The following is a 288,358-nucleotide window of genomic DNA, read 5'->3' on the forward strand; positions in this document are numbered from 1 at the left end:
TCTCTGGAATATTTGTGACAAGTGTTTAATAGAAATAAATATTTATTTTTGAAAATTTTATTCCTCTTTTGCGAACGTACTGTCAAGATGTTTAATAGATGTTTAATAATTGCATAATAATATACAGTTAGATTTTTATATGATGCAACTTGCGATTCAATTCTTCAAACTTCAATATTTTGCGAATAAAAAAGTCTCCATAACGATGCGCTACCTTCGTATCAGCGATGTGAATCATGTCATGATCGATGTAGAAATCCAACTGAAAGAAAAAGAAACGATTTTCGTGAATATCTTAACAATGTAATTGATAAACTAAGTATTAAAGCTCGATTGAGATAAATCAATATAATCAAATAATGTCTATTCAAGCCAACAGGATGACAATGTGAAGATTGGTTTATTTAAATTAACATAATTATAATCGCAGACGTTTCAATTCTATTTCAGATCCTTATCAATGCTTGCATGTAAAATGTTAACAGAATTCAGTCATCTAAGAATAGTGATGTAACAGTAATGTCATCCTACTTCTTGAGTATACTATACAATAAATTTATCGAATCGTGAATATTTTAATATGCATCTATTTTTATCATTTCAATAATCAACTTAAATGGTAATAATGGAGAATAAATTAAATGTAAGTTAACTGTGTTTTGATCTGTGGTAAGCAAAAATCAAATTTTTTCAAAATATAACTTATTATATATTTTATTTATAAGGAAAATGAGTCATTGAAAAAAACAAAATGTATGAGAACACTAGATATTTAGATAAGTTTTATAAATTATATTTTTGAAATACAAGTAAAATGAAAATACAAATAAAATAATTACCTCAGAACCGGATTGGAATTTTCCGTCTAATCCTGATGTGCCTTTTGTCCAAACAATATTTTTCATCTTGTGCTTGAAGCATAATAAATGAATTGTTAATGCATTGACTTCCTTGTCGAGATCCCATCCCTCAATATCGGATCTAGTATTATTTCCCATAAATGTGGCCAATTTACTTAGCGGCAATGTCGTATAGAGTTTCAAATACGAACGAATAGTCGGCAACATTTTTTGTTGGATCACTTCATCCATGAATACTTGGGTTTGATGTTTGATGGCTTCACGAACATAGTCTTCATTAGGATTATCTGGATTCGGTGGTGTAAGGGATAGAAATTTGGGACATGCAAACACAAAACAATTTTCAAATTCAGTAAGATCGCCATACTGCATCTTGTACATTTTTTCGTGGTAATTCTTATCCCGCAGAGCCTGCTGCAGGCCCTCATCTATACATTGTGGATGTAGAACCAGACATATGGCGAGCAGATGATACATTTGTTCGGTCTGCTTGTTGATCTGATCGTTCTGGTAGCTACGGGTGGCAAATAATTGCTTTGTACGTTGAATGTACAACAGAATACCAGAGAACGTTCTGATTGCATCTGCGTAACGGCGCATCATCATGTATGCAAAACCCACATAATATGCTGTCGAAATTTGACAACCAGGTACATGGGAATACGCACTTTTCTTGTAGAGCTCTACATTTTCCAAGACCTTGATGGCCTGATAATAATCACCTAATAGAGAATGCAGTCTCAGAAGACCGACGAGCGAGAAGTAGCCAAGCATCTTATACAAGGAATGCCTGCCAAAGGCACCAGCTACAGAATCTGGATCACCACCACTCGCATATACTTCCAACTGACTCTTTATCTTTGACTTGTCAACCAGATAATGCAAGACATTTAATACACACAGAACATCCCAGATTTTATTATGCGCATTTAGATTCTCGATCTCATCTGGTGTCTTATTGGACAGATTGGCACGATACTGAGCAAAAGACTGAAACTGGTAGACGAATTCATCAATAAGTTCCCACAGCCATTGATCGGGTAATTCCAGTTGTACTGGAGTGTCAGGATGCAGAATATAATTGAAAAGATCACAGTAATTGTAAAAGGAGTTAAGACGCTGCTCCAGTGTAGGACCCTGCATACGCGCATATATGTGACGATAATAAAGCTCCTTGTAGAGAGTAAGAAATACTGCATCATTGTCAACAATGTGGGCAATCGTCGAGGCGTCTGGCCATGGTGACTTATCAAATAGCTGTTCCGAGATCTTAGGGAACGAGTTCTCGTACAAGTTCTGGATCTCAAAGATCATGCCCTCGTTGATACAATTGCGCAGGAATACCAAGAAATTGCGCACCACTTCGGGCACTTGCCGGTAGCTTGGTCGATCATACTGATCGTGCACGTCTGGCGGCCCGTAGTCGTCGTAGGCGTCATACTGAAGAGAAACGTGTGTACATTAAATTAGATTAAACACGAATAAAAGCTAGAATTGAGAATACTCTGAGATTTTGACGTTGTGAAATGAAAAATAAGCAAATGTGGATGCGTACCTCGTTATAATCGTCATACATTTTTACTAGAAATAAACGTAACGAAGGAGAGAAACGTAACTTCTCCTCGACAAGTATGGGACGGCCACGAGCTAGCTATGTAGTTCACGATTATTCGGGCAGAGGGCTAGCTTTTGTCATATTGCGTTCCAAAACTTATCAAAAAATTTAATAGTTTATTTCTGGCGTTTTCGACCGAGATACATCCGATGCTGAGTTCTGATTAAAATCATTTATTCTTTATCCCTAATTGCTTATTCCTTCTATTGTGCGTAATGCCTCGCTGGTGAAATTTTTTCTCAAAATTTTTATACAAATTGGAATATTTCAGAAATACTCAAAAATATTCGGAAAGTTTATATCTTCTCTTAGAATTTTCCATATAAATAAATTCTGAAATACTTCGAAATTTCTCATCCCATAATTTTTAAAAAATATTTTCAAATTTTTTAGATTTTACAACATTTCATCAGAAATTGTACTTACAAAAAATCTTGGAAATCTTACGATATTTCATAATTAACATATATGAAAAATTTTTTGAGAAAAGATGTAGATTTTTTGAGAAATGTTCCAATTTATAAAAAAATGTTAGAAAGTTATAAAATTTATAGAAATTCTGAAAAATTATATGAAAAATTCTGAAAAAAATTTTCATCAAGGTTAAGAGATAAAGTTTTTAATATTACTTCTGATCATGATATACATATTACTTATATAGAATTAATTAATGATTACATCTACTTAAGATTTCAAAAGTGAAAGTTTGAATATGTATATGTTTTTAATGGCTGCTTTCAGCGAACTCAACAGTTGAGTAAGCGCTCGCTGCTATTGATGTATTCTTCCAGATCTAAAATACTGATTGAATAATCTAAAAGAATACACCAATAACAGCAAGCGCTCACTCAACTGTTGAGTCTGTTGAACGCAGCCAACATTAAAGCGGTTTGATAATGAAAATAAAATTTGTGACAAAATAATTGTGTTCGATTTTTTAATCGTAAGAAACATAAAAGATTAATTATAAACATTATAAAAAATATATATGTCATTAATCAAGAAAAATATAAAATATTTATTCAACATAAATTTTTAAGATATATTACACAACATTTATATATTATAAATTGTCACATCTATTATATAACAAGAAAAATACTGATAATTCAATCACATAAAATGAGCATCAATAATAACATAGAATAACTTTAAACAAATAAAATAAAAATAAAAAACACTGCAAACAATCAAGAATTGAGATCATTTGTCATTTTAAATTTAACATACATAAAAATGTGATATTACAAAATAACTATAATACCTACGAAATGATAGTTTTGTTTTAATCTCAAAAATAACTTTATCTTCAATCAGTATTTTTGTGCACAATTTTTCTGTTTGAATTTATCAGCCAATATTCCTGTTCCCATAGTCTTACTTCCAAAAGTTGATGATATGTTCTTATTTATTTTTTCTGTAGCACTCAGAGTTATCGATAATTATTTTACGTGGATTGATACAAATCGAGATTAATTTGTCCCTAACATAATAACAAGTGCTTAAAGGGAGATATTTCAAAGCAGTATGAAAATAAGACACTAAACTGTCAGAGACTTGAGAGTAATAATTTGAACTTGGCTTTTCGTATAATTTTTTTCTATCCTTTCAAGAATATCAAACACTTCTTAACTCTTATTTAAGCTCTAATATCTGAAATAGCTACAAAGGCAAATAAAGAGAATAGTGTAAACATCAAGTCGTAATTATTTTGCCATTTCAGATAACAATCTTCATATTTGATGAAATTCTTCAATATGAAAACAATTACATATCCACATTCTATAAAATATTTGTTGTACAATCTCTGACAAAGGCTCGCAATTATTTGATTTAGGGAAATCGCAATGAGTTTCTTCTTTTTCATTTAATTTAGTTAGAAGTACATTCAAAGAGGAGTCCTTCCTTGAGGAATGAAGATTCCTTGTTTCTCATTTCACGTTTCATAAACTTTCCTTGACCAAATAAGAAACCTTATTAATTTCCTTTTCTCAAGGGAAGTTATGAGTTTCCTTGAGGAGGAGGTGCAATTTTCATAACCAAGCAAACCTCCAAATTTATTTTGTCACATCAATCTTTTTACTTTTGATAGCTTTTAATTTAGATCTGTCGCATCGATAATTATTTTCGATAGCTTTTTTTTCATAAATAAACTGTGCCAAAAACATTCTCTTTCGTGTAATAAGCATCATGAATTCGACTGGAAGCTCTGATGCATATTAAAGCCATTGTACAATGATTTAATTTTAGTATAAAAATAAAATGCAAATATCTCGAATTATGAAATACATATTTTACTTAATAGCAATAAAATGTATTGAGTATTTCACGATTTAATCGATTTTTATGTTTATTTAAACATATATTTACGTTATTTTGTGTATGTACGGCGGTTTTAATGTGCGTACTTAGGGTGAAATCACACGGTGCGGAAAACGACTGCGGAATTGAGAATGTGTCATAGAAGCAACCAATCAGCGTTCTTCTGATGAATGGAAATGAACCTAAAAAATAAGAAGTATACGTTAGAGAAAAATATTTATCCCACCAACTATCATTAACGTAACATCAATATGTTAGAATTTTTCACGCAACTACGTAATCATTACATACACTCGCATTATATTGAATTTAATATATTGAATGAGAAATTATAGATAATATTGATGTTATTTTTGTTGGTGTTTACAGGAGTTTATAAAACACTTATATGCACACTTCGATACTGGCTTCACACAGTACAGCTGATTTTGAAGATTTTCAATTAGAAATTCCGACAGCATCAATCCATTTTTGTCTCAAGTTTGGATCTTGAGTAAAGTTTATGCAGCCATATCCTTCTTTATTAGAGTTGGTGCATCTGGGAGCACTGCACCTGACAGGTGCCTGACAGTGCCTGTTTTGTAATGTACAATCCTATCAAAAATGTAAAAATTTATAGTTTTATTCCATGTATATACATATAGTAAAAGAAGATATATATACTTCCAAGATTAATAATATGTATCGCTTACAAAAACCAATTGAGAAAGAAATTACAGCACAAGGTGACAGGCATACTGCTTTTGCGATCATCTACCCACTAGAGAGTCTCACAGGGAGAGAGTGGCAAATTGCATCATGTGACTCGATCTCCTCTGATTGGACCTGGTATCAAGCTCCGTAAAGCCATGGTGGTGGTATGCCGTTTAGGTTAGTAATTGCAAAAGTAGTTCGCTATTGTCACCTTGTGCTACAATTTCCTTCTCAATTGATAAGGTCTTTGTAAGTGACATATTAATAATTTTGGATGTATCTTCTTCTATTGTACATATATACATAAAGTAAAACTATGAATTTTTACATTTCAGATATCAGGATTTGTGCATATCACAAAATGCCTGCCGGATGCAGTGCTCCTAAATGCACGAACTCTAATAAAGACGGATATTGTTGCACAACATTTGCCCAAGATCCAAACTTGAGACAAAAATGGATTGATGCTGCCGGAATTCCTGACTGGAAACCTTCAAAATCAGCTTTATTGTGTGAGGTTGGTATCAAAGCATACAAATATATTTATAATGTATAACTCCCGTAAAAAGTAACAAAAATAACATCAATGTTATAATTTCTCACTCTCAATATCAATATACTAAATTAAATATAATACGAGTATGTAATGATTACGTAGTTACGTGAAAAATTCCAACATATTGATGTTATGTTAATGATAGTTAGTGGGACAGATATTTTTTTCTTTAACGTATACCTCTTATTTTTTAGGTTCATTTCCATTCATCAGAATTATTCCGCGTTGGTAGCAAAAAACTTATAAGGAAAGGTGCCATACCAAGTTTGTTTTGTAAATGTCAACAACCTATGAAAAAGAAAACTTTTGCAGAAATTCAATCAAAACAGCGATGTAATGAATCAATTGAATTTCTTCCTCATAAAAAGGCAAAATTAAGAAGTGATCATTCATATACTGCTACAGAAAATTCTGAGAAGCAAGAAAACAAAAGCTGCAAAAGAGAGCAGTATTCAAATGAATTACAAGAACATAATTATTGTTTACTTTCCAAAAAAAGAAAATCTATTACGTTTGGGTCACGTAAGAAGTATGTCCATACTGCACATTGTGTTGTAATGAAAAAACCCATTGATATAAATACATTGGACACATTCTCTGAAGACGAAAATTACAGATCAAATTCTAATCTAGACATACATATATCATCAGAATGTACTGCAAACCAAACATTGTCTACGGAGAATTTACTTAGTCCAGAAGAATATGAAATTACTGCAAACCAAATATTGTCTACAGAGAATTTATCTAGTCCAGAAGAATATGAAATACTAAAAGAAAAATTAAAAATGGCTGAAAAAGAAAGAGATATTCTAAAAAATAAAGTTAATGACTTAGAAAAAAATATAGAGGAAAATACTGAAATAATCAATACAATTCTTAATAAAGATCAACAAAGAGCAATTGTATATGGTACTACAAAAGGTTCCAAGTGGTCAGATGAAACAATCGAAAAAGGATTGAACTTGCATTTTGCATGTGGATCGCATGGTTATAATCAGATAATTAAACTTGTTGCTCCATTTCCTTCATTGAGAACTCTAAGAAATAAGATACAGCACATTAAACATACACACAGAGAACAAAAAGTATTCGTACAAGAAAATTTTTTATGAAAAGTCTTATTTGTAGAAAATAAGCATTAATTAACAATTTTATATAATGAATACATTCTATTCTAACATAAATCGAGCTTTGCATGTATTTTTTATTTTAGAAGCTAAATTTCTCTATTATATGAATACTTTTTAATCATCCAAACAATACAATTTTTAATTTTCGCTTATTTTTTAGATGATATTTTCTATAATTAATACACATCTTTTTATATATAATTTTAAGGAACATACAATCTATTTTATTCTTTATGAATAAATTGTTAATTATCCAGCACATGATCGTCGAATTGACGTTAAATTAATGCTGAAATTGTTGTATCGATATTCATTCGACATCAATTTGATGATTTATTTCTTACTGGATAATGTTTGAGTATCTACCATTTCGGAAAGAACTGATAAAAACGTTCGATATTGTGTATAAATTTTTATTGCCAAATCGGTTCAACGTGATGTGAGTTTAGCGGTAATCAACAATGTGTTATAATCTCCAATCAATCATATTTAATTATTGAAACAATTAAAATAAATAAAAAGACTAAGGGCTACTAAAACTAAGAGCTACGAGCCTAAAATAATCATCATAAATTAACAAATGTGTATTAAATAGTTAAAAAATAAAATAAAACATATCATGAATTTAAAAACATGAAATTTAATTTGATCGTCAGCAAGTAAACAACACAAACGTTTCGATCCCTGTTGGATTATTTTCATTGTGACGCAAAAATAACAATGGAAATGTTACATAGATAAAGTATATAAAAATTAATTAAAAATTCGCTCTCGGACGCAGTATCAGTTATAAATCTCGCTCCAAAATAAATTGAAAATTACAACAGTTGTAATTGACAACAATGTATTCCTCTGGATTGTGTATGTAGAATAAGGACGAACATGTTTCTGTTAGCAAATACAAAATGTAATAATAAATTACGACAGGAATAAAAATAAAAATAATAAGAAAAGTACAAATCGAGTCACAAATAATAAAAAGAAAGGTACAAAACAAGTCGCAAGTAATAAAATTAAAATTAAAAGAAAGAGGCAAAAATTATTTTTGATATTATAAGACATGTACATAAAAGTTATTAATGTCGATAGAGAAAGTGTAAAGTGCCGTCATTCATTATATATATAAAATTAAGTTTAATATTTTAGATAAGTTAAGAATAAGTTAAGAAAACAGTTAAGTTAAGAATAAATATCTTATTATGTCAAAATGATGTTATCGATTAGACAATGCGATGAGAATTGAAAATGATCATCTCTTTAGAAAGCTAAGAGACAAAGTAAAGTACACATATAAAGACAGGAAGGTTGAAATGGTAAACTAAAAAGGAAGGGGAACATAAAAAGAAGAAAATAAAGTAGAGGGAAGAGAAAGTGCGGAGAGAAGAAATGGATAGGAAAAGAAGGAGAAAGAGATTGAATGATGCAGTTAAGAAGGAAAAAGAGATTGAATGCTCTGTGAGTAGGTTTCAGGTAAAGATTCAGTATCATTTTGTCTATTAAGACCCTGTTTCTGTCTTTCAATATGAATCATATGAATCATCACAGACACCAATTTCTTATTATAAGAAGATTCACACTCTAAAATTTTCACATCCATTTAAAATTATGATCAAAATTAATTCGATGATCAGTTATGACAGTAGGAGAAATTCTTCCTAATGTCAGAGATATGTTCGTGTAATCTCGTACTCAATTTTCTTTTTGTCTGACCAACATAACTCGCCTCACAATTATCACAGGAGATATTATAAACAACATTCTGATTGGATAGGAAATCAAGCTTATCTTTTCCTCTTTTTATAAAACTTTTTAATGTATTGGGAATAGAAAAGGCTAATTTACAATGAAATATATTAGAGATAGGAAGGAAACTTTCAGAAATAGATTTAACATAAGGAATCGTAAAATATTTGTCTTTCTCACGTGAATTATATGTAATATATTTATTATGTATAGGAAACTTTAATCTACGTTCAATTGTAGAGAAAATAAAGGGAAGAGAATAACAGTTATTTAAAGAAGTATGAATAGCATCTATCAAATTTTTTTGTTGGAACCGTGGGTGTGATAATAGAATAATTTTGTTAATGAAACTGATGATGGTATCTTTTTTATGGCAAAGAGGATGATTTGAGTAGAAATTGAGGAACCTTTCGGAAAACATCTTTTTATGATAAATGTCAAATATAATTCTCTGATTATCTATAACCAACATTGTATCAAGAAAATCTTAATCTGCCATTTGTACCAATCTCCAAAGTAAACTGCAATCTCTTTATATAAAGAGTTAAAAATATTTAAAGTGTCATTGATAGTATCAGATGGAAGCGCGAGAAGAACATCGTCTACATATCTGAAATAAAACAAAGGTTGTACTGACAATTTTTTAAGTGCTATTTCTTCTAAATCTTGCATTACAATGTCGGCGATTATTGGAGATAACGATGAACCCATCGGAGTGCCGAATACCTGTTTGTAAATTCTATTATTAAAGGCAAAAAAGGTTGAATCTAAAATAAATCTAACAGCAATAATAAACGAAACAATTATTGTTATTAATTATTATTATTATATTATTAGTAAATAAAGGATTCTGATTAGTTGATTTCTTTATGCCTTATGTTTTATGCATAAATATATATTTTATGCGTTATGCATAAAAAAATGTACCAATCGAAATTCTCCGTTTTCTTCCTTTCCAAGAAATAAAGAACTCTGATTGGTTCAATTTTTTATGCCTCTGACACATCAGCGCGATGTTCGTTGCGCGCGACACGCGATATCCAATGAGTGTACAGCTTTACCGATATTCTCATTCTAAAGGTATACTGTCATTGGATATCGAGTGTCGCGCGCAATTAACATCGCGCTGGTGTGTCATTATGCGTTATGCAAGAGTCTGTACTCTCCGTTTAAGAATAAATAATGCAGCATGTGCATCATGCGTGAAACGGAACGCAGTCTAGGTTAATTGGAGTTGGTGAAACCGACCCTATTGTGCCCAGGGCCTTAAACTTTAAGGTTTAAACACAATAGGCACAGGCAACAGGGAATAACGACCCATCTAATCAGAGCTCTGGAATATAATATCAAACTTACACATCACAGTTCTGATTGGACGATTTGTTATTCTCTGTTGCCTGTGCCTATTGTGTTTAAGCCTCATGTGATTGGCGCTGTTGTCACTGTCAATTTAATTGTCACCAGTTGTCACTGAAAATTTTTATCGCCGCACGAGCTAGTGGGAGTTATTTGTTGATTCCTCATCAATAAATGTAATAAATACTGTCGTGAACGAATTTTAACATCGCGATGGGAATATTAGAAAAGATCTCAGAAATTGAGAAGGAGATTGCTCGCACGCAAAAGAACAAAGGTAAGTATTAGGCCGACGTTGTCACGTTGCTTCCCTTAACCTACCTTTTTCGATTTGTTTCTCAATATTATCGCGACTGTGACATGTAACTTAAGTGAAAAGATAGGAAGAGATAAGAGATTCAAATGACATGAAATTGAATTGTAGCTACCGAGTACCATCTGGGCTTACTTAAAGCAAAACTCGCCAAATATAGATCCCAGCTTTTAGAACCGGCGAAAAAATCTGAAAAGGGCGAAGGTTTCGATGTGCTGAAATCGGGCGACGCCAGAGTTGCGTTAATTGGTTTCCCGTCAGTTGGCAAATCAACTCTCCTCAGTACTTTGACTGCCACTCAATCAGAAGCTGCATCTTATGAATTTACTACCCTGACATGTATCCCTGGTGTTATAGAATACAAAGGTGCCAATATACAATTGCTAGATTTACCCGGTATAATTGAAGGTGCGGCACAGGTAAATTATACAGATTATCATAATTATCTTTCACAAAATCATTGCTTACACATTACTATGTCAAATAATCTTTTTGAATTGTATTTTTGAATAGGGAAAGGGACGAGGGAGGCAAGTTATATCTGTAGCTAGAACGGCGGATTTGGTACTTATGATGTTGGATGCAACCAAGCAAGACGTTCAACGGCAGTTGTTAGAAAAAGAATTGGAATCAGTTGGGATAAGACTCAATAAGAAAAAGCCGAATATATATTTTAAAGTAAAGAAAGGTGGTGGGTTAGCCTTTAACTCAACGTGTCCTTTGACAAAAGTAGATGAAAAATTAGTTCAAATGATTCTACATGAATATAAAATCTTTAATGCCGAGGTGCTATTTCGTGAGGACTATAGTGCAGATGAATTGATTGATGTTATCAATGCGAATCGAGTATACTTGCCATGCCTTTATGTATATAATAAGATAGATCAAATATCCATAGAAGAAGTCGATCGAATCGCTAGGCAACCTAATAGTGTCGTAGTTAGGTAAGATTTAAAACATTAAAAAGTATTTTACTTTTTTTACACTTTGTATTTTTTTAGTATCTTTTACTATTTATAATTTTTTTTTCAGTTGTAATATGAAGTTGAATCTAGATTTTCTGCTGGAAATACTATGGGAATACTTATCTTTGATAAGGGTATACACAAAAAAACCTGGACAACCGCCCGATTTTGATGATGGTTTAATATTAAGGAAAGGAGTAACAGTAGAGCATGTGTGTCATGCAATTCATCGTACTCTTGCCCAACAATTTAAATATGCCCTTGTGTGGGTAAGTTACTAATTATCTATAATTATGTATATATATATATATATATATATATATATATATATATTATGTGTGTACATTAATATATTATGTTTTGATATAATTAACAATGTAATTAAGAACATAATATAGAGATTTCTAAATACGCACGCGCGCGCGCGCGCGCGTGTGTGTGTGTGTGTGTGTGTGTGCGCGCGCGTAATTTATATATTGGGTCATTTAAAAAGTATCCGCGGTTTTTTCATTCAAAAATTGAACAAAAAACCGCGGATACTTTTTAAATGACCTAATATATATATATATATATATATATATATATAAATTATGTATTTTATTTTTTAGGGTACAAGTACGAAATATTCACCTCAACGAGTAGGACTACAACATGTGATGCATGATGAGGATGTTGTACAAATAATGAAAAAATAAATTTCGATAAAATTTTTAAAGTCGTAAGAAAATGTGAATAGCAATATAGGCCTTACTTAGCCTTTCATGTACAACAAAAGTGCGAGCAAACTACACTGCACTAATAAACCGTGAATAAAATTTGACGGTTTTAGGATGAATGTATTTGAATTACCTATTTTAAGAAGCTTGTGTGGTTTGCAGATCTTGTTCCAATAAAATTTGTAAGAACAAATGTAATTCATGTTAATTATCTAAGTACAAGGGAAATATATGGATTTATTATTTATTATACAGGCATAATTCTTAATTAGCGTATATAACCAGGCTGGATATGGAAATTCGATTTTTCTAAATGAAGAATTCGGACAGCAATTCGAGTATCTGTTTGCAATCCTTGCGCGCGAATCAATGAATAATGAATGGCGTTCCTGCGGCACGACAACAGTGCGAGGAATGCGTGTGTGAATCGTACCGTCACTTCGTTCTTTATTTTATCTTTTCTTTCTCTTTCTCTCTCTCTGTTCTCACACTCTCTCACTTGTCTCACTTCCCCGTTCTCCGCCCTCTCTTTGCGGGCGTGCGTATACGAAAATGCGTTTGCCACTCGCGCGAGACACACATCCTGATTACTAATTCACGTAGCCGCGGACTACTTCTCTGCCTCGTTGTGACACCAAATCCCATATTCCAGCCAGAATGGAGAGTCGACAAGTCTGAGAGCTCGATGATCCACGCGAACGAGCAATTTGCACCGGACGTCGTTGCTCACGTGCCCACTACTATCTGGGAAATATCTTGGTGGCGGATTTCGTGCTGATTGATGATTCAGATATGCTTTCACCTCAGCAAAAATTTACTAATATGTAGAAGAATTTTATCTCTATACATTTGATATATGTACAATAAAAAAGAATCAGACTTCTTTTAATAGGTTTTTTTTTTAATTTTAAATGATTGTCGATATATATTTTGATATTAATTCAGATCAGAGCATCTTTTTTTCTTCTGATATCAGTTCACAATAATAGAAGTCTTTCATTGAATGAGTTTTCAATTTGATTTTTATTATTAAAATTGTACTCGAAGATAAATACTTTCAAATATCAATAAATATCTGGCTTTGGATTTACTTTAAATTTTAACTGTTAGTGAGATATTTATATGATAAACAAATAGAGAATTCAAAGGACGAATAAGTCAATGTATAAATTATTTTTTTTTTAATAATGAGTTTAATTACTTATTATGACTACATAATTATACAAAAATTGAAAATTTGTTGTATATATTTTCTTACGAATGAATATTTAATGAGAACGCATTACATTACATGTTTCAGCTGCAGAGTTGAGCTTTTTTCAAGTATACAAAAGTTATATAAAACGTACGAAATTACCTACTGCGTTTTTGTACAATTATGTGGTCGTAATTAATTATATTCGTAAGTAATTATATTCGTTATTAAAAAAAAAAGCTTTTATACATTGAATTTCATTTGCCCTTTGAATTCCCTATTCGTTTATTATTACATGATACTGAGAGTCCTGTACTTTTATTGAGATATTTAAATAAATATAACAATTTACTCAAAAAAAGGTAGCTAATCTTAATCAATATTGATGAGTTCAATAAATGCAAACATTTTTTTCAATTATGCTATAAAAAATTATTTACATATTTTTTATAATTGTTTAAATATTTTTTATGACTTACATAATTTTAGATATAAATTACGATAATCATTCTTTGGATTTTGACTTACCAAATGAAAAAATTTATTTAATTACGTTAACTTAAAGCAAAGATATATTAATTTAAAGTTTATATCATATAAATGTCATTTAAGAAAATTTCGGAATACCGATTAAGGATTAATAAATGTACATAAAAATGTATTATAATATTGTGCGATACATGCAATCGTTTTTTGAGATTGCTTAAATGTTAGAAGTACTTTAAAAATGTATGAAAAGAACAATTACAGTGTCATAGTTACATAATGATCTTGAAATTAATCTTATTGCAGCTAATCGATGTCATTCGATGTGCGATGCTATCACAATTAACTTGATTGTGAGTTTATCGGACATCATTATTGTTCGTCTTATAGATCGATCTATGTTGTTCGAGTGTAATTGCGCTCTATTATTGTCTGACTTTTATAAATTCTCATCACTTATCGTGATGACACTAGAAGAGACAATAGTTCGGTATTAACAAAGATTATCAAATGAAGAATCAAATAAAGGAAAATAGATAGAAAATATTTTTCTGTATATCCTAATAAAATCTTTTTCTATAAATGTCCAGCATTGAAAGTTATCGAAATATTTCCAATCCGCAGATGAAATATAATATGATAAACACTCCAAGAAAACCATCTGTATTAGATCTACAAAGAGCATCGGGAGTAATCTCGACTGTCTCGAGGCGTGAAATCGTCCAGCGTTCCACAAACGGGTATGTGTCGAATAAAAATCCAGCGTCGTCGCTTCGGGCATTAGACAGAGCGGATGCTGATGGTGTATGATCGATCCATCAGTAGCTACTACTATGCCATCCACAGGAAGAAGTTGCTCGGTATTTACAGTTAGACGATCGACCGGTCCGATGACGATCGAGCGCGTTGCTTTCGCTCCTCGTTCTCGAAGCGAACGTTTCATTTCTGTAATTCTTGTTTTAGTCCTTAATGTTAGTCAGGATCAAAGTTTTTTTTTTATAATATGGTTGAATATGTTGATTATCGTCCGATTAACAAAAAGCACATCGTGGAAATCGATCGAGCACTATTTCTGTACTTAAAATTTAAATTTACACGCTGGATTTGTAAAAAATATTTATAAAAATATGAGAATTTTTTACAGCAAGTATAATACAATAAAAGATACAGATAAGACATTTTACGAGATATAAGCAGACATGATCCTGATAGTTATAAATGTTTATGGTTTAGTAATCTCATTTTTTCAAGAGATTTAGAGATTTTAGATCACTTTCTAAAATTTATATAGATCATGGAATTATATAGATCATGAATATTAAATATATGCAGATTAAAACTTTAGCAGCAAATGAAATCTTCTCAAAGAAGAGAAGAGTTTACGAGTCTACTCTCGCTCTCTGTTCTATATCGTTGAATGGATTTATTAGTTTATGTGAAGTCTATCTTATTAATTGCAAAATGTCATTTATACATATAAAATATCAAAGTTATATACAAATTATGGGATATAGAAAATACAGGTAACTAATCGAGACAAGTAATTATAAATCTGGATAAAACAGAAAAAAATATTATTATAATCATATAATTAATATTTTTTATAAATATTATTTCTTGAAAAATATAAATTTTAATATTTTTAACAAACGTTCTTTAAGTTAATTGTCCATCTTATTTTCGTGACTAGTCACCACTCGACTTGTATTTCTAGATTGTCAACTTGACATTGAACACTTATTCAAATCATCATAAGAAAGTTCTTTTCAATGGATATGACACACAAAATTGTTCAATTAATCAGTGTAATCATTTTATATTTGCGATCATTCGCATTAAACAACGCCAATCATCCATATGCGAAGCAACTGCTGCTAATTAGCCGCTTCAAGATCGAACGAAACATCTAGTGTCGGTTTGAGTAATGTATTATTTATCATGAAAGTAGCACATCGAATAAGCAGCATCATCAAATGAAGTATTAAAACATTTTGCCAGAAGAAACGAGAGTGACAATGATCTTTTAATGCGAGCTTGATTTATCTCAGATCTGTTTTAAGATAGAGCATTTAATACTCTTTCTCTCAATATGTTCTCATGCAATTATAGTTATCGCAGACTTTTACTTCAAATAATGCCTACTCACATAATCTTAAAAATCAGAAAGTTTATATATATATATATATATAATATATATATATATGTATATATATATATATATATATATATATATGTATATATATATATATATATATAAAACAATTATAACAATTATATATATATATATATATATAATTTTAATAAATTAAAAAATTCTTAAAAATTCTAAAAGTTTTGAAACATTAAAATATTAACTTTTTTAAGACTTAAGAGTATCTTTTTTTTATTGCTAAGTTAACGTAGCTGCACTAAAAATAAAGTTTAACTTATGATGAGAGAAATAATAATTATATAAAAAAATAGGATAGAATCAGATATATATGTATATATTAATGGATATTATGGAAAGTAGGAGTTAGTGAGAAACACATATGCTAATAATAAAAGAAAATGTACATAAGAGCTGCCTATGTATTTCTCTTCTCTCTGTCTTTGTCTCTCTCTCGCTCTCTTTCTCTGTCTTTTTTTTGTCAGTAGATACCCATACAGCACCGATTATTGTGGAATATTTTCAGAAATGTTTTAATTTTTTACATCTCATATAACATTTCTGAAAGGATTCTACAATATGAAATGTTTTAACAGAAATGTTTGTAAAATCAATCATACGCAATAAATTAAAAAACATATTTAAACAGAATAATAAAGCATCATGATGTTAAAATGGCTTCAAAATGTTTACTAAAAGTTATTTTTTTATCAATCATGATTCAGTTTATGTCATTTTGATATTGTGATTTGTTCTACTTTAATTGCGAAAAACTTTTGTATATGAATAATAATATTGTGTGGAAACTGCAGCTGTGTGATTTTTTTAATAATGATTACGTATATGTGTTTTATAAATATAATGTGATTAATTAATCAAAATAGTTGGCACAATCATTTTTGAGAAATATTTTAAATTTATTTCAATAAATTCTGTAAATAGATTTCAAAACTCTTAATAAATTTTAAATACTTCAGAAATGATATTTAAATATAGGTATGTTTAATTGATACTTAAACAATATTTAAATCAAATATATGTATATTTAAATATCATTTTTAGTACTAAAAATAGCTGATACCTTTTTGGTAATATTTCAAAAAGATTACAGATTTTTTTCTGTAATATTTCTTCAACAAGGTTTCATGTATGTGCAAGAATCGCGGACATTTTGCTATTCCAGAGTTGTCTCAAAAATATTGCAGACATATTTCGCAATTTTTATGAAATGTTTTACATTTCAGTTGAAATATTTTTGAGATGTATCTGAAAACTTTCGGAGCTATCGGGTGAATGACAATACTATAAGATTTATAATGATTTTAGTGTAAAATATTTATGTGTATAATTTGCTCAGGCATATCTCAGAAAGGGAGAAAACGCTCGATCGGGCCACGTGGAAAACAGAAGGTAGGTAGGTAGGTAGGTAGGTAGGTGCGAATGAAACGCAAGGAAGAACACGACAACGACGAGAAGGAGGACGACGAAGGAGTATGTAAGAGGTGGAGGTATGGATCGGTATAAAAGGATCGCATCGCGACCGCCTCGTCTGTTTTAACACTCTCACCGGACCGCTCGGTGGATCGATCGGTGGAAGAACCGGGACGTATACGCGTGTCATCGTCGATCGTCAATCGTCTACCTCGAAGAAGACGTGGAAAAGGAAGAGTAGAGAAAAAGAGAGAGGAAGAAAGACAGAGAGGTGAGTTCTCAAGGGATACTGGATACAGTAAAGTGGAGAACAAAGTGCTTACCACCCTTCAGAAGTCATCGAACTGAATTGGAATGGAGAACGATTTCCGGTAACTGGAACCTTCGAACGACCTTGACCGACTCCGCGTTGGTGCCCCATCCTCTTCCTCGTTCTCCCGCCGCTCGATCGAGTTAATCGAAGGCAACATTTCCCTGAGGGCTAAGTGATACTGTGTGCGTCGCTAATACAGTGAGCTAGCCGGTATTCTTCGTGTGACGTATTCGCGTCCGAAGGACTCGTGTGAACTTGGTTCTTGGTTCCTCATCCGGTTGAGTCTCTTCTGATTCCAATTTGTCGCAGAGTTACTTCCGGGTACCGACGCAGTTGCTATCGACTCGCGAAGTCTGTATGAAGCTAATGTAAGATCTTTTTACCTTTTTTAATGAAAGGTAACACAAAATTATTTGATTACTCTTTTTAAAACTGAAGATATAACGAAAAAGTTATTTATATATTACTTTCAATTAAAGAATTAGTAGAAAAAAAGTTTTTTTAATTTTTAGTAGAAATTAAAAGTGTATTTATGATCATTCTTCTTATTAATCTTTTATTTATTTACTTCCTATTAATTTATTATTGATAGTTTGTTAAAAAGGGGAAAAATTTACTTAATTTCCAGTTTAATTATCCTTTTGTGTAACAGCTTTTAAAAATTCTCTTCACATATATTTTTATTGACATCAATGTCTCACAATTTTTGCAAAAAAGATCATTCAAAAATCGCGATAAGATGAATCTTTTATGTTAGTATTTCGTAAAGAATTGATTTCTGCATTGTTCGTAACTTTGTATTCTTTGTCGACGCGCATCATAATATTCTTCACTTACGTTTATCTTATTTCAATCTCTCCCTTCTTCCAATTCTTCTTTCCATATTCAATCGTGAAATGATTGTAAAAAGATACACGAAGATGTCATCAACCACTGTTGTTATTCTATCCGTAATATTATTCTCTTACAATCAAGACATCCGGTGTATTGTAATGCAGCTCGTAAATCTCGTCTCGCGATGTTTCGCGTGCTCGTGCTCCGAAAGTTGAAAACATACGCATAGGAATGTTATGAGATACTGGCTGTGTTCCATAAAGAGGCATAATGTATTATCCTTGTTTGACATAGGATAAAACAACAAGGATAAAATGACACATCATGTGCATCATGCGCTTTATGAAACGCAGTCACTATGGGAACTGTCTATTCCGCGATCGGCAACCCATGCGATTGATCGCCGGTCTGGGCACGGAAAGTATTTCTTCTACTGATAGAAAAAGACACGATTCCTTACGGTTAACTTGTATATAGCTCGGGTTACCGTATCCCGCACTGATCGTGCCTAGAATAACGTTCTAACGAGTCGCACGTGTCGTCCATAACGGGTAACACGAGCGAATTATCATCGCCGACGTCCTCCTGTCAATTTCTCGGTTACTTTGAGTAACGTCTAGGATATCCCAGATCGGGTCGCACTTTTTGTATTTTTTTAATAATACAGACAAAAGGATTATTACAAGAAAAAGAGAAAATAGGATCTAATCAATTCTATCTAGTAGTATTGTCGTTTCTAAAAACAGTTATTTAAGAGCTGGATAGAAGTGATTTTTGTGTAAATAAAAATGTAAAAATGAAAATATCTAATTTTTAAATTTTATTTGCGCAAAAATCCATCGTGCAATTCTTATTTTGCGTTATTTGTTATTTTCGATTCTAAAATGTTGAAAAAGATGATCATACTTAAGTGGAGCTCGAGTGACAATAGTCACATGTACAAGTAACGTATCCATGATGGCTCGGAATGATGCCGAAACGTTTGTTACTTGATTAAATAATAATTAATTATTAATAATTAATTATTAATATGAATAAATAATAATTTTGTCGCGCTCCAATTACCGCGCTTGACTCTCATTGCCAGTGTACTTCTCCTTATTTATTTTTCATATTTATAAATAACATCTGTTCGCTAAAAATGATAAGTAATTCTATTTCCTTCGTCTACTTCCTTTTGCAGAGCCATGAGACTAGCAGCAGTCCTGACGTTGCTGTGCTGTCTGGCGATAGGAGCACTCGCCTCGCCGGTGCCTAAGATTGCTGACAACAAGGTGTTGTCAACGCAGAATGTCGTTGCGACCGGCAGGCAAGCGCCTGCGGCGCCAGCCGCCACCGATGATGATGATGACGACGACGACGACGATGACGACGACGTCGATATAGATATCACCGATGATGATGATGATGATGACGATGATGACGACGACGATGACGACGACGACGATGACGATGATGACGGTGATTATTTGGAGCGTTTCATTGAAGACATACTTGGAGGTAAGGAATCACGACTGCATTGTTCTTCAATATTAGCCGCAATATTTTTCTAATTGAATAATCTTAACAAAAGTAAAAAATGCATTTGAAAAGAGTGTAAATTTATGGCTTAAATAATTGAAGATAAAGAAATACGAAGTAAAGTAAATTCAAAATGGTAAGTTGAAGATTCGCAAATATAGATATTCTTAATTTGGCAGTACTTCTTATTTAATTAATATGTTCATTAACAAGCCTACCGTTAGATAAACTTGATATTCAAATAGCAATTTAGTTAAATAGATTATTAGCTCTTACATACATAAAAAAATGGAATATAACGGATAGGAAGATAACGGAAAATAACAAAAATTTGATACTAAATAAGTATTTAGTATCACATTATTTGATAAAATTTTCCTAAATATATAGTCACCTAGCGACACTTTTTTTTTCGCAATACAACTCACCAAGTGATTGGTTCTTATTCATAGATCAACAAATAAGAACCAACCGCTTGATGAGGCTGCATTCCGAAACCTATTTAAAAAAAATGTTGCAACCTTTTAGGTGACTATACAATTATCTAGTTGTCAATAATGTATTTATAAACAGTTTGATTTCTCCTGTATTGAACAATAAATCACATCTAAACTGTAATAACTTGCTTTCTGAGAGCTGAACAATGAATCGATTCTTTCTTTTCTTCGAATCTCAGACAATAGAAAATATTGCAAACTGACACAAACCGTTATGTAAACGCGAAGCTTCGTATTGCCTGAGAATCTCTCTTTCTCGCTCACATATGCTCGCGCATAGTAACGGTACAGGGTACTTTGACTCGTCCAAATTAACATAAATCGACAGCGATCTCGGTTCTGAAAAAAATTTCTACGCGCTACTTCTTCGCATTGACCTGAATACCAAAAGATAATCTGAGTTCTCTCGATTCCCCGGCTGTCTCTTATGCAGAGTGCGTTAAAATCATGAATGCGTGAACTTATAAGAGATAATAAAATTAATTGTTACCCGTGTACTTTGTAGTATAATTTTGCAATGTTTTAATGAAGTTGTACTCGTTTTTTCTCAGCACTTATTGCATTTTTTATTAACTCGGGAAAATTCTTCTCGATAGAGAATATTATTCTCGCTCGATCTATTAATATCATTGTTAATAAAAAAAAAATATATTTTCATCTATAATGTATCTCTGTCAACTTGCAGGAGAGGAAGATGATGATGATGACGAGGACGAAGCTTCACCGGCACCTGTTCCTTCCGCCGTAACACCTCCACCTACCCCCGTCAATTCGCCACAGGTGCCGCTTGCCGTGGCGGCTGATTTGAATCAGGCCAGCGAGGAAGCTGCGGAGGATGTCGCGTCAAGTGAAACGGCCGAGGATGATGCCGGCAGCTACGAGGATGAGGCGGGTGACGCTGCCGAGAGCCAGGCTGCATCCAACATTCACGAGACGACGTTCGAAGGTGCCGAGTCTGTCTCGAATCCGGTAGTCCAGGCCGTTCCCAGCGTTGTAGCGGCTGCTCCGACTAGCGAGGACGATGATGATGACGATGATGACGACGACGATGTAGATCTAGATATTACGGACGATGATGATGACGACGACGACGATGACGATGATGATGATGATGACGACGATGATGACGACGACGATGTGGATGATATCACCGACATCGCTGACGCTAGGCATGCACGTGAGTTCAAGGGCAAGAAGGCCAAGAAACATAACGTCAAGCACCCTCGCAAGTCGGGCAAATCGATCGTACGATCGATCTCTTCCTCTTCTTCACCTTCTTCTTCTTCTTCTTCTTCTTCTTCTTCTTCTTCTTCTTCTTCTTCCATCTCCGCATTGAAGAGCTTTTAGACCGAGTTACTATGAAAATCGGGTGATAAGTGCAACGTGGATCCTTTGACCTCACGCGTTGTCTTTGCCGCCGAGTCATTTGACTTTTGGCACGAAAATTTCTTAGAAGTTTCATAAAAGTTGTTGTACATCGTATCATGTTGACTGTCTGTCAACTGATCGATTCCATCGAGCGTTTTCATGTCAGTCTTACGAGATCGATTATTAGGATGACGCCCGATCGCGAAGCTCGCTCGTGGAATTTATTTTATTCATTTCATTTCGTTTGCATATCTCCTTCAAAAGCGTGTTTTATATCTCTTTTAAACGTAACGATCGCGCCTTTGTGAGATTTTTCAGAACAAAATTGTGAATGAAACGAAGCTCTACAAAAGTGAAAGAAAGTACTATATGTACTGATCGATCTTGTTTCTCTTTTGATGTTGTTTTTTAAAATTAAAAACATATTTTGTTATCTTTTTATATCTTGCACATAGCAATGAGTAATATAAATATTAATTTTAATATTTATTGTAAATTGATATTATTTTTAATTTTTCAAGTTGATTTAAATTAAACATTGTGAAAAAATTATTATTTATGTGTTTAGAAATTTAATAAATTTCTAGTATCGAGATTATTTTATTAGTAAATAAATCTACAATATTTATTTATATAATTTATGTGTATATCATTTTTCTTCAATTTTTTAAATTTATATAATTTAATTTATACAATTCCTTTTTTTAACGTAAATATTCACAACATTTTTTAATTTGTGATAAAAAAAGAAAGAAGAACGAAAAGAAATTTTTTACATTATATATTACACGTGACAGTTTCTCGATCAGATTGAGAAATTTTTTTCTCAATAATTTAATGAATGATAGAAAGTTCGCGCTAACAAATTTCGCGCGAGCAAAAATTTTCAGTTTTGTACACTAAACAATTGTTTCAAGCGTTAGTTATTTATTATATTTATTAACGGGAATATCTCTATTTAAAGTTTTATCGCACGTCGCATCGCATCATATAGACTGACACGTCTGGGCTCTTTATAGTCCTTTGGTTTCTCTCTGATCTTTTAAACATTTTTTAAAATATTTTATCTAAGATATGTGCTAATTTTTTAGGCGTTCAAATTTTTTCAGAAATTTTTTAGACTGCGTCTTTTAGTACCTTTCAGTATCTTCTAAATCCTCGTGTTGCATGGAGTAGCATTAAAATCCTTTGGTTTGGTGACCTCATGTCACGTGTTTCCTTCCTTTTTCCAACATTCATGATCCATCTTGCTATCAGAATGAGATAAAAAATGTGATAAATGTGATAAAAAAGAAAGAGAGAACACTAGAAAGGAAGAGAACGGATGGGGAATGCGCGTGCATGAGAGAGAAAGATAGAAAGAGAGATCTAGAAATATCATATAGTCTCGTTTATAAGATCAAGAGACATCGAAATCGTCCAATTAAGAAAAAAAAACAGAACGAGAAATTGATCTCGTCCTGTCTCTGCTCTGTCGAATTAGCAATAAGATGTTTAATCTGGCAGGTGAGTCAAACCTATCATCAATGTCCTTTAGTGTAAATATGTGTAATTTTAAAATTGTTTTATATTATATAAATTTATATTTTATATTGCATTTCTATTAAGTGATAGTTGCCTATCACTTGCCAGATTAAGCACAGTCAATGACGATGTCAATTGCTCCGCGCGAATCGAGAGATATGTTGTTTGTTTACGATGTTTCTCTACTCTAGACCAAGACTTGTACAGAGACATTGTCCGTTCTGGATTACAAAATACAAATAATTTATTATTTTTACAAAGCTATGTGTACCGTTTATTTATTTTATTCACCATTGTCCAGTTGCATCGAATTAGTCGTTTGTGTCCAGATACACTCGCGATTCGCGTGATCCAGGAGGATGAATTCTCTCTGTTTTCCTTCCTTTGGCAAATTTCAAATCGCGAAATCTCTTTCGCTCAAAGCTGAAGATTAGGATAATTTCGATTCAGATCAACTTTCGATACCACAAACGCAGGGAAAATCGAATGACCGTCGCAGATGAACGTAGAGTTGAACTTTCGCGTATCGAAATTTATATTTTCTCGATGAAATTATTATCGATCTCGATCCCCGGCTGAGAAAAGGGCGTGTTCTCCGTCTTCTTGTGACGTGACGTGAAATAACCCGTCTGGTTATTTAAATTCATTCGATAGATAGCGGCACATTTCTCTTTTTCTGATATCTTGTATCGATTCGACCTCACTCGCTTTTTTTTCTTGTCACTCGTTTCTCGACCATTATATAGCTGCTCATACCTACTGTCGCTTCAGCTGTATTTTCTGCCAGTAGAGATAATTGCGTGTTTGGTGGACGGTTTTGGACGATCGACTGCAACAACGTGTACCTGGACAGTAGCACGACATTCTTCCATTCGTCCTCCATGTTCCTTAATATACGTTCCTTCTGTACCTTTATACCCCCAAGTAGATAGTAAAATTAGTAGTTAGTAGTTGGTAACTAACTAGTAGTTGATAAAAAAAGTAGCTGATAACCAAACGAAAAGATTTGATCCAACGGCACACTCTGCAAATGTCTTTTTTTTTATTATAGCGCTTTTCTTTTTGTCATTCGCAGATCTCTTCCTAGATTCTATCTTAAATAGATTGCTTTTGTGATTTCCTTATATACATATATAGTTTGCTTTTGTGATTTGTCCTATGTATATTGACTATATCTTTAGTAGTTCTACTTTAATTTTTCTATCTTTCACTAGTTCTTATTACATAGACGATACTGTGCGCTTACAATTTAAACATTTCTGGACATTTGTATTGTATCATCAATCGCAAATATCATTTTGGTATGTATTTAGTCTTCGATTAACTTCGGGTAAGACTAAAGAGGAAGGAACAAAACTGTTCGACTTGATGCTTATCAAACAAATCGCCGCCATCAGTTTATGAACGGAGATTCTTAATTAACCGTCGCGCGCCACATCCAATTAACTTTCTACATGAGTGCTGGGTTAAATCCAACAAAGGTGTGACCGCATTGAAATTTTTTCCCGGCTTTCACCGGGAGTAGCCGGTCGAAAAAGAAACGAGGTCACCGACCCGGAGAACGCGTAAGCGATGTATCGGAAGAGCCTCCGACTGCGACCCTGACCCATAGTCGAAGTTACGAAGACGATGTCCTTCGGTATCTGTCACGTGACATATATATGCCTACATCGTGATTTAATATATGATCGCTCTTAATCTTTTTCCGTGTGCTTTTATACATGCATACGTGGGCATGCATACGACTGACCTGTTTCGTTCCTCAAAGGTGAGATGATTGAAGACAATAATCTGTTTATGTCTTACACTAAATTAATGATGTCGACTCCTTTTCTGGAATATTTGCAATGGATGAAATATTACATTGTCGCTTGAATAATTGTTGTAAATATGTAAGGTAAAATATGCTCTTGATATGAGAGTTGATATCTTTTGTTTTGAACAATTACTGCAGCAAACTATTATTGCTTCAATATTTAAATTAGTTACTTGAAAAAATATTAATAGTATGCATAAAAAGAAATATGAAAAGAATCGGAAAAGGTCTAGATAAAGAATAAAGAATTAGATAAAAAATAAAGATCAAAATCATAATCATGATTCATGTAAGAAATACCATTTACTTTTATCTTTTAATAAATATAACAAAATGATGAATATGTTGAGTAATCACATTTTTGAAGATGTAATATTTCGTGTGTTCTCGTATTTAATTAAAGAGTTTATTATCTAAAGAGAGTAAATTTAAATAAAAATCATCATTGTGTCTCATATAATATATTATTTGGTTCTGCTAAATTTTTTATTAATATTTTAATAAGCATTTAGTCTATAAAGATCAAATTTGAATCACGTGTGTATGTCAAACGTTTTATGGTATCGAGTTATTTTTGTTTTGAAACCATAAAATGCGTCTTGAAGAAAATTTATTTGGGTCAGTCGCGTTGTAAAGGATTCCTCTACAGTACACCAAATAAGATTCTCGAGAATACAGAGGAGGTATTATCACGTATGTACATATTATTGAGAGGCTCCGATCGAGCTTCGACCAAGACCTCGGCATTCAATGCCTCCGTCTGTGCCAGAAGTAGACGGCCTTGATAATATTGCCCGTGGCATGAGATTTTCATCGCGGCGTGGCACGGCATCGTGACGTCCGAAAGAAAGTCGTGCTTACGTGCTGCAGGAGGTGCAACGACCGGGGGAGAGTTTTTAGGTAGGCAGCAGTTGGATGGACCTGCGCGGCTAGATAGGTCTGTAGGTGAGTTATGTAGCGAAAAAGGAGGTCATGGCCTAGATCGGGGACCAGTTTGGCCGCGCCGAAGGATTCCGATATACCGTTAACATTGTCGTCGCTTTAAATAAGTAGGCTCCTCCTCGATCAGCAAACGCCGACTTCCTTCCAAGGTAACCAGCGGGGAGAGGAATGCGTTTCCCTTCATTAAAACCCAGAGACGGTACGCCGAGCTCCGGAAGGCAACGTCGGGCACGGTCTCACCCTGGTCGATGACCCGGACGAGACGAAATGACCTCACGAAAAGTGGTCTCAAGGACGCAATCGGGGCGCATTCCTAAAGCCACTCTTTCTTCCTTTCTGTTTACCTCGAATCGGACATTTTTATAGAATCCTTCGATCTCCGGATTCATAACGAGCGATTTTGATGAGGATTCGTTATTTGTAAACTGATGGCTTTTGAAGAAGAGTAGAGATTATCAAGTCATAATGCTTAGACTGGTAGCGGTGATGGTGTAGCACAAAATTTTTTTAATTATACAATTAATGATCGTAATACATTCACATACAACAGCAGCATCTGTTACAATATGTATATAAAATTTGTACTGATCCATAATCAGTCATTTGATCATAGCCACCGATTAGTCAAAAACTTGTAAGATAGTTAATTATAAATAGTTAATTATTTTAAATAAAAAAAATAATACATACTTCATGTGTGGTAAAGTGTCGCAATTTCATGAATAATTTCAGAATACAAATATCTGTTCTAATGTTAAAGATAGCATTTCCATACGAACTTTCGCAAAGAATATCCGGAAAAGTATAGAAAAGTATAGAAATTGACTGATACAATTTCTATTAACGGTCTAGGTGCCATGGACTCCGATTCGAGTGGTCACGTGCCAGCGATTTATGTAGCAAAATATAATCGGTTCGTCGACAATATTCTCGGCAAGATCAACAATATTCTGCGGACCAATTATGAACCGGTGACTGTGAAATTAACGAATTCAAATTCAAGCTCCAAGAAGAACAAAAACAAGACTAAGAAGAAAGGCACTAAAAATGGTACCAAGAAGAGCGCCTCAAGGCCGATCGACACGTCCGCTGTCACTGAAAAGAGTGACAATGAAAATAATATCGAGGTATGATTCTAAGCATTCTTTTGTGTGTGTGTGTGTGTGTGTGTGTGTGTGTGTGTGTGTGTATGTGTGATTCAAATAATTTATGTTATTGCAAAATATCAAATTTATAATATTGAATTTAATGATAATATCGAGACATTAATAGTTTACTAAAAATGAAAAACTTCACCAACTAAATTTTTAAGGAATCTAATTAAATAACAAAACTTTATTTAGAGACTTAAAAGAATAAAATAACTGATAGAATTTTGAAATCTTATTAAAAATAAAAATTAAGTTTAAAGAAAAATCATGTCTTCATCTGTAAAATATTTGTCTATAAATTCGGGAATTCTATGCATCTTAATATGTTAGTACATTAGAAAGAAAGTCACGCAGTATATATGTATTATTTATATTTCCAGAAAGTCACGCAGACCATTGAATCTGTACCACAAACAAACGAAACGGAAAAAGAACCGATTTCATTGGAATCTCGTGCAGAAATGAGAGCTAATAATAGACGTATGACGAATAAGAACAATAAGAACTTTAACAAAAATCGCAAACGAACGAAAAATAAGACGAAAAATCAAAGCAGCAATAAGAATAAGGTAATTAAAAATCTGGATTTGAATCTAAATAGATTTAAGAATGACACAATTGTTCGATATAAACAAAAATGAGTATACAATGAGTTTTTCCTTGTGATTTTTAGACCAAGTCTAAGAGCAGACCAAAAGCGAGAGCCACTCTGTATGGATTGGCCTCCTTGCAGAGGACGGGCGACGTATCGGTGAACATGATGAGTGATCACACGACAATTAAGACTAAGTTCAGCCTGGGACCGCTGGTGCTGAAGGTCGAGAAAGAGTTTGGCAGGGCCGCGAAAAAGGAGCTGAGGAGTGCGACCGCTACTACAGCCGAGATGTCTGGCAAGCTGAGCCTCCGTGTGTTGCACGGCGGTGCGGCGACGTTGCATTCTATTCGAGTTTTGCAACCTAAACAGGTACGTCGACAGAGGGGAAAAACAGTTATAGCAACGCGTGAATATCACGGAACTGGAACGTCAAGTCAATGAGTAAATGATTTTGTGTCATATGTTCGATCATATCGGCTAAATTCCTTAAAAACTTCTTTCTTGATTTCTCTTGATTTTATTGATTGTTTTTATTAATACATAATTGATGTTTTAAGTTACAATTAAATATTAAATTATTCATGCAAATTTAAGAAGTTTTTAGAATATATTAAAAATCTAAAAATATAGAAACCTCTCTCTCTCTCTCTCTCTCTCTCTCTCTCTCTCTCTCTCTCTTTGGTTTATATTAGAATGTATTTATAATAATTGTATAAATACTTTTTGCCCTCACTGTATTTCGCATAGCAGATAAATATCTTTTAAAGAGAGAAATTCAATTTTCCTAAATTATATTGTATTTATTAATTTAATGTATATTACGATTGTTACAATTCGACATGAAATTCTATCTCAGATTTGAAACGAAGATTGACATAACAAGTTGACGAAACAGTTATAGAACAGCAATAAGTAACGACTACTCCATTTGCTTAAAGCTTACTTTGTATTCATGTTCGTGTTCAATAAACCGAATATTTATTTCTTCCTTTTTTTTTTTAAATCAGGTTCGAGTGGAAAGCCAAGACGATCATGACCGAACGCGGGAGTTTGTGTGGAAGAGATCGTCGCATATCGCGCATTTGGTGTCGCAGAAACTTTCCTCGGCCACCAGGTCAATGCTTCGACCGCCGCCTGTTTCACCTGCAGCTTAAACTACATACAACTCCTGCCGCTCTTTGGTCCGACTCAAACCACCAGTAACCACTAATGAGAATCGATCCACGAGGGATCTTCATTGAAGATCGAATGAAATGTGATGCGTGTCGTCTTTTATGGAGTATACGTCTGTCGAGTCGCGAAAGCTGCGCGATATGATTTCGACAGATTTCTTAATCATATTAATAAATCATTTTTTTTACATACTTGCGAGGGAAAGTAACGTTGAAAACGCATGCATGGTGTCCCACTTGCACTACGTTACTTTTTTTGACAGATCACTCAGTCAATTTGGAATTAATTTTTTTCTCAAGAGAAATATCAAGGCATCAATAATTTCTCAAGTAACAATTAAGAATAAGAAGCTTCTGACAAACTGTAAAAAAACATGAAAATTATATTCGATTAATGTATTTTAATTGATTCTACGTGTTTTTTTACGTGTTAAAGATAAAAAAATTACAATTAACGATATTTCTCTCGAATATTTTCGCTAAGGAAAAATCGATTCCAAAAGGACTCAGAAATGATTAATGCGATAGAAGAGGATATCCTATATTATACAGATTTCACGTTGCACGAATTTTGGCCGTACTTTATTTATTATTTATTTATTTATTTATTTGTCATATAGTTTGTAATTTATCTTCAGAAAGTCTGATATATTTATGTATTTTAGGAATGCGGTTAAATATCGAAACACAAGCATAGATGCAAGTTATTATATGAGATAGGACGTTCTGTTTAGATAAATGTAAACAGAAATTTATTGCCAGAATATTAGAATACAGAGAATGTATATTATACACTAAAAGTATGTTTACTTTATGTGTTAATTCTTATTCCTTGATTTTTAAGTTCCCTACTACTTTGCAAGTAAAAAAAGATTTCGTAATTTCGTTTGCATAATTGCATTTACATTAATTTTAAATTAATATATATATATTAATATTAATGTGTATCGTTACATTACTGATTTGATATATTAATACATCAATAATGCTTAATTTAAAGTTATTTAATTTTTATTGTAACTTTTAATATTATTTATTAATATCAATATATATTAATATTAATATAGATTATGTGGAACATTTTAAACGTGCATTTAAAAATACAAAGATACTCAATTAATTTGTAATTATATACATACACACACACACATACATAAAATAAGAAATACTTTGTAGTATACGTGCGTTTCAGATAAGATATTTGTATACAAATAAATAAAGTCAAATAATCTTTAAATTAAGCGCGTTTATCGACACATATTAATATGTGTCAACACATATTAAATTAGCAATGTAAAGATATACATTACATCGCGATGGAAGATTTCTCAACTTTCATTATAAGGGAAATTTCACCACGTCAGTCCTCGTTGTAATGAGGTTGCACTGTTATCATTATATGCAAATATTGCAATACGAAAAACGCATTTATTATTTTTGTTGACATTGCGATGATATTATTTTCATTGCATTCATGACTTTGTTTAAATGTTAAAAATAGACTTATTTTTTACTTTACTCAAGGTCTCTAATTCTTTTTTAATAATATACGCGACTCTACTTATAATAGTAGAAAAAATTTCTTTCGTATCAATAAAATTCAAGTTAAGTTAGTGTAGCTGCGTCATCGCTGCCAGAAATAAATAGATTTACATACAAATGTTTTTCTCAGAATATATTACGGCGATACATTCTGTAGATACGATTCGCGGCCTCGGCTGGTTGTAATTTATCTAAGTTTCGCTATATGGATCTATTATAGTCTTGTTTAGTATTGTTACATAATTAATTTTGTCACCGAGAATTTATATTTCCGTCAATTGTATTCTTCAAATGTAATAACGAAAAATTATACCGTGCGGTAATATCAACGGTATGAAACGCGCTTTAAACGACACTCTCGAGTAAATACCACATTGAGAATTAATTGCGTACAAGAATACCTTCGGGCAGTACAGTAACATTCTTTATCTTTTTTTTTCTTTTACATAATTTACAAAAAAAAAATTTTTTTTTACTTAAGAAGTAAATAAAAATAAACTTAAATTTGTGTTATTTTGATTCGTTAAAAATATTGGATCTTGTTCGTATTGATATTATATATGTATCTTGCTTTTTCGTACGAACATTTATTGCTCTGCGATAATCATTAACAGTCCTTAAACACAATTTATTGACACAATATAAAAAAATAGTAGTGATCCCCCTCATTGTATACATATATTCCTAACGTTCAACTATAATCACTATCCAGATAATATTTTACCAGTATTTTGTTGAAAATTTGTTTAAAAATGTTGCAAGCAATTTGCTAATAAGATGAGTCCTCATTTAATGCAATATTGCAAGCAAAGAAACACACAAAATGTAGTAGAGTAACTTTACAGTAACTTTGCGGCAACAATTGTGTGTTTGATTATGGCAATATTCTGCAAAATTGAAGCAATTTTGCTTATCATCAAAAATTTGACAAAATTATGGCAACATGCAAGTCGAATTTTATTTGGCAAATGTTTTTGTCATCCCAGCAAACGAGAATGGATTAAAATGGATTGAAATTTTTTTCTATCCGAATGCGTATTTTATAAATAACGAATACTTTTTTTGGATTCAATTGGATTCAATTAGATTCAATTGGATGCAATTGGATTGAAAAACTGCATTTCCTATTTTGAATTAAACAGTATTCACAATGCACAGAAAAAGCCAATATTATTTTTAGATATTATTTCTGAAAATCTGAATCCATTTTAATTCATTTCAATCCATTCTTGTTTGCTGGGATTATTATGGCAACATTACGATAACAAGTATCAGCAAATAAATTACTTTGCTTTACTTTTGCACGAAATTTGTTATCTGAGTAGCTAATAAATTGCTACTAGAAAATGTGTGCATGACGTATAAATACATATGCAAGTATTCGCAATGTGTTCCCAAACGAGAATGGATTGAAATGGATTCAAATTTTCAGAAATATTGATTCACGAATGTTAAAATGAATGCTTTTCAATCCTGAATGCATTTTTATTCATTTATAGGAATTGCATGGAGCATATCTCTATGCTTTTCGATCTAAAAATAATATTAGCTTTTTCTGTGCACAACACACACATTGTGAATACTGTTCAATTCAAAATTTTGAATAGGAAATGCAGTTTTTCAATTCAATTGCATCTAACTGAATCTAATTGAATTCAATTGAATCCAATTAAATCGGACAGAAAAAAATTTCAATCCATTCTCGTTTGCTGGATTGAACTCGAATCCTTGGGATCGCTAAATATAAAATTGTAAGCTCAATTAAATTGCTACGTGGATCATTTCTGCGGAGAAAAACAAACGAAAATAAAGACCCGCCACAGAGAGAGGATCAAGTGGCACCCTCTTTCATTCGAATTAGGCATTCTGTCGGAGAACGCGCACTTTGCGCAAGCGCGATGGATCCGGCACTGACAGACTGACACGTGCGAATGTTGATGTTGCTTTCGTTTACTTTGTGTCGGTGAAAAGCAAACAGTCGTGGCCGCGACTTGGACGCGGTTGTTCCCAGATGTAGAGGGATTATCGCGCGGCTCGTCCCCCGCATCGCGTCTCGCTCGATCTCTTTCCCCGGTCCATCCCTACCACTTTTGTTGCCTCTGGTCACCGCCGCTGTTGCAATGCCGTACAACGTACAACCGCTGTGATCGAGGTCTGTAAAGTCCAAAGAGCCGCGGCGTAGAACAGAACGAGACGGCATTCCTGCACGATCCGTCTGCGGAAATTAAAATATCGCGGCGATCGAAAAAAAAAAAAAAAAAAAATTGTGCACGATCATACCCGCACGTACGTGCGATTCCGCGTACACATTCCCGCTGCCGCGTGCGCGCCCACGCGCTTCGATGCTCCTGTTGCTGTCGCATTGTAATCCCGAAATAGGATCAAGGATAACGACGTCATAAATTTTTTCGCGTCTACGTGCTACGAGAGTCGAGAAACCGGTCAGTTGCACATTCAAGTAAGTTCTCTCGGTAGACTATCATATTCACTTAATTATGTAAATATTATGTAAAAAATTGCAAGCATTGTGTATATATATATATATATATATATATATGTATATATATATGTATATATATATATATATAATTTAATAGATAATGCAGAATGAGAGGTAATTAAAGAGATAATTCAATTTCGATAAGATACAAATATCTTATCGAGGATGCAATTTCTTTTTCAGATACATTTTCGAAAAAATACACTTTAACTTTTCGCTTCTTGCAAAATGGTTTCGTTAGTGGCAAGCGTCAGAGCTACGAGCTCTCTTTATCATTTCTGCGCTTGTACCGCAAGGACATTGACTACGAGCGCGATGCCAAGTCCTAAGGACGAGGCGAAAGAAGTGATCGTCAGTTACTTGGATGGCAAAGACAATGGTATTGCTGTATTAGGATTAAACAGGCCTGCCGCTCGTAACTCTTTCGGAAAGACCTTGATTTCTCAGTTGAACGAAGCGCTGACCTCTATTAGGCAAAACAACAAGTTGAGAGTGCTGATAGTACGCAGCCTGGTCCCAAAAGTATTTTGCGCTGGGGCAGACTTGCGAGAGAGATTTAAAATGGACAATTCTGAGGTTCTGCGATTCGTGTCCTCGCTGAGAGAGCTTATGACCGACGTGGAGACCCTGCCAACACCGGTGATATCGGCCATCGACGGTACAGCATTGGGCGGAGGATTGGAGCTCGCGTTAGCCAGCGATATCAGGGTAGCTTCTTCCGAAGCGAAGATGGGCCTCGTCGAAACTAAATTAGCCATAATCCCTGGCGCCGGTGGAACGCAGAGACTTCCGAGGATAATCGGAGTAGCCAAGGCTAAAGAATTGATCTACACCGCACGGATTCTGGATGGTGAACAGGCGCTGCAAATCGGTCTCGTGAACGAAGTAGTTTCACAAAACAAGATCGGCGATGCAGCTTACCAAATGGCTCTTTCAATCGCGAGAGAAATTTTACCCAACGGCCCCATTGGTGTTAGGTAAGTCGTTTGATATTAATAAATTGTTGATAATTATTCAATATAATATTAGAAAAAAAGTCTCTCTACAAGTTGATAAAAGACTTTTTTAGCAACCCATATATTCTATTTTTTTTAAATTGACAATTACGCTTGATAGAGCAACATTTCAGCTTTAACAATCTGTATTTTTAATTGCGATACAATGATTTTTTACGTATAATTTTTAAGTTACGAGCAATAAAATCAGAATGTTTCTTTTTATTTAATTTGTAACTCGGGAACAAAAAATCGTAGGAACATTTTAACCATTCGAAAGTAACGATTTTACGCTTTAAAATCCTTTTTTTAAATTTTGATCATTTTTAATGAAAATATATATTGATGGGGAAAGATCTTTTTATCACACAACTTGTAAAAAGATTTTTTTTTCTAATCCAATATAAATTATAAAAAGAAATAAGGAGAACAAATAAAGTAAAATAAAAATACAAAATGAAAATATTAATTACATAAAAAAGGAACAATAGAATAAAATAAAGAAAAAATAATATAATTAGAAAAAGAATAGTTTTTTTTATAATATGCCAACCTGTAAATTATTATTATGATTTATAAGGAACAGGTATTTAAAGTTGCTTACTCAGAACCGTTGATACGATCACTCACGTATTATATAATACACATCACACCATATACGTTTATCTTCTTGTGCTTATCGAGCGCGAAGTATACGTATTTGTTTGAAGCTTGTATTCTATTTATAATTTCGATATTTACTGATATTTATTTATAAGAATTTTCAATCTTATGCTATATATATCATTTAGATTGGCGAAAGTAGCGATATCTAAAGGTATGGAGGTCTCTCAGGAAGACGGTATGGAGATCGAGGAACAATGCTATAGCAAGATTGTGAATACGAAGGATAGAATCGAAGGACTCGCCGCTTTCGCGGCGAAGCGCGTTCCTATCTACCAAGGAGCGTAAAAATTCGCGCCATAACAAGCACTTAATTCATAAATGGAGAACATTTTGTATGCGTTTTATATCGCAAACTACGTATTAACTCTGCTAAGTGATACGCACATGTATGTATATACATATATTAATTTTAATATATATATATATATATATATTCTTATTTTATAGAAATGCATTTACGCGCATTGTAAAACGGAAGTTACCTACAATGGTAAGAAATTAATACCAAAAGATTATGCAAATTGCAACAACAGCTGTTGCAGCATTAACCTTACTCGTTTGCATATGCTAATAAAATGCTTTTATACTTTGTTAGCAGCGGAAAAAAAACATTCTACGTCATACTGTTGTCTTCCAATGAATATCGTAACATTTTTTTCTTATTAATGTTATTACCGTTTAATTTATATGTTTAATGTACATATGGATGTGTAGATGTAATCGTGCGCGGTCGTGTACATGTATGCACAAGCTAATGAGAGTAGAATTGTTTCAAATAAAAAATAAACTATATCCATGTCAATAACGGTTTTATTTAACATTTACGACTTGTGTGTATATCAAGGTAGTAAAACTAGAAAAGAGCATATGTACAAATATATTTTTAAGTGTGCATGAAAACAGTTGTGCTTAGAATTAGTGCTGAAAAATTTTCCTTTGGAAACTACAGAGTTACAAATACTGCACTTCCACTGTTAGGAATGTAACAATGGATAAAAAATGAAAAATAAAAAATGGAACGAAACCAATCTATTGTACAATAACATATATATATATATACTAATTAAAAATATAAATTTATCAATTTAGAAAAATACTATTATTAGGCCTTATTATACACATTGCAATGGAACATTGAGTTGCTCTTTCTCCCTGTTCTCTTTTATAAGAGTCATAAGGACATTCAATTGGTTCATGGTGTCCTTGGGACAAGTGACGCGGTGTCCTATTGTCAGATCGCTCCCGTAAATCTCATAATCGTTACCACCTTCGGCTGTTTTGTCACCAAAAAAGTGTATTTCATCATATCCTTGAATATGACGCAAACAATACGTTTTATCGCAACCGATAGGATAAACATCAAAAGAGATTTGTCCCCCTTGGAAAAAATATAAACAAATTTGCTTGCTATATATTTACAATAATACGTTATTTTTGACATTAATTTATATGATATGGTAGAAATATACAAAATATTTCTAGTAATAAAATATAAACAATTAATATTTTAAAATAATGTAATAAAATTTATTATATTAATTTATTATATTAAAATTTTATATACTATGTAATCGATTTAATTAATTGTTATAAATAGAATTATTTCCATGTCACTTACCGATACTATAAGTTAGACCCAAATCGGGAAACTCCTTTTTCAGGACTTGTATAAATTTTTCTCGAATATGATGTTCATTGTCATATTCATAAAATTGTTCGCGTTCTTTCTTACTGCAATTTCGTCCTACTGGCGAAATGTTCAACATGCCTGTACGGAATTCGATAAATGTTCCACGCTTAAATGGCAGCTTTAGCTCGGATATATATCGCAAGGTGAAATTTATAAAATCCTGCAGAGAATCCTCCCCAAGTATATCTTGAATCATCTAAAATTTGATGTATGTTAAAAGAGAAGGTACATAATCTGTTGTTACCTTTTAATATTGTTTTATTACTTACTTGTGAAGGCAAAGCTTTGCCATTCTTGAAAGCGATAAGGCCATTTTCCGCAAAAACATACTTATACTTTTCAAAGAGATTTCCACTACCTAGCTGTTTTTGAATCTTGTTTAAATCAGAACCTCCGATTACTGCAATGTCAAACTCTTTCTTTACAGTTTCTAGGAGAAACTTTTCAAAGCTAGAACTTATTGGCTATAGAAAATAAAAATAAATATTTTTAATCAATAGGTAGATAAAGACACAGGATAAACATAATAGCACAGTAATATCTAAGAAGAAATTTAATATCAAAAGTAGGCTTTTTAGGTAGGTAAAATATATTACCTGCTGTGGTTCAGTGAGTGTACCATCCACGTCAAACAAACAAATAATTTTTTTCGACATGATGTAAAATCCTTATCTCTTTTAAGCACCCGTTTAAGTTTTCTGAAACACATTTTTTTTCATATACAGAGAATATTCATAATTAATATATATATAAATTGATTAAAATAAATAAACACATTTCACATAAAATAAGACGAACACGAGGATGCTTTAATTATTATGTTTTTAATCATTTAAATTTAATAATTATAGATTAATTTTTTTTTATTACAAATCTGTTTCGAGATGAAGATTATCGAAGACAAAGATATTTTAAATCACGTGCCGAATTAAAAAGTCAGATTAACAATTGTTTCATTTTTTCCACTTTACTTAGAAAATATAATTCGGAGTAATAAATTATATAAATCATTTTCAACCATAATTCATTCGATCTCAATTATATACATTTGTATTGTAACGAAGAACGTACTCACAGTAATTCAATTAATTAAATTTAAAGGATATGAAAAAAATTTGGAAGAAAAAATAGCGTAAAATCTATCCCAACGATGGAAACGCAATGACACTTTGTCCATGTAAATAGAATTGTTTTGGAAAGCGACTCGGAGTTTCCCGAGAAAACGCTGAAAATTTTGACGTATGTGATGCGATCAGCATGTTGCTCGATGACAAGAAGTTATGTTCGAAACAAAAATGCAACAAAATATAATATTAAAAAAATATATAAAATGAGGCATATGTGTGTGTGTATATACGTGGCCGGTCTGACGTGTCGGTATCGTCAGCACAGTGTTGCCAGATGTTGGAAAGTGTGTTTACCAATCAAATGGTAAAAAATGTACTAGATTCGGAGCGAATCTTTTTAAACGCGCGTCCCTTCAATTCGCATAACTTTGCACCCTCTGCTTTGTGTCGATGATATATTTGAAATGGAACGATGTACATTATATACATATATGTCATATATACATACACAATGGTATACAATGCGGAACATGTGCCGCCCGGCAAGACACGACGTGATAGATAAATCGACTTCTTATCATATACTGCTTATCGCGAAATAGAAAATTTTTGATCGCTCGTATTGGCAGTACTTGCATGTCCGTCACGTGTTCACGGGTGCATGCATCACGCACACACACACCACATACCACACACACGCATGCGTACTGTTCACCCAAAAGTGTATTCATACACGATGTTGTGGAACTGCTGTTTGAATAAGTTATGTTTTTTGGGTATTATCTTATCGCGATTACTTAACATAAATGGAAAAACTGATATAGCTAAAACTACTAACGTACTTCTGTTACTGGGTAATTTACATAAAGTACCTTTTTAATGCATGCTTCGTAAATGTAATCCGCGAATTTTACATTTACGATTTTTATCAAATAATTGATGAAATAAATTAATCGTAATACAATTTATATAAATTCAAATATCTTTTTTAAAAATATAAAAATTTTAAATACTAAAATATATATTTTTAATATTTAAAATTGTATATTTTTAAATATAAGAGATGATATATATATATATTAGGTGTTGGAATTAATTCGTAGCGTTTTTTAATGAAAGAATGTTATTTATTTCACATGAGCATTAAAAAATACATTAATGAAAGTACTTCCCATCACTTAAAACGCTACGAATTAATTCCAACACCTAATATATATATATATATATATATATAATGAACAAAATCAAAATATATAGACTCCTTTGGTTAGAAAAAATTAGGTATATATAATTTTATTATAGGTATTTATAATTTTGCGGTTAAATTCATTTAAAATCTATAATCTAGAATTCTTATTATGTAAAATAGTAGTTTATTTATTAATCTACAGCTGATGATGCTGGGTTTCAAATGCGATCATACCTGAATAAAATATGTCAGACTCCTAATTTGGATAAATTAGCAAAGGAAAGTCTACTATTCAATAATGCATATACATCAGTCAGTAGCTGTTCACCAAGGTATTATTGTTATATTCAAATTGGATTTAATTAATAAAGATATAAATCTTGAATTATGTATTTGTAGCCGCTCCGCAATATTAACTGGATTACCAAGTCACCAAAATGGAATGTATGGTCTTCATCATGGGATTCATCATTTTAATTCTTTTGATAATGTTCAAAGTTTGCCAAAAATATTGAAGAGAAACAATATACGGACAGGTAATGATTATTGGATTTATAATATCATATTATAAATTATGTTGTCATAATTTGAATATTTTCTTTGTGCAGGAATTATTGGCAAGAAACATGTAGGCCCGAATAATGTTTATCCATTTGATTTTGCGCATACAGAAGAAAATAATTCTATTCTTCAAGTAGGCCGCAATATTACTTATATAAAATTATTAGTCCGCGAATTTCTCTCACAAAATAAAACACAGTAAGTAATATTCTATATATCGTGCTTGTACATAATTTTATAAAGTAATATATTGATTTTTCGTATATTATGTGTAATAAAATTCATGCTAAATTATTTTGTACATTTAAAAAAATAATATTACTATTAAATTTTTATCATATTTATTATTCTGCACTTTCTTAGTTATTTAAACTTTCTTGGTTACTTTCTTAGTTATTTTATAAAAAATTTTGCAGACCCTTCTTTCTATATGTTGCCTTTCATGATCCACATCGCTGTGGGCACACTCATCCAGAGTATGGCAATTTTTGTGAAAAATTTGGTAATGGTGACGTTGGAATGGGTACAATTCCCGATTGGAATCCAATATATTATCAATGGGAGCAAGTTAAAGTGCCCTACTATGTTCAGAATACCGAAGCTGCTCGGAGAGATATTGCTGCTCAATATACAACTATATCTCGTTTAGATAAAGGTCTTTTTAGTTACTTGCGAAATGCTCAAATATATATTATAAGATTTCTAATATATTACAAGACAAGATGTTTTATTTTTATATATTTTATATATTATATAAAAGCAGTATTTAAAAGGAATAATTTTTTTAGGCGTTGGCCTTGTTCTTGAAGAATTGGAAAATGCAGGATTCAAAGACAACACATTGGTAATTTATACATCCGATAATGGCATACCTTTCCCGAATGGTCGTACAAATCTGTACGATCCAGGTTTGTATATTTAATTACATTTAAGGTATTGAAAAAACGAAAACTAGCAGACAGTTAGTATTTTAAAAAACACAATTAAATATTTCAAAAAAAAATTAAAGGTATGGCTGAACCCATGATGATGTCATCACCAATCCATGGCCATAGGAAAAACAGCGTTACTTACAGTATGACATCTTTACTAGATATAGTACCGACAATTTTAGATTGGTTCAATGTAACTTACTTGGATGAAGATTCCAATGAAGTATCTTTTCTGCAACTTACTGGAAAATCACTTTTGCCATTACTTCTCGAAGGTACATATAATATGTATGTTTATTATATGCAATACATATGCTGTCTTCTGTTAGAGAGATCACACTGTGAAATAATTGATATTTCATTTATAGAACCTGTAGAAAATAATACGGCAGTCTTTGCTAGCCAAACACATCATGAAGTTACCATGTATTATCCTATGCGTGCAATTAGAACTAAACGTCACAAACTTATACATAATATCAATTATAGAATGCCATTTCCTATTGATCAGGACTTTTATGTATCTCCGACGTTCCAAGTAATCTGAAAAAAAAAAAAAAAAATCAAAAGATGTTATCTTTTTTTAACTAAAATGAAATTGTTTTAGAACAAATTATTAATATTCATAAGTAATTTATTATTGTATTATAAAATGCAGGACATTCTAAATAAAACAAGGAATCATCAGTCTCTACCATGGTACAAAACATTAAAGAAATATTATCAGAGACCAGAGTGGGAATTATACGATTTAAAATATGATCCAGAAGAATTAAATAATATAGCTTCAAAAACATCTGCAAAGGTACTATATATATATATTTATATATTAAGTACATTTTTTAACTAAATATAATAAATACATTTCAATGTTTTATGTATATTCTGAATTTCAGGATATATTTGTTGAACTTCAAAAACGATTGTTCAATTGGTTAGAGACAACAAAGGATCCATGGTTGTGTGCACCAGATGGTGTTCTAGAGAATATTGGACAAAATAGTAATTCTCAATGTATGCCACTGAATAATTTAAACGATTGAAGCTTCCTGATATTTTCCTGATATTCATTGATAATCATTATATATATTATATACACATACAGCGTTTTCTTTTTTATAATTTTATATTCTAATATGCATTTTTGTAGTAATAAGTATTGAATATAAGTTATAATAGAGAATTTTTAACATTTATTATATCTGATGAATAGTAAGAATAAGTATTGTAATTTAATACTCAGTATAATATATATAAATAACAATGTGCAATACTCATTTATAAAGTATGAGAAAGAGAAAAATAAAACTTTAATGATACAATGTAAAACCAGGGGTTTTTACAATTCAATTATAATTTACCAACCTTCTGCATTTAGAAATTCCAATTCTTAAAGTGTTTAAGATGGTAAAGTTGCTCTTGACGTTGAGATATTCTTTGGTTCTCTTTCGCGATACTTGATAAGCATTTCATTTAGTTGATGAACGTAAGCCGATGATTTATTGATGGATTTTATTACTGTTCTCAGTTCTGTCGCTATTTCGTTCATCTAAAAATGTATAATTAAAATGTCTTATTTTCAAATTACAGAATAAATAAAAACATTAACTACGCATTGATTGTTAATATTTATATAAATACAAGGAAATCTCACATATTGTTTATAGTTCAGATATCTATTATATTTTTGATTGTTATTATAAATTTGTTTGATTTGAATCATAAATAAAAGACACAAAGCAAGGCCACCCAACACGACGAGGGAATTCGAATTCTGGAGTCCACGTAAAACGAGCATCACACTTGTTGAGGTTAGAAAATGAATCAATAACATACAAACAATCGTTATATAATATTAAATTAAGTATAAGACATTAATCGTTCAGGCAAAGCGTTTTCTTATAAAGTGACAACGTATCAATTATTCCGATTACTCGTATTTTTACGTTCATTTTCACAAGCAATGCCGAGTGGATCCATGACAATGCAAAACATATAATTACAGATTATTTCAACTCGTGATCACTCGTGATTTGACAGAGTAACCTCAAGTGAAAATTTTTCTTTTTTTCTTATTGTAATAAAAAAGATTTTATCTTTTTTGAAGAAAAACTGGTATTTAATAATAAATCAATTAAAAAGTCAATAATTGTATACTTAAAATTTATATTGCTTTTATTATTATATTACATATTTTAAATGTATAATTATAGGACAGAAAATACACACAGATATATTTTTCTAAAATTATATATTCTTTTTTAACACTTTGCCATATCATTTATATTTGGTTAACATGTAAATTTTCGCATATTATTACTTTATTTACAGGCGAGTTTTATTTACCTGATTTTGAAACAAATTTTATTTAAACAATTGAGACATTAAAGAAACAACATATACATTATGTAAAGTCATCAAAAATAATTAAATAATGAAACAAATAAAATATATCTATACTAAACTTATTAAATTCAATACCAAAATCAACTTGATAGTCAAAGTGATAGTTAAACTATAACTGACATTAGGCTTATTCATAAAGTTATGAATAATGCTGATATAAAAATTAATAACAGGAAAAGAAGCCTATGCTTAACTAATATCTATACATTTTTTTTTAATATCAGCAATATAAAACATTGAGAGAATTATATAATATTCTTATTCTAGCAAAAATCAAATAATCATTTAAAACTTTTAGTACACAAGTGATCCAACTATAATATAAGCATTCACAATTTTTTTTTATATGTTTTAACAATCGGTGAATATTTAATCGGTATCCTCATATTCTTCAGTTCCTTCAGTTCTTTGCGACGCAGTTTGGATTGAAGACTCTTAATTCGATATCGTAATTCTTTTTCTTTTTCAGTTGCTCTTGATGATGTTTGCGTACTTACGCTCTGATAATATGTAAAAAATACACAAATAAATAGATATCAAATGTAAAAAATTTCTTTTAGAATGAAAATTTACAAACCTGAGTTCGAGGAGTGACCTGTATTGCTTTGTCTGTTTCATTTAATACTGACGACACAAGAAATGTCTCTTGCATTTTCGAATAAGAATGATCATGAAAATTATTGTTATTTATACTTTCCAACACAACATTTTGATATTTTGGATATAATTTTTCCACTTCTTCAACTATTTCTTTCTATAAAGTAACAAAAAACTTACATATTTGCATGTACTTGTCAAATAAAAAAGTTAAATTATTTTAAATTACTTACAAATTTGGCTATATCCTCCGGAAATATACTAGGAACTGCATTCTTTTTTAAGAATCGTCTACCAGAAAAACATTCGTACTGTGATTCGTCAAAATGAACGCTGCATATTTGAGAATATTTTGAAATATTACTACTTATTGGCACAATTTCCAACCACTCCTTTAACAAATCCTTATTTTTCAACGGGAAACTAAAAAAATATAAGAAACAAAATTAAAAGTTACGTTTGAAAATTAAATTTGAGGTTATATAAGTTTATATACAATGATAATCTACCTAAAAAATGATACATCAACATCTGGTCGCCACGATGCGCTACATCCTTTAACACAACAATTTTTCACCATTTTTTATTGTTAAACACAGACTGAAAATAGAGAAAACAACGCGTTCACTGAGCGATTTGTGTGGCGTGGTGTGGCTTAGTATCCATTCATCGAAACTTTCCTAACGATCTCTGTTTATTTGTAATAAGATATGATAAAATGACGAAATTTATAATACGGATAATCGTCGGGAAATATTCGTTAGAGTATATACATTCATATTTTTATATAGACAATCTCGTTCTCGTGAGAAATTTGCGCGTAATTATTAATCTATTTACAAGTTATTAATTATTTTAATGAAATAATTCAATAGAGATCCAAATAGCAAAACGTGTCTCAGCAAAATTGCACAAATTTGTGCAATTGTGATTGCTAATTGCTTATGATGCTGGAAATTTGCTAATAGATTTGTCTTCAATTTCGAATATACTCAGTGAAAATATATAAGATGAAACATTACAACATAATGGCGGTAGCAGTACTGGAAATAGCCAATCAAATATATCCGATATGCACTTTCCTACTGCGCATCCACGGGAGTACTTATATATTTCCACCATGAATATATCAACAGTATAGCAAATAGCAAAGGCAGCAACATGCAGATAATCAGGGTGCTTTCAGTGGACTCAGTTGAGTGAGCGTTCACTGTTATTGGTGTTCTTTTAGCCCATCCAATCAGAATTTTAGATTTAGAAGAATACATCAATAGCAGCGAACGCTCATTCAACTGTTGAGTCCGCTGAAGGCGCCCAATATGTTTTGCGTTGTCGGCAATATGACAGCATTGTGTGATGTCGCATTTATCATAGCAATATAATAACAATAGTATAAATTTTAATGATGAACTTTGAATTACTGGCAAGTTGCTAGTAGTCGTAAAGTTGTCATATATGAATGCATAATAGTTTCCAACAAATAAGGATTCAATTGTTACAATTCTGATAGCAACATATACTTAGCAAGCAACATGTTAGCAGCAAGACACATTGCTATCTGGAGGTGTTTTCTTAGGGAGGAAAAGAAACAGGAAATTAAGTTAACACAAAATGATTAGATATATCAATAATAATATTATGTAATTCTCTCGACTTTTTAAACAAGTTAATAAAATGATGAATGTGTATAGAGAATATTAACAAAGATATTAATTTCAAAGTCAATTTGTACATAATATGCAATAACACAAGTTTACAACGTTTCAACACTGTTCATAATTCAAGAATTAAAATTTTTCTTTACATAGATGTTTAAACAATATCAAATATATATATAATTATTTGTATACATTAAATCAATATTATTTATAAATTATAGAATAATGTAAGTGGACGGTCCTAGATAACAAAAGATACTATGTTTTACATTATTATAAAATGTCTTAAGTCTAATTAGCATCAGTTATTGGCTTAATTGATGGAACGGTACTGTTTGCAGAAGAAATGTAATTTCTTATTTTCTCTCTTTCTGCTTTTTTTATCTATTAGCAGATGTAAGGAGGACTTGTTTCAAAAAATATGTCCTTGTATGCTTGTTCGTCAGCCTAAAGTTAATCTACATATACAATATACATTCTTATAATTATTTTGCTTATTATTCTATTGTTTTAAGTACAATTTTATAATGTATGAGCCTATATGTATATATATATGTACATGTGTACATACATATATACATATATATAATTATGTATAATAAAACTATTTCTTTTTTGTAATATTATTGAAAAAATTAATGTACACCTCCACAATCAAATAATAAAGTAAAAACAAATAATGCAAGAAAATAATACTCTCTTAGAAATACAATTTTTCGCTTTTGTATGTACATTTATAAGCGCACTGATATATGCAGATGATATTTTGATTATAAATTATGAGATTATATGCAAATAATGTACATTTAAGTTTTTATAGAATACTATCTGTGTACAAAATCACCTTCTACATATATACATTAATTTTTTATTCATATTCTATCTTATCGTAAAAATTATTATTTTTAAATATCGATCTTCAAATGAACTCTCTCTTATCATTGATCCAAATAACTTTTTTCACTATATAAAAACTCCAAATTGTTTACTGAGAAAATATTTAATAGAGCATATAATTTATCTTTGATTTTATCTTATACATGTTACAGATATTTATAATATATATTTAACAAATTTATCTCAATAAAACTTTTGAAAAACTTAACGGTTGTTAAATAAAGTTACTCATATATCAATCGTCAGATTTGTTTGTACACAACACATAATACAATGATAAATTACCCTTGTTTCTTCAGTCCTTACAGAAATATATTACAAATGTTTGCAAATTTTATATGCACTTAAACTTTTCTCCCGAAATAACATGATGAGACCAATCTTTAATCTTAAAGTATTATCTCCGTTACTAACGGAACTTTTTCCATTTCTTTTTCGTTTTTATCGATAAGATTATTTCTGATTGCGTTTACAGAAAATTTAGATTATTATTTTAAGAATAATTTTGTCAAATTGTTAAGTGTAATTTACAAATTATACGTCCACGTTCCTTTTGCCGATTGAATATAACGAAGTGGTGTAACTGTATTCCTAACATCAGGACTTTTTGATCTTCTGACACAATCTTGGCTTAAAACTCTACATCCCTGACTCAAAATGACATTGTTATAACTACCACGAGGAATACTGTCACTGCTCGCTACGCGTCTTACATCATTATTTTTTCTCTCATAGTAATTTCTTGATGGCGAATTGTCCAATACGGAATTTTGTATTTTACACATGGATTGATTATTTCCGAGTAATCTTGGACTTGGATCAATCGATACTGTTTTCAGGCTGTGTGTTGAGCAAACTTTTTCGGCACATTCATTTCGTCGAATTTGACATTTATCATTATTTTCTTCGAGTAATTGATGATCAAATATATGGTGTTCGTCATCATTGTAATTCCCATCTTTATCGGCATATTGGCTCAAAGTGATTGTGGAATCAAGTGAATCCGAAAATTCTGGGCTGGGAACAGAAGACATGCTGCCGATATGAGAGAAAGCGACCGTCCCCTGTGGATTTTGGGGACGGTGTCAGAAACATCATTCTTCTAGTTCATCCATTCGATTTCTAACAGCCATTTCTACCACTTCCAGACTTGGATAATCCAATTCTTTAACCAAGCATAATACAGCAGACAATATATTTGAATTCTGAAAAGGAAAACGCACATTATAGGAAATGCTTTAAATTTTATCATGTATACTTTAAAACAATGCCATAAACATACTCTTGTTACTGGCCGCCTGTGATAATGAAATTGATTCCTGCATTTGTCTTTTTCAGAATGTCTTATCCAACCCGGCATTTGATTTGCGTCTTCCTGTAAATAATATTAAAACATATTAATTTGAATAAAAACTTTTTATATACAGCATTCTGTATTATAATAATGTCTGGTCAACTAATCTTATGGATTGCATAAAGTTTAATATGAGATGAAAATAATACACTTATATATATATTAGGTGTTGGAATTAATTCGTAGCGTTTTTTAATGAAAGAATGTTATTTATTTCACATGAGCATTAAAAAATACATTAATGAAAGTACTTCCCATCACTTGTAAAACGCTACGAATTAATTCCAACACCTAATATATTTATCTAACCTTTTCATTATGATGAGCCACTACCATTCTTCTTGTTTGAGGTGTCGAAGGAGGTTGTGGCAAATCTTCATATTCTAATCTTGATCTTTCATCATAATTATAGTTATTTCTGTCATTACGTTTATCATCTGCAAATTCATTGACAGCATATTGCGTACGTTGTGGTGTTGATGTATACATACGCTGAGATACTTCATTTCCGCTATATTCAGAATATGCTCGCCTTTCGTCATAATCTCCATTATGTCGCTGTACTATTGGACGTTCATCGTAATCCTAAAACATTGTTTTTTATAAAATAATTGCTAACAATGTACACTATGTAAATTATATTTAAAAGGAAAAAAGTTTTACATTTTAATTGTAAAATTTCTATCTTATATTATTACAATAAGACATTAATAAATAAAAAACGAATATCTTCTATTTATCTTAAATATATATAATGAATATATGTATAGCATAATCAGATATTAGATTATTTAACATTTTAGTTTAAATTTTTATATATTTACGAGGTTTTCATGTTTGTTCTGTTTAATAGAATTATTTATATATTTTATCATAAAACAAATTATTATTCTATAAATTACAAACTCTGTCTTGTAATTTCCAATCTATCGATCCTTTTCAATATAATCAGAAGAGATATATAAGTCTTATATATAGATTTTAATAAATTAGTATTAAATCTTATTCATTTATAATTTTATTTTGAGCAATATGAAAAAAAATGTTAGAAAATATGTTAGATTAAGCAATTGTTAAAGCAATTAAGAAAAAAAAGGAAAATTATATATCATTAAACATCTCCTAAGCTGAGTCATACAAAGTGACATGTAGCTAATAATGATTGCTTGTCTAATAATGATTGCTAACAAACGTTAATATGATAGTATTGCTGATATATTATGAAACATATTTGTTTATATTATGGATAATATAAATGAAATTGCAAATGTGCTTAAAAATGAGCTGTACTTAAATGTACCTTGGATTTTTCAAGAGTGTTAGTGGTCACAGTCTCACTGTTGCTTCGTGACTCTGCACACAAAGTGTCATCTTTGCTCTGACTCTTTGATTGTCCATTTTGTAGCTGTTAGTATAACCAAGCGACTTTAAGTTATAATTATGCTTGCAATCTAATTCTTTTAATTTAATTGGTTAATATGTTCAATAATAACATAAAAATAATGAATTAATCACATATTTTTATTCTAATATAAAAATATTGCGTTTAAGATATAACATATTAAAATAACTGTTCAGCATAGTTTAATAGGTATTAATAGTTATTTGCGTTCAGAAATAATTATTAAACAGTTTTACTCCTATTTTATGATATGCATGACTGACCTCATATGCATATTGATTATTTTGTGAGTAATGATGTGACGATGACGCATTATAATTTGCGTTTCTTCTATCAGGATCATATTCTTCATGCGTATGTTGCGTTTCATCAAAGCTTCTCTAAAAAATAATTTTACATGTATACATACATATATATATATATATATATATATATATATATATACATATATATATATGTATATATATATATATATATGTATATGTCTCTATTCTTTAATAATCTTGTGAGTTACCAAATAATTTTAGTGATTGGTAAGAAAATCGATTAAAGAATACATTAATTTGTTATTACCTGATCACTAGAAGAACTGTACCTCCTAGATCGTCCCAATTCATTTTCTTCAATGTATTCAATTGTAATATCCTAATTTAGTTATAAATGTTATTTTTAGCATTTCAATGATTGTTAAAAACGCACTTAAAATACATGTAAAATACAATTTTTTAAATTAATACATCTATCAATATTCGTATAAGTATATGAATTTTAGTAACAATTAAATGTGAAGCTATTAATCTTAATACATAAAGCGTAAAGTATAAAAAATTACTATTGATTGCTATTAATGAACTAATATGATTAATTGCATATAAGAAATATTTTAGTATTCCATCAGTTTATTATTATTATGACTATATTATTTTTGTTATATTCTTTGAAATATTTTTACCTCTGGGCTTACTACATCTGATTGTGGAGAAGCATCTATTTCAAGAGGATGTGTTAAAGGTCGACCTATTGTCATTGCAGTTTGTACTTCTTCGGGTGATACTATTTTATCATCTAACTTTTCAAGATTTGGCAAAGCTCGAAGTACAGAAAATCGATATCTATTAAAATAGGATTATAATGATGCATCATAAAGTTCTTATAGTTTCTAATTTTAAGAGTATTTGTTATTAAATATTTACCCTTCCCTTTCTGCACATGGATTTTCACCGAGCCACAAATTTCGTAAATTAGGTAATCCTTGAAGATAGCAAATTTCATTTAAATCTTTGATATTATTTCGTCTTATAAATAAATCTTGAAGTTTGTGGCAGTATTGAAAATCAGCAAGTGTATTAATGTTATTTATGCTAAAAATACATATAAATGTAATTATTATTTTTTTATTTCAGATAGAGAAAGAAAGAGAAGAAAATTTATCCTTTAAATTAAACAGTTTCAAATTAATATATTCTATTTTAAATAACAAAAAAGTAAAGTTATTAATATTTAATAGCAATTCGCATGTAATAGTTTGTACAAAACAGTTTTGTTAACTCATTTTTATTTCATACATATATACATAATATAAAATGAATTAATATGAATCATATACATATAAATATAAATCAAATTTAATTAATATAAAAGAAATCTACGTTATAGTATTTATTTTTATTTTTGTTAATATTATATAAGAAAAAATTGTTAATGATTTTTAGTGATTTTAAAATAAAAATTACATGCTTTATTATAATTATAATCGTTCATTATAATTGTTCCAAATGTATAAGTAAAACAGACTTTTTATAAAATCAATTAAAAATTGTAACACTACGATTACTGAAATAGAAAATTGCATAGGAACACACATATATTTCTTTTCATACATATTTAATATATATTTTTTTAAGTTATTTTCTAAAAGGAAGAAAATTGTACATTTTTATCTCTTCCTTATTTCCTAAAAGAGCTCAAGTATCTCTTTATATTATAAGTTAATATATCAAAAAATAAAAAAATAAAGGAACTTTATTTTTTATTATCTTTTTTTATTATTTTTGATTAACTTTATTATCTTTTTTTGAAATAAATTTCAGATATTCTAGATATTGATCTTCATATTTGCTCATTTTTCAATATTTATCTCACACGAATCACAATGAATTCAAAGCATGTGTGGGTAGAACAACTTTTAAAGTTGTGGGTTGTGACCATGAGTTTAACATAATTATATCCAAAGTAGGAATACATTGCAGCCTCTATGTTTTTGTAAGATGAAAAATATCTTAGATCATGATCATCAATAGAATGAGTTTACGTTTCTGCGTAATAAACTGTTTATTACTAAGCATTTTAACATATGATAATTTTTCGGTTTTTTATTACACACAATTTCATGTTTCAGATTTTCATTTACTAATATATATAAATTGTTAAATGATTCTTACATATATTTTAATATCTTTAGAAAGTTTTGGAAGGTTGCGTATTTAGAAAAAGAAAAGAATAGAGTTCATTAATTAATCAGGTGCTCCTAGTATTTTAAAGAAAAGAATGTGTAGAATACAAATAACTCAATCATGTGCGTTAAAGGATAATCTGCTTTATAACGTCATTTTAAATTGCATATTATATTATTATGAATGAAATATAAATTACAATATTTTTTTATTTTAATAATCATTTAACTATTTTATCAAATTTCAACTTACCTTAATGATAATACTTCCACGTTCTTCATTTTTCTTAAAATACTGACATCTGTTAATTCTGTTCCCCTGTGTAAAAAATATATTGATTTAATTCAGTATAAAGGAAAAAATATTGTTATAATTTACTTTTTACAGAGTCATTCCAAAATAAATGACCAAACTTTACAAGAGCATTTATAATTCAATGTTCATTTCCTGAATTATAAATGCTTTTTGTTGCAACAATGTTTATAAATTGAATCAAAGCAATGCTACAGAAACAAAATAAGAAATATATACATTAATTTTTTTAATAAGTCACATTTATTCAATAAGTTAATTATTTAAAACCTTAAACAACATTTTACTGGCATGTTTTGTTTATAAAAATATTCCTAAAGCATTTATAAAAACATTCCTAAAATTTATCTATGTATCGTCATATTATTATGTATGTATGCATTTGAATATAAACAAGTACTAGACAGTAGGTAGAATTCGTCAGGTATATTTCCACGTATTCTTTCACATGCCAGAGTCTCGCAAATAGCAGTTAGTTACGCTTGGGTGATCATAATTCTCTTTTTTCCCATGGTATTGTAGAAAAATTTGATAACCTTGTCGCACGGTTTTTGTTCGTACGTGGCCAAATCAAAGCATGTTTAATTGCTTCGAAACAACCGAGTCGCCGTAATTAATTCATATGACATAAACGGTGCCGTTAATGAGATCTGTCGTTGATATGAATATACTCACCAGCAATTGAGTTTCTTTACAGCAGAAAAGTCAGACACTCGTGTGCGAGCCACGACCATCTCTTCGGTCAACTTCACCATTATGTCATTCGCGTATGGACGTTATTATACAACAAAAAATTGATGTGCGGTCATCCGAGAAGAAATTCGATGCAATTAATTCACGATAGAAATCGTGTACGAGATCACGGTAAATTTTTCGAGCAAAACGCACCCTAACCGATCGCCATGATGCCTTACTGTCGACTAGTCTGCCACTCAGCTGCTGCTGAGTCGCGAAGTAGGCTGCAAATGCTTTCACTGATCGCTCACTTCTCACCGCACTCTAGTTCATGCGCACCTTAGCAGCTTTACGAGTACGGTCGGTTGCGTTAAATGATGTCAGGCTCATTCATACTTGATGATCATATCTGTACATTTTTACGATACTTGCGCCTTTTCGTTAAGTAAATTATCGATTAACTCAATTAATTCTTTAATCAATGTTTATGAATTATTAATTTAATTTAGACACGATGTGCATCGCCCATGCGAATACGTCGATATTGATGCAATTTAACACGTAATATACTATATGTATATATATATATATATATATATATATATATATGTTTGCGACGTACTGCGCATTCATTATTTTCTTCAATAATATTAGATATATAAAAAATATATATTGATTCCGCGGGATTCCATATAGAAGTATCAAATATTAAAATATTTGATTGATAGTAAGAACGTGTTATGTACATATATAGACTAAATATGAGAAAAAGAATGTACATATACGTGTAGTATATAAATTTTAAATATTTGTTTAATAATACTAACGTAACTTAACATTTACTTATGGTAAATAAATACATATTTATTAAATAAAAAAAATGATAGTTAAATAATTTTTTATCGTACCATAAATAAATAATATATTCATGTTTACTAAATATTCAGCTACTATTCAAACAAATATTCATTAAAATTTAATATTTTTTTTTTCATCAATCGGTATAGAATTATCAGTCGTATTTTTTTGAAGTCGTAAAATTTCTGGAATATGATACTTTTTATTGATATAATTCTTATTAATATAATTAAAATAAGACTCCTCAAATATTTAAAAAATTAAAGAATCAATAATATACGTAGAGAAGTATTTTATTATTATTTTCTTGGCAATCGACATGTCAACTACTCTCAAGAAATGAGATGTCATTTATTTAACTATGTTGTTTATATTTCTTAATAATTTAATGAGAAATGTTTCAGATTATGAATATTCCTTATTAGTTCATTACATTTTTGCTATTTACATTGATTGTAAGATGTGAGTGTATAAGTTTGTTGTAATCTGCCTATCTTGTGGAGTTTTCTTATTTTATCTAATCATTTAATCACGATGGAATAAATAGGAATCTTTGCAGTGAGGCAGATGGTTGGCATTAGGATTGCACGGCTTATGTTAACATAAACGTAATAATTTATTTAATTCGTTGAGAATGACTTGAAGTCGAAACGCGTACGAAGATATAGTTATATTAATATATATATTGAACTTTTATTATTACATTATTATTATACTTGCTCACTAATTATATATCGCGTTGATTCCTACTTCTCTTACACATATATTGGTTCTTTAATTTGAAAATTATATTAATAAGAATTATATCAATAAAAATTATGTTCTAGAAATTTTATCTTATTCATATAAATTATATTGTAGAAATTTTATTTATATCATAAATATTTATCATAATACCAATGTAGACAGTTTTACATCATTTAACGCATAAAAAATTATATCTCTTTCTTCTTCCACAGTCAACAACTTTTTTTAAAAAAGTATATATATTCTTTATTTATAATTTAGATATGATAGATAATCCGTAATAAATAAGTGTATGTATCTCTCGATTATTATTTTTCGTCTCTCGTCTCTTAACGTTGATTTAAATGCGGCGCGCATGAGCAGTACAGTTTGTGACGTCTTCATCCGACAGTGATGCCAACCCAAATGGAAGGGATGCGTACACAGGCAGAAACCAAATGTTTGTGCTCCGACTGCTTCGAGACACATCTCGAGACCGGTCATGTTGGCAGGCGATTTGTTTCCGACTTTCTCGCGCCTTTTTACTGTCAGAAGTGAATCATCAGTGCACATAAGTATTATTGAGTATTATTGTCGAAATAACTGAATCATATGATTCTTGGACAGCAACGGATTACCGATCTTGGAACGGCAAAGCGGCAAGCAAGTCAAGCAAGTGCCGCAGTGGCTGGTGCTGGTAAGCGGAAATAAGTTTAAATTTCGATACTACAGATATGCGAAACTGATCCTTACTGACTCATTAACGACAATTTCAGACGAAAGCGAAGTGTCGTGGTATCTCTGTTCGGATCTGAGACAAAGACAAGAATTGTCGTAACAATTACCTAGACTTAAATTGTGACGTAAGTAACGGACAAGCTTTCACGTACGACGTACAACTTATTACCGTGTCTCCAAGAGACGGCAATAGATCGTACATCATACGCCTTGTGCATTTCTTACGTCTACAATTTAAATCTCTAAGTAAGTGTTACGACAATTCTTGTGCTGCAGATTCTTCCTATCAAAAGTTCGAATTGCCAGTACAAACAAACATCAGGAGCGTCGATTATTCCACGTAAGTGTCACGTATTATTTCGTAGTAATCATAGCGTCATGGCGATACGTCATTACGGAGCGGCGGTAAATATATCGGTAAGAAACGTAATCGCGGCGATGCAAGTTGCAATAAGTTTAGATTTCGACGTTGTAGATATTCGAAAATGCTTATTCCAACACGATCCGCATATGTGCAGTTCGTAAATGATGTAATTGTAGTAGTTTTAATTTGTCACGATGGATGTGCAAAAATGATTCTTTTAAATTCATTTGAATGTGACGCATATGTGCGGAACAACTATTTCACGCTGAATTTTTCGTAAATCCGATTGATGATCTTTGATCTCGCGTCTTTTTATCGTCGAGAGTGAATCGATGATGTATACAGACGAGAGTATAAAAGTGGAGCGCCGAATTGTCGATAGCGTACAAAAGTCTCGTCGATCGTGATAATGGACGTGTCGGTGTCGATATCGAACGAAAATCATAACCTTAGATGACATAAAATAATCTCAGTAAGTTTAAATTTCGATGCAGAGATAACGGCAAGAGATGGTGATAGATTAGAAACGTCATGTCCTCAGATAGCACAGAGTTCAAAAAGAATTCAGTGATATGTCATCAATATTCTGAAAAGAATTCTTGTTGCATCTAAAAATGAGTTTAGAATTGAGGATATTGAACTCAGAACAATAAGTCATTATGATATCAAAATGATGTCAAAATGATTCCAAAATAATCATTAAAAGTCATTTTCGATTCATTTTGATGTCATTTTGACATTATCGAGACTTGTTTCTGCTTGGGAATTCTTTTAAACTCTCTGTGCTATCTAAAGACATGATGTTTTTTTGTTGAAAATATGTATTATTTGATCGTAGCATCAATGATAGATTGACAATTTGAAGCTTTTACGATATTAAATTGCGTCACTAATAGAAAATTTGTATTGTAATACTTCGTTAAATATAATATATATTGATATTAAACACAATCAGGAAAAAGTGATTTTTATAATAGAAATAATTTAACATTAACATCGAAAAGGAATAATAATTACATTTGAAAATAATCGCTGCTGCAAAACATTACTGCTAATTATTATCATATATTATATTTCGATTAATGTATTCAATTTATTCATATAATCAATGTTAAAATTATACTGTTTAAATAAGAACTACAATTGCACATAGTTTATATTTGAAACACTGACGATGGCATTAATACAGCAAATGTGCACTAAGTTCCATCACTAAGTAAACTCCATGCAACAGTATCGTAGTAATATTAACACAGCAGATTAATTATGTGGGAGTTAAAATATTGATTTACAAATATTGATTTTTTTACAAACATTATTTACATTCTCGCGATTAAAAAATTGTAAAATTGCTATATTTAATGTTGTGATCGCAATATCTACGAAATTATGTGATTTAATTGAAATATGTAGTATTTATGTACATAATTGATAATATTTATACAATATTAATAATATTTATGCACGTATATGTATGACACTGAAAAAAATTTGCTATATATCTTAATAAATAAGTAAGAATATTCAAGTCTATAACGGTCGAAGCTAGATCTTTAGTGCTTAAATAATTTAATGTGAATTATAGGTAGAGCGAACTAAACTGAATCGAAAAGTTCTCTATCATTTTGCAATTTTTGCAATAGTTAACAAGATATTAAATATTGCCGAAAATTGGTTATTTTCAATAATTTTTTACTCAAATACTATCAACTTTACAGAAAAACTGTAAGAGATAAAAATTATTATTTTCTTCTCATAAATTCTAAGAATTTTTTCAGAATTTTTTATCAACTTTTTAGTACTATATTTTTTTATTTTTACAAATATGAAAAAATACGGTATTAAAAAATTTTGAAAAAATTCTAAAAAAATTCTTAGAATTTTACGAAAAGAAAATAAATAATTTTTATCTCTTACAGTTTTTCTGTAAAATTGATAGTATTTGAGTAAAAAATTATTGAAGACCAATTTTCGACAATTTTTAGTAATTAATATCTTGTTAATTATTGTTACTTATAAATTACAAAATGGTACTTTTCAACTTAATTTAATTCGCTCTATCTGCCCATGAAATATTTGGCGATATTTTGGGACACCCTATATGTACATGCAATATATATATTATATTTGTAGCTATTCAAATTACTGGAATAATATCACAAATTAAATTGACAAACAAATTTTTAATAATTTTGATGTTTAATCTGGTATCATATTAGAAGAATGTTAATGTGCTGAAAAACTCTTTAAATAAGTTTATTGCGAAAATTTACCCTCGGCCGGGACTTGGAACCCGGATCTTTTGTATTCCATACGAGCATCCTTTAGCCATTAGGTCGGAATCAGACTATACATTGAAGATTGAGATTAAAGATTAAAGATTGAAATTTCAATGAGAACAAAGAAATTTTGGTTTCTTTTGTTCTGATTGGTCAAACTTCAATCTTTCAATCTTCAATGTATAGTCTGATTCCGTCCATTAGCTTATAAATGATCAAATTTTTATCAAACATATGAAAGTTGATTCAACTTATTCTTCGAAGTTGATTCAACTTATAAGTCAAAATTCAAAAGAATTCCCGTTTGAAGGAAATGTGACTTGGTTATATTACTTAATTTCAACCTCCAGGGGATATGATTTAGTTGGTCAGAATTACTTAATTTTGCCATATACAAGTCCTTTGTGTTTGACTTGACTATTAAGGGAATATTTAAGGCGCGAAATAAACCTCATGTCATGCTAGAAGTTACTACAAAGTTGAGATTACTAAATGACTTATAAGGAAAATTATCCAAGATTAGCTCGAAATGCTCAGCAAAATTGCCCTGAAAGTTAATTATTGGTTTTGAAGCTTATTGAAAGTCGCCATTTGTAGTTATTGTGTCAAATTCTGTTTGCTGTGCAAATTTTATAAGATTTTCATCACATTAGAGCTATTTTTTGCCCGATATTGATCGAAGAGTGAGAAATCGCTTGGTCAAGCAGGACGTGTTTTTCTCTCTGTGCTGGGTGTTGTCATTTCTAAAATTTTTAAAAGTGTGATTGACTTTGACTGTGCATTGTAAACTGAGCCAAGTTTATTCCGTGACGGAGACCAGAGATGTTGACACAAGCAATATTTACATTCACGGTGTCACAGGCATTTCGATATGTATCGATTCAGCGATCTCTTCTTCTTCGCGTGAGAATGGCTCCGACTTTAACACAGAGTCGATACGGCCAGAATCGAAAATGCCGCTTATGTGGTGAATAACAAAAAACAATATGAAGAATACGAAAGTCTAAAAGAGTAATATAAATTCAATTGAGCGTTTGAAGTCGGTCGCACTTTCTAAAAATGATGACGCAATAACACATCCGATCACGTCGGTAGACGAGCATCAATTGATCCAGTGATCTCGACTAAGTCAATTTAACTTATAAAGGGAAATTGGACTTGTTAGTCAGATGCTTTATTAATCGATATGGGATGCTTTCCAGCAATGACACAGTTAGACACAGAGAATTGTTTCATCCTTGTTTAAGCAAACAACAAGGATGTAATGATTCACTGTGTTACACTGTGTTTGACTGTGTCCTTGCTAGAAAGCACCCAAGATGTCCTCAAAGTCAACGATTTGGAAATAATGCCTTGATTAATGAAATTTGCTCTCAAAGTTAGGCATTTGGCTTTCACAATAAGGAAATTCGACCTACAAGTCGAAATTTAGACGAAAACGTTAAGTCAGCCATCATTACGAGAACTATTCTGTCCGCCATAATATATTAAAACGCTTTCCAAAATTATGCATTATAAAATAAATTATACTGTATCTCTCGGAATGATTACAAATTGAAAAAAAAAAATATTTCACGCTACTTTTAATAGACGCAAGATAAAAATATTTTTATTGTACTAAGTGTAAAATATATTATTGTTAACTAATTAATAATTAATTAATAATTGTTTAAATTATTTATTTTCGAAGACACGTTGGTTTTAGTGAAGTAAAATACAAATCTGTACAGAAAATTTTCTTTCGCACTTATATTTTTCATCATATCATTATATCACGCGATATTCAATTTTAAAACTGACGTGAAGATGGAACTCTGTTAATATTTTATTTCGAACTTCTATGACTTAGAGCCTTATCAAGCATGTTATGTAGCATGATTATCCGTTTAGGTAGAATTAATATGAAAATGTGCAGCACTAGCAAAAGAAGAGAGGGCACATGTTAGTCAGAATTAGGTCAAAATTACCAAGATATTATTGATATTCGACATTCTGTTAGGTTTATTTGATCAAATCCGACTATGACTTACAGGGCGCGAAGTGTCTTCCATTTCCTCACACCTAATTTTGATCGTAAAATTACTTTACTTCAACTTTATTCCTCACTTACCTTTTATCGATTTACGTCGATTTGACATAAATTAGGCTTGGTCAAACAGATTTTATAACTTATTAGAAAGTCGAATAGACGTAATTTCGTCCTATTTTTGCTGCTTGGGAAGAGATCCGGATTCAAGTCCCGGCCGAGGTAATACTTTTCGCAATAAATTTATTTAAAGTTTTAATTTCAACACATTAACATTCTTCTAATATGATACCGGATTGAACATCCAATCGCTGTGTCGTATGTGTGAACATTTAATTTCAATTTAACTCTGACAAAACACTTTATATATATATTTCTATATTAAAATGAGGTAGAATTAAAATAATTTACACTTATTTTTTTGTAACAACATTTTGCCATTTGATCATTACAAAATAATTTTGAAAAATACAATTTTTTATTAAAAAGTACGTACTTTCTAATTTTTATTTCTATTACTTTTCTATTATGTTTTGTTAGTTTAATAGAGACAATTTATATTGTGATATGTACTAATTTACCCCACATCTCGAGGCAAGGGACATAACTACAATGCAGCATGTCCGTATTTCATTTATTGCAAAGAAATTATATAGTGTATAGCACTATTACTGGTATGAAAATGTAGACAAAGGGTCTTTCTATCATATTGACATATTTTAATCATAATGATTAATTTAAAATTAAGTTAAAAAAATCTAATGCCGAAATTGTAAAAACTGTGTCCATGAGATCCGGTCTCTCCTAATATATGTAGCGATTAGCAATAATTCTGATCTTTTTTTATTAGCCATAATTATCGTTTGTAATCAGATTTTTATGAATTTACTTGTAACAATATAAAAATTTGTTTTGTTTCAGAAAAATAAACGCGAGTAAACAAATGTCGGGAGTGCTGAATTAACATTGGAACATTTATTTAAAAAATTCTAAGTAATTCTTCGCGATAGATTCACGATGTTGCAAAGAAGATACTGTAGACGTGCTTTCCATCTTTATAAGTGTGAAAAATTGGATTGAATCGAAACGGGAACGAAGGATAAGATTTTCAACTTTAGTGGAACATGCAATACGTGGAACGGAAATACGTGGGATTGGCATCTCGGTGAGTCCATTAAGCATTCAATAGTATTTAATTTTTCGGGTACAATAGTTTATTTTCATTGTCATCTTCATCTCCAATACATACAATACTCGATATATAATGATTCAATAATGTCATTAAATACGAAGTACGAAATCTATCTAAACGCTAATTTCTCTAGATCGGTACTTTGTCTCGTCTCTTTCATACAAATCAAAAAGAAAAACGCTCGATAATTAATTATTGACAATTATTAATATATAGATAGGTAAGCGTCTTGTCTTTCAATTTATCATAACTGTAAAGCGTCGGAACCTACCTTTGCGAGATAAATTAGATATTAATATATATATTTTCATAAAAATTTTACCCTTGCTACGCATCCGCTTACGTGCATGCGTATCTCGGCTAAAGTCCTTTTTATGAAAGTTCGTAAAAACATCAAGCGTCGATGGGAAGACCATGTTTCTTACGAAAGCTTAACACATTTGATACGTTCGCGGACAATATGATTTTGCTCTAAATACTGAATTAGAATCGTCGATTTTTAAATTAATCTAAAAGAAACAAATTTTACATCAATACAAAAATAGTTCAATAAATTGAAACATATTATTGATCAATAATTAACATCTGTGAATAAGTAAATGTTTGAATAAATTAATAATATTGTTAATATGTTACTATTGATTAATTTTTCTCTGTTGATAATCTAAACAAAACTGTTTTCCAGTTTTTAATAATAAGATACGATTCTGATTTTTTTAGCGATTGACATCATTTTGTCCGCGAATGTATTAACTAGCAACGACTGTGCAAAGTAATATTACATTTTATTAATGAAGCTCTATGTGATATAACGAACATTGTGCGACTTGGCCATTTGGCACGACGGTTGTACGATGAACATAAAGAAACTTAAGACGAGTCAATTGCAAATATGTTTTTTTTTCACATTTCGTTCAATGCTTGTAACATTCGTATGTTAAGTATGTGCTTGTACATGCATACATGTATGTATGATAAGAATCGGAAGTTGAGATTGTAATTTCGAAATGATATTCAGACGCGACGATATCGGAGGGGCAAGGTACACATGAATTAGAGCTGGGACGTGACTTGGGTGTGAACAATATTCGATACTCGATAGACATCAGATGTAAATATGTATCATGATGTAAATATGTATCGATTGTATCTCGAGTAATTTATTTTGAATAGGCAATGAATAGATAATAGTTCCTCATAGTGCGCGATACAACTTTTTTTTTGATAATAATGCGCAAGAAAAATTTATGTTAGAACAAAATATATTGTATTTTTTAATAATGATAATAGTGCATAATAAATCGCAAATTTACCGGGTACTTTTTCTCATTTTTGCAATAAAATAAAATAGCTCTCGGATGATTCAATGGTAGAATAACGATATAGATATGTTAATTTAATAGTTAATGGCGTAAAGTCAAAATAGATTCAACTAATAGAGAGCAGATTAATTTTATATCCGAATGCAAACAGGTTTTGTGTAAAATCATCTAACATCTAAGATTATAATTAACATGTGAGCAATAGAGTTTGAAATTAATGGATTATATTGTATTTCTAAATGTCAAACGGTCGTAAACTTTTTTTTATTGCAAATTTAGCTCTGTATAATCTTCTACCATGCTACGATAATTCCTCTCTTTATTTCTGCTGTAAATCTCCCGATATAATTCGTTTCGACTATTGAATTAATTTTCCCAGCTCTAGCATAGATACTCTACTCTCACGCAAAATATACGACACGTTATTACGCATGCGGGCACCGTCTTGTAAACGTCTAATAAAACTCGATAAGTTTTAGTATATTGATGGTACGTATATTTTATTAATCGTCGATTGAAATTACGAATTCACTTCAATAGTATCAGTCGAGGTGATCTAGGCGTTCATCTATCCACCCCTTAATCTTGATTAGCTCTTCTTGTCTCGCGAGACTCAACTCGTGTGACATAGACTAGGACACTTTGTTAAATATGTATAAGTTTATATCAAGAGATCTTTTTTGTTGTTCATCGAAAAATCATCTAAACGTAAGTTTCTCGAAATGGAAGATTCACTCTTGCGTACGACGGTAGGAACGACAACGAGACGCTTTATTTCGAAAGAGAACTAGATCGAAGAATTTTAAATTTTTAAAATTTTAAATTTTTTTATCCAAATACGCATAAAGCTTGCAACGGGCGCTATGAGAAAAATCCGTTTTTTGTTGATCATGCTTGCTAATTTTGTCGAGTAGATATCTTTAATACTGTTTTGTTTATATTTAATTTAATATTATGTGCTAAATTTGTTATATTTAAATAATTTCTATAGTGTTCCATGTTTTAATATATAATTTTATTTTAATATATGATACAGCAATTTCAAAAAACATTAAAAGATTGTGTTGAAGATTCATTTGGATTCATGTATGTAAAAAATTAATATTTAATTTACGTTACATGCAAACATTTATTATGCATGCGGTTAGCATACATTTTTAAGTTAAACAATTTCAAGTTGTTTTTTTTTATCAAAGAATTAAGATATTTATCAAATAAACGATTTATTATGCGTTTATCGTGTCGTTATCGTTATCAGCCGTCGCAATTGCGCTACCATATATTGTACGATACGTGTATTGTTTCCATATGTTTAAATTACGAAATAGACATTGAATAGGAAAGAACATTTGGCGAAATGTTTGAAAAAGTCGAAGAGATTACAGTTTTGTATTAGCTGTACTCTATAGGGAAAGATCGATAACGATTTTACGTTTAGATCGCGTTAAATTGACCATCTAGTGGATAATAACGATTAATTATCACGAATATCGAGAGTGTGATGGGTTTTTCTATGAAATATTTGAATTGTATTCGGATACATAAATTTAATTACGATGCATAGGTTTGCGATCAATTAATCGTGTATGTAGCCACGATAGTAAAATAGAAACTTGAATCCCTTATTCTTTGACAATAATTTGCACTGGCCTTGCACTTTATGTTATACTTCTCTGTTAAGGGTAGACGTTAAATGTCCATAAAATTTTATTTCACACTTTTTATAGTATACTTAACTTTTTTTATGGTAAATAATTGCGAATATGATGTGTCTGGCATTCTTAGGAAAATATTAAATTACTATAAGCTCATGTTCATATATATTTTTCATTTAATGAGGTCACCGATTTGCTATTGAGATGCAGCACGTCGGTAAAAGAGAGAGAAGGCAATCGCACAAAAAGTGACCCATAGATATAAAGTATACAAAAATTATATTGATTATGTACGATCTGTGCAATTTACTTCTAATTGGTATTCACACTTTGATATTCTTAGTATTAGAATGGATTGTGAAAACGTAATTTAAATGTTTAATTGAAATGATTGTTATCATGTCCTGTTATCGATGATAATGATAATCAATACAAGTGATGCGATTGCAATAAAAGGACCGACGTGCAAGTAATTAGTTGAAATTATTGTCATTGATGTTGTTTAACTTATTATTAATGATTAATAATGCCAGGAGTGAATTTTTGAAGTTACATTTAAGTACGAAGCACAAGTACGAAGTTCGCAAGTATTTTAATCCACTAGATTGTATAAAATGGAAAAGTCACCGTTGTAAATTGTTTTCAAACGATTACTCTGCACTTACGCTTTCCCTATTTAAATACGTTTTGCAAGATTGCATATATATTACGAGTTTTATTTTTTATGTTTTACGTAATATACGTTTATATACGTGTGTAAACTAAAATGTTTTGCTGACGAACGAATTACAAGTTTACTTCCGTAACATGGTAATATTCGATCACACAGGCACGAAATAGTCCAACTAATAACAGTCGTTACTATCAATATGTATATGTGTGTATCATTACGATTTGCACTATAACTTATTAATTATCATTATAATTTTTATCAATTATTATTATTATTATTACTCTTATTATTATTATTTTGTAGTTATTAGTATTATTACATTATTATATTTCTGGTGTCGAGAATATCTCATCATTTGCATAAAGAACCACAAGCCGAACGTCATATGGATATCTTCTGTGTGTAGTTGTGTAAAAAAATTAAATTATCTTTTCTTTGGATACAATAAGCACAACCGACAGCAACAAATAGACAATTTTTTTTTAAAGATGATATTAATCATTTGGAACAACCAATATACGATACCACATATCACCTTCATTACATGTTTAAATAAATGCTTTCGATCGAAATTATGTTGAAAAAGAAATATTTTTCCTGCTGTTAGATTTTTTTCATCATATCTAGGTGTTCGTTATAGAGGCTATTCCAGAACTATTGCACTGTTTTCTTAAATGACGTAATCTTTGATAATTTAAAGTTACTCCTTTTTCAAGGATTTTAGAAGTTACTTTTTTCGCAACTCGTCTTAAGTCTCAGAAAAACTTCTATTAAGAAAAAATTGACTCCAAATTGATCACAGCTAAAATAAAAGGCGATAGTTTTGGGATATCCTTATGTTATATCTAGGAGCGCACGTGAGACGAGTATGCGCGTACATATGCTATGAACAATCTTTTATCGTGAAAAAATCTAAAGCACCTAATTTCGAAAATTGAGGTAGAATCATAGAGGAAAATGGATTTGATGGACTATGTATGGTAGATAATCTGAGACATTGATAATGATAAATTTTACAAGGATCACTCTTAGTAAGAATTATTAGCAATGTGCCGAATTATCTACATAAACCAATCAGGCCCACTCTCCGCTATATTGGATTAGGGACAACATACACACATAGATTATTAAGAACTCTTTAACACCGCGATTTCCAACATGCTCACGCAAAAGTAATCGGACTTGACACTGTGGGGAGTTCAGCACCTATTATATGAGATCTTAATTGATCGTAATGGATCTCGATCTAACTCTAAGCGTTTCTTTTCGCGTTTAAGTTGACTATTGACGTAATTAATAACAGTACTTCGCGAGTGAACGTTATTAACTTTTTAAGCAAAGATTAGTAATCTCTCTGCAGTAAATTCGATCGAATTATATTGTACGCGACGAAAGAAACAGCAGAAAATGACAAAAAATGAAGTATGAAGAAATATAATAGTGAATTATCGTTCGTGAATGTGTTTGTATGATGCGAATGTACTAAAGCTATTTTCATCTTTACTCGTTTCTCTCTTTTCTTTCTTTTTTCTCTCTCTCGTGCACATACTCATGAGAAAGTATTATCATTGTATATTATTGCATAGGAATTGTTCATAAGTACATATATTTAACAATATATTTCGCGAGCTTCTCTTTCTTCCGTATAGATAAAAAAACGCAATCAACTAGCGCGACGACCATCTATTCCGCGTATATATGTGTGAATCGGGCAATAAAAATAATAGAAACTCAACATTTACGATCGAACTCGCCCCCGTTTCCCCATAGAAAATATTTGTGCCGTTTTATACAAAAAAATTTGAACTTACCATTTTTATGAACGTACTCTAAATAGTCTAAATAGAGCGATAACGTATGATACAGAGTCTGTACAAAGTGCTGCGTAAATATATCTATGTATACTTATATGAATATGTCCGCAATTGCAATGCGTATGTTAAAATTTCCACGTCAAATTACAGTTTACGATGTTTCGATTCGCAAACTCGTATTCCTCGATAATTGCGATAAATAGCGACAATAGCTAATATTTCTACTCTAGGAACTCATGAGAATATCTCGATCAATCCATATGAGGTATCAATCTATCTATCCTTTCAAGATCGCTTCAAACAAACTTCGCTTAGCGTTAAAATGCGAAGATAGATCGGTCTATCAATGATTTATCGCATTTGACAAATCGGAATCCGTGGAAAGTTAAAATAGGAAAGAGAAATAACAAATGGGCGTTTTAACGTTAAATTGGAACGAGTAATCGTCATGGATATACATTCTCGTGTTGTGAAAAGATTATTTTTTGTGCAAACTCTGTATAATACATACACGCAGAACAGTGTATTCTTTCGTGCATTTATTCGTAGGTACATACATGAAATGCACGAATGGTCAACGCATTTTGTTTGCGTACGCATAACGTTGTATATACAGACGTCGCGATTGCCACGATTGTTAAAGTGGCTGTAACATTAATAATACTAGATTATCATTAAATTATTATCGCTTATTCACTTTTATCTTGCTACAATGATCATCAGTTCTCTCGCGATCTCGATGTACGACCGGATTCGTCGAACCTTCTCCTTTTTTTTTTTTTTTTTTTTTTTTTGAAAGGAAAAGGTAACAACAATAACATATTCCGATGTTATCATTGTTATCGTCACGATATATGTTCTGTCGTGCCTGTAGAAGATTATAAGAATCGGCCGATATATAATTCCCTGTGCCTCTCGTGAATCTTGCCGCACATCGAGGAGAAATCGTGAAACCTCTACATAGCATCTATTTGTGGTGAAACCATGTTCAATCGCGGCGATTTCGCATGCTGGAGCAAACCTCCGGCGTCTCTGCAGGAGATTCGCTTCCGCCATTTACATATTTGCGAGCATTCGCGCATACGAAGGGAACTCGACGACTGCAATCGCCGGATTGCAGTTCACTAATGCGAATTCTACTCGGGCGAATTCTCTATCACGTATTGCTAGAAATTTGTTTCGAACATGCTGAAATTTTTGGGTATCCCGCGAATGTAGAATAATTTCGAGCTCTTCGTGAACGCGTGCTACCATCGTGGTGCGCTTGAGAATCTATCTTCACTTTTTACCCCACGCTTGTATTTACAATTCAATTGATTCGATACATAGATAAATAGATTCGATAGATCGCATTCGATACATTGATAAAACAAATGGTTCGAGTTGTTTCTTTGAAGGGTTTACAACGGTCTCAAAAGCGATTCTACGTAATTATCGCTCTTTTTCATTTTTCTTTGTGGCATCGAGAAGGAACTTTGATGTTTTTTTTTTTTTTTTTCGATGAATGTCCCGGAAGTATCCGATTTGAGAACAATCGTAAAACTCAACTTTGGTCTCTTTCTCACGAGAACTTTAATATATTCATGTGATTACAAATATCGTCAAATCGGACAAGTCAATTCGTTTTGTACAAGTGATGAAAATTAAGCTGACTTGCAGCTTGCGATCTCGAGTGGTGACAGAATGTACGTCTTTGCCACAAAGTACGTCCCTGACCGCCCTGCTGCCGCCCCCAGGTCACCCTCGATAGACCTCCTGCCCCACGAGTGTCTTTTTTTCTACGAAGACTCGATTAACTGCATTATTTTTCGTAAATATCGCAGTTGCGTGAAAAAACGATACGTTTTTTAAAAAGATTTTTAATTGCAAGGTCAGTGCTTAAATACTGTAGTATCTTTAGATACGTGGATATGCTACGAGGAATTTGAAGAATGGCGGATAAAATTGTTAGCGAGTGTAAGAAAAGAGAGTATACTCACTCTTATGTGAGCAGACTCGTATAAAGACTTTAGAGACCGCCACTGTTCAAATTTCTCTAATTAGCCAGTGAATTGAGTGCAACGCGAGAGAAAGGAAAGTCGTTCGTTGACGTGTGTGGTTTTTCATATGCTGCTTAGTTTTCGTCGATTTGCTTTTGAATGGAGAGAGAAAGAGAGAGAGAGAGATATACAGAGAGAGCTTTTAAGCTTCTCGCGGATACAGTACGCCTTGACGATCACGCGCTAAAGTCATGCAGATGTATGTATATGCGCGAGCTATTTTCTTGCAAGTATAATACGAGACTCCTCTCTGCATAATCTGTTTACCGAAGTTGGCGTAACACTTCGGGAGCTGAGGTTGAACCCCGGCAAAGTTTCGACAAAGTTTTCACACCTAAAAGGCACTGCGATCGACATTTGTTAATTATTGTCGTTGCACCAACTTCTCGATATGGAAGAATGATTTGTTTGTGCGCAGTCGTATGTTCAGCGGAAAAGTTTCGCCGCGAGGATAATGAAAATGAGATCCAAAGTATTTGCAAGATATGTTCTTCCTTGTACGCCGAAAGTATTGAGCGACTTTAGCTTAGCGTCGTAACAAAACGTACTGCGTGTTAAATGAATTCACTTAGAGTTCACTTTCGTATAATCGTAATCATTGGAAGCGTATAATTTTGTAATTTATTAAACCGACGTACGTTACGGAATGCTCTTAAACACGGCGTGCAAAATGTAACAGCAGGCAAGTGATGCTGTTATTAACGTAGTAGCAGCAGTGAAATGTAACGCCGCAATATTTAGCGTAACCTCATTCTTAGAAATTTTATTGCTGAAAACGTGAAAACGTGAAAATAATTTAATTACACTAATTGTAAGATGTAAAAATGAATTTCATTGTTCGCGAGCAGCTTTTGCTATTCGATATTTTTAGTAGCGACCGGTGTTGCCAACGATCAAAGCGTGGATCACGTAATCGAATCAAAGAGCAATCTCGTAAACTACATAGATAGCGCACATTTTATCCGTCACTTTCACACTCAACTCCACGTGGTACCAACTCGTTGGTTCGATTTTTCGCTTTCCCACGCCTCGATCGCCACGCGTGGCACGGCGGAACTCGACCGTGTAAATAAGTGTGCTCCCAAACTCATTTGCTTGGAGTAAAAATCAGACGTACATCTGAGACCTGCTCACTAACAAGCAGAAGCGTGTAAATCTGTTTCTCATTATTACAAGTTAAAGTATACAACTAAACGATCTGGCGAAACGTACACGTCGACCAAGTATATCTTCGTTACACTTTAAACGATTGTCCAAGCACATCGAACCGTCGCAACATTTCAAGTACATGTACCCTTTTCATATCATAAATCGTTGATTAATACTGAGACTAACTGCTTATACTCTCCGGTCGAAATGCGAGAGTATCACCGCGGACTGGATCAATCCTAACGTTTCAACCAGGATTCTTTCACACAATCAACACTTTCGCGATCGTTCTCATTTTACGTCGCGAAGGCGTTAAATTGAATCCGTTCTCCTGCTTTCAAATACCAAAAATCATCAGGGCGTCCAGGAGGAACGCTTTCCTCACGCACAGGTTCCGAATATCGTTACTACGCGCAATACGTCGCCTCCGCGAAAACGGCGACGAACGTATCCCGGCCAGGCGAGGCACCTCCGAATACTGTATCCCGCACGGTCGTCGCGGTACTTGCCGACAGTTGTTCTTGACGACAATTCCGCGACATCCGGTCGACGTGTACGTCGCTTTGATGGTCGGTGGGGCAGGCGAGGTTCTCCCTAGAAAAGCAGAAAGGAAACCCGGGTGCGGCGAGCGTCCCCCTTGGCCCGTCGGGCCATCCCAAACTGTCAGACGGACGGGTCGCTGCCGGGGGCGGAGCCCGTCTTGCTGCCGTCGACGCCAACTCCGCCACCGTCGCCGTCAGCTCCCCCGCCCTCTCCGCCCCTGTACGGCGAGCCGCCGGCCCCGCGCGCCGACAGACCTCGGAAATCCAGGTTGTACTGAAAAGACGAGTACGAGGACGAAAGAGATTATTACGTGAGGTACATTAGGTACGTAATAAGATAAAGCGAGCCTCTCCAGGCTCCTTTTGCGGGCATTGTCATTTTGCGGGCAAAACGAAAGCTCGCCGAATATCTTACGAAAATCTGGCATGAGGTATGAATTCATTCATACGATTTTTCATATGATTTTTCTTCCACGAGCTTTCGCGAGATTGAAGGATAATATTATTATTTTAAAGTTTTAGCATTTGAAAGTTATTAGAGATATATATATATATGTCGAGAAGATGTCACGTGCTGTGTGACATTGTTTACGCTCTTGCCGTCATACTTGGCGAGTCTGTGATCTAGTGTATTTATTTAAGAAGGATCATATACTCCGACAAAGATAGAACCAATTAATTTTAGTCCAATGTAACATTTTATGTAATATTATTTTATTGCGTCAAACATCTTTAATTTACGTACAATAAGTTTTCTATAAAGATATGATTTCGTTTGTCAGAGTATTTGAGATTATTGGAGGAAGAAATATTAGATTTTAATTTTTCATTACGAGATACATGGTGTAGCCATTCCTGTAAAAGTAGCTGAAAATGGATTAATTCAAATAAATAATTATTGTTACATAGTCGGTGGATGGATCTGTCATGGATCGCGCTGAATATTGTTAAATCGAAGCGAAATCGATGCATTACGCGCGAGTTATATAAAAAGAAAGAAAAGAAGCTGCAAATTAAGTTGACGATCAGCTATGATAAAGTTTACGCAGAGAGACTGATAAGCCGCGAAGTCAGGAGCTAAATGAATTCGTCGTAATATCGTAAACATTTTTCAATCAAGTTCAAAGTTGAATAATTATAGAGCTACGTAATCGTGAAAAATGACCTTTCGTTTTTTGTGCATTCTGAAATTCATCGAAAAAAAAAAAAAAAGTAATTCCGTTTTATCGATGGAAATCTGTTATTGAAATTACGACGTTGGATCCTAGCATGATTGAAATCAGGTAAATCAGATAATACGAAATAAAACAAAGAAGCTGAAATGAAAACCAAGGTCGAACCTGTACGAAGAACGTGTAGTGTTCTCGACGTGTTCGTGCGTGCGCGTGAAACGACAGTGTCACGTGCCACGTGCTACGGCACGACGTATTACACAAGGCTGCTATTATCTCGGTAGCGTTGCGTGTCTTAAGTGCTGCAGTTGTGCATGGTGCAGCTGCAGCTGGAGGAGCTGCAGATTCTGTAGGCAGTAGGGTGGCTGCTGCGTTCCGGGCGTCGTATACGGTAAGACGGACGAATGCACGAAGGAGCCAGAGTTCCGGGACAGCCCGACATTGGGATGTCCCGGGCTGTAATTGAAGGGGAGTAGGGATAGGCTCAGGCTAGGGGGTGGTTTTAGGATATTGTGAAATTGCGCGGACGTGAGTGGATGGGGTTGCACGTAAGGGCTCGTGGAGGGTAACAATTGCGGGCTAATCGGATACAAACAATCCTCTTCGGCCTGGCCGGGCACCGTCGTCGGGCTGAGCTCCATGTATTGCGGCATGATGAGATTGTGCTGGGTATTGAATAGAATGGAAGGAGATAGACGTACACTCGATTTCTTTTTCACCTGAACGCGTGTCTCTGTGGCTCTTCGATTCTCTGGTATCTGTGCGAATACTTGAAACGATCTCACAATATGAAAACGCCAGATTATTTGTAACATTAATTTAATGGTTAAAGTAACGATCGATATTTTATGCCGATAGCAATTAATATTTCGATACAACAAATATTCACACAGATCAATACATTCTGAAGAGAATTTCACAATCTCTTAATTCATGTGTTTATAAATAATTTTCAATGTCATTTTTCATAATTCCAGTTCTATATTATTGTTTTATATAAAAGGCTAAAGTTACCTGTAAAATATAAAATTTGCTGAAGTTTTAATGTCAGCAAGAAACATGGGTAAGATATTATGAATAAAATATACTTTCTTCTTTTTCTCTTATATCGTATACAGACTCCAATACAGGTAACCTCAGTCATAAAATTAATTCGAGCGAAAACATGTCTTCGGTCATTCAAAAAGTAGATAGATTGGGTATATGAAGTATATTCTTAAGGCTCACCTTTGTGGCGCAGACGAAACACGTTGTGACCACCTTCGAGATCACATTCATGAGATTTTTCGTTTCTTGTATGACATTGTCGACTTTTGTAAAAGTGGCGGCTTTGCCGACGGTAGGATTCTTCACGGTGAATTGCAGTTGTTGAACGTAAGTTGGTACTCTATCCAAATTTTCCAAGAGATCTTTCTTGTGTGGTCCACCTGGTACCTGCACCCATGTAACATCGTATACAAACTTATGTTTTCGTTCGTATCGCAAAATAAACTTGTTCATATTTAATTTTCAACGATCCAATAATAGATAAAAGTATTTAATATATAGCATTTAATTATTGATAAAAATAATTTGGTAAAAAAAATAAAATATATATATATATATATATATGTGTATATATATATATATCAAAATAAAATTATTTCGAATTAAAATTTTATAGTATTTATTTTCAATATGTTATATGTCTCTAAGAATTTTATTTTATTTTTTAATAATAATTTTCATATTATATATATATAAGACATTTAAATACATATAAGTTTAAACAAATAATTTACAGCATATGCTATTATATTTTCTCTCTGGATTCACGTGATCATAAAATAAATGTAAATATAGATAATATATAGTATAGATTAACAATCGTTGAAAATTTTTGAACGTATTTATCTTGCGATATTACTTCTGTATATATATTTAGCATTTCTTAAAGATTCTGTAAAGCAAGATGCTTGATTCTATTGTTGTGATAGTTTATTAAATGACTAATAATAAATACTTTGTAATACGTATCGTAGATACTTAGAAGTTTACATCTAAGAAGTTAACAGAAAGATCGTCTATCTGTCCTAGGAAAACACAATGCAAAACTTTCAACGGCACGTAAAAGATTTCTTGATACAGATATTAACTGTGTGAAGTGGCAGTGAAATAGTACAGACCTTATTATTTTGCAAGCTTACTTCATAAATTTTATTTTTTCGAGACAATATTAATTATCAAATGTTAATGAATTAGTTACCAAAGAATTAATGATCAAATGTTTTCGAGAAAAAACAGAAAAATTTTTCAGATTTTAACTTTTTTAAAGATTTAATATCTGAAATATTTAATTATGTAGATATTTATTGATGAATATTGTTTGATACTCGGTTTGATAAAACATACGATGAAGGAAGCTAGCAAAAATTGTGAGACATAATACTCATGCCCCAGATAGTGGAAGGAGAGGGACCACAATGCACATAGACGTCGTCCATAGACGGAAGCATTCCCGTAGCATCTAAAACACACCTTACTAATCGTACAAAAAAAGTTGTAAATGTATGTACATAAAATAGATTTACTAACAAAATCATAAACGTTCATTATGACAATTTAAATGACATGATATACGCGAAAATTGCTCCAACAATTCGAATCTTATTTAAATCGTACACTGACAATTATAATACAAATAAAAAATTTAGAGTTTGAATTTTGGAATGTAAATTATACTTATAAGTACTTGAGTCTCATATGAGTATAATGAATCATCACGTCAGTTTTTTTGCGATGACTTGAAAAATAGTTCTTTCTTCAATTCTAACATCTTTATATCTCCAACATCTTTATATTTGCTTATATTTTATATAAAACAATTTTCTATGCTATTCGTAATGATCAATAAGAAAATCTACGTGCGTGATGTTGCATAACAATACAAACATAGTATATACAAATGTAATGACAACACCCAACAATAGTAGAACATTGACGCTGCAGAGAAAGTAAACGCCATATATACATATAAATATATATATATATATATTAGGTGTTGGAATTAATTCGTAGCGTTTTTTAATGAAAGAATGTTATTTATTTCACATGAGCATTAAAAAATACATTAATGAAAGTACTTCCCATCACTTGTAAAACGCTACGAATTAATTCCAACACCTAATATATATATATATATATATATATATGGCAACGAGAATGATTTGTTAGGGCGAAAATGATATCTATTAGTTCAAAAGGGTCTAAAGTAAAGAGAGAAAAAGTTACCTGGATGGAGGCATTCAAGAGCGAGGGTATAAAAAGGATTGTATATAATACAGAATATATTACAAGGTTAGCGTCTTGTTGTTTCTCTTAAGAAGAGTATAAAGAGAGACCAAAGTGGTTTCAGGTGACTATATATTCGGCCTAGCTAGGAGGGGTTCGAAAGAGGGTAGCAAACGTGTTAATTCGAACATGTCTAATGCTAATAACGCATGTCGAAGCTACTTCTGGTCTGGAAGCTACATTTATAGTAGCATAAAGTAAAATAATAACAAGGTAGTAAGCTAGCGCTTTCAATTAATATTTTCTATTTTTACACTTATTAAAAGTTAAATTATTTATTCTAATTTTTTAATTTTTATCATCTATCTACTGAAAAAAATTACGAAATATTATTGATTTCTTTTTTAAGCAATCGTCTCTTGAAACAATCAGAAATTAAGCTTTGTAATAAAATTCAACTGAAATCAAGTATACAGGGTGAGTAAAAAGTCTCTGACCGATGAAATATCTCGAAAATTAAGCATTTTCGAAAGAAATGTTTCGAAAGAAACAAAAGTTGTAGGGTTTTAAATGATTCACTGATCTAATCAGCCTGACCTTGAGTGGCGTCGCCAAGGTCAGGTCAAAGTTACATCGATTTTTTTTAATGGCACATCCTATTTTTGATTCCAGAATCGAATAGCTGATGTTAAGAACTTTTCAAAACACTACAAGGTCAGATTGATTAGGTTAGTGGATAGATCATTTAAAATCCTACAACTTTTGTAGGAAACATTTCTTTCGGAAATGCTTAGTTTTGAGATATTTCACTGGTCCGGGACTTTTTGCATATCCTATATTTTAATATATCAACAAATATCTACTTAGAAGGTATTATGATATGAAAGATATGCGAATATTTCTACATTTCTACATATGATGAAATTTCTCTTATTGAACGTTAAAGTAGCAATAATTATTGTTAGCATCTACCATTAAATATTTATAAAAATATTAGCATGAATTACGATATAAGTATTTTCGATGCAGACTTGATGCAGCTTCGACGTTGCGACTTACGAAGAAACGAAAACTCAATAGCGAATGTATAAGTGAAAAGATTTCCAATATAGCGAGGATCAAGAAACGCGGAATCAAGTCCAATATAGAGTCCGTATAATAAACAATGGTAAAAGAATGATTATAGAAGTAAGGATGATATATAGATATATCAACATCAGTCCAATTAAAAAAACGTGTGTCATCTCTCTTTCGATCTACATCGGCGTATTAGCCGGCCGCTACGTACCTGGTAACTGAATTGTCTCACAACCTTGTACAATCTGTTTGCCTCTTCGGCGAAATACTCAGCTTGGGTGAATAGGTCCTGGGTGGTCTTCAGGGCGCCTTCGCCTCGCGTGAATTGGTACATCGAGAATGCCATCGACGACATATTCTTCGCTCGTTTTACGATGTCGTTGTTCTCTTCTAGAGCGCTTCCGCTCTCCTGCCACTTTTCCGTCTCGGCATCCATCTCCGAGGTTATCAATTTCATCTCGAGTCCTGCCTTAGCGATCTTTGCCTGCTCCTCGCTGTCCAACCGTACTGGTTTTAACGGTTTGCTCGTCGTACCATGTTTCTAAAATAAAGCGTATATCATTTATTTATTTCATTATATCTAATGAGAAACAAATCAAGTAGAGAATTTTTCTTGATTTTTTAAAAAATTTATACGTATGATATAGAATGTATCGAGAGATCGATTTATTGAGATGATTATGCGTACCCCTGGCCGCGGTAAAGACATGTAAACCTGCTTCTCTGGCCGGTTTTGACTGAGTTCCAAAACATCTTTCGCTACTGTCGTCACATCAGTCATGAGCCACTGCCACATGTCAGCAAATACTGTGAAATATTACAAAAACGTTAAATGATTAGCAATCATTATTGCAAATTTAGTGGGTTATTAAAGCGTTTATATGACTTACCTTCGAGATTTTCCTTGGCTATTTTACTGGTGGGATGCCTGGCTAACGTATGCGCGGCCGTTACGACTTGAGGACCATATATTCTTAAGTTGATCTCCGTGAACTTGGCCGACACTTGCAACGATTCCGAAAGCGCAACGTGTCTTAGAAGTTTGCATACCTAGAAGGAAGAATAATATGTAGTAATTCCAACTATTCCAAGAAGAATAAAAACTTTTATTTGAAGACTATATATTGATAAAGAAATAACCGTGTATTCCAATTTTTATGTGCATTATATTGGTAAATCACTTCAAAATCACAGAGATTTATCGTTAACGTCAGATATGAATAATGAACTATGTGGTCTAAATTCACTTAAAGTTAGACGTGAAAATAAATTCAATTAAGTGCTGCAACTGATTGCAATCTAGAAATGATGAATGTAATCATTGCATACTATATTTAATAAATCAATATGTCTAGAGCCAACTCAATGCAAAATTAAGGCATGCGCATTTTTGCTGTGAGAGATGTAAGTCGATTTCGTAATTCGATAATATTCTTCGAAAAGAACTCTGATTATTCGTGGACTTTGAACTTAGAATGCACGTGCACGCGAACGCGGATACGCGGTGCGTGGGCCACGTCTGGGAGCTTACTTCGAGAATGTGTTCGATATACTCGTGGAACCTGTCGCTGCTCTCTTGTAGACGGTCGATGTCATTGGCCAACGCGAGATTTCTGATCGTTGACACGAGTTCCTGACCGGCTTTTGTCACTTGGCCAAGATCGCCGGCCTGTTCCATCGTCGTCGCGCTGAGTTGCTGGCGAAGGTCTCTAGTCGCCCGTAACACACCCATCACCGCTTGTTCCATTTCCGAGCTGGGTGAACCCCCGCCGCCCTCGTAATTCTGATGGAACACGATATTCATCATTTCATACTTTATCATGTTTGATTTATTGGGAAATATTTTTTATTATCGGATTATATTATTCGAAACATATTTGGTCATTTTTCATCAGATAGAATTTATTGCAAGCTAATTTGTTTTTAGTAAGCTAGTTTTAATATTATCGTTATAGCGCACCAACAACCGCGTAGGCTCTTAATTAGATTTTTTTATCCCTTTTAGATGATTTAAATATTATGTTATTATTTTCACTTTACAAGTCTTATCACAATCAATAGTACTAAGATTTTTCGCGCATTCTTACACGATATTATTAAGTATTATTAAATATTATTAAATATTTAGTCGCGCTTGTAAGATAGAGTAAACTTTATTGACTCACCATACTATTGCCGATCCGTAAGAGTGTATTGAGCTCGAGTTTCGCGCGATCACAAAGCAGAAGAATATTTTCTCTGTGCTCGTGACTCGTATAAGCGCTGTCGGTGAAGTCTTGTGTCCTCTCGACCACTGTTTCAAGCGCTGATGTAAGTGTTTCGCGACAACCCGGTCCTAGCAGGGTCATCCTCGTTGTTTCGACGAGCCTTTCGAAGTGTTTCAAAGCTGAGCAAACGGTACTGCTATCCCAGTCTTCCTGCTGCGGACTCTGCAAGCAATGGCAGTTGTTGAAGAAATATTTTTCTTAAAAAAATGTAGCAGATACCTTTCTCTAAACATCTTAATTATTTAAATATTTTAAAATAATTACATATATAACGAGTCTAGATTCTTTCGTACACTCATATTTTATAATGTTGGAAAACACTTATACTCCGACGAATATTAGACACGACACAAATAATATTAAATCTTTTAGAGATGTCACGTTTGGGAGCGCCATCCCACTTGGCCAGGTTGTCTACAATCACTTCAAAATCGATTATGTCGCATGGAAAGTGGATAGTACTTGAGTGTAAAATGTAAGGATATATTTTTGTACGGGTAAAGGCTGTTCAGCGTGACCCAATGGTATCTCTCGCGTTGTTTCTTCAAAGACTCGAGAGATTTTCGGAAGTGTCGGTAATACGTGAAATATTTCCCCTCATTTATTTCATGCTGAAAGAAATCTGGTACGGAATGAAAGCATCGCGCGTCGAAGTACCGATATATAAATGCTGGTATACAATTTGGCATGATGCAAATAACCATTCATATTCTTTATAATGATCGTGTTATTTATGATGCAACAATTTTTTTCCTGCAATGAAAACTTTTCATCATTGCTTTTTGGATAACCGTTGAATAGACTTTTTATGCAACCACAAAATTTTGCCAGCAATGCCACAATTTAATTTCTTATATCCAATTTTTAATAGATGTTTAATTTTAACATAAAATTTGCATGAGATGATTTATGATTTACACACTCTATGTACGAGTATGTAATAACTTCGGCATTAAATAATCCATTTTAATTCCATGAGTGGAATTTTTTTATCGCATATTTTGCTTCCAATTTCTCGTTATATAGGTTTTTTCCACTAGTTTTGCACTATTAATTTTTTTCATTATATATATAAATGCAAATAATAAATATATTAAAATGTATTTAATACGGAAGATTACTTAAAAATATTTAAATAATCCTCCATATTAACAATATATAAATTATTAGCGATCACGAATTTATTAAAGCCGAAATAATCATGAGTAATCGATTGTGTGGATGGTATGCAATCGTAATCCATTGATATTTGTAGGACATATTCCATTGATTCTCCTATATACCATCTTCAACCACGGCTTATCGATTTCACCAGGTCATACGTGCTGTTATATTTATGGGTTTCTCGAGTACTAAGATTATTTCGATATCTCGTTTACAACTTCTGTTACGGCAATGGATCGCGGCTCAAGGTCATTTAAATTGCATATTAGGATTTGTAAATCACAATTTGGCGGGCAAAGGCTCTTTGGAACGTTTCCAAGACTTTCGGAAACATTTTATCATGTATTGCTCTTTTAATCCTTACAATATGGATATGTATTCTCGCTGTAGCATAATAATGAGAGGCGCATGCTTATTTGACAACTGCGATTATTATAATGTTTCTTGACAAGCTTTAACGCGAAAATATTTGTATCGATAATTATTTTCTCATTATTCAAACAACATGTATGTTTAAAAGACGTCATGAAGATCTCTTTTGGAATATATGTATAATACATGTCAAAGATATTTAAAAGATATCATAAGGACATCTTGTAGACATTGCATGTTGTCTGGGTATTTTTATATTAACTTTTAAATAGTTCGCTATTTTGTTCCGCAGATTAATAGCTCGTGAATAGATAAATATTGAAAAAACTATTATTGTATAATTTCACAATTTGATTATTCTTTTAGCTTTATTAAATTAATTTTAACGATGTTGAGTGGTAAATGTTTTCATCATTTATGAACGTTTATAAAGTATTCTTGAAATAGACAGCTTACCTGTGAATTCGAGTAGGATTGAGATTCGCTACAGTCTAATACTCCGTCCTTGACAACGTAATGTATCAGATCCATCGCTCTTCTCATTTGGCAAAAAACGGTGTCTCTGTTCTCCTTAGCGGATGGACACTCGGGGTGCCTTAGACATGTCTTGCTGGACGTGAGTAGCATCATGGTGCTTCTCTCTAATACTTGTCGGGCCGCTGCCATTTGCGCGCGTCGCCTCTCGTCTTTGAGATCATTCTGAAAATAAAGTGTAAAAAGTTTAATTGAGTCACGGTAATACTAATGAAAATTAATATAAAATTCATGAATGAAATATTGATTTGCAAGAAATAAATCTCACCTGACGATCACCCGTTAAATGTGCCAACTCGACCATCTCTCCTCCAAATTGGCTAAACGCCTTGACGAATTCTGTGAAATTCGAGACACTTTCGAGACGCCCGAGACTGCGGGCGACCTTATCCTTGGCATGAAGCAATTGATTGACCACGACGATGTCTGCCAGGAGGAGGACTTTTGTCACTGAGCCTAGGAGACATCTGGCAGCTCTTACGACGGAACCTCGGTCAGCCAAGCTGTCTTCCAAGGCACATTCGCATAATTTCTCGATTGCTGAGCCTAAATGTAACATAATCGGATTGTATTGTCTAATTTTATAACGTATGCATATCTGTAGAAGTTAAAATATGTGTAAAGTAATAGTTCTTTCTACTTATTCCACTGTAAGATTTAATTCTTGAAAGAGAGATCGATCGAATTTTGAGCGAGTGTGACGGACAAGGAATACTAATGAATTAAACATCTCGCCTTTTTATCGTGTGTCACCGTAAAATCGGAGTAATCTGATTTAATTATGACCGAGCTCCTTGACTTAAGTACGACGGCTACGAGTAATTGGATGCTCTCGAACGATCATAATTAATTATACTTCGCACATTCGCTATCTTATCTAAATTAAAAAATGTCAATACTTAATTAAGCTTATCGTTAAGAAATTATAGTAAAATTTAAGCAAATAGCAGCATTGTGTATTTACATTTCTAAACGTATTGAAATGGAAACGTTAACTAATTCTTATTCCCTTTTATTTGAAATTTATTAACTATGATTTTAAAGCCAATATTTTTTTAAACAAGTCTATAATATCCAACATTAGAGAGTCATATAATAGAATGAAATTAATAAGAGTAATTAACATTAATTGGTATATACAATTTATTGATAGTGATGACAAAAAATTGTTCTTAGCTCTTCCTAGCAATATAATATTGACAGAAATCAGCACAAAAATCTACATTAAAGAGCTTTTTGTAAGTTGCATTTGTGCATAACGTTTTCTAATAATATCGTTATCGATTGGAAACTCTTCGAGTATGAGACATGAGAGGTGTTCTGTATTATTAAATAATTATTTTCGGAATTAGAAAGCCGTAATTAACGCGAAACACAATATTGCCGCTGGCTATTATCATCTATTATCATTAATTGTTCATCGCCATTAGGAACTCACGATGTCCTAAAGGAAAACTATTACAGGGAGAATCGATGAGAGAACAATTGATTATAATCAGTTCTATTTGTTCCTTTATATTGAATAATTATGAGAAAACGCCTAATTGTGGGCGTTTAATGGAATAAATTTATGTATGTCTACAAATCCTCTTTAACAATGTTCTATTGTGTCGCATATCTATGTAAATAAATTTTATTCATTAATTTACTCTTCTGAATAGTTTCTTCATCAACTCAATATTTATAAGCTATTTTCTATAGGCCACTGCGCATTACTTTTATTCAGTAGAACTTGTTCATCGTTTTACTTGATGGATACTTTTCTCATTAGAGAATTTTCTCTAATGAGAAAAGCACTGTTTCATTCTTCTTCGTTTCAACAGTGTGTTGCAAACTTCAAAATTAATTATTGTATATACTATATGTATATATATATATATAATTTATAAATATTTGCTGTATAAGCTATCACGAGACATTGCTAAAGAATATGTAAGACATCCGTAATTGAATACTTAACGCAACGATTAAAGATATGGCAATATTCTTTTTTTGTGTTACCGCGCCCAGTATTCTCTTAAAGGGCAAATCGCTTATATCCTTTTATCGAACTGATTAGTAAAGTGATGCCAGCATTGTAAGATTAGTCGGTTCGATATGGAATCCTTATAGCGTTTTATATAGACTAACTGTTACGTAAGAGAACTTGACCTAATTTAAAAATCGAAGTGCACTGATTTCATATCATTTCGTATATACATATTTAGTTATTATTCCGATAATCGAGGATCGGTTTTTTTCATGTTTTATTAGAATAATTATGAGCCATAAGCTTTGTAAAGTCTATATTTATTTTATAAATTTTATTGTCTATATTTCACAAATCACGAAAGAAACATATCAATGAATAAGAACTATTTCTTTTTTTTTGAATCTAGCATTTTATTTACGTAATTAACGCTGCTAATATTTACTACGTAATTAACGCTGGATGCAATATATAAACAAACTATTTTATTAATAAAAGTGTCTGCCTAATTTCGGTCTTTACGGTGAGAGTTTTTGAGCGTAAGGAAGCAAATAGAGCACATCTCATGTACCTCATATCTCGATATTGATGGACGCATCGGATGGATTGCAATTGGAGAGATTGCTCGGATGTGACGCGTACAGCATGTTCTAGGAGTGTGCTTTTCGTGATTCACAGGACAAAAATACATCGAGCTGATAAGCACATCAAACTTGAGATTGACATTTACGTTTTTATTTCTTGTTCAGCGGAAAGTACTGTTTTTTTTTTGTTCCACGTTATTATTAATTGAACCATTTTATATACAAGATTAATTTATCACGTAGATGTGAGGAAATCAAATCATTGTTATGAAATATGATTTGTGAATTTTGAACAAACTGAAGTTTTCCAAGATGCGTATCAATCGCTTAATTGCTATCCTTGTAACTTTCTGCTGGCACGCGATAATATTGAAAGAACAATTATACGCGTTGCTTTAACTCGCGTGATTAGGAAAACTGTAGTCATAAACGAATAATTTACATTGATGATAGAGCGTTATCAATGCTATGATTTATTCTTGGATTTGACTGGATATCCATGTCGATTGGTATTTCTTCTTAGCATAGCAATCTTGCAGTAATTAACCAAGTAAAATACAAATTTAAAGAAAATAAATGATTTTTATCTGTTCACAAACGGGCTTTCTCTCACGAAGTAGTGAAAAAGTTTTTATATTGACATAATTGATATTATTACTTTAAATTTTAAATATTATTTATTTGGAATGTTTTTTGGTAAAAAATTTCTGGAAGGGAGGAAAAGGATGAAGGATAGGAACATAATAGCCAGGTACAGATGTGGGAATGAAACAAGAGGGGATCAGTATTGGAGAGAGGAAGAGGATAGGAGGTGCAGAATATGCCAGGTTATAGAGGAGAGTACGTGTCATGTGTTAACGGAGTGTGAACAGACAAAGAATGGAATGCAGATGGGAAAATTTTTAGGAGAAGAGGGCAAAGGACTGGAAATAATGAAGATGATAGAAAAGGTGAGAAAAGAAGTAGAAAAGAGGGAAATAGCAAAGACGAAAGAGGACTTTAACTAGACGGACAGGATGTATAGTACTATATAAATCCTAAGCGATGTATTTTATGAGGATGGACGTAAGATACCAAGGATACAAATAGCCACGTTTGGATATTGTTGTTCATTTAGATGTATATATAAGTTATATGTAAGTTCGGATATTGTTGCCAATTCAGATATATATAAGTTGGACTTTGTTGTTAATGTTAATTTTATTTGAGTTAATATACTGAGTGACTTTGCTGACTTTGCTGACGTCTTAATAGAATAAGATAATATAGGAAGAGTAATACAGGAAGTAAAATTGGAAGTGTAATCAATGTTATTATGTTAAAATGTGTGCTAAAATGTGCGTTAAAATACATAACAAGATATATTTATTGTAAAGAAATTATGTAGACCGGAAATCATTAGGCAAGGATTAATAAATACAATACAATATTTTTTGGTAAAATTGCATATTTTCAAAATATGTCAACAATATTTGTCTATTAAGATTAAAATGAATTATCGTGTATAATGTGGATTTGTAATTGTGCAAGCGACATGAATGGTTGCGTTTATCAGAGGATACCATTAAACTGTGGGAGTAAATAGCTCGGAACGGCGTTTTATGATAACCATGATAACGTGAGCGATCAATGACGATGAATGTGACTAATGAATCACTAACTTTACTCGTTAGCGAAACATTTATCCGCGCTTATATCAGTCTGCGTTAAATTGTTCCAATATTTATATTATGCTTCTTCGTTAATAGTGTTTCACTCTACAGATCTTAGATATACAATGCGACTTTCGTTTGTACGGCTTTTTGCAAGTTTGCATAGTATAATCCAATTTATTATTTCTTTCATCGATTTTTACGATAGCCTTATCTGAACGGGCCTTTTTACCGTTCACTACTAAAATACGCCGAGTGAATTTATATCGCGTTTTTCCCAAGTGACACGTCATGATAAAAATCGCTCTCTTGTGCCCGTATACGCTGCAAGCTGAAAACTTTTTGTCATTCGGTTAGTTCCGTCATAAAAATGGATTTATTACCATTACGTCTGGGAAATGTTGGCATATTTGTGTGAAGAAAATCGCGGTAAAATCGTTAGCATTTGATTTCAATGATTGTGTATTAAATTGATCAATTTGTCGAGGTTATTAATCTGTTTACACAAGCAAATTAACTGGATACTTTGATAGAGAACTGCATATAAACTCTCTAATATCTATATTAATTTTGTATATGCATGTTTTATCGAAATATTAAATACAAATGTTTTACGTACAAGTTTAAGCTTATATACTTTTTTTGGTTCTAATAATAGTAATTAAAATAAATGTTTTGTTCATTAAATTGATTTGAACATAAAAGATTATCAAGATATAAATTTAATATTAATAATATTTATGCGAAGATACAATGAAAGCGATTATTATTTCACGTCAATTGACATAATCGCGAACGAATGAAATTAAAATTACGAAATTCACAGCGTGTGATTAACAGCATCGCGATGACGATTTCCTTCGATTTCATCCGTTCGATATTTCAGTTCTCGGACAATTTATTTTTGCTCCGCGCATCGCGATATTTCCAGCCTTTATTTGCATATAACTGCATTTTATTGTCAATTATCACGAATTCGATCTCTGCTTTTGCATTTGTTTTTCATACATGATGATTCCGAGTGATCATCAGTGACTATTTCGTTGCAACAGAGTGTCAATATGGCACAGAAGAGCTAATGAATAACTAAATGAAAGCACTCTACGTACTCTCCGTTTAATATTACGTACTACATATTAATATACTATGAAATGTGTCTTTATAATCTTTTAATTATCACTTGATTTGAAATGGATGTCGGACCAAATGTCTACGCATCCATCAACTTGCTCGAATGCACTCGCAGTTGGCAGTGACTGTAGGTTGTTTGTATTTGTGATTAGATGCGATTAGGTGCGACTATTCCTCAGCGTTGCTTTGTGCTTACCGTATGCTGTTTCTCTCCAGATATATAAATTTGGCATGTTGCCATTTATCTTTTACGGTAGTCGCTTTTCCTTATAGTAATGCGCTTGTTCTCTCTGTCACCGCTGCTCTGGTGCGCGAGTTTAAATTCCACCGAGCTTCGAAAATAGCGTTATCTTGAGAAAGGGAGCGTCTATAACTAAGCGTTTAAGCATTCCGTACAATGTTACGAATCTTCCATTCGATTTTGATATGCACGTCGAAAACGTGTGCGACCTATTACGTATAATTGCTATTTAAAATTCTCTCGCGAATTCTACTCTGCAATTCTACTGTATTTCACAAAGATTTTTGGTTTTCTATTTTAAGAAATGATGATTTTCGTGATAATAATAGTTCAACCTCATACGTACGAAGAGTGATTTCTATGCAGAAATCACCGATGCCGACGGTTTATACAAATTCGTCGCGTGTTGTGTCATAGTGAATCCCACAAGCACGATATAGCGTTCGCAATTCCACAGTTAGTTACACTTACCGATTTACACGCGATACCACGCGAAACGATTTGTTCAAGCCAGCAGGTAGTAAGCTTGCATGTCTCTGCACGATTGTTGTAATATCGGTGCTCTTTCGACGTTATTTCATTACTTCAAATTGATACGTCTCGTGCTTCGATAAGCAATCCCACGTATAGCAATCGAATTTTATTATCTTATCTATTATCTAGAATTTTCATCGATTTATTCTAAATTCGTGGAGCGCGCTGTTTCTGATTGTACATAATCCTGTTTTGACCTCAGTGTTGTGACGAAAGCTCGTCGGTTTATTATTTATCGCCGTTTTTCCTTAAGCGCAAGATCGATGACAACGAAAAGAATAACTGATATAATAATAGTATTTCTTAAATATATAAGCGATGCTACAATCTTTAAAATTCATTCTGGTATAAGTGTAGTATATTTCATTTCTATTATACAATATATATATATATACCCTTATATTATTTTATTACATCCTTTATTCTCGAATTATAGAGTATTCTTTAATTCAAACCTATGTTGAATAGGTATCTCGCTACGAAAGCTTTCTTCAAGATCTTTAATTTTGTGGTGTGAGACTTTTCGACGTTGAAGACCACCGAGACCGTCTCTTTCCTCTGCGGCACAATTCTCCTCGAAGAGCGAACAGGTGTGCTGGAAAGAAATATCCCTTACTTCGACCATTACTTCTCCGCTATTTGGCAAAGATACGTCGAGGCTCTTCTTGTATGTAGGTGACGAAAAACCTTTCAAGGTTTGGTGAAACTGGGTCATCGCGCGCGCTGTTTCCACATGGTAGCAGCAGTCGTTCTGCAATGTGCAGCTTAGCGTGAAGATACGAGAAGATGTAATCTGCCGACGATAAGACTTCAAAGAGTGACGTTCAAAGGTTACGAGCCTTATCCTTGCGTGTATGAAGCTCTTTTCCGGTTTGCGTGCTCTTAGAGGTTGTCCGCGCAAGGTTGCGTATGAGAGATGCAATTTGTATCTTTTCGATGTTTGATGTTACCATTTGAATCTGAAGATGTTTCCTTATGCGTTATAGTCTAGAGAGAAATCTGCTCTTACATGAATGAAAATGTTGGATAGTTTTGTGAAATATTTTAACCTATATATAATGTTCATTTATGCATATGCATTTTATCTTTCTTTGTCCCTTTTCTCTTCTTAAAAGATGAAGAGACTATAAGATACTAACTTATATGCTAAAAAGAATATTAGTCGTTCCGTAATGCAAATCGTAAAATCACGTTGGAGTATAATTCGCGATGCATCCTCTTAAATCTTTACGCGAATCAAATTTTTGTGATCTATTTGACGAAGATTTTGAACTTTATGACTCAGAAGTAATGCCGAATTAAAAAATGAGAAAGAGTTGTATATTTTACTTTATTGCTTTTTATGTTCTTATAAATAACGTATAATACGAATTTCATATTTATGAACGGCTTCCGATTGCGAATTTATCTAAAGTAACATAATTATAATATTTTAAATATTGGGATTGTGAAATATCTACTGCTTGAGATAATGTTATTTGCTCGGTTATTTGAAAAAGAAATTCGTGTAAGTACTTATAATACAATTTCTTCTTGAGAAGAAGATAATCTCAAAGGAATACAAAGTTTTCAATAAAATATAAACTGAATGAAAGTATTAAAGTACTTCAAATTATATCTATAATTGTAAAATTTGTTATCAAGATAGAAATTTCGTAACAATATTGTTTACTATCTTTACCCTATTTTTATTTGTATCAACTGTGTGTGTGTGTGTATTAGATTTAAAAGAGAATAACATAAAAAATTTTATGTTATATATTTAAACAAGATTAACATTTTAATTCTAATAAGCGTTATCTTTTGCATACTTCTTTGAATACTATATGATTGTAGCAAAATATATTGTTCGCAAAATATGAACTTTCTTTTCTTATTCTCTAAATTTCTTGAGAGTAATAATATTGGACAATGAAAAATTTTGCAAATTAATGCAAATCTCTACATTGTATTGCTCTTCTGCTAGATAATACACCATTCTAAAGTTATTCACATAATCTCCAACAGATGCATGATGTTGGCGTGCAAAATACGCCAAGTTTTAATGCGAATTAATGTAATATGCAATTGGATATGTTTATATTGTCCTAACTTTTGATTAATGTACTATCGTAATATTCGTGAGAATATTTGTATTAAATTTGCGCTTATACCATCCGTTCTATGAAATTCATTCATTCGTTCTGTGAAACTCACAGTGATGCTTTTCTTTATTTCGAATGAGAAGTATTGACGTTGTTGCAACAATTATATTTTTTCTATATGAAAATCTTTCGACACGCATACATAAAATCTGTATAAATAATTTCAATAATAATGCAACTTGTAATTTGAATATTACATAATGACTTCAAAACTTTGTTATTTAATAATAATTGAATACATAAAAACACAACAGTCTTGCTAATTTAGATTATGGAAGGAACTCTAACGATTTACAGATAGATTGAGTTTTAATTTTTGTTAGAAGCTAAATTATATAAAGATATTCTAGTTATTTTATTTTACTCGTACATCTATTTACATTACCATCAATTTTGTACGTATTGTCACAAATGTTGTTACACTTACCTGCAACCCTCGCCTCTTTGCACGCCTCGTACATGTCTTGTTTGATCTCCGGGTTGTCGTCCGCGATAGTTTCGCCGACGGTCACGAATCTCTCGACCGCCAAATTTACCGCCTGGCCGACCCTGGCAACCGCTCGCAAACTCCGGTCCGAGCATAGTGGTCGTTCTCTATGTGAGATTAACGTAGAAATCTGTAAAGATATTGCATTTTGATGAGTGCACAACATTTAGTCGGAAAGATCTATATGAAATTTCATTTTAGAATTTTGATATAATTGACAAAGAGAATTTTGGTTTTAGACTTGTATTTATTAAATATTATTGTTGTAATGAATATCATGATTATTATACATACAAGTCTATTATACATATACATATAATTTATTACTTCGAAATATTTAATATTTTATAAAATAAAATTATATCGTATTTATGAATAAAAATGAAATTTTCACGTAAGTGATATCGATACATTTTTACTGGAAAACTCAATTGAAATCAGACACGATACGATTTTATAAACAGATTTTGAGAGTTAATTAGATATTTGTGTTATGTTTATTTTAATTAAAGTTTAATTGAGAAACTTAATTAAAATTTATTTTAAGACGTAATCTAAGTTCCGATATTTTCGATATTTTGATATTATTTGTGGATTTTGGTTCCTCTTAGTGCTTATTGCATTTCGACAGCAGGATTTAGCTCAAGCAAAAAAACGTCAACGAACACACTTTGATGAGCATTTGATGAACATAGATAATGCCGTAAATTGAAATAATCGAAATTTATATTGAATAAAATTAAATATCTTTCATTTTTTACCAACGCCTTAAAGAAAAAATCTGTCTCTACATATGCAAATGTTTAATCGTGATTATTTGTTCTTGCTAGTTGGACTTAAATGATGACATTCAGAAATGTGTTATATCTATCAAGTCAAGACACAAATAAACACAGGTCGTGCGTTAGTACAATGATTATCACTTCGAAATTTTTAATAATCACCTTTTAGTTAGTCACTTATCACGATCGCGTTCTAATTATAGATAATGCAATGCAGTGGCTTACAGGGTCGCTTCTTAGGTCAATTTATTAGGTCGAGTTTTGGTACACGAATGGTAACATAGCGATTTTTTTATAAAAAATAGAATACTATACGTAATAATAGATATCAAAGTCTCATAATAATTCGAATTGTTATCATTACGAATGTATTTGTTATTTTGACATACAACACGCGTAATATTTATGTGAGATCGCCATCGAGACAGATGAGCCATCCTGTATGTCATTTATTTTAACATGATCGCGACAAGTGTTATAAGAAATTAAAATTCATATTCATTAAAATATTTATAAACGGGTCAAGAATATAATAAAGTAAAACCGAGTAAATTAGTGGATAATTATTATGCGTCAACATATTATGCGTCATCATCTTTCAGAATACTCGTTCGTTATATTATCTTTCTAAAAGATAAATCCCGCATAGAATACAAAAACGGTCAAGTATTCGTAGACAATTGTATCTACAGACTAGTACAGCTTGCTACTGACTCCCTTATTTTAATTAACGTCGTCCTCTTGTCTAATCCAGGGCGATTTCAAAATAACCAGCACGTTCGTCCGCATATTCTGCATTTGTTTCAGTTGTATATGACTAGCGACCATGATATACCATAAACGTGCTGCTTGCGTTGTGCGTGGAATTACGGCGGAGAGTCCGTGGTAGCTTGTTAAAATTACTACGTAACGCGCTCCGAGCATTCGCAAATCGTAGCGGCTACACTGCATTTTCCACACAATTAGACGATGCATTTGTTCGTCGTTCCTTTCAGAGATGTCTGCCTCAGTCGAAGGAGGGAAAAGGAATACGGGCTGTGACGTGGAGCAAAGGGACGAACTCGCGGACTATTGTTTTGAGAGATGAATGCGTGTACTGTGCAGACGTGCATACACACACATACATATAGAGTCATACGCACGTAAACGACTCCATTCATCCCGATTCGATCGTCTTATGTAAATGGAGATGTCTGTGACACAGCACTTCGTTGCATGTAATTGCATATTGCATGCATGCGCGACAGCGTGAATGGCTATGCGGGATAAAACTATATTTTGACGTTTTATTATCGTAATGTTATGACGTCGTAATGTTAATGTAATAGTATCGATTATAATAATATTGATTTGGCTGGATTTGGCGCTAACTTAGTTAACAAAATTTTCTTTTACAATTATAAGAGGCATTGATAATTATCATTAAATGGAAAAGCAAATGTGGTAGTACATTTAAATTCCATACTGGTTGAAAGAACCCGTCTATACAAAAAGTTAATAAGTGTTTTTTTTCAAGAGTTTTGAATTTAGCTAAAAAAGCAGGCTTAATATTGCAATTCAGTATTTTGTTTAGAAAAGAGATAGAATTATGTATTTTATTCGGCCATTGTGATATTACTTATCCAAAATCTAGAAATTTCTTTAACCATGTACATACATTTGAATGGCTTCATTTATTCGTCGTACAGTTTATATTATATAATATAAATATTACATCAAATTTTTTAAAAATATTGCGTTTTTAATATGCACTATATATACAGTGTTTTATTTTAATTGTTCTAGGTAAATAACTCGAGGAGTCGTGAAATTAAAAAAATTTCAGACAAATCTTATGTGACTTCCAGGGAGATATAAGATGATATCATAGACTCGATCTTGGGTGACGTTGTCACAGCAAGGTCATTTTGAATTTTTTAAATTGAACCCTTAATTTTTTTATTGCATATCTCGAGAGCTTTTCGAAACATTATAATAAAATATTTTTAAATATTTGAAACTTTTTGAGTTCTAAAGCTTGAAAGTTACAATAGTATTATCTAAGATGTCTGGTGATTATCAGTGAAATATCTCGAAACTTTCGCATTTCCGAAAGAAATGTTTCATACAAAAGTTATAGGGTTTTAAATGATCTATCCACTGGTTTAGTCAATCTGACTTTGGGCGGCGTCGCCAAGGTCAAGTCAAGGTCACATCGATTTTTTTTAATGGTACATCCCATTTTTTATTCCAAAATCTAATAGCTGATGTCAAGACACCAAGTTTTCAAAACACTACAATAAAGTTATTTTTAGTACTTTCCGAGTTATGAGGCTTGAAAGTTACAGCACCATTGGCATTAGCATTACGCAAAGTGTCGTCCGGCTGACGACTAAAACCTCTTGAATATTGTTCAGGATTATGATCTGGATAACATTTATTAAGATCAAATTTATTGGAACCTTTGGAGATTGTTCCTCTTATTTTCATTTTGGCATTAAAAATTCATTTTTATAATTTTTAATTTTAATTTTAATACTTTGAGTAATGCTAATGCCGATGGTATTATAACTTTCAAGCCTCATAAAGTCTCGAAAAGTATTTAAGAAAAAATATTTTATTATAGTGTTTTGAAAAGCTCTTGATGTAAGCTACGAAAATATGTAATGAAAAATGAGGGTATCATTTAAAAAATTCAAAATGACCTTGCTTTGACCTTGATAACATTATCTAAGGCCAAACCTATGGTACCATCTTGTGTTCTCCTCAAAATCACATAACTTTTGTCTGAAACTTTTTTTAATCTCACATCTCCTTCTCGAATTATTCGCTTGGGGCGATTAAAATGAAACAATCCTGTATGTATATGTATATACATACATATAATCAGTGTTGGGTAGTATCTCTATACATATATAAAGATACATTTTGTGTATCTAACCTATATCTGAAGTACATTCAAATTTGATATTTGTATCTATATTTAGATAAAAAAATAGCATCTGAACTGATTTTCAGATGCATTTTTCAGATATATTTTTCAGATGCATTTCCTCAGCATAGTCACAATTTTATTTTATGTGTGATTGTCGATCGATTCCATTCCGCAGAAAAAAAACAGCTTCATTGTTGCAAAATTCTATAACATGATTGGTCCTTCCCTTAGTTCCTCACAGAATCTAAACGCAAATCAGTCATATTAAAGAATTTTACAGTTACACAGTTGCTTTCTCTGCTGAACGTAACCAGTGATCTTAGATTGTGGATTTTCTAACGCATGTATAGTTAAGCTGAAAACACAATGTTTGAAGCATTTTTGGTTTATAAAACTATGATGAATTATATCGTCTTATAATTCTTATCTTAAATCTTCTTCTCTTCTTCTTACGTTAGGCTTCTGGCTTGTGTGTTTCTCTCATATGCTTGCGATGCACACGCTGATTATTTAATTGCCACGAGCACATGGGACATACAATTTTAATGCCGGTTCCGAACGGCGAATTTTTCGAGAGATATTTCTATGGGCAAGGATACTCTCGGGAGATTGCCGGCCTTTTCCGAGGAGACATGAGCGTAAATATTTTGGTTCCTATTAGGATCGAACCCGGAACCTCTGACATGATAGACCAGTACGCTGTCTACCATGCCATGCTCGCGTTCTCTTATCCTAAATTGTTTTACGATAATTGTAAGTTCTTTCAATTATCTAAATGTAACAAAAATGAATGAATAAATGATTTATTTAATAACTAATACTTTTTTTATACATTACCATTATTACAATAAAATTAATTTGAGAGTATCTGAAATGTATCTGAAGATACTTTTACCCAAGCAGAACCACAAGTCAAAATTATGATATCAAAATGATGTTTAAAACTCCAAAATGATCATTAAAAGTCATTTTTCAATCATTTCTGATTCATTTTAATGTCATTTTGACATTATCGTGACTTGTTGTTCTGCTTGAGTAAAATTTGACATCTACATATACCTGTATACATTTTAATATGTGTATGTATATCTGTATTTAGATACATTTTCATACATGTAATTGTATCTATATTTAAATTTTAAAAATATCTTACTCATCATTGTACGTAATGTATATATATATGTATGTACAATATATATATATATATGTATACCTTGTAGTGTTAATGTATTATATTTTATGTTAACAATTTGCTAAATGTTTTTAAACGTTCTTTAAAGTGCGAAGAAGCTGTATGAATTTCATTCCATAACGTGTATTATTGCAATTAATTAAAATACTTAATAAGTCTTTGAACAAGAATCTAATTTTATAATTCTCATATTTATCGAAACGTAAGTATCGTTCTTATAAATATAATACTACAGAATTGCAAACAGAAAATATACACTTAGAGAATATCTTACTTTTACCGCATTATATTTTAATGACGTTTGTCGTTAGCAGGAACTTTGTCGTTAGTTACGATGGCTGCCGTTCGCAAGTGTCTCGTGCAAAGTTCAATATAACTTTGCATAATTTCCGCCGACCGGAACTCCATTTTTCACGATGAAATTCCAACGAGTTTCCTCGAGCGACGCATGAGTAACCGACGAATAATTGAAATAGCTATCCTTTCTCTCGTAGGAAAATCGGTCATCTTGCACGAAATTTTTCCAAAGTTTATGAATTTATGTATTTGTCGACATGGTATTTCATTAAAATTATATAAATTATTTTCGCAATTGACAATATCTTTTTTTATCTCTCGCTCGCCGCATTGGTATTAACAATAATAAGGACGAAGTCTGGCACGATTGTTGGCGATATCGATCCGTTGATGCTATCGACGATATCGTTAATCGCTTTCACGTACGAAATTCATCTCTCAGCTTACGTGTGGCTATTCGCGGAATTTTCGATATCACCGGTGAATATTTAGCTCGCGAGATATCATCAATCAATTCCGATGTCGCATCGTGGTAGCGAAGCGGTTTCCTGACGTATCATCCTCCGTGACATTACTGTAGCGAAAGCTCGGACCTGTAACTTATGTTCCGCAACGGAGCAGCTTGTGAATTTATCGTTCTAATACGCGACGACCATACGTGACATTATGACGTGTGGAAATAACTTACCTTGCAACCGTGGTCTACATAATCGGGACGTTATTAACGCATAATCGCGTGTCGTTCTATTCACGGAAAATTCGATGAGGAAGTATTAGTCATAATATATTGGGTCATTTAAAAAGTATCCGCGGTTTTTTCATTCAAAAATTGAAAAAACCGCGGATACTTTTTAAATGACCTAATACTACAAAAACCGATATCTATATTTCAACCAAAATATTTTGTATTATGCTGTATTGCTAGTTACGAAAAATAATTCTATAATCCACTTTTTCTTGTTGTATTTTGTACTCTTTAAATGTTCTATAATGTGTGTGTGTGTGTGTGTGTGTGTGTGTGTGTGTGTGTGTGTGTGTGTGTGTGTGTATCGATATCTTGTCCCGATGTAGAAATTTTATTTGTGCATGATAATCCGATAAATAACACTAAACAATTTCCACGTGTTCATTAACACTGCAGTATGACGTATAACCGGAGCTGTGTAATTATTCATAAACTGGCATATTACGCTTGACTTTGCACATTTTTAATCTAAATGACTGTTAAACGTAATAATGCAAGATCATATCAACGTCGACAAAGATTTACTAATCGAATTATCAATTGCATAATTCCTGAATTTTTTTAGTCCAATAATATATATTTTATTATAAATTCTGTTTGTGTCAATATATTATAGAAATGTCAAATATGTTTAATAAATCATAGGTTATATATTTTTTCTCATTTTTAATTGTCTTTTATGAAATTATATCGAAATACATTTTATGAATTAATTTTTCCACTCAAATAAATTCGAATAATGTTATTGCATATTAATAGTTTGTATTTGCAGAAATCCTCGATTTATTTATAAATCTACTTGATGGATTGTCTGTTTGGTATTATTGAAATGAATATATTGAAATGGATGAATTTTCGTTTGTGATCGATTTCTTCACTTTGCTATATCTTTCACTTATGAAATGGATATTGAAACTTCACGAATACGAACACACGTAACGTCGCTACAACGACGAATGGGTCGCCACCTGCTGTGACTTGAGTGGATGGCAGCCCTATTATTTCTTTTAGCACAGGGGTATGCATCTCTATATAAATTATAAAAAAATGTTTTAAATAATTAATTCGGAAACGTTGTGAATTTTTCGTGATCAAATCATATTTAAAACTTAATACTTTATTTTTTATTTTTTTATAGAAAATCCGTTAATTTGAAATTAATTCATTACTATACAATAAAAAAGTACAATAGCATCGGAATGATTAATAGTATTTGTGAGTTTCTTCTTTTGCTCAGAAAAATATTTGACGCGATCAGTAAAAAATGTTCGATCCAAATGAATGCGTTATATAGAAAAAAAAAGAGGAAAAGCTTCTCACGGATAAATTTAATTAAAGTGCTCAAAGAGCGGGAATCGCGAATAAGATTTGATGAGTAGATTTGACTGATCTTAAGTATAGTTTTATGAATTCTCTTTACTTTTTCTTTGCGAACTGCGAAGTCTCCTGAAAAGAAGGTCAGCAAATGTGTTAATTAAGGGATTTAACTCTCTCGTTATGTAAGTGCTCGAATTGAAGTTTTGTTATCTCGTTTCAATTAATTATTTTTTTGTATACTTTTCTTTATACTTTTGAATATTTTTCTTTTTCTTTTCGCCTTAGAAAAGAGAATAGCATATACGTGATTACTCAGTTGCGGCGTAGTTACTAATTGTAAGTATATATTCGTATCTTTATAAAAGATGCATGAGTTCTACTTCGTCTACGGTCGTCTTTCTTTGAGATTTTTTCATTTCGTTATTTTCTTCCTGGCTCACACCGTCCTATATGATTTTTGCTTTTTATTTGTCTGGGGCAGCTTGGATTCTTTCTTCGATTAGTTTCCTTTTTGTGTAATCTGATGTTATGGAATATTTTTTCGTTTTGTGTAAGTTGGCACATGTTTATTTACAAATACGTTGATTTTTTACAAGTGTTTTAAAGGTCTAGTTTTTTAAAACGACATTTCCTAAAGTGCTCAATCTATCGAAATTGAGGGTAAATGGAGACGTAATTGCGTTGACGTCGCGCAATCTGTTACAAATAGATTTTTCAAAAGAAAACGTGTCAATTTTTCTTTTCCAAGTCACTGCACAAACACACTTTGTTAGGAATTTCAGAAACAATAGATCTGTTCGCATTGCTTGCACTTTTTGCATTCAGCATCTTTGTTTTCTCTCCTATTAATACTCTAATATATGTTTATCTCGCTTTAAGTGCAAAAATTTTTGGAGGTTTCAAGCAGCGCGAATAGATTTATTGCGGCATTACTATGGTGATAATACGAGATCGTTATAATGGTCGACAACATATGTAGAACATATAATATTTTTTTCTTCCACAAATCGATTCACTGCCGAATAAGCACCAAACGAAATGACAGCGAAAGCCATGTGACGTTTCTCAACCAGCCACGATAAGTTCGATCCAATTTCCCATCATGACAGAAGAGAGAGATTACGTCGATAGAATGGAGAAATCCGGGGCATTGAAGAGTATAAATGAAAACTCTGCTTTGATTCATGTAGAGTGAAAAGATTGAAGGAGAAGAAATAAATATCCTAAGTTACACGAAATCATCTGACGGCTCTGAAGTGGAGATTTTTGATATCGAGCAAAAGTTAGAAAACTGATGAAAACAAGTTATCTGACCAATTTGTTTCACGATGCGAGCTAGAACGATCCGCTAATTGATCCGCCAAGTATATGTGCGTTACATCGAACGAGTTACGAACAAAGAGCATGCTAATTTGGAGAATTTAGTTACAGTTGTCCAATGGCCATTGTACTATATTCCATTTCCATTTCAAAGTAATACCGCAATGTACGTATCGAGGTTTATCACAGTTAAATCATGAGATGAAGATCAATCTGTTAACACGTATCAGCTACGCGGAAATTAAAAATCAACTATTGAAATACCTCTGCAAAATTTAATATAAATTGTTGCAGAGTTAATATGATCAAATTCTAAGATATAGGGGAAACTATGAGTCACGAGGTATCGTGGGTCATCGATTGTTTATATAATTTAGAACGTTTACATTAATACTACTGGTACAATACGATTGTTACTTTGTTGCCCATATTTTTTATCTAGGCAATGATTCCATTAAATTCCATTGTATTGAAAAGCATCGATCATTAATGGTTTTCGTAGTGCAATAGTAACTTTTTAACCGTATAAAAATGTTTTAATATTGTTTTTGTAGAAGAAGATACATGATATGAAGTTAAGATGCAAGTTCTTTTCTCAATTTATAAGTAATAAATTTTTTATTAAATATATAATTAAATGCATAATTAAGGTACGATAGGTCATACATTAACCTTTTGTTGCACGATGTTGCATATATGCAATATCTTTTTTCTTTCGTTTTTTGATTCTCAAACTCCACTCTTAAGGTTTCTGCACATGCAATAAATTGTTATATGATCCTTAGATACTACTTTAATAACAAGTTAGGTACAGAAGCTTTTATTTTGCAACTTGAATTAATTATAAACAAATCGAGCTCAAAAGACCTTATTTTTTAAAGAAAAAAACCGTTCCTGAAAAATTTTGATTAATAATCTATGCCAAAATATATATATATTTTTTGAGGATCGCTGATTACGAAAATGGAGTCAGATTTTCAAAATTCAAAATGACGGATCCAACATGGCGAACCAAAAATAAAAAAAATGTTTTATTTGCCTTGAGAATTGATGTACTAGGGTTTTTGGGGTTGATGATTATAATATTGAAACGAAATTCCCGGAATAAGTTACCCACTCGACATGTAACGTTACTGAAATGTTACAAGCTTCGGTTATGGTGAGAGCGAGAACAAGGATATTGCAAAAAGACTTCCGTATATCGATTTTCGAGGTAAATAAAACATTTTTCAAATTTTGGTCCACCATATTCGATCTGCTATATTGAATTTTGCTAAACTGATTACAAATTTATAATCGGCGACCCAAAAAACTCTTAAGTATGAAGTTTCAGAAAATTTGACTGCAACGAATAATTCGTGCAAAGGGCATTAAATATTCATAGTGAAACAATACAGAAAGTATATGTCAATAAAAGGGCAGTTTATGCTTCTAAGCAATTAATTTTATTTTATCGTAATAAATTTTTTATCTTATATTAATGATTATTTTTCATTTGTTTTCTTATAACTTTCTATTATTTAATAATTATTAGTCATAATTATATTTTATTGTATTAGTAACTATGCTAAGAACGCGTAAAAGTTGAAAATAACCTTTCAATTTTCATCACCGTTATTTCTTACATAATTCTACTATTTTGTGTGTGATAGGGGGTATCATAAGTCATTTCTTAAAAAATATGTTTTTATTTTTTTAGTGTTTTATGTACTTATTAAATTTTAAAATATGCATTATGCTTTAATTGTAAAAAAAATGATATAAAAATTTTTATATTTAGATGCACTTTTAAGAGTTTGAATTTTTTTGACTGATGATGCCTCGGTCTCTCCTATATCTAATTCAGTGTATTCTTTGATTACGTTTATTATATTAATTATATTTAAAGAGTTTTTTTATATTCTCGTTTGTTTTCTACGAAGCTTATTTTATTTTAATATTATAATAATTATTAATATTTGTCACTAATATCTTATTAATCATCGTACAGATCTCTTTCAATAATTGATCTCTTATGATTTTACGCAGGAGCATTTACATATATTAATGGAACGCGCGCTTTTCGCAGTAATACTTATATCTATAACTAATCATAACGATGAAAATATTAGCTGCATTGACACGCAGTTTATATTATCTCGCGCGTTGAGCGAACTCGGCGAGTTTCTCTACAGAAAATTTACATGTGTCATGATGTGACGCATTAAATCGACCATACAAGTGAGCGCTGTACCAAGTACATATATTCCACTTCGTACATATTTTCAAAATGTCATATATGTGGATGGCTTTTTTTATCAGTTTTTTTAAACGATATACGTTCAATAATTTATTTGAAAATTGACAGTTGACAATTTGTTCTCTCTAATATTGTTACATAAAAATGAATATCCTATTTTCATGTTTTTTTAACCTTCGAAATCGAAGGATACTTTATATGTTAAATAAAATTATATTTTGAGAATATATAGATACATTCTCAAAAGATTATACTCTCTCCTCTGTCCTCTCTCCTCTCTTCCCCTGGTGAAAAAATTTCACGCTGAAATTATTCCACGTTTTGGAATATTGTATTTCAGCTTTTTAGCGAAATTGCTGAAAATTTGCTGAAATTTTACTGAAAGTGAATTTTTCAGTTAATATATTAAAAAATCGCTGAAATTAAATTTAAATTTCTCTTGCCGAATTTTTGCTGAATTTCTCTGAAAATGAATTTTTCAGTTAAAAATCGCTAAAATTAATCGCTGAAATTTTTCTGGAATGCTGAAATTTTGCTGAAAAGAGAGAGAGTGTTTCAAATGTGGAATAATTTCAGTGAAATTTTTCCACCAGGATCTGTATGATTTTCTCTCATAATTGAATGCATTAATTTTGAAAGTCCTCTTCACACAGCTCGTCTCGATTAATAACGTTGTTGTATAAATAAAGATAGAACAGGCCCTAGGTTACGGTAATCCGTTTATTCGTGATTGGATTCCAAGCGATTCCATAGATATGCCACGAGATTCCCTTGCTCTCTTGAAACTGCTGTTGAAGGCTGTTCGATTAAACAGTATTTTTATGGTATATTCATTATATGATGTTCGCTCCAGAAACAAGTAAACTCGTATCGGTTTTTCTAAATTCATCTTGTCTTTTATAAACTAATAAACTGGGTAATTACTATTTTTATTGTAATTGTTTTGAACTATTAAATATTTCTTTTTGATTCTATTAATTTTAATTATAAAAAATCTGATAAAAGTAAGTGAAAAATGAAAAATTCCTTTAATTATAAAAAAAATTTTTATTTTTCACGTTTCCTAAAGAAAAAAATTACATGATAAGTATCATGGTAATTATATGTATTAAATGTCTTTGTTTGAAAATAATCGTTTTCGGAATTTTGTAATTAATTTGAATTAATTTGTTGCGTCTATTGAAGATGTCAGTACATCACTTGATACAGACGATCTCCAGGCACTAATTTGAAATGAGCATATCAAATTAAACAAAGTTTAATGGGTTTGTGGCAAGTGGCAGAAATTCGTTTTGCAAATGACATGCTTTTAATCGTTGATTAAAATTACTCAAGACCGCGAGCTTTGTTATGATAAAAGAATGAACTTCTCGTCCACTGTTTTATTGCCGTACGAATGGCGCATAAATCTCCCTTCGTAACTTGTTTCCGATGGACTACGCAAGTGTAACGCAAACCGGATTTCCATTAGGAGAGAAATAGAATGCGTAGTTAATTATGTATATATTACGTAAGTTTTATATAATTTTAAAATTTAAACATTAAAGTTAAAAACACGTTAAATTCGTAAATAAATACTATCGCTGAATCTTATGAATACGAACTTGTAATATCGTGATCATCATGAAAAGATTAGGTTGACACATACAGAGTGAGTTTGACACAAGTGTTAATAGACTTGCGTGACTTTAAATTATAAAGCACGTAGATGAGCTTTTCGGATAAGTCATACGATTTTATTTCCAATGCTTCACAACTTTATTAACATTCCTATTATAGTAACGTAGCGTGTATTTTCAAGCACGAATAATTAACGTGATCCAAAAAGTATAATTGATTATTTAAATTAATTTGTATAAAGTACAAAAATCATTTTATACATTTCAATACATTATTATATCTTTATTACAATGATTTATTGCAAAAAGATATAACTTTTGTTAATAAAATATATTAAATGTATCAAATATATTAAATTGTTGAAAAGACGATACACGTTTGTCCTTTGTTATAACTATATAACATGTCACTTTATTAATTACATTTTGATCGTCACATTAGCTCTTTTAATATATAATATTGTTGTAATCTCTTTTGAAATATGTACAAATAATTTATAAAGTCGTTGAATGTCAGAAGAATTTGCCAACATCTGATTTTGTTGAAATTTTATTTTAAGCTCATTGCTTTAACGGACATTTCTTGATTTTGCCTATAAATTGAGCTGAAAATTTTTGTTATAGGTTCCCCGTTTCTACTATATAACTGAATCATACTGGAAGAGTAATTCCCTCTGGGAATCCTTCCTAACTGAAAGAGTTCAAGAGTTTGATAGCGTTTCGTATGTATATGTATACAACGAAATAGGAAGCAAAAGTGGAAGCTATTCGAAAGGATTCTTAAATTTAAAATAATAACTCCTTGAATAAAATAACTGATTGTCGAGAGGAGGTGATCCTGAACAAATATTTGGAAATGTATTACGCCGATAAATCTTTTTTTTGAACGAGGTATATAACTTTTTACAGAAAACTTATAATTGCGATAGATTGCACAAACCACAAAAAAATCCACAGCTCGAAGTTATTATCGCGAATTGTTGCACGTGTAAATAGATATGAGAATTGGGAATGGTTTGCAGGAATTTATGAGAATGTTATTTCGCGTCAATTTGGCATCCAATTTTCTTTCGACGTTTCTTGCGCTCGTCTGACTTCCGCCCATTTCAATTTAAATTTAGCAAAGCTCAATTACACTTGTTACCGAAGTAAGTGTAATTTTAATCGCACGAACTCTTTCCTTCTTCGATTCAACGTATACAACGAGTAGTTTACGTAGGAGATAAATGCGCTTGCTGTAAATATCGGTAGCCTCGAGGAAAATCGATTATAACGCGAATATCCATCTCACCGCAAGCACTTTGAGGTACAAGAATTTACTCTTTTCATATGGAGAAGTCTATCAGGATTTATAGTGAAAATTTCACATATGGGCTTTATCTTCTAGCCATATGATTTCGTGTTAAAGTTTAGTTTGCTATATTCTTGTAGGATTTTCCCAGAATGACTTTTAAAGCAATCACGGTTAATTTGATACTAATTAATGACCTTTATTTCTCATTCATAAAAGACCTCTACCTTAAGTAATATTTATCAAATCGTTCACGATAATTCATGCTTAGAGAGAATAAAGGTCATGTTCAAATAACGCTTTTAATGGAAAATTTTTTAAAATAATAAAAAAATAAAAAATGAGTTTTGAACACGTAAATTTTCAGAAATGAGACTTAAAAAAATATTTTTATTACTGATATAAAGACAAAACTAAAATTTGTTGCTGAATTATTTCGTAATGGAAATGTATTTCGCGATATTTATAGATTCACTCAGCAAATGAAAATCCAGAATACAATTTATTCGTTTATAAAATTTGTATGTTTCTCTACACATTTCATTATCACTGCTAAAGGAAATATAATTATTCATTATCTTGTTAACATATTATTCTTATGAAATTTTCTTCTATAAAAAAAAAACAAAAAATTGTTTAAATATAAGTCCAACCTTTGCAGGAAAATCATCTTTCTCAGAGTGATAATTCATAAGGATGTATATATGCGCATGAAAATATATACGTGTATTAAAAATATACACATATATAAATTTTCTTAATTTAATTCAGAACGGTTTAAATACATTTTTTATCATTTTTAAAATTCATTGTAATTAAGATAATATCTCATATTCTACTAATCGTGCTTTAATTATTTCAATCACACAATTGTTTATTAACATTCTGAATATTTAATCTTTGTTTAATTGAATGTTTTTATTTAATTGAATTAAAATTTGTAAATAAATATCTTACGAATTGCTTTCAAAAGTAATTATTTTACAATCTTAAGAACAATAAATTTGTATGTTTTAAATAAATTAAGAAATGCATATATAAATGTAAATCACACTTCTATATCGTTCAAGGCTCTTTTCTAACACTATTTTCTTCTTTTTATATTTCCACAGCGGAACAAAGAGTTCCAAATCAGTTTTAAGTTATACTGACACGCTAAAAAATAACCCTCTTGACGAAGCTTTGTGATATTTTCCTTGGATTCTAAGGAGACTTGGCTTTCCTAAAGCTTTTCTGAGCTTTCTCTATTCTGAAGAAAGATATTTAAATTTTTTAAATACCCAAATTCATTTTAGAATTATATATATTCACTAGAATCATATATTCATTGGATTATGTTAATTTATTTTAAAATTAAAGAACCTCTCATATGTTTTTTATTTTTACAAATGTAAAACGTTTAAAGAGGTTTATACGTTGAAATGAATTTTAGATAATAATTTAGATGGATTTTAAGGGAAAAGTGATAGTAGTTTGTTTCAGAAGTCGGTATATACATTATGTATAATAAACTTACGCTTTCAAACACTTGTATATGTTACGTAAGCTGGGAATAAAGTGGACTTTAAATGTCAAGTATAATGTATGAAATGTGGAATAAGAAGAATTGATGTATAAATTCTCCATAGAGAGAACACGTATTTATTATATGCAACATTCGTTTAATAAAATGTGACATGCCAGTAATCCAAATAATAATTAAACGTGTACAAGTAAAAATTTCTTTTTCCGATGGGGTTGATACGTTGAAATTTTTGATAATTTCGGTATGTCAGGAGGTCGTCATATTGTAAGAACATACCTGTCGTTCACCAGCCATGCCACCCTCGTACATGCTTCCTCGTCGGTAATACACCGCTGGCATACAAAATTTCAACGATACGGAACCACCGAAACCCCCGTCTCTAGTCTTAGCGCACTATAACAGTCTTTTTAATTTATCTTTAACTATATTTTCTATTCTTAAGATCGTTTATTATTATGCTTGTCACGATTGTTTTGTTCGGTTATATCTTCGCCTTCTTTTTGCTCCTCTCCTTAGTCATCGACTTTTCGTTCGGACTTTTCGTATGATCAAAATATACTATGAATCGTCAACGTCGTTAAGATATGTATGCTCTTCTCTTACATGTATAGAAATATTATTTTTCTCTCTTTTTTTTGCATCGGTGCAGGTGATCTCGTGTTCGTGATAACAAGTGATATTTTGGAACTTTTCGATATTCCGCCGTTCCTTAAGCTGCCTTTCTTGCGCGGCGCAACGTGACGGTGGCAACAAAAATAGACGCGCGTGCGACGGTCAAGTATGTGCAATATGTATTTATTTTATTTATATATATGTATATATATATATATATATCTATATATCTGTAGGAAGATCACTGGTTGTTTAGGCTGCTACTACAGGTCCAGAACTTGTCTCCAGGCAAGTGAGGTCGTCGTGTCGAGCCAAGCTTGCTCTTGCAAGTTCGTCGTCACCCTCTCGACGAGGTACATGACCCGTTGACGGCAAAGTGGATTATTGCTGATCCTCGCGTCCTTTCGTAATCTTTCTTTATTAGGCTCTGGTTTCGTCTTTTCGTTGAAAACGATCGTTTACGCGCTGTTTCGACGCTATGGGGTTCATCTCTCGAAGACGCCTTGGCGTCTCTGTTGAAAACTTGGGAGAGTCTCGAGAGTTTACTCCTCGGAATGGAGCTCCGGGAGCCGGCGTGTTCCAATAATCGTTATCCTCGTTCGTGTATTCGCACGCTGGATCGATCTTTTTCGCGAAGGTGTATCTGCGACGAAATCGAAGAATCTTCGGATCGGTGATCGTTTAGGCTGTACGAGGAATCTGCTCCCACGCGGATTGACGGCGCGCGTGATTGACGGTCAACGATGACGACGACCGTTCGTTGTTAAGGGTGTACGACTCGCTGCTGTCTCGCGTGCGCGCGTACACAGTGTGGGCGGACGACATGTGAGTCGCGCTGATGTGCGTATGCATCTGTACGCGATTTTCGGTGCTCCTTTTTTTGACGTTGTTTGACTAGCATGTACCTTGGCACGTATCTATCTGTGCGCGTATCGTTGATTGCGCGATTACCGATACATGTGTGTATGTGTGTGTGTGTGTGTGTGTGTGTGTGTGTGTGTGTGTGTGTGTGTGTGTGTGTGTATGGGTGTGCGCTTGTATATGTGTGGGTGTGTGTATTGATAAGATGTGTCAAGTTGTATTTTTTGTGTCTTTTTAGGAAAAATAAATGTGTATGTGTGTGTGTGAGTGGGTGTCACTTTTACGTGTGCGCACACTTAGGCACACGTGTCCGTACGCGAGTACGCGATGCCGTTTCGCAAGGGTGAGTGGTTGAACCGTAAGAGGAACATATATGTATACGTATATCTATACGTGAGAGCGAGTGACGTACGTAAGGGATGTACGCGTGTGTATGTGTGCGCGCGAGAACGACGGAGCGCGTGTCGGCTTCGAGAAACAGGTACTGGCCTGCCGAGTGCCTAGGGGAAGACTGGACTCGGAAGCAGCGACTCGGTGGCAGGATCCACGATAGCAGGGGAAACGACGAGTTGCGGCTGTGTGAACCGATCTCACTCTCGCACTAGTATTCCCACCCCGAATCCGCCTGTTATCCTCTCGCTCCCGCTCCCGCTCTCGCTCTCGCTCTCGCTCTTGGTCTACGTGAACGAACGAACGAACGAACGAACGGCTGGCTGCCGGGCACAGGCGCGCTGCTGCCTCTCTCCGCCGACCGAGAATCAATACGTCGGCAGCCCCGTACTTTCGCCCGCGAAATCTCAATTTTTCCGCTACGACGTCCGGCCGAGCAGTCTCATTTTCGATCTTAGTCATCCCCGAATCAGTGCGACACGCTCCTTTGACCTCGTGCGTAAACGGCAGCTGAGAATCACTCGGGGATCGGTTTTTTGCGGTTCGTTAAACCGCATGTTTTTGCATGCTCCGTGATGCATCGTCCAGGAGAATGCTCCCTTTTTGCCCCTCTACTAGCCTTGATACTTAAAAAGCGCGGGAGATCCTTGTTCCTAACGAGAGTTCGATAGGAATCGAAAGACCATGTCGACGGTCATTTTTTTACATCAACATGAATTTTTATTATAAAAGTTTGCGTTACAGAGGGAATAGTGAGAGAGGAAGAAAGAGAATAAGTCTATAGATTTATAGCGAATGAATGGTTTATATCTAATTGTTGATAAGAGATGTTTAAACGTTTATCACACAAGCATGGCTTTATTGATTTTTTATGTTTAATACGATTTCACATTATTGCCATATGTTATTATTATTACAATTCATTGAATAATCTTAATGAAATTGATATTTATTAATATCATATCAGTAAATAATACATATAACATGTAGAACGTTTTATTTTAAGCATTCAGTTCTTTTCATAGGTACTCGTAGATTACCATTGATGCATATGGAGATATTATAATTGCATACTTGGTGAATTTCTGCCACTACTCGGAAATATCGGAGATGTGGTTTTGGCATCAAAGTTCGCGTCGAGCGAACTCAAATTTCTAGTTCCATATTTATGTTGCATGCATGCCTTTTAATGTAGCTCTTGGATTTTCATGTTAGTTTTAACACATATGTTCGATACTATCGTCGACCGTGAAGTAGTTCGCTAGAGCGTTATAATAAGATTAACTTGGAGTCACTCGTGATTAAGGAAATTAGATAATCCTGCCATAATTAATGTCTTGTCTAGGGCTCTCACCTCGATGCAACAGTGTAACATGATTACGAATAACAGAACTATCGTCATTGGATACGTAAAATTTTCTGAATTAATACGTGACACCCTGAGTGTTTGATAGCATAATGAGAGGGAGAGAGAGAGAGAAAGGGGGGGGGAGTTTCGTAATTATTATTAGAGTGAAAAAAGAAAATGTGAATAACTATAAAACATTAATAATTTACAGGCATAATAGTTTTACTTTGTGATTAATGAGAAAGTCGATCGTGAAAGAACACTATCTTGACATTATTAATAACAAAATAATCCCTAATAAGGAGACATCAGGAAGAAAATATCACACATGAGGTATATTACCTAGGAGACGAAAAAAGATCTAAAAAGAGATAAGGAAGAGAATTGGATAGTAAGACAGGAAAAGACTTAACGAAATAGCCGAACGCAGGAACATCGCACAATGTGATCACATATATTTACGAGGCTTCACAATTCGGAAAATCATTTTTATCGGGTGGTTTCTATAAAAAAAGAAATTTTCGAAAAAGGAATCCAGAGAGCATGTGATAAAGATTATTTTTTTAAAACTAAGAAAAGTGAAAAGGAAATTTTGCTGGAACTAAGATACTGCTTCTGAATTTTTAAGTTCTAGCTAAGATACGTATATATGTATTTCTTACATGACATCGATAGAGTATCCATGTACGCGATGACATACAGTCGGAAGTACATAGGTACTCAACTAGTATGTATATTCTCTCGCCCTTCTGAGCAGTAAAGGATTTCTATCTCGCACGAAATGTTCGGCCATGATACGTCGTCAATATGGAATTCGTGATAGTTGAGCAACAAATATCTACAGCGATTACAAACTTGCTAAATATATTACGCGTGTTAGATAGTAATCGAAAGTACCATTTGAATGTATATGAAGAAATGAACCGTGTATTTCAAGTCAACGTTAATATCACGAATGTGATATAATATGTAATATAGTGTGTAATATAATAGTACAATATTATTATCTACTATATTCTCCGTATAAGCGAGATGGATGTTGTGCCTAATATCTTTCTTGAGAGAATGTATCAATGTGACAACGCAAGAGTAATGGAAATACGAGGTATGCTTGAGTGTAGGATAAAAGCAGCAGATTACAATGTAGAGGTAGAGGTAAAGCGCGCGCGACGGGAAGGTGCTTCTTAAATGATACACGCGAGAGTGGAAATTTCTATAGAGGATGTAGAGATCGCGTCCTGAAATTAATGCTCGAGACGTACATTTTAAACAACTTCCTTTTACGATATTATCAAGATACGGTGAGATAGAATGGAATAAATAAAATTGCACGATTGGATAGTTAATGTAATATTTATAATATATATGCTGTACCGAGGCAAGTTGCAGCGAATGCACATCTTATATTCATCTGCCGCAAATGGCTTCCAAAGTCTTTCACGTTTTCAATATCTAGGAACTATCTAATACTGTAATATACCGCGAAAACAGAATGAAGAATTTCATATAGTAGACTTAGTGCTCGTATTCGAATCGATTCCTCCTCGAATCTTCGAAATCGATACTCTTCGAAATACTTCAGCGACATGTCTTCGTCGTAGATTTCGGTAAATTAGCGTTCTTAGACGCTTACTTGCTTCTCCCTCGAGTTATTCTAAGTTTCATTTGAAGGTTTTCTATCGTCCTGACACAAAGTGTCAGGTTCTTGAGAACGAAGTTCGCGCGAGCACTCCGAGTCTTTTGTACTCACAACGAAAATGTTGTTCGAAGTTGGCAACAAAAACACAGTACAGATAAAAGCGAAAGGAAAGTGTATTTCTTCTTCAGAGAAGTGATAAAATATAAAAGACATGGCTACCAATGAAATTATCAACAAGTTGTAAGTAAATTGAATTTCTGAAATAAATCGGTATTGTGATTTCATAGAAGTCATTAACGATCATAATTCGCTAAATTCGTTTGTTCTTTGCGTATTCTTAATTTATTTTTGTGATAAAATTTTGTTCTTGATAAGTTTCTCAGGTTAATCGACAGAATTATAGAACTATAGAATTAGAGTCCGACCGAAATTTCGGTTTGATTTTGGATTCGGCCGAAATTAAGAGGAATTTCGGTGAATAAATCGAAATTATACAAGTTGCAACGCGTCGATAAGCGTTCAAAAAACAACTGTTCGATTTTCATTATTAACTCGTTGATTAAGCTTGAGACAATTTTTTGTACAAACTTTGATGTGATCCTAATAATAACTGTGATTTGATTTTTTTTTAAGTTGAGGCTGCAATATTATTATATTATTATAGTTAGATATTTTAATAGAATCTTGTTTTTCAAAAAGTATATTTTGTCATGATTTCTGAAAATCATACGGTCTCTGTAGAATTAATCTAAAAATGTCAATTTCGACTACGGCCGAAGAAATATGACTCTAGCTTCTCTCTCTCTCTCTCTCTCTCTCTCTCTCTCTCTCTCTCTCTCTCTATCTCTTTTAGTAAGATTTATTTAAGTTTCAATTTTGGTTTCGTTTTCGGCCGAAATTGAATGATAATATTCGTTTTCGGTTTCGGCCGAATGTTAAAATGTGGTTTCGGTCGGACTCTATATAGAACTATACATATATTTTATAGGCACCTAATATCTCATTACATTATGATATAGCAAAACATGATAAAATAATGCTATCGAAGAAACGCAGTTTTCCTATTTCTTTCCTGATTTTTAATAAATTGCCGTTTGGCGATATTCCAAGTTGGATAGATTCCAGATTACGAATTGGTTTTACGAGTTGGTTTTAAGAAAAAGTTGGTTTTTTGATATGATACATATGTAGAAATTTTATTCCATTTTAAGAGCTGATATCTGTTGAATTCTGAAATTTACTAAACTTATCTTAAAACCGTGATAAAGCCAGTCCGGTTTCCTGCATTGATCTGGAAGACTTTGCTTCGTTCGTTGAATGTGTTTCATTTTTTACGGATCTTCCATCTCCATATCAAATTCAGTAGATATTTTACGAAGATTCATAAAAAAAAAACCTGGAATCGCAACAGATTAGTCAGCGAATGAAAAACTTTGAGAAAAAATTCGAGATAATTGATCTAAATTTATTCTGGGTTTTAATATAGAAATAATGAACAATTTAAATTGTTTTTTGAAATTCCGAAAAAAATATGTGTGTGTGTGTGTGTGTGTGTGTGTATGTGTGGTACATCTGAAATACATTATGTTATTCTAACTAGAATATTATTTCTTTATTTTATAAGTTAATGTTAACTAGATTAAGATTTTTATAGAATTTTTACGAAAAAACAAAAAATTGCACATAAATGTTGAAATCGTGTCACTCTAAGCTTTGCGTTGGTAAGTTAGGATATACTTTTATTTATGGAGTTCTTTTACTCACTACAAGCATGTCAGATGCGGTATTTTATGTGCCGAAAGGAACATAACCCGTAACAAGTTACGATCGAAGGCTGCACTTTATGTCTGTCGCATACGAATAGTTGTCTAGGATATTAATGGAATGTCTCAGATGCTGTTGTTTTCTCGAATAATATACATTATACAATAACAAATTCAAATAAAAATTGTAATTTCATTCCCTAAGAAAGCTCAAATTCGTGAAAGGATTGAGGAAGTTGAATTTCTCGCGTATCCACATTTGTTTGTATAAATCCAAGTTAATGTAAGTTTGAAATGAAAATTATTATAGCAATGAAAAAACATCTAAACAGATTTCCGATTATTATCGGAACGAAGCTCTAATGTATACTTAAAGCTAAATTTAGATCAAGCAAACAAGCGTGAACAAGTATGAATGAACAACTTGTGTCAATGAATGCAAATAGCATCGTGCTATACAAAGCTATAGACGTACTGGCTCACACTTATTGAAACAAATTATTTGTTCACGTTTGCGCTTATTTGTTGATTTGAATCCGATTTAATGTGTGCACAAATATATTTATTACGGAGACTTGAGTAATTATAAATAATTACGTTTCATAGTTACGCTTGGCGTAACTACTGTGTAAAAATAATAACTATTGTTTCTTTAATATGTGGGCGTCGTCGTGTAGACGAAACTTTAAACATCATGCTTAGCCGACCATGTGAAGCCTCTACGGTAAAACAAACAGATAACAATACAATGTCGATACTTGCAAACTCGAAGAATAATATTGCTCTCTAGTGTTCTGCTCTATCATCACATAGAACAATCAATCAGTCGTTCACATCGCTAGCCATCTATGTATAATTCTAAGTGTAACACATCACATTTAAATAGCCGCAGGTACTTTCGACCCTGCCTATTAAAGACTTACCATCGATGAGCCCATTATACCTATGAAACTCAATTTCGTTTCTTCCGTCGAAGACGTGCCTAAAACATACATTCCCGTTCAGTGAGAAACATCAATCTCGCCCGGCCGCGCGCGCACTATATAGTCTTTGATTTTCACGGGCTAATTGTAAGTTTTTGAAACTTAAGAGCAATTTGAAACGTATTTGCGACATTTAGAAACATCTAGAGACATTCGAGGATATCCAAAGGAAAAGAAGGATACGTCCTCAAAAATCAGAACGTCTAGTCACCCTGTATCTTGCGGGAACGCGAGTCGCAGTCCTCCAGTTTTCCCTCCGTTGTGCGAGAAGAAGCTCGCCATCATCATTGAGATTATCGAGAGCAATCATACGCACTGATTCGCGTAGGCGAATATCGATTCGTGAGTACAATCTAACGTTCGAATATTATTCGGCCTCTCGTCTCATGACGGCGCGCAACGTTTGGCATATTATATCGGGTGGGCGTTGAGGCCTGAATACCAAATGGCGCGCTTCCATAACGCGCCAGAAACGAAACTAACCGACATAACTGCGCGGATAAAAGCTATCGGAAAAACGTGCGGGAGGTCTCGCCTCGCCTCGCCTCGCTTTCTTTGTCGACACGACCCACTTTGAGTCGAGTCCGGCATTTTTCTTGTTTGACATTTGCAATCGGCGCATCATCCGCGGCAGACTTTGTCACGTTCACCGTCAAGTGCATGCGATTCGCTTTTGTTGCACGCGGCTGGTAGTACGCGCTGAAAGTCACAGGTCGATGAATTGACTTACTTTTTAGATATAGGTTAAACGATGACGTCTCGAGAGTGGTAATGGCGGCAGTGACGGAAGCGACACCTATTATTGATGACTTTGCAGCTGACGTGTAATATCAGCTTTATAATTAATCTGTCAAATGATGATGTTGTTCCGTCTTTTAACATAAATTTGTTAGTATAGACTATGCTATTATCTGTACTGTGCATTTACAAAATAAGCACGAATGCGCGAAAGTGTCTTAAAATTGAAATAACAAAGTACAGTTAATCATTGTTTCTCTTGTCATGTACAGCGTATTTGCTTCTTTATTTTCGTCTCACTTTTCGTAGCACGTGACTCTGATATTGGTGAAATTCTCACGTTTTTCTCGGCAGCGCTTCACTTTTTATTTTTCGCAATTTCAATTTTATTTTGTTGCCATAAGTGAGTTGATTCTCTTTCTGTAGATATTATGTTTAATGTCTAAAGCGTTTTGCAAAATCATTTTGATTCAATACTCCCAAGGTAGAAATGCAGTTGTACATTTTTTTTTAAATTAATAATCAACAATCACGTGTGTATTTTGACTGAAGGACTGTTTTTTTTTAAATAAAATCTATTATATTTCTTATTTTAATTCAATTAACAATAATAATTAATAATATGAACTCTTTCTAAAAGTTTTTAATATAGGTATGTAAACTTTGAAGAGAAATGTACAAAATTAAATAAATTTCTCTTATTCATTTATTACAAGAACAAAATTCGATAATAAATTTAAGAGTTAAGGCTCTTGGGATAATTTATGTAGTTGTTATTCAGAATGCGATCTAGAGAAATTTCATTTTGTTGGTCATTTTGCTCTTTTTTCCAAACTTTAATTCAAATATCTTTATAGTTGTTCCTTTAAATAACCACACAATTTTTCGACACAACACAAATTATCTATGTATGTGTATATTGTATTCATCTATTATACGTTAGCTTCGACGTCAAAAGAATATCAAATTCAACTTTGCATATAAGATAATTTCGCAAACTTCCTTTTTTTATTCAGCATTGGGATTAAATTACTTTTTATTATTGGAGGATTGTGAAACATATTGCTGTACTACGAGCAATAAAAGAAAATGTTAAATTTTAAAGATACGCTGTTATTAATTTTTTTTTTAAATAATTTTTCTTTTTGTTTCTCTCTCTCTCTCTTTCTCTCTCTCTCTCTCTTTTCTCTCCCTAGTTGCATGATAAATAGAAATATAACAAAGAAAAGAATAATTATTTCATATATGATATATATTTTTTCGTTGTTTATTATTCCCATTAAATTCTTTACATATTCTCTGTATGAACATTTTCACTCAGCAGCGTAAACTAATTTTCCTTTACGAAGTTTTCTCTTTAAGTACGTAGTAAAATTGTATATTTAATAATTTAATTTAATTTAATAGTATGAATGCAACTCTTGAGTCTAAAGTATCGCGTAGTTTTATATATTATCTACGGTATAATATCCAGAAATGCACGAAAAGAGAATGAGAGAGAGAGAGAGAGAGAGAGAGAGAGAGAGAGAGAGAGAGAGAGAGAGAGAGAGAGAGAGAGAGAGAGAGAGAGAGAGAGAGAGAGAGAGAGAGAGAGAGAGAGAGAGAGAGAGAGAGAGAGAGAGAGAGAGAGAGAGAGAGAGAGAGAGAGAGAGAGAGAGAGAGAGAGAGAGAGAGAGAGAGAGAGAGAGAGAGAGAGAGAGAGAGAGAGAGAGAGAGAGAGAGAGAGAGAGAGAGAGAGAGAGAGAGAGAGAGAGAGAGAGAGAGAGAGAGAGAGAGAGAGAGAGAGAGAGAGAGAGAGAGAGAGAGAGAGAGAGAGAGAGAGAGAGAGAGAGAGATAAAATATATGTGAAGGAAGAGAAGAAACAGAGAGATAGAGAAAGAAAGAGAATATTCCTGAAAGCGCTAATTATGTGAATAGAAGGTCAAAGGGCAAACCATATATCGTGCAAAGCAAGATATTACTGCATCGGCGTATTACTATCATCTTTACACTAATGACAATGAATTATTACATTTGTTAATCAATGTATCGCATTTGTACGAGATACTTTATATTATTTTTATTGATATTTTTTACAAAAATTCAAATATATATATTTTGATTTATATACTTATACCTTCAAAAATTTATACTTTGAGGCTTTCTCGCCTTTTTTTAATTTTTTGCTACAATTAGTTAAAAAATGAAGAATTTCACGTATCAATTTTTATAGTGTTTTTCATTGGAAGAACTGATGCGCATTCAGTGTACATTAAAGCTGTTGTAAACTATTCTAATATAAATATAAAAGTGAGATATTTCAATTGAGAAAATATTCAATGTGTATCAAATAGCATGATAAAATGTATTGAATATTTTGCGGTTTAATTCATTTTTATATTTTTATTAAACGTACATCTTTACGTCGATGTACAACGGTTTTAAAGTGCACTAAGTCCGCACTAGTTTTGCCAATGAAAAACGCTATTAGTGAATTTAAACTTCGGCATTTTTTTTATTGATTACTTAAATCAATGCATTTTCTTTTTATTTGTCAATAAAAGCTTTAATTTGGTGTAACACAATTGGTATTTATGTTGTAATGTTGAATTATAGTCTTAAATAAACATACCGAAATATGTATATAAGTTTGTATTAATAACATAATTTTTCCGCGTTGCACAAGAAAAAAAATACTGGAACACAAATACAACTGCACATAATTTTGATTAGTACTGAATGACAATTGAATATATCCGAATTTTATGGATTCTGCGCATCAATTATTTTTCTACACCATATATATATATATATACAGTTCGGTTTTGTCCAAATCCTTTAACGCTAGTTACATATTTGTCCTTCCAATCATTTACGGTCTCATATTATGGATTCGTGTCCACGCTTTTATTCTTTCTTTCACACGACTATAATAAAATGAACTCTGTACAATGCAAAGACAGAGAGATTGCAATGATGCTTTTATTGAACAGTCTCTTTGCGCTTGAAGACCAAGAGAAAATCATAGTTGAAATTTCCGACAAAATGGCTGTCTTCCATATCACTTTCTGTCATTAGCTATTGTGAATTCTCGCTAGTTATGTATCTTAAAGGTGTTTTATACATTCTATACTCTTCCTACTTTTTATTACATTGAAGCGAAAGATAATTTTTCAATGAAAAGTTTTTAATAAGATTTTCAATGCGTATACGTATGTAGTCGAATATATTACAAAATATAATATATTATAATCTTTAAAACGAAAATTGAAAATTCCGGAAACTCAGATTTAATCTTTTAATTTGTAATAATCCATATGTACATTACTTATTATTGAAAATATAATTAGACTCAAAATATCGTGATATTAACGCTGATAGCCAGACGATCGGATTTTTTATGCGAGCCTTTCAGAGTTGAATAATTTTCAATGGAATTATTGGACGACTGACAGCGATTGATACATAATAGTTAATATCGGTTAGTTCTTATTAAAAGTTTTTCTAATAATAGGAAAGACTTAAATGATGCATACCGATCAAATGACGTTTTGTATCATAAGGATTGACGATTTTCTTATCTTATCTCGAAGGTACTGATTAAATAGGCCGACAGTCAATATTATAGTAGAAAGCTCTGTGTTTGATCTATCTTTAAATAAGAAATGTCATTGTTGTATATGACGCGTTTATTGCGCTTTGGCGAATATCGCTTGAGGATGTAAGTAGTAATCGCGAACTCGGATAAAAATTCATTTACTCATTGTATTAAAAAGCAGAAAATGAGTAAAAGTGAAAATACGCCATGCATGAGAATTATATTCGAGTAATGAAGAAAAATTCATTGAGTGCCAGCGAACTGTGACTGTTTTCATTGTCAGTACGTATTGTTCACTTGTCTACTTTATTATTTTGACTAAAGGAGTTATAGTGTTAACAATGAAGCACAAGCAGTTGCACTCTCCCGTTATCGCATCACAATTAGACAATTTGTTCATTTTGTCAAATTGTCTTCTTTAAAATATTTTTCAAACAGGATAGAATATAATTTAATCCTCACTGTGTATACATTTTTTTTATCCATTAAGTGTACATGGGCGTCATTCATATTCGGCGTATTTTTTTTTAATGGATTAAGTGATTTAAAAAATATTAAAAAATTCATGTAGTTTCCTTTTTAAATGAAAGATTTATACATAGTTTAACAAATCTATTTGTTTTTTAAAAATATTTTATTTTTGCAAATATGTAAACACAAATGTGAGTAGTGGTAGTGGTGTGTTCAAAAATTTCTAACTTTTGATCAAGTCAATGAAATTTAATAAATACTTTTAAAAAAGGAAAATAAGTTCAAAGTTCATATTTAAAAAAAATATATGCCAACAAATTTTTTTTATTTAAATGTTTACGTTCGGGACATAAAGTCTTACAATTTCGAAACTTATAAAAATAAGCGTTTCTATGAAAAATTGAACATTTAATAACTTTTTAAAAAAACATTCTTTACTTAAAATCTGTAATCTCACACACTTTTTCGTTAATAAAAAAATACGGGATGACATTGTAAAAGAACGAAGAAATCATTCACTTACAGTCATCTCTTCTGCAGAGAGCGGTTTGACAATTTTATTCTAAGATAACACTGAATAACAATTTTTTCGTTATATATGTGTGCGCGCGCGTGTTTTACTTATAAAAATAGTCAAGAAACGTAAAAAAAAAAAATTTTTCTTTTTTGTACAAATATGAATGTATGACGGGGGTCATTTGTGTCCTCACTCGATTTTGAATATCCGCTGTTCAGCGAGAAAATGATGTCCACTGCTCGACTTTCAGGAGTATCTTTCTCTAATCCACAAGTTTTTTTAGCAGAACGGCGCATCTATACTTCACTTACTTTTAAAATATTCAGAACTATAAAAATCACCTGACACAAATGATCTCCGTATACATGGTGAGGGTTAATATAAAGTTCTTGTAACCTACAAGATTTAGGTCCAATTGCAGCAAACTCACTTGTGCTCTCGTTTTAAAGCCAAAAAGAGACAGAAAGAGTTTTAAACCTTACTTAAAATCAAAGTGACGTTGATGCAATCGGGCCTTAATAATTTGCTATAATATTTTTTTCAACTTTCTTATACTTATAGCGTTTTTCACTGGCAGAACTGGTGCGCATTCAGTGCATATTAAAGATGTTGTACACCAACTTGTATATAACAATGTATATTTTATCAAATATCACAATAAACTGTATTGAAGATTTCGCGGTAATTCGTTTCTATTTATATTTTTATTAAATGTACATTTTTACGTCGATTTGTGTACAACAGCTTTAATGTGCACTGAGTGCACATCAACTCTGCCAGTGAAAGACACTATTAAATGGTTGTGGTCACGCTCGCAATAATACAGAGTACAATTAGAGAGAAAATGATATCACGATAATCTAAAACGTTTTATGAGAGATCGATAACTTATACCTCACTTAATTTCGCAAAATGTTAGTTCAATAGTACTTAAAATAATTACTTATTGTCTTGCCATCAATCATTCAAGCTCAGAAAAGAAATTCGAAAAATTCAATAACTTGCACAAAATCCCTGAAATGAAGAAGTTAAATAGCATTTGTGTAATTGTCATTCCCTTTCTACGTCCGCAGCTAACAGTCAGTAACGTGCTAGTAAGGGTCAGTTTGAGATTAAATTGAAAGTCGAAGTTAATTAAAATGTCCAAGAATGACATTCTCGAGGAAGTCTTCGTGGACGATGGTTTGCCCTCCATTCACTATTATCATTTCGATTGGTAATGGTTGTATACTTCCGTTGGATATATCTAACGTGGTTAAGACATTCGTAGCGCAACTAAGTTAGAATGGCAATTTCGTAAGTAATACAAACGCGAATGAATATAAATAAAACGAATAGAAATTAGTAATTCTGGCTAGCATACAAGATAAATATTTTCAGCACTCTCTTATTACACGTGATGTTTGAAATATGATTTAGTTGTCTTTGGGCAACAGCTAATGATTCTTTTTTTGCGTGAAACATGTGTTATTGCTGCAACGGTGGTAATAGTGGCCAAATTATCTTTACTCCATTTTGTGATATACATATGCATATTCATAATTCTTGCATATTTATAATTCTTGTTAGTGTGATATAACAAGCTTTTACTTGTATTAATTAGCATTTTATTATACAAAAACAGTTTCGTTTATATTCGTTAAAAGAATTTTTTAATAATCACTCCATTATCTTAACTGATACACGATATTAACAATAAAATATAACAATATCAGTTAAGATAATGGAGTGATTATTAAAAAATTCTTTTAACGAATACAAACGAAACTGTTCCAACATCTTTCAATAGAGTTTTTTAAACTTTTACTTATTTATACTAGTTTACATAAATTTAGAGAATACCCGTATTCCAAGAAATTTTCTTTTAAAATCATAAAATAATATCAAGAGGCGATTTTTAAAAACTCAAAAGTTACTAAACTCTTTCAGTTTCAAACATTTTCTAGAAGATTCAGAGCACAGTTACCAAAGTACAATTATTTCTCCATCCGAAAACAATATACAATTAACGTTCCATATGCAGGAGGCCGCGATCGAAATATGCGAGATACGCAGGTGTTCAAGATAGTGGTGACAGTCAATAGAAAATCTGACGAAACGAAATCGTGACGGAAATCGGCAAGAAAGCTCTGCTCGAAGCCCTAAAGGCTAAAAGCGAAATAGCAGTAAGGGTGAAAAAGTAGAAGAAAGGTGATAACGCAAGAAGAGGCGAATACACGAGAGAAGAAATGACGACGGAGATAAGTATGCGCGGGGGCAGCTAGACGGAGCTCTAACAAGTGGCTGCAGCTCGTAACGATCGCCCTCTGTGCCATGCACCAGCCAATCCACTCGTCCTGCACGCCCTTCTAACCCGAGGAGTTTAACCAACACATACACACGTGCAAACACACTCCGGGCCTGTGTGCATGTACGCGTACTCTGCTACATCGCCAGAAATATCGATAAACACGACACGAAGGTCGGCCACGAGCGGTGATCGGCACCCCTCTTTCATTCTCGAAATAACCTTCGTCTATTTCCTTTCTGTTCTTCTTTTTGTTCTAGTCTTGCTGCCGCGCATTCTCATTTTATAGATGATAATTACCGCGTCAGTCGATTCGATCGATATCGGTGTTTGCGGAACTATCGACTCCTTATCATCCATCATCCGCCGTTTCTTTTTAACCTTTCTCTTAATAGCGATATCTTTTATGATTTATTGTTAAATTAATTACAACGAAAGAAGGAAAAGGATATATTCGAATCTATCTGCCTTTTTGATTGTTCGGTTTATTTTATTTCATTCTAACGGAATAACGATTCCTTTTTTGAAGAATCGAGCTCAATCGGATTATTTCTTGCACGCGAGACGCGCACTCAACAGCAGGAATCGGTCGACGTAATCTCTTTTTTAGGTACGGCTAGTTTTAACGAAAGCGTAAATTAAATTGCTTTCTGTTTCATTTGACGAGATTAATCGTAGATTGGGTGGTGTGATTTTTCAAGTTCTTCGAAGAGAGAACTCATTGTTATATAGATAGGTTCGTTATTGAAGTAGACAGTGATTGAAGATATTTCGAGTTTTCCTTTGAAGCACAATTGTAAAATCTTTTTAAGAGATCTTTTCAAACATATCTATATATATTTTTTAAATTGATAAAGTTTCTTTTTGTCTCTCTGTAGAGTACATTATGATCATTGTGAAATTTGACATTCGATGATGCAGTTAATTTCAGTTAAACATGCTAATGACATATGTATGTATATTACGTTAATGATAATTCGCATATATTATCATTTTAATCATAATTTGCTGCGACGAGTTTTATTGGATATATGAGATGATGAAATAGTTTTCGATATAGCGTGCACGAAGCGAAATACACGTTGTTTAATTGAACGTGTTCATGATTTCGATATTTGACTTACATTAGTGAACCATGTGTACGTACATATACATTATGTGCATAAATTATGAACGCAAGTGCAATCTACTGCATGCGGTGCATTTATAGTTGTGCATTTATAGTTGTTTTATTGAGAAAATCTCAAACAGAATAATAATTTTGACCATGTACTGGTAGTACAAAACAAGTATCAATTTACATTTATATATCTGCGCACAAACAATCCTAAATATTTCGAAACAGAACATTCGTATGTAAATTCACTTTAGTTTTTAATTAATTGAATTTCTTCGAAGACACAAAAGAGACGTTTCTAACTTTTATTTTAACTTTGCACGTTGCATACGTTTCTCGCATAAATTTCCTCAATCGTGACGTCGTAGAAAAAAAAGAACGGAGCAGAGCGATTTATTCTTCGCGGGCGGTCATTTAAAGGCCTTTGACCCGTGAACTGCAGATCTGTGTGTACATGGCTCGCGTGCGTGCATCGCGCACGTGCCGGTGATTATGCAACGGCAACGAGGGTGCAGCGTAAATTCAAGGAATTCCACGAAGACGCCGGTATCGGCGTCGACAAGCGGTAAGGTGAGCGTGCGCCACAACAGCTGAAGTGAGCAACGCGGAAGAAAAAGACAAGTGCAGAAAGTGCGAGGCAGACGGACGTAGCGGAAGAGGGAGGGGGAGGGGGAGGGGGAGGAAAGAGAGGGCGAAAGAGAGGAGAAGAAAATGACAAAGATAGTGGACCACCGAAATATCCGTTACTCTGTATGCACCATGCGCCTCGTGACAAGTTGCACGTATTCGACACATGTTCTCTGTCTCTGTCTCTGTCTCTGACATTAGAGATGTCAAATTCCATGAAATAATGTTCTTACGTCTCGAATGCGCTTACTATAGCTCCGTACTGGTACCATCGTTGGAATTATTAGCGGTAATTATTTAAGGTTACTCTATTCGAAGATAAAAATGATTCACAAAAATTTTTACTATGTCGAACACGCGGACTAAAAGCGTGGAAATCGCGCTATTTCTAGAGTGGCGTCAGCGGACCGCGAGACGTCTTATATATCACCGTCTTATAAGTTGTTTCCTCGAGCTCACTCATTTTCAACAATTCCCGAATTCACTGCTCGATCTTTCTCGTATCACGGTGCACGCGTACCCATTTCGATGCCTTGCTCTTGCGTTTTTCGTCATGCGGCGCTGTGCGTCGCGACCTCCCCGGCACGTCGCGTCGCGGCGCGTCGCGTCGCGGCGCCGTTGCGCCGTATGCACGTCCACGCACTCAACATCTCGTAGTGTTCGTTCGCTCGATTCTACGACGAGCGTATCGGATCGCGTATATAAATCATATATGCTTTTGCAAGCGTGATCGGAGTAGCGAGATAGAATGACTTGGGAGTGACTCCGAGGATTGAGAAATTATCTCAATCTGTTAGGGATCGAATACGAGACGTAACGAGATGTAACGAGACGCGGGGGTGCCGGATACGCGAAGCGTCATACGAGAGGAATAAAGACCGAGAATGAGCGCGAGGCAGATGGAGTTTGCGACGAAAGAGAAAGAAGGATAGTCTACGGCGATAGAAGAGCAGGGGGGGGGGAAGAGGAAGAGAAACAGAGAGAGAGAGAGAAAGAGAGAAAGAGAGGCAGAGGGCGAGAGGGCGAGAGGGATGCAGGCAGAAAGAGACAGATGGGAAAGAGACGGCGCGCCGCCGGTGCGAACGAAAACTCTGGTTGCCGCATTATCACGCGGAAACACATCTTACCTGTTTCACTAGTGGGAGTAGTGTCTGTTCTATGCTACGGGTCTTAATCTCTAGGGTGGCTGGGTCTACGGGGTCGGGTGTCGCCATGATTCGAACACAACTCCGTGCTCCGTAGACTCGAGCCGAGGCGAGAGGGTTCGTTGCACCCCTCCTACCCCCGCCCGCGTGCCCGGCACGACTGCAACCCTTGCCCCCGCTGCCGTCGCTGACAGCCACCAGACACCCTCCTACCTGCGGACCAACCAATGGTCTTCGAGCCCCGTGCTCGAGCCGGCAATGACGAGGGCGACGTCGCGCGACGACGACGGCGACGCCGACGCAACTACTGCCGTCGACGCCGGACGCCGCGCCGGTGCGCTGGGCTTAAACGTCGCGACGCCACAACTCCCAGCCATCTCTTGGTTCCTCGCGTAACACTCTTGTCTCTTCGCTCTTGTCATTCGCCGATGCTGCCGTTGACGGCCGCCAGTAATTTCGAGTTACGCCAAAGTCGTAGGATATTCTTCAACCCCTGAGCTTCCGAAAGTGGAAAAGAGAGAACCTATGAATAACGTGTCAAATTAATCGATAATGCATTAAGCGAGATTCTATGCGAGTCGCAGTTTACTTTAATATTTATCGTGATATATATAATAATAAACTTACCACACAAATTTTCACGTCAGGGATTGACAACTCACTTATACTGTTGAATTAATTAATTTATATTTACGTACGAACTAAGTTAATTTAAAAAATAAAAAGAAAGAAAAATAAAAACTCCCCAAGGATGATTCATGGAATAAGCTTCTCTTTTCTTTTTCTGGATAAACGAATTGGAAATTTATCACTAAACAATTGCGATTATTTACTTTGGATATACAAAATGAATTATTAATTAGTCATACAAATTTGTGTGTAATAAACTTGATTTATTCATACTTACATCAAAAAATTAATGAACACTTATGAGTAAGTAAAGCTAGACAGCTGACTAGTTCTAGACATGAATTCATACATATTTTCACAACGAGGGGATAGTAACATTCAGTGACGAATTAAACATTTTGCCGCCCCTAGACACCAACATTTAGCTGCCTCCAGGTGGCTTCATTAATTTGATAAAAGGGAAAATGAATAAAAAAAAAGTTTATACCCTGATGTTAGTTGGTGAAAATATTTAATAATTCTTAATAAATATCTATAAATATAATACATTTTAACTGTATATTTAAAATATCGTTTTTGATAAAGTATGCTCGATGTAACTCGTGTAAAAACGTTAGATTAAAAATTTATTTCAACTGTGTAAATATTTTCTGTCTAAAAAATTGTCGTCTCCTCAAATTTGCTTTAGGCCGCTTTAGGCAAGTACCTTGTTGCCTATGCATTAATCCGTCACTGATAACAATAATAACTTATGATAACAATAATAACTTATTTTAAAGTTAAGTGTGTTCGAACATAAATGTATAATGTGAGTCCGAATTTGTTGCTCTCATGTAATTACATTTTTTTTTTAGCAAATATTTATCATAAAATTTCACATTTATTAGTGTTTTCTTTGTCAGTTATGTTTTCAAAATAAATTATTATAAAATACTGTATTCATATTTTTATATATATTTAAACATTAAAAATCCATAGCTTTGACCGATATAGGCATTTAATTTCTAGTTCGTATTGGTTGTGTTCTCACATGTACCGTTTAAAATAAGATTCTTATTCTTTTTTATGAATGTTGCAAATATTTTTTGCACGTGATTGTAGACGTAGCCAAAAAAAATTCTTTAGATTTTGAAATCGCGCAGCTTTGTATACATAATTTTGTACTTTTGCCAAAAGGAAGAATTTAAATGTAGAATTGCTAAAACGATGGGACTTCGATAGAGTATTACTGTGACTACTGCATATATTCGCATGTAAAGTACAAATACATATTTCCATTGGAAAATATTTGCATTTTACATATAATGCGCATATTGCGAAATATTATACCAATATATTACTTTTGTTGCTTAATTTAATTTGTGATATGTTCACAAAATATAATTATCTCGGCTTATATTCTACATAGAATATATTGGACCTTCTATATATATATATATATATATATATATATATATATATATATATAAGAATTATCCTATAATAACATTTAAGTTTTACAATAGATTATTTTTTGTATAAATGGCAATAATAATAGAATTTTAACTTATTTCACTACTTATCAACAGAAAATACATATATGCGTTTAATTAAGAATTTTTAATATTTTACAATCAACTGCTTTTTTTGTATCTAGTTTTTTACTTTTTTGTATCTGATTTTATCCTTTTTGTATTAGATATTATTCATAAAAATGAAATCATTTTTTATAAAATCAAATCTTTTGAAATATTTTCATTGAATTATATAAATTAATATCACTTGTTTGCGTTCATCGATTTGTTTTGTGTCGGTGCCAATGGCGCTCTTCTTTTAACATGTTTCTCCGGGACCTTGTCCTTCGGCAGTGACACTCCATTGGAAACAGTTCCTCCTTTTCTTTTCCTTAAAGATTCAGTCGGGAGATACTCGGTTGGTCTTAGCAATTGCCTAAAATTGTAAGGTCCGTTAATATCTTCCGTATCGTATTCAGCCTTGGCACTTTCTTGCCGCTTCTCAATCACCGTCGGCCTTAGAAGTTGCCTAAGATTAGTTGTAATATTGAAAGTATCATTTTGAAACTGTTCTTGATTTGTCGCTTTTCCGTTCGCTAATCGATTGAGATCATTCTTATGATCTATATTATTCTGATGATTTTTTATCGGATAGCCATTTTGCTTATGATTCGATCGATCTGTCTTTTCGGATTTATTATTTATCAAACCGTTATTTAACTCAGATTGTTCAGTATTCAAAATTTTTATCTGGCTCATTGCAATGCCGTTATTTATTTTACAGGGAGTCTGATGATTGTTGATCGATGTGTGATATTCATTAACGGAATTGTGATTGTCATTAACAAGATTTTGTCCATTAAAGATATTCTGACGTTCGTTTACGGCATTATATCGGCCATCGACCGTGAATCGTAGGCCAGGTGGATCGTGGATATTCGGAGAACTGGTTGTATATTGTCCACTCGTGTGTGATTGCAGATTCTCGTTACGCAGGTTATTAACCCTTGTACTGGAAAAATGAATTCTGTTTTGAATTCGGTCTTTAAGAAAAAAAACTTAAAAAAGACATATTTCAATATAAAACAAATCATATTTTTTGTTTTATGAATTGAGATTAAATTACTTGCGAATTATAAAATCACTAATTGTAAGAGATATACCTATATATACTTATCAAAGTAATAACAGAATAAATTGATATTTTTACCTGAAAATTTACCATAATGCCTCTGGCAATATATATAAAGATATAAATGCGACATTAGTTTTTTTATTAGATATTTATAGGAATTCTCGTATTTAATTAGATTTATTTTTATCGGTCTAAAAGACTATGTCCAGTTTTTTATAGGGGAATTTGGGCTTCAGATGAACAACTTTGAGACATGCTTAAAATTTTAAGGTATTAAAAGAGAATAAAAAATTCCATAAGCCCAACTTTATAGGAGAAGTTTCCTGAATGCTAGAACTACCTAAAGTTCGCTATTATGATCATGTACCACTAGTCTTATCCAATTTCTTTGCGTCCAGGCACCTTTCCGCAGTGACAGCGATAACGAATTGTGTCAAAAACATTGAAGTAATATCTAAAATGTATTTGGTACAGTTCATTAATCCGGTTAAGTCCCTGGTCGCGATTCATGTCGTCATGTCACAGAAATTCGGATTTGCTTGTAATGACGGCGATGCCTCTGGAGTTCGCCCTGAGGGGAAAAAGGGGGAGGATGGACAAGTGGCGAATGTATCAATCGGGATAAACCAGCCTTTGATACGGGATCACCCTGAAGCAGCTACTGATCGCGATTATTGTGGGCAATGTGGAAAATATGTAAAAAACCAGTCGCGTAAACATTTGTTGGTTGGGGAAGTGTTAGATTTCTTGGAACAAGAACCTAGTAGTTCCACAAGAGCCCTACTCAACACATTTAAATATATATGTCATGCCTGTTGGTGCCATTGTAAAAGAAAACGTATTGAAACGAGAGATGGAAACGTTATAGTTAAAAACTGAATCGCAGTCTCTTTGTCAAATCCAATTGGACATTAGTAGGGCATCTTGCAGTCAAAAAAAGTGTATATTTGGCTGAAGAGAGATAAGGTCCATATATGGGCAAATTTCAATTAGGCAATTTAAACCTTTTGTTTCATACTTTGAGTGTCTCTCTCCCCTCTTCATCAATTAATATATATCACTTATAACTATTCATTTGGGGTCCAAAAAGGTTTTAGTTGTCTTCGTCAAGATTGGATTCCAGATACTAGATGATTCGAAAAATCGAATAAAATCAATCCTATATGATACACAATACATGGTCATAATAATGAACTTTGAACAGTTGTAGCACTCAAGGGACTCATTTTACAAAGTTGTGTATATGAAACTTTTTAATCCTTTTTTTATGCTCTACAATCTTAGGTCTCAATGCTGTTCAGCCGGGGCCCAAACTGGGCATAGTCCTTTGTATTATATTATTAGATATTTATTAAAATATAAGTTCATTTCATAATTAGTAATATTAAAATTAAAATTGGTACAAAAGGAGGATGTTAAAAACAGACCGATTTTTGTTCATAAAGATATAAGTAAAAGGAATAGCGTTTTTATAGATTTTGACTTTCTGAATACGATAATGTTAATAAAAAGTTCGGAATCGTAGGGAACACCTTGAAAATTGAGCATGATATATTTGAACAAATTTCAATATTTTTATTTACTTTTCTAGGTATTCCTCAAATGCTACGAACTTTTTAATAATTTTATCATATTCAAGAGATCAAAATCTACAAAAAATACTATTTGTTTTACTTGCATCTTTTTGGGCAAAAATCTGCCTTTTTTAGAGGATATTAAAAAAGATTTTTGTCTAAAAAAAAAAGGAGTGTAAGTAAAAGAAATGTTTTTTGTAGATTTGTACTTTCTGAATATGATAAAATTATGAAAAAGTTCGTAACATTTGGGGAACACATTTGAAAAGTAAGTAAGAATATTGAAATTTATTCAAATATATCATGTTCATGCTCAATTTTTAAGGTGTTCCCTATTGATCCCGAACTTTTTATTAACATTATCGTATTCAGGAAGTCAAAATCTATAAAAAATATTTTTTTTACTTACATCTTTATGGGCAAAAATCGGCTTCTTTTCAACATACTCCTTTACAAATTATATATAGTTTCAAAAAAAATTTATTACAGTTTGCTCTATAAATTTGGAATAATTGAATAACTAGAAAAATCTGTCGTAGTTAAATTTTTGAAGTTTCAACCATTAGATTGAACGCATTCATTTAAGTAAATTTCTTATTATTATCATATAAGTATAAAGAACTTGTAAAATATACGTATGTTGTAATTCTCACCTGACATTTTTCTTGGAGCTCTCGTTTTTGCGAAGATCGGAAGACTGTCGCAGGGCTTTGTGCCAAATGTTTGATAGATGTTGTTCTGGTGCCACTACAAAATCGCTCTGAACTGTACGATCTCTCCTTTCGGCACTCACTTCCAGAATATGACCCTTCTGACTCCTGTATAACGATTACCTCGTTTTACATCAATATAGATTAAAGACACATGAACGAATCACTTTATCTAACTATGAGACTATTTAAACATGAATATGTACACGAAAATACTATAATCAAAGTACAAAATGCTAATAATTGCTTAGAAATAAAGATTTATATTTAATTTAAAAAAAAAATTAATTCTATCGAGTTCTTTGCCGAAACTTAAAAAAGTGTTTAGCTTTTTTTAAGTGTCGAGCTTTTTTTATAATTTAAAGATTCAGGCATGTGTTTTAGATCCTCTTGCTTTCTGTAATGCGTAAACGATAGCTAGGAAATACATATACAGGGTGTTTCAGAATGACCGCCAAATATTTCATGCGCAGATAGAGCGAACTAAACTGATTGTGAGTCAAAAAGTCTTCATTTTGAATTTTTACAATAACAAGATATTAATTATTAATATGGTTTTCAATAATTTTTTATTCAAGTACTATCGACTTTACACAAAAACAGCAAAAGACAAAAGGTAGAGGACTTTGATTCAGTTTAGTTCGCTGTATTTTGGGACATCCTTATATATATATATATAACTAGTGTCAGAATAAATTTATATAGACATAGTCGATCAAATCTATATACGGTGTACCTCGATGAATGAAGGTCATTCTCTAGCCGTATCAACGGCAAGTCCCAGCCAACTTCGTCGTCTTCGAATTCCGAACCACTTGCGATACGAGTGCCAAAAGCATTCGAAAATTGAGCATTTAAATTTTTGATTTATTCGCGATGCTAAGTCAAAGCATAGCGTGCCTTGATTTTTATGTGTATGTACGTACATATATATAAATATATCTACCTGCTCATCTCTTCCTTCAGATCCTGATAGTATTTAACACTGTCTTCCTCTTGTGGCTGCATTCCGCTACGGTACTGTAATATCGACTGCACCATATTAAATCCTTCAGGACGAACGTAATCTAGCGGAGGTTCCTCGATATCATTCAATCTGATACCAGGTTTGTTGCGACGGAGATTTTTGTGCACTTCCTGGTTTTTCATATGTACCTATCAATAGAATAGGACCGTATAAATAACAGTTAATTTAATCAAATTAATAGTAGTCAACAATCGTATTCTTCGATTTCTTAGTATTAAGTGAAAAGACTAGGGTTGAACTTGAGTAAAAAGAAATAAATTATTTTTTGTATTAATTCCAAAACTATAAATAATTGTTAATTACATTTTGAGAAAACTGAATTAGATCTGCTTGTCGTAGTTTAGGATGTACAGGATCTTTCATGGCTGGTTTCTTTCTGACTAGTTTCTCTTCTTTTTTGTACCATCTTTGAACAATAAGAGCTGCGTCTTCGTGCTTTAGTCCTTCGCGCAATAGCGCTTTGTGGCCATCATATATATTGTCATAATTGTTTAAAATCCTCTTAAAACGCTCCTCTAGATCGTATCCAAACCGTTTACGAATAGTATAACCTCGAAAGTCTATATAAAAATTCAATTATATTCAATATTCTTGACTGTCAATTATAGGTGGCAGATATAATTTTTATACGTACGACTTTGTATGACAGTTGCTGCAACGTTCTTTTCTAGATTTTTACGCATTTGTCGTTTTTCGCGATTATTTATGTCTATATTTTCCTGCTCTCTACGTTTCACCTCATCTATAAAAATATTAAAATAAATAATGGATACATAATGTAGTCACTTAGGAAAATTATCAAAATTGAGGATAGAACTCACTCATCATAAAATTAAGCGCCTCATTTTCCTCTTTCGCACGTTTTTCAGCCAACATTTGTTCTGTCTGTTTTCGGGATAACCATCCTCGAATATGGCGTTGTAACGTGACCACTGATACAGCAAACTGCCATTTTTGCTTCTTAAATCTTAATTTTGCGAGCCATCTTCGAACACATGCTTGGACTATAATTATCTTCCTCAACTGTTCCTCATATAGTTTTGAGAGGAATTCGACGTGATAGTATTTTAGAAAAACCTTTGTCTTGCCTAACGCCCATCCATCCATTTTTAATCGTAATAGAAGAAGTCGACAATTATCTCGATTGGCAATTACGCGTTCATCATAGCCGAAAGCAAGAAAGCAATATCTGTACAGTTTATAGATTCGTATAGTTGATAAAAATTGCAATGAAGATATCTTGCACTTCTCCGTTTGTAATTGTAACCAATTTGAAAATACCTCTTAAGAAATTCGTTGAATGGTATCCTATGGGAAAATCCATTTTGTCTTATACGTATTGTCTCGAGGACACCGGTATACCTCAATTGCTTTACAACTTTGTCTTTATCGAAGAAACGTGGACTTTTCGAATCGTTTGGTTTTATACATCGAACGAACTGAGGTGAACCGGACACCATTTTTTGTAATAGATCCATTAGAGAATACCGGAAGTATGTCGCTACCGTCTGCTGAGCTCTCGATTGTGATGCTAAACCTCGACTAGAATAACGTTCCTACGAAACATTAATACGCCGTTAATACTTTATACAAAAATGAAAAAAAAAATATATATAAATTTAGTGCGCACATACACACACGCACACGAACACGCACACACCTTTGTGTTTTGATTTGATTGCGATTTTCTCGAGTCATTCTCCTGCAGCGCCGAGTATAAATTACCGGTTTTCGTGATCGGGCATTGGAACAGGAAACGAACCATATCGTATTGCGACTGTCGTACCAGTTGAATGACTTCGGGTGGCAGGAAGTTTCTGTTCTTCTCGAGAAATCCCTCGGCTTGATAGACCACACGACCAGCGAAATGATATATCGCGAAACAGACCGCGTCCGATTTGGGGCGTACGTAGAATTTTGATTTAATATTGTTGTGAAATTTTTCTGCCGGAAAAATTACAAGTAGTAAAAAAGATATAAAAATAGGTCGACTGTTTTATTCACTATTTGTTGTGACTTTAAGTGAAAAGTTGTATACTGGTTAGTACAATCGTTACCAAGAAATTCTATTAAAAAATATATTACAATTTTATTTATTAAAAAAAAAATTAACTCCCAGATATTTCGTCGATAAAATCGTATATCCATGTTGAATGAAAGTAGCGCAAAAAATATACGTTTATAAAATAATAATGTATCTAGAATACTCACCGATCAGAGATCGATTGGTCGCTCTGGGAAATCGGCTCTCTTCATCGAGAAGCGCCAAGAGTCCCATGGGCTTGCTTAGTAACATATCGAGAACCGGTCTGTTGTCGGAAAATTCGACGAGATCCACGGGTATTCCCTCGGCCATGTATTCCTGTTGCTCCCAAGTAAAGATGTGTTGGTTGAAGTAATACTGTATCTGTTCGTTAGCTATATTGATGCAGAGCTGTTCGAATGAGTTTCTAGGAAAGTTTTCGAAGCCAAAGATATCTAGCAGCCCGATTGCTAGCGGTTCGTAATTTGGTGAACGGCTGAAGCACAGTAAACAATTGATCTGGTTGACCATCCAATCGAAGAGTCGGCCATAGAGACCTTTGGCCATTGCGTCGCGAGCAGCACGAGCTTCGGCTACCGTATTGTTCCGCGTAATTGTCTCGCCTCTGGTCATCACCGAGTTTGATGTCAAGGCTTCTAGGAGATCGTTCTGTTCGACGCCGAGTAATTTTGAAACTGAAAATCCAGTTTCTATATAATTACGACGATAATTGATTTTTTTGTGATACGTTTATCAATATTTATTTATACATATATCAAATAGGACTTTGATCGATGAACTAATTATAACTATGATTGATTCTAATAATATTTGATTTTTAATTATTGAACTACTATAACAAATATAAAGAAGACAAGACAAATTTTACCTCTATGTAATGGAATAGTGTCGATGACTCTACTTTTATTGTCGGTGTTGTCTTGTGTTGCCACTTCAGCAAATTCAATGTCACCTAGATGGAGGATAGCGGCTAAAACCCGATACACCGTGTCTACCTCGCTATCCTGAAATCCGAGTACCTTGAAACCCATTTTGAGCTGCTGGAACTTGTCAATGTGCGTTTGCGACGTGTGACTGTAATGCGTGAGATATCGATGATATCTTCGAAGCGTAAGGTCGAGGTAATATTCCGAGAGGCGGTCATCCGCTTCCAGGCCATCGTACATATAATAAAAAATATGAAAGTTTCGTTCACCCCTGGAAAGTCCCAAAATTTATTGTCTTTAGTTTGTGTGTGTGTGTTGATTAATTAAAAATTATATATATATTTATATACAAGTTATATGTTATACATATAACTTATAATTTTTAAGAACGTACTCAGCTTGAGCAATCACTCGTGATTGTTCCAACAGATATACTGAAATTCGCGCACCAGTCACCTTTCCGCCTTTTGTCATCGTTAGATCTAGGTACTTTCCGAATCTGGAAGAATTCGCATTGATACCAGTCGTGGCATTTCCGAAAGCTTCCATTATAGGATTTATTTGGAGTATCCTTTCCTCGAGGTTACGATTCGGCGCCTTGCTGAGATAGACGAGCTGTTTTAGTAGTAAATTTGCGCTTTCCGTCTTTCCGGCACCTGATTCGCCGCTGATAACTATCGCTTGGTTTTGACGTTGATGAAGTAGAGCTTGATACGCGGCATCGGCAACCGCAAATATATGTGGGGGATTATCTGATCTCGCTTGTCCTTTGTACCGTTTTTGTTCCTAAAGAATAAACTGTTATAGTTATAATTATAATGATTTATACTTTATTAAATGTTTATTACAAGTTTAATACAAGTAACAAAATAATTTATGTGTGTTTATTAATATGTGTCTGTATTAATGCAACAATTTATCGAATGTAAATAAAATACTTACGATACCGGTATATAAACCTAGATTAGTGAAAGGATTAACAGCAACCAGTATATCCCCGATATATGTGTATATCTGCGCTTGCTCATATCGGTGCTGTAATTGATCGACAATAGCCTCTTCCGATAGCATGTCGAGAGCCGCCAGATCATCCATGTACATCTTCTCTGGTCTCGTCTTGCGGTCCGTCTTCAATTTACCATGTTTTGTAGTCACTTCCGGCTGCCGGTGAACGCGACCTTCTGTTCTCTGTCTACGAATCTCTTCTCTCAATTGCTCTCTGATTTTCTCTACGATTGGTTCCACCTTTGTCAATAATGGATGCTCTCTCAATTCACTGGCAAACGGTCGATGCTCCAAATCTTTCACCAAACATTCGGCTATAAAATCCGTCAGTTCCGACGAATATATATCCGGATTTTTTAAGGAAGGGGGAGGATTTCTCGGAATTTGAAATAGTGCCCGCATGGGATGCAATTCCGATAAGGGAGGGTCACCCTCGGCCAACTCGATAGCGGTAATGCCGATCGACCAGACATCGCAACGCGAATCGTACGATGAATCCAATTGCTGCTCGCAAGCTATTACCTGTTTTATGACACGATCGAAGCATAGTTGTATTTAAATTATCAAAATTTGCAAAATTACGAAATGACCGAATATTTCGAAATTATATGCATGTATAAGATTCGCTTTTTTTTCTAAATAGATCGTTCGATTTGCCATACACTGTTAGAAATACAAACAATTCTTAAATTAAATAAATTTCATTAACTTTTAAGTTACACAATTTGAACTTAATTTAAAGACATTACATTAAATTTAATGTATTTATAATTAAAAAGTATATTTGTGTACATGTACATAAAATTTAATATATTTTTCATAAATTTAATGTACATGTTCATTATATTTAAGTAATTGCTGTAGCTTAATTTTCAGTTAAATCATTCATTACTTTTAATTTTGTTCATAACCACGAGTTTCATTTACATGTAAAGGAAGGCTCGTGGTTACACTTCTAACAGCGTATATTATTTTTGTTGCTTTTATTCATTATAATATTTTTTGCTTTAAAAAAAAAAACAGCGAAACTTGTTAAATAAACTCACCTCCGGTGCCATCCAATATGGCGTTCCGACAGATGTGTTTTTCCTGGCGAGAGTCGCAGCCAGATGTGAAGATACACCAAAATCGACCAATTTGACACGCGCTTCTTCCGTGAGGAGGATATTATGACCTTTCACGTCGCGATGCATGCAATGATTACTGTGCAGAAAGATCAGAGCTTCGACGGTCTCCTTCAAGATATAAGCTATTTGGTCATCCGTTAGGCGACTGCCACGTTTTTTGAGACCCTGTACGAGGTCGGTTACGGAACCTCCAGTGCACAACTGGAACCGGAGCAATTAACTTTTTACATAACCCGATTCCGTTTATTCCTTGAAAGATCGACAAATTGACGTACACACAAAAGGAACAATTTTTCTGTATTTAAAGATTAAAAAATTTAATTAAATACACACAGATCTGAAAGTAATCTTTCTTAAACTATCAAATAATTGTGTATAGGACGCTCAAACTTGTTGTGTTAGAATATCAAGATTTTTTGTACCAGTACTCATTATGCGTGAGTTTCTTACAAAATTATTTCCAGATCTGTATCTAGTAAATCTTTAGATTTTTAGCAAAATCGTTCTTTTTGTGTAGGAAAGCAGAAAGTAACTAATTTATGTATATAAAAATTTCGAATTATTAAGAAATACATTTTCTTAATTGATTCTCTCACTCTTGTTTTTCTTTTTAAAGAAAACAAAAAGGAAAAGATATGTATTTATAGAACTCAATTAGAATGGATAACAGCTTTTATCAGCAAGCATCGTTTAACTTATTACGATTAATTGTACAAGTAATCTCATCAATTTTACATTTAATTTTTTAATTTTTTTTATAAAAAAATTCATTACATTTTCTTTTTTGTGAAATTTGTTTTATGAAATTTAATGACTGTACCTCTATCACGAACCATAATTGATCTTCTTCCTGACCAGGCTTCGCTCGCTTTAAAAATAAACCGTGAAAAATAGGAATATTTGGGTGTTGACTCAAATCTCTTAGCACCAAATATTCTTCTTCAATCTCTTCGATGTTATCAGCGACATTCTCCAGTATTTTGATAGCAACCTTGTTGTCAGTTTCTTTATCGTAAGCAGCGTACACTTCGCCATAAGTACCCTCGCCGATCAATTCTTCCAATCGAAAACGTTCACCTGGATCCGGTATCACATCGAAATTGACATGTTGACTGAGACCGTGGTATGCCATGTTAGTTCCACCTCCAGTCATTTCTACACATAATCGATGAACGCGTCGCTGTTAGAATCTTGTGAGTTAAGATGTGATTATACCAATGCGAAGACTTTCAAAACAATAATAGCTCCAACAAGATATTATTTAAATCGTTTTTGCTTTCTTCGCTCTCGAATGTTGAAAATAATAATAACAATGAAGCTTTGATTAGTTTGAAATTTCTATGAAATAGGGTAATAACATTGGAATATCTTGTTACTTCTAAAAGTTACTTACGCGACGACATTTCCATCTATTTTTTTTTTACTGAACACGGGACACTTTTTGCAAAAGATGTTAAAGCGCATTAAAGAAAGTTTTTTTTATCGCAGCCGCTCTCGGTGATAATAGTATAGCTTTTACCGAAGTAATATTATCGATCGATTATTTTTTTACATGCTTTCCTCGAAAGTTTGAAATCTCAAAAATCTTGATACTTTATTGGAGTGGCATCAATGGAACGTTGTTAACTCTATCGGCTGTGACACACTACTGGGAGCATTCTTTTTCCAATTGGATATCTATTAACTCCTTAATAGTATTAGTTTGAGTATTAGGCTTGTATTGGTTAGACCGGCGCACTTTTGCTTCGTCTCAAATATAGGTCTGCTAAGAAAGATGCGCTTCGTTTAATTTCAAGTTTCTTTCGTGACTGTACATTGAAAGACTGGTCGTGAAAATCATTAAATAGTGCATTCGTGCACAGTACGAAGATCAATTTGTGCGAATGCACAGAGAAAGCTACGGTAACATTGAAAACATTGAAAAATTTATTTAACTCTATTAGAATATTCAAACTCTTTTTGTATATTTAACTCTGTACATTAAAATCTCTTAGCGAGATTCCAACTTTTGTGTGAAATTGTTGTTACGATATAAGTATTTACTAATGATTTTCTAAAGTGTCAATACATTCTTTGTGCATTAAAATTTCTTACCGTGATATGTTTTGTCAATTAAAAAGCAAATATTATGTTGATATTTTTGACATATTGTATGACAGAAATTATTTTATTTTGCAAGATAAAACAAATAGTATGAGGTTTAATCATTGTATTTTTATTGCTTATTCTAATAATTTGTTTTGCTATCAACGAGACAGTCTATTTTTCTCATAACGAGGACATGTATTTCGAACAATATTGACTTTATATTGGAAGTCCTATCCAATTGAACGAAGCCATGTAAGGAACAATAAGCTCAGTAGTAGCTTCAAGCAATGTCTCGTTGTAACATATTGAATATATGAATATAAATAGTCAATAAAACTTTCATAAATTTTGTCTTCTTTTCCAGTGCTCATTATCTTCTTCAGCGAGAAAGATTGTTTGATAATTTATAAACCTGATATTTCTGGATAATAGGATAAATCCAAACTATTTAGATACTCTCTCGATTACTATAACCGATTTACTCAATGTTCGTTCGTGCATATCGGCGAAAGGATTTCTCTCAGAATGCTTCACAACCCGCCTTGCTAATTTTCGATGCATTTAATTTCACTGGGTATGCAGATTGTTTTCATAGCGTGACTGACAAGAATGTGTCTTAATTGAACGTAAAACATCGGATATCTAATTATCATCTTTTTACTGAAATTTTAATAGTAAACAGTAATGGTAATCACAATTGTTAAAATAATTGCCAATAGATATATTAATGATTACCAATGGAACTAATTGAAAAATAACTAGAAATTATTTTGAATAATGACAAATTGAGATACATAAATTACGTGTTAAAGTATATTTGAATAATAATTAACTGTTGTTAATGTACTAATAATGTAACTTACATAGATTTCTTATTAAAGGTTTTATCATGCAAAATTATGCACACGCTAAATATGCAGGTACATAATTACTGCATGAGTAAAATGATGGGAATCATGTCAAAAGCGCATTTCTGAATTGTTTTCATGCGCAAGAGTCTGCGCGCATAATTATAACAATTGCACTGGAACTTTATGAGATCACTAGTAAATACCTATACCTATACCGTAACAACGGTTTTTACACGTAAAAGTTGATGTGGAAACTCCTTCAGATCTCTTGTACTAAAAATAATGTGTACAACTGCGAACAAGTGTTTATCTCATTAAGATACATGATATAATAAACGATTTCTACGTCGAATTAATAACAAGGCTATCTTCTGCATCACTGATCAACATGATTAAGAAGATTCAATTTGTTGAATTGAATTTATCATTGAGTTTCTTTGAAACGTGATAATAGCGCTCTTATTAGTAAACAACATTTTCTTTTCTGTATGATATTGAAAGTTTTGAAAACCACAAATCGGCTAAAATCATAAAATCATATATAATTGGCTAAAATCATAAAATAATATTATTAATGTTAGTACTTGAAGCGAAAGTAGTGAAACGTAGCAATTATCTTGACGGTCAAAGAACCAATAGTTATTTTATAAACTATAAACCATTTTTAACACAGCACGTTAAGGAAATATTTAGTTTTATTAAAGAAAGTTGAATCAATAATTTAGTCAAATAGTATTTATTATATTAATCTAACAAGTAATTTTTTTAATATCGCACATAAATGATTTGTTGCTCTAAATAATTTTTTTATTTCTATAAGTTTTGTTTGCTAACAACTTTTCGGAGAATGAAGAAAAGAATATAACAAAAAGATAAAATTTATTTAGTCGTACTGTATCTACTTTTGCAATTCATAATGATCAGTCGTACTCGTTTTAGTGTGCGTTCTTTATGTTTCTTTAACCATTTTCACAGATCGATACCCTCTGCTGCGGACATTTTACTGCAATTTCTACGAAAGCTTTGTCATTCAGCGTTGATTGTTGAAAGGCGCTCATCGCTGAAAATTACTCGTGAGACATTTCACCGCGAAAATGCGTGATCGCATTTCAATCTCACGGTTCGATACCTTTGACAAAGGTATCAATTGCTCAGCAATAACTAATCGTGTACCCTCGATCACGTGCACGCCGAGAGTATTAGAGCGAAGAAACCCGATGTGAAATCGGCTTAAGGGTTTAGCTGCAAAGTAATGTCCTACTGTCTTGGACAATACTTGTGATTGAAAAAGACGCAGTATAATGTTTAAGTTATACGAATGCAACGACTTCTTACGTTATGTCTGGATGAAAATGTTTATCGATTTTATTGCATGTAGACTATTTCTTTCGTTGTACATATCTTATTATTTTCGGCATGTTAGAGAGAGAAAAAAAAGAGATATTTATAATGATATATATATATAATTTAAACTTTTATTTTGAAAAATAATGAAACACTTTTGAAAATGTGTTGTGCAATGACAAAATTATTTTCAAGAAGAAAGATCTTTTCACATTGCAATAATTTAACATGGAATAGGATCTGAATGAAGAAGCGATAATAAAAGTTTTTATTACCGTCAGTAGCCATTAGTGGTAATTATTGCATTTCTGGAAGAAACAATTTCTTTACGAACAATGCTTGCTCGCGTTTGTCCATGATGAAATAATTATTCGAAAGCAAAGAGTGTCGTGTGGACGACTTCCCATTTTCACCTTGCGACTTTTATGTAGCCATTAATTTTTGTTTCGATCTCTTTTTACTCTATAAATTATCTATTATATATTTCAGATTGTTGCACTAGCAAAGAATACCGAACCATTACGTGATGTCTTTGGCGAAGAATTACGATTCGGTTGTGTATATAACTTTAGTAAGAATTTTATGTTATCTTAATCTCACAGGTATTATGATAACATATCGCGAATTAATTTGACACATAACATAAATAGTTTTGATAAGCAGCCTAAAAATCGAGTAAATGCTTTAAAGTTTAAGCATTCGTTAGTTTCGCTTTCGTGATTCGCATTAATATTTCGTCAATAAATCGTTCGACTGATAGCGTGCCGTTTCGAAGGAAGATGAAGAGAAAAAAAAACATGAAAGAAAAAGGAAGAAAGTGAGAGAGGCGAATTTTTACTCACGCCATAATTTCTCCGTTCGCTTTTAGCGCGGTCGTATGTCAAACTGTTTGATACGCAAAAGAACGGGAGCTTTTCCCGATTGTACGTACATTGCCAGCCGCGGTTCCGCTGGTTTAATCTTTTCAGCGTGACGACGTAACGGTACAGTGCGTGCCATCAATGACTACGGTGTGTCGAGTGACGCTCCCACGTAACGTCGCATACGGGACTGCTCGCAATGTTGCCAAAATCATGTTTGCTATTGTATGTTAATTGTACGGAATAGAATGAGACGAAAAGAAACCATGCAAATCATGCACTCGCGAAACAAAATTTCGCGTGTCGAATATTCGCGAGTTTCGAATCGGTTTATCTTGGAGACGAAGAGACTTTGGTAAATATGCTGTAGGATTTATTTGTGTTATATTACTATATACAATAATAAATATTTAATAAATATTAAACTGTATAAATATCAAACTATAAATAAATTACATGAATTTATTTATAGTTTTTCAGTATATTAATATCTTTTTAACAGGATGCCTAATTGAATATCAAATTATTAGATAGCTTGTCAATTTAATTCATGATATTACTACAATGGTTTAATTGCGTTTATAAGTCCGAAAAACCAATTTGGCGCGCAGTGTAAATGACTAAATATGATATATAATATACATGTACATGTATATTATATCATAGTATGAGATACCTGAACTGAATAGGCCCAGGCATTAAATAAGGCCCACTTTTAAATTTATTATTTTAAAACTCTTCTGCAGTATATATTTAAAAGATGTGTCATAGGAAATAGATAAAAAAGGATTAAAGAATTAGAATCGATAGCAACACGTGTTGTTTAATATAAAAAAGCTTGTATGTATGAGGTTAGTATGAGCCATTTTTACAACAATCCGGTGCAAAATTCACCAGTATACAATGTTTCATAATTTGTTATAATTCATTATAATATTATTCAACTTCCTAACTATGGAAAATAATTAATAAATCAATTTTTTGAAATAAGTATTTTTTAAAAATAATGTACTTATTAAATAAGGCTCATTTATGTGATTATTATTATATGCTATTATTATTTGTTTGTTATGTGTGGAATTTACGCCGGAAAATAACGATTTTCAATGCTGCTACTTTTTAAGAAGCCAAAATTGTATTCAAATTGCTAGAAATTTTCAAAGATTAAAAAGTTAATTACAAATAAAATTAAAGATAATTGTAATATTTGAGAGTAGAGTAAGTCCTAAGGAATTTCCTTTCCATGATTAATAATCATTTTAAAACTGATTTAGAAAGAAAATGTTCATTTTTTTTTATTTTTAATTTACTTTTGATTTGGGCCTTATTATATTCATATGTATGTAATAATGTCAGAGTTTAACAAAATTTTTTTTTTGTTCATTTACACATATTCTATATAAACAATATATTTTATCTTTGGGAGTGAATGAAATAAAGATTTGATTTTCACTTATTTCAATATCCTTATAAATAAAATTAAAAAAAAATAAAATAAATTAGGTGAGTCTCATTCGGCTCAGGTACCTTATAATAATTCAGATTGAATTATTTAAGCATTAAAGATCTAGCATTGATCGTTAGAGCCATTATTTCTATTATTGAATTTTCAAATTCACGGTCTAGTAAGACTCTTATTGTATATAAATATCAGTTTTATATTTATTATATGATGAGTATGTAAAAGATAAACAGTTCACCAAATAAGAAAAACTTTAATTTCTTTGAATACGGTAAATTTCAATAATGAGTCGTTGTGAAAAATTCGATGTAAATTCAATCATAAATTGCTGCGGCTTCTAGTAAGGATAATTCCTGTCTGAGCTACTTCTAGTATTTTACTATTCTTACACTTAATATAAATTTCTTTTCAATAATTTCTGGTATCATCATATGTTGGTATGCCTTTTTGCTTTAGTTAAATGACAAAAATGTGTTGAATTAATTTTTGGACATTGTATTTTATTCGAAAATCAAAATATTGGAACTTTTATTTGCTTCTATAGAAATTAGATCGTCTAGAATATCTTATAGTACTTATTTAACGAACCATTGCCGGGAAAATTTTTTAAAGGAGGTGAATGTTAAGATAGATGAGCCAGTTTCTTTTAACGATCGAAATTTTCAAACGAACCACGAAGCGTCGCTCTATTAACTATACGTTCGTCATCGTTAAAAACCTCCATGGTAAGAAAATCGAATTGTGCAGAGTAGAGAAGTTTGCGCGATTCGCGACGGAATGTTTTGCACCACAAAAGAGTTGTGTAACATGGTATATAACGAATCATGGAAGTAATTACCGCCTTTTCTATAAGCCAAAACATGGAACGTGTGACCCAACTTCTTTGTATGTAAATGAAGTAGCAGTATTTACAACATGAAGTTACGCTGCCTACCTATAGAAACGTTGCTTGAAGGAAAAGATACGTGTAACATCAAGATATGAGTATACGAAAGTATAATCGACATTTAAGTGCTTCGCTGAGCGATGCCATTATATGGAGAATGAAAGAAAAGGCAAAAAAAAAAAACGTATTTATGGCGTTGTCATCTTATATGATTTCGTTATTTGTCAGCCACCTTCATGCTTTGATTATATGTGAGAGGAAGCAAGATGTGCGTTTTATTCCGTTTTGCGTATTCATACGTGACGTGATGTGAGAAACTTTTTATAAGATTAATTACAAATGAGATACATAGATATCTGTTTTATATTTAGAGTAACGTGTGAAATAAACTTGGAAATAAAAGTCGCGACTTAAGAATTTCAGAATTTATGATCTCGCTGGAAGATTGTACATAATATTCTTTGTTTTACAAAAATAATTTTCATAGAAGAAATTGCGATACTTTTATACGTAAAATTCAACTGTGGCCTTTTATGACCGTAAATCGTAGTTGATGTTATCCTAGTTGTCTTGAAAACAGAACCATTTGAATCATAGAAAGAATCATGCGGTCACACTAAAAAGTGATTCTCACTTGACATACAATAGACTTGAAATGAATAGAAGTCAAGTCAGGGCAGACAAAGAAGGATATTTCCATGTCGGGGAAACTACGAAGAGGACAAAAAGAGGGAGTAATTAGTTTTAGAAGAAAGTTAAACGATATCCGTGGAGGAGGCAGAGGTAGCAATCAACAAGAATATTCAGAGCCGAACGGCCATGTCATAGATTATTGACTTCAGTTTCTTTTCTCATGATTTACGTCTTTCTCTTATCGTTTATTAAAATGTATATTAATATTTTTTGAAAAATTAGGTTCCCCTAATTCCTTGAATTGATGTCGCAATAATGAAGATTTACGTTACAAACGAGTTGTAACGATTCAACGACATAAATACAAATTTACATAGAATATTATTAAAGTAGCTGTTGGGTTTTATAATTAATTTAAGAAACAAAATTATTTTTATACAAAATTATGTATATTTATTCATCTTAAACTATTATGGCATTTTGTGTAACATTAAATTTGCAATTATAAAATTATTTGTGAGATCTCGGTAGCGAAATCAATCTTCTCAAGGAAATGGAAACGCACTTCCCGAATGCAACGGTGCGCGAGAAAAAAGTCATGTAACAGTATCCGCTGTTACATTGTACCGTACTGAATACTATTATTTTTTACGATGCGTTTGTGCTCCTCCTTTCATAACGCATGCAGGGAAAGTAACGAAAAATCTTATGTGGAAGTTCGTATGCAGTTAAACAAGTTCAATAACATTATGACAAAAAGGAAAATGATTTATAAGAAAAGGAAAAATCTGACAACAAAAATAAAGGAAATGAATTAAGAGTACATCTGATTGCGAGGAATAGTTACTTCTCGCATGGTTGTCTGATGAAATTATTTCCTACTGCTAAAATAATGGAATTGTGTTTCTTTTCATGCTTTCCCTGACGCAATCATTTCCTTGCGATTGCAATGAAGATATTCATAGACCTTCTTCCTACGATGTATGATTGACAGCGTAAAAACATCTTTTATATATATGTTCAAGTATCATTATATTTAGTTTTGAAATAAGATATATTAGGAACGCAAAAATGACAGAAAAGATCATTAAGACAAGATGCAAAGTTTGATTAATTCAATTTTCTTTTAAAAGTACGTATGTATAACCTTAACCGATATTGCAGTTTTAGCATACTTATATCGCTTCTATTAATTTTCTTTTTTACTATGATCGTAAGATTACTATAATTATGGAGTAAAGCAAAGTAACGAGACATACTTTCTGAATAATAAATTATCATTATCTGAACAAAAAAGCATTTATTACATATAGATTCTATATACATGGTGGTAATTATGGATTTAGACGTACTACGTCGAGGATATTGTTTCCTCGAAAGTTGCTCACATAACTCGTATGTAACAGATATTTGATTAGCCGTGTTACCGGCGCTACGTGTTTGGTAAAGTGCGCTCCGCTCGGTTCATTTAATTATCTATCTATATATACCCTATAATCTTGATTATATGCAATTTCGCGGATATGCGACACTTGTGAAAGTAGGAAAATTTCTATCACATCGTCTAGTTAAAGGTATATTGATTGAAGAATATACCATTAAAATTGAACATAATTAAAACGAAACATAAACACATTCTAAAATATGTATGATAATTAATCAGAAAACTAATACTATAAGAATTCTAGATAGATGAAAGGTAGTCTTGAAGAATTACGTAATATATGCGAATGATGATAGTGTAGACTGATGAGTAGACGAACAGAACGAACATATGTTACTCTTGGGAGTGTTGGAAGATCTTCTCTCTTGATTTACGAAACTCGCGTGACCACTGTTCACATAACTGGTTTTTATCAGTTTATTAGGTTATTACCATTTACTACACGTGAATACATTGACGTTACTGTATACGATACCGAGAAAGTTTTCAAGCGTTGCGATGCCCTTCGCCGTGAGCGATTTTACGTTCCAAAAAAGTGTCCATGACTTTCCTTGCGAATTCAAGGTGCAATGTTCAGCATATGTCTCTCTTAAGAGAACACATTTCTCTAAATATGCACTGTTAAATCTGTAGTGTCAAATTTAACTTAATGTGAATCACCACTGTTCTTACTAAATATATCGTTATTTTTTACTAAAACGATAATTACATTTGGCACTATATCGTGTTATTTTGACACTACATAGTTATATAATTGATGTATAATGTTGTGTATAATGTTAAATATAATCATTTTAGTATAAAATAACGATATAATTGAATAGGAGCAGTGGCGACTCACATTAAGTTAAATTTAACACTATAGATTTAACAATGTGCAACTCACCATTATATTACAGTAAATAGAAATATGATTCGCGAGAAATAAATGTTCAAGTAGTTTTTAGAAAATAATTTTTTAAACCTTTGTCTTATTCAAGCTAAAATAAATCTTTGTGATACATTGTTATTATTATTACGAAAAACGATAACAATATTATAATATACTTCGATAAGATTTTCTGATAAGAGTCTGAATCAATAATCCTTCCTTTATTAGATATCGTATGTTATATTCAATGTAATAGTATTTCTCATGACTTTTTATTAAAAAATATATTTACAGTATAAACTTTTTAATATCAATATAAATTGTTATATGGATGCTAAAAAGTTTATAATCTATAATAAATTAATATATTATATAATACAAAAAATTTATGCATTAATATTTTTCTAATATTAATAATAAATTTTTGTTATGTATGTTATTTGATTGAATAAACATTATTTATTACTTAAAACTTGTGACATAAAGTAGAGCAGTATAGAATAATATTGTTTTCATGTATAATTCAACAGTAATTGTACACATTATATAAATCGCGATATAATTAATATTATTGAAATTGGATGACGTGCACATTGCAGTGAGATAATTATGAATAATCTAAATATTTAATTTGATAATTACTACAGGATTCGCGTGCTAGTTACACACACACACACACACACACACACACACACACACACACACACACATCGATATTGAACTATGAACTGTTATATGTACACACATAAAATAGTTACCGAGATTGCAATTAATAGTATCGAACGTTGTCTTAATGATTATCACTTGATTCTCATTTTTATCGTCAAGTCTTAGGATTGACGATTGTTAGTATTATATTTGTTTCATGGAAAACAATTTGTGCGCAAATGCATCACAGATATTTTGAATACTTACTGATGTTATAGTTATTTCATATGATTATATTACTATGTATTTTATTACTCTCCTTATATTCACCATTAATATCGCGCATTACATGATTTCCTGATTAACGTTTAAATCTAAGAAAAACACAACTGTCAACTGTAGTTGGCATTACTCACGTGTTTCGGTGAATCTTCTTCAGTAGTAAAAGATAGAGCTATTCAGTCCGCGTCGCGATGAGAACACGAAAAATAAATAATGCACGCAAGAAATTGTCGCAACGCAATAACGGTCAACGGAGTGAACCAAGTTGTAAATTCACTCGCGTGTCAGGTACACAGAAAGAACAATCATGTTAGAATCGGCGAGTTCACCACGGTACTTTAGACCACCGACTGACTTTGACCAGTTGCCGATTGTAAAATGCTACGGAACAGTATCACCTGGTGAAGAGCGCGGCTGCACGAGTGCCCGGCGTCTTGAACGTGACGCCGGTCGCTCGCGTTCGAAGGAAACCACGTTGGTAGCCCCTCTCCATTCCACTTCATCGTAGGTCTTCGTCCGCTACGCGCTTCTTCTCTCTTCCGGCAGTTGGGTCATTTCATGGATTCCTCGTCGCAAGCAGATTTATCTTCGGTATCAGTTCAATGAAATTCTGTTGAAATATTTTTTATGTTACTCTCTGAGCTTTTCAGATTATTCATATTTTCTCTCGTTTTGTTAGCCGCAAAAGCGGATGCAAAAATAAGAGATTAGAAATGCACGTATATATTGAATGTGATTGAAAGTTTCTGGTTAAAAGTCGATGCTCGCACTGTGTCTATCCGCCGTTAAACAACTGAGAGTGTGCGAAATTGATGTATATATATCTTCAGAGAGGATCACAGAGCTGATCGCATAACGTTCATTAATCATTAAGGAAAGTGTTGCCCGACTGATTAGGCATCGTTCGCATAATACTATACTGAGGATAGTCTCGGTATTCATTCTCGCTTTGATTTGTACTTCTCCCATCATCTTGTCTTCCAATACATATATCATAGGTGCTCGTTACGATCGGTTGAACTCAAGATTAGCTTTCACTCGTTCATTATTTTTACGTTAAGGTCTTACTATTATCAGAATCAAATCAATAACACATGGTCATGATAATATTAAATACAATAGTTATTAACTTGGATCGAATGGTTTATTTGTCGCACTTTGCCATTTATCAATTTTTATTTTTTATTGTTCATGATGTCATTTTAATCGTTTTGTTCGTACTGTTATTCTCTTATTGTTATTCAATCCCAGAAAATTACATTTAATTGTGATGCCGATGCACGTAACGGACATTTTATTGTGTAATATCTGGCATAATCACATAGTCTCTGTAAATAATGAAAAGGCCTTAGAATGACAGTGGTGTTCGAAGCTTTTCATTACTCCTGAATCCTTTGCTACTTTCTACGTATATGGGAATAAAGGCGATTCTTCTCTTAAAGTAACAACGTTACAGTAATCTGACGATACCTACACGCAAGTATTCGATTGCGGAGTTTTCAGTTGTTAAAACGCAATAAGCTCTCATTATTCACTTACGGTCGAAATATATTCCTCTCGCCGGCATTTTTTTAAAGGTCGCGCGAACGGCGGGTACGCGTTCATGGAAGCGTAGAATATCGGCGCGGCCGATAAGCGAGATAACGTTCCTCTACCTCGACGTTACAGTCGGATAAGTCGGAGTTCAACGATGCGTGATAAGTACTTGCTTTACTCCTCTCGCTGACATTCCCAGCTCGACATATGTGCGTGTTCGCAGATAACGAGCGTACGGATATACTTACAGGCTGAGTTGCAGAAAGCGACTATCTACTACTAATGACTCAACCAAGAATCAAACGGTATCGATATACTTATACTTGTATGATCGACGTTCTGATAACATTTGTAAAACGTCATCTTTATAAGTGACTGTCATCAGCAGAAAGATATTAAAACGGTTACTGATGTTTAAGATTACTATACCATGTCATACTACGTATAATGCTAGGTGAAATTTAGTACATGTTTACAAAGTTATAGTTAATAATAATGCCTTTATGCAATTTATGCGTTTAGCGGCTCTGATGTAGTTTCAAATGTTCGTACACAAACAACTAACTTTTCGTATGAATAGATGGCTAAATTAAGACATTAAATTACTCATGCATTGATTAATGCTAATCAGTAGTTAAATCAATCTTTGCTCATCTGTATACAATCAAAATTACGAAGACAGAAAATATAAATGAAAAAAAATGAACTATGATTATAGACGTTTATATTCCTGACGTTAATAGGTTTCTTAATATATTCTTTTGAATTATTTATTATAATGTATACATTGGTATAGTGTATTGAGGCATCAATTTTTATAAGTTATAATTGAGAAAGCTTTTCACAAGCTTATATGGACAAATGAACGATGGAACTATTCCTGAATTAATTTTAAATAAATTTTAATATAAAATAGTCTAATATAAAATATGTATATGCAGGATGTCCCAAAATAATCGCCAAATATTTCATGTGCTGGTAGAGAGGATCAAATTGAAAAGTCCTCTACTATTTTGCAATTTTCGCAATAAGATATTAATTATTAAAAATTGCCTAATATATTGGTTTTTTAATAATTTTTTACTCAAATACAATCAACTTTATAGAAAAATAGCAAGGGAAAAAAATTGTTTATTTTCTTCTCATAGAGTTCCGAGAATGTTTTCAGAATATTTCAGTGCCGCATTTTCTCATGTTGGTAAAAATAATTGCCAAAAGAAAAATATAGTAAAGAAAAAATTGATAAAAAATTCTGAAGACTTTTTGACTCAGTTTAGTCCTCTCTACTAGCACATGAAATATTTGACGATTATTCTGGGACACTCTGTATAGACTTTATTTAAATTTGAAGCTTAACTAGGATATATGATAATAAAAATTCCAGTAAATAATAATATCCATCCAATATTTTCAAATTTAAATGAACAAAGAAAAATCGACTTAATTATAAATATTAAAAATTATAAATATTAAAAATAAATTTAGACAGTAATAATTACATAAACATAAAATACTTTCATAAAATAGAAATCGTAAATATCCTATATTTATATATGGTATGTAATTTCATTTCAAATATTAAAAATTAAAATTTTTTAATTAAAGTTATAAAAAGAAAACATAAATTATTGTATATTAAATTTAAATATATTCCATCATGTACATACAGCACATGAAGTATGTGTCTCAGTATTGAACGATCTTATGGATTGCTGGTACTACAGTGTACTAATCAGTGAATGATAATATGGTTTCAAAGAGATTCATCAATATTATATAGCACGTGAAAATGTGTAGTGAAAACGTGTACAGCATGCACATTTGATAATTTTAGAAAGCATTGATAATATATACAATAGTTTTTAAAAAATACATTTTTTTTACTATATAACATTTTTTTTCAAATAGATTTTACTAATATTATTTATGATTTTAATATTTTCTTATTAAAAAGTTATTATTTTATGTTGCTTATCAATAATATATAACTTATTGATTTTTTCTGGGAATTCTGTTAAAGGTATTTTGCGCTTATTAGATGGAGCAAGGAGTCTGTCAAACATATGTAAGAATTTACAGAAATCTATTTTACCATTAATCGAGAAATAAAACAAAAAATATATGTTTTAAAATCGACATAATATTAATATAATAATAATAATTTCATAATTTTTTTTCTTTATATTTTTCGATATGTTTATGACATAATGATGATACATAATGATATACAATTAATGTTTATTATATTATATGTATCATGTATATAAATTCTTTTATTTTATTACTTTGTCATAATAAAGATAATTATCATTAATTGTGATATAATATAATAATATTTATCCCGTATTTATAAGTATTTATTTTTATATAATTTTTAAATATTAATAACGTAAATTTTAAATTTTTTAAAAATTTTATTGTTGTATAAAAATCAAACATCTTGCAATAATATAAACATTAATAAATAATATAACAAACAGAGATGCGTTAAAGTAATAATTAATAGCGCAAACAGACCCTAGACATTTTTATAAATATATTTATCTGCATAATGAAACGCGAATATCACACGATAATGTCATTAGAGTTGTTCTTGCGATATCCGGGGTGTCATCTATACTTGGCAAACAGATTTAAGCTGAGTAAACGCATCGCTCACATTCATTTGATCAAATAATCGTACAGTACAATTCGCATCCATTAGCTTTCATTAAATATCATTAATCACGGTTATGAAAGTGACAGCTTCATTTAATAATTATCCCACGGGAGCGGTATTGAGGGATTGTAGTTTCGTAGTACGGCATGCTTAAAGCCTGCAAACAACGGAAGCCATTGTTCCCGGTGTATTAGAGATTTACATGGAAAGAAAGTTTGTTTACCTACGCTATAAGAGCCTTCATTGTTCCGTCATTAATTTCAGTAATTATTCTCGAAAACGTTGATCGCCGCTTTATGTTGGTGGATAATCAAATATTAATAATCGCATTTCGATTTTATTTACTGGAAAAGATATCGTCTTTCCTTCTTTATTTCACATTTCCTAAACTGAGGAAAAAAATTTGTTTGACAAACTAAACACATTTAGTAGTTAGTTTATTTAATCGAATTTAACAGTCTCCTTGATAAACTATTCAATGTTAAGCAAACTATGATTAAATTTAATTAAATAAAATTTGTTGAATTAATCAAATCTGCAAACAACTAAATATGTTCAGTTAGTTGAATAAATTTTTTTTCTCAGTGTACGCAATCTTTATTTTCGTTTGTTACTTCCGTTCTTTGATACGCAAGTGTTAACACAAATGTTAAAAATGTCCTCTCTTCCGTATAGTATTAAAAAATCGGTTTTAACTTTTCCAATCGATAGACACACAGGCTGGCAAACATCTGTCTTTGTTTGACATATGTTATAGATAAGATTGGAAGTTCAGCCATATGTTGCTAAAATCAATCTTTTATCTAGGATCGTGTTATATGCGTATTTATACGCGGTGTCGACAAAATGTTCAGAAAACATGGACGTGTTATTTAACTTTGTGTCAATCCGGAACTGAATTGCTTTTCATTGCTTTGTTTTTCCTATCCATCGCGTTTTACGCGAATTGTTTTCAAACAATATTTACCAGCCAAAGTTTTCTGCATTAGCCGTTATGAATTTTATTGACCGCGCCGAGATCACGGTCGCCGAATCATCATCGGCGATCATTCTGATGTAAATTGTCCCTCGCGCGATTCTCATGTCACGAGGGTAGATCAAAGTTCGTTGATCCCGTAGAAACGATAAATTTTGTTTAGACCCGCAGCTAGGGATCTTAATTTCTCAGCTGGACATCGTCAGTTGTCCTTTTACGAATTCATGTTGTGGGATGCAATAAGTCGACCACCCGTGGATCTATACGATCTGTACGACGCGGGAAGTCTAGACATCTTCTCTCTCGGATATGCGAGTCGTTTCATTGATAATTATTACTAGTTCATTGTCGACATTTATTTCATTTTCGTTTTGTCAAGGAAGGAATTGCTTTTTGATCACATCGATTGGTGTAAATATTTTTCCAGGTACGTCGTGAGTTATAAGTCAGTATTAATTCGGCGTCACTATGTTCTTCCATAATGAAATAATTTATATGACGTCCACTTCGGTGCTGTTCATTGGTCCGAATAAGCTACGTGACACAGGACAATTTCAGAACGATTTACCCCAAGGGCTTCTCAACTGCTGCGTTCCGGGGTTGAATCATCGGGGGGTAAATTAAAACGAAGACTTATGGAAATGCAAACATTCGTGTCGCCAATAACGATTCTTCTCGCCGAAGACCTAGACTTTAGGGTGCGAGTTAACGTCGATCAACAAGAACATGAGAGCAAATTACCAAGTTAATTGCATCTTTTTTTGGTCGAGTCGTGCCTTTTTATTATATTGAAAATATGGCGGTGATCGTTACCAAACTTCAATGAATTTCACGGCACGAACATAATTTGATTAATATCAAAACAAATTTTATTAAAAGCAAAGGAAACAATCTCTTATTAAATTCGACATGAGGACAATTAGAATTTTGACTATTAAATTATATCTGGATTGTTATAGTTTCTTCAAAAATATATGATTTTAAGAAAAATTTGCTTTTCTTTTTTGTAAATTTTATCTAACCAAATTGTGAAATTCTATTTGGTTAGATTCACAAGAAAAAAATTATTTACAAGGATGCAGAAATTCCAAGTGACGATAATAGTTGTCCAGGTTGCACACTTGTACTTGTCGCCAACGTACGATTGTTTCGAGAACTCTTATGGATGCTCGCACTTTGTCCTTGTTGGCCGGTGTGGTCGTTCAAGACCGAGGAAGAAAATAATTGGACATAAATCCACCCGGTGGCCGATTCGAGGTGGTCATTATGCGGGTCGGAACTTACCTTCGTTTGAGTGTAAGGCAAATATAGGTCGCTATCGTACGCGCAACCATATCCATTAAATATACCTGAAATATATGACAGGCAATAAATAGGTCGCGATAAGTGCCAAATAATATAGAATACTTGTCTCGTGTAATGAGTTTGATTAAGAAAAGATTAAGGGTATCGCTCAAGTTAAAATATCCTTCATCGACAACTCCCAAAATAATTTTTTATTTATTTGTATTATTTAGGATTGGACTTATAGTACAAGAAAAGTTTTGAGTTTGCTTTTAATATAAACAAAGATTTGATGTTGAAATAAATTATAATAAATTATAATTGTATATATTCCGTATGTATTATTAAAAATACGAAACTCGAAACTCTACTCTAAAAACACGGATATTTCGAACGAGCATTTACATATCCATATCCAGCGTGTCTTTTCAGTTTTTCAGCTTTCAATCGATACATGCTAATGATGAAAAAAGAAATCAGAAAACATATTCTTTGATCTCGTTATTTGTGCATAATGTTCGATGAGTCAGCCTCAAAAGCGCATATAACAACACGTGATTGGCTGGATTTGCCAAATAACGAATATGCAATATATTCGCAAAATATCCGCACTGGGGTAGCAAAGAGGTTTACCGAATACCCATAGAATGAAAAAAACATTTACATGTATATTTTGTTTGTTAAAACGTGATATCGCATGCGAATAAAAATAATTTCGCGATGAAAAGTGGACAATTTTTTACGCTTAATAATTAGTAGTGTATTTAGTCTGTATTTTTTTTAAATTTAAATATTTTGCAGATACAATGATACACATTGAAAAAATATATCTTTAGCAAAACTAGTTAGAGTCTCTCTCATGGGAATGAAAGAAAGGAGGGTGACTCGCAGAAATATTTTCCTTGTTAAGAAACGATGATTTCTACGCTTGTTAAGAAGCGATTTCCATGCTTTGATCTAAACTGATACGTACATAATGTTTGTTCGCCTCTGATATAAGTCCAAACTCATTGAACGCACGTTCGGTCTTGTGATCCCTGATTCGCTGTCAATGAATAAAAACCACAAAGCGCCCCAACGAGACCGCAATATCTCCTTCGTTGAATCTCCGAGCTTTTCAATGCCTCATTCTTTCGATTTATTTGGATATTTTCTCTTTCCTCTCAGGATACATAGATACAAGCCAAAAAGACCTCGTTTTTTTTTCACTTTTTATTAATGAAACGTAGCCCTGAATGAGTTTATGATAATCATTGATTAATAATTAATAAAACAAAGATGAAATTAATTAAAGTCATTTATCCAAGCAATGTTTGCTATTATAATTGATAAATATGATATTACAATTTGTATTATATATTAAATTTTTCAAATATATACTAACAATGAGTTAACAAATACATTGAATCAAAGTAAGTGCATTTGCATAAAATTGGAATTGAAATAAAAATAACATGTGTTATTTACGAAATTTTTTTCATCGCTTATCCAAATATCTATGAAAGCGAATATAACTAGAAATCCTCCGATCATCCTTGAAATACGCTTGCCTTATCTCTAACGTTGCATCGTCAGCGACGTAACTTCCCCTACAGGCAGCTCGTTTTCACGATTCAACCTTTCGCCTTTTCACCTCTCATCCCACTTTTTCTCCCTTTCCCTCTTGCTACTGTCTCTTTGATTTTGCCATTCGTGTTCACTATCGCAATATCACGTGTTTGTCGTCGATCGAACATCTGCATTATCGGCAACGACATCTTTGCTGTTGGAACGGGGTGTTCGTTAAATCGGAACACATTGTCCCGACAAATCACTATTTGATATGAGAAAAATGTTACGCATGCCTTCTTATTCTCCTTCCTCTTTTTCGCTGTCTATCATTCTCCTTGATTCGTATTTTGATTATTATGCCATTCGTTACCGATTTACTTTGTCTCATTTCTTTGCCTGTAATTCTTCAAAATTATTGTAGGGGAAAAGGGATGTTAATGTGGGTCCCACTTAAAATTCTGTTATAATTAATCCCTGCAAAAAATGTTTAACTTGTTTTTATTGGGTTCTTATTGCTTTTCAATAAGATACACATATGACACGGTGTGACACAGTGCATCCTTGTTGTTTGTCAATGTTAAACAAGGATAAGATGATCACTGTGTTGTACTGAGTCGCCTGTTGGAAGGTATTGTTAGATAAGTATCGAAGTTGTGAAACAGTTGTCGCCATACTGACGCGATCAGTTATCAATCTTTTTATTGACAAGTGATATTTATCTATTACGAGTATATCAAAGTTTTTTCATATACAATACATATGACTTTCAAGTTTGTACATGGTGTAAATTTTGTCAATCTTTTCATATTAGACTCTCTAATAAGTAGGTAAGGTAGGATGCCAGGATTTTTAATGAAAAACATTACTTACATGTCATTTTTGTAAAAAAAACTCTGGTTATATCATTTTACAATGATTTTAAGAAATCCCTCTTTATACAGAGATAAAGTTTATTTATTACTGGACTTGTAATCGTTAAATTGATCGCATGTATATATATATATATATTCTAATCAAAAACACGCTAAATAATATCTATTAAGATTATTGGAAACGTTACAGAACTGCTGAAAGTTATTTGTTACATTACATTGCAGAATTTTTGCAACTAGGCTTTCTATTGGAGTTTTTATTAATGATTGAAATTAATGACAGTTTCTAAATAATAGTAGCATGAAAAATGTCTCCCCTTTTTCTTTGCGTTGATATGGCCAGGCGGGAAAAGCACGTAAAGCAGCTTTATTGATAGCACACGAGTGTTACTCGTTAGCATAACGATCCGGACTCTAACTGACGCGAACCGCACGTGTTTTCGGCTCACGAGCCAATGCATATTTATATATTTCAGTGCTATACGGTACGATAGACGTTATTACGTAATAATCCTGTTAAATGTAACGTTAAATACTATTAGCGTTGGCAAAACCGTACAGCGGAAGCCACGCCGTTCTTGCTCAGCGAGAACGATTTGCTGCACGCGTCGAAATCCGTTCAATAGGACGAATGGAAAGTTTCCATCGGTTTATACACGTTCGCAATAATCTCGGTCTGCTTAGGGTGTGCCACACCCGTCAGTAGCTGTGCAACATGATCATCAAATACGTAATTATAACAGTGACGATTTATAATTTAATACTATTCCGTCTTGTATAAAAAAAAAAAGATGATTGTTATCGATGAAAAAATAAATTTACGCATGAGCGAATTTTTTTCAACTAATCGTTCACTAGTGCAGTTCTTTATACTATATTTATTATTAGCATTTTATTATATTAGCACTCTTTCGAGTTTCGCGTAAACATAATCATTCACGTGTATTAAATTTAAACATGAAAATAAAATCCTTGACTTTTGAGTTGAAATAAAAACCTTGTATTTTTAAATAAATTGATAATTATGATCTGCAGAGAAAATATTCGTGGAAATCATGTTTATTAATTTTATACGCGTAGTTGGAAATCTCTTCGCTGGTTTTATTGAAAATTGATCAAAGAGTATCAATAGCAGATATACAAACGTATCATCATCGTTTCATATCAAGAGAATCATCGTACGAGATACGATACATGGGGAAAATTGATAAAAGTTACCGAGCTTATCTCGGTACACACATTTATCCCTTTGCCAAGATTTATAGGGGCAATTGGTTCTCTGTAAAAAAAAAATTACGTTTTCAAGCTACTCATAGATGTTGCACGGATTGCAACGCGGGGCGCAACGAGCCGCGTTTTAAAGTATCGTTTGTCGAGCCATTAGAGTCACAGGACTATCGTTTCTCTAGTTTAATCTACCGTAGAATTTTATAACAGGGTAAATCGTTCGCCCTTCGCCGCTCACTGCTTGTTTTTCTCCCTTTTCTTCCTTTTTTTTTTTTTTTATTCCGGATTAGATCGTTCTCCGCACGCATTGCGTAAATTTGCAAGGTACGTTAATTTAGCTGATCGCTCAAGTGATAAAATTACCAGCTTGTATCGCCGCGCGCCCTTTCAATGATGAAATGTTTCACTATGGATTTAACCTGTAGGTGCTCGGCCGCACGTAATTTGCCACGGGATTTATCATGGCGCAATTTCAAGCTATATGAGCGATATTGCGAATTGATGAAATGTGTCGTTATGGATGTTTGCTTTCCGCCTCGCGCACAAACGACTCGCGAAATATTTTTGCGCGCGACGCATTACGAAATTTTGATGTACACCATTCTTGCTATCGTAAAATTGGTTTCCATGTGTGTTTCCATTCCGTTTCCAGCAGATATATTACAATGAAACTTATTGAATATTGATTGAGTTATGTGATACGTTGTAATTTAGATTTTTATTGAAGCGATGTGTCGGAAAGCCTCAAATATGTACCACAATTTATCGTAAAGATAAGGTATGATATTAACAGATGACATTATCGACACTTGCTAATGTGTAATTCCTTATAAGGAAAACATTGTTCAATGAGTGACCGTATCGTACTTGATTTTTATCAATAGCATATCAATTGAAAGAAAAGAGAAATAATGTCTGCAGAAAAAAAATTATCGCCAAAAAATGTGAGACGAAAGAAGATAACGATTTTTTTGTATTGCCTTAAGGCATTCATTGACGAGTAGAAATTCTTTTTTTTTTTTTATAAAAAAATGTTAGGTCAAAACTCAAAAGAAAGTCTCGAAGATGAGGTGGTTGAAGCGAAAAGGGAATGAGTATTTTTGATGCGACACGGCTACGCCAGATTTGCATAATTTCTAAATCTGCTCTTCGCATGAAAACGACGTGATTTGGCGCGATGCATGCATGCACGTGTAAACACTCGCGAGTAATTCGTACCAGTTTCGCTGAAGAGATGTTTCTTGTCACGTGCCAAACATTCCGTTTTGCTTTTTATATGAAAAAATTTAATTAAATTACATAAACATTTAACATTAGCTTAATAACAAGTGTATCGTAAAACATTTCAACTATATATGTAGTGAAGTTGAATCGGACTTGTGATATGTTGTCATTTGGATTGATACGAAATTTCTCCATTTTTTGCAAAATTTAAAATACGTAGATTTTACATGCCGGCACTATTCGTCTTAAGAAGCGTTATTGCGGCATCTCCAGCAATAGTCGAATATACCCACTTAAAAGGTTCGTTCCTCTTTTTGAATTATTTCTTTCTAGGGTCGAGGAGCGAAAGGAGGAGGAAGTGGTAGAGTGAGAAGATATTGCGGCTTAAACGGTTGGAAAATTGTCCAAACGGCCGTGGTGCATAATTTCGACGTGACTTAACGGCACTCAACTTAACGGGCCACGGGCCCGTTAAAGCCACTCCATCGACGCCTCGCGCTAGATATAGTCCTGCGGTACGCTCGGTATTCTGTACTCCCATCCCTCCCTCTTCTTCGACGTCAAAGGATTTTACGTGGAAGTGACATGGTTGTCTACGTCGTTGTCCGTTATGATCGTTTCCTGCTAACGAATTAATTTTCACACAGCGTTAGAATATGCAGATCACTGTTTGGCGTAATAAATGGACGGGGTTAGGAGTTGATCTCGTGGACGCGACAGAATGACACCAAAATTGCTATTAATATTCATGCGCAGCTGGGATGTGGAAAAGTGTTGAAAGGATAACCACGCGGCGCCTCCCGGCAGACAAATTGGAATTTGTTTCTAAGCTTCGAACCGATCTAGTTTATTTCGTAAATTATCGACGGCCTAAAAACTCTCGATCGCGAAACGTTATCCTCGTATATTGCAAATCAAACGTGAAAGTAGAATAGTCAAATAAATTTTTTCGTACAACTAAAATACCGAAATTCGTTTTTTACATGAACACGACTGCAGGCGGTTACTGCACGCAGCTAACCCTTTATTCCGGGCGAGGTACATATAGAAAATCGATTGCTCCTTTTTTTCGGCACCGATTGATTCCGGTGATCTCGCCGGTGCTGATCCTATAATTTGATCGGAGAGCCCTTTTATGACTGTGTGTGTGTGTGTGTGTGTGTGTGTGTAACCGAGTGACGTGAGCACGATTGTTACCTCGGATACGAGATTGCCACGTTTTACTGTCCCACGCGTAAATAGTAAATACGGATTATATACATTTCAGTTAAACGAAAAGTAATTCCTTTCTTAGCTCGTGGAAATATACTTATTGCACGTGCGAACGTTTAATTTTATAATGTTTGACGACGAAATTATTCCAAGGATGATAACAACTTTGCATTAACATCTCATGTTGTTTAATAATTAACAGTCACACGTCGACGGCACATTTTTGCTCTCTTTCTTTCACTCTTTTAAATTCTCATCATTCGAAATACACATTTCGACGTCTGTTTCGCCGACACGGGGATGTTGCTTGCTCTATTTCATATTTAGGGGAAAATAATCTCGTTAATTCGAAAGAGCCGAGATCTCTCATTGTCATCTGCTAAAATCGACGGTACAGCGGACTAAACGGTTTCGAGAAACCGTAGAAACAAAAATGCAAATCAGTTCTTTTGTCGTGTTCGTTCCAAGGACGAATATACCACGCATGGCACACTACGCCACGCCGCGCTACGCTGTCGCCGTTCTAATGAAAATTAGCGATAATTGGCCGGAAAATGAACATTTGTGGTGGATTAAAAGGGGAGCCCGTGAAACACAGACGGGCACATCGGGCACCCCGCACTCCTCGCGTTTCTGCGGTGTCATAAAACCGGTTCGCGGTCTGTAATTTGTAATGAATACGGCTCTAACTAGCACACCCTCCACCATCCCCGGTTCTGCCATCGATGCGTCGCCGGTGACGAATTGGGTTCGCACGACTCTGGCACGCTTGTATATGTGTGGTGGTACATATATACAAGGTGGACCTATTAAACGTGCGAGATAGATATATTTATAATCTTTTGTGTTTTGCGAATAGGATAATATAAATATTTTAAAATCAACATTATTACTATTTCTTCATGCATTTATTCGTTAAATAATATATCTTAGCACGTGTGCATCGTAACTATTTTGTATTTAAAAAATTTGAAAGAAATCAAAGCAAAATAATACAGCTGTAAAAATTAATTAAGACGAATCTCATGATTTGAAATGTATCTATCCTATATACGTAGGGATGATTTTTTTTTAAGGAAATTTTGAACTCTACAATAAGTTTTACATAAAATTTATAAACCGAAATATTCTCCTTACACACACTTTTGAGACCATTCCCTGATTACACGGTTCACCCTGTGAATGGACCTTACTCGTGTACAAAGGTGCATACGCACCATCCTCTCTCATACACCGTACCTAAATCATGCGACAGAACGTCCATGATGCCTATTCATCGCGCACTCGAGTAGGTCCGAGCACGATCCTGACCCAGTAATTGGATTATTATTTCACCAACGATAAGTGCAGTAATGAAGTCTGTTTCGGAAAATTACATCCAGAAGTTCCAGATCACTATAATTTTAATTTGGATCGAGTAATCTCTCATATTCTGATTGGGATTTTATTTAAATTTTATTAATTATTTAAATTGTTAACAATTATTTGATTACAAAATTACAGCTTATAATTCGATAAAACGCAAGAAAGGTTTAAGATCAATTAATCTTTGCAGCGAATAATTAAATTAATCTTTGTTTCTTAATATTAAAATAATTCCACTTAATAATTTTAAAATCTTATCATTTATAAGCATACATATATTGGAAGATATATACTAATTTTAATAAATATTTGTTTGAATAGTTATAAGTAAATATTTATTAAATGCAAATATATATTTATTTGATACAAAACCGATTAATTTGATGTAACTGTCATTTTTTATCGAGTAAATATTTATTTCCTGTAAGTGAACGTTTACTTGGCACTATTCAAAGAAATATGTATTAAGATTAGTAATTTTTTTTCAGCATATATATTATACACTGCAGAACTAGTTTGTGTCGATTGTTTCACTAAATTATACAACTAGTCTCAACTATGATGTATTCATCGGACACTCAAATCACCTATTACGCGATCCTAATCTTGAAATTGCGTTATTATTATCCTCTCCGAAATGCGACGACACTCGATAGTCGCGGTATCGTGTGACGCGTCGCATCTTTTTCCATTAGTCGTGATAGGAGACGGAGATAAGGTTTCGCTCTTCCTGGTGAACACCACGAACACGGTGGTGCGTCTGGCTCGTGCGAGAAAACTGAGATTTTCCGTGTATCACATGTGCAAGGAGACTGTCGGCGAACATAATTGGCGGAGATGTTATTTTAGGTGCACTACTATTTTTTATGTACTCCGTATCGTGGAGGTATATTATCGATGAAGAAGAATATTTCCCCATTTTATAATCCGAAAGAGCACGAATTGATTTATTCATGCTAAAAATTGTATCTTTCGTCTCTTCACAGTTTATATCAGAAAGTATATTTGTATGAAAAAGTACTGCTAATACTAACGACAGTAAAAGTAAAAAACATTTTTTTTACATTATAAATACGTAGTTGGAAAATCAATGAAAAATCAAAGCCTTCCATCGGAGAAGATTATCGAGTATTTTTTCGAAATCCCAAGCAAGGGGATCTAAGCCTGAAGGCAGTGGCAACATCTTTTCATCCCCTTCCGCTCGACGTTACGACAGTAGTAGTCGGACAGTGGTCCCCTTCTCCCTATCGCTCTTTCCCCTTCCTTGTGGCAGATCGAGCCGATATACCGAACATATAGGTGTCTCGTCACCGTATCACCTACCCACCCTTCCTACCCTCCGCTAGAGGGTGCTCCTGGATGGCGTTGGTGATTCGGGTGGGCCGAGGAAACGGGTAGCGACGGCAAGGGGACGACGGCAGGACTGAACGACAGGATAGTCGAAGGGAGCTGGAGGGATCGGTTGATGAAACGGAGGGCAGGGGGTGCGCGTGCGCCTCGTCGCAAGTGAGCCAGAGCCACTCCCGATCGTCGACGACCGTCCCACACGATCCTTGAAGCGATCCCACCACCGCGTCAGTCTACCGTCGGCATCCGCATAGTCAACAACCCCTAGTATCCCGAGCAACCCCGGAAGGTAGCACAAAGTTACGCGCGTCCTCTACGGGTTTTGAATCATTCTGTAAGTCTTAGGGGGCGGAGGAGGGGGCAAGGGGTTGAACCGCGAACGCGGATCACCATTCATAGAGTTAAATACATTGTCCGACGTGTTTATCGCGTTTCCGCTCGGTGACGTCCGCGTGGAATCATCTGTTGGAGATGAGAAAGACGAGACGGAGTCACCTTGCAGCAACGCGACTTCGGATTTGATTTCTCCTGTTGTCTTCAACGGATTTTCTCGGGCAGAAAAAGAAAATGAACATCTCTCGCAGAGACTACCTCCTGTCAATGTTCTTGATTAGTTAATTTATTTTCACGTCGTGTCGCAAGATTATTCTCTTTTACGAACGATTTTTTCAAGTTTTTAGTTTACGTTTTAACGTAGGAAGTTAAAAGGAGATTACTTATTCTGTGTTTGTTTTATTATTAGAAATTAAATTTTATTTATGATATATGATTTTCTTAATCAGTAAATATTATTAGTGAATATATTGCGATTATTATCAGAAATTAATTAGGGTCACGAAGTAATAATTTGTTAAAAATTTCAAAAATTGATCGTTTTACTTAAATAGATAATTTTATTTAAACTGAGCTAAAAAAATAATTTTCTAACTTTTATAAGAATTGTATATAAAGATTTTAAGATTTTTACGGTTTTGAAAAGAGGGAAATTTATAATCATTTTGTTGCAATGCAAGGCATTTGACTCTCGACTTTTTTCTAAAAATCTTAAGTTTTCAAAGGATTTTTACGCCACCGGGAATCAAGTTTCTGTTAAGTGACATCCACGTAAAATCATCCGCTGAAGGTAACAGGAAACGAGGTCGAGTCACTTTGCTGCAACGCAATCGCTGGGTAGTTGAGTTTTCTTTTATTTAGTTGAAGATTTTAAGGACGAAAGACAGCAGGAAAGTTTCTATGGTCAGGTTTCTGTTAGATGACACCTACGTGGAATCATCCGTTCAGGATGAAACGAAAAGAGTTGGCATTCCCTTGCAGTTACGTTGTTATCATGTTTATTGCTTCACTGTTTGTGTCTCGAAGAATTAAAGTAAAAATAACGTTGCATATAAAAATTGCCTTTCGAGTCCTCTATCTTGTAAATCTTTATTAATTTTATTAAAATTTTTTCATAGCGTCACATTCGAGAAGAATTTCTTGCCACATATGTCTAATTGTAAGAACAAAGATATAAATTATTCCAAGCTGAAAATTTAATATCATTGGTTAATAATAATAGAGAACTGTAAATAATAGAAAATTGTAAATCAATTTTAATACGCGAATTACTATATTTTGTAGTCATTTATTACTAAAAATTATTTATTACTAAATTAAAATTTCGAATGTGTAAGTTAATAAAGAATCTTTATATATAAATTAATACAATTAAATTATTTTCAATAACGTAAATTTTTATCTTTGCTATTAAATTCTTTTATTTAACATTCTTAAATATATTTTTATCACCTCGATAATTTTATATACGTAAAGCATGTAAAATACACCGCGATTAATTAAATTCTTCTTGACCAAGTCTTTCTACATTGTCGCAACCTACTTATTATTCATTCCCACAAACGATATATATCATCGTCTCGTTTGTCTTCGAATAACCCGGCGCGGCGTTGACGATGGCACCTGTCCGTGTGTCATGCGGGTGCATAACACGTCACGTGGGTACGCTGGTTGTCGGTGCGTAGATAGATTGCACGTGACAGCTCGGCTTCCTGACGATCGGCGATGAGCGAAAAGTGGGGTCATCGTGCTTTAAACCGTGCGCCGTGAAAACGTCGTGACTCGTTTTGTCCTCGGCCAGTCACGTTTGCGGTCAAATCTACCTGCTCCCGAATCGACCGACCGCCACACCGCAGTCTGACCATCGCGGTAAGTCTACTACTTAAGTATCTTTCGCGCCCGATTGGCTCGAGGGCGAGAAACTCCCTGTTTCGAGCAGTGAAATAACGACAGCGTTATTCGTGTTATGAACTTGAATGGTTAATGATGTCTTCGTCGGTTCTATAGTTATTATATAAAAGCTTTACGTTGAAGTAGCAAGTTTGTTAAATGGATTATATAACTTTGAAGATATTCAGACGAGAAACGTTGATGTTGAATCAACGTACTGGATTAAAGACAAATTGTATTACAAATTGTAAAAGAAATTATTTCTTCATACAAATTACAAAGCTTGATTGCTATACAAGAAGTAACAGAAATATATATACAATATATTTTTGTTACGTCATATAAACATATATGATACGATATTAAAATAAATTTTTGTAACAAATGAGAAATGCTTAAAATTAGCTGGAGTTAAAATTAGACTATGTTTATTTTATTATTTTTTATCGACTTGTACGTGGTCAAGCAACTTGCAAACTGACGTGACATCGAGATTACAAATGAAAATGTTTTCCATAACGATTTAATATCATCACGAGCGTCGTCTGTCAAGTCCAACACGTTCAATCGACATGCATACCAATCAATATGATATCGGAATTATTTAATGTATCTTCGACAGGTGCCCTTAACAGAATTTATTAGCATTGCGCGTAACTTTTTTAATCGCAAAGCGTAGCGTACTCATAAATCGGTCTGATGATTAAACTTGAATCTCTTTTCGGAATTAGAAAGCCCGCGGCTTAAGCAACTTTATGATCACCCTGAAGATAGAGCAATGTTTGTGATCGAAAGTTTCAATTAGAACTTGAGAACACTTTTAAAAGTTCCTGAAAATCGAGTCTCCTCGTAGGATTAGGTGCGTGTCTAGACTCTTCAATAATCGTCGCTGCTATGACTGAAAAAATATACTATTACGTTATCGATCTGGCTAAGATTTCAGCTTTTAATCTGAGTATTTACTCTTTGGGTAAATATAAAAAAGAAAGTATCAATAACATACACTTACTGTTTTATTAAATATGTGTAAGTAGAATATACGAAAAAAAATGTAAAAAGTTGATTTTATGATTTTATGACGTTGTAATGTGTTATATACGTATATATCATTGTGTAAATTTATTATCAAAAATATTAAATTTGAAAAATGTTTTTTGTAATTCAGTTTTAAAATTGATTTGCTGTGGTAGTTTATCGATTCTATCAATTCTTATTTTTGTTCTTACATGGCTAACGTCGATATCCCGTTCTTTTTCTATCATCCCTCTTTGAATCATATTTACGCGAGCGTTTACAATTGCATTTGCACAGTAATTTTGCGTCGGCGGAGAAGATCTACTAGCCGAGTAGATCAAGACGATGGTAATGGTGACAACGATGCTGTCGGAAACCACAAGGTCGACCGGTCAACTTCCGATTTGACGTTTCTTTATTTTTCCAAAATTAAAAAATTTTTTTTTGACATGTTTAAAAGCTGACAGAAATTTCTTTGTTATATGTTTAATGATTGAACAATCATGCGACTTCTAATAAAAAATCATAGTAATATTCTTTGTTAAATGATATTTGTACTTATGCATCACATGATTGCACAAAGATCGCGATTTGAGTCGTATTGCAATAAAGTGGAATTACTGCTATTAGCTACTGTTGCTTTTATTTGCAATGTGATTTCCTTCTTTGCAATGTGATTGATAATATTATTGTATATTCATATATTATTATGAATAATAAGAATTTCTCATCTGTATAAATTGCAGAAAGTATAAAGAGGTAAAATATTAGTTGTATTATAAAATTACTTTTCTGATAAATAAATACTGCAAAATTTATTATAATAACATTATTAGAAATATATTTAATACATTGTATTTTCTTTTTAACATATTCGATGACGAAAGTCTTTATTTTCAAACTTTTTTCTTTTAAATTAGAGAATATCATCGTTTAAGTGCTATGTCTAAAGACAAGATCTGCCGTGCGTTTGTCTTTTCGAGCTTGAGAACTTCCCGTAGAAGCTGTATTTTATTTTGTCGCGTGTCATTCGACCACTCTGAACCATTAGCTCCGCCGGGTAGTTTTAACTCGCGGAACGAAGGCAGGTTTACCTTTCCTCTCGACGTACCTGATTGTAAACCCAACTTTCTTGAGTGCTTCCTGAATAGCTGTGGACACCCTCCTTCTTTTTTGCTTCTTCATTAATGAGTCCATCTTATATATCACGGGTTTAATGTTTCAACTAAAACCGGCTGCGACATTCTCACCTCTCATTTTATTCGCGATATGTTATTGTTTGTGTTCGTAGAATAATATACAATAATAATAAACAACGTTAATCGTACAATATGATGAAATGTCTCACACACGAGAGGGAGAGATATCATGTGTCTGCAATGGATATAATAAATCATGTAAATTCAAAAAGATAGAAATACACAAAGTGTACGGAATTTCAAATTACAACGCTTTCAAAGAGTATTATACATCCGAATAACATCCAAATTAATGAAAGAGTATGTATTAATTTGACAAAAATATTTCAATTAAGTTCCCGTAAAGAAAAATATTTGACTAATTGCATATATTTTATTTTTTATTTATGCGTGTATGTATATATGACAATTGGACATAACGTATGTTCTCATAAAATACGCTTCTAAAAGGGAAGTGGTAGAAAGTCGAATTTCTTCGCGAACGTCAGCAGAAATCCGTAAGTTAAAAACAATAATAGAAGTGTCGATTGTCGTCAGTTGCTATTTCTCACGTTGGAATATCCGCGATGAAGATCTTTTTGGTGATGGAGATTAAAGAAAATCGATATCCTGAGTGTGGAGGGATGGGAAAGTCGCAGGTGTTGCGGTGAGCCAGGTAAGCCTGTATGTAATTTCTGGCAGGAGGAAACGGACAGGAGAGGCAGAGAGAGAGAGAGAGAGAGAGAGAGAGAGAATCGGCGGGGGCAGATAGTGCAATGTTTATAGGACCATGATAAAACTAAAGGAAGTTTGATTTAGAGATCGAAAGCTGAAATAAGCAATGCGTTGAAATAATTGTATAATTTAAAAAGATATTTCGTAAAAAAATATATAAAGTATCAAAGAAAATTTGCGATTTATTATATTAAATATACAAGAAAATATAAGTTCTAATATTCTCCAGTTTCTAGTGTTTTATGGATTTTTATGATATTATATCAAAATACTTGGCGGAAATTTTAATTTCTATACTTTTAATTTTTAACGCGCGGATTTTTATTAAACACGAAGGAATGTTACTCAATCATTCGTTTATTTCATCACTATGTTCGGTTATACACATAGATTCATACATGTATAAATTATTATTAATAAACACATAATCCGCTCGCAACGGTTACGGGGGATAAAGTTTTTCCGATACGAGATATCCTACCTGATTCACTGTGTAATCTGCGAGAATGTTTTCATAATATACAGCGCACTGGTATCTCGCGTAAACTAAATAACGAAATTTGCAATTTATTTATCGGTACTTCGAGCGACCGATTGAAGTGCATCAATGGACGATTCGCGTAAATATATCGTTCGTACGCGATACACTCAATTATATGTCGAGCTTTCATTAGCGATCGCAAACATCGCCGACCGGAAAGCGATTCGTGAAAAAAATTACGCGGCAGCCGATTTGAATTTTTCAATAAATGGCATATCAACGTGTCGAAAGAACTTTCCTCGCCGTGCCACGCCGTTCGATTGACCGAGCATTAAATAATATCGCGCTTTTCCAGGAGCGCAAAGCTTTATTGCTCAAGCTGCTTCCTGATCCCCGCTGTGAAATTGCTTTACGTCTACTCCAATGGGTTCGATGGCTTTTGAGATTTTTGTTGCTTTATGTTCCTCTACGTAATCGTGGCGTCGTTATCCTTCTCTCGTCACCCTGTAGACGTTATAGATAAATCATTTTTCAAATGTTAACTGATATACACACATATATATATACATATATATATATATATACAGCTTCATCGTTTAGGAAGAATGCTATTTTCTAACACAATTTTTGCGTGCGTTGCTTATAAATTAGTTCAGGCCAGTTTTTACAGCTGTAAGAGTAATAATGCAAGTCTAATTGTTATGCAATCACATCGTTATCGTGATTACTTATCGATACGCTGATGATATAAAATTCATGAAAAAGGTGGATCTTGTTGTCGTGATTACCAGAGTAACGTTTGACGCAAACGTTATTCTGCGCATCTCAAAGTTATAAAAGAGAGAGAGAGAGATATAATTAAAGATAATTAGATCCCGTTTAATTGGCTTCTTTGAAACACGCCATAATTTTTGTCATAACAAACGCGTATCGTCGACGCCATATTCAATATCGCAACTTTATTAGTAGTAAGTCTTTCATTTAGCATTGGCTGAAGATAATATTATTCGTTGTATTGTATGTATTTTCGAAAATATTGAAAAGCTGTGGCACACATCCTCGTATCATAGGCAAACTAATTTGATGAAAAAGTGAAGAGGCGTTCGTTTGTGAACATCGGAAATGTATATTATATACCCTACGATTCGGCGAATATGGAGAAAAAAAAAAAGAAATGCAGTTGGCATACATTCACTTAAGCAAAGAACATATTTATTGTACGAGCACCGAGTGTTTTCTTTTTTTTTTTTTTATTTTTTGACAGAGGAAATCGCGTACGTCAAACATCCGCGATACGATAACGTTTTCCGTTTTGAACTGAACGTAATGCACTGCTGAGAATACGAACGAGGCGCGCGGGAACAATGACGTACACATTTCCTGGGGAAACGATGCCGCACCTTAGCGGGTTCATCGATCAATTCGATACACTTCACTAGTGCATAATATATGTACATTGCAATTGATCCTATCCATTTTTCTTTTTCTTATTCCGGCTATTGATTCTGAAAAAAAAAAAAACGGAAAGTTGATGCGTCTTAACAAAAAATAGATAGGAAACTCCGTGTATCTGTATAATCTTCAATTAGCATTATTCAGTTCTGATAATAATCTCAGTCGATTTCCTCTCATCCATTCTGGTTCAACGCTAAATTTTATTAACTTTACCGTTTCACTGTATTAATTAACTGCAACTCTATCACTGCAACTCTATAACGTAACTCTATAACGTGTAGGTAACCATAGGTTTGTATCGAATCGATTAACAAATGGACATTAATGAGTGTTCTCGACAATTCGATCGCATTAATTTACACCGCGAGATTTCATTGAAGTGTCAAAATTCGAATACAATTGACACTTACTTTGTACCGGCATAGCATGTGGACGACAAGGGCGACTCGTACGTACGTTGCTTTCCTTGTCTACACAAATATTTAGCGAAGAGACCTACTCGCGTGCAGTAACGCCATGTATGTGCACACGTTACATGTGTATGCACATGCGTGTTTTACGAGCGCAAGAACAACTCGCAAGCGCAACTCGGAGTAGTTGCCGCAACGTTGTGTTTGCTATAGTGGAGTATGCGTGGTACGCCCAGTACACTGGGTATATCAGTCTGCCGGGAATATACATGACAGCACGTATAAGCCCGTTTGTCGCTTTAACAATTAGCTTAATTGTTTATGCGACCGAGAACGCGTCAGCGCCGCTGGCGCAATGTTGATTTCGCTACACTACGTGGTTACCACGAGAAGAATCGAATGTAACCAACTTATCAGTCAGTTATTTTGATTTTCAAAGAATTTTTTTGAAAGTCTTATAAAACGCATAAATCCGAATTAATTAAAATTAATTTATTGAAATTGGTCCACTTTTTCAAATACAGCTGTCAGATTTATATAGAATGCGTTATAATAGATGCTGAGAGAGACAAAGTGAAAGAATATCAATAAATATACGCAATAAATAATTATATCACCGCTGTTTGGAATATTTATGATACGGTTGCATTACTCGATGTTTAAAAATTTGTGAAACTTGTATGAATGTAATGAAAAATGTAAGGTATCCTTATCGAAACAGTCTGAAAGTAAGCCATTTTTCAATACCGGTCCTGCTGGTACATTGTGTTTATATTGCACAGAACGCAGCGGATACCTACCGTAATGTAAACGAACTGGAACGCGTGGTAAATCCAATAAACCGATTTTCACTCGTTACCGGACCAAATCGTATTTTAGAGTAACTTTTTTACACGGCCGGGGTGTGCCACCTATATCGGCTCGGTATCATACTGGCAAAGATAACTGGAAATAACGAGCCAAAACGGATACGAAATTTCCTAAATAGTTTGTGTATCTAGGGTATATCTTTTTTTTATTTATTTATTTATTTTTTTTTTTTGATTGAAACAAGCATTTTTTTCATAACGTATTGGCGTTGTGATGTAATATTTTTAATTTTTCATAAAATTCATCGAACCGATTTTTACGTCTCACGATAGATAGGTATATCTCAATGATACTATTTTTACAATTTCTCACGATATATTCTCACGATATTTTTTATACGCTTATCGCATGAACATCTTCTTATTCCATTATAATTACATTTTTCGTATCAATTAATTCCCTTATTATCTTCTAGCGGGTATTCAAAGGCCGGGCCGAATGTTTTTACGCATACCCCTTAACAAAGTTACATCGCGAGCGAGTTGAGCTCCTTTAACGAGTTCATTCTGGGGACGAATTAATAGGTGTTATCCCCTTGATAGAATTGAAGTAACGAGATTAAAAGTAAAGGGCCTTTCCTGGAAGGAATTTCGTCTCTTGTCGCTTGACACCGTATTAAAATATGGTAGAAGATTCCCGTTATCACAGGAGGGCGATTATTCGAAAAGTGACGTAAAAATGAACAGAAATAACAATAATATCCAAGTATTTAATTACTATTGTGTCAAGAAATAAAAGATTATGAAATATAATATATGTATCAATTGCAGTAATGTCAAAATTAATGTTATTGTAGTCTTTAGGTCTTAATATATGCATTAGATACAGATTTTTCTAAAATATAATGCTTTCTTGATATAATGATGATTAAAACGCTTTTTCTTTACCGGCAATTAAATAATCGTTTAATGAGTAATGAGTAATGAGACGTTTAATTATATAACTATGTCATTTTATTCCATCGGGCCAGTATGTCGTCTTTCGTGGTTAAAGTTTCGTAGGGGAGAAAAGCGAGAGTACCGTCGTAGCGCACCTGCCTTCCAAGTAACTTGGAATTAGGATTAAAGGTGGCCAAAAATTAAATCCTTATCTTGGTGGAGCCGACAAGCAGGACGACGGCGCGAAAGGGGTGCGGGGGCGGTTAAGGGAGGAAGGAGTTCTTAGAGAAGCTACTGGTGCTCTGCTTCTGCAGGCTCGAACCGGCGGGGGTGACTCTTAATCTGGCGCCAGCGCTGCAATTTCTTCCCATTAGCGGGCTCCTTCGCGATTAAACATTTGCATAATCTCGGGACGCTTGTTATAATTCGGAGGCATAATATATATTTAAGACCGGAACGTGAACATCAACAATGCGCGCGAATATTTTTGCCGCTCGAAATTTTTATCTTTTGAATTTGCTTGTAATTTTTCTGTTGCTTCAATCAGAGTTTATCAATTTTATGACACAATTGATCTTAACGCTCTCTCTTTTCACGATGCAATTTAGTGAGAAAAATTCGTAATCAAAAAATTCCCATGTTTTCCTTAAATTCTTTTATTAAAATACAGAAAGAAATATATTTAAAAAATTTATGATGTGTCTAACATATAGACATATCATATAGACAGATGATTGATTATTATCATTTGTAAAATTCAATTTTCTGTATTAAATTGTTATAGATTTATCATAACAGAGCGCTTGCATATAATCCTAAATATTGACTATTCTTAACGTAGTATTAGTAGCAATATCCAGAAATTCGTCGTATGACGCTACGATAGTTCTCCAACTCAAGTTCCTGTTATGCGGATTACCGCGAAATATTGGTGAGAATTAATGAGAATTGTAGTTTGCATATCTGAGTAATATCGTTACCTAACGTACCTTTACAACATAGCTACTACATCAACCATCGTTGTAACTAAACACGGTCAACATACCGGTAATCTATACAATAAAGTTTCTATACGAATTTGCTCACTATTATTAAAAGTTCAATATCACGTGCATTCGATATAGTCTTACATTAATAAATTATTAGTAGTACCAATATAATTTGGTTTTTCTCGAAACGGTGGCGGTGATTCGCACTCTCACGGTGACGAAAAGTAATTCGGGATATTGATCGTTCGCGGTTGATGGTTTCGTGTTCCTGGATATAAAGGGAAACCGCTATATGATGCTTCGGGGGCTTGAGAACCCCTGTTTGCTCACCTCGCTATGAAATTGGTTGGGACCACTTTGACGCGTCGATGAGCTCCTATACCTCTCTCTCCTAGTGCTCTCAAAACTTCTCTTACCCCAACTGTACTTTCGTATACGTGCTTTTGTGTATGTGTGTGTGTGTGTGTGTGTGTGTGTGAGCGCGCGCTCGCGTATTATATGTATGTGTTCTCATGTGGGAATTGGTATTGCTGCAAAACGTGATATCACCCGCACCGTTTACCGCGCGAATGTGTGCGCATACGAAAACGGTGGTATACGAAATCGCCGGTTGTATTTAACGCTGAAACAGATTTCTCTAATCGTCCGCTATTCTCTAACCGTGATAATACGGCTCGGATAATGCTTTTGCAACGACATTTTGCGGTTCTGAATGTTTGGATCTTTTTTTTAGATTTAATTAATTATATTAATTGAGAGAGAGAGAGAGAGATCGTGAAAGAAATGCAGACTATGATTTTATAATATTAATGATATTTCGTTACAATTAATTTATTTTTATAATCTCAATGAAATATATATGTGGAATTTGTTAAGAGATTGTACGTCGCACTTTAGTTTTTATTTATACAAATAATAAATAAAGATATTAATTTTAATTTAATACTTTTTAATTTATTAGTTTTTTTGTTTAAAATGTTAAGTAATACATAAAAATAATTAATATTATGTTTAAAAATATTTGAAAGACATTTAGAAAGTGATAAAGACTATTTGTATACATTAGAATTATAATTTTTCTATCCTATTAATTACAAAAGAGGCAATTGTGATTACTTTTTGTTAAAATAAAAGATGATTCTTCTTTATATTATATAAAAACGTCAAAGATTTATATATTGCCTTAAATGTTAAGCAATTCAGCAATTTATTAAATTTAATTAATATAAATTGCAATACGAATCTCGCGCAATGACTTACCGCATCCCCGATACAAAGCTGTGACTTGTCGACTGTTGATTGAAACACACTCACCGTATTAACGGTCTGCGCTATATCATAACTCGGAATTAATTATCCGGGATTACTTTGCGGCGTCCATTACGGTATCCAAGTAGTTAAAGCGCAAAGGTAAGCCAATACCAGCTCCTGGCTTTGTGAGATCATTCCTGTCGGTGGTCTGGTTATAGGAATCTGGTCTGCAGTCGAAGGATTGGCTACGTTATCGAACAATATTATTGGTATCGTTCCCAGGAATTAATTAGGTTCGTCCGAAACCCCAAAAGTGTCAACCGGTTGGTGATATTCTCTCTCTCTCTCTCTCTCTCTCTCTCTCTCTCTCTCTCTCTCTCCCTCCCCCTCTCTCTTTCCCTTCGTCCTATCCATCCTTTCCCTCTTTTATAGTTAATTAACTATTTGCAAATTAAATATGACTTGGGTATCTTTATAGATCTTTTTCTTTTAGTAACATCTTATTTTATTTAATAAAGAAAATGCTACAAAATGCTTCATGGAAAATTATATGTTTCTCATTGGACAATCTTTTCTCGTAATGATTTTGCAATGAATGATGAATATTATTGGGGTAAATTTCAAAATGTAGTTACGCGTTTACAGCACTTGGCGAATGACAGACATTCTCTCTTTCTTCAATGGTCTCTCTCTCTCTCTCTCTCTCTCTCCATCGAGGTGTGATGAGTTTCCGGCACGGAGGTTACCTGGCTCTGCGAATTCCGGATTTAACGACTTGCGTATTGATCGCTACCAAGTACGGCGTAATGGACTTGGTTCTAAAAGCGCGGCATGATACGCAGATATTTAGATAGAGAGTAGTAAATTCTCGCAAAAGTGAAAAAATCTGACTAGAATATCAAAAGCATTTTCTTTACGTTCTTGTGTGAATAGTATACATTGGTTTAATATACTCGACGCAACATTGCAAGCTCAGAAATGAGTTTCCGCAGGATTTATCGTTTCTCTTACGCTGTTTTCAGAAAAAAGTGTGCTTATATGTCTTATGTAGTTAGCGTACAGTGTATGTTGATGGGATATATCACCTCTTCTATACGGTCCATGTGGCATATGTAATTTTAATACAGTAAAGTGTTAATTTTGCTTTCTTTTTATTGAATATAAAGTTGATGCACATTTTACAATCTGATTTTCTAGAGAAAATAAATCTAACATAAAAAAAGATCGCTTCATTTTTCGGCCGAATAGGAAACTTGGTGTGAGTGGAACTTAAAACGACGTTTGGTGTCGAAGAGCCCCAGCTTGTTCCTAGCTTAACAGAGATTTCGTGTGAATGTTCAGGAAGCTAGAGCGTGTTAAACGCATTGGGTTTTGAGCACGAAGACAGGTAGGATATTTGCGAGCGTAGTGGAACGGATGAAGGAAGTTAGAGGTTGGAGAGAGAGGGAGAGAGAGAAGCAGAGAGAGAGAGAGAGAGAAGGGGGGGGGAGAAAGGCAGTGGCGAAATGGTTTGGATTTTACGGATTTTCGGATTTTACGCTTTTTGGGCATTGCTCTGGCGTGCACCCAGCTCTAGCTCGGCGCATCGGGCAACCGACGTGTGCGGTTATAATGGTGACTACGTGCGTCCTGCAGAGACTTCCTTATCGCCAAAAGTCCTTTCAGGATGCTGTTGAAAGGCGATTTACGAGTTGATTCACGGAAAATACACATTCCGTCAACGTTGTCCACCGTGCTTTGTGTTTCTACGAATATCTTTGCGTCGTGACTTTTGGATCCAACAGATCTTGAGCAAGCCAAACATTTAACCCGCTTTTGAAATTACAAATATATTACAAAGATAATAATCCCGGGGTAACAACGTACATTATTATATTAATTATTGATTTAATCAATTGTGTTTATGCCTTTTATACAATTTGATTGTTTTCAATTATAATATCCATACAAATAATGTTCTTCAATTATCATTGTGATTGTTATAATAATCCATATATTTTAAGTAATATTCTTTAATCATCATTATGACTGTTATTTATCTTTCATCATCAAATATCAACATAGATATTTTGCAAAGCTTAAATGTTATCAGATCAAACTATTAACTATGAATTAGTGAACGGCGATAATTTGCACGATAACTGAATCAAAGTAAATTTGCGACGAAATATTCCAATTCTTTGAGACTACAGCTTTGTACTATGACGAAATTTTTGTTAAGTGAGTAAAATGTCTTTTGTTTACTGATATTGACTACAAGACTAGTGAAATTTAACAGCTAAAAAATTCTTACCATCATAAATGCTATTATATATGAGAAATAAATGAGATTCTTGCAAGTTGCACATGTGAATTTTTTTTATACGTGCAAGAGGTATGCGAGAGTTAAGAAATAGTTTAACACTACGTTAGATATTGTGCACAAATGATTTAATTCAAAATTGTCGGATTAATTTCGATTTCCGACCTTAGCGCCTCTTTGGCTGTTCGCGAGAGAGTAATAAGATACTCGGTAAATCGGCACCTTTCGGCCATTCAGAGGATGGCGATTAATAACTGACTTCGTAAACTCGCGACGATTCGTTTCCCTTGGGAAGTTTCGTAATTACTGATAATCTTGAACGAAGAAAACGATCGGCAGGAATCCGGACTAGCAAAAAAATGGTGCGAGGAGAAAGATTTCCTGTCCGCTAGGGGGAAAAAGCGCCGAGATAAAAGACTTACCGAGCGATTAATAAATCGAGTGTCTAATTGAACGAACACTTTAGAAGAAGATTCAATTCGGCATGTCGCCAGTGAGTTATTTCTTCTTTCTTTTATTATTGCAGGATAAGTAGGGCGCAATCAACAAAGAAAGTTACATCAAGAACCTGATTAAGATAACATTAGTTATCCAGCATTAGTTTTTTAAACTTTTATTGTGTGATACAAAATGTTAGATAGTAGTTAAAATTTATTATGTAATATGTAGCAGTAAAAGTTGATAAAGTAAATGAAAGAATTAGCAATTGAATATCGTGAAAAAGGTATAAAAGTTTACGATAATAAACAATTTCACAAAGTGTAAAGTTAATGAAAATCGTTACATGATAGCTGGGACAATGTCACGTTGAGAAATGGGCTTAAGGAAATAAGTGACGCATCACTTACGAAGGTGAGTGGAAAGTACGAAATAAGTAAGGGACAAACGCAAACGTGGCCAATATGATGGTAGAAGCTCGAGGTGAGGGGAACTAGGAGGATTGAAACAGATTTATTTGGCTTTCGGTCTTTCCGTTTCTTTCACGTGTAAGAGATCGATGTCACATCGTTTTGTGCCATGGGAGTGCGCGCAACTTGGAGCAGAGGGTGAAAAAGGGGACTGTGCTTTTTTGAAATCTCCTTCCTCAATTGCGTATTTTCTCGTCATTTCTTTACATTCATATCGAAACACGTATTTATTTGCATTTTATTAATAATTCGACAAATATTTATTCATTTTTCGAATTAAAATTTACAAAATAAATTTTTACACAATTCCTTTTTATACTATTTATATGCAGAGATATATTTTTTGTTTTTATTTATTCGAACCAGTGCTCAACTATTTTTATAAATTCGTATACGTAAACATCTATTATTGGCGACAGACCGGAGTCGGCGTACATATTTCATACAGTTGACGACGCTAGTACTGCGGATCTTGTTATTTAATGGAAGGGGTTCCTGCATTATATGGCGAATCCTCTACAAGCTCAAACATCTGTGCCGCCCTACTCACAACCATCAGCGTTCGTGCGCGGGACAGGTATGTCTTTATTAAATTTGGAATTAGGCGAGCTGGCTGGTGGCGGCTCGAATTCCGTCGCTCTCTAGAAACGGGGTCTGCAGCGAATCAGCATTGTCCGTTGCCGGTTCGGTCATGTATACGTGCATTTATTCGTTTGGTGGGTATATAAAGAACGCTCGCTCGTGGCTGTGTATGTACGTACATATATATATATATATATATATATATATATAATATATAAATATAAATGTATTTTCCATTGCTCCTGCTGAAAATTTACAACGTAATACTCTCACTTTTTTTGGATCATAAGTGATTTGCATCCTTTTTACTCGACGTATTTCCAATTAACTTATATTTATTATTTCAAAGAATAACAAAAGTGTTAAATCGAATATTTCAATTAAATAATTGGAAAAGAGTAAAATTCTTGATAAAACTTGAAGAAAGGAAACTTCCTAAATGAATTGCTCTTAATACTGCTTTTAATTTATTTTTCACTGCTGGTGAATATGTGAAGGTATTAAAGCACGAAACAGAAATCTTTATACTTATTTTTATTTTTGCGCTCTCTCGCTCTCTCTCTCTCTTGGTAGAAAGTACGGCGTGCGATATTCGCAGTTCACTGAAAGAATGCCATGATTAGAAGGATAAACTCTGTGCTATCTAGCGCCGTTTTAACCTCGAAATAAGCGACGCCGTTTTGTTCCACGAGTACTCGCGGCGGAAAGTTTTAACGATACTCGTTCATTGCTACGGGCAGCCGTTCCCCGTGGAAAAGCGTCGCTTCCGTAAATTTCAGAAAAATCTCGACTGGGAAATTTCGGTGTAAGAGTAATTAACGCTCGGCATCCCTACTTTCGCGGGATTTACTTTGTTCGCTTCGCTCTCAGTTTCCGCTTTGTTCGTCGCGCTGCGACACGTCGCGTTACATCTCCTAGTGAACATAAATAACAGGAAGATTAAAAAGAGATACGAAAGAGAACAGAAATCTAACTGCGATAAAAAAAAGGAAGATATGACTCGGACGAAATAAGAAAAATGTTGTAACACTCTTATCCAATATTCTGACATCTAGAAAAATTTTCTTCTAATTTTGATGCATGATGCTTACAGCTTTACGTTATGAAAAGAAATGGAATAATTTTAATCAAAAGTGCTTTAATCGGATGAATCATTTGTAAATCAAAGAGCAACTATTTCTTCTCGGGGACAGGAACGTGTGAGTTAACTCAATTCTTGCCCCCGATAATTTCCGCATTTTTTTTTCTTTCCTCTACGTTCGTTTCTTATATCGATGCCAAGAAGCAACACAGTTTCTTTCATCTCAGCTCTGTCAGCTTCGTCTTCTGCAGGTTGCTTTGCTTTCTGCCGCTGCCGGGTATAAAGTTGCGCGGTGGTTGCTTGTATTCCCGCGGCTTTTCAAATTATATGTTCGACTTATCTTCCCGTCCCCGTCTCGCCCCGGGGATTTTCCGGCGCGGCAGGTCACAAGGGTAGAAGAGGAGATTCCACCCTAAAGATTCCACGGCGTATCGGAGCGCTTCTCTCATTCCCTCGTCAAAGGTACGAGGACTTTATTAAGCGCCGAAAGAGGCGCATGATTCGATTCGATTTCTACGCGATCCAGCCAATCTCTTTGACGAACGATTATTTGATGTTTTTCTTAGCGAATGCTAGGGAACGGAGGCCATATATTTGAAAAGACGTTACACGTCATGGAATACTGTAATATTTTATCTTATTTCATTTTTATGATAACGATGCTGTTTTTATAAGGCTTTCTGATTAACTCTTTAATCACACGCAGAAAGTCTTATAAATATATAGGTATAATTTTCCTTCGATTGGCTAATATAATCAAATATTAGGGGGACCGGAAAGTAATGTCGTTTGTCGCATGTTGATATTCATTTGTCATTTATCAGCTCATTGTGTACTTCAAAGTCGTGCCAAAGATATTTAAAAAAAAAACGACATTACTTTCCGGTCCCCCTAATACACAGATGCGTTCGACATTTCTTTAGTAACATTTTCTCTATCTATTATTTTAAATGAAAAAAAAATTGCGTTATATTCGTTCACGTTAATCGGAGTGCTTCAAAGAGGATTAGAGGGCCAAATGGCGACGCGTCTCGCTCGCCGTTCGGAAATTATCTTGACAGCCCTTCGAGTCATGTCATAACGCGGTATCGACGACAGCTCCGTCCAAGGTCCTTCGCGAAGGGATTAAATCGATAGTGGTCAACGCGAAAGCGCATACATTGTCGCGATAATAGGAGATTCGAAACTTCTTCCGCCGAATGGGCCCTTCCACCTCGCCTTTGCCATAAACCACGGCGATGCATTTAATTCTGTCGTACTTGAAAATCCTTACGACGACGTTCTTCCTATAACTATCCTTCTTCTACGAGAACCCACCATTTACCCTCTTACGTACCTGTTTTACTCTTTCTTTAATGGATACTTTTCACGTCGCTCGTATAACATTAGAACCGCCTATATCGAAACGCATGGGTTTCCAGATACATTCAGGACAGCTTCAAAGAAACTACACACCTCGGAGTAATGCGAAAGTTGATTTTACGTTGTTCAATCCAAGCTTCGCTAATTAGTAGATGTAGCTTTAATCGTTTTAGCGCAATATTTTTAATATATCTATTCCATAAGGACCCCGAAGATTCACGTTACGCGATTACGGAGGAAAAGATAGAGAGTGGCAAAGAAAAGCAACGTTAAGACCGGCGCGGGCGTTCTTTAACAGTGGCACTAAAGCCGAACCTCGGTCTTTTACCGTGCAGCTTTGCGGCCTCTTTAACGCCGACATAGCGTTATGCTTAACGTTTATGGCAACGCAATCCGGCGCGTAGTCCAGACGGATATTTTATATTTTATAATGTCGTCTATAAGAAAGAAGGACAAAAGAGAGCGAGAGAGAGAGAGAGAGAGAGAGAGAGAGAAGGGGAAGAGGAAAACAAGACTTGCTCGTCACTGTTTTATGCTTTCTCTGAGATGCAAAATGGCAGGAAAATTTGCATAATACACTTATACTTATTACACTTTTAATAATTAATTCGATTTAAATATAAATCTCTAATGCGCATTTGTCATTTAAAAAGATTAAGCATTTGAAATGTCGGTTTCATTTCTTTGTGAATTTCTTGTTTGATATATCAAAAATCTTGTCACATTTTTTTTGTGAATTAAAATACATACTTAGAATAGTAAAAAGGTCTGAATTATCACCATATACAATCACTAAAAAAGATTGATATCGAAAGAGAGTTGAATTATTCACAAATCGCCGAACCGTTTGAAAAGAGACCGGCGAGAGCATATCGTTCAACTTAATTTAATTTGGCACGCGTTCAGAAATTCGCAGATACGCTTTGTCGGCGCTTTGCGGCGTGATCGATTAGATCGTCACGCGAGAGAATTCGGATTAGCCGTTGAATTCTTCAGCTCGCTCGCTGCCTGAACACGTTCTGGCTGTCGAGTCGCAATGCACGATCGCGCAAAAGAGATTTAATTAATACAATTGACCCGAGAGCGGTCGCTCTCTTGCCAGTCGCCTTGCAATTTCAATTTCTCTTTTGGAATGCGCACTACCAAGCGTAAAGTCGACGAAGCTGGGTGTTATCGTCCTCCTCGTCGTCGGCGCCTGGATTAAACGAATTTTCCAAATTCCGTAACTTGCGACGGACTCGCAAATTGTCCTTTGACACGTGCTTTCGCGACAGACAACTTCTTTTGTTCCGTGAAAAGTTGGAACCTATTTTGGCTACATCATTCTAAAATATTGCATTTAACTATTAACAATTCCATTGTCACCTATTTCACGTTGTATAATAGGATACGTGCGATATATCCATCTGATATTAAATATTAAATCTCATCGGATCGTACATATGAGGAGAGAAAGAGAGAGAGAGAGAGAGAGAGAGAGAGAGAACAATCAATAGAAATAAATGCCTTTAATGGTAGTCTAAAGACTTAGGACGCACTCGCACGGAATGCTAGAGATTCGGGTTCGATTCCCGCCTGAGGTAATTTTTTTTATAATAAGAGATTTTAATATGTTATTCAGCATTATTAAGATCGTTTTAAGGTGCGAAAAAACATCAAATTATTAAATTCCTAATCAATTTAACTTATATTGCTGCGGTAGTTTAGTAGAGTTTCAAGACTGAAAAATCATTTCAGCGCGCAATTTAAAGATCTACATATTAGTATACGAACAGGACTGGATAATATTTAAAATAATTCCATTTTAAATATGTATTTAAAATGAAAATGGCATTTTGCATTTTCTATTTTACATGGTTTTTGGAAAACCATTTTTATTTTACATTTGAAATGAAATCATGTCTATCATTTAATCATTTACAAAACAGATAAATGGTTTTTCTATTTTTCACAAATTTTTTCTAGAATCATTAAGAAGAACCAAATCCCATGATTGGCTAAAAATTTTTATGAATCTTCAAATAAACTGCAAATTAAACTATAAAAAGAAAATTAATTCCAGATAGTCCATAAATGTCGGATCTTAATAAAAAAAGAGTGTTTTAGCTTTATATAAAATATTGTTTACATTTCCAAAAATGTATATTACTTTTAACATCTAATTTTGTAATCGGCGTTTCTTATATTAACTTAATTTACTCAAGTAAACGGTCCCGTTTCTAAATTATAATATTAAAAAATTTTAAATGTTCTTGTCAAAAATTTTTTATAATATTGTAGTCAGGGCTTCGAATTTCATTGAAAATGAATTTCAAACTATTTTTGAATTTAAAATACTTTTAAAAAATGTATACCATTCTGGCGAAAAATTTTCACGAAAAACTACATAGATTGAAACAAGATCATAGAGCGATGTTCATAGTCGATTTTTATATTCAAAGCCATCTTAAATACAGCCTTAAGATGTTACAAGCCAATCATAGAGCCATATTAGAATTTTAAGACGTTACTTAAGACGATCTTGAAATAAAAACGGCCCATGAATACCGTCCTTAAAAATTTTTAGTTTTTCGTAGATATTCGTAATAGGACGTAATGTTGTTTATTTGGTTTTTTTTTAAAACCATGAAATTCTCCGCCCACAAACAACGCTTTACATCTTACTACGAATATCTACGAGAAATTATGGATTTCTGAAAACAAACAAACCTCACTCTATGTCTCACTAAAAATATCTATGAAAAATTAAGAATTTCTAGGATTTTTTCTCAATCTATTTATCAATCTATTAGTTTTTCTGTACTTTTTCGTAAAAATTTTTTTCTGCTATGGCAAGAAAAACTATTTTGCATTCGAAAACCATTAAAAATATCCATTTATCCATTTTACATTAAAAATGGATTCGAAAAACCATCTATTTTACATTTTGCATTTTAAATACACTTTTTAAAAGTATTTTACAGTTAGTATTTTAAATGAAATTTGAAAGGCATTTTACCCAGCCCTGTATATAAATTTATATAGAATTATATACAAGCACTTAAGATCCAGCTAGACTGTTAAAGGCATTTATTTCTATTGATTATATGTATCTTTATCTTCATGGGGCGAAAATATTGTATTTCAGAGCGATTATCGATACAAATATGTCGCATGCGATCGAAATCAAATGCATATTTCAATCGTGCTGCAAAATCAATTGGTATCCAGAATATACTAAAAAATACATACATACTTGTGTATGTATATTCAAGTCTGGTAATTAAACCTGTCATTGCACTGAGACACAGCAGAGAGCGTAACCGACAAGCGTACTTGTCGCTTTACGTAAACCGTTTAGAAACGACATTTTTGTCCCCCGACTCGCGCGCGTCCTTCCTTTTTTTACACCCTCCGCCCTAATAATGCTCGTGTCACCGGCAGGCGTATTAACGTGCGTTTTCCCTTAAATAATACTCCACGGGCGAGCAAGAAAATGCTCGTCAGTCCGTTCAAAACGGCCGTTGGCTCGCGACTTAATTAATACGGGTTTCACAAAAATTTTGTTACTAGAAATTGCAACGAGTAACGCTTCTTTGCGATAATTTGGCACCTAATTATAATATAACTTGGCAATTTTTTTCGATAAATAAAATAAATGGATACCGCAAAAATAAAAGAAAAATGTATATGTTTAAGATTGCTATTTCGAATGGTGGCGGTGTAAAAAAGTTCTATCAACTTTCATGTTCATTTACAAAAGCGATAAATGCGAATTTATCCGTGCTCTCTAAAAATTTAATTGATATCGTATTTAAATCAACAATTTTGCTGTAACACTCGATAATATTGAATATTTCATTTATTTTATTCTTTCCCTTGTTAAAGAAGAATCCTGTTGTATTCTTTGCTATATTCAAGATTTTTCTCGTACATGACGGTCCACGAGAAATGAGCCGTATCAAAGTTTCTAAATTGAATTATAACGAATGATTACGCAAAGCGTTCCATTTCAATATATAAATTTGACCTGCGTCGGAACGCATGACAATGTGTATTTTTCTCAATACTTATTACGAATACATTTTAGTGACGTATAATCTAAATTGACTGATATATGAAAGTAGATAAAAAAAATGGCAGCTTACTTTAATTTTAATTTTCCATTGAATTTTTATCCTTGTAATTTTCATTAAATATTGTGGAAAATTAAATTAAGCATCATGTAATGACACAATTTAAATGCATATTTACATATATTGATTAATAATTAATTGATTGACGCTTTTCTCTCGATAATAAAAAAATATTGTAATTCATCGTTAGTACATTCTCATGGCATCAATCCGCGAGATCTCACGATCAGTTTTGATGCTTTATCGAGCAACGATCGTAATAGGAGGTCATAGTTTGCGGACATTTCTACGTACAAGTAGGTGCAAAAGTATCTTATTTTCAATTTTCATAATAACCATATCGATCGATCTGCGCCGACAAGCATAGAACCAAGGTCGTGTAAATGTTGTATGTAAAAGTGTGTTTGTGCGTGTGTTGAACGGATAGGTAGGGCGATGTAATCGAAAAGGATAACATGCGAGTGAAATAAAGAGAGAGTGAGAGGGAGGATGACTACACATGTAGCGCAAAAGAGGACGAGGTAGATATCAATCATAGAGGGTTTAGGCCTGTCAAGCCACACTGACTATGCACAACAATAAAGACAACGAAATCGAGCGACGCAGACTCTATACAGGCGCTTTTACCTTCATCCTTTAAATTTTGAAAAGAAACAAGTTATACGTCCACGTGGATACCTCCGTTTTTTATTGCAAGAACACGCCACCTCGTCGCTACGCGTGAGTGAACATTGCAAAAATTCCACACAATTGATTATCACAAAAAAAGGTGCATATGTAATGCAGCAGTCCAAAGATCAAGGATAATAAACGTACAACTTTATGTTAGATTTATCTTTGCTTAATATAATAAAAAAGACATTTGTTATTCTTTCCGGTTCTTCATTTTAAGCTTATACTTTCGCAGAGATCAGGGTAAGTTTTTTTTTTTCCTCTCCGCTAAGTTTCGGATTTACGGTCGGCTTCGCAAATGATTTCGGTAGACGCGGTATAAATCGCGTATCATATTTACCGAGTTTACAAGCCGTATACTCGCGGTAGATGTTTTATACGATGCGGTTTTGCGTGCACGGTATTCCTTGCCCTCCGGAGGAACTTGGGACGGGCTAGAGAACTTGAAGGAGAATAGAATGGAAAATAATAACTTTTTCATTTAGCGAGCGAGCGAGGCATTACCGCGATATAAGCGCGTGGCTGCACAATAAAACTAAGGCGATGACATCGTCGACGACGATGTTCCGTCGTACGTCGTATCTTTCTACGCGTTTTATCTTTCTTTTGCGAAGGAGTTACAGTGATATCGAGTGTATTATTGCGCGTATATGCCGCACATATCATGATTTCCGTTCTCTTTCTGTTACAGAAAGCTTTCGATCTGGAGCCCGATAAACAGAATCGACGGTACCTTGAAAAACCTGCTGCTGCACTGCCTGGGTTAGTCACGCAACCTTTTTTCTTCCGTAAGTTTTTACATAAATAGATCAGTTGTTATTACGATACATAGGAGGCTATAGTAAAAAATGCTATGGATGTCTTGACATAATATTGTTTATCTGTTTCTCCAGCTTATTTCAGAGCACTTTATACACTTTGTCTGTTACTTGAATATTCGCGTAAATTATTCCGTTTGCGCGTGCTGTAAATAATAAAGAAGACTTTATTTATCTTAATTGATAAATAATGAAGAAGGCAAAAATACACAGTACAAGTACATATGTGAGAATAATTTAAAACTTAAATTATTTTTATCCAGCATGTTTCGATCTTTTTGTACCGTATACTTTGCAACATTTCTGTTACTCATACTCTATATAATAATAATAATAATAATAGTAATAATAATAATAGTCTGTCAAGTAACAGTAATACGTATATATAGTGTAACCTAGATTCGCATTTGTCTTTGCTATATAATTTCGCGTAGTGCGCATGTATTAGTATACAGGGTGTGTCGTTAGTAAATAAAGTTGGAAATATCGATAAAAAACTTGATTATCGTGAATTAGAATATTAAGTAATTGCAAAAATATATTTCACGCGTTAATTAAATCTACATATTTTGGCAAACGTAGTAGCTTGCCAAGAGGTCTAAGTCCACAGGCTATAAGTACGATCGTTATAGTTACAAAACGTTAAGTTTAGAGATTGTTTCGAAGATAAACGAGATTCATTCATTTTTATAGGCGAATTGAAACACTATGATGACTGCGATGTGAATGTTACCGATATTGATCTAGCAAACTTCTGATCCACCCTGTAGATCGCTGTGTGTGTGTGTGTGTGTGTGTGTGTGTGTGTGTGTGTGTGTGTGTGTGTGTGTACGATACAGCGTGCAATATCCAAGCTACCTGTCGGCCATCAACGTCTTCGTACGATTTATCGTGACGTTACACGCGAGCCTTTCCGCCTACACCCTTCCGCCTTTCCGCCGGAAAACTTTTTCAATTCATGCCGGTTTTACTTATTAGCGTCGCGCGAATTTGCCTGTGGCTATTAATCCTACTTGAGACCTTTTGCTCGCGCGCATATTCACCGGAAAGGCTTCGGGTGTGGATTCATGTGCGTGATATTCGTGACATCTCAACAGGTCATGTCCCTCGCATTTCTTTTTTCCTTTTCCATTCGCGGAAGCGTAATGCTCGTGTCGGTCGTTTATTCAACTTAGATAATTCGATTATCTAAAACGATATATCGAGCGAATAATGAATATAATTTAATATTGAAACGTAACATTTCAAGTCACGAGCTTGTTGTAAATAAGTGTGATTCTCTGAAAAATCATAAGACGAAAAATGGTATTTTTGTTATTTATTTTCAATCTTGAATTTACTTTGTTCGCGCGATGTATTATATTTCTGTCTATTAATATATTTATCTTATGACACTTACTTATATAAAAGAATTTCAAAGAAATCAGTATATTTATATATTATCGCAGTCAAATGTCGGTAAATTAATTAAACGTTAGCCTCGTATCATCAATTTCTATTCGCGCAATAATAAATAACACGGTAGAAAAGAATATGATTTTTAAATACAAAAAAGCAACGCGCATAAAACATATTTATTTACGTATCAATAAATATTTAACGCGGTAAACAAGGAAATAAGCTATTTGTGACGTATATAAGAGAGAGAGAGAATCTAAATATTTAATTACATAAAAAAAAGGGCTATACATGTAGACATATTTAATTAATTAATTGACAATAAAAGACACATAAACCGTGCCTTACTTGTTCATTCGCTGTCACAGTGAAATATGTTTCTGTCACAATACTCACAATAAGCCCACCATAATATGCTAGAACTTGTTTGCCCATTTTACGAAATCGAAAGAGTAATCGGAATTGGCACGTATGATCGTGATCGGGGAGATGGGGGAGGGGGTAAACGGGCAGCGCCAGCCGAAATTAATTTTCCCGATGAGAAATAATCCCTCAGATTGCGAGGAGTCGATTCCCCGACCGCATGTACGCGGCATTAATACATCCACGTGCGCCCACTAGTTTGCTATGCACAAAGGGCGAAGGGTGGTGCGGCGCGGTCGGCGAGGTAGTAGAGATATTAATGCCACCGATTAATGCTCTAAACGTTACGTTAATCGCCATTAGCCGTTCGCCGTTCGAACGGTCGAACTGTGCGTAGATCAACATTGTTTGTCGTGTGCGCGCGAGCGCAGCTGCCGACGCGAAACACACCTATGCTCTCGCGAATACGAGCGAATACGAGCGAATATAAGGGAATATAAGCGAATATAAGCGTGCCGGTGCCGCGGGCGAACGTTGCGTTCACGTTGTGATCACGTTCCGCTCGTATTATAACGAATTACCACCGATGATGAAACACCGTGGAAACGAGTGACAGTGATTAGTAAATGAGTTGTCGCTGTTTCAACGTCCCATTCCTGGGGCTGGCTGTCGCGCAACGTGAGCTGTCAAACTTGCTAACGGATTGAGGCTCGTTACGCATCAATCGATTCAAGAATGTCACTTGTTTTTTTTTTTTTTTTTTTTTTAAGTATTATTTATCTCTTCAAGCGCTACTCGTGCCATTGATATTTTTAGTATCGTACATATGCATATTGTTAAAAGGAATAGATTCTGAAAAGAATTGCTCTTTCAATTTTATTTTGCAAGTAGACGCGCTTAAGGATTTTTTAGACGATTTATTTATTATACGTCGACTACATATCGTAGATATATCGTATCGATTTGAAAAATGTTTCATTTCATTTCATTTCATTTCATTTCACATTCGCAATCATATTCTGCTTATAATCATTCAAGTTTTGCGTTATATAATTGCACAGTGATTCGATTATCGATTGCGAAAAATCATGTTCGACGGTGAATTTCGTCAGTGCGCGATTTGAAAATTTAATTGAAATTCCCGACTACCAGGATTAAAAGTAAGCGTTGTTTGTTATTAAATAATATCGCACGCGATACGCCGTGTTAATATTGACATTTGACGATAGGCTACGCGGACGTGCGTAACATCAGATTAACGTTGCAGTGTGAAAACGCGTAATCGATATGGTTGTCCCTGCATTTGCAACGATTTCACGTGGAGGCAAATGTTTCGGTGATATAAATTCACTTGGTTGTATCACGGAAGGACCGCGCTTTACTGTTTTACAGCTTTACGGTTTTACATCGTGTGATAAAACCACGCATCCATGAGTGCATACATCTGTTTTTCTGTCTGCATAATAATGAATTGTATTATATCCTATGTGTGTTTTAATGGAAAAATTTACTTCGGGTGCATGCAAAATACTCTGTGTTTGAACAAAGTTATTTCCCGTAAACATAATACAAATGTAAATAAGAAACATCTGCACAAGTTAGCACTTAATTTTTTTTAATTTAGATATATAATCTCGATGGAATTTTTATTTTTCTTATAAATATAGAAATTTTTGATTTGCTGTAGAAAAAGAAAAAAGCAAAAAAAAAAGTTTAAATACGGCGTGTCAGTTTTATGTTTTCGATTGAAATGGAATTAAAGTTTAAATATTCGTTACACCGTAGACATGATTATATTCATTACAAATAGGCGTGAGTCTAATGACACGCGGGCGTCCATCCAATTTAATCGTAAATTCCGCCATGTCGACGAAACCGAGATTCAAACTCGATCGATATTACGAACGATTCGCGAGTTGAGTTACACTTAATTACAAGAGACAGGCGCCGAAGCTTACACTTTCGTTGTGATTATGTGAAACTGTTGTTCCGTTTGTCTCTTCTATTGAGTACACGATTACAAAGCATTTACGGAATGATTTGAAATTAGACACGTCGAATATAGTCCGCTACGCAGAGAAAGAGAATCTATTTTGATTAATCAGCAGTTTTTCGTAAATAAAGTGATGAAAACCGATTCGGCGACGTCCGCTACATATTGCATAATAAAAGATTACGATATACCTGCGCGTTTTCATTAATTTAATAACGCGACTCATAAACGTCCCGAGCGGAACTTTTAATTATAAATATTAATCTCGAGCGCGTTAAAGGCAAACTGCCCGGTGTGTTGTTAGAAAGTCGCCAAAGCACGAATTGTTGAAACGAAATTAACGTATATATGAGAAAATCGGTCGTGTTTTCAACTTTTCAGTTGTACATTGCGAAGCGCAATACAAATGATATTTCATACACGTCAACGAAAGTGATCTCGCCAAACTTTTAATTGCGTCCGGATAAAAATTAATGGCAATGACAAATAATGATTCACGCAATAATGATGAACTTGTCGTGCAAACGCAAATTGCAGAAATTAATTGCTGCATTACGATCTAGAAAGGATGCATTATCATGTGTTACACTACGTTCTACGTGTTACTGTAATCTCGTGTATCTTGTACTCTATATAATTAATCGTTTAAGTTAATTAACCACAAAAACTATTAGATTTCGACGATGCGGCAATTTGAAAATTAGTAGCGCTACTGCAATCAATCATAGTAGGTATGGTTGGGTATGGCCCAACTGTCAGAATGTACACAATTGTTGTAATAAGTTGCGTTTCTCTCTCTTTAAACTAGGACTTCAAGATTAATTCGGATTTAAAGCTAACCGAATATCCGTTTATCCGAATTACGAATAAATGTGATGTTTCAAATTTGGGTTATCCGGAGATTCGAATTTTTCCAAGATATCCGAATCTCGATCCAAATAGCAAAAATCGAACTCTGATCCGATTCTCAGATTCGATTCCGAATTCGGTTGTATGCATTAATATGGATTGAGTGCATATTAAAGTCATTATACATTTATTTTTAATCTGAGTGTAAAAGTGAAATACAAATATTTCCCTTATTAGCCCTTTACATCTTTGTTATTATTATTTTAAGACCGAGAGTTTGTTTTAAACATGTGTTTATATTTATAAACAATATTAAATCTCATAGGATGTATATGTGAGGAACATAACATATAGAAATAAATGCCTTAAACGGTTTAGCTGGATTTTAAATGCTTGTATAATTCTGTGTGAATCTATATTTATATTTTTTAATTTAATTTAATTTTTTCAATTATATACGTGAATCAAAATTCAATTTTTATTTAAAACGTAACTTGTGTTAAAATCCATTAAATACATCGATGTTTTCTTCCTTTCTAGACATGGATCTAAATCCGGAGTCAAATTCAAATCCGCGGATAATTCGGATATCCGGATTACCGAATACCCGAATAATACGGTTTTGAGTTCTTGGATCGAAATCGATTTCGGATATCCTTAAAAGCCCTACTTTCGACATGGCATTACTATGTTAAATAGTGATGTTAAATCTGTTTTCGTATATAACTCAAACAGTTGATTATTAAGTTATCTACTAAAATTCTCTTATTTCGTATAAAAATCGATTGATGACAATATAAACGTTTAGACAAAACCTAACGAAGTTTGGTATTTAGTTGGAATAAAAGTGCAGCAATTAAACGCGGAACATCCTCCGGCGTGTTAAATCAAAATCAAAGCGACGCGTAGCGGACGCTCCCAATAGAGAGGCCGTCCAGCTGTGTTTTAAGCTTCTTACCCGTGCAGGGTTCTCTACGTGCAGCAGCCCTCGATGGCGCGGCCCGCGGCCCGCGGCCGGCAGTGAAATGTCAATCGACGAGAGTTACGCGTCCGTCGACGTCGTCCACGAGCAATTTCGGGAAATGGTTTGGATCACGGCCTTTTAGCCCATGGCGAGGCGGACGAGGGTGTACGTAGGTGCGGGTTTGCGGTGCACGGGTGTAGATGAGGGTGCGTGTGTGTGTGTCGGTGAACGCGACGAAAGAGCCGGCCAAAGGGCCGGCCGCAGGCCGTCACACATTCGCACGAGTGAGTGTACACACTTTCTCGCAGTGTGGCACAACGACACAGTGTGCCAGGCTCTTTGCCTGGCTACGAACATCGCGCGACACACCGCGCGAAATTGCATTCAGAAAAGAGCTCGTCCATCAGGGTCACAACCGCGGCCGACAATAGGTCACAATGGTATCGTATCGTGTGGGCACAGGCCGTACAGGCCGTACAGGCCGTATAGGATTACAACGTGACGATTATGAGTGCCGGTGAGTCTCGGCACATATTACCCCGGAGTTGGGTATATACGAGCTTGTCGGTTAGTATACCACCTGCCTGTATCTGTCAGATTGCGATTGGCGCGAAATTATGGGTTTTATACCCATCATTTCTGGGTATATATTTTGTATACTTTGCACGCTGCATCTCTTTAACATGTATCAAGTATCAACTGTTCGTATCTACAGATAGGAAATTGTATAATTTTATTTCATATCGTAATTTTACTTCTATCATCGTTTCAAACAGCAAACGTTGACGTGTATACATATGAATGAAATACTAGCCAACTGCGCGCAACGATCCTTTTGCGAAACGTCAGACTCATTTCATAACTCGCAAGAGTTCACCACTGCAACTGCTTTTTTATGTTTACATTTTATAAAACGCTTTTGAAATACGGGTCAACGGTTACTACGTCTGCATAATATTTTTTTTATGAAAAGCGTGTAAAATTCAGGTCAGCATAAAGGAATAATTTTGTCATTGACTGCTTGAAATATACCGTTGGTCCTTGCACTGACAATCGGATATATACATGTTTATTATGTGAATAAGTATACCAGTTATAATTGTTTAATTCGTAATTCGAAGATAACGAATAATAATACACAATGACTTAACTCGCGTAAAGTCTCGGTAATCTTCCTGATGTATATTATGTAATGTACATGTTTTTTTTCCTCCTCTCTGTTTAGATCTCTGTGGAGATAATCGGCAGTTTAGATAAGATAAGAAAAATAACCTTACACGGCATACGAAAATTGGAATCAGGGCGTGGAATCAGGTGATAGAGATTTAGATAGCGGTTCGTTGATTCATGCATGGACTCCATTTTAAATGCCCTTATGTGTGGCAATCAGCTTGCTTCTCGTCGATTGTGGTGACGCAATGCCAAATATAGTTTGTGTGGCAGTGAATCTGCTTCCGACCAAGTGGAATATTTTCGGCGCTCGATACATCCGCAGAATATTTTCGTCGTCATGAATTTTTCCACTTTTTGCTCAAGCATTTGTGTGAGCGGAATTGTGTTGAACGGAACGAGGGAACTATGCGAGAGTGTCGCTATTTCGTGGAATATAACACGATTTGGCGGTAAGATTGCTTCCTTATTCGAGTCCATTGTAGTTTATATACAATATTTTTCGTACGATGACGTTTATTTAAAAAAATGACGCGTATGGCTCGCGAAAATAGGAAGCAATACCGTTTTTGCAATACCGTTTATCCAGATACCGCAGTAAACGTAGTTAAAGTCCAGTTATCTTCTTCTTAACCCAATTAATTCCAATTAAGAAAAGAATAACGTGACTAGATCGATTAGATCGTGTTATTGCAAAAATTCCCTACCGATTGAAAGTTAATACGGTCAATGCGTGCGGCCAATCCCCGTTTGACGGGGATTTAGTTTAGGGTATCATGGATATGTTAATTATCCAGATACCGTTTAAATGATTAAAATTTTCACGTGACGTATGTGAACAGGGACCGCGTGTGTACTCTAACGCGTAATTATGTTGTGCGTTATCGTTTACATAATTTAGATACGCGTGGGGAAAGCTCCGGTGAAATTTGGAATGTATATTTGAATGGCGCGACGAGGAGCGAGAACGGACGCGTTGAAGCGAGGTAGCGATTCGATGCGCCGACTTTTCGTTTATGAACGTCGACAAATTCGCTAAACTCACTGGTAGAATCTACTGTGGAAAGCGCTTGCGATATTTTACGGAATATGTACGCGCGATCAAACTTCCCGACGGATGTAATGTACTAAATTGTCCTGTAATATGTATATTGATGTTAAAAGCAGGATAAAACTGTGTAATATTTGATTCATTCTGTCTTCAGTGAGGAATTATTGAACGTTATTCTCTTTCGCGACGTATACGATTAAATTTCAAAGACATCGAATTCCCAAATGAAATCCGATTCGCTTCAATAATTAACAGCTTCACGCGACACTAAACTGAATTTTTTCAAATGAGTAGTCTTCTCTCTACTTTGACCAATAGTCGACTACTTTGCATGTATATCGTTATTAATGAAGCGCTCTCTCTCTCTCTCTCTCTTTTCTCACTTGTATTTTTTGATCAATAAAGTTTACGTTTATATTTCATTTTATTCCACTCATATATTCGCAGTATTCGCGTTCTCGACCTCTCAACAACCGATGCCCCGAAAATTGATTCGTCACGCTGTATTTGCACACATATATACATATGCATACTTTCTCTTTCTCTTCCAGCGTGCATCCGACGTGACGTAGAATTCACGCCACGATTTGTTTGGCCGAGCCTGCTCCTCCCTCCACATCATCCCTTCGCGTTACATCCTGCTCTGCATGTATCCGCGGATATCTGTTTCATTGTTTTTCACGTATTGTTTGAGATAAATAATACGCCAGCCTCGGTCCCTTTTTTTTTCATACTTTATTCGCAGAGAGTGCGGCGCGAGCGGCTCGTCGCTGCATTCAATTTCACATACTCGCGCCTGTCTATCCGAAGTCCAACAGGAACGGTATTATATGTTTTCAACTATTCTGGATAAACAGAGCGTCAAATATTTGGAGAGGTTATTTTTATCGAGTTTCGATTAACCCTTTTCAGTTCCGATCAAGTTGTTCGTTATTCGATACGAGTCCTTGTGCGTGCATAGATGAAAATACGACATGAGAGGGAGAGGGAGAGAGAGAGAATATATTTAAATATTAATTTTTTTATGTCCGTATAATATTTGATGAAGAATACAAAATTACTTTTTCCTCTATGTATCAATGAAGAACGTAAAGACGCACAATTTTGTACTTTTAATGAAAAACTTGTATGCTTGGAAACTCGCATGTCTTTAAATTACACGGTAAGTTTCTCAAGTGGGTTGTCTTGGCAGTCACTCGGGACTCATTTACCGACTTGACGCCCAACGTCAAATAAATTCATTATCTTGCTGACAAACAGCAATTTCTCTGAGCCAAAGTACCTCTAATTAAAATGCAGCCGGTCTTGTAAACAAAGGATGAACAGTCTTTTCTTCCAAGTTGTGCAAAATCACGCGCGCGTCATCAGTTCAGAGAATATCTTAATTTTAATAGTAACAAAGAGAATTGTTGGTAGGTGCACGCGACTTATCGTTATTATTGTTATTATTGCATATAGGTGCACGTTAATCGTATTACATTCTTATTTATATGATATAAAGAGTTTATAATATTTGTCATCACATTCCAAACTACTAATATCCCATTTAGACAATATCTCCACAAATTGCAGCGTAACATCTCATCTCAAGTTGGTTTGTTATTTATTAACGGCAGCTCGTGTTAAGTCGTCTCGGGTATTTATGAGTCGATTAATATGTAAGCGCCTTATATCTTATGTAAGGCGGCGTTCAAAGTATCAGCCAGATTTCAAAGACGTCAGACCGTGAAGTCTCTATTAATATTTTGCAGCTTTAACGAGGGTTGATATTAAGTAATCTTGCTTTTGGCGTAAAGCACTTTTGCAAGCGCGTTGTCGGCTTTTGACACACTCGCCTCCTCCTTTGACAGTGAAAACTTTTAGCTAAATGGATGAACCAATTTAAAAGAACGCCACCGTTTAGGTACGCCGTTTAGGCAAAGTATTTTTCTTAAATCTTATGTAGCAATGCATTTTCATCTCAATCATTACAATATTTTTTTTATTCGTGTCACCTAGCACGTTAACTATATCGCAATAAGGACTTTTTCTTCTTTCTATTTATGATTCACGCTGGTATATTCGTATCAACGAATAATGTACCTTGTGAAATCGATATACTTTTGACCGTACAGTGACAGTCAAATCATGACATACATTTCATATATTGATTTATCCATTCGGTCATATTAATATTTATGTCATATTAATATTTATAAAAATTAAATACGTGCAATAATTTAATATATCATAAAATATAATTCATTTGTAGCAGCAAATTAGCGTCTTAGAGACAGTTTTTCAGATATATTATGAGATATATGGATCAAGGAAATTAATTAGAAAAAATATTATGGAATTACAATGTTTATTCAGTTGATATTATACTTTTACTTAAATCTACTTACTCTCTTACGATGTACACGCGAGAAATTTCAAATTACATATTTACATATGAAATATTTTGATATTGCAGTACTTTAGCACTTGCGTTAAAATTTGATGACAATTTAACGAATCTGCTGAGATTTAACAAATCTGAACAATAATGTTCTCCCTAAAGTGATTTCCCTTAATCTCGAACAAGAGATACATTGAAATAAATGCTTCATTCATCGGCTGTGAGACACGAAAGTCGCTGTTTTTTTTTTAAAACGGGGGCGGCCAGCGCCAGTATGCCAGTCCCGATGCAACGATGCAACGATGCAACGATGCAACGATGCAACGATGCACGTGAGCCAATAAGACGTTTCGATAAAACTGAATTTACGGTTTGAAAACTCGGTGCGGCTCGGCACCGGCTTTTATTGCCGTCGTATGTCGGTGCTTCGATGGCAGATAGTAGTGCGGAGTACGTGCGCCCCGAGGGGGTCGATTACCCGGTAGCACGCGCTAGAACATCGCCGGTTAATTGGAGATGCGCTGGTTCGAGCTCCCGGTCTGTCCTTAATGAGCTCCGACGACCGCCACCCTGGCCCCCGGCTCTGTCCTCGACTAAAGAGACATCCGCGCGCGCGCGCGCGCGCGATTTCCCTCGTGAAAAAGCTGTTTCTATCCGTCGACTGTCTTGAATGGATAATACCGATTTAAAGCTTTACGGACTGAATGCTCCGGATTGTCGGACATGCGGACAATGTCTTATTGTCTATCTACGATGATTCTAGTCTGATACGCTTAAAAATTTCACCGTCGGATGTACATATGTATGAGCCTACATATCTTGGGAATAGATCGACGAATGGATATCGAATGGATATTTAGCAATTATATGGACGTATCGTTATCTAGGTATCATCGCTTTTTTACCGTTGCGTTGACTATAAATAAAACTATAATATCGAGCGTACAAGGTTGTGTTTATCTATTATTATCTATTCGCATCGAATGAATTTCGAAAGATCAGCTCGAGCGATGAGAGCGCGCGTCACTTAAATTTAGTACACAGCGTGCGGTTAATGAGCAAAGATAGCGTCGGAGGTGGGCGCTGGCACGGGGGGGTAGCGAGAAGCCACACTTTGGCGAACATTGCGTAATCAATTTCACGAACGGCCAATTTCTGCGAGCAACGGCTTTAGCTCGCCCTCCGGTTACGCAAAATCGTGCGCGGTTCCGCCGATGATAAATTATCGTCGCGCCCGTCGAGCACGCGGCCCCAATCGATTTTTATCGGGCAGCCGAAGAGACCAGCCACGACGATGTCGACGACGATGTCGACGATGTTAGGGACGCGCGTGTTCTCTCTCTCTCTCTCTCTCTCTCTCTCTTCTAACGGCAATATATAAAAGCTGTCAGTGGGAAGCAGTCAGAGCCGACAACCCGTTAAAAGTGAGTTCCAGAAAGAAGTACGAAGTAATCCATCCGCTCATCTTCGAGTAATTAAAACTTATAATTCGTGGCAGCCCTCGTCCGCGTCGAGCTTCGAGCTTCGAACCTCATCCCTTTCACGCCGATCCATCCACCGACACCCTTGGCTGCGCGCATCCTTCTGCGGCGCCTCCTCTCTTCATCTTCCAGAAGTTGCCTGCGTCCCCCATGACCTCCTGCATATTTCATACTTTGTACCGCAATTACTTTATCGCGCTTCCGTGGATTTTGGTTGGGGGTTGGAAAGGCAGCGGCTGGAGCGGTGGGGTTTGCGGGGGCGCGGCGCGAATACTTATCTTCCTGTCGGCGCTGCTACTCGGATACATTCAAAATAGACCGGCCTGCATTTATTCTTCGTTTCGTTAGCTTCGAAGATGGTTTAGGCGCCGGTGTAGGAGATGAGAAAAATAGGTAGAGGTGAAATGTTCAACGTGAGAAATGTTCAACGTGAGAGGGCAAAGAACAGAAGGAAGGAGACAAACGAATACAGCAAAATTCGCATTAATTTCGATTATCATTATCATATTCAATTGTTCAGTCAACTTAATGACTTTTAAATAGATGGTTTTTGGTAATGTTAAATGAGTTAAAAAAGCTGCAGGAGCTACTGTATTTTTATTTTATTCTATTTTAGTTTCTTTCTGTTTGAACATGTTCTCGAGGGCTGAACGAAATGAACGAAAATTCTAACTTGCTTTTTTTAGAGAGTATAATTTTTCTATTTCTTTTTTACTTACGTTGTTCGCTCTTTTAATAATGAGATATCCGATATCATATTTTTTTGTATAATATTTTGCATCAGCTTTGAAATTATTCTTAAAGAATTAAAATTTTTATCATATACCTATATATTATTTTACAATATTTTATATTACATTTTTCCAAATTATTCTTTTTTACGTTTTACAAAGTTTTTGAAAAAAATATATGTTATTAATGAGATATAAATTTTTACAAATATTATCAATCGAAAACGATTGATTAAAAGACAAAAAATGTATTTTCCAGGCAAAAAATTATTATACTTAGTACAGATTACGAAACAAAGGCTGTTTTTATCTCAGACTTTAAATAAAGACGAATTCACAATTTATTTAACGTTGTTATTTTATTAGTGAAGTTATCCTAAAACTTTTTAAAATATATCAGAAATGTGTAATTACGTCCTGAAAAAGATCAGACACCAAGAAGTTACAGACATACTAACAGAGTAATTGTTATCTTTGGAATCGTACGCAGTGTAGCTTTTGTTCTATGCTGCGTAATTACTTTATCGTGCGTTCGCGATTACAAAGGTAACAAAGAATTTTCAGAGTTTACTCTCGGTTTCACATTGTCGAACAAAAGAATGGAAGAAAAGAAAAGAGTGAGAGAAAGGGGAAAGCAAGAGAGAGAGAGAGAGAGAGAGAGAGAGAGAGAGAGAGAGAGAGAGAGAGAGAGCATGAGTAAAAATAGGGATAGTTTTGTCCAAAATTTTCGGCGTGCAAACTTTCTGCGAATTTATTTTCTCTATCATTATAATATTACTTTTTAATGAATATTGCTTGAGATAGCTGATTAATGCAGCATATAACTTGAAAACAAAATGCAAGACACTGATTACAAAATACATTCGGAAAATGTATCGTATATTTTTTTCTGTAGTAATTTTATTAAATTTGAGACAGAAGTTTGAAAACAAAGTTAATGTATTTTGCAAATATTTAATGTATATATATATATATATATAATACTCAAAATAGGAACATGTATAGAAGAAACAGAATTACATCCGCTTTTTTATCGAATTGTTGGCGAATTAAGAAAAAAAAACAATAGCTTACGTGATGTCTGATTGTCAAATTAAAAAAACTTGCAATTTAATCGCGTTTATGTAATCCACATTTGCGTCACAAACGTTACATCATCCAATTACATAACTGCACTGATTGTGTTATTTCCGATTAAAAACCGCATAGAGGCTCCGTTTGAGGAAATTATCTTCAAAGGTCTCCATTTGATTTATCTCAAAAGACTAGCAATTCTAATTAGGAGGACATTTGAGGATGAAATATGTATAAAAGTCACAATGAGATATAATGTGATGGATCCTCAATAGCAAAAATTGCAGCAATATAGCTACAATATTGCAATAATATTACACGTTGCAGCAATGTTGTTGCAACATTACTGCAAGTTTTGTGCTGTTGGGGATAGTTCGTTTGGTCAATACATGGATTCTTGCAAGTAACGGATACAAATTTCAATGTGTTTCTCGTTTGTTCGTCTCGAAGTGGAAAAAGTCAAGAAGGACGTGTTGCAGGAGAACAAGAAGGAGTTTGGTTCTATCATTGGAATGGGGCAAGTCCAAGAAGAGAAACGGAAACATGCGAAAAAGAGAAAAAGAAAAGAGATAAGGAGAGATGAGAGAGAGAGAGAGAGAGAGAGAGAGAGAGAGAGAGAGTTTCGCGTTCCCGGAAAGCCGATGATATTAAAGGAAGGAAGAGAGGACGCGCACTAAACGGAGAAATGAGGCGACAAAGTCCAAAGCGTCTGCTCTCCATTGTGTCGGCGACCCAGCATTTCTCCCTTGCGACGGGGTGAATTCATCCCTTGCGCTCTTTTATTTTTCGTGCACCACCCGGCGTTTCGGCAGCCTCCAGTTTCCTTGTCTTTTCACTATATTTCTACCAATGTTTGTAAAACGGGCAAGTCAGTGCAACGTTACTATGTGTCCTTTTAATCATCAAATTAATAAGTTTTTACTATAATCAAAATTTTATAGAAGAATTATATACCTACTTACTAATCTTTAAATTATATATATTTTTAAAAATCTTTCAGCACAATATTCTTTTGTGTAGATGTTATTTTTATTTTTCTTTCTTTCGCTCATTTTTTTTCCCTAATAACTACTGTTGTCGCGTATATAATAATTATTATTGCGATTGGAAATGAGAAACGTAATATCTCTTTTCGAAAGCGTCGTATACTTGCCATTGTACATTCAGAAGTCTATCCGTAAGTAAGAAGAAAACAGCGACGCAGATGGTTGATCCACTCAATTTCAGATTCATGGATGCCAGACTGAAAAATGTTGCTTCTTTTCGCCGGCGGCGCGACGCGACGTGGTGCGTAGCATTCTCCCTCCTGCGCGTTTTTCCCTTCCCCAATGTTCTACTCCCATCGCATCGTTTCTTTTCGATACAGAAGCAGCTCCTCCGATAGACGTGTCTGTGCCTCTTATTGGCTGGGTAGACGAGTTATGTCGAAAATATAATAAACCACCCCCTACTAGCGTTACGATGCATATGACCTCAGCCGGTCTTTGTAAATACTGGTTATATGCGGAATTTGCTCGTATGTTGCGTTCCGATAATGTTCATTTCTAACTACATGTGTGTGTGTGTGTGTGTGTGTGTGTATACAGGGAGTCTCTAAATTCCCATGTACGGAGTACAAGACGTGATACTTTATGCTGGAACAAACAACTTTTTTTCTCTTGCACAATTGCGTCTGACAAGTAGTTTTTGCAGAAGAATATGGTACAGGGTGGGCCATCTATTGGTACGTTTTTGAATTTCGTCGTATGGCAACACCGAACGAGCTACAGACCCGAAATTTTGACAGTTTATTAGTCATACCGTCCGCGGCACGAAACAACATGTTTTCTCTTGAAGAGCGTTTTGAAATTTTAAAAACTTATTTTCAAAGTCAGTGCTGTGTCGCCGAAACTGTACGAATTTTGAAAAGAAATATGGGTCGTGATAGAGCACCCACCGAAGGAGCTATACGCAAATTGGTGAGGAAAGTTCGTGAGAAAGGGATGTTAGTGGATGACATTATATTACGACTGTTTTGAGTGAAATTGGCGCCGAGGTAGTCCAAAATGTCATTAATAATTGGGGTGACCGAATGGCATACTGTAAGGCCAGTAGAGGGAGCCACATGAACGAAATCGTTTTTCATTCTTGACGCGGATACTTTTAGCTTCACAATAAAAAAAAAATTAATAAAAAATATCAATGTATGCTCATTTGATCGCATTTTTAAAAACGTACCAATAGATGGCCCACCCTGTAGATTGAAATTATACGAATGACCGGAAAAATTATTTATCGAATGTAATTTTACTATAGAAAAAAAATTGTTCATTTTAGTACAAAAAACAATTTTTTTCTTTAGCAAAATTGCGTCCGATAAGTAGTTTTTGCAGAAGAGTAGATTGAAATTAACAAATAAAAGCAACAATTATTTATCGGACGCAATTTTGCTAAAGAAAAGAGTTATTTGTTTTAACATAATGTTTTATCACGTCTTGTACTCTGTATGCGGGAATTTAGAGACACCCTGTATATATAAGTGAACAATTTCTCTCTTGAATAAAACTTGTCATTACATCTTATGTTAATATATGTTTCATCAAGATAACCTTTATATAATCACGTATTTAAAATGACACGTCTATCGGCTCTCCATTCCTGTATTACAAAGTTAAATGCCCACTGAATTACATGTCAATTACACGTTCAGGAAAGTTTGCCGCGTCGGCAGTGGTGCCTTAATTATTCCTCAGTGCTTGCGTCACGGCAGGATGTAAATATCCTGGCGTGAAAGAATCCTTCCACTCGCTCGCAAGCTCGCAACCTCGCAACCTCGTTGCACTTGGCTTTCTCTCTTCCCATTTCTCCTCGATGGGAAAGTGTCACCCTCTGCGGAGCCGGCAGGAAGAGACACGTCTGAAATATAATAAACCTCGTCGGCGTTACGACACACCGAGAGGCTCAGCCACCTCTGTAAATATCCCGATATGGATTTCGAATATTTTACCGGGCATTCGTGAGGGTGCGTTCGTGTAAGCTCACCTCGCTCACATCCCCAGTCGGTTCGGGTCCACTCTGAATATTTTTCCGGACCGAAGCGGAAGTAGAAGGGGATGGGAACCCTGATGCAATTTTCACCGTCTCTCGGAATCTCATTCCGCTCCCGTGTCCTGTCGACAGGATTAGGTAATTTTGTACTACTCCTAGATGACGTTTCTTAAAAATATCATAAAAAATAATCAGTTATAGTTTAAGTATAATAATTGGTTTTTTAAGTACTCGTAATGAGGCTTTTTCCTTAAGTATTAAATAGAAAAAGGTGAAAAAAAAGTGTGTAAGAATTGTAGTCTCTAAACAATAATAATGGAATAAGTAATAAGAAACATAGAAAAACCTATAAAAATTACAGCACTGTGTGAGCTTGAGATAACTTGGACAACACAACGGTGTTGACAACTAATGTTGGAAGTGGTATGCCGAGTGACGGCTCTATGTTGGAAGGATTTTCCTAGAAGATTATCGTACCGTGCCGCAGCTCATAACATAAACTGCCGCCAAAGTTTCGGATGTTGTACGTCGATGGATAATACAGCCACTCGAGTAATTAGAATGATGACAAAGTTTCGACTTAATCCATAAAGCGGGTTCCCCGCGAATCTCGTGTCGCGAGCAATTTAGATTAATGTGATTTTTGGAAATTACGGGTTCTATTGTCAATCCTAACTAGTAGAAGTAGGTGCGGGTTTTACTCAATTATTTGCAGTAATTTGCAGAAAACAATAATTTTCTCTTTCATCGTATTCTTTTTCCGGAAAGGTGTCTTACAAAAGTATTCTATATACATATTCTTCGCAATCACATTTATGACAAACTGACAAATTTTTGACATTTAAGTCTTAAAGCAAGATTTGGTCGCATGCTCGCATGTAATGTTGACCGATGTGATATCTGCTAAATTTTAAGTTTTATATATATATAATTTCGACGGAACGAACGAAATAGAAACGAAGAGATAGAGGAGAAATAAAACGAAAGCGACTAACGTGAATTGGAAAGGGAGCAGTTTAGAGTGGAAGTGATGGAGAAGTCGTCGTTGGAGGTCGAGGCAGGAGTCGGGCGAAAACTCTGTTTTGGAACTACCGAGTTCAAATCTAGCTACGACGAGAGGGAGATAAAGGGAAATGGTAAACGAAGGATGCACAGCGACAGAGGACAAGAAGAGCGTAGTAAAGAACAAGGGTAGTCGGCGAGAAAGTGGCGGAAGAGAGTGAGAGAGAAAGCGAATGAGGTGTCGCTCCGTTAGAATCTTTCTGAGATTGCTTAATTAACGGCAGAAGTCTGATATAAATTCGTTCGTGTGCTAAATCAGGATCCACCCCTGGCGCCTCTTCGCCGTTCTACCGCCGTACTTCGGCCAAACGTGCGCTTCGGCCGGGTACAAAAGCCGTGGCAGCTTCTCCTGAACCTTAATTATCCTCAAACTCGTATTCTGGACGTTCGTATTACAGACCATGGCAAGTTGGCGGGGAAAGGAAGAGGGGGAGGGACTTTACTTTTGGTTACTCATTTGCGTGAAATATCGCGCGATGACGACTTTTCGTGGTCGTGCATAAGCACGTAATTTTTATCTCGTGCATCTAGACTTTAGTGCATTTAGACCCATATTGCATAATTAAAAAGAAAACAATGCTCAAGTTTCATAAACTTTTTTATGATATTGATCAAACGATTTTACATTTTTAGGGATTTTGTAAAGGAACGATAGTTTATAAAGGATATAATGAAGAATATAATATACATTTTTAAAATGTTACTAATAATGTAAAACATTATTCAATTATCGTAAAATGTACTCTTCGTGGTTTAGCGAGTTATTCCTCTTCACTCCCTTCTGCCCTCGAGACTTTTAATTTCAATAAAATGTTACAAATTTATCTGAATTCGAACGTGCGTATTCTACGTGATCATTTTGCACAACAAAACAGATAAAACGTTCTAGCATACGTGCATGGAGGGGAGGGAGATAGATTAATAATATTATAGTATAAAAAATTACTTTGTAGTACAAAGAGTATTGTCCATTTTGACATTTCGTACCAAGAAAAATTTTATCATTATAATGTGTAACGTCATACCGACGTGATTATATGCTGGAATAATTCCGAGTAATGTAATGTACCTACGAAGAGAAATGAATTGCGAGATGAAATATTCGAGGTACAGTACGATCTGCTTTTAGTTTTCCGACGCATGTACTATAAGGAAAATATGGCTCTGCAGCATCATATTATGAAAACATGAAATTATTATAATCAAGAAAAGTAGAGTTTACTTTGTCTTGTTAAATTCTTTTTATATATGTTGCTCTATATATACAGAAGTAACGACAGATTGATGAGAATAAATTTGTTTGCATTTTATTTCATCTTATTTTTCTTATTCTTTTTTGTATTTTATAATTAATTTTAATATTATATATGTACAAAAACATAATAATATTATATTATATTATATTATATTAGTATGAAATATTTTTTTACAATAACTATTTGCCTCGTCATATCTTGATATTCTCCAATTCTGGTTCTTTCTCGCCATCTTACGATGTAATGAAAGGCTCGTAATTCGTAGCTCCACAATGCCCCTTCTATCGTTAGTTTCACGACACGACAACCAACACAGTGGTGGTCAATCCGAGCTATCCGTGAAGCACAGGAGTTATTTGCAGGAATTTCCAGAATTGTTGGTCAGAGGGTGGATCCTCGGTGCCTGTCGGACCAAACCGCGTATACGCGCCCTTGCACGACCGCCTAATTTTCGTGGCTCGACCCATCGCCAAATTGGATTTTATTAAATGCGTCTGCAGAGGTTGCCGCGCGCATTGCCCGGTATGTTCCGTCTGCGCGGAAGTATCCGTTTCGTTAATAACTGGAATAAACGTTAATTTCCTCCAAGTTTACTCAATTCTTGAATTCAGTCAAGCTTTCAAATTCTCACAATTTTCACGCAGAAATATTAGATAGCGGATAAAATTTAGCGTATATGTTTGACGTATTTAAAATAAAGTTGTTTATTTAATACATATTCTAATTTCTTTATTTCCTTATAGTCTTTTCTTACGATAAAAATGAATTTATCGAGTATCACTAATTATAAATTAAGGAATTTGTGCGATAGTCGTTTTCCTGGATGAAGGTCACCAAGGGATAACAAGAGTTTAAGCGAATCGTGTCTTCTCTCGTTACACAGTTGTGAAACATCCATGGTGTCTTGCAAATAATGACCGCGGACCGAGTATCGTGAACGGCGATGGTTACTGCCGTTCGGACGTTTACGCTGTTATACAACTGGAAAACGTAACTGTGGACGAAACATAGAACTGGACATTACTAACAGATAGACGAGTCGCGTGGTGGAATGCACTAACATAAAAGCTAATGTAGCAAAGTGCGGTTATGTCTATAATGGAAGCGGCTCTCATGGTGTGCATTCACCACCTTCATCGTTCTCCAGAAGTCCACTAATATCCTTCTAGATGCCACCCCTGCGTCCTGTCTTCTCTCTTCGAAGTCTTGCTTCGAAGTCTTGCTCTCAGTTAAAGAGCTCTTCGTTCTACTCTTCACTAGCACCTCGCTTTTCTTCCTTTTTTTTTTCTGTACGTAATATCGAATTTATAGGTTTTTTTTATCAGTTTGAAATATTCTAACAAAATATCCTAACAATTTTTGTTTTTTAAATAGATTTCGTGTGTGTGTGTGTATGTGTGTGTGTGTGTGTGTGTGTGTGTGTGTTCGATACGGATATACGCTCAATAGAGGATAATTAATAAACATTTATAGACATCGTGTCTATGTTTCGACATATAAAGTGTAATAAAGGCGTTAATGAGAACGTCAAATCCGAGAATGGGGATTTTTAATTACTTTAAGATACTTGAAGGACGTCCGCTTTCCTTTCGCGTAACTGATTGACTTTTATTAATTATGTGATTCTTGCAACGCCTTCTCTAGCTGCAGGCAATTTGTAACCGTGTTCTCGAGGTTTAATGAAAATGTCAACGTTCAGACGCCAAGCACCTCTCATTAGCTAACCGTAAGCGACACCTGTTTGCTATCCGCGTTACAATGAAATAATAATATAGCACAGAAAAGTCAGTCTCGAATGTAATATAAAGGCAAAGTTGATGTGCATATGAATGTTTTACGATAATTGTGCTGTAAATGATTAATAGACACTCATGCGACTAAGCATGACATTGCAAATTTTCATGAAAACTATAAAGATGTATTATAAATTGTAAGGAGTCAGTCTAACATTTTAGAATTTAGGTAGTTTGCTAAAACGAGAGAGGAGGGGGAGAGAGAGAGAGAGAGAGAGAGAGAGAGAGAGAGAGAGAGAGAGAGAGAGAAAGTTCCATTAATATTCTCGACAAGCGAGGATCGAACTTCAATTATTCAGAGGAACGCCGTTATACGCTCGTCACCCTCTGTAATGGTGTCGTGCGTCTTTTTGGCGTTTCATCTGTCGCTCCTGCACGCTCTCACACACACACACACACACACACACACACACACACACACACACACACACACACACAGACACATGCACACATACGCATTAGTATTAGCATTAGCATTAGTATTAGTATATTGTATGGATGCTGTGCGTGCGTTTGTGTGTGCAATATATGTGGCGATGAACGCGCGCATAGGAGTGTCTCTGAATTTCTTTCGAGAAAGAGAGAAGGAAAAGAACGGAGGATTAGAAAAAGAGAAAGATTGAGCTCTCCTGAGATATACGGGGGTTGATAGAGGGTTGGAGAGGCCGCAGAGGCTCACCGTACTGATTATACCCACACCAATCGCCAACCACTCACGAGCCGTGTATCCCAATACGAATTAAAACATATCAAAAGCACGTATATATATTGAAGTCAATACCTTCGAGCTTCCACGCTCCGTCTTCTGATCCCAAGTGTGAGATATAGAATGCCTTCGGGTAGGCAATAGACGGAGCAAGCAGAGAAACTTTAATATTTACGATATGTTGGTTTATTCCATGTATAAGTCAGGACAAAGTAAATGATTTATTTAACATGAAATTCAAGTTAGCTAAATTTCTGTGATTATCGAATTACTGAGTTATTACGTAAACAACATACGGTATTCCAATTGCTAACCAGAAAATAAAACGCATAAAAAAATAAAACGACCAAAAATATGAATGCAAAAGTATATTGTACTATTATATATTCTATTATTATTTTTTTACAAAGTAAATTATACTTACCGAGTAATAGCATAAAAAAAGAAACAATTAGAAAGTCTATTTAATACTAAATAAGTAAAAATCTAATATAATCAAATGTGATATTTTTAATGTCATATTTTCAATATTTTCAATTTTGTATATATACCAAAATTAATATCCATTTTTATGAAAAATCAATCTATTATGAACTGGACTTAAAATAAAAAGTAAATATTATGCATATAATTGATGCACTTATTATACTTTGGTTTTTGTACGTATTTATATGTATACATGCTTTACTGTTTCACAGTTATGAAAAAAAATCAACGTGTCTATCGCAGTAAATTACGCATAATAGCGCTAAAAAGATTAATCGTTTGCAGAGTTGTCAAAAATTAAATGACGGTTTAATTGTGTATAAAACGTATTGTTGTATCTTGTATATAGTTAGGAGACGTCGGAGAGTGATAAAAATTTTAAAATATGATGTGATGTGTGCTTGTGTCGGTACAATATCATAACCATAAGTATACTATCTTATAAATAATGCTCTCTAAGTGGTCGCACGCCCATTTTTGAACCTCTACAATACTTTTTATCTCATCTTGACTATAAAAATGCACGACTATAATGCGCGCAAAGTTTCATTACATAAAATAAACTTTTTTGTCATTTACATATTAAATACATAATTAATCAAATAATGAAAGTAACAACTCTCTCTTTATTATAATTTCTTATGATTCATCAACATTATATTAGCTTAGTTTCTAAAAATTATCATACGATCATATTCTTGTAAAACATTTTAACATCTTAAAATATATAAATATATTTTTATCTCTTATTAATGTAAAAAATATTACTTATACAGGGTGAGGCATACGACTTGCACATTTTGAAAAACTTGCTAAACTAGATTATATAAAAAATTGTTTTATACAAAAAAGTTACGTAGAGTCATTACTTAATGAACAATTTTGTTTATAAGTGGAAGCGTTAAAAAAATTTCAGATCAGTTCTTTTAATGGAATTATATATATATTTTTATAATATGATTTATCTAACTAATTCTGCACATAAAAGTATTAAGATAAAGGCATCGAAAAATTAATAGTTTACGAGATTTATTTTATATTTTATTCCGACACATATTGATACAAAATATCTCGTGAAATATTAGTTTTTTAATAATCGTACCTTAATACTTTTATGAACAGAATAATGAGAATCAATTGCTGGAAAAAAAATACATAGTTGTTTATTTAAAAAATTATCCATTTTGCCCACATATTTTTTAAAAGTAATTTTGTGTTTTCTTTACACCAATTGATTTATCTTATTATTCCGTTCATAAATGTATTAATGTTATTAAGATCGTATTAAGATTATAAAAAAATTATAAGATTATAAAAAAATTAAATAGTTTATGAGATATTTTATTTTTGATCTTAAAATTTTTTTAATGCTTTCACTTATAAAAAAAATATATACTTGTAATGGCTCCCTCGAAATCTTTTGTAACTTTTGTATATAAGTTTTTCATACAACTTATAGTTTACAAGTTTTTCAAGTTGTATGCTTCATCTTGTATTTTATATATATATATAATACTTATTATATATACAAGAATATATTATATAAAGAATGTAATAGATAGGTGATTAAACTTTATAAAATAAAAAAGAACTATGTTAAAATAAAATACAGACAAAATTGACAAATAATTGTGATATCAAAGTGTATTCTGTTTTCTCTTTGTCGATAATAATCTTGTTGCATTAAATTAAAATGTTTTCGGTCTTCTACAGGACTGTAAATTCATTGTACAGAAACAAAGGCACTGTCATTTTCTCTGGCGTCACACAATTCCGTAGTTTATTACAAACGAGAAATTTGCCTCACGCACTCTTAAGCGCTTTCCAGATTTATAAGGTTTTGGAAGAAGCGACCGCATTAAATTATAGTTCGTAAATATTCATGCGTAATAAACGCAGACAAATAATTTATTCGTGCAGTCACACAATGCTCTGGTAATGTCAACTATGTAACTCGCGTAATTGTCCGTCGACTGTCGTGAAATGGATTTGAGTATTGCAATAAATTTTTACGATATTGTTATTTACTTACCGAGCCGCCGATTCGGTCGCAACAAGATTCGCAAAAATTCACTCACGGTAAATGTTTTACGCGTATTTTTCGTATCTCATATACCCATCCAGTATCATGAGCTTACGTTTCGATAAAAATATATTTTCTTCAAAAATGATTTCTCTCTCTCTCTCTCTCTCTCTCTCTCTCTCTCTTTCTTTCTTCCTTTCTTTCTAGTAATGTTCATAGTATTCTCACATTTATGAAGACTCATATGTCACGATGTCATTATAAACGCACGCGGTAATGCATTTTCTTTCTATCCTCTTTATATAGAGGTAGCTAACGATACAATCTCATTATTTTATTCCAAGTATTATTTATATATTACACAATATATTACAATATATTTACAATTAGAAATATCTAAGAGTACGAACAATATTCTTGCACTTTTGGACAAGTATAGATACTGTATAGATAATGAAGCATAGATAATGAAAATATCGAAAAATGGTGATAATTGATAAAAAGAATTTGGCATTTTTTGTGTATCTATTGTGTGCTCGGACGATTTAATATTTTCCAAAACGTTATGATTACTGAGATAAGACTGCAGTGAAATACGGAATGTCGATAGAAAGTTTATTGATACGCGAATTCGTAAAATACAGCGACGTCGTCGTCATCGTTCAAGAATCGAGCGTGCATTTTATTTTCGCTTCCGAGAAACGACAGATTCAATGTACTCTCGGGCTCTTTTCTCGCAAGTAAAGCTTTTATTAACAATAAGCAGATCCGGACATCAAAGGATACAGAGCGCTCCAACGCGAATAGACACATTGTGACAACGTTTGAACAGAATCCGTGGAATTTCTCATAGCCAGAGAATCGCAGGCGTGAGCAAGACCTTCTGATCTGATTCCTTTGAAAGAGTTTGCTGATCATACTTTTTCGGCGCCTGCGTCCTTCTGTCGGCGAATACGCCGAAGTATTTTAATATCGAGCCTGCCAGCTTGGTACAGAGCTTGCGAGCTTTAGCATTGTCCAGGCGACCTCCTCGCATGTGAGAATGGATAGGAATGCCACTGGGCTTTTGTACGTAGGTCTTTATTGTTCGGCTGTCCGACGATCAGTGGTTGTCACGCGACGAAACCGCGTCGACATCTAGAGTACACATAGGTTGATGTACATAGTCAAAGAGAGTCAAAGACAGGAGAAAGATAAATCGTGTTTTTTTTTAAAAGAGAATTACTTTATATAATGTCTCAGTATGAGTTTGAAATCTCTACGAGGTTTCAACTCGTAAGTTTACATTATTTGGATACTATTTAGAGTAATACTTACTCTAAAGATACCATTCTTGTTCTTCTAGTTGCTATATATTGTAAGCAAAATTCATGAGAATTAATTTATATTGCGCTCATTGATTTATTTACTTGTTACTAACTAATTTATTATAAGATTTATTATAAGAAATTTTATTGAAACTGTGATATTCCGTACATTGTTAACAATTTGTTAACCGATATATTGCATGATATATTATGATGAACAGAAAGCAGGATAATACCTGTTGCCTGAGCTAGTGTTGCGATTGAGAAACTCTGTCGAACTGTTACGCACGTAGCTTTATCCATTCACATGCACTGATGCAAATATCATGTGCATATTTCTAGAGGTATGTAGGTTCAAGCCGAGTCTGTATTCTGATTCAGACACTAGAAAAACTCGATACCGTAGCACGTTCACGTGTAACTTCTTTTGTTTGATCCGGTCTCACCACCCTCGCATTCGCAGGCTGGATGTACTCCGAATGTTGTCTTTCATTAAATAAAATTCTTTTCAAATGGAATACGAGGAGGCATAAACGTTCTCTTAATTATCTTAATTACCGATTGCAATTAATATTAAAATATTATTTAAACTTACTTTTAGATTGATGACTCAAGTTTCTGAGTCAGATATTTTTTCAATATCAATAACGTATTAATTATTTCGATAATTATTTTTGTTGTTGTTTACAAACACATACAATAAATCAAGCTTTTTAATAATATATACTGGTAAGAGAATCGATAATGGCAACAACATTATTTATAAAATTAGTCGGTTTTATAAAATTTATATAGAAAGATATATTGCTTTTTATCGTTAAGCAAAAAAATTTCAAAATTGAATAGTGAAAAATAAAGATTCTTATGGAATACGTTGTTAGTTTAGGGTTAAAGCTCACCAAATATTTTTCTCCTGTTTTCACTATTTGAAATGCGTCGAGATGGGCATACATCATAGACGGGTGTATATAGGTATTGCATTTGGCATAGCATTCTGATCCTCGCGTAATGCGCGATGCGCTTCGGAAACGGCACGATACGGTTATGCAATACGTTTGCGTAAAGCCTCCAACCGCCGGCTTCGTTCTTCCGTTCTCCTTTTGGATGCGATCGACAGATGCTCCGAAAGAAGATGCCGTCTTTTCTTATCTCGCGGTATCGGTATATATTTCTCCATCGTGAGCACATACAAATACCAGCAAAAAGCGCGGTAAAGACAGCTTCGAAAAAATATGGAGTTAAGATCCATCCTCATGTTACTATCATTCGAGTGTCTATCATGTGAAAAGGAAACTGTACGGTATATGACCGAGCTGTCGCTAATTCATTTGAAAAAATCCGACTCACGTGAACGCGCATGGAAGAATATTTGGAGCTTAAAATGTGTGTGTGTGTGTGTGAGACTTGAAATTTGATGTTTATTTTTCTTTACATGATAAGTTCTATTGCATTCTTAATTAAGTGTAAATATTAACCATTTTAGTAATCATCTATATCTTATTTTCGGATCTCCATTCGTCTTAAAACTGTTTATATTTCTTTTCTACGATCCATGGCTCGAATCGAAAATAATTAGAAGCGCAACGCGAATCGAACTGCTCGGTGTATACGAGGTTTATTATTTCTCGAACCTTCCGATCTACCGAAGCGAGAGTTTCTCCCAATTCTCACAGCGTTCATTCTCGGGAGCTAGCAAGTGAAGAGTATCCGCGCGCGTGGTCCTTCCCTAATGAAACCTTTCGAAGCAAGGATCAGGAGAGCAGTAAGAGACCGTATAAAAGTCTGGATCGTGCAGTCGAGTTCGATAACGAGGCCGAAGGAGCCTCTAGCTAAGGCTGCGCTTACTTTCGAAGTCGCTCAGGAAGGCTGTTAACTCCGTACGCCTCCGCCTCGATGGGCGGAAAGACGTATCCTTCCATCCTTCCTCCTCCTTCTCCAAAAAAGAACTGTCTAAATGCACGCAAAAATGCCATAAGCCAGTATATGCCGTAATAACCGTAGCGATCACTACTGTCGGCGAGAACAAGGTTTAGTGGTGTCGGTAGTGGGTGGTTCGCGAATAGGGTGGTTTGAAGGGGTAGGTCTTGAAAAGCCAGTTGGGGGTTCCACACGCGCGTTATATTCAATAAAACCCAAATGTACCGCAAGAGACCCTTTTCGCCTCCGCCCTCCAACTCCACCCATTAAGCTATTTTTACTCTTGTCGCCTATTTCCTTTACTCTTTTCTTCCCTTGCTTCTCTTTGTCCTTCGTACTTTACACACACACACACACTCTCTCTCTCTCTCTCTCTCTCTCTCTCTCTCTTCCTCCTTCCACTCTCTCACGTATAATCCTGTATACGTTACAGGATGGCGGATCATTCGCCAAAGTTTATTTTGCGTAAGCGACAAAACTCACCCCTCACAGTGATGTAAAATGTTTAGCATTCTTCTCTTTCTTGTCGTCAGACCACGCTGTGAAAGTCATTCGCGGGATAAAGATAATCGGGGTTACAGTCAAACTGGCACTTTTCGTTTCTAATGTTAATTAATTTGAAACTTGTTTTATTTATATGTATAATCGAATTGAACATTACAAGAAAAATGTTTTTGACAAAATGAAATTTACAAAATTTTTTTATACATTAATTAATAAAAAAACAACTCGTATTATTAAAAGTAAACATTTTTCTTTTAAAATCGCACATGCTTGATCAACCAATGAGATTTTAATAATAATGAAAATATTGAAATTTTCTATAGAATTAGCTATTTGTATCTCGCTGATGACGATTTTTGTTGTAGTTTATATGGTTATGTTTTTTCCATTATTTTGACGTCGAGAGTCAACAAACATCACTCATATTGAAAAACATCGTTCGTATCGAACTGTATATGCACTTAGTGTACGATAAGGGAAAAACAATATTCGATGTCACGCGCCCATAAATTTGACTCTGGGAATAGCGCCTTTATAGTTGATCGTGTATCGTGCATTAATAATGCTCGCTTTCACACGGGTCGTCTTCAATGTGCAGTAGCGATTTTCTAAAATAAAATATTAACACAAGATATTAACAATAATGCGAAACAGCAAACGTGAAATATTTCTAAAACTGCTAATTATAAAAAGAAAGGTTGAGAATGTGTGTGTGTGTGTGTGTGTGTGTGTGTGTGTGTGTGTGTGTGTATGTGAATGAATTTGAAATACACTTATTTAGACGAGAAGGAGAGAGAGGGGGGGGGGGGGAGAGAGAGAGTACGTATTGTTTATTTTTACAATTTATTAATCATTATCGTGATATATATCATAGTCAGATTCTTATTTTCACGCTATCAGAGATCCGTATCGAGTCTCGTATTGCCGGCATCGGCATCGGCATCGGCATCGGCAGGGAGGACGATAAAGTACGTGAAACTCTATGGAGCGGGGGATGTTATTGGGTCGCGGCCACTTAATATGTAAATGCACCGTAACGGCAGGCAGGCTGTTGTCGCTCGTTCCCTACCTGGATCTAGACAGCAAGCAACGCAGCCAATACTTTAATTTACATTTACATTTAAAATTGTTCAAGGCTTGACAGCCGCTATCTTATTCGTTTACCCCTCTCATCTACCTCTTTCCTTTATCTTTCTCTTCTTTTCTCTCGTCGGATTTTACTGTCGAAACGATACTTATCACCTTATTCAGCTCTGCACTCTTATTCTTCTCTTCAAAAGTGTCTCTAATCTATTATTATAGTTCAGATATATAGATATATAGATTTCTTTATAGAGACAAAAGAGAAATCTCTTTCCTAATTACAGAAATGTATATAATACAATATTTATTTTCTTTTAGGTTTTTCTCAGCATTTTTAGATATTCAAGATAACCTTTCAAAGTGTATATGTTGAGAGCAAGGTCGACGCGTGAGCACGCGTGAAGATGCTCGAATCAGTATAGCTAAAGATATTCTCATGCACCCTTCGATCTATCGAAGGCGCATCAGTCGCTTCGGAACCCTCGTTATCGTTTCGGAGAGACTCGGTTATTCGACATTCTTTCACCCTATTTTGCCGCTTCACAGCCCTCACTCGCCACATCATGTAACTGTTTGCTATAAACGGAGAGGTGCGTCCGGGAGCTTTGGTAGTGTCGTGCTTTTTGTGCGGCGCTGAGGATTTACCCGCATCATGCATTACGAGACCCGATATCGCGATACACACACGCCATAATACCATCGGATCCGCTCGATGTCTATTGGCGATGGCGTTGTTTGTGGCAGAACCGATCGCAGTACCTAATGATTGAAAAAAGTTCATTTACGTGGTAATTTGTTTTCTATCAACACGTTTTATTTCTTGTACTTTTTTGTATTTACTTTTATTTATAAGGTTTTATTTATATATTTCTCAACTAAAATAAAATTTTACTGTGTGTGTGTGTGTGTGTGTGTTGCTATAAATCCTTTAACTGTTCAATAATTATATAAATTGCATTTATTTTTATCTTTAAGTATCTTTAATTAAGTATCTTTAATTAAGTATCTTTAGATACAAATATCTTTAGATTAATCTTTAATTACCCGCGAAAAAATGTTATATAATGAATACATTATATATATAATTATATATAAAGTATGTCAATTTTGTATATAATTATATATAATTTCATATAATTTTATTAATTAAGATGTATATATATATATATTTTTTTTTTCCAGTAGAATTATTGATATAAAAGCTTCTGTGTTAAATATAGTCGATTGTGTTGTCAAATAGTCATTGAAAAATATATATGTATAATTGGAGGACATGCTATACAAATCATCAGTATTCGAGATAATTGTTTCATTATCATATCATAATATCTTATCATGCGATAATTTTATCGTTATGCAAATACACTAGCATGGAATAATAAGTTTGATATTATTATTTTGAATAGTAATTGATTTGTTTTTAATTAATTTTTAAAATATATTTAAAGTTTAAGTAAAGCAACTATTTAAATAAAAAAATGTTTAAATGTTTAAATAAAAATGTTATTAAATGTTTAAATAAAATTATGATTATTTTATTTGTAAGGTAATTAATTTTGTTAAAGAGATTAAGGAGAAGTATACATGTATGATATTCACATAAATTTATATTTTTTTCTGTATTTAGTTTTATTTTAATGTTTTTTTTCAAAATATTTATTATACATTTAATTTTTGTACACATATATACTGTAATATATTTTTCATAAGGGAAAAAATATATAAGAAAAAAATATTCTGGATCTCAATCTCCCGCGGTACATTATCGTGCAGTGAAAATCTCAATCTCAAGTACATTGCCGATCATCGAAACGGATAACATCCCGGAAGTCGACGAATGTTCGGCGAATTGGCTCGCGGAGGAAATCGTGACGTTCGGCGGTAGGTAGTACGGAGTGCTTGCTCTTCCGCAGGAAACGATTTCACTCAGACCATAGAAGCAAGCTCAACACGGAACGATGCACCCAATGCCGTCGCCTCTTTCCATCTTGCACCCTCTTTGCCTCTCGCGTCGTGCGGCATTCTACCGCCCTTGTACTCGTCTCTGTTTCCGCTTCTGGTTTCGGTCCTGCTTTAGCTTCGACGCCGTTCTCGGGATGTTTGAACCCACAGCACGACGGGTGAGAATAGAGGATGTGTACCACATGCAACCCCGAGGGGTTGGCGGGATTGCGAACACACCGCAGCAGCGTTGACGTTCTGAGTCGTCAGTCGCTCCAAAGCAGCTATAGTTTACTAGTCTTTCAATCAGTATTAGTCTATAGAAAATAGGATATATTTATTTGATATATTAATTAATTTTTTTACGTTTTCCGAATTCATGTGTCGTGTTATTTGAAACAAGTAGTAAATGTTATCAACTCAATTTAGACCTCGTTATATTTTCTTACAATTATCGTAGATACGGAATATATTAATGCACTTTAGAAAAACTTGTATTGATTACCTTTAAATGGTTGTTAAATAAATAAGAAAGGGCCACGAGCTAAGCTAAATGTTTAATGCTAAATATATCTCATATTATATAATAAAAATTATATTATATCTCATATTATATAATAAAAATAAACGTTTCAACCTCTGTTGGATCATTCTCAATGTTTAAATTACAATGTTAAACTACTGAATACAATTTCGATATGAACAATAAAATAAAACAATAATATATAATAATTCCTAAATGCATTAATTCTTGTCTTATGCGTTTTACATATCGCTCGTAGTTCTTCTTATGTGATGGAACGGATAATTCAAATTAATGGTCAATACAAGTAAAATAATATTAAACATTGAAAATAACTCGATAGAGGTTGAAACGTTTGTTTTTATATGTATAATATGAGATTTAATACATAGTATTAAACATAGCTTCGTTCGTGGCCCTTTCTCGTTTATTTATTAATTTGTTGCAATTGAAGAGCCTTATTATATTATTTGAAGTATTGTTTAAATGATTGTATTTGATGCAAATCAGAAAAGTTACAAAAGTTACGAATTTTTGGGATTATTAATTTAACGATAGACTAGTGTTTAAAAGTGTATTCAATTTATTCTTTATTATATCGCTTTATACGAAGAACGAAACAAAAGGATTGACCGACTAATCTGGGGTTGTCACGTAAAATTACCTTCAAAATATTAATTTGTTGAATAATACACGCGCGCGCGCGCGCGAGAAAATATGCTTTGTCTGGAATGATAGTATACGGTCTCGTATACTACTCTCTCTTGCATTTGGATTTTGTCGCTTTTACTTTGATCGATTTTATTTCTCCTGAAATGAATCCCACGTTTGAATTTTGAAATAAAATTTGACAACTCGCTGTATCATTATGGAAATTTTTACAAGTAAAAAATCTAACAAAGCTCACACGACTGGTGCTTAAAACATATTACTTGAAGCAAGTAATGGAATGTTGACACCAAGAGAGAGGCTTAGTTTTTAGTTATTTCGGAAAAATCGCGTTACTTGTGCGTTCCGAAAAAAATTTGTCTTGGACTTTTTAAAGACTGTATTTCTCGGTGTATTTATTATAAAATTGTATATATTCTTTATATTATTACAGTTTATACTTAATATGAACCATTTTTTGAGTATTATATTTAAATTTCTAAAATATTTTCCATAGTGTATTATTTTCCATTTTGAAATAAAATAATATTGAAATAATACATATTTATGTGTTTTCTAATTTCTATTCGTTACGAATGTAATTAAATAATGTTTGTTAATGAATTACACTTGAATAAAATGATTTCACGCATTTTTTGCGTTGAAAACTGATCCAATAGTCAGACAGACAATTTAACTATGCTTCACTGATACCGGTAGCCTGAAATAATGGTTTTTCCGCGAAGAACCATCATTTAAATGAGAGTAACCACTAAATTTCGCCTCGATTAATCCTCAAAAATTCAAACGCACGACTCTCCCTTCGCGAGGAAAGGGTTGTTACCAATTTGAATATTTATAAGGTAAGGAGGCCTCACGAACTACCCGAGTAGCTTTGCAGATATCGTTAGTTTGGTCGTTCTTTGAATACATTAATGGAATTTAAGAAACTCACCGTTCGTTGAATGATATGCATTTCCTATCCACAATTTGAGTATTCGTATTATATTAATAATTTGTAAAATGAACAAATTATATATTACATGAATTTCTGTTTGACAAATAATTGCCTATTAAAGGTTGATTATTGCACTTGACTTGTTTTTCTTTTATTTGCCAATATATATTTGAATTGTCGCTATTTAAAATATATTATCTAATTTCGAGACCTTTATTTGAGTAAATGAGGAAATCAAAGTTGAAAGTCCTCGCTATAAAGCAATTTAGGTTCCTCATTATTCCATGCAGGATGCCGCGTCATTTAATTTTATTCCGCGTGTATGGATCCTGTCGGTGTGCGCGATCGCTTGAATTATATTTTTCTCCATGATCCGTTGCATATTTTTGCATAAAAAAATCATCGGTTGGCGGTACACATTCCAATCCGCATAAAGCAATGCCACCGTTTGGATATTTATCACGAAATTTGTAAAAAAAGGCGGCGGGAGATGCAATTTTAAATAGTAGCAATTATCGAGTGCATTCCGGCGTACAACGTATGCGCATACGCGTAACAGACCGTTACAAATATCGTTCAGCGAGCGGCATGAAGAGGGAAATAAACAAAAATATACTTGCTCGCATGTGTATCAGATTGTGTCGGCCAAAATATTGGATTGATACCGGAATTGCGTTAATTGTGCGCATTTGTGCGAAAATAAATCATGGATCTGGCATTCTGGCGGCACGTAGCAAAATGCAGATGGGGCGTGCCATGTATCGCTAATTATTCCCGAAAATTCATGAATCCTCATCGGTGGCGGATTATTTTCAATTTTCTGACTTTAACACGCCTCGCTTATTCAGATCCTCCTATAGACTCTCAGATTACTTTTGCACGTCTTTTCTTTGACAGTTTCGTATATATAAAATCTCTTAAAAAACGATATTTCTATGCATAGACATGCAATTTTTACAAATAGTCTTTATGAAAGCAGAAATTTCATCAAATGTGTTTAGCAATTTATTTATTCTCAATGTTTTACATCGATTTCTAATCGAATGCCGAAATCTAATCGAATGGTAATCGATAACTTGGATCGTTTTTCTCCGCGATGCTAAGGGACAATTGGTAAGTAACCGAAATTCAGTAGGGCGCGACGGCTGACGAAACCTCGCAATTTCTACTTCGTTCCGTGACACTCTTTGACGAGCGTGAGTTGAACTCCGTCGTTGCGCCTCCCTCGTGCCTCTCGTGCCTCTCGTTCACCTTAAATTACGACACGACAATCTGTCCCCTTCTCCTCTCTCATCGGATTAGGCATCGGGTAACCGATTGTAAATACGAGGGAGCCAGGATGCGGAAAAGGGGAATTGAAGTTTGCCGAGGTTGTAAGAGGAGACGCTGGTAAATATCTTCCTGCCTTCCTTCCACGGTTCCTTTCAGCAGTCACCGGTCGCCTCAATCCACATCGTCGTTCCTACGAACCGATCCGATCCGTTTGACTGCAACTACGCTTGCGTTTCGAGAGAGTGCGGCATCTTATCGTCAATAGTTTTTCCCTCGTGTTCTTCGGGATACTTGATTTAATAGGATAATCGTATTTTTGTTAATTCAATATCGAATATTACGAATGTCGATAACAGAAGCTGGACCTAATCGACTGCATGAACAAGCACGGCGAGCATCTTTTTCATATAATTTGCAACGTCTTTTATAAAAAAAAAAAATTATTATCAATTAATTAAAAACTAATTCTTTTGCAAGAACGATTCCTGTATAAATATTTAATAATTTGAAATTATTTTAATATTAAAATTTATTTATTAGCTCTTAAGTCGAGTTCTGCATTGACTCGTAGCCTCTATATATATCATTTAATTTGTTTTAAAATTTTGATTCTAAATATATTGATTTTTTAATAATTTAGTTTTCAATATTACAAATTATTAGTGATATGCATAATCAAATTACTTTCTGCAAACCGTGCATTAAAATGAGGTCTGTAAGTATTCGCATTTCTCTACCTAACAACGTACATATTTAATTATATCGCGTTGTATTCTACAATTCGCGAAACTCATTATTTTAGCTTTCGTACGGCATATGTTTTTTGAAATTTTTTCTTCGCTGTAGAAAACTATAAAACGATCTCCAGTGGACCACGAAGCAAATCTGTGAGTACAAAGCGAAGAGTCGTCCCGAGGACGATCGCTAGCCCGTGACTGGTGAAAAGTAGATAGGAAAGGAAAGTCGTAAGGGAACCGATGACAGTCCGTGGCATATTTCATCGCACGTTTTTCCTCGAACGGTTGCTTTGGTTGCTCTCTCATAAGACGATTACATGGAAGAAGTAAAAAAAGAATTAAAAATGTCAAGTTGAGAAGTGAAGCTCCGTGATCGGTGCAAGCGGTCGGTGGAGGGTTCGAAGAGCATATTGAAAGAGGTATAAAGAAGGACGAGTGCCGAAGAAGGAAAAATCTTTGTGGGCGCAGATAGGGACAAGGAGGAGGAGGAACGAGCATCCTTGACGAGACAAGGCGAGTCGTTGAAGATTCGCCCCCCCCTCCCCCCCCCCGTTACCTTCCCTTCTTTTCATCCCGTCGTCAGCCGTTTCTTCATTTTCCGTTACTCCTTGTACCAGCTCGCGGAAAATCGCCCTTCGTCCCCGCGCGCTGCAAGGAGAGCACGAAAACAAGTCGGAGACTTCGCAGAAGCGGAGATAGAGAAACGGAGGCTCTACCTGCGCCGGCACACTACCGCACTCTTTGGTACCGACATCGCGGTTTGCCTTTTACATTACATTTATTTTACTTCATTTTTCGCGGGATAAATGTCTTCGGGGCTTTGCCAGTCGGTTAGGAAAATGCTTTCATAATGTCCTCCTGTGCCGATCTCTCCTCTCTCGTCCCGTTCCACCTTGCCTCGCTTCGCCGCGAGCCTTTAGTTTCTTTCTTCGCTCCCGCACGTGGAACAGAGGAATAAAATAACCCCTACCCGCGTTTGTTACGTCTACCGAGAGAGGAACTAATATTGTGGATCTCGTCGCGGCTCAAAGCAAGTGGATATTCGGATATAGCGTCGCGTCGATGTTATTAGCTGATAAAAAGACGATCTCGAGAGAGACGAACTTGTAATTTTTTACGGATTTTATATCAAGGACAAAAGCATAACTTGAAGAGATGCAATGTTTATGAAGACATTGAAAGAAATTTATTTCGATTGAATAATCTTATAATTGTACGTATACTTTGAAAAATGAGCTAATGTGAATTTAATTAATGCAAATTGTAAAACTCGGCTCACATCATATGATTTACGAGATTCTTCAAAGACACGCAAGTTCTTGGTTCCAATATCACTGATTTTTTTCTAATCTTTCTTTTTCCGGCAAGTATAGAGGAAAGATGGTTGATTCTGGCGACCAGATCGTTCTCTCGGTGGTAATTTGAAAGGAAGCTTTGGACGTCGCACCGTCGAGAATCGACTGATTGCGAGTCACGAGGGAGAAAAGAGTGCTCTACCCTCGAAGTTTAACGATGTTACAGGCCAAATCGGTGAAATAGTCTCAACATGACTTCTGTATCGATCTTACCCGCATCAAATCCCGTTTCTCGCTCAACTCGAAAGTTTATTCTTTGAGTCCTCGTCAAATGAGAAGCCTAAAAAATATCGTTTATTTCTAATTATCGGAATATATTGTCGTGTTACAGTTGTACGTGTAAATCTTAAAAAATGTAAGTCAATTTGCAAGTATTTGGGTCATTATAAGAAATTATACTATATAGTGATATAATAATGATATTATATGTGTGTCGATAACACATCGGAAAGATTGTACATAAATATCAGATGGGAGAAAGATATTTAATAACATAATATATGCATTTATGTATAGATTACGTTATATCTATATTATTATATCATATACATTTAAGATGTTCGCGTGTGTATTATTCTTTTCTGAATATTTGAAACTTATATAACTCAAGATATTGTGACATTTTTCTCGATAATTAAAAAAATTTTTTACTGCGCAAATTTATATGCATTGACATTGTATAATCGAAAATTTACGAAGTATCAAATTCAACGATTTAACGCAAGGAAATTAATGTTGATAATGTTTTATTGATGTTACGATAACATTATCGATAAAATAACATTTTCATGCAATTTGTGTAACGGCGGCTTTATCCGGGATTTTCGTGTACCCAATTTTATTAATTGCATACGGTTATTAGCACGAGTTAGCGTCTCGTGCGTACAATCCCTGTTTCATGTATTAACTTTTTCCCCCTGTCATGCTTCCGTTATGTTTATTCGTTGAGTAAGACCCTTTTAATTAAATTGATATCACTATATGCCCTAAGACTATATATACGTATATATAAATGAAAATGTTTAAAATGTTGCATGATTAATTATTATATCATATCGATAAATATCTGCGAGCAATGCGAGCATAACCATATCAGCATATTCTCTTTGATATATCTATTCTTTATAGTAATTTTATTGCACTCTACTTTGTTTTTTACAAGTTTTAATACTATTATTTGTCAATCAAAATAATTGATAAACACGTTTTGTCGATAAATTCATACACTTATTTATACCTACGTAAAGGCATGATTATTAATGATGAAAATGATGATATGATATATTGCGCAAATGACGAATTTATCTACTTATCTGTTATTACACTCAATTTTTCTCCATGCCGGAGATCATGAAGCTGTATCCGTAACGTGATTTTCGGAGGCGACACGGATATCGAAGTAAACTAATACTTGTCCACGACGCTACGTCCGGTCTCGTTAATTAAGCCGTGCAGAGGTTACAATGACGTATCGGAGATATGCAGCGTTTGAACTTTGATGAGAACGATGTCCGTATAGGGGTGGTTAATGCGGTGACACGCACTGGGACACCCCAGGAGGGAGTGGCCGAGCCCAGCCATCCTGGTCACTGCTCAGTCGATAATTACTTACCCCCGGCTTAATGCGGGGAGCTCATCAAACTGTGTGTGAAATATCGTTTTCGCGCGCGTATATGCCGTGTCGCCGACGTAACGATGAGATACATATTACTAGGCTCGCTACCAAAATGCATCATGCTCTTGCGTCCGATATTAACTTAAATCGTCGATATCGAAAGCATTGTATTACGACAAAACTTTGCGTAAACTTCCAACGCGATAAACTTCCAACATACCTTTTTTATATCTTATCTTTATTAAAAAGGTATTTTATATCTTTTACGTGATGCATTTATATTATTTCAGTTCAATACAGTATCCTCATTTAATTATCTGTAATTTTGTTTTAGGTATCACTTCACAACCTCTTGTCGCGACTTCTTCTGATATGTGAGTATATACAAATAAATACTTTTTACAATTACGCAAAATTGTCACATTCTCTTACATAAGACTGTTAAAAATAATACTATCGAGAAAAAGAAATAAATACGGAGAACACCGCGAAATCATAACAATATAAATTGATCAATCATTACCTATAATAGTTTAACTTAAATATTATTTATATACTGAAAAAAAAGATTGGTTGCTGCAACAATTTAGATAGTAAAAATGCTATGCCATATTTTACTATCTAAAGTGTTGCAGCAAGCAATTTTTCTTTCAGTGTAAACATTCGTTAGTAAAGAATCATTTTGAAACTTTTTTTTGTACAAACGAAAATCTCAGGCAGAAAAGAAAAGAGAAGATTTTGAAAATAATTAGAGTAAGATGCACAAAATGTGAGATAGAGTTAAATACAGTAGGGCAATAGCTATATATGGTAAGCGGAATTTTATTTACCGAGAACTGCTAGAGGGGATTGAACTACACCTCCTACCACTGTCTCGCAATGAAGGAAGACAACCTGCAACCCCCACAACCTTTTCCAATTACAGGCACGAGATTGGTCGCGGTATGGTATTGGCCCGACCTAACCAGACCATTTGGCTTTAAAAGTAACTGTAGAAATAATTAAGGAATTCGCAAAATTAAAAATCTATTCTAACCAACATATTGCGACGAAGTTACGGCAATCCTCTCACAATTTCCCGATTTTTCCAGTTCTTATTTTATTATAAGATATTAAAAGTGCAATGAAAAATTCATCTGCCTCATCATACTATTGTAAATTTATCATATCATTTGTATCCTTTATTAATTCAATTACAATACACATACAGATAGGTTATTTGTTATTACTTCTTCCTTTTGAAAATAATTCAACAATCGATTTTTTATATCTGTATTTAATACTCTTTATTGAACATTTATTCATCTTTATAATTATTGTCCATATCAAGCGAAAATAAGTAATTAATATAGTAACGAATTATTGCTTCTAAATTATTTTTTACGATAAATTAAGAATCCTACTTACTTTTCTAATTTGAAACGAAATATGAGTTAGATCATTGACTTATTTGTTATATTTTTTGTGTATATAAATAAGATAAAATTGAGTATTTAATACTGTTTGATATTGATCTTTTACAAGACGCAACGCGTCTTGTAAAGTGGAATCCAAATTTGATGCGAACAAATTTTACAAAGATGAAATGGAGCGTTAAGCGATAGTAGTGCGATAAAATGAATTTTGACATACTCTTCCGCGATCGCTTCGATTCCTATTCAAGGGGTCCTTATTCTCCCTCAGGAACGTAGAATCGTCTGCGTGGTCTCTGGAAGTCGGCAAAGTTTTATTGATCGAAGCTTCGTACGTGATCGGAATAGAAATCGCTGCACCTTGATCGCGCGCTTGCGGATCACTTTATGGATGTGTAAAAGCGATAATATAATGTAAAGCTTTTTTCTTGAATACAAATTAAATATCTTTGTACCAAGGAGATGCATTTTTGGTCAAACAAATTTAAAATATGAATTTTTAATTTAATTCATATATTTTAAAAGAAATATATATTTTTTTTATTCCATGAAACTTTTATTTTTAGAGAAATGGATTTCATTTCTTATAATTTGTTAAAATATACAATTTTATTTCTTCAAGGCGCAACTTTGTAAATTTTATAATTAAATTATTTTTAGAAGACACAAGTAATTCTTGTCTCTAATTATACTGCAAAGAAGTTCCAGTAGTTTATATACGTTATATTTTTTGACGTGCATTATTTTTTTAAACAGTATTATTAATTTAATTATTAGATAGGTTTCTTTTAAATTACACACATACATGATTGTATACAAGAACACTACTTGAATAGATTTTTTAAAAACTTAATTAAAATTTAAGTATAAAAGTTTGTAGAAAGATACACATATACACCATATCGACTCGCTACGCTTTCTTCGATAGCAAACATGTCACGATAAATTTTCCGATATCGTCAGGGGTGTGCTCGAGTTACGCACAACCGGTAAGGTCGTAATATCAATTAGTAAACACAATTACTGGCCAATTACCGTCGAACCGTCTGGCCAGCCGGTGGCCACGGTAGCCCTGATTGGTTGACTTCATGTTCTCTCTATGATGCATTTTGTTACAGCATTCAAGGGATAGTCAAAATACTACTCTCTTACACATCGAATATATTCCGAATATGACCGTTTTGTAAAATATTTTAATTTATATATAAAAAGTAAAAGAGTAAATGTTTAGAATAAAAAAAGATATAGGTTTTAAGAAAATATCAATAATGTTGGATAATCAGTGACATATAATGTAAATGGAAGACATACATGTAACATGTGTTCGTTAACCCCTGGAATGCCGCACCTATTTTTTCTCGTCACGCAATTACAATAACTCTTACTCTTGCTATTTTATCATTCACGTATTAAAACTTCAACTATTAATTTCATTTTATAAATATATAAAATGTTATATCAAGAAGAATGTAAGTAACATAGTTACATGAGTTTATGAAATTAATATCCTATTCTAATAATATGCTATTAGAAAATTGATGTTAGACATACTTGATTGTACATTTTACTACATATGTAGTATTATAGATTTTACTACCTACTTATTTTATTCAGTATGTATAAAAGTAGAGAGAATGTAATAGACGTTTCAGTATTATGAAAAGTTTGGCTTTACTCCGTAATCTTTCCGATAGAAACAGACGAGAATGGAATGTTCATCAGGAAAAAGTAGGAATGGATTTTGGCTTTACAATCAATCGTAATGCGATATCAACTGTGTCCTGGGATTTAATTGCACGTTTAATTTATTCCAAGAGAGCCGCTTTCGTTAAGCTTCCGTAAGCGAGGAAACGCGCGTGACGGTCACGGAAACGCGATTACTCGATTTCGCTGCACCCTTATAACGAAGCAACGAGTCGACGACGAGTATTGCGTAAGCAGCCCGATCTTGCCGACCCCTTGAAATCGAAGAAGGCCGTAACTGTAACGGTGGCTGTTGCCTCCTCGATGCGTGCTTCGTTCACGGCTCGCTTTATTACATCGCGCTTCTCTCTGCCTTCACCGGCTTTCGTTCGACAGAGCGACGCCTCCTGTTCTATCCTCCAACTCTCATAATGTCGTCGTCGTCGTCGTCGTCGTCGTCGTCCTCTTTTCTTCCGCGACGCTATATCTCAAATCAATAGATACTTTTATGCAATATCGTCTTTCTAACGTAACACAGCGCTGCCGTCTTTAAATTCCACGGCCCTTTCATTTCTAAAAAAAAAAAAACAAATTGCTGTTCAGAGCAAAACTTGTTACGATACTGTAACTTTTCTCTTGACGATCATATATTATCCGAATCATAGTTTTAATCGTATTAGTCCTAGTATGTTAAATAAGAATCTTTATAAAGAAACATGTTTATTCTCTTTTTCATATCGCGATAAAATAATCAATATACTATTATGTTTTAGAGTTTTTTTCCTATTTGTGTACGATCATTCATTCATGACGCGTATGCATTGTGAAAATTCCTTATCGGCCGGATATTAAATAGACCGTGACATCCGTTATTGTAGTGTTTTATACATCGTCCACGACGTCAATTTTTCCGTTCAATCGAAGAGGTACTCACCCCGGCTACGGATGGTGCTATTCGCTCCAGTTAAGAATGGAGAGGTCTTAGCAATTAATTTCCGTGGCGTTTTAGTTTACACCCTTGTCTCCACTTTTTGTATCGGAAGGTTTCTTTTCCTCTTACGTTGATGGTTAAATGACTTTTTTTTTCAAATGTAATATCGTCTTTCTAACATAATACTGCATCGATTTAATATCATCTGTATATCACTGTAAACAAGTGATGCTTTACGTTGTAAATTGTAAATTATGCAATTGTAACGAGACAATTAGAATTATACAAAATGATTGGAATCCGCAACTAGAAATGTAAATGTTTCTATCGAAAATTACAATTATCATAATAATTTTTAGGGGCTCACTAGACTCTATAGACTCTATTAATGATAAATATGCGTTGTCTTGCTCGTCTCTATCATCGTTGTCCGCAAAATGCGTCAAAGCGCTCGCGCTCGACCTCCACCACGTCGCTACTTCATAGTCATATCGAATTCCATTTCATGTTCATTAAACGTATTTGTATTTCCGCCGTTGCTGCTTCCGCATGCCTCTTGCGATATATGTTATTAATTATGCGCGGTCGGTCGTTGATATGTCAGCCAATAGGGATGGATAAAGCCGGATTCGCGTCGCACATAGATTTTATGCACACCGAAATGACTATTAACCGTATTTGCGGCGGGAACGAATATTCGGATATATGTTTAGTTCACTTTTCATTTATCGTAAAAATATTTCGGCTTGATTGTGGGAAGATTAACTTTTATCAATAATAAAAACGTATAAATTATTTTTAGATAAATGCATGAAAAAATAAAACTGTTTCGCATACGTCTGGCTCGCGCTATTAATTAAGCTTTATGCTGCCGTTCGGATCATAACGTCAGCTATTTAATAACAATTACTATCCTGATGATTTTCGCAAACTCGTCGCAGCTACGTAGAAGGCGCGAAAGGATGCGAGGGATTCGGGAAAAGTTGGAAAGGGATGGTTAGACGTTACGAGGATTTACGAGTGGTTCTATTTCACGCGTCTAACCAGCTGCGTGGACTTGCTCCTAGTAGGGTCAACGAATGTGGAAGAGAACAACGAAGAGATAAAAGAGGATAGAAAACACGAGGTTTGAATCAGAAAGTGCGTGAGTCTTCGCGCGTATATACATAGTATATCAGGTTTTTGATATTGAATCTAAAATTGAAAATAATTTTTCTTATAAAAATTTCAAGTCCCACTAACTAAACAATTGTATTCTATTGAACACGAGGAATTTTTAAGTTAAAAATCGAATTTTTAAAAAATCAGTATTGTGTATAAAAAAATATTCTGTTTTATTTAATTTAAAAGTTATTTTAAGTTAAATAGATTCCATGTTTTCAGAATTTTTATTCGAACATTTTAACTTGAGTTAGTAGTCGGTTACAAAAACGTTTAATTTGGAACGTGATAAAATTATTGGGAAATAAATGACCTTCTGCACAACTTTCGTTAAGCGAAGAGCGTTGTGCAGGAATTTGCAAAAGAATCTGTAGGTACAAAGGAGAGATGCGGTGAGTACTCTGTGTATAGAACCGCGAGGCAATAGTTTTTAGCTACCAGTAGTCATTTGTAACTCGAAGCTGGCGAGAGATCAGGTTTATCACCGCCATAAAGATCTCTGCTTCCACGGTGTTTCGTGGCCTATACTAAGCGAGTAGTTAGCGAAGTGCGAAGCGCCGACCATTCGCGCTCGTTGTTGCGATTTATGCAAATTAGTAGACTGCGTAGTTTCTTTCAGGTTTCGTCAGGAGACAAAATCTAGCACTTTTTCTCCTCTCTGCTTTCTCTTCTTCTTTATATGATTTTTTTTTGCAAGAAAACAAAAATGTTGATTTTCATTTATTCGCAATTAAAACAATTTTGCATTCTCACTGAAACGCGTAATGCTTACCCGTTTGATAATTGTCGCTACTATAAATATAATTGTATCGAGGCTTCGATTGATCGAAGATGTTTTAATTGAAATTTTTTTCAATATATATATATATGACATTTTTACTTTAATAGTTTTCCAAACACTTTTATGGTAATTAATCATTCTTTATAACAAGATATCTTGATAAAATTAATGATCTCTTTTATACATAAATATTGATGTTATTGCAGTATAATATCCGTTTAAGTCATTTATAATGCATACGTACTGCGTACATTATATATTAAATAGCTTATTATTAAAATTTGCAATTGATGGATTATCAAATTGAAAAAGTATGAATTATTAGAAAATTATTTATTTATTTCGTTAAATGTTTTCATGTTAAGTAATTATATTATGCATTGTCTTTTATAATTGAAAATATAAAATCCAGCATAATATAATTGGTGATTTAATCGCTACATTTCATTTGAATTAGTTGTAATGAGCACACGGTTAATCTTCGATAATATAGAGCCGACCTGCTTTTAGTAAAATTTGATTACAAGTTTAACTGCCACTATAAGGCGTTACTCTTCGGAAAGTTATATCAGCATTAGCACATGACGATTTCTCTATTCGTACTCATCTCGCAACTTACGAATAAATCATTTTATAAATATTCATTGAATGATATTATTGCAAAAAATATGAAATTATAATAAAAATTGTTGAAAGTAATAATAATATTTCTTTGTTTAATTTTCTTTAAAAGAGAAAGATTTAAATATTTATATGTCATTTTGTTTTAGTGAAAAGAAAAACATTTAGTTGCATACTTATTCGTTCTTTTCGATTGATTTATGGCGTAATAAAACTCTATTCGGTGAACTGATAAATTCATGATACGACGTGTGTGCATTAATGCGATGAGTACAAACACCGAAGTCATCAATCTACTACATTACGAGGAAGTACTCGGATCTAAAGGCCATACTTCACTTTGCGTTCGCTGTATTAGCTTGATGAGTATCATGGATGTTCCTGTCTAGCTGTCTGGTCAGTAATTCTTCCTCTAGGCAAGACATTCATTGCAACCTCGTTAAATGGTGATAAAACTGCCGCGTTTGCAATTACGATATAAATTATCTTTTCTAAAATAAAATTGTGTTTATAGATATGTATGGCACTGTACGACACTTCTTACAATAAGAAATAATACATTTCTATGCTTTTTACATTTCCAATATTTTTTCAATATGTTGACTTTATTTCATATCGTGCTGATTTTTGTCATCGCGTTATTTAATTTACAATTAGTATCACACACACGCACGCACGCACACGCACACACACACAAGCGCGCGTATTGGAAAGTAATCACTTCTTTCGTACATGAATCCTCACATGAACGTTAACAACTCCATGATTACCTACAGTCGTAATTGCGATATCTACTAAGTAATCCACTATGTGGCTTAGCTGCGACGGTTGATTATGTTAATAACTTCATTTAAAGGATAGCACAAGTTCGACCAATCTCGAAGCCATCTTGGAAATTTTATTCTCGACAGAAATGCGTCGAAGCAGCTTATTAACAAAGTTAAATTGAGCAAAGTTTCTGGCTCTGATTACCCGCTTGCGCAGGCTAGTTCAGTTTTCAACAGAGGCGAGTTTACTTCGCTAGGCAGTAAAGCAGTTTCCCATTATCTTATGAAGATTTATTTGTACATATTTGCCGGTACATCATCTCATTGAACGTTACGTAATCGATATACCATCTATTCGGCTATCGTCATTATACAGAGAAATTTGAATTAATATTTTGTTTCATCACGCTACTTAATTAGCGCCGATTCAATAACAGCTACGATATGATATCTTTGATCAACTTTATTCTTTCTTAATTAATACTATCTCATATCGATACTAATGCTTCTTTTCTTGATTTTTTTATCAATTACTTTTTATTCTTATCAATTCTATCAAAGCTATAATGTGATCGTATCGCGTGAAAAATCATCCGGCTGAAGTTTTTGCAATGTCATCACTCAAGTTGTCGCTGCGTAGAAAATCGTACATACGTATACACATATGAACATGTGAGAAATAAACTACACCACACTATCTCAATATACATATGTCATCTTTCGAGGATGATAGAACGAAGACGACGCACGGCTACGTTTGACCTTCGCAAAGTTTGCAATCTCTTCCACTTGTGCAACCTGTTGCCTCACTGGCAAAAGACGGCTTTCAAACGTACCACGATGAAAACTGAATAGAATGCGACATGCGGCACTCGTGCTTCTCCTTTACGGATATGATCATTTCGCGCGAATATTTAATGCCAAAATCAAGCTATAGCGGCTTACTATTGTTACGTATAATATGTTAAACGCATACATTTTGTATGTTGTAGTTATAAAATATCTTGAGAATTTTCGTTAATTATATTTATGTTTATTATTGCATAACAGTTCTATGAAAATCACAAATGCGTATTATTAAGCGTTCGATTCAATGAAATCTGTACTAATACGCATATCATTTGTTCTGTTAACATTTTTTACAGTACCACTCGTTTGATAAAGTGCTTCAGTGTACGAAGCATTTTTTAAATAAGCTACGCACGGTACATATATGCAACTGGCGCATAAAAATGAATTACGAGGAAAGAGCAAGTGACAAAGTCGAGTGTAAGCTATTTTTGACAGTGAGATCATTTTTCAAGACTATACTAGAGGAAAATGTACAAATACTAATGTTGAACTGAGATAATCTTGAGATAAAATGATATTTTCTCTTAGTTTGCTGTATTGTTAATTCTACGTACAGGTGAAATTTTAATATATACATATGACTTTCATTCACACAATTTTTATCACTTTATAATGATTTTTATCTCGTAATTAATATTATATTTTTAATAAATATTATTTCTCTATCGCTAATATAACTAACTATTTCAAAGAGAATTTGATTTTATATATTTGACATTTTCAACAGAATTACATTTTTTATATTTTTCAAAGTAGTATATTAAATTTTTTCTTGAAAGTTAAAAAAGTGTGCAAGAATAGGAACATTAATAATTTAAAGAGTCATTCCTTTACAATTCGCATTTTCCTCCAAAGCTTTTTGTCCTTTTCGGGAATAATTTATAAGATAAAAATAAGATCATAGACGAACACAAAGAAAAATAACAAAGAGGGGCACAGGTGAGAGACTAAGTCTGACGGTATTTTGACAATGCGATCATTTTTCAAGTAGAATGATACAGTTAGTCATCTTGCACTATCTCGACCTTTGCGTCGAAATCGCGTACAGATGTATAAATGTGCGTGCTATGAGCTTTCGAATGTCTACCATTTCTCATCAGACAACACTGAGCTGTACGACTTATGCGTGCGCGTAACAATACCTTTTTTCTGAATATTTATATTAGTCTCAGAAAATAAAATGATTATGTATTTGAGATATTATCTTGTTACATAATACCATACAAAATTGAAAATTAAATTGCAAAATAGCTATAATATATATATATATTAAAAGAAGTTAAAAATTCCTTTTAAAACGATTAATTTTATTATAAATAAACAAAAAAAATGATAAATAGGCAATTGAGAATTGGCGCTGTAGATGCGATGCGCAGTTTTTTGCTCTTTTAAAATATTTTATATTAGATAAAAAAGAGAAATACTCGTACATGTTTCGATTAATCTTTTAGCCTTCGTCAGCAAAAAATCAATATATGATACAGTAGATTGCTATCCATTAGTCGTAGTTAATACCGATGAGAAAACAATAATTGCAGCAAATTAAAGTCCGGTCGATATCATTGTGAGGCGATTTATTATAAATATAAATTAAATCTATATATTAATTTTGAATAATATAAATTGATAAACTTTACTTGTACACGATAAGACGTATATCAATAATATTTTGTAAATGATTTATTGCTATATGTGTATGACATTAAACAATTTTTCCTAAGTATTTTAAATTCAATAAAACTCCACTTAATCATTATTTTGAACGCGTTAATGCTGTTGTCGTTCTGCGAAAGACTCGTGTTTTTGTGGAATTTTCCGTATCAGTTGCGTATTGCAAGCGTACTTTGCAATCTGTAAAGAGGCATAAAACATTTATATTTTATTATTTCTCAGAACTGTGCTCCGGAACATCATATCGCGGGGCAATCAAAGAGAGCGTGTGCATGGTTAAGATGCATTCCTCTACATCTGTAGCACTCGATGGTTGCTTTCTAGGAAATTGATACACACTAATAAGAAAATGTTTTTCATTTTTGCAAAACTGTATGTGCACAGTGTATCTCTCTATCGCTGTAAGTGTGCGATATGCGTATGTATATACGTGTGTTTGCACGTGTGCATGACATGTACCTGTGAGCACATATTCTTCCTGTTATTAACAATGCAAATGGCTTCAGACAGCGGTGCTAGGGAATAATACACAAGCACGGTTGCGTAAACAAAATACAGAAAAATTGCTCAATTTCGCGACTGAGAATTGCTTACTTTCCGGAGCCGCGAAGAGGCTGTCGTTCTTTAATAATGTATACATTTAGTCCAACATCAGACAACACATCGCCGAAAGCTAAACAATGCGTCAAAGCCAATAATTCGGAATAAATGATAATTTCGCTATTGTCAGTTGCCCGTTTGCTGCACATACACTCATATCTGACATCAACATACTCCGTTTACACATCGTTATTCAATGGTAGGTCATTATGTCGATTCTATTGTAATCTATTCGAATAATTAACATTTTCGATATTAATCCTAATGCCCGTACAATTGTTTTATGATCCAGATAGATATAATCAGAGAATTACTTTTATAATACCAACTGCTGCTTTCTAATTTACAATCAGTATATGATTAATAATAAATGGATATAATTGATAATAATTACATTTAAATTCAACAAAGGAATAAATAACAAATAATATATAAAATTGAACTTTATATATTTAAAATTAAGTAATACGTGCTTGATATGTATAAAATTGTTACGTGTTAGATTAATTAGTGCATCAGTGGAAATAATTTCGATAAATCAATCAAGTAAATTGTCAATAATTTTAAATTTTGCTGGGACTAAAAATAAAAAATATAATACAGGGTGGGCCATCTATTGGTACGTTTTTGAATTTCGTCGTATGGCAACACCGAACGAGCTACAGACCCGAAATTTTGACAGTTTATTAGTCATACCGTCCGCGGCACGAAACAACATGTTTTCTCTTGAAGAGCGTTTTGAAATTTTAAAAACTTATTTTCAAAGTCAGTGCTGTGTCGCCGAAACTGTACGAATTTTGAAAAGAAATATGGGTCGTGATAGAGCACCCACCGAAGGAGCTATACGCAAATTGGTGAGGAAAGTTCGTGAGAAAGGGATGTTAGTGGATGACATTATATTACGACTGTTTTGAGTGAAATTGGCGCCGAGGTAGTCCAAAATGTCATTAATAATTGGGGTGACCGAATGGCATACTGTAAGGCCAGTAGAGGGAGCCACATGAACGAAATCGTTTTTCATTCTTGACGCGGATACTTTTAGCTTCACAACAAAAAAAAAATTAATAAAAATTATCAATGTATGCTCATTTGATCGCATTTTTAAAAACGTACCAATAGATGGCCCACCCTGTATTTATAGTATATACTTGTTGTGTATACTATATAAAATTATATAGTAAAAATACGCACACTATATGTACATCAGAGAAAAATACGGAAAAGTTGAGATCTTTGTACATATTATACAAGCAAAAATATAAGGAAACTTTTCGCACGAGGAACAATCGCATAAGACAGTTTGACTGCTCGTGAAAGGAAAGATAAGAAATGCTCATCAATTGCACGTTGATATTCGGCAATGGAGTTTCGGTTTCGTTTCGTATCCTCGAGAGAAGTACGTGTATGTGCACGCGACATTGTTGTTCGCTTGGGAGCTAGACAGAGAGTTGTGATCGATCGAGTCATCAAACATCTTGCCATATTGTTGGCTGAATTTCTAGTGGAGGAGAGTAAGGACGAGAGGCTCACTATTTTTATTACGCGGTTTAACCTGACGGCGATTGCATCGACCTCGAAGCCTGATGACAGGAAAATTTTTAATACATGACGGAAAAAGGTCGAATAAAAAAATGCCACGAAAGCGAGATCATTTCGAAGTACTATCATTCCACAATTCTTTCCGATCCTTGATTTGTCTGCATTCAGAAAGGCTTTTTGATAATAATCATAAATAAGAAGTTTACTTTGCACGCGCGTTACTACATTAATGAGAGAAAGATAGTATTCTTCTATTTCTACATTGTGTAATCCTACTGAAATAAAACTATCAAGTATTACTTTTACTTTTTGATTTATGATACAATGAATCTAAAAATCTCGAATCAATCAAAAATAAAAAAAAATACACGCAATAATTAATTTGTATTATGCTGAACTATAAATTTTAATGAAACTGTAAAAGTTAAAAGCATAAGATACATACATATTGTCCATTCAATGATATATATTTATGTAACTAAGAACAGCAATATGTGTATATTCAAATAATGATGTTATCATTATATTTATACATTGTATAATTTGTAAAACAAAATAGGAAAGAAGTAGCTCGTTATTAGAATGATATATTTGCATTCGTAAAGTCATTAAGAAGAAGCGTGTGAGCCATAACGGATTACACATATGTAATGACAAAGCGCAACAAAGAACAATAAATAATGGAGCGACTGTCTATCCGAATACGTTGTAGAGAATATCGCACGCGGGTTATCTCACGCGAAGAGCCGCGACATAAGTATGCATGAAGTTAGCTACGGGTCGTCTGAAATATTAAGCAGCTAGACTCTTCATGCTGAGGTCTGAAAACTGTTTACCCTGGAGGGCACGACAGAGAGAGGGTCGAAGCCGCCGTTAAAACCACGGCCGACTACCTACTCCGTTTGATAAATAATGCGGTTCGCATTTTGCGCGCGAAAACTTTCGGATATCGAGCCGCGCAACGGCGAAACGAGATCCGTTGAAAGCTGCGTGCGTGTGATTAAAACCACATCGCGTTGCAGCGATTGGAAGTAATCTCGAAGACATGCCACTTGCGGGTAGGATCTGTACCTACGAAAGATTCGCGTTACACGGTTTAGAATCTTATTAAAGTTCGTTGTACCATCCTATATAATATATACCATACCACCAATAGAAGTATTTATGTCGCCCTGTGTGTCGATGATGTACAATATCCAGTTGTTTTTCTAGCTATTGTCTAAATATTATAACAATTGCCGCTGGCGGCCAAAGTTCCAGCGACTCGAGGCGACGCCGACGCGACGATGGAAAGTACGTTGGCGTTTGCCGTCGATCGCAGTTCCGCGGCGTGCGCACAGCGAAGATTGCGAAGTTTCACCGAGGATTCCTTACAAAGCCTGACTTATTTAGCCCCAGGCCCATGATGGGCGCCACCTCTCTATACCACCCCTTCTTCCTCCCCCTCCCCCTGCCCCCCTTCCCCCGGTCTGCCGCCCCTTTGACTTGGTTTGCACCGTTGGCGGAGTACGTCGGTACTCCGAGAGGGCGAGAAGGAGGAGGAGGAGCAGGAGGAGGAGGAGGAGGAGGAGGCGAACAGGCGGAAGAGGAAGGTTGCAGGAGCGAGCTTGAAAGGACGAAACGCTCTTTTGTCGGTGCCCTCTACACCGCAGAACTTTATTAATTGCGCGTTTTGTTATGCAGATTCCTGCAGAGCCAGTCTCAGTCTTCCAACTCCCGGCTCTGCCCGGAGCAACCTTGTCTGCCGGCCCGCGCGACCCCATTAACTCTCCGTTGGATCGCGAGAGTCCAGACTCCGCCTTTAAAAGATTACCCTCGAATTCATTGCCTTCAATTGGGAAAACTTTGCGCATTCTGCAACGATCTTTCCCACCATCATCGTCACCGTATGCCTCATCCCTTGAATATCCCAAATTGCGTTGTGCGTTTACAGATAAATCATAAATAATTAATCAGCTTGTATACGCGGGATCATTATGATATGTCTTAAAATGCTTATGTCGCTAACTTATGTAACATTTATTAATGAATCTGCAGGAAGTCGAAAGATAAATTATCCGTGAATGACTTTTTATATGGAAATGTTTTATACGGATCAACATTTGCAGTAGTAATAATAACATTAATAATGTTAACAAATTGTAACAATACTTTCCACAACTTGCAGTTTTCTATTCAAATCTTATTGATTTTTTAATTTTATCGATATGTTTGATATATGAAATGCTAATATTTTATCATTGTATGTATGTACAAAAGTATTGGGCATTTACAATTGTCTCGTATTTTACGAAAAATTAAATATCTCGGCGAGAAGAAATCTCAGAGAGGTTTCCGACCACGCATTTTAAAGCGTAAAGATAGGGCTTTAAATCTGCGTTTGAATCTTTTGTCTATGATATCTCGTTTCTAAGTTATATAAAATTGAAAAATATGATATCTTTGCAATATTTTTGTCTTATTTTAAAGTGCTACAGTTTAACAAAACGTCAAACAAAATTTCATAGTATTTTAAAGTAGGCTTTCTAAGCTTTAAAATGCTTTTCGCAAAAAATTTGCAATAATTTTTTGCAAAGATATCATATTTTTTATTATGTGAAATTTTATTGTGTAAAAACTTACTTTTTCTAAAATGTTTTTTAATTTTGAAATTAAAAAATATATGGAAATAAGACAAAAGAGAAAAAATGTTTGTTGTAATGTGCTTGATTTGTATAAATTAAAAAAAAATTTTTAGAAACTTTATTCGATCAATTTTTAAAAAAATTTGTATATAATAAAATTTCATATAATTAAAAAATATGATATTTTTGCGAAAAATCGTACGAATTTTTTCCGAAAAGCATTTTAAAACTTAGGAAATTTACTCTCAGACATTTTCGTATTAAATTTTGTATGCTGATACTTATTTCATCGAACTGTAGCGCTTTAAACTAAGATAAAAATATTGCAAAGATATCATTTTTTAATTTTATGTAAATAAAATAGGAATAAAATATTGTAGACAAAAGATTCAAACGCAGATTTAAAGCGTCATCTTTACACTTTAAAATGCGTAGTCAAAAATCTCTGAGATTTCTTTTCGCCGAAATATTGAATTATTTGTAAAAGAAATTTGCGAGAAAATTACAAATGTCTAATACTTTTACACATGGCTGTATATATACATATATCGAATTACAAACTCAACAGTGCTTTTATAGCATCTTTACATGTAACTATTAATTGTAAGAAGAAATAACAGTTTGATTTATATATATATATATATATATATATATATATATATATATATATGTATATGTATATGTATCACGTAAATATTTAAATTAATAATAGCACCAAGTGGCACTTGATACCAAGTGGCCGAAATTATTGATTTAAATCGATTATTACCACTAATGTGTATAATTAATTTATACACACATACGTCTCTCCCTCTCTCTTGAGTTGTTTTCATTATTATCAAAAATAATCTATAATTCTCGATACAAATTGTATACAATGAAACATGTTTCTCAAAATCATTGACTTCCGAATGTTTTATTCTCAAGCTGATTACTCTACGATCATAGCGACAAGCTACTCCCTCGGACACACTAATAATTAACCCATTAGGAAATTAAAAGTCCAACTGTTGGAAAGGCGAAGTGGTGTCTATTTCGCCCGAAGCGCGTTCTGTTACGACGCTAGTCATTACTTCTGTCTGAACCAAAACGAAATATTCCTCCGGGAAATACGGCATAAGAACCACTTAAGAGCATCGGCCTCCCGTTCACTTTCCTCTTTCGGTTTAATCTCTCATTCATTCGAGTCATAATAATCATGACGCATCAAATACCGGTTGCTACAGTCGATGCAAGTTTTTTCTAAAGTCTTTACTATATCAAAGAAACCGGACGGTTTCTTGATATCAACATCAATGGAATTAGTGATCAACGATATAAAAAACGTGAAACGTAGCAAATTATATAAATGATAGCGATATGAGTTAGAAAATAATTATACATAAGAAGTTTACTATCATTATGGTTTCGTTTTTTTTTTTTTTTTTTTTTTTTTTTTAATAAAATGTTTATGAAAGAAGACATGACGGAATAAAAGACAGAAAAAATGACAAGAATGTAGGGAGAAAGAATTCGAAATCCATTTGGATCGGTATCAGGATATCGCGCGAATCGAAAAGAGTCGACGATAACTCCGCTAATATCGAATATCCCGAAAGTTTCGTTTTTCTTTTTCTTCGTTCTTCGATGCGAGAATGGCATCATGCTTCGAAGTGTTTCACGTGCTTGTTGCATTGCAGAAGTTCGCGCGGCGCGGAGTGGTGAGGCGCTTGTATATTAAATGGTGTTCATGGTTCACCAGTCAAATTGAATCCCGGGCTATTGGCAGATTCTCAATAAGCTTCAACAATGGACTCTGTTACACGAGCCCCACATCCTCCGGTCCGCTCTTTCTGTTCTCTCCGTCTCGCCACCCATCGTACTTTCGTTCGGCACGTTCTCGTATTTCTCCCTAGGAACGTATCCATCGTGCTTTGCGTTGCTGAGGTTTCAGTTCTACAATTTGATACCCTTAAAAGTATTCATCGACAAAGCGCTCGAGATGAAATTTTTTAATTTCCGTGACACTTATAAATATTCTTTATAATCTTGGCTTTAAAATTCTTGGTTTCTGATGATAATTATGTCAACCTTTCTCTCGCATTTGAGGCATTCCACGTTAGACCGGGTACCTTCAAAATATCATCATTTTTAATTTGTTTTTTTAATTTGCTGATATATTCTACAGATAAAAATATGAGACACGTGCTTCGTGAAAAAAATTTGAAATTTTTTTGTGATTCACGATTGTAAGTTGTGGAAATTCTTAAAAAAACGTCGCTCATGCAAACATTCAAATTATATTATCGAAATCATTAATTGTACAAAAAAAAATGCAAGAGACCAATTTTAAAGATCAGAAATTATTCTGTATGAGTTATTTTTAATTTATCATTTTCATAAAATCATTTTCTATTTGTTCACAATCTTTATTAACATTTTTTATCACTAACTCATCAATTAAAAAATTTTGTAAAAATATCATTATATTTCCACTTTAACTATGAAGTAATCCTGAAAATTATAAAACGGAACTCGAATGGAATGTATAGTTAAAAAATTCTGTTGTGACAGCGCGATTCCCCGCATACATATAAGGACTCTATAAAGCTAGCAGGATCAAATTGGCCTTATCAGAATTTTTAGTATTTATTTTATAAATTGTACCATTAATCACAATTTTGCATCGTGTGCCAGTTCGAAAAAAATTGTGGCGATGCTAGCTTAATATTAAGCTGGTAGGACCAATTCAAAATAAAAGAAAAAAAAATAATATCAGAAATCAATACGATTGAATTTGTACTATTTTGTATTGCCAAAAACAATTTTATATTATGTGTCATTTCCAAGAAAACAATGGCGCTGCTAATTTAATACTTAAGCTGGCAGGATTATAAAAAAAGAAACAACACAAGGGCAAAAATTAACACAAATGAATTTGTATTAATTTGTACCATTGAAAGTAAATTAATATTTTACATGTTTTCTCCTTAAAATGACTTTATTAGTATATACTCACAATCTATTCCACGTCAAACCGTGCACCTTTGAAACATTGTTATTTTATTTTTTTTTAATTTGTTAACATATTCTACAGATAATAATGAGAATCGTGCAAATATTGAAATGATTATATTGTCGAAATAATTAGTCGTACAAAAGAAATATAAGATTTTCCGAGATTAAAAATTCGATTTTAAAGATATTAAATTATTCTATGGATGGATTATTTTTAATTTATCATTTTCATATAAATAAATTGTTTTCCATTGTTTACAATTTTTATCAAAATTTTTCATCATCAACTCACCAATTTAAAAATTTTGTAAAAATATATTATCATATTTCCATTTCAATTATAAAGTAACTGAAAATTTTTAAATGGAACTCGAATGGATAGATAAAAAATTTAAGTTCCATTTTGAAATTTTCAGGGTTACTTCATATTTGAATAGGAATGTAATATTTTTACAACATGTTTTAATTGATGAGTTGATGAAAAATGCTCATCAAAATTGTAAACAAATGGAAAATGATTTATTTATAAGAAAATAAATTAACAATAAATAATCTATTCATACAAAAATTTAAGATCTTTAGAATCGGACTTTTAATTTCGGAAAATTTTGCATTTTTTTGTACGATTAATGATTTCGATATTATTATTTCAATGTTTGCATGAGCGACGTTTTTTATAAATTTATGCAACTTACAAGCTTCAATAACTTTACAAAAAAATCTCACATTTTTTTCACGAAAATGTTTCATGTCTCATATTTTTATCTGAATGAATTTTATAGAATGAGTATGTTAGTAAATTTAAAAAAAAAATAAAATGACCTTATTTCAAAGGTGCCCAGTTTGACGTGGAATGCCTCATAGATTATAAGTATTACATATACTAATAAAATCATTTAAGGAGAAAACATGTAAAATATTAACTTTCAATGGTATGTTCAAATTAGTACAAATTCAGTTGTGTTCATTTTTGCCCTTGTAATGTTTTTTTTATGATTCTGCCAGCTTAAATATTAAACTATCAGCGTCATTGTTTTCTTGGAAATGACATAATATAGAATTGTTTTTGGCAGTACAAAATAGCACAAATTCAATTGTATTGATTTCTAATATTATTTTTCTTTTTTCTTTTATTTTGAATTGATCCTGCCAGTTTAATATTAAGCCAGCAGCGTCATGTTTTTTGTCGAAATGGCACATGGTATAAAATTATCATTAATGGTATAATTTAGTACAAAATAAATACTAAAAATTCCGATATCAAAAGGTTCGATTTGATTCTGCTGATTTGGTCCTGCTAGATTTTTAGAGCTGTATACGGAACCACGCCGACACACAAGAGTGTTTTATGAATTTCTGTAACTTATAAACGTGAATAACTTCACAAAAAAAAATTCAAATTTTTTTTCCGCGAAACATGTGTCTCATATTTTTATTTGTCAGCAAAGAATATGTCAGCAAAGAAAATTAAAAATGATATTTTAAAGGTGTCGGTTTGACAGACACATAGAATGCCTCATTTCCATGTTTAAATTAAATTTTTTACGTATCACTACTTGCATTCAATAAATATAAAACATCCTTTTGTAATCATCTAATATTAGTCATTGGTAAATAAATGTTTAATTTAATTTACATGTTTTTTTTATATTGCCAACTGAAATATTCTATAACAATTTATTGGAATTCAATGCTATTTATTCAAAAAAACTATCTAATAACAAATAATTTGTAATAATTTAAATTTAGTTAAGGAAGTTGTAAGGGCACATAAAATACATATTAATATTTACGTTTTAACAAACTATATATATGTGAAAGTTGTGTTCATAACATTCTGTTTTTATTGAACAATACATTTTTATTTTATTTGATATTAATTTTATTGTTATAAGGAAAACTTTTTAAAATAATAACAAGAATCTAAATTTTTTTTTATATAAATATTTTAAGTATTAAAAATGACTTATGCAAAGTTTTATTGAGGTTTACCAATTAGTTTTTTTATAACAAATAAATATTTTGTTTATTTACTGAACAATTAATGTCTGCATTTTAATATAATTTTACATAAATATTTTTGAATTTATAAAACACTTATATAAAAAAATTGAGATTTTTATCATTATTTTATAATACGTTTTCATATATTTCTATTAGAGTACAAATAATACTTTTTAATGAAATAACTTTTGATCCAGATGGTCAATTATCTCTAATTTTTTTGTATTACTTTTAAATGCAATTTAGAATAATCTTTTATTTTTTCAAGTAATTTTTAACATATTGCATTTGCCTTACATTTTACTTCCTTAATCTAATTATTTAAAATTCCAGCAAGATAAAAAAATTATTTTGAAGGTTATAATTGAAGTAGATTTTTAGATTTCTATACATTTCTATACATTTCTTTCTGTCGAATTTCTTTTAAGCGCGAATTGTACGCATGTTCTGTCTGACAATTTTAAATCAGGAAATAAATTTGGATATAACAATAACAATGTAATATATAATGATGATTTATCAGTGCTAAGTTATACACATATAATAAATACAGGAAATAAATAATATATACAAAGAATATTACGATATGAGATTTACATAAATATGTTTGGGTTAAGATATTGTGGATGTGGACGAAAGTAATAAAAGGAAAGAAATAAAGCTATCATAATTTAATGAATTTTTACACACAATCGACATTTCGTTTGCCGATATACGCAAAGAACGGATGGCATGTGCATTGTCTGGACGAGGTTAAGAGGGTTAGACCGAGTTAGGGGATGTCATGGGAGGAGTTGAGGAGGTAGAAGGTAGGAGGGTATCGGTGTAATGAAGAGCGACAGTGGCGCCCCTAGCCATCGCTAATTTGCCGCTAAGTGCCTGGCTTTGTTTCCGTACGGTGATCCCATCGTTCGCAATATCCTGGATCCAAGGCGATGTTCCACGGTGTTTAAGAGAGAAAGCCAAATAACCTGCGGTATTACCCGGCAATCTAGTATAGATCAGACTTGGGAAAAGAGATGACACCGACAAAGCAAATATACCCGAGAATAAGATTAAAAAGCAACGAAACCTCTATTTTTAATATTAGAATGAACTGCCGAATGAAAAAGAAAAGTCATTTGAAATATACGAGTATAATCAATTTAGATGTTATAGTCTGCAAACATTTAATTTAAAAAAAAAGATAGATATTTAAAAAAATAGATGTAATTAAAAGATATTTAATATATATGAAATCTTTAAAGATTTTACAAATGATTTTTTATATGAGCAACAATTTTTTGTATTTATTATAATATATTTCAACTTTTTGTCATGTTATGTTTGTATGAGTAAAGCAGTTTATTGAACAATACTAAAAATAAGTGTTTCAACAAATTGTTTATTGAATCATGTGGGTCATTAAAATCATAACTTATTGAATCATAAATAATGAGCATTTTGCAAAACTAGATATTAACAAAAATTAAGACAATGGTTAACCTCCACTTTAGCAGCGAATTTCAAGTGCTCGTGATAACTTAATTAATTAATTATTTTCTGAACATCTCATTGAACTTTAAATTAAGATAATAAGAGACAATATAATAGGTTGATAAAGAAATTTTTTCTGAATGTTATTTTTTTTATCTTTCTATTTGAACCATCCTAAATACTAGAAAATAGAAATCATTTGCAGTCTAATAGATTGTTTATTTTTTTATCCCTTCTTTGTTTTCTCAAGAATGAAACGATAAAAAAGATATATGATGGTTCCTTATGTCACAGGTATCTCAGAAGTAGTAACATCTTTCATAAATAGATCTACAACTACAATAAGTTTTCGAAGTTTAAATAAACTTTTGTTAGTAGATTTATATAGCTCAAAAAGATAAAACAGAATTGTACAATAACAATCACGTAATTTACAAATTAACCGTAAAAATTGTAATAGTTTATATGTAAGACAAATAAAAAAAGAAACTACGTAATTAGAAATAAAGGACAACAATATGAATAACATAAAATTAAATTTATCAAAGCATTCAGTCATTAGAGAACATATTTTAGAGACAAATCACACTTTTGATTGGGAAGGAGTGGAAGAGTATTACACATTGAATATAATTACAATAAAAAATTAATTATGGAAATGATTTACATAAAAGAACAGGAAAATGGCAAATTGTAAAAAAAATACTGAAATGCTTGATGGATATTATTTTAATAAATCTCACAATGTAACCAATAACGAATGCTTTACGTATACTATAGTTTTTCTTATATAATAAGTATGAATCATTGTTACCTCAGTTATCCTTGGAAATCGTATGTTATTAGAACTCCATTTAATTGTTAAAATATGAAATGTTAAAGAACCTATTATACACCATAGATGTAAGTTCTCGTTATATAAATGTCACAATTTTATTAACTTCTTTTATGTAGTTTATTGATTAGTTTAATCGCATTGATATAGTACTCATTTGTTTTTACTATATTGCAACACTTATGACTTAACGAGAATCTCGCCATTAAACGAACAGTTCGTTATATAAAGAAATTTGAAAAATTGACGTATGAAATTTTATTACTGATGATACATGGTGTGTATCAAGAAATTTTGTTACAATCGAAAAAGAGAACAAACATTAGGATCTGAGATTATTTAAGTTACGTGATATCAGTACAGTTCCCACTTTCGTTTTCCGTTCACGATAATAGTAATCACATGTCACCTTACGTAAAGCGATCAAATGCATCAGTTATATAAAAGGAAGTAATCTTTCAACTGCAACAGTCATTGGTGTACTCGTGATCTAGCAACATCGAAACAGAACGATTAGCGTGCTATATTGATACGTTAATCTTACAATCATGGATACTTGGATATTGTTGTCTCTTTTAACTGGTGCCATCGCTATTTATTATTATTTCTTCAAAAATTTAAAATTTTTTGAGAAACATGGAATTACACATATACCACCATGGCCTGTTGTGGGTAATATGGGGCCAGTTTTTTTACGCCAGATGTCGGTAGCTGAAAATATTCAAAAAACCTACTATCTAAATAAAGATGCTAAATATGTCGGTTTTTTTGATGGTATGAATCCAATCGTGATGATTCGTGATCCTGATCTCATCAAAGCTATCGGCGTTAAGAATTTTGAAACGTTCCCTGATCATCGCGCTTTCGTCGATGAAGTTAACGATCCTCTGTTTGGCAAGAATTTATTTTCGCTTCGTGGTGAAAAGTGGCGAGACGTGAGGACTTTATTAAGTCCGGCTTTTACTTCTAGTAAAATGAAAACCATGTTTAAATTGATGTCCGATTGTGCCGCCAATTTTACTGGCTATCTTGCCAATTTACCTGCGGACAAAAATATTATGGAAATGAAGAACTCCTTTACTAGATACACAAATGATGTAATTGCAACTTGTGCATTTGGTGTCAGCGTCGATTCTATGAGGAATCCTAACAACGAGTTCTATGTTTACGGAAAAGAAGCTACGACTTTCAGCACTCTGCGTACTATAAAATTTTACTTAAGCAGAAGTATGCCATTGATTGCCAAAATATTGGGTATTAAATTTGTCAGCAATCAAGTAGGTGAATTTTTCAAAGATCTTGTAAGAAACACGATACACACTAGAGACGTAAAAAATATCGTACGACCGGATATGCTGCAATTGATGATGGAGACCAGAGGAAAAAGAGGACCTGGAAAGGAACTGACTATTGAGGATATGACTGCGCAAGCGTTTATTTTCTTTTTTGGCGGTTTCGATACTGTTTCTTCCTTGATGTGCTTCGCTGTTCACGAAATTGCCGTGAATCCAGACGTACAGGCAAAACTGCGCGATGAGATAGATGAGGCTCTTAAGACAAACAACGGGGATCTAACCTATGAAATAATAAACGGAATGCAGTATTTGGATGCGGTGATCAATGAGGCTCTTAGGAAATGGCCCATAGCTGCTTTTCTGGACAGGATAAATGTGGAAGATTTTGAGCTACCTCCAGCATTACCAGGAGACAAACCTTTTCTTTTAAAGAAAGGAATGAACGTTTGGTTCCCTGTTTACGGTCTACATCGGGATCCAAAATATTTCGAGAAACCGGACGAGTTTGATCCCGAACGCTTTCTAGATGAAAATAAGAAAAGCATAAATTCAGCCGCATATATTCCATTTGGACTTGGACCAAGAATGTGCATAGGCAATAGGTTTGCGTTATTAGAGACCAAAGTCATGTTATTCCATTTATTATCTCGTTGCGAATTAAAAATGTGCGCAAAAACTTCGCATCCGTTGCAATTGAGCAAGAAAAATTTCGCTATGCTAGCAGAAGGAGGATTCTGGCTAAAGATCCAAGCGAGAGACAATACTAATGTATCCTCCAACGTTGTTAATCATAGTGCGCCTAATGGTCATATTTAAATTCAAAAGAATTGTGAAAAAATTTTGCATTTATAGATATAAATCCGATGTAATATCATTTAACCGAGAGAAATAACACTTGAACTGATTTGGATACACGCACGTAAATAGTTTTATTTTAAATAAAGTTCTCGTTAAAATAATCGAATTAATTACAAAGCAATAATGTTTCCATTTGCTGATAATTTTATTTTTTTTTTATCATTAACGTTTCATGGAAATTGAATGTAATATTAACTCTTAATCCGTTTATTTATCATTTCTATTGTTTAATATTGTCAATGAATAATTGATGTAATGAAATTTTTATGTATTAATTTTTAAATGTATAAATTTCTATGTCAGAATGAAATTTAAATTATCTTAAATATAATACGAGTTATAATATTATGATGAAATTTCCTAGGAAATTTCAAACAAAAAAAAATTTTATATAATTATTAAAATATAGAGGAATATTGTAGGAAAGTTATATAATGCATTAAAAAATTGTGTAGAAATAGTGATATATATATATATTATATATATATGATATATATATATATATATATATATATATATACAGGGTTGGCCATATTCGACGGAAAGATCTGGCAACACTTTTTTTTTAAATGAACAGCAAAAAATGTGTTTTTTCCCATGATTGAAAAAAAAAAACATCTTTCCGTCGAATATGGCCAACCCTGTATATATAATATACTATAAATATGTATAATAAAAGAGATAAAACATTTTATTTTTCATTTAAACATAAGAATTATCGGTATTAATAATAATTATATTTTACAGCGATATATAAAATGAAATATGTTTAAACATAAAATATGTGTATAAGTAGATATAGTTATATAGAACGGTCATCACATATTTTTTTTATATGTATATACATAAGAATACGACTTATTAAACGGATTATTAAAGAAGAGGAAGAATATGTTAAATAATCATTATTAATTATAATTTTAAAAACAATTTCATGTTACCAAAATACAAAAAATAAATATTATTATTATTATTATTATTATTATTATTATTATTATTAACTTTTCCTTACATGTTTTTCGTCTCATAAATCATTAGAAACCATTGTATAAGATACATCTTAATTCTTGAAAATTTTCTTAAAATTGTTTTATAAAGAAAAAATATAAACAATAATTTGTTACACGTTTAATTATATTTTAAAACATAATTACATTTTAATTAAAAGAAATGTTTCTTATAATATCTTTCTTATAAAATAATTAATAGCTACATATATGTATACTTGATTATACGTAAATTACAATATCTTTTTCTTCATGAATTTCCAAATATATGAGTACTTACAAAAATTATAGAACTTAACACATTTCGTCACAATTACGAATTGATTGGGAGAATGTGAATATGTTGGATAGAGAGAGGTTTTAAAAAAAAAAGATTAATTTCAGAAATGATAACACATAAAGCTACAAAATGAAATTATTTATGGACATTAATCTATGGACATAAAATTTTTTTCATCATGAATACATTTCAATTCTCGATCAGTTCGAACAATTATATGTTTTTAAGATGGAACTCACAATTATTGTAATATATATTTTTATGAAGAATTATACATTTATTATTTATTGTTTTTTAACCTTTACTCACACGTTATTCAATGCCTAATATCAGAAGTCTGTATACACTGACAAAGACACATGTCTAACGAGAATTTAAAAATGTTTATAATCACAATATTTGAAACGGAATGAAGTTGTACTCTCCTCATTAGAACTGGATCAGTTATTAAGAATTAGTAAAAATCTCATAGAACTAAATAAAACAACTTTGTACATATAGATCTTACTAGTCTAAAAACTGAGAAAGAGAAAGATTTACAAAATTGAAATGTTGGAACACTCAAGTTCGATGAGAAGGTGTTTTCATTCTTCAATTTTATATTTTTTAATTTTAATTTTTAATGATGTATTTATTATCTTGAAGATGATTGAAAAAATACAGCCAAAACTTCGACAATTGTTTATGATAACTGTATAAACTGTGAATAATAATTAATTAAATCATCTACTACTAATAATCGTGTAATAGCTCTCATTTGCCTGTATTTTACATACATTATTATTATTATAAAACGATCTTTGCGCACTTCAGCAAATAGGAATGTTGTTTTTAACTTTACTCATTGAAAGCAATGCTTATCAAGCAATCGAGTTAATTGAATGATTGTCCGAATGATGTATTCTCATGATAGAAATCAAGGTCAAAATGATTTCACTCATGATAGAATCAAAGATGTGGATAGAGAAAAGTAGGAAACATCATAGAGTTATTTAAAATTGAGATTGTTGCAAAAATTAGCAAAAATTACTGATAATAATCTATATATATTCACTATCAACATTTTTAAATAAAAAAGCTGTTATGTATTATATTTTATTAATACGCATATGTTATGTGTTACGTAGTCCGTTGACAATTATTTGCAATTAATTTATTTATACTTCGACATAATATATGATATGCATGATGTATAACGTGCCTACGTGAATTTCATTAGATTATGATCTACGAAATATTGCACAATCATTCTACGTAATTTATTATTTGAATATCGATAAAGTCAATGAATAAGTATTTGTATTGACATTAAGTACACGGAAAGTATTTGTTTTTTAATTTATCCTGAAAATATGGTAATTGTGATACAATACAATATTTTAAAATTTTTACCATGCATTTTAATAAAAATTAATCAAACTTATTTTATATTTCATTATAGTTTAATTAAAGAGAAAAATTTACATAAAATTCTTCGAAATATAATATTGTCCCAGGACTACATATTTTCAGAGTGGATTCTAAGAAAAAATTCTTTCTGTGTAGAAATAATAATTTTTCAATGTTAAACCAAAGCCTGCGTTGCATGTAGTTGCATCAGATTCAAATTGCATATTGCGTTAACTTGTTACGTAAATACTGATGATGATTTTTTTATTGATGACTTATTTCGCATCAACAAGCAGTGATAAGCAACAGATATGTAACAGATATGTGATAAAATAAAATAAAATAAGAGATTATCTTATATATAGCACTAAGATGTAAGATTTGATAAAACTTTGTTTTCTCATATATATTATATATTATATATATATATATATATATATATATATATATATTTCCAATTTGAAATTGATGCGTTTTCTTTTAATAAAATTAATTATATATATATTATATATATACATACACACACAACATAATAATTCATAAAATAAAATAATATATTTTTATATTATTTACTTTTCATATTATTTACTTATTCGATTTTATATTATCAAATGTTAATTTCAATAAAAAATATTTTTGAATATATATTTTCGAATATATACCATTTTATATATTACTTTGGAATAATGTGACAATAATAACATTAAATGCAAACATTTATATGTATGCATTAGTATTTTAAATTGCAATTGAATATGAGATTATGAGCTTCTTATTTGTCTTCTGCTGTTACGTAAGCATTTAACACATCTCTATATGTCTACATAATAACTTTTAGCGTACACTATAAATAGCTTAGATGTTTATTATATTAATATTGCATATAGCATAAATTAAAATAAATAAATAAATAAATTTTATTAATAAATTAAAAGAATTATCCAAGATCTATTAATTTGCACCGAACAAAGTAATAGATCGATCTTATATAATGTCAGCTTGAAAACTTTTGCATCAGAATTCTAAGTAAGATTACTGATATATTACGAGATAGGAACTGCTATACGAACAGTTGCCTGCAACGACTCGCGTTGGCAGTATCATTAGCACTCTTTAGCAAGTTAAATTTTATCAATCACATTTACAAAAATCATAAAGAGCGATTATTTCAAATAAGTTTGTCATGGAATATTGGTCTATACTGTTATCGATAGTGATCGGTGTGATCAGCATTTATTATCTTTTCAGAAATTTTAATTTTTTTAAAAGACATGGCGTGATACACGTACCGCCTGTTCCAATACTCGGATCTATGGCATCAGTTATATTTCGTCGAACGTCATTCTTCGATTTTATCTTCAAGATGTACAATTTCAATCCAGACGCAAAGTATTTTGGAATCTACGTCACGACAAATCCAATCTTCTTGCTTCGTGATCCGGAACTCATTAAGACTATCCTTGTTAAGAATTTCGACGCATTTCCAAATCGTCGTGGTTTTAACGAATTGAATGAACCTTTACTTGCGAAAAATTTGTTTTCTCTTCGCGAAGAAAAATGGCGGAACGTAAGAACTCTGTTGAGTCCTTCTTTTACATCCAGCAAAATGAAAATGATGTTCACGTTGATGTCGGAATGTGCTGTGGATTTTGCTAAATTTCTGTCGACATTGCCAGCAGATAAAAGTGATATAAACATGAAAGATGCTTTCTCTAAATATACGAATGATGTCATCGCCACGTGTGCTTTCGGAATCAAGGTCGACTCTATGAAAGATCCAACGAATAAGTTCTATGTTTACGGCAAGGAAGCGACTAGCTTCTTAGGGAGTCGCAGTCTGAAATTTATTTTTCTTAGAACTTTTCCAAATCTCGGACGAATTCTCAATTTAAAGCTTATAAACGATTACGTGATAAACTTCTTCAAAGATATTATAAAGACTACAATTGCCACTCGTGATGCGGAACACATTACACGCCCGGATATGTTACAGTTAATGATGGATATCAGAGGTGAAGAAAGTCGTAGAGAACTAGACATCGATGACATGACTGCGCAAGCGTTCGTATTTTTCTTTGGTGGCTTCGACACAAGTTCAACCGCGATGTCCTTCGTAGCTCACGAAATTGCAGCTAATCCAGAAATTCAAAACAAATTACAACAAGAGATCGACAATGTTTTGGAGGAATCGAACGGAAAAGTGTCTTACGAAGTCATTAATCGGCTCGAATATTTAGATGCGGTGATAAACGAAGCTCTCAGATTATATCCGCCAGTCACTTTCTTAGAAAGAATGTGCGAGAAAACTTATGAATTACCGCCCGCATTGCCGAATGAGAAACCTTTTATCATGAAGAAGGGTATGACTTTTTGGATTCCGGTTTTCGCAATTCATCGTGATAAAAAGTATTATGATAATCCGGAAAAATTTGATCCAGAAAGATTTTTGAACAACAAGATGCACAATTCTTTGTGTTATATGCCATTCGGATTAGGACCAAGAATGTGCATAGCTAACAGATTTGCTCTGTTGGAAGTCAAAATCTTGCTGTTTCATTTATTAGCACGATGTGAGCTGAAACCTTCCACGAAAACTACATCCCCAATAAAATTCGGCAAAACTCTGTTAATGATGCCGGAAAATGGATTTTGGTTGCAGATTCAGCATAGAAAAGATACTCATCCTGTGCTGGAGTCTATATAGTAATGGATAGCTTTTATAAAACATTTCAAATAGTAACAGTATAACTATTGTAAAAAATTACATTTATAATAAAAATTATTTGTTTGTAACAGAAATCATCACGTGTCTTCATGAACGTACATTTTATAATATTATATGTATGTAATAATAATAAATTCAAGACATTTTGAAGTTATTAATCATGAATATTAATAATTAGTAATATTGAAAGTGCTGAAATATAATTTAATGCTAAATTGTAACAATTTCTATAGGATTGTATTAATTTTCTTCATACAATATTTTTTATAATTCATCGATATATTTTGAAAAACAAAAAAAAATGATGAATAAATACACTTGGTATAGATATATTATATTATTAAATAACAGCATAATACTTTATATAAAATATACACATTGAGCAATTCTGGACTTTATTAACTTAATTAATTTTTTAAATTATAAATTTTTATAAAAATTTTATTATAAATATCTCTATGTTTATAATATTTATAAATATCTCCTTACTTTTAACTTTGCGAAATGATTAATTCATAATTTATTCTTCGTCGGAAATTTGCAATATATATAATACTTACAAATTACATATTTTTAAAAAATAATTATGTATGTGTTTAAGTAATCGTGTATGTATTTTTTTACATTAAATGATTCATCTCATTATTCTGTGCATAAAAGTATTAAGTATATAGTTTACTAAAAAATAAATAGTTTAGTAGATAAAAATACTAGATTTATAGTTCGATTAGATCCAGAAGAATTATTAAATGGTGCTACAAAAATCTATTTCTATTTAATGGTTTTGTCTAAGGAAATTTTCAATCAGTATCTCATAATAAAACTATTACAGTTTTAGTTAATTTAATCACAAAGCCACTTTTTTGATATGATAGTACGGGGATTCTTTAAAAATCGTTAAAAAAAAATAAAATACAATCCAATTTTTATAATAAAAATTTGGTGTTAAAAACTTTCATAAATATGTAAGAATTTTTTTAAAATTTTTATATAATACCGGAACAATATAAAAATTTGCACTGCAGTTTGACGACTCAGATTGCGGATGAATAAAATTTTACATTGCCGATGGGGAATTAATTTATTCTTTTGTAGTTTTGTTATAACGTAATTTTTATGATTATATTAATTTTAATTTAACATTATATAATATGAGTATCTTTTTTTATTTAAAAGAAAGATTTTTTATTTTATCATATTAATGTACATATGTATTCAGTGTATGTTTTATAATAGATAAAATAACAGGTTATTGTTACATATTTTATAATACGTTTTAATTAGAATAGATTTGAATTTGTCAAGAGTTATAACTAGTATTTACTGTTACATGTAAGGCAGACAATCGGCGTTTTTATACTTGCTCGTAATTACTTTTGTAATTATATCTGTAAAATAATTTATATACTGTGTTGCGCATATATAACTGCAAATGATTATTGTGCGTTGAGTCATAACAGTTCTAACAACTTAGCAATCTTAGTGAAAACGAGATTGTAAAAAGAAGATTTGAATTATATAGCTCATTAAATACTTGAAACAGAATTGTAGAATTAATATTCTCTGAATAACCAAGAATAAAATATTGTATACTAAAAGATAAAATTTAACGATAAAATTTTAGAGATAAATTTCTGTATTAAATCTGTATTAATAAATATGATAAATCGATTTAATCGTTGAACTTTTCAGTTTTAATATTTGGTAGAATGTATATTTTACAATATAAGTAAATAGCATAGTGTGAGGAACTCCGAAAATAATTGTAAGAGTGTTTTTGCCACTTACCTTGTTCAATTTCTTCGTAGCGAGACAATACATCGTTTCGAGCTACCCTTATGATCTCCACTTCATCAATTCTTGGCCCTTCTCCAACACGCGGTCCCTTTCCAACGGCAGTAAGTGAATTAGATTAGAAGGGGTACTTTTATCGAGTCAGAGAATACTTTTTCGAACACATCTCGGAAAGCTGATAATAACTATTTTTATCAGAATAATTGCGCTACAAACTATTTATGTATATCAAATTTTATTTAACTTATAAAATACTTTTTTATGAAAAAGACATAAGACCATTTATTAAATAATATAATTTATATACTGTTACTTTTTGTAATTAGTCTTCCTTTTGCGTATCTCTTTTAACATGTTTAGATTATACATTGTTTAAAAAAATATTTTCTTTACTACATATTTTGTTGTTTCCTGAGTTTACGAAATATAAATGTAGAAATTTTTTGTCCTTTTTAGCTGTTATCTTGCTCATTAGAATGCATTAGATATAGACTAATGATAATTAAGTGGCTCAGTCGACCACTAATTATCTAAATTACAAGGACTTTCCGTAGCAGCGAAGGATAACTGCGTCTAATGATCGAGTAGATCAATTGCAACAAAGTGTGCAGTTGGTTCAATAGCAACGGAGCGTCACGCAAGCATCTTATTTGATAGAAACTGGTTTGTCTGTCGAAGACCACGAGTCGCGATTCCTTTGGCAATGGTCGCCGAGGGAACGTACGCTCTTCCGACCGCTCATTAAAGCGGCATTCACAAGCTCGTATCGTGTCTCTGGAAACGCCCAATCACGTAGCCGAATACATTATACAACTGTTATATCTGCCATGCAACTGCATGAGAGAACGTGCAACCAATGCAGATCCTCTTTGGTCAATGCAAGATTCTGTCGCAGACATGACACGCAGAATCCCAACAATCGGTATTTGTTACAATACTAAATCTGAACTGTTTCATGGAATATATCTTTATACATTTAAAAAAATCTATAATTGTATTCTTTTTACTTTCTCATTTTTGTCTTTCATCTCTCATTTTTTTCCTTTTAATATTTATAATATCCTTATTTCTTTGTTCATACATGTATTAATTACAATTAACAATATTTAATATAACTATATTTATAGATATAAATGAAGCAAATTAAAATAATGTATATGTATCTCAATTTTTATTAAAATTATTATTTGTCGAAATAAGAAGTTTAGGTATTAAAATAAAACAAATGAACGACATATTTAACAATTAAGAAATTTTTCAACATTATGTTATATATATAGAAAATATTTTTAAAAATATTATATAATTATATCTTTTCATTTGACTTATAATTAGAATTAATTAGACTACAAAACTTATTGCTAGGACATCTGTTGCTAAAATAATTATTATTATATAGATGCTTTTATATCACATTCAGAAATCATTCTTAGTTTTTATATCTTATTTTAAAAATTTTAGCAACATTGAATTAACAACATTTTCATTTCAAAGAAACATAACTCTATCACATATTGTCCAGCCTAAAAAAAAAAACCGAAAGATGTAGATAAGTATCAGATGATTCATTAAAATCATCAGAGTTATCTTATCTTAGCTGTGAAATCGTTCAGAATCGAATTTTGTGATTTTTAAAGTGTTTGGAATCATTTTAAATTTATATCATAACATGTTTGTTCTTTTTTATAGTAAAGGTTTTTCAAAAGATCGGACTATAATTTTACGTGTACTTATATACTCTGTTTAATACTACTTATACGTTTTGAGTTTTATAATAATTACAGTGTTCAAAGAACTTTTATTTCGTAAATTGCCTCGTAACAATGTTTTTTGTTTGAATCTTTCAATGTATTATTGATTTTGTCTTTCAATGTATTATTGATATTGCTTTAAAACTTATTTGAGATATTACGATTGATAATAGTTTTGTGAAACTTAATCAGTGTCGAGTTGCTATAAAAAACAATTAAGAAAAAAAAAATGTTTGCAACATTATATCTTCGATAGCGAATTTTTTTCTTCTCTTTTATTTTTGCTCTTCATTGTCAGCTACAATATATTTTCAATGAAACGATATACAATAAAATTTAATAAAATATATCACATGTATAGGTAAATATATCAGAGATATTAGTTTTGTTTCTTTTCTACTGTAATATTGTAAGTCTACTGTAGTATTGTAACATATATAACACATAAAAACTTGCAAACACTTTTTCGCAAATCAGATTATTTTTTAGCATGATTTTCTGAGCATATTTCCAAACACGCATTTAATCCAATTAAACAACAGACATATTATTCAAGAATATATACTACATGCTATAAATTAGCGAATTACTACTGTAGTTTCTAAAATTAATATTAACACAATATGATAATATTAATTAACTTTCCTAACTAATATTGTCTGTTTTTTAAAATATATATTAGTATACATATATGCAATATCAATTTTCAGTTTTTATGTATGTATAACGATATAATTTTCTTCTCAATTATACTTGTACAATAATCTATCTTAAAAGGAAAATTAATTCCTTTTTAGACAGGGATACTAATGAAAAATAAGAAGATAGTTTAATTAAATTATAAAGAACCTCGCACAAACATACATTTTTCATAAGATTTGATTCAACAAATTAATTTCTTTCTTTTTACATCTAACCTGTCCCATTGATATCATTAGTTATAATAGAGTGATGTGTATTTTTCCTCGGCATTACACTCAACCAGAAACCACCTTCAGGTTTCATAAAAAGACTATTCTTAATAATCTTGATCGGCATCGATGTCTTTTCGCAAGGTTTTAAATCACAACGTGCTAGCAATTGAAAGAGTAGAACCTTTGTCTCCAGCAATGCGAATCTGTTACCTATACACATTCTGGGACCAAGACCAAAAGGAAGGTAGGCTCCGCAGTTAAGATTATCCTTCTTCCGTTCACCAAGAAATCGCTCAGGATCAAACTTCTCTGGCTCTTCGAAATATTTAGAATCACGATGAAGTCCATAAACCGGTACCCATAAGCCGTGTCCTTTCTTTATAGTAAAAGGTTTTATTCCTGGTAAGGGCGGTGGTAGCTCGAAGTCTTTTAAGCATAATCTGTCCAACATTACAGCAACCGGATACATCCTTAAAGCTTCATTAATTATAGCATCTAGATATTCCATGCTATTAACCGCTTCATAAGTTACTTGTCCATTCGTATCTTCCAAGACTTGGTCAATTTCATTTTGAAGTCTTTTATGTATATTTTGATTTATCGCAATTTCATGAGCAGCAAAACACATTAACGTTGAAGTACTTTCGAAACCTCCAAAGAAGAAAATAAACGCTTGTGATACCATATCATCGATAGTTAATTCTGTCTTGCCATCTTTACCTCTGCTCTCCATCATCAATTGTAACATGTCTGGACGAACAATACCATTTTCATCTCTAACTTTTATAGTGGTTTTTACAAGCTCTCGAAAAAAATTCGCTATCTCTTTACGAACGAATGTCAGTTTAAATATTCGTGCAAGCCAGGGCAAAGTTCTAAGTATGTACATCTTTAAAAAAATAAAATTTCCTGTGAAATTGGTTGCTTCCGTGCCGTATACATAGAAATCATTTTTTCGATTTCTCATAGAATCTACTTTAACACCGAAAGCGCAAGTAGCGATTACATCGTTTGTAAATCTTGTGAAAACATCTTTTATTTCCATTATCCTTTCCTCTGGTGGTAATTGCGCCAAATAACTGCCAAAGTCGACACCGCAATCGAACATCAGTTTATACATACTTTTCATTTTACTGGATGTGAAAGCCGGACTTAATATAGATCGTATCTCACGCCATCTCTCTCCGCGAAGGGCAGCGAGGTTTTTTCCAAAAACTGGATCTTGATTTTCATCGACGAAACTAATATGATCCATGAACATGTCAAAATGTTTCAATGTCACGGATTTAATAAGCTCAGGATCGCGAAGCATTATAATTGGATTTTTCACATCATACAAGCCGATGTACTTGGCGTCGGGATATAAGTTGTATACCGATTTGATAAAATCAGGTATTGATTCACGACGGAGAAAAGTTGATTTCATACTTCCAACTATGGGAAGAGGCTTCACATATGGTATTCCATGTTTCTTGAAATAATTTAAATCTTTGAAGAGAAGATAATAAAGACTTAGAGCACCTGCTATCAATAAAACGATTATGTACATCATGATGTTAATTGTGTTTACACAGTGCATACACACACACACACATACACACAACACTGAACTTGAAGAATGTAATGAGCAGCTTCCTAGACTAATCTGTTATTTAAATTTATAGTGTACGGCGCTATTTAAATGCCTGACGTTACTCGTCGGAGACTGACTGTCAATTACTACTCACATAATAATATTTCTCTTATATATGACGTGGTATCGCATGGGGGAAATCTATTAAGTATGATAGCAGGCTACGATTTTAAATACAGCTTTAATTCATCTTGGTATAGATAGTCTCAATATTACAAAATCTAATGAAATAGTCAAATACATAAGTATGTTTAGATTTATCTTTTCTTTATCAGTAATTGTTTTGTATAATAATAATTTTTCTTCGTAGAGATAATATTATGGAGTATTTCTCTACTAATTCAGTAGCTTGTATTTTAAGATATAAAATATTTAAATAGGGCAAAGCGAGCTTAAATTAACATTAAAAGTAAAAATGGCATGAACGCAAATAAAAAGCTTAAAACAATTTTAAAAAGATTTTAGTTGAGCTAGTATTATAAGTAAAATAGTTCATAATATGCTAATGTAATGTACATACATGTACATTTTTATGTGATTCGTCAATTGTTTGCAATAAATGATAATTATCGATAATATCATGTATACATATAATATTTTTATAATGTTTTTGTGCTCTATATAATACATTCTCAATCTTAAAAATATGAAGAATTATGAAAATACTTTTCAAAAAATTCAATAATGTATAGGAAAATTGTAGGAAAATTGTAAGTAATTATAATAGCAATAATATTGCGCAATTGATTTTATATATATAAAAAGGAGATTTACGTCATAAGTTAGGAATTAATCAATGATCATGACACACACACAAAATGATAAGTAACACTTGATCTTTAATACTTTTCATATCGTCTTTTGTTATTATTTTTTAGTGAAAGATAATAACACTGTTTTTATTGTTCAAAGAATATTTTTATATAATAATGTTGTGATTTTCTGAAACAAAGAAACAACGTACACAGAATCGAGATAAGAAAATACAAAAATAATAATTAGATATAAACTGATATTTATTAAAATTATAATTTTTACATTTAATTGCAACTGTCGTAATAAATTATAAAATTACAAATATCAAATGCAACTATGTCACACATACATACACACATATCATATACTTATAACATATATCTCCCTCTCCGTTCTTCCCTTTTTTATATTTTTTGTTATCTTATTAATTAATAACACTTGAACATGTTTTCTTGTGATAATCGTTTTAGCATTGCAATATTAAGATACAAGTATTAATGATTCAGCAATTTTACTTCGTTGAATCTTATGTAGCAGTATAAACATTTTCTTATCGAAAAGTCAAGAATAATAAATTTTGCATCATTTTATTTCATTATTTTTTATTTTTCTTAAAAATTAAATAAAATTTGAAATATATAATGTATAAGCTGTATTTCTATTTATCCTAATATATTTTGCAATAGATTTTTTATTTTGTTGCAGTAGCAAATTATTAATATTTGAATATTAAATTTTTAATTTTATAAAATGCTCAATTTTATAAAGTGCTCATATTTGACTAAAACTAAAAAACAGTTATATTACGAATTATAAATTCTTTTTTTCATTGATACAATATTACTAATTAACAAAATGATAGAAAATTTTCTAATTTTTACTTTTTGATACATTCACAATAAATTCTATAGCACAATGAATTAAATTAAATTTCCTTACAGCTTGACATTTCATTCACAACATTAACTGTGATAGAATGATGCGTACTTTTCCTGGGTGTCACATCCAATCAGAAATCATCTTAAGATTTCAAAATAAAAGCATTTTTAAGTATCTTTATCCACCATTGTCTTATCACAAGTCAATTCACAACATATTAGCTAGTGAAAAAGTATAATCTTCGTTTCCAGCAACACGAATCTGTTACTTATGCATTTTCTGGGATTTAAACCAAAAGGAAGTTAGGGTTCACAGTCGAGATTGTTTTTCTTGCGCTCACCAAGAAATCGTTCGGAATCAAATTTCTTTGGTTTTTCAAAATACTTAGGAATACATCATGATAAAGTCCATAAATTGGTATCCATATATACCTTGTCCTTTCCTTATAAAAGGTTTTATATCAGTATCGGTAATATGAAATCTTTTATATATAATCTATCAAATAATACACTACTTGGATATATTTTGAAAGTTTTATTGATGAACGGGTTAAACTGAACAAAAAGTCCTTTAATTAACATTTTGTGAATTTTTCAATAATTAATGAAAAATAATAATTACTAAAGTAGAACTATTCTTAATGACATAAAGAATGCCTGCTGTTACTAATAGTTGCATATATTGCGATATATAATAATAGTTTACACGATTAAAGTGAACATTGAAGAAAGTAAAAATATTATTATTTAAATATTAATATAGTATTACTTAATATTTACTAATAATTGAATTAATGTGACATTAATATAATATTATATATCGAGCTAATTTTTAACTGTTACTACATTAAATATAATAATCGTATATATGTGAAGAGATCAGTTTGGTAAAAGTATACAATTTATAGTATACAATTTATAACAAGTCAAGTTTGAAATATTAATCAATGGAATTAAATAATACATAACACTTAAAGACAAATATTTTATATACACATAGATAAAAAAAATAAATACAGAAAAATATCCTTAGCTAATTTTTATAGCTTTTCTCATTCTATATTTTTCATATGATATTTTTATGCTATTATATATATATATATAAAATAAAACTAGATTGCTTTATATATAACTAGATTTTTTATCTTAGCTATGTAATCGCTTACCTAAATCACATTTTTTATAACATTCGTCTATGTAATACATTTTTAAATTTATTTATAGAAAGTTGAAAACATTTTTTACAAATTTAAAGAAACATAATGAAAATGTAAAAACGATTATTATCATATTATTAATAACAATAATTGTATAGTTATTTATATTATTTACAAAAAAAATTATTATAAATTTATCGATAATAATATCGCGATAATAATATCGCAAAATAAGAAATAATATTGAATCCATTATCTTTTTTATACTGTTTTCTTTTACCACTTTCTAAAAAACTTACATAATATGATTAATACGTTTAATATATAATACGTTTAATATATAATACGTTTAATATATAATACGTTTAATATATAATACGTTTAATATATAATACATTTAATATATAATACGTTTAATATATAATACGTTTAATATATATCGAAGATTGTTATTTCTTGAACTTGCAGCAACATTATCGTCTTCTTGCCGTACAGAAAGAAACGTTCTGTACCATGTTCATTTGAGTTTTCATTGTTTTCATTTTATCTGAAATTTAAGAAACATTTTTATATGTTATAATATAACTTATATTTTGGATAATCATTTTTGTACATTTTATTTAAAAACTACTAGGTATTTCATTGTATCTCTCATATCATAAATATACTTGAAATTTTTTAATTATGAGGTTTTATAAGTATCTATGTTTTATAAGTATATATATTTTTAAAAACTTAAACAATTTTACAAATCAAAAATTATTTTTCTTTAGATCAGTATCATCTAGACACTATTATTATTTATTAATTACATAAACAGGAGTTGTTTTTTTATATCGAAAAATGTCTTTCTTTTATTTAAAATTTTTCAAGCTATAAAAATTTATTAAAATTCTCTTACATTTAGCGTGTTCCATTTACGTGATTAGTTGCAAGAGTGTGATGCGTATCTTTTCTTGGTACCACCTTTAGCCAGAAACCGCCTTCAGGTTTTATGTTGAAGCTGTCCTTAGCGATTTTGATTGGATTTGGCGTCTTCTCGCAGGTTTTTAAATCACAACGGGCCAGTAGTTGGAAAAGTATAACTTTTGTTTCCAACAATGCAAATCTGTTACCTATGCACATCCTGGGACCAAGACCAAAAGGAAGGTAGGCTCCGCAGTTGAGATTTTCCTTCTTCTGCTCACCAAAAAATCGTTCGGGATCAAACTTCTCCGGCTCCTTAAAGTAATTAGGATCACGTTGAAGTCCATAAGCCGGTATCCATATGCCTTGTCCTTTCTTTACAACAAATGGTTTCAATCCTGGTAATGCTGGCGGCAGCTCAAAATCTTTTGCGCATACTCTATCCATTGCTACAGCAATCGGATACATCCTGAGAGCTTCGTTGACTACAGCATCTAAATATTCCATACCATTAATCGCTTCATAAGGTGCTTGTCCATTCGTTTCTTCCAAAACTTGGTCGATTTCCTTTCGAAGTTTGTCTTGTATATCTTGGTTTATTGCGAGTTCATGAGCGGCAAAACTCATTAACGTTGAAGTACTATCGAAACCAGCAAAGAAAAAGACAAATGCCTGTGCTACCATATCATCGGTACTCAATTCTGCCTTGCCCTCTTTACCTCGGGTTTCCATCATCAATTGCAACATATCAGGGCGAACGATACCATTTTCATCCCTGGTTTTTATAGTAGTTTTTATAAGGTCTCGGAAAAAATCTATTATTTTTTGACGAATGATTTTCAAGTTAATTAATCGTGCCAACCAAGGGAAGCTTCTAAATATGTAAAACTTTATGAAAGCAGTGGTGTTAAAAACTGTTGCTTCTTTGCCGTATACATAGAATTCGTTTTTCGGGTTTTTCGTGGAATCAACACTGACACCAAAAGCGCAAGTAGCAATCACATCGTTAGTATATCTCGTAAAGACGTCTTTCACTTCCAGTATCCTCTGCTCCGGTGGCAATTGCGCCAAATAATTACCGAAATTGGCACCACAGTCCGACATTAGCTTAAACATGTTTTTCATCTTGCTCGATGTAAAGGCTGGGCTCAATAAAGACCGTACCTGTCGCCATTTTTCTCCGCGAAGAGCAAAAAGATTTTTGCCGAATAATGGATCTTGATCTTCATTTATAAAACTGCGATGATCCATAAAACTATCGAAGTGTTTTAACGCGATGGATTTAATAAGCTCGGGATCGCGAATTACCACAATTGGAACGGTCATATCAAACATACCAACGTACTTGGCTTCAGGATGTAAGTCATAAGTGGTCTTGACCAATTCGGTTAATGATTGAAGACGCAAAAACGTTGGTCCCATATTTCCCACTATCGGAAGAGGTGTCTTATGTGGTATTCCATATTTTTTGAAATAATTTAAATCTTTGAAGAGAAAATAGTAAAGGCCTAAAGCACCTGCTATCACCGACAAAGCAATTACATATATCATATTGATATACGTATATATATGCACATATATATCGTTGAATTAGTATACAATATAGTTTTGTAAAAATTGAAATAAACTTTTGTACTTTTTCGTAACCAGATTTTCTTAAGTATTTTTTTATTGTACTGTTAATAACAAAGACAATACTAAAGTACAACGTTGCACGTCAAAAGCTGACGGCTGACTGCTGCTGCACTGATGCAATCTTTCTAATATATCTGATTCGTCATCGCACTTACGTAAGGAACGCAACGATATTTAGTGATGCCTTCATAAATATCTTTATTGCTATTAACGTGATAAATTTTTATAATTAAAATGAATACTAGATTTGGCAGATTACCATTTATTTCATATTTTCAAGTATATTTGCCATGTTAAATATATTCGATGTGCTTTTTACTTACTATTAATAAATAACATGATTTATATCGATTAATAGATAATAATTTAGTCGTAATAGCTATTCCCTACATATTCCTTATCTTAGAATTTGTACTTCGTAGAAAGAATTAAATGTTAGTATTATTATTAGTATTTTTCTTCAATTCGAAATTTGAGAGAGAGAGAGAGAGAGAGAGAGAGAGAGAGAGAGAGAGAGAGATGATTCAAAGTATCTCATTCCTTCTGTGAATCGATAGTGACAACTTTAGGAATACACAATTAATTCTTATTACGTCTATGAATTTACAAAATGCAAACTTACAAAATTGCATTAGACTAGCTGTTTATTGTCTTATCGTAACGATTTGAATTATGGCTATAAGTTATAATTTCACACAGACAAAGCAAATAAAAGATACTGTGATCTAAACTGTTCTCGCATTAGTAATTGAAATAGAATTGCAGAATTGCCATAAAATATTTTGTAAATTTCTACATTCTAATATTTTTTATTATATATATATATATATATATATATATATTTATATAATATTTATATGTTATAATAATGTAGCATAATGTCTATATGGTAAATATAATGTAAATATAACAGTAAATATAAATAGTAAAATATATTTGTGATTTTTTTCTATCTCGAAATTTGCGAATCAAAATACTACAACAAGAAAGTTCTTGAAAAAGAATTTAAAAGAATATTTGTCATTTTTTGTTCCGAGCAGTAGTTTTTGAGATATAATTGTTCAAAATTAGCCAATTATAGATTAAACGACTGCCTGTCCATGAGTCATGCATCGATAATGTTAATGATCGCATGGGCATGCAACCATTTAATCGTAATCCATAGTCATGTCAGTTTTAAACCTTTATATCTCTAATATATGATATTTTTATTTCCAAGGATATCATGTATATTTATAGACTTGTATGTTTTGAATGCTCCTATTGTTCGACAGCCTTGACATTTGAATTACTTTGAAATCTGGAACTGACCCGACTAGTTTGTTTTTACAACTGTAGGATGCGCGTTTTCTCTAGGTACAATGCTCAACCAGAAACCGCCTTCCATCCGCATTGAAAATCCGCCTTTCTGAAATTTTACAGATGTCGAAGTTTTCTCGCACGGCTTTAACTGACAACGAGCCAGAAGATGAAATAACATAATCCTTGTCTCGAGTAACGCGAATCTATTGCCGATGCACATTCTCGGACCTAATCCAAATGGATAATAAGCGTTAAAATTGTGCTGATCTCCTTTATCAAAGAATCTCTCAGGTTTGAATTTATCAGGTTCCGGAAAGTATTTAGGATCGTGTTGAAGCGCATAAATTGGAATAAAGAGTATCGTTCCTTCCTTTACAAGATATGGCTTTACATTTGGTAGGGTAGAAGGCAATTCAAAATCTTTCACGCATATTCTATCCGTCATTAGTTGTACCGGATACTTTCTGAGAGCCTCATTAATAACGGCATTTAGATATTTCATTCCGTTGATCGCCTCATAAGATGGTTTACCATTCGTATCTTCCAAAATTTTGTCAATCTCATTTTGCAGTTTCTCTTGAATATCTGGATTGATGGCAATTTCGTGTACCACGAAACTCATCAGTGTCGAGCTGCTCTCGAAGCCAGCAATAAAAAAAATGAATGCTTGTGACGTTATATTCAAAATGGTCAGTTCTCTTCCAGGTTCTCTTTTACTTCTGCTATCCATCAACAATTGAATTACGTCTGGGCGAGTAATACCTTTCTCTTCTCTGATTCTTATAGTGTCAGCTACCAGATTTACAAAGAATGCATTAGTACGATCATCTATTAACTTAATATTTAATAGACGTATAAGCGACGGTATATGTTGATACATCAAAATTTTTATAAGTGCAAACATGCCAAAATTTGTCGCTTTTTTGCCGAACATATAAAAATCATTTTCTGGGTTTCTCATCGAGTCCACGTCAATACCGAAGGCGCATGAAGCAATCACGTCGTTAGAGTATCTTGTGAATATATCTTTCATTTCCATAACGCGTTTGTCTGACGGTACGTTCAATAAATATTCCGAAAAGTTCACAGCGCATTCAGATATTAATTGAAACATTGTCCTCATTTTACTAGCTGTAAAAGCAGGACTCAGAAGTGTTCTAATGTCGCGCCATTTATCACCGCGAAGAGCAAGCAAATTTGTTCCAAAAAGCGGATCTTGAGTTTCGTTGCCAAAGAAAAGATGATCCGGAAATGCATCGAAATGTTTGATAGTGACAAATTTAATCAGTTCAGGATCACGAATTACTACGATCAATCTCGTGAAATCAAAAGCACCAATATACTTAGCATCGGAATGCACATTGTACATTTCTTTAATCATATCGGCGAAACTTTTTGGTCGAATAAAAAGTTTCCAAATCCTTTCTAACAAGAAATATTCTTTAACATGTGGAATTCCGTGCTTCTGAAACACGTTCGAATCTTTGCGGGATGAGTAATAATAAATAGCAAGTATGACGGTTACTATTGATAAGACCATTGTCCAGTACTCCATGATAAATGTTTAATCGGAATGCGATTACTCCTTTCGTTCGAGATAAAGTTGAACGCCAATGTCGTGAAAGTTTGTGTCAATATCACTGTTTGCAATTGTGTGAGGCACCCTCAGGTTATAATCCAATGCAATATGTTGAACGTGATTGTTTTATCAAGTCAAAGCGATCTGCTCGCTTGAAATTCTCGCACACGACTGCTCATACCGAGGTAAAGTTGTTTGTTATATGGTTCATTGCAATTTCATGACGTCATTTAATAGAATTACATGAGAGAGAGAGAGAGAGAGAGAGAGAGAGAGAGAGAGAGAGAGAGAGAAATAACTTTGTTACTTTATAATCCGTGAGAAGTGATGATATCCATTATATCTATACAGAAAATACTATAAAAATACTTATAATTCGTAAATTATGTTTTTAGTATGTAAAATAGTGACAAAATATTAAAAAATCGATATTAATAAATCAATAAGTAAATAAAAAAATATTATAGAATATAGTTTAGAAAATGTAATGTCGTATCATCATTAATCAGTAGCATACAGCCGGTACAGCTGATGATGTTTTTATTATTCACAATAGCCTTAATGTTCTCATATTCGAATGGAAAACACTCGTAATAGTGAATAACGTATACGTACATTACGTAATAAATGAGTCACACCAAGCATTTGCCATGCGAATCGGAATACTGTACAGAAACCAAATTGAGAGCTCGTTTTATTGATACCAGCGTACGACCGATCGAGCATTACTAACACCTCGTATCTAATCCAGATGGCGTAAATTCTTCGATATGAGAAAGAGATATACTATGATAATTTGTTTGATCTTTAATCTTAATGATGCAAATTCGAAAAGTCGTTTCGCTCATATCTCAAAATTAATCTGACGGATGTTCTAAACATTGCGAAACAGTCTAATATGTCTGTCGTATGTATAATAGTCGGATTATATGAATTTACCCTCATACGGTATATACAGGACCAACATGCAACGATACATAATCATGCCTTTGATGCGAACTGACTTACCACATTTGTACATATATATATATATATATACATATATATATATATATATACATATACAAATTCACACAGCAAATTGCGTATTGACAAACTTGCTTTGACTTCCAGTCAAACTACCAACAATTAAACATAATACAAATATTTTACTGCAAATTTAAAGGTTGAAGACTCTTTCTCTCTCTCATCATTAAAATGAAACAAATATAATCGTGCTATATTTGTTGCACAACAAATGAAACATAATAAATAAAAATTTTTTACGATTAATCACATCCTTTCACATTGTGTGCGTGCGTGTGTGTACATCATTCCTATCAAAACAATAATTTTTATATTATACCTGAAAAGAAATAATTTCTAATTAACTATAAGAAATAATTTCTCATTAATGAAAATTTTGATTTTTCCTCTTTTATTAATTCTCCTAATATTTCAAAATATCTCAAAAAGATAAAAAAATGTATATGTTTTAAAATTCAACTTACATCTTGAGAAACAAGATTTTGACCGAAAGTTTGGTCTATCTAGCACGAGAGTAAGCACAAAAGTAAGAAAGAGTAAGAGAAATGAAAAGGGGATGGGAGAATGTACGGGGGAAAGAGAAAGAACAGGAGAGGGTTGGCGGAACAAAATTCATTTGGCCAAATTAAACAGAGTTTAGCAATTTGCGCTTAATCCATTTGTCGGGGATCCGCCGTCCGTCAGTCCGTCCGTCTGTCTTTACTTCAACCCTCTCTTTTTCTCTCGCATTCTCCCCTATCTTTCCTGCGTCCCTATTCTGCACCCTTCTTCTAACAGTTCATTCTATGTACCTTACTGGTACCTCGATCTTTTCGCCTTTTGAAGCTGCATGTAGGTTTTACTTCAATTTCTTTTTAACAAAAAAAAAAAGAGAAAGAAAGAAACTTATTCTTATATGTCACAGCTATCTTTTTCACGGTGATGTTATTCTATTGAGTTGCATAGACTAATATCCAGATTGTGCACGTATTATATTAATTAGTATGTCGTACAAGACGTCGTGATAAAAAAGCAATAAGCTAAAACATGTTACGCTTTCGTTTATGTATGCGAGACACGACGTTATATGTTTTTTTATTCGCTTAGTATGCAAGCCATTTTTATGCGCATGTTGAGCGCATCTTTGTAAAGAGAAAGATCTAAAATTTATTCTCTATTGAGATAAATTATAAATAATTTCCAATGCAGATAACAAATTTTTTTCTTAACACATAATTTATTTTTTGCCACTGCAATGCGCTGTTATGAAGAAAAAGGTTTATTTAACAGAAAGCAAATTTATTAGTGAGATTTAATTGTGTATATAGAATATAATTCTGAGAAAGAATAAGTGATTAATCTGTGAATTAATAATATGAGAAGTATATGCTCAAATCTTAGCTTTATTGATTTACATTATTGTTGTACCTAATATCTCATTTACAAACACTCTCTCTCTCTCTCTCTCTCTCTCAGAGCTATTACACCTTAGCTTTACACCATTCTCTACCATCTTGCACGTTACAGCACGAACGCTCTTCGGCACTTGGATCTTGTTATCACGGAATTGTTTCCGTCCTCTCTCTGAGCGCCATACCACCGTGCACTGTCGAGCTTCCTCCTTCTTAGACCAACAAGAACAGCGAATCTCACCTAAGTGTATTGGCAGTTGTGTCCACGTTTTATTTCCATTCAATCGGGTGAACACCTTTAAGATCACTTTTCCGTAAAGTGCTTGGCGTTAGATGTTCCTGATTCCTGATTCTTAGTCCTGTGGCAACCATCCATAGATCCGTTTAATGCAGGTGTTCATTTACCAATCGGATAGCGCTGAACTACCGGTGTTTCCAACGTTGTTACATTTCGCATTTCCTTGTGATGACGCGTGTGTTTCCTGTATCAATTTTTATTTGTCAAAGATGCTTTTTTCGAATGCCTACAGTAACATTTTTTGAATATCATAAACGCCAAAATTCTACGAATAAAAAATTGTATCAATTATATCAGATATAATGAAATAGATTTTTGTTATTTAAATTGCAAAAAAAAACAAATTAAACTGCGCGCAAATTAAACAAATCGCGGTCTAATACCGTTACGCATATTACTTATTAATTTCTATGATATTTTAGAAATGAATTCCTTCCCCCTTTTAAAAGTTAATATATAATATAATTTACAAATTAAATATAGGCAGTAATCATATTGCCTTTATATGTATTATACGCAGATGGCAAAATTTATAATAGTTAGCCGTTTCACAATCATCAATACGCACTATCTTTTTTTTCATTACTTCAATTGTTTCCGCTGTCAATTCTGCTTTTTACTCGTAGTGGTGAAAGTAAACGAATGAATAACGCACTTCGCGTGTTTAAGATTAATAGTTTCAATACCTCGACGATTATATCCATGCTGCTACTAATAGTTTATTGTGATCAAATTTGAATTGCATTCTATGCAGATGAATTGTATAATAAATTGCAAGAATAAAATAACAATGTTACGCCGTTCAATTTATTTCATCGTAACTTCCCATTACGTTAAGATTCTATTTAACGATTTCGATATTAATATCAGCTTTTTTTCCGTCAGAGAGAGTATATATAAATCTCAATGATTCGAACGTAAAACTAATGGAATATGGATGTACCAGTACAAAGTCGGAATCAACTCGAAAGTCGTCGCGCGTATATGGCATACTCACACATATCGAGAATTTAAGTATCCGTGAGGAGATGGATACTAAAACACGGATATATACGCGCGCGACTAAAATAGACGAAGTGAATATTATTGCTGACTTTCGGACTCCTCGTAATACTCGGTTCATGAGCTTAAAATCTGTCATGTATATACATATACGGCCGTATATATCCGGTTATGCTTTCCGTATGTGATTTATTTCACTAAGTTATTTAATCGTACATTTATTGTGCATCAATGTTCTATCTCTTTTACGGACCGCTCTCTCTTTCTCTCTCTCTCTCTCTCTCTCTCTCTCTCTCTCTCTTTCTCTCTCACTTAAATCTTTATTTTTAACATCCATAATTCTCCGTAATTCCTGGACTATTATATTTTTTACGTTTCGTGTTGGTCAGAGTATCAAAAATATTTATATAGGTCGCAAAATGGATTACAAACACAGCGTATTGAAATGCTGGAAATGTTTTATGATAAATGTGATTGTGTGTGTCGTTTATCGCGAGGTCATGTTTACCAGGTATATGCATAAGTTTTTTCCGGTTTTTTGGTAAAAAGAAAACACGTAATTTTCAAGGGAAATTAATTTTTTTTTATTCAAAATATTGGCCATCGGCTTCTACACATTTCGCCCATCTTTCAGGTAATTTATGAATACCATGCCAGAAAAACTGCTTGTCTTTTGCGGCAAACCATTCGTCGAGTCATTTTCCAACTTCCTCGAAATTGCTGAAGTGCTGCTCTGCGAGCGCGTGCCCCATTGATGCGAAGAGGTGATAGTCAGATGGCGCCAGGTCTGGGGAGTACGGCGGGTGCGGAAGGATGTCCCATCCAAGCGATTTCAAGGTGTCTTTCACTGGTTTTGCTGTGTGAGACGACGCATTGTCGTGTAACAAAATCACTTTGCCATGTCTTCTGGCCCATTCCGGTCGTCTTTCGATTAATGCGTGGTTTAAATTAATCATTTGTTGGCGATAGCGTTGTGTATTAACGGTTTCGCCGGGCTTCAAGAGTTCGTAATACACAATACCGCTCTGGTCCCACCAGACACAGAGCATGGTCTTCTTGCCGAAGCGATTTGGCCTTGGTGTTGATGCACCGGCTTCGCCAGGTGAAAGCCACGATTTTTTCCGCTTCGGGTTTTCAAAATAAATCCATTTTTCGTCACCCGTCACAATTCGATGCAAAAATGATTTCCTTTCGTAGCGTTGAAGCAGCATTTCACAAGTGACTTTGCGATTTTCCATTTGACGTTCATTCAAATTGTGTGGGACCTATTTATCGAGTTTATTGATCTTTCCCATTGCTCGTAAACGTCTGCTGATTGTTTCTTGTGATACATGTAATGCTTCTGCTAATTGCCGTTGAGTTTGAGTTGGGTCTTCATCCAATAACTCCTGCAATTGCTCGTCTTCGCATTTTTGTGGTCTACCAGAGTGCTCACTGTCTTTCACATTGAAATCACCATTTTTAAATTGTCGAAACTATGTCTCACATGTTCTAATCGATGGAGCGTGTTCACCATATGTTTCTACCAGCAAACGATGACTTTCAAGCCTTTTTCTTTTGATTAAATAAAAAAAGCAATGCGTGCCGCAAATGTTCTTTTTCAGGCACAAAACTCGACATGATCACTGAACGATAAAACAAAGACGTTAGTTTTTGGCGGACTCAACTTGTGTGTGTTTGTAGTTAAATGTCAGACGAACAAAATGGCGTATGTGTCAAATTAATACGCTGCGTACTTTTCGCTGGCGCCATCTCTTAGTTAAACCGGAAAAAACTTATGCATACACCTGGTATTATTCTCACAAGGATTGAATGACTCGAACGAGAATGAAATTTCTGATCTGACTCGAGACTTGATTTACCTTTATTTTAATCAAAATAGATCTTTCGATCAATTTGCTTTATTAATTCGAACAATTAATCAACTGTTTTAATTCTGACTCTTTATACTTTAGCTTGTGTAATTTTTTATGTTCATCTATGTTTGAGATCGTTAATTCGTAAAAAAGTAATAATTCTTTCGTTCGATTAACAGTAATTGTTATTAGACGCATGCATGAAATGAGTTTATAAATTCATCTCTAGCATGATCTCTTAATTCTCGCTAAAGTTATCAATTTGTCGTTTTTTTTCATTTCAAATCAATTCGTTACACGCACACAAACAACGGCAACGGACCATCGAAGGTTCGAGAACAATTCAATTCACGCATGCGCAGCCACCAATCCCACGCGCGGATTTTCTGTCGCGCATGACTGTTCCGTCGTTAGAAAAGAATCCGAGGCGCCAATCAATTTTATACAACAAATGCTACGCAAAAATTACAATTGTGGCAAAATTCTATTGGATTTTATCAAGAAGAGAGCCCAGGCCATGAAAGCAATGTATGCACCGATCGTCGCCGATCTCGCTCTCTTAGTGTTCAGAGTCTCGCTATTATATCGTGTCGAAAACCGCCGTGAAAAAAAATTTCCGTCGAACGTAATCGTGTCGAAACCGCCTAGTAAAATTGCTGTAAGGAAGATTCCTTCGAGAACCGCCGAGAAAATCGCCGCGATTTTCTATTACTTCTATTACTATTATTATTCGGAAAAGGTGATTGTATCGAATATTCTGCGATAATTATTTATGTATACTGAATTTGTGGTTGTAAAATTTGAAGTAAAATCTTTAATCAAACTACAAAGAAATGGAGTTCTCTTCACTGTCGTGCGTTATATCAGCCGTGTGCCGTCCTCTCACTTTAATCTTTTTGCACTCCCGCACAATTTAATTTTGAGATTTGTGTCGATTTTTTTTCAAGGAAATATTTTCCAAGGATATTTTTCAGTAATCTACACAGATTAAACCATATAATTTCTAATAAAGATTACAGCAAACGTGTGGAATGAACAATATCGACATGTCAGCGTCGAGTGCCATCGATTGTTCTGTGTACCAGGAAGCAATATCGACTTGGACCTTCAAGAAAGAAGACAACGGACGCTTCTTCGTAGGTCAGGTTGGCGACGCGTATTCTTGGGGAATTAACACACATTTGCGATGTTATTGCTTGAGAATACACGTATTTGGCCTGGCCGGTCACGTCATGCAAGCAGCGACTCGAATATTCATCCGCAATAGATTCCTCGGGAATCATCAGGCGCGTGAAGGAATTGAAACTATTCCTCACGTTGCATACCGATGAATTAGTACGCTCAATAATATATAAGCGATAGAATGATTCTAGAAAAATCAGGCGATTACTCTGATATTAAAGACAACATTTTTTTTCATTAATTTCATTATATTTCTTCATATATTTAAAGTGCAAATATCATGTGTGTTACAACGCAGTTCGAACAATTGTGTAGAATAAGATAAAATAAAAATACAAAAATAAAACTAGATAATATTCTACAGAATAAAAAGTATAATTTTTTATATAAAAACCGTTTATCCACGTTACTAATTGTAAGTTTCCGAAGATTATAAAAGTTATTAACGGTAATTTGTCGTTCTTTGTACTATATTATTAAAGTAGTTGTTCGATATAGTCTATTATATCTTCTTTTTCCATTTTGTTTCGGACAAAAAATGTATCTACGATTATACGTAAACTTCCAACAATATGTCAATTAAGGTCTATCTAGTTTTTTATTGAAAATTCCTTTTACGAAAATATATTTTTAACAAAACAGAATTGTATCCAATTGCGTATACTATATTTTTTAGTATTTTTAATGTTACGAAATAAATAATGTATTTGATAAAAACACTTTAGCGAATGAGAACACGAAAAATATAAAAGGTTGAATTTATATGGATAATCGCAATAATAACTGATGTAAATAATAAGTAATTACATAATTTTTTTCTTAAAACTGTTTAATACTGATTTCTGATTAAAAGTATCTTTGACTCATACAGTACATAAATGGACTAATTTTTTTTTTATGTTTGAATAACAGCTTTTAAAAAGTTAATTTAGTTACCTATTATCATTGTACAATAATTCCCGCTTAAATGATCGATTTGCAATTTCACGAAGTCTCGGGCTTTATAACCTGCTTGAAATCGTAAGCTGGCAAGGTACAGCCGGACAGAAACCACAATAGAAGCAAGACGTAGAGGGAGTTTATCCCGGGGTGTAAATCACTCTTTAGCGTGGGCTTTGTTGAAAACTTAACAGGCCGAGTAATGCGCAGGCCGTTTTCCCGCTTTACGGACTACATTGGCACCTCAGGAGTGCTTTTACTTAATGCTTTCGAGTTGTTTTCGAGGAACGTTGAGTAACCGACTACTGATGTACATATAACTAAAGATGTTATATTTTATGTGAGAAATTGAATTTATGTCATTTTGTTCATTTTGTTCTTGTTATAGATAAAATAATTGTTTATCTCTCTAACAGTTCTAATTCTAAAAAAAGAAATTAAATTCAAATTGATATAACATAAAAAGAACATGCAAAACCCGTTACAAGTGGTTTTTCTCGAATTTCAGAGAGAGAGAGAGAGAGAGAGAGAGAGAGAGAGAGAGAGAATGTTGAGTTGAGTTGAGTTGAATAAATAAAATTATTTCGATCAGGTATTATCTATGCTATATTTTATTATTATTTATTAAATCGATCTTAATTTTAGACAAAGAAAGCGTCATTAAAATTTATTATTCAAATACTGTGACTTTTGTATTGGTAAACTGATATTGGTAAAACGATATTCATGTCTCTGAATCGATACGATCTGATTATGCATTCGAGTTTACGCAGGAATATCAATATCGTGGCAAAATAATAGAAATAATCTGGACTGCGGAGCGAAATTATGGCAACCGCTTGTTGATTGTCGATCATTTCATGCAGCTGGCAAATCTCACGGATATATTCTCCTCAATAGGATCAAACGTACATATTAGGGAATACTGCGCAGTTAATGAGGAGTAATACATACCAAGAGCGCTCCAGAAGCTGCCTTCAAAGAGATGCAAACATGAAGCATAGGTTAATATGTATTCTGTTATACACACACACACACACGCGCGCGCGCGCGTATTTATCATGTATATGTGTGTGTGTGTGTGTGTGCGTGCGTGCGTGCGTGCGTGCGTGTGTGTGTGTGCACACCATGCATATAATACACATGCATATAATTAAGGACTTCATTTAGACATATTCAAACATATATATAAGATATGATTGAAATCTACTATTGTTAAATTAGTCAGATAATTCAGTGTAATAAAATTGTAAAAATGTAGAATCATTTGTTAAAAGATATGAAATTTGAAGAAAAAAAATTTTTATACGATAAAAAACTTTTTTTAATTAATAAGTTTATAAGAGTGTAACTTCTTTAAATATTACATCTCATAAAATGATTAGAGATTGCTCGATAATTCGATTGCAGATTTTGCAGATACTGTCGTACACGCTCGAGAAAGGATCTGTCAATACTAAATCAAAGATGAATCTTGAACACACGATTGTGTTAATTGTGTTCGATTGAAGATATTACGGAAAGCTAAACGATGTTGCGACACATCGGAGGAAGTGCACGACACTGAGAGATGCAGACTCCAAACGGCTATACTTGGGCGCACGTGTGCGTGCACGCATAGATGTACGGAGGGATAGATCTTATTAGACACCCTCTAGTCCAAATCATCAAAGGGATCTTGGAGTAAGGCCCGATTAGCTTTGGCATCCTGTAGCACCGGGATAGGATATGGAGTTGATGTAGATGTTGTCGAGAGAGCAAATTGACGGTGGATAATGCCGTATAGGTTGCTTAGTTGGGCACTAACTAACTAAAGCTAAATAGGTATAATCATAAGCGCGCAAATGGTCCACGCTACAACATTCGTGACAGAATATGGAACAAATATGTATTTCCATTTTTATTAATTTTGTTTCCGTAATCGAAACGAAAGTTCGATTCGAAAGCTTTCTCGGTTTTTATCGATCAATATTTCCTGATTACATGATTGAATAGTATGTAGTGGCATTGGATTAGAAATCTAGCGTTTAATTATCAAAATATATAATATCAAATATATAAATTAAAAATTTATGTGAATATAATTAAATATAAATAATTTGAATAATAATAATAATATATACACTTCAATCTTCGACTATTTCTTTGTTTAAAAATAAAAAAAAATACATAGTATGCGTTTTATTGCGATAAATTTTTTTTTTAAGGAATACGTACATGATAGAGCACTCACGTTTTACGCCTCTTACGAACTGTCTACTATCGATCATATATTCGATCAGATAATTCATTTTAAAAGCCCGTGCCATTCGTATGCACTTTTTGAAGTAATACGACATTTACCAGATACACTCGGGGCGCTTGTGTGTACACTTCGTAAACCGTCTTTTACATATTTATTACCACCGATACTGTTACGTGTCCCATGAGGCACATTGCGCTTTAAACGGTCGATCTCCTTTATATGCTTCATATTTATTTAGCGATAGGATAGATTGGTTGATAAGAAATATACTGTGTAATAAACTTTAAGGCAATTATCGCAACATAAAAGTAAGAAACGAAAATACTGAATTTTACCGTAATTATACTTTTTTTTTAAAGATCGTATAGTCAGATTAGTATAAATTCGAAGAATTTATATGATATAGAAATTATAAAACATATCTTATCTTTCTCTCTCTCTCTCTCTCTCTCTCTCTCTCTCTCTCTCTCTCTCTCTCTCTCTCTCTCTCTCTCTCTCTGTGTGTGTGTGTGCCGCTAATAAGTCGTCGTTGTCGTTGTTAGCATGAGAACGTGCGCGTATATACTTTAGCGGAAATAATTTTATACTAATATCACTCCGGCATTGATCTCGTACAACCTTGGCTTCAGGCAAGACGGTACATTACTCCTATTACTGCGGTACGCAATAATGTCGGTACATACGAGCTGCCGCCACAACCGCCTCATTTAATAAGAGCAAGAAGTTCGTACGCGCGGCTGTACAAAGCCGGCTGTTTACGTCGGCGCCGCAGTGCAATTATAATTATAATGCCATTGTCGTTGCATTGCGGTGGTAAAAGGTGGGGTAGCTGCGCGGCGAGGATGGCGACGGGGGACAACGGTGAAAGCCGATGTCAAATTAGCAAATCAAATTTCGCCCGGAATTATTTCAGTACGAGCTGCTAAACACCCTGCAGCGAAACGAGAGACGACGAACCACGCGTATAACAGGACGAAGCGAATTTAATTCCCATTCGTCTAGAAAGAAAATAAAGATTATCCAAGTGACATCGTACGACGAGATCTCCTTCCTATCTCCATTACATTAAATGTGCAGTAAGTCACTTAATGAAGACATTCGATTATATGCCATTTATATGAATTTTTTTCGATGTTTTATCAGTTTCGAGGATTTAACGTTGTTTAGTTATACATTTCTTTGCTTGTTCAATTTTTTATTTATGGAGCTATACTTGTTTTCTTCAAAATATTTTGTGCTCTTCTAAATAGAGAGAGATCAATTTATTTCTATCACGCGTTAATTAAGATTCCGATGGTCTGTCTGTCGCGAAAGTCAAATCATTCAGTTGAAAATGCAGGCCTATTTACTTTCTGACACGTGAGATTACGCCAGACCCGTATTACATCGATTACAAAGACGTTCATGAATATTTAAATAGGGTAGTGCAGTTCAATATCTCACGCCAGCGGTCTGATGCGTCTGAATAGCTAATGCGCCTACAATTTTCGAACCGTCCACCCGGTCGATCGTTATGTGCGAGTAAGTTTCCACGAAAATGATTTTATGAGATTCTCGTTTTTCTTCGTGCATTCTAAGGTGAAACTATTTTTGTGTGAGGAATCAATTTATTTTAACGCAAATGAAAACTCCTAATTGAGACTATTTTTAAATATGCAATCATTTTTTTAAATCATTAACGATTAATGATTATGGATAATTGTTAATGTCACAATTAATGATCAATAATTAAGAAATGGTACCATAATGTCATATTATACATGGAGAGAATTTTTTCTTAGAGTTTATCTTGAAAATATGATAGTTGTGAGACAATATTGTATTTCGAACAATTTTAGTATAAATTTCTCTCATTCATTAATAAAATTACAATAAAGTATAAAATAAATTTAATTAATTTTACTGAAGTGTATGATAAAAATCTTTATAATATTATATTGTATCACAACTATTACATTTTCAGGGTAAATTTAAAAAGAAAATTCTCTCCGTGTAAATATATATATATTTCAGATATTTCTTAAAAATGAGTAGCAAAATTTCATTACAATATGATTCTTTAGTCGCAAAATATTTATGTATAGAAACATAATCTATATAAATCAACATGGCTGATTAACTCATTACATCACAAATTGCAAACTGCAAGCGAATTCTTCGCAAATATCAATCTAAATGTGGTCACATTCATCAAACGAAATCTAATACACTTGGTTCTGTTGTAATGTAGTTGTAGCGTGCATATGTCAAAAAATAACATCTCATCACTAGCAATCGTTACAATAATGTTCGATTCTTGCAACTAAGTACCACCCATCAAAACATATTTCGGATCATATTGCGAAAATGTAAGCCACCCGTGTCATAAATTTTCGATTCTCCATTAGAGAGAAACAATATACCGATAACTTTCTCTTTCTCTCTTCTTTTTTTTATAATATGATACTTCCAATATCTATATCAATTATATATAAGTTTTAGCGAACAGCACTTAACAATATGATATATCTCATTTTTTTACTCCAACATTTTTTTACCTACAATATAACTAAATTTTAATTACATTGAGTAATAAAAATTTGAATAGCTGTTATGCTGTAGTAAAAAATTCTGTAATAATATAGATATAGATCTTTTTATAAACTATAAAAATAGATCGATATACAGACGGTATATACGGGTTAGATAAATAAATAAATAAATAAATAGATCTGATCAAGGAAAAGGTGGAAGTGGAACTGTACTTGAAATTATCTTCCCTAAGGGATCAACCAATTGTCGCTATACCAACTCCTAAGATAAACTGTTGACACGTCTTCATTAGAGTTTTCTAGTCTATTTACGAGAGAAACTGAACTTCTTTTATTGCCTGGTCAGAAACAACACGCACATTCACCGCAGCAGTTCTTTCCGACTATATATTTAAAGATATTAGTGTCATGTACATAGCTATCGATGATTTTATATGACTCACTCATTTCGTTCTAAATTAGCGTTTACTTTACAAATTATTATTTCTACATTCCCGAATTTTGTAACAATTGCTTGATATTTTAGCATCTATAGCTACAATGCCTTTTACGCAAATCTGTAGAATGGAAATGGATTTTATTGTGTAACGATTGTATTTCGTCGCATATTGATATCAATTTCGACTAAGTTTTTGTTTAATAGTCTTTCAATTGAAACTAGTCGCTACGTCACCGTCGTCGATGGCAAAATACAAGAATATTTGTAAAACGAGCCAATATAAAACTAGTCGTTCTTTTTAAAAAATGATTCTCATTAATAATCGTCTTCCGTGACAATGCAAAAGTGCTGATGTTATTCTATTATATACAATTGCTTGATAGCTCGTTTTATTTGATCGACAAAGAAAAAAATTTAATCTGCTAAATATGCGTTTAATTGTTTTCTACTTTTAAGTATTGATTGTGAATCGATATTTAAAAATACTATGTCAGTTAAAAGATGAAATAAGAAATTAAAAAGATTATTTACAGAATGAAAATAACATTTTTTATTATATATTGCCTTTCCAATAGTATTACATTAAAATTTGTAAGATTCTAAAATATGCTGTTGCTATCATAGAAATTTTTGAAACAAAAAATATAAATATTTACTCGATTTAATAATAATATTTCTAATTTAGCCACTTTTGCTTTAGAATCTTTTCACCGAATGAACCGAACTTGCTTGATTACGGTATATACTATCCATGCGCATTAAGCGGGTGATAATTTCTGGTAAAAGTAAAGATATGTGCAGTTACGTAATTTTCTCTGCAATAAGAACTGGTTTACTTCATGACATTATACCCTACATTACCTCACCGAGGGGGTTGAAGTAATATGAAGCTACGCGATGTTGCGCGTAATTAACAACGTTGGCCTATCCCTAGCCACCAACATTGCGTTATACGTGCTCTTTCGTGTTCGCAATAAAGATTCCGGAAACGCTACAGTAGACTCAAATTAATAAAGAGAAAAAAGTCTTTATTTATATTTTGTGTCATTTAATTAATTGTGTCATTTCAATTACTTTGTATATTACAAAACATTAATATAATTTATGTAATTGTTAGAATAAAAGCATTGTTATAACAAAATACAAATGAGATTTGTGAAAAAATTAATTATTTAAAGGTTACTATCTTTTTAAAAGAATCATGTACGATGTTTAATCGAGAAACGAAGGGTAGAATTCGGAGAATAAATAAAATGTGACCCAAGACGAAGCAGGCCAGAGAAAAGGGAGATTCGTGAACGGAGGAGAAATTGAACAAGAAAAATACTTCCTAGAAGGGAAATTTCAATATCCTGGCTTGTGCTTTGCCTGCCTACCTACAACTCTCTTGCTTTTGCGAGAGGGAAACGGAGTAACAGCGGGGACTTTCTTAACACTCTCGAGAGGTTCCTCCGTTCGTGACTCCGGTAGACATTGGGGGATCACTTCTTCCTTTTTGCCAAGCTCCACAGGACAACTCCACGGGCACCAACTAATTTAATTGTTAAACCGGGTACAGAAGACCCGACGAGATGAGAAAAAGACAGCTAGAGCGTATCGAGGGTGTCGTAGGGACATGGCCGTCATTGTCGCGAAAGGCGCGCTTTTCTTCGGATTTGTGTTTCGGTCGAGATTGGCGTTCATTACTTAGCAATGTATTTCCGATACTTACGTTTTACCTTTTTCTTTCATTTCATTGTATTATTTATATATAAAAATACAAAAGAACAGTTAAAAATCTAAAATATAATTATATTATTGTAAAAATATCAATTGTTTGAAATATCTTTTTAAATTCTACTTAATACAAAAGTAATGAATGTTTTTATGAACGTACCTCTATTATGGACTTCCTTTATTTAATAGAATATATGAGGTGAATTTTATGTGATACTCGGACCAAATTCAGGAACTTGTCGATTGCAGTGATTTGCCATTCTCCAATGCGCTTTGGTCCGATGGAATTCCCAGAAGTGTATCGAGTTTGGTAAGTAAAGGTTCTAAAATATTTGGATCCTCTACCGAAAGAAACTTTAGTTAAGAAGTACATTTGTGTGACATGAAAGTCGAAAAGTAGGTGTCTGAAGGCGGCTGAAAAAAATTCTCCATTATAGTGTTTAATCATTATAAGTTGTTACCGTTGAAGATTTTAATCGGTAAACACATTTTGTAGATTAATTTAATTGATTTATATATGCAAATAGAATATTTATATTACTAAAAATTTAAGAAATAATAATTAATTAAGTTAATAATGAAGAAATGATTGCGAAGCGATTATTTAACTAAAATTAATTAACATTTTAGTGTAAGTATATTCGATAACTGTTCAGTTTTACTTTAAGGATAAGAATAAGCGACGCATTTATCATAAACAAGCTTGAAAGCAACACACGAGAGAACGTAACGATGTATCGTGTAAACGCGTTAAACTGCGAAAATAAATTATTTTATCCGCCTTTTAAGCTGCCTGCTGAGAAAGCTGGCATAGCTGAGGAAAGGGACGAAAGACATTCCCTAATGACATTGCGGACACCGACTCACCATACGTCTTCTCTATAAATATTATTAGAGCGTGAAAATTAAAGTACAGAAAAATCATGATAACACATTTATAATTTCAAGTGAAAATATTCGACGCTACGCGAGCAAAATCCGTTCGAGTACTGTCGTACTTTCGTACCTTCGTTCTCTCTTTACATTCGCAGCTCGCGAAAAATAAACAATAGTATAATAAAAAAATTTAAATCAATATAACTCTGCTTAAAATAAACGTAACAATGTAAAAACAGATATAAGAGAAAAGCGGAATGTTTAAAAATATAAATATTTTACATTCTTTCTTCAAGTCGAGCAACACTGTATTGCATTTTAACGCAGGTATGTTATTAGAAACGATCAAAGAGAGATAATAATAAATTAAGAAATAAGAGAAGGCTATTTATTTATTTGAAATATTGAATTATTAAATTTATTTGTTCGATTGCCTAATTCGATTCGATGGAAAATAATTGATTGCTTAGAGGGAGAGAATACTCGCTCGTTGTCTTGTATGTATCTCGTAAAGCGCATCTCGCGACGCGACGCGGCGGTCGACGATCGACGATCGACGATCGACGGACGGTGGACGACGGACGATGGACAACGGACCCCTTAACAAAGGCGACATACGTTACACAAAGTGGCCTCTTACGTTCCCGCACGGCCGGCTATTCTTTACCGCGACTTCGATACAAAGGGCACAGACATCCCCGCGCGTCCGACACCCTCATACTCCTCGTCTTCCACACGTACGTATATATACGCGTACACGTGTACGTACGTGTTCACGAAGAAAGACAGAGTTATCGGTACATATGTACACATATAGGGTGTAACAGGGGTAACGAATGTTATTGATGTGCGACGCGGTACAACGTCGACCCCGTGGATGGCACGCCCTTATTGTCATTTTATACGATACCTGCCTCTATTTCCGGCCACAAATATTCGATAACGGCGCGACAGCGCTGGCTACGGGGACGTTCCTTTTTCGGGACGGAACGACGGAACACGGACGACGAGGACGACGACGGCTATTGGCTTTGAGCTCTGACGTACGCACGACGGCAAATTGGACGACGAAGCGCGTTGGCGTCCGCGTTGGCGTCCGCGTCGCGTCGGCATCGCCGTCCGACGGACGCCGCACGTCGCGCCGCACCGTGGGTGTGGGCAGGAAAATTCATTCATCGTTGAAAAGAATCGGATTCAGCAATGAAGAAATTGCTAACATATCAAGCAATCGATATAAGTGCTTCCAAACTAATTCCAATAAGTGATGAAATAATCACAAGAGGGATTGTTTTGTATTTGTACTTAAAAAAAAAGATTTATCGAAATTTAAAGTAAAACTCTTTCGTAAAACTTTATTTTCGTAAAAACTAGTTTTGAAAATCAGAAGACGATCGTGTACCTATATCCTGTTAAATTCTAATAACGCAGTTCTCGATGAAATTATTTAAAAAAAAAATGACATTTTCTTTCTCAAAAGATCTGTTGAAATAAACTATATTATAAGGTAATAACTAATAGGTTTTCTAATTTTTAATATCTATTCGTGATATATTAAATCCATGTACAATCATACGTTATTATTTGCAATATCGATACGAGACTTGCATATTTGTGATTTGATGCCCCCTTCAATGGTAAACGCATAACCCAACGTACTCCAAAAAACATTCCTATCTTTCTCCATTCGTAGTTGATAAAATCGTGTCCGATTCGAACTTCCATCCCCTCCGAAAAAATACACAAACGGAGCGCATTTCCTGGCGCGTACAAATTGTACGATTCTGCCGGAACCCAGTGCGACTGCCGAAGAAACGATTGATCGCAGTATAGGAATTTTTTTTTTTTTTTTTTTAGCAAATTGTTCGATCGTATCAATATCTAGCCGAGTATTTCATAGTTTGAACGATGCAAAAATATGCGTACGTACACCACCGTTTACATTTGACAGAGCTTGTAAAAAGCCAGAATCAATGTTGAATTTATGCGTGTTTAAACAGATTGGCTTGTGCCGATATCAAGCATTCGTCATTGATTAGTCCATTTATCAAAAGGTAGAAACAGTCAATCAATTCTATTTTCATCATTAGTTAGTTATTTTTTTATTACTTGTGAATTTTTCAAACGAAATCTCAACAATTTTTTTCTCGATTTCTTTGTTCTCGCGAAGTCTTGGCTTCTCAAACGACAAAACCATTCAGCTACCGCATAACAATGTGACGAATATATTCAGCGTATGAATTCAGAATATTCTCTCACTTAACACGATACGACAAAACGTTCGCAGCGTTGAGGCCTAATATGGCTTCGTTATTTCTATATACTGAACACAACAAAAGAAAATTTTTAACCAGCGAAAACTTATGAACATACTAAAATAGCATGTTTTAATAATTAGAATGTTCATTGTCTTACAAGATGTTATTAAATTACAGACAATTTATAGATACATTGACCTTTATATTTTTTATCCAGGAATAATCGTAAATTCCAAAATACTAATAACGTTTAATTTTTTATAATGATTTAAATAAAAAAGATCAACATTTTTCTTCTCTATAAAAATATTAATTTTCTGTTTGATTTTTTAAATAATACACTATTATTATTATAAAATGTAAAACTATATTTTAATACAATTTAACATTAAAGTTTAGAGTTTTTTACAAGATGTGACAAATTCAATTTCTAAAAACTTAGTTGAGAGCCCCTGGCAATATGCGAAGAATGTAGAACTGACCGTGGAATCTCTCATCCTCTTATCCATCCTTGGTAGTCCCTTTCTCCCTCTTCCGGAAGGTTGATTAACTCGACGAAGCTTGCGGCATACTTACTTAACAATACCTGCAGGACCCAAGCTGGATCCAGAAGGAGCTCTTTTCCTTCACAGTGAATGCAGTCCAACATTGCATTCTTTTTTTTTCATTTCCGGAAGAGGGTGACCATCGATTTTGCCGCAAACACATAAGACATTCCTGAAACAACGAATCTGTTATAAAGTTTCTGTTGAAAAATTGAACGGTTATATTCTAGAATCTGTTATTTATAATAATTATTCACAATAATATATAGAATGATCTAATAATGTAAATCGAATAACTGTCCGACATTGAATAATTATAGATTGATTAAGATTAAAATTAAGCAAAGCTCCAAAGATTAAATCTATAAAGGAATATAAAGCCACTGAGAGTCGACACAGTACGACACAGTTGTATGTGTATATCAAAAATAATGTATATGTCAATCATCAATTACAAACGTTTCAACCTTAGGATTAGGACAGCTTTAGTGTAACAATTATCTATCGAAATAAAAATAAATTGATGCGTTGTAACACAACAAGGTAAATGCTGTCAATGAATCATCGCTAGGCTGTTGTCCAAAATTAAGAACTTCATTATCGTCTGTTGTACTTAGTTGGATATTCAAACAAGAATTCAGTCTTTTAATTAAAATCGAGTTAATGAATGAAATTTATGAATCATAGTCACAGTATTAACATTAATTATATCAAATAGATAAAATTATATTGTATAACGATGATCTGTTATAACGCGATGTAATTATAATATCTTGATATAAACTACTGCGTAGTGTGAAACGTCTTCTCACACGTTCTCAAGACATTGTTAAAATTACATTGCGTTATAACGGACCATCGTTATGCTGAGTACAATGTAAGTTTTATCCATTTGGTACAATCAATTTTAACACTTTGACGTTTGTAATTGGTGATTAATTTATACGTTATTTTTGATTATACATGTACAACTGTGTCGGCTCTCAGTGACTTTATATTCCTTCATAGAATTATAGATTGATATACTTAATCATATAATTCGGAACATTTTAAGATCGTGAGTGTGAGATGAGATAAACACACACACACACACACACACACACACACACACACACACACACACGCGCACACACACAATACTGCAAAAAAAATAGCCTAAATTTAAATAAATATGTATTTGAATGCTGTCAATTAAATATTTACTTATAATAAATATTAACTTAAAAAAAAGAAGCGATTATTAAATCAAATTAATGTTTCTTGTACCAAATAAATATATTTTTATATTTAATAAATATTTAGTTGGTACTATTCAAAATAAATAAATATTTATTGAAATTTAGAATATATATTTTTCTCAGTGTATATAAAATAGGCTTATAGTGAGAAGTTACACAGGTTAACATTAATTCATGGATTATTTTATTTTAAAATTGACTAGTATATTTATATATATATTTTATATATATATATATAAAATATATATAATATATATAATATTATATAAATTAATCTGATATTTTATTTACTTTTTCTGCAATGATTACATTAAAGTTATAATTGTTATTCTACCGACAGATTGTACATATAGTTTTGAAAATTGCCATCTTAAATTACGAATGATTTATAAAAACTTTTCAGACATTCTTAGGAAAATTACGACGATGTTTTTTACGATGCCATTTATTAAAATTATTGGAATTTATTATTATTTCTTTTATTATATTAAAATTACAAAGTGGTTATAGCATCATCCATTCGGCGCGTCATTCATTTAGAAGATTCCTTCACGAAAGCAAAGAATTTTTGATACGAGACAGTACTAGTTGCCTCTTGGAAGGAGATTATGGAAAATGTGATTCTCTACATATGAATTCTGCTTTTTTCAACGTTGATGAGAAATACGTATAACAGTAAAGAAATTCACATTACAGGCATATCCCCAAGAAAGAATGACGATTCTATCTAATAGATCTGCGTTGCAGATCATTTTTTATGAGTTAAAACAATAATAATGTTTGTGCTTCGATAACGTTATTTTCTTGTGTCTCTAAAACTATAAAATCTATACGAATACAGATTGTCATCGCTAGAAAACGTTGCGCGATATATATATATATATATATATATATATATATATATACATAGTATATTGATATTAAGTCTACATTGACTTAAATCATAAAGCTTATCCCAGGACAGCTACGCGGTTGAGTGGATCGCAAATATTGCATGCCCAGATCCACTTTTCTACGCGTCCGTCCTCTCGTATCAATTCTTAGTAACCGCGCACGATATTCGCCTTCGATTTTCTTTCGAGAATATACAGTATACAGTTATACAACGTCCCTTTTCCCATTTTCCGTTTCTCGTCCTCGTCTTCGGCACACTTTATTTCGTAGTGCGTACAAACGATAAAACTGCGTTTTCCGTTTGCTTGATGCGGCGGCCGATCCTTGGAGCATTAAATATTTACCCACGCAGGCAACTCCGGAAGGAAAGAGTCGCGTTTACGGATTTGTTACGAAATAAACCGACTATAACGAAGAAGATTTTGACTGGCAAATGGATGCACGAATTCACGGTGCGAGAGAAAAATTGCTTATCGCACGACAAGAACAAAAGTCGATTTCATACAGATTTCCATGATAAAAGAGAAAGAGATTTGAATACTATTTGAAAATTCTAAGTAATTCCATAGAAAAATACATGCTTAAAGAATATATGTTGTTTTATTAATTTTATTTTTAGAGAAAATATATATATATATATATTATATATATATATATATTAGTAACATGATTAACTAGATTATTAATTAATTTTTTATTATATAATGAATGCATAACGATTTAAATTGTATTAATATTTCATTTTTAATGAATTTATAAAATATTTTTTTTCTTTTACAAAATGTATCAACTACAGGTGGTGTGATGCTTACATAAACTCATTGTATCGCGTTTGAAATACATAATTAAGTTGTAAATAATAAATGCGCATTTATATGTAAATTATAATATGTATCCTGTTGAAGATGTATAAAAGTTTTCGTATTTTATGCACTCAAACTTGTTTTAGCAAATATTATTAGAAGACAAAACTATTAAATAATAATTTAATTTCTTTTTATGCGCTATATAGTACAACTAATTCTTATATTATTTACATTTTTATTACAAATAACGAACGCAAATAATATAACGTCTATATTTGTTAGCATGCTTAAAAATCCAAATTTATTTTAATAAAAATAATGCATTATTCTTTTTGTCTCATATGCAGAATAATATATAACATATTAAAAATTTTTCATATTTAATTATTAATGGGTAAATTATATAATTTGACATGAAAATTTAAAACATTTGCATTCCGCTCGAGAACTGTAATTAGCATTTAATCTGCAGAACAAGTTAACATAGATTAAAGATGTATCATAGTATTAGCGAGGAAGAAGTCGACCTTTCGTTAATAACGAAATGATGTAGCTCGAACGAAATCGGTTTAACGAGCGAGATCCGTATAGCGAGAAGAATCTCTGCAGCTTTATCCGTGAGTGCATCGTAAAAGTTTAACGCAAAACCGAGAGCACTTTGGCGTGTGCTGCCTCCGCCTTTAATTTCTTCGTTAAGAATCGCCTTGCTACCTTTGGAAAAAACAAAGATCAGAAATCGAAGGAAGAATATAGCTGAAAGGAAAGACGACCAAGGAAATCCACCATCGTATACTTTGGAATAAATTTTTAATTTTGTTAAAAAAAAAAGGATGTACACCAGCAAAAAATATATATAATCGGATTCACATACATGGATTTCAAATATTCTGTATAAATTTAATTTTTACGAAATATATTGTTTATAATCCATCCTCGCGCAGTAACATAACACACGTTGATTATTTTTTAATTATTACACAAACCCGTTTCGATCCAATGTGCCAGTTTAAATTCGTTAACATGAAAAATCACCTGGAATGCCATTGAGACAACAGATGTCGAGGAAGCTCAGGTGGAGAACGAAGGATAATCCGGAAATAGAGGAAAGCAATAGCGGACGGAAGAGAAATAAGATTCGTAACAGGAGCGAAGACGAGTCGCGCACTAGTAAACAGACGCCATATACGTTGTAGCTTCGTATAGCTTCGTTCATTATTCTATCTTCGTACACACACACACACACACACACACATATATATATAAGTATAATATGCACAACTATGCACCGCTTTCCTAGCTTCAACTTTCAGTATCCAAGTAGGATACGAGGAATCTGCTTCCTTCTGTATGTGGATTACGTCATTAAATTCCTCGGCTGTAGCTATAATATAACGTCTGATGTTAACATTGTAACCCTCATATGTAACCTACATAGAGTTTTCTTACGATTAAAATTTGTGGACTCAGAACTTGTTCGATAAACATTCAAAAATGTTAACTCAAAATGGGTAAATTTTCGTACAAAATCTCCAAATTTAACCTCACAACAATGTATTTTTTAATTACAATACTGAATAAGATAAGATAAAAAGTAATAAGCTTAATTTGATTTTCTTTCTTTCATAAATTATATATTTAAGAAACTTTGCTATATGTATTGTACACATATATTGTACTATATAAGTTTTATAATTTTATATGCTTCTCTCTCTTTCTCTCTCTAGCCTAGTTAGAGTAATTTATGATACAGTTAGACTTAACACGCTGAATCGTTTTAATTATCATTATACCAAAGAGAGTACAAAGATATATCTATCTTTCCGGCAGTTGAACAAAACGGATTGTTTTACGTTTCACTTACTTGCGCGGTTTCCTACCAAGTGGCAACATATTGGCACCTACGCTTGCTGAATAGATTGTCCGATCGATCACAAAGTTCGCACTCGATCGACCGGCGAGATATTTGTTCGGATGACAAAATACATTGCACCACGGATGCTTGACGTCCACGGCCGATCGATCATCGAATGGCATGTGATCGATTCGCCCAACGTCCGCTGAAACGAGGTTCATCGCTTCGGATGCGTCATTCGATTACACGTGAATTTGTACATGGCATATTGTAGAAAAAATATTTCGCGACCATATTGACGCGAGATATATTTAATTTCTAAATCAAATACGAAACTTTTTTATTAACACAAACCATATTTTGTGAAAAAATAACACGATATGGTTTATATTCCATTGATTATATATTATTTAGTTATTTTTTTGTCACATCAACAAAGGCAAGAAATAAAGTTTATAAGCAAAAATATAAAACATAAATCGAGAATGCATGCAATGTACAATATTTTTGATCGCAAATCACATGAAGCATACTATCCATTGTATCATACATAATTTTATTATTATATTGGAATTTTCATTTTACAGTTCTCGGAAAATAGTATTTTCATTGTATTTTCATCATGAGAGTACGTATTTGTTTTATTACCGATTTGTCGACGCTTTCCATACTTGATACGCAACTTGATACTTTAGGGATAACAGGCAATATCTTTA

General features: G+C 33.1%; 17 protein-coding genes and 3 long non-coding RNA genes across 40 annotated transcripts in view; 8 read left to right on the forward strand and 12 right to left on the reverse strand.

Moving 5' to 3' along the window:
• eIF3l (eukaryotic translation initiation factor 3 subunit L) overlaps positions 1–2,547 on the reverse strand; it is a 2,717-nt gene extending 170 nt beyond the window's left edge. The window contains exons 1-3 of the mRNA XM_011066997.2: positions 2,416–2,547; positions 840–2,300; positions 1–262 (exon numbers count right to left, since the gene is read on the reverse strand). The exon at positions 1–262 is cut by the window's left edge and continues 170 nt beyond it. Coding sequence (XP_011065299.1) covers positions 128–262; positions 840–2,300; positions 2,416–2,436 — 1,617 coding nt within the window. The 5' untranslated portion in view covers positions 2,437–2,547 and the 3' untranslated portion in view covers positions 1–127. The remainder of the gene's footprint in view (positions 263–839; positions 2,301–2,415) is intronic.
• Positions 2,548–5,263: 2,716 nt separating this feature from the next.
• LOC105152593 (uncharacterized) lies at positions 5,264–7,997 on the forward strand. Of its 3 annotated transcripts, none has more exons than XM_011066975.2 (3): positions 5,264–5,402; positions 5,826–6,007; positions 6,241–7,997. In XM_011066975.2, the coding sequence occupies exons 2-3, from the start codon at positions 5,852–5,854 to the stop codon at positions 7,159–7,161; spliced, it is 1,077 nt and encodes a 358-aa protein (XP_011065277.1). In that variant the 5' UTR covers positions 5,264–5,402; positions 5,826–5,851; the 3' UTR covers positions 7,162–7,997. The 3 variants fall into 3 exon arrangements, with proteins under 3 accessions (XP_011065277.1, XP_011065268.1, XP_011065286.1); XM_011066966.2 differs by lacking the exon at positions 5,264–5,402 and adding an exon at positions 5,526–5,667; XM_011066984.2 differs by lacking the exon at positions 5,264–5,402 and adding an exon at positions 5,598–5,739.
• LOC105152586 (uncharacterized) lies at positions 5,318–5,608 on the reverse strand. Its single transcript, XR_846968.2, has 2 exons — positions 5,490–5,608; positions 5,318–5,391 (listed from the first exon to the last, which is right to left on the reverse strand). It is a non-coding gene; the product is annotated as an uncharacterized LOC105152586 (long non-coding RNA).
• Positions 7,998–10,340: 2,343 nt separating the features above from the next.
• LOC105152577 (developmentally-regulated GTP-binding protein 2) lies at positions 10,341–12,522 on the forward strand. The gene is made up of 5 exons (XM_011066950.2): positions 10,341–10,555; positions 10,703–11,010; positions 11,105–11,535; positions 11,624–11,825; positions 12,165–12,522. Exons 1-5 carry the CDS (start codon positions 10,492–10,494, stop codon positions 12,249–12,251), a joined length of 1,092 nt encoding a protein of 363 aa, XP_011065252.1. The 5' UTR covers positions 10,341–10,491; the 3' UTR covers positions 12,252–12,522.
• Positions 12,523–17,558: 5,036 nt separating this feature from the next.
• Positions 17,559–30,689, forward strand: LOC105152777 (uncharacterized). The gene is made up of 7 exons (XM_011067214.2): positions 17,559–17,804; positions 19,864–20,180; positions 21,384–21,875; positions 27,201–27,475; positions 27,880–28,068; positions 28,173–28,463; positions 29,102–30,689. Exons 2-7 carry the CDS (start codon positions 19,868–19,870, stop codon positions 29,246–29,248), a joined length of 1,707 nt encoding a protein of 568 aa, XP_011065516.2. The 5' UTR covers positions 17,559–17,804; positions 19,864–19,867; the 3' UTR covers positions 29,249–30,689.
• A 150-nt stretch (positions 30,690–30,839) lies between these two features.
• On the forward strand, positions 30,840–35,997 carry LOC147908273 (methylglutaconyl-CoA hydratase, mitochondrial). Of its 2 annotated transcripts, XR_015546303.1 has the most exons (4): positions 30,840–33,266; positions 33,492–34,285; positions 35,095–35,355; positions 35,417–35,997. XR_015546303.1 is itself a non-coding variant. In XM_087410086.1 (3 exons), exons 2-3 carry the CDS (start codon positions 33,537–33,539, stop codon positions 35,252–35,254), a joined length of 909 nt encoding a protein of 302 aa, XP_087266212.1. In that variant the 5' UTR covers positions 30,840–33,266; positions 33,492–33,536; the 3' UTR covers positions 35,255–35,997. The 2 variants fall into 2 exon arrangements, 1 of the variants encoding a protein (XP_087266212.1); XM_087410086.1 differs by having other exon boundaries at positions 35,095–35,997.
• Pmm2 (phosphomannomutase) lies at positions 35,762–40,747 on the reverse strand. Of its 6 annotated transcripts, none has more exons than XM_087410087.1 (5): positions 40,611–40,747; positions 37,256–37,357; positions 36,929–37,123; positions 36,588–36,855; positions 35,762–36,347 (listed from the first exon to the last, which is right to left on the reverse strand). In XM_087410087.1, the coding sequence occupies exons 2-5, from the start codon at positions 37,313–37,315 to the stop codon at positions 36,082–36,084; spliced, it is 789 nt and encodes a 262-aa protein (XP_087266213.1). In that variant the 5' UTR covers positions 37,316–37,357; positions 40,611–40,747; the 3' UTR covers positions 35,762–36,081. The 6 variants fall into 6 exon arrangements, with proteins under 6 accessions (XP_087266213.1, XP_087266218.1, XP_087266216.1 ...); XM_087410092.1 differs by lacking the exon at positions 40,611–40,747 and adding an exon at positions 38,235–38,454; XM_087410090.1 differs by lacking the exon at positions 40,611–40,747 and adding an exon at positions 37,731–38,173.
• On the forward strand, positions 38,445–41,737 carry Sgsh (N-sulfoglucosamine sulfohydrolase). The gene is made up of 10 exons (XM_011066932.2): positions 38,445–38,580; positions 39,118–39,247; positions 39,315–39,451; positions 39,524–39,674; positions 39,893–40,131; positions 40,265–40,384; positions 40,486–40,683; positions 40,777–40,946; positions 41,067–41,213; positions 41,305–41,737. Exons 1-10 carry the CDS (start codon positions 38,463–38,465, stop codon positions 41,449–41,451), a joined length of 1,557 nt encoding a protein of 518 aa, XP_011065234.2. The 5' UTR covers positions 38,445–38,462; the 3' UTR covers positions 41,452–41,737.
• A 907-nt stretch (positions 41,738–42,644) lies between these two features.
• LOC105152552 (uncharacterized) lies at positions 42,645–44,579 on the reverse strand. Its single transcript, XM_011066919.2, has 5 exons — positions 44,434–44,579; positions 43,921–44,101; positions 43,645–43,834; positions 43,392–43,568; positions 42,645–43,314 (listed from the first exon to the last, which is right to left on the reverse strand). Exons 2-5 carry the CDS (start codon positions 43,989–43,991, stop codon positions 43,144–43,146), a joined length of 609 nt encoding a protein of 202 aa, XP_011065221.1. The 5' UTR covers positions 43,992–44,101; positions 44,434–44,579; the 3' UTR covers positions 42,645–43,143.
• Positions 44,580–45,026: 447 nt separating this feature from the next.
• LOC105152527 (uncharacterized) lies at positions 45,027–52,685 on the reverse strand. Of its 5 annotated transcripts, XM_087410084.1 has the most exons (11): positions 52,163–52,682; positions 51,428–51,493; positions 49,916–50,083; positions 49,675–49,834; positions 49,296–49,367; positions 48,986–49,102; positions 48,621–48,725; positions 47,812–47,905; positions 47,630–47,757; positions 47,249–47,341; positions 45,027–47,171 (listed from the first exon to the last, which is right to left on the reverse strand). In XM_087410084.1, the coding sequence occupies exons 1-11, from the start codon at positions 52,240–52,242 to the stop codon at positions 47,061–47,063; spliced, it is 1,194 nt and encodes a 397-aa protein (XP_087266210.1). In that variant the 5' UTR covers positions 52,243–52,682; the 3' UTR covers positions 45,027–47,060. The 5 variants fall into 5 exon arrangements, with proteins under 5 accessions (XP_087266210.1, XP_087266211.1, XP_011065190.1 ...); XM_087410085.1 differs by lacking the exon at positions 48,621–48,725 and having other exon boundaries at positions 52,163–52,685; XM_011066888.2 differs by having other exon boundaries at positions 47,630–47,905; positions 52,163–52,675.
• Positions 52,686–53,297: 612 nt separating this feature from the next.
• LOC105152520 (uncharacterized) lies at positions 53,298–232,233 on the forward strand. Of its 2 annotated transcripts, XR_015546459.1 has the most exons (6): positions 53,298–54,443; positions 54,523–54,609; positions 54,761–54,824; positions 60,075–60,318; positions 182,945–183,041; positions 221,073–232,233. It is a non-coding gene; the product is annotated as an uncharacterized LOC105152520 (long non-coding RNA). The 2 variants fall into 2 exon arrangements; XR_015546460.1 differs by lacking the exons at positions 53,298–54,443; positions 54,523–54,609; positions 54,761–54,824; positions 60,075–60,318 and adding an exon at positions 159,951–161,949.
• alpha-Catr (alpha-catenin related) lies at positions 60,345–121,810 on the reverse strand. 5 transcript variants are annotated; one of them, XM_087410586.1, is made up of 13 exons: positions 121,437–121,557; positions 103,655–110,973; positions 88,078–88,267; positions 79,664–79,941; positions 79,318–79,560; positions 77,224–77,487; positions 76,590–76,841; positions 75,949–76,108; positions 75,747–75,865; positions 75,270–75,599; positions 71,939–72,145; positions 70,880–71,376; positions 69,742–69,813 (listed from the first exon to the last, which is right to left on the reverse strand). In XM_087410586.1, exons 2-12 carry the CDS (start codon positions 103,715–103,717, stop codon positions 70,984–70,986), a joined length of 2,499 nt encoding a protein of 832 aa, XP_087266712.1. In that variant the 5' UTR covers positions 103,718–110,973; positions 121,437–121,557; the 3' UTR covers positions 69,742–69,813; positions 70,880–70,983. The 5 variants fall into 5 exon arrangements, with proteins under 5 accessions (XP_087266713.1, XP_087266712.1, XP_011065143.1 ...); XM_011066841.2 differs by lacking the exon at positions 121,437–121,557 and having other exon boundaries at positions 103,655–113,285; XM_087410585.1 differs by lacking the exon at positions 103,655–110,973 and having other exon boundaries at positions 69,743–69,813; positions 121,437–121,810.
• Positions 122,327–144,943, reverse strand: LOC105152515 (myosin-IIIb). Of its 4 annotated transcripts, XM_087410584.1 has the most exons (17): positions 134,519–143,834; positions 133,946–134,280; positions 133,045–133,326; positions 131,936–132,520; positions 131,388–131,779; positions 130,936–131,264; positions 130,235–130,741; positions 129,684–129,967; positions 129,305–129,579; positions 128,845–129,212; positions 128,658–128,765; positions 128,327–128,583; positions 127,943–128,151; positions 127,733–127,810; positions 126,940–127,104; positions 124,788–124,809; positions 124,447–124,589 (listed from the first exon to the last, which is right to left on the reverse strand). In XM_087410584.1, exons 1-17 carry the CDS (start codon positions 134,532–134,534, stop codon positions 124,578–124,580), a joined length of 4,224 nt encoding a protein of 1,407 aa, XP_087266710.1. In that variant the 5' UTR covers positions 134,535–143,834; the 3' UTR covers positions 124,447–124,577. The 4 variants fall into 4 exon arrangements, with proteins under 4 accessions (XP_087266708.1, XP_011065172.2, XP_087266709.1 ...); XM_087410582.1 differs by lacking the exons at positions 124,788–124,809; positions 134,519–143,834 and adding an exon at positions 144,629–144,943 and having other exon boundaries at positions 122,327–124,589; XM_011066870.2 differs by lacking the exon at positions 124,788–124,809 and having other exon boundaries at positions 122,327–124,589; positions 134,519–143,651.
• On the reverse strand, positions 195,792–201,403 carry LOC147908274 (uncharacterized). The gene is made up of 2 exons (XR_015546373.1): positions 197,679–201,403; positions 195,792–197,368 (listed from the first exon to the last, which is right to left on the reverse strand). It is a non-coding gene; the product is annotated as an uncharacterized LOC147908274 (long non-coding RNA).
• Positions 232,234–243,134: 10,901 nt separating the features above from the next.
• On the forward strand, positions 243,135–245,188 carry LOC105152482 (cytochrome P450 9e2). Its single transcript, XM_011066818.2, has one exon. It carries the CDS (start codon positions 243,241–243,243, stop codon positions 244,801–244,803), a length of 1,563 nt encoding a protein of 520 aa, XP_011065120.1. The 5' UTR covers positions 243,135–243,240; the 3' UTR covers positions 244,804–245,188.
• Positions 245,189–248,557: 3,369 nt separating this feature from the next.
• On the forward strand, positions 248,558–251,917 carry LOC105152473 (cytochrome P450 9e2). The gene has a single exon (XM_011066805.2). The coding sequence runs from the start codon at positions 248,705–248,707 to the stop codon at positions 250,223–250,225; it is 1,521 nt and encodes a 506-aa protein (XP_011065107.1). The 5' UTR covers positions 248,558–248,704; the 3' UTR covers positions 250,226–251,917.
• Positions 251,918–252,352: 435 nt separating this feature from the next.
• Positions 252,353–256,527, reverse strand: LOC105145100 (cytochrome P450 9e2). The gene has a single exon (XM_011054500.2). It carries the CDS (start codon positions 256,282–256,284, stop codon positions 254,704–254,706), a length of 1,581 nt encoding a protein of 526 aa, XP_011052802.1. The 5' UTR covers positions 256,285–256,527; the 3' UTR covers positions 252,353–254,703.
• A 2,416-nt stretch (positions 256,528–258,943) lies between these two features.
• LOC105152458 (cytochrome P450 9e2) lies at positions 258,944–261,776 on the reverse strand. The gene is made up of 2 exons (XM_011066777.2): positions 260,031–261,776; positions 258,944–259,676 (listed from the first exon to the last, which is right to left on the reverse strand). Exon 1 carries the CDS (start codon positions 261,584–261,586, stop codon positions 260,033–260,035), a length of 1,554 nt encoding a protein of 517 aa, XP_011065079.2. The 5' UTR covers positions 261,587–261,776; the 3' UTR covers positions 258,944–259,676; positions 260,031–260,032.
• LOC105152452 (cytochrome P450 9e2) lies at positions 261,687–265,466 on the reverse strand. The gene has a single exon (XM_011066763.2). The coding sequence runs from the start codon at positions 264,525–264,527 to the stop codon at positions 262,986–262,988; it is 1,542 nt and encodes a 513-aa protein (XP_011065065.1). The 5' UTR covers positions 264,528–265,466; the 3' UTR covers positions 261,687–262,985.
• A 17,460-nt stretch (positions 265,467–282,926) lies between these two features.
• The window catches only part of LOC105152438 (membralin), an 84,010-nt gene continuing 78,578 nt past the window's right edge, over positions 282,927–288,358 (reverse strand). Inside the window, exon 13 of the mRNA XM_087410768.1 lies at positions 282,927–283,024. Within this exon, the coding sequence (XP_087266894.1) occupies positions 282,972–283,024 (53 nt within the window). The 3' untranslated portion in view covers positions 282,927–282,971. The remainder of the gene's footprint in view (positions 283,025–288,358) is intronic.

The sequence above is a fragment of the Acromyrmex echinatior genome, chromosome 10 (genome assembly GCF_024713525.1).
Source record: "Acromyrmex echinatior isolate Ae372 chromosome 10, ASM2471352v2, whole genome shotgun sequence".
In the NCBI taxonomy this organism is placed as follows: domain Eukaryota; kingdom Metazoa; phylum Arthropoda; class Insecta; order Hymenoptera; family Formicidae; genus Acromyrmex; species Acromyrmex echinatior.

Excerpts from the sequence above, each read along its gene's own strand:
- LOC105152593 (XM_011066966.2), top strand. The coding sequence starts at position 5,646 with ATGGTGGTGGTATGCCGTTTAG. Across the intron at positions 5,668-5,825 it reads GGTGGTGGTATGCCGTTTAG|ATATCAGGATTTGTGCATAT; the intron begins GTTAGTAATTGC and ends TTTACATTTCAG. Across the intron at positions 6,008-6,240 it reads AATCAGCTTTATTGTGTGAG|GTTCATTTCCATTCATCAGA; the intron begins GTTGGTATCAAA and ends CTTATTTTTTAG.
- LOC105152577 (XM_011066950.2), top strand. The coding sequence starts at position 10,492 with ATGGGAATATTAGAAAAGATCTCAGAAATTGAGAAGGAGATTGCTCGC. Across the intron at positions 10,556-10,702 it reads TCGCACGCAAAAGAACAAAG|CTACCGAGTACCATCTGGGC; the intron begins GTAAGTATTAGG and ends ATTGAATTGTAG. Across the intron at positions 11,011-11,104 it reads TAATTGAAGGTGCGGCACAG|GGAAAGGGACGAGGGAGGCA; the intron begins GTAAATTATACA and ends ATTTTTGAATAG.
- LOC105152777 (XM_011067214.2), top strand. The coding sequence starts at position 19,868 with ATGAGACTAGCAGCAGTCCTGACGTTGCTGTGCTGTCTGGCGATAGGA. Across the intron at positions 21,876-27,200 it reads CGCTGACGCTAGGCATGCAC|GTGCCATGGACTCCGATTCG; the intron begins GTGAGTTCAAGG and ends TTAACGGTCTAG. Across the intron at positions 28,069-28,172 it reads AAAGCAGCAATAAGAATAAG|ACCAAGTCTAAGAGCAGACC; the intron begins GTAATTAAAAAT and ends TGTGATTTTTAG.
- LOC147908273 (XM_087410086.1), top strand. The coding sequence starts at position 33,537 with ATGGTTTCGTTAGTGGCAAGCGTCAGAGCTACGAGCTCTCTTTATCAT. Across the intron at positions 34,286-35,094 it reads AACGGCCCCATTGGTGTTAG|ATTGGCGAAAGTAGCGATAT; the intron begins GTAAGTCGTTTG and ends TATATCATTTAG.
- Pmm2 (XM_087410087.1), bottom strand. The coding sequence starts at position 37,315 with ATGTCGAAAAAAATTATTTGTTTGTTTGACGTGGATGGTACACTCACT. Across the intron at positions 37,124-37,255 it reads CACTCACTGAACCACAGCAG|CCAATAAGTTCTAGCTTTGA; the intron begins GTAATATATTTT and ends TATTTTCTATAG. Across the intron at positions 36,856-36,928 it reads GCAAAGCTTTGCCTTCACAA|ATGATTCAAGATATACTTGG; the intron begins GTAAGTAATAAA and ends ATCAAATTTTAG.
- Sgsh (XM_011066932.2), top strand. The coding sequence starts at position 38,463 with ATGTTGTGGAACTGCTGTTTGAATAAGTTATGTTTTTTGGGTATTATC. Across the intron at positions 39,675-39,892 it reads CTCTCACAAAATAAAACACA|ACCCTTCTTTCTATATGTTG; the intron begins GTAAGTAATATT and ends AAAATTTTGCAG. Across the intron at positions 40,947-41,066 it reads ATGTATCTCCGACGTTCCAA|GACATTCTAAATAAAACAAG; the intron begins GTAATCTGAAAA and ends TATAAAATGCAG.
- LOC105152552 (XM_011066919.2), bottom strand. The coding sequence starts at position 43,991 with ATGGTGAAAAATTGTTGTGTTAAAGGATGTAGCGCATCGTGGCGACCA. Across the intron at positions 43,835-43,920 it reads GTTGATGTATCATTTTTTAG|TTTCCCGTTGAAAAATAAGG; the intron begins GTAGATTATCAT and ends ATATTTTTTTAG. Across the intron at positions 43,315-43,391 it reads AGGTCACTCCTCGAACTCAG|AGCGTAAGTACGCAAACATC; the intron begins GTTTGTAAATTT and ends ACATATTATCAG.
- LOC105152527 (XM_011066888.2), bottom strand. The coding sequence starts at position 52,242 with ATGGTGAAGTTGACCGAAGAGATGGTCGTGGCTCGCACACGAGTGTCT. Across the intron at positions 49,835-49,915 it reads CCATGTGCAGAAAGGGAAGG|ATATCGATTTTCTGTACTTC; the intron begins GTAAATATTTAA and ends CTATTTTAATAG. Across the intron at positions 49,103-49,295 it reads ACAGTTCTTCTAGTGATCAG|AGAAGCTTTGATGAAACGCA; the intron begins GTAATAACAAAT and ends ATTATTTTTTAG.
- alpha-Catr (XM_087410585.1), bottom strand. The coding sequence starts at position 121,523 with ATGGCGACACCCGACCCCGTAGACCCAGCCACCCTAGAGATTAAGACC. Across the intron at positions 76,109-76,589 it reads ATATCGAACACATTCTCGAA|GTATGCAAACTTCTAAGACA; the intron begins GTAAGCTCCCAG and ends TCTTCCTTCTAG. Across the intron at positions 75,600-75,746 it reads TGTCTTTACCGCGGCCAGGG|AAACATGGTACGACGAGCAA; the intron begins GTACGCATAATC and ends GCTTTATTTTAG.
- LOC105152515 (XM_011066870.2), bottom strand. Across the intron at positions 131,265-131,387 it reads CGAGTGATTGCTCAAGCTGA|GGGTGAACGAAACTTTCATA; the intron begins GTACGTTCTTAA and ends GGGACTTTCCAG. Across the intron at positions 128,152-128,326 it reads TAATTCAGTTTTCTCAAAAT|GTACATATGAAAAACCAGGA; the intron begins GTAATTAACAAT and ends TTCTATTGATAG.
- LOC105152482 (XM_011066818.2), top strand. The coding sequence starts at position 243,241 with ATGGATACTTGGATATTGTTGTCTCTTTTAACTGGTGCCATCGCTATT.
- LOC105152473 (XM_011066805.2), top strand. The coding sequence starts at position 248,705 with ATGGAATATTGGTCTATACTGTTATCGATAGTGATCGGTGTGATCAGC.
- LOC105145100 (XM_011054500.2), bottom strand. The coding sequence starts at position 256,284 with ATGCACTGTGTAAACACAATTAACATCATGATGTACATAATCGTTTTA.
- LOC105152458 (XM_011066777.2), bottom strand. The coding sequence starts at position 261,586 with ATGATATATGTAATTGCTTTGTCGGTGATAGCAGGTGCTTTAGGCCTT.
- LOC105152452 (XM_011066763.2), bottom strand. The coding sequence starts at position 264,527 with ATGGAGTACTGGACAATGGTCTTATCAATAGTAACCGTCATACTTGCT.